Source organism: Poecilia mexicana, unplaced genomic scaffold (genome assembly GCF_051168715.1).
Source record: "Poecilia mexicana isolate PSO_F unplaced genomic scaffold, ASM5116871v1 scaffold_11, whole genome shotgun sequence".
Classification (NCBI taxonomy): Eukaryota; Metazoa; Chordata; class Actinopteri; order Cyprinodontiformes; family Poeciliidae; genus Poecilia; species Poecilia mexicana.
In genome coordinates this window covers 14,269,484-14,487,417 of record NW_028263380.1, presented here as the reverse complement: position 1 = coordinate 14,487,417, position 217,934 = coordinate 14,269,484, and the positions used below count along the sequence as shown (strand labels likewise).

Here is a 217,934-nt window from a genome sequence, read left to right as displayed (position 1 = left end):
AAAGCTACGACGGGCCAGATTTGGCCCTCAGGCCTTGAGTTTGACACATGTGGCCGACATGCTTGTTGTGCTCCCTGAATGCTTTGTGAAAACTGGAAATGGAAACGTTCTTTTTAAAAATAGCCTTTCTTTTCCATTTGAAGACTGTGCACCACAATTTCCAGATTTCTGTTTGTAGAAAATACTAAAAAAAAAAAAAAAAAAAAAAAAAAAGCCATTTAAAAAAAATGTTCTATTTTGCAGTTATGTGTCACTGCTTTAGGTGCCAACATAAAATCCCAATATAATCTGTACATTAGGATCTGAACACAGGCGCTGTGGATGGATTGTTTGAAATGGAATGGGATCTGCTGTCCAGTTTGCTTGTAGTTTCAGCCAAAAAAGAAAAAAAAGAAAATCCGGGCCTGGAGCCACCTGCCTCTATTTCTGTGCGTATGTGGAAAAAAGGAAAAACTGAAGATGACAGAGAGAGAAAGAAGAAGTGGCAGCGCGATGCAGGACGGATGTTGTTTTTCGGTCGTCAGAGAAGGAGAACACGCCCAGAGCTGTTTGTCACATCAGTGCTATTTATTTTGCAGAATTTGACACCTCGTGTCATCAAACGCTGTGTTGCTTCCATAATACAAACAAAAAAAACCCCCAAAAAGTTGTCATAAATGGATCTGCTTTGAGATGGTATCTGTATTTGACTGAATGTATTTTGTCATCCGGGGTTTATTGTGATGTTCAAGTAGTCTGCAGCCCAGTCTCTATGAGAAAGAATAGTCTGTTTTAAACCTAAAGAAGTCGCCCTTTTCATCCGACTCTCTACACAGATAAAACTATGCAGCCGATACAATCCCCGCGTGTTCCATCCTTCATTTAAATGAGTTGTCTAGTCGCAGATGGATTTGTTTTCTAGCCTCTTTTTTTTCTTCTAAAACTGTACCACACATCTTGATGTCCAAGAGGCAGGGCTGACGGTGAGGACAGACAGCCACTTCAGCTTCTTCTTCTTCTTCTTTTTCTTCTTCTTCTTCTTTTTCTTAAGCCCTGCTCACTCAGCCCTGGTATTTTTAGATTCTGTCCGCCTCGCTGTATCTCTCAAGTGCTCAGGTTTCCGCCAAAGGCAGCCCCCATGTTGTAAATAACACACACACAATCACTTCACTCTCTCTTCGACACGCTCACACACCCAGAAAGAATTACTTGCAAGCTGTTGAGCGAATACACACGACACAGACAATGCATTTCAGACAATATGAATGAACTTTGAGTGGCAGATTACAGTACAGTACAATACACTTGCCTACAAGGGGCGGTTGCTCTTGTGGCTGAAGAGTGATTTTTTTTTTTTTTCTGGAGCAGTTCACTTAAATGCGGTTGTGTAATAATTACAAGTCATGAGTTAGTTGGGGAACCCCTTATTTTTCTGTTTCCATATGTGTTTGTATTCTTTCCAGTAAGTAACATCAGTGGTCAGTTACTAAATTAACTATAAAAACTTCAAGAGGTTAATGTCCAGCGATTAGCTAAGTTAATAAATTCGTACAAAGATGAACTTGTCAGATGATTTACCTCTTTTTACTGAAATTAAACACTGTAAAAATAGGTTAAGGGTATTTTTATACACTGTATGTGGTTTAAACTATGTTTCTGTTCAAGAGGGCATTACAGCAGAGTGATGTTTTGCTTTGTGGGCTACAAAGTGCTCTGCATGCTGTGTGGGTGATGAACAAAGTTTACCACACAGGCTTTTATGCCTCCCGTGATCTACCACGAGAGGAACTGCTTTCTCAGATTTTATTCTCCATTTTTCTCCATCAACAGAACAAGTCCTTCAGAGCCAGGGTGTCATTATTGTACCATTTACATAATTCTATTATGTGCACACAATAGCACGCTTTAAAAAGCAGGATTTGTGCCGAAACTATTACAGGCAAAATTTTAAATTGCGTTGAACTCAGCTGCATATTATCTCGAAGCGCTCCGATCGGTTTTGGACAGGAGTCTCTCATTTCTAGCGAGTTTTCCTGGCTGAAAACATCAATTTGTGTCCAGACACGTGGAAGTGTAGCGCGACAAAAAAAAAAATGTTTCTAGTTTATTCACCTCTCACTCGCAGCTGGCTGAGAGCAGAAACTCATTTTCACTGGTTCGCAATCAAATTAGCGTTTGCGACGATGTGGCAGCAACTAGTCGATAAAGGGAATCTGAAGATGGGCCTCGTGAAAAGAAAATTAATGCAATAAAAAAAAAAAAAAATTCAGCAGGGATGTTTTTGAGTCGAAGTGTTATCTGTTAGTTCTGCAGTTACTGAGTGAAACAAAACTGCTAAGTCATAGGCCTGGCTGCAATCAGCAGCTGCGTTGTTGACATTTAAGAGCAACTCTTCCGGCTTCGAGCTGCTCTCTGAGAACACGAACCTCGTGGCTGCTCTCCTTTCTGCTCACGTCTTTTAACTGTTTGCCGTAATTCATCCCAAAGTGATACGTGATGAACACCTCAAGGTTCCTTCTCTTTCTCCGTCAGCGGCTGTGATCGCCACAGTGGGAGAGTGAAAACAGATTAAACCAGTTTTCTAACTACACGTGTAACCAGGCAACTGTACGCCAACATGCAAGTTGGAGCTCTGTAGGAGGGCTTCTTGCCTCCTGCTTAGTCATTTGCAGTGAGAGCACCAACAGAGAATATTTGTTTTATTATTATTAATAAAAATCTGGACTTGGTAGATGGTTACAGATACCAACACTGCTTACAGGACCTACTCTATTGATAAGACGTGGATGATGTGGATAATACAATTCGACTCACTCAACATAATGGATGCTCCACACCAATGTGGCAAAAATCAGGCTTTCATTGACATCGACGTGGTTTACTGTCTGTTAATTAGCATTGCGTGTAAAAAAAAAAAAAGCAGACGCATCGAGTGACACAAGCTGCTTAGACAAGATGAAATATGTGCAGATCCCCGCAGGAGCATGTATGCACAACAACAGGCCTTGCATCAAATCAGAGGTGTCGGCTACTGTAGCAACCCAAAGATTCATAGCACAAAGATGCATGCTGGACTCATGAACATACCAAGTTTAGGACAGGGGTGGAGGGGTTGAAGGTCACATGTGTGAGCCTAACCTTGCAGAGATTAGAAAAATACTCCTTTCAGTCGCCTTTGGGCATATAAGAGGGAATGTTTTTCTCTCATGATAAAACCTGACAAAAATGAGCAGAAATGACTCGAGGAATGATAACTTATTATTTTCACTGCCTAGACTGCTTTTAGCTCTTTATAAACTGTGAATATGGATTTTACAGTTAAACTGTGCCAGTCTAAATCTGCAACATGTTTTGGAAAAAATGTTAGTTTTGTCAGTGTGTGTGATCAATGAGTGGATGTTGATACCAAACTTATTTATGGGTAATTCAGAAAGTTTCAATGGAGATAATTAAAGGGCTATTTTACTTATTTAAAAAAAATTATTTAGACTTGACAAGTAAAAAAATTGTTTTGGCTCGTTTGACATTTGGACTAATTTATATTTAGACAAGTGTAAAAACTGAAACAGACTGGTTAAACATGCACTGACTGTCTACTATTCAAAACATTTACAAAATGTCAACCTGTTGCTCCGTGACAATGCTTCCCAGACCTGGTCCTCGAGTCCCAGTGCCCTACATGTTTAAGGGTTTTCTTGAGTTCAAACACCTGACTGAAATAAATAGGTGATTAACAGGCTTCTGCAGAGGAGGTCATGCAATCATTTGAATCAGGTGTGCTGGACCAGAGACGCGTCTAAAACATGCAGGTTTGGGAACCACTGCCGTATAAAAATAAGAAGAGTTGTCCTTGATTCTCTGTTTGTAGCTCATATAAAAATAACCTTCCTAAGGTTGAACAAAGCACAACATTTCAGTTCTCAGTAGTTTGATAAATTACATAATACAAATTAAGGACAGAACAATCAAAATGACTCTTAGCAGAAGTGTTTTTGTTTTTGGTTGTGTAGAGGGCCCAAAGAAAGGATTCTCCCAGAGCAAAAGACAAGCTTCCCTATAAAAGAGAAAAGCATGCAATGGACTAAAGTCTAACTTCAATGAAAACAACACAGACAATGCTAGTTATAAACTACTACAGTGTTGCAGTTTACAGAAGGTCCTGGGAACTTTGTTTCACTCTGTTGTGTTTACCTCTGTTTAGGTCTACCTGCACAGCCACAAGGCTGAAGGCAACACTTACTGCAGAGAAACGCCGGTGTTGTTGGACCTCCTGGGTCTATTAAGCCGATTGAGCCGGATTTTTTTTTTTACTTCCCCCCCCGCCTGACACCTGCCACTTGACGGAGTCTGTGTGCTTGACAAGGCAGAGAAGTGAGAGCGACTGTGGTTTTTGGTTATGATGTGTAATACAACCACTGCTACATTTCCCAGCTCTCCTTTTTGCTACACAGCAAACAGCTGCACTGTGCATTCCAGCTCTGGGATATTTAGGAACGCCTGCCTGTTTGTTTTCTTCTCTGAATGGGAGTTTCAGACCTAAATACTGTGTGTATAAGAACCCTGAAGGAGAAGCAGCAACGTGTTCCAGTGAAAGTACTGGATGGATGTAGTGTGAATGTTTTCTTTCTTTTTTTTTTTTTGTTTCAACCCATCTGCCAGCTGATATTTACAGCACGCTTCCCGTGCTGCAAGGCATCTGGCCTTTTTAAATGTGTATATTCAGTATAACATGTGTATGTTAGCGTGGCTTCAGGTGTAGCTGATAGAAGGCGGATTCACAATGAAAGGGGACAGATGGTACGATCAGCAGGGAGGAGACGACAGTAGCGCGTTTTCAGCCTGCGTTTGACGACTTTACAAATGAATCTCAAATCCTGTAGTCAGGAAAGTAAATAAGTAAGGATATTTTGTTAATTCTGTTCGGCAAAAGTCATTATTTTAGAAACTCACTAAGTTAGATATCATGTCGACAGGTTTGGTGATAAGACAATACTGGATCAATGTTACCATCAAAATACTACTTGTGTGCAATATTCACAGAATTTCATTATTTCTAAAGCTATGGATGAAATTTGCATGCATACATGCACATTTTGTGATAAATATATTTTCTCAAATTATGAACAAATCTTTGTATTCTGGTCTTTCATCCCCAAGGGCTGTTTGCTCTTCTTTCCACTTCAACTGATCAGCTAAATTTTATGATTTAGTCAAAATGAGCCCCAAGTTTCCTAAATTATTTCCTTAAGGAGATTACATATTTGTGACCTTGCAGATATTGTTCTGTTTCCCTGAAACATTGCAATGGATATGAAATGAAAGAAGGCATCATGAAGGTAAACCACAATCTCAAAATTCTGAATGTGACGCAACTTTTCTTTTTTATTTACTAGAATGGCCAAATGTTTGTAATATATTAAACATGCAAAGCAAAGCTTAGCAGGCTGGTTGCTTTAGTTGACTTAAGATGCAACTCTCTGAAGTCGGAGGGAAAAAAACCTAATTGGCTAACTTTAAGCCTCCCTATAAACCAAAAACACACGACGAAACTCCCTCCAAATGGTACATGAATGTTTCCTCAGTATCAGCTAATATTTATTTTTGCATAGTCCATGCAAAGTTTGTCTATTTTTGAAATAAGCATGGCAATCTCATTTTCAAAATGTTTCCACCTTTTTGAGCATTAACTACATGGTTTTGAATTTAAAGTGGAGAACCTACAGATGTGCCAACACTGATAGAAGGAGAATGTTGGCCTCTCTTAAAAATGACCTTTGGACGCTGTAAGCTTGAGGCGCCTGCAAAGCCAAACAAACGGTTGTTACGGAGCTCCATGTCTGTCGGAATGCAGTTGAACCTGTGAGCTAAAAGCGACAGCACGTGTTAGACCCCAATAAGGCACTTTATGCTTTTTCTGAGTGAGTTCTGATGTGAATACTGGCAGATGCTCTGGGGGTTTGTAATAGTTCAATTTGATTTTTTTTTTCTCCCGCTTTCCTATTATACTATTCCCACATATATAGGTCAATTTCAAATTAGGCCATCAGAACAACCCTTGGCTCGACATCTGAGAGTCAAAACGATTTCTGATGACTTCTAGGTCGTTAATCTGTTTTATTTTATTTTTTGATATTAAGAAGTGCATTTGATTAACCCTGCCATAGTAAATGGTGTGTAGCTTAGACAAAGATATTTGTCGTAGTAGAGAAGAGAATAACTGTCTCAGATATAGTCTTTAGTACACCGTTAGCGTTTTAGTGTTTCAATTATGTATAAACATAAATTCTTAAACGTAAAACCATTTCTCTTCGAGTGTAGCTGATACTCAGGAGAGAGTTGTAATTTATGCTTCATATTGAAAGCTATAGTATTGATGTCTACATTTTAGTTTTTTTTTTAAACACAAGCTGACAAAGCACAGGTCAAAACGTGTTTAAAATATGCTTTGGCTTAAACGCCTGACTATTTGCTTTTCTTCAAGAGCTCCGCTTTTTACATAGAAGCATAAAACTGCGTACCACCCACCCCGTTCTGCGGCGTAGATCCAGAGAAAACGGAGAAAAGGCAGTAAGATCCAGAGAGAGGACGTTGTTTCATCTGACAACAGCTGACAGCGCACTGTCAAACTGTTGGTCCATCCAGCAAGAAGAGAGCAGACAGGGAGCGAGTGGACTCACCCAGCTCATTATAAGCCTGTCAAACTATCCCCAGATCAAAAGCAATTTACCCAATTTACCAGTTTACCCCAAGTGAGCAGCCCGCATTAATCCGTTTATGCAACACACAGAAAAAAAACGGTGTAACCAATGTTTGTGGCATGGCTGAAAAAACGAGGTTACACGATGTGTCGAAATTAAATCCTAAAGCTAATCGGAACATTGCAGTTTCAGTCTTGCTTCATTTACTGCTATAAATGCAGCTAAATACGTCCTTACAGAGAGGAATTAAATGCGTCTCAGTGAATGAGCTTAAAAAAGAAATTACACATCCCATATTCTTGTCTGTGCTCAGAGATAAAAAAAAAAAAAAATACGGGAGAAAGGCACATCCCAAATCGATGATCAGGCAATTGACTCGGCTAAACTATGCCAGAGTTGGATGTGAATAATTACCGTCTGGAATGTTACGCAGGATAGGGCAGCGATGTTCAGTGTTGGGGGGGGAAGTGAAATCGTACCACACTCTCCAGGAGACAATTAAAAATGCTTAAATTCCAGAAAGCAGCCTATTTCAGGAATGGATGAGCTGGTGAAAAGAGGGGCAAACGCTGAGGAGGAGAGACATTTTCCGTCAGGTTAATTGCTTGCCTTGAAGGGAAGCTTTACTCACGCTGATAAAGCAACGGCTTAATGACTGTGCACAAACCTGGCCACTCTGATCCTTACAACAAGGAGGGGAAGGCAAAGTGAGGCAGACAGAAATGAAATGCACAGAAAAAAACATCCGGAAAACACAAATTCCCCCTGGGCCTTTTGAACCGCCTCGGATTATTTGCTCAGGCAAATGAGTGTCCTCTACAAATGGACTCAGATTGGTCAAGTTACGAAAAATGACGAGGCACATAGAGGCTGTTGTAGATACTCGCGTGAATCATTTACATCCATTAAAAACTTACACTTTAAGAGTAAAAACTTGGATTTTGATGCAACTCCCTCCTTTTGTTGCAATAAAGCCATCTTTACTGAACGTACGTCATCAAAGCAGCATCAAAACACAAAACAATATAATCACAGTGTTTTATCTTGTGTGCTGTGCTGTAGAAACAAATTGAAAACGGTGACAAAAACCGCAGGGACGCAAGATGACGAGCACATCAGGGTATTACAAATTATTGAAGCATCTCTATTGCTACAACGAGAAGAGAGAAAGTGTGGGGCTTCCAGAGAGTCGTGCCTCATGGCCTGTTTTTATTTGAATAGCTTGCTAAACCACAGGCTGTTCACATCTTTTTGTTGACATAATGGATCTGGTCTGTACTTATCTATTCTATAGTGATACTAAATGTTAATGGAGATGGCACTGGCTGCTGCAACTCCTAGTTTGTTTGCTTTGTGACCCGATTTGCACTCAAGTCAGATATCCAGGAGATCTAAACAGAGACCAGCCGAAATACCATTCATTAGGTTCTGCAGAGTTCAAAGCAAAGCACCAAGTTTATGAAGCATGAAAATAACCTTTTATGAAGGAATTTTTCTTCTAAAAAATATATAAACAGCAGGATTTCTTATTTGCACTTTCAAATATTTTTCAGCTTCTGCTTAACATTCAGCTCCCTGAAATAAAACTTGCTTACTCACACCTTCAGAAGGACTGCGTGTTTGTTGATTCACTCCCTCTTTAAATAAAGTCCTTCCTGCCTGCTAACTACACAAGCCAACGCTGTGACTAGACTTACTTTAACATTGCTGTCATCTCTAGCGATACGTTCTGTCCTCATAGAGTTGACTCTGTAAGGAATCTATGAAGAGACAGAACTAAAATGGGAGAACAGGGTTTACCTGCAAGTTTGAAGGCAATCAAGAAAGCAGATGTTTGTAAAATGGTGGAACAACTTCTGAGAACAAAAAATAGAGCTATAGCTTAAAGAATTTACTTCCATCCATTTTTCCTAGTTTTGTTATCAAAGGACTAGTTGGAACGCATTACAAGATGATTTATCAACAAGTCGTATAAAAAAAAAAGAGAAAAAAAATGTTAGTCCAGTCTAAATGCCTCACTTCTGCATGAAAACAGTGGGAGCAGAAGAAACGCATGAAGTCACTGCAGCACAAAGTCAGTTGGAAAGAAGAGACGAAGCTCTACTTGTTTTAGGTGATGCATTCCAACATGACCCAGTCGGGCCATGTTGGAAGAAGTACATGCTGGCTTCCAGAAAAAAAAAAAAAAAAAAAAAGATAATTTCATTGGGAAGTAAATTAAGTAGGACACAGTTTTGTTGTAAATCAGTAAAACTGAGACAGAATATCATTCTTCACAAAAGCATGCAATGCCTCGAACTACAAACTTACCCGTCTTCAGCTGAAAAACCCTGACTTTAAGATGTTTTTTTTATTGCCGTGTCTATTTTCTTTGTGCACAAATTTGCCCCTCATCTCGGAATATGTGCTTTGATACGCGACACAGTTGTCACTCTGGGTGTAAGAACCCTCCCACACACATGTTCACTGTGATCAATGTTTCATCAGTCAATGTCAGAGTCAGAGCAACAACTAGTATGGAAGCGATGCGTGCACGCGTCTTCATTCAGAGGAGCAGATAAATCGCACATTATCTTAAGCACAAGGTATCTTATTAAACCAGAGGAAGAATTCAAAGCAGGTGTTCCGACATATGTTCATTTAGGCTGTTCTATTATTTAAGCTAATTAGGAAACATGTTTTGCAAATTTTGGAATTAAATGTCTGTGCTGTTAGAGGATGAGCAGCACTGTGAGAGATTTTCACTTTCTTGAATTTGCCAGAATCAGATGGGAAAATCTTGAAAAAAACAAAAAAAAAACTATACAAGCCGATACATGGCGAAAAGATCCAGTTGGGTGTAGTCGTGAATTGTTAGAGATTTTTTGAGTTATCATTTTTATTATTACTTTAGTTCTTTATTCAGTCTAACGTTTATGACGTGATGTGCTAATATCTGTGTTCCTGTGAAAGAGCTTGATGACCTGTGTGTTAGTTAGAGCTTGCCATCCGTTTTTATTGTTTATCTTTTCTGACTTTTGTTTTCCCAAATAAAAGGCCTGCTCTAGCAGAGAGAGGGGGAGCAGTTTGCAGAGTCTTCTCCTTTTGCAAAAGTTTGGCCATGAAATTCATATACGTTGTCCGTGGTTCTTTTATGTAGGTTCAGAAAAATACCTACCATGACTAAATTCAGGAATTTAACTGTTGTAAAAAGCTTAAAATAAGATAAATATTTATTTTGTACTTGTATTTATTCATTTATCCACACTTAATGACCTCTCCTAGGTAGGACTTTTATCGCTTTGGATAAAAGTAAAAGGTCCAGTTTATCCAAAGCACTAAGTAGCAAATTAGTGCTATCAGGATTACTTATAAAAATGGATCACACGGCCGCCGGAGCCATTTCAAGCATTTGACATGATGAGCTGAGTTCATCTTTAAGAATGAAGACTCAGTTTCATATTGTTGTATGGGACTGAGCAGTTTCATCTGGGTCTAGGCAGCAACGTTTTATAGGAAAGCAATGCTGTAGCGTGGTTTACACCATTAACATGCAAGGCGATATATAATTTAATGACATGGTTAAGTTTTATTACAGTTCATAATCACTTATGAAAAAAGGGTCAACCGACTGTCAACCAAGGACTGTCCATCCTACAAACACTGAAATCTGCCCCAATGCAAAAATTGGCCTGTATTAAATCACTAGATTTTGCTAAAATCACATTGCTTTTCACCAGCTGAGATGCTTGGGATGGGATGTTGGTGTGGATAGATGTCAAAAAGGCACCCAAGTGGGATAATTTAACTAACTCTATACAAATATGATTCCTTCACATTCCCAAGAGCTTCTCTTATGTAATACACGATGACAGAGTCAATTGGAGGCAGGGGCTGAGATTATGTACAGGTCTATGTCTGCATGTTGAAATACATGGAGCTACTATTATGTCTTCCCAACATAGCTTAAATAAATCTTAAAGCAGTTGATGTGCTGACGTTTCCACCAGCGGCACAGAAAAGCTGGATGATAATAATTCAGAGCAAAAATATTTTCATGTCACATAGTGACCCAATCAAAATCCAAACACAAAACTGCAAATGTGAAGTTTCAGTTGGTCACATCAATCTATATGAATGATGTTTCTGCAGAAAATGAGATCTGCAAAGACAATCTGAACATAGTTTTAAGTTAATATGAGCATCTTTAACAGTTAGTAGCAACATCAGAGTGCCTCCAGTTTCAGGTAACAATCAGTACAAGGTGTTCTGTTTTGTGCTTCATCCAGGAGACAAGAAAACTCATCACACTTTTGGAAGAAAAACACCTGATTAGTGCCAGGGAGGCTACGTGCCGCTCTGACAATCCATCTGTTGTTTTGTTGTACCTGATTTCCAAACTGTCACCTGGTAAACAGCACAAAACTCTCCCTCCATCCCTCACTCAGAGCCATACTGCAGGCAGGTTTTATGTGTTACACGTCTGGCACGTTCCCATTTATCGCACAGTCTAAAAACTCTGCCGAACAAACGCAACGTGCAGGAACGTCTACGCAGAACCACCGGCAGCAGGAAAGTGTCACAAATTTGGCTTATTTGTGACACCAAGTCAAATTGGTTCATTTGTGTTACTGAGCATTTCATTTTGTTAAAGGTCAGAGGAAGGTTGGTTGCTGCAAAACAAACGCAGAAAAAATTCATTTTTGGGGTGTTTGATCCAAGACAAAGAAATGCTGACTGTTTGCCGCACAGAGGATAGGAAAATGCTCCACAACATCAACACACGTGTTGAGGAAAATTACAGTCAACAGAGCAACTGTATAAACTAAAGACATTTTACAGTCAGCTCAAAACGTTTCCGAATATCAAACCAGGATGTCAAATCTGAGTCCGACCTCCATTACCTTTTTAAATTTGAGCATATTTCGAAGATGATTAAGTAATGGCTTAGAAATGAGTGGATAGGAAAAACAACCAAACACCCAAAAGAAAAACCAACTGTCCAAAATCACTTCATGAGGCTGCAATTAAATCTGTCACTTTCTAGCCAATATATATATATATATATATATATATATATATATATATATATATATATATATATAGGGTGACTCAAGACTTTTTCACAGCATTGCCGTGGAACATCTGGGTAAACATACGACTGTAAAGGAAAAAACACTGTATACCTGCAGAACACTTTCAACTTGCTGGAAAATAAGGAATAAACTCCATCACACAGTCCCTCTTTACAGAGAGTTCGGTTTCGGACCTAATTAGAGGATCTCTAGCCGTCTTATCGCACTTTCACTGCTCTAAATTTTCTGTCTCTCCAGTTCCCAGAGGAGTAGGAGGAGAGGAGAGAAAAATCTGATACCCCACCTGCTGAGGTACTTCACACGGGGAAGGAAAATACAATCCGAACGCCATCTGCGACCACAATACGAGACAAAAAAAAAAAAAAAAAAAAAAAGCTGATTTTATCTGCTCAAGTTCTAACAAAATAAGATGTGGGAATCTGATATCTACGGTATCTGTACGAGAAAAACTGTAGTCTGCTCACTTGTCTGTTTGTATAAACCAGAGTATTTCTGCACACTTTAACGCAAGCTGTCATCCAAGTCCCCATTTAACGGCGTATCCAGACACATTTGCGAGGGTGTCTGAAATCTTCTGACAGGCTGAATTCAAATGATTCTCCCTCTTTTTTTCCCCCACGTATCTTCTGAAACTAAGCAAGTTCCGACCGCGTTCGTAAAAATTATACATCCATCACTGTTGCCCTTAAATTACAGTTATCGTTCAAGTACTCGTCCCTTTGTCCTGCTTCACAAGTATATTTTTCATCACGATGACAAGTAACATTTGATTTGTGGTTTCTGCTGGAAAGGAAATCAGCAGAAAATGACTCTTCATCGCTTCAGCGTGATAACCAATACTAAGGTTTAAAGTAAAACATTTGAGTTGTATCTAAAAAAAAAGATTTAGAATATCTTAAGATCTCGACGTTAATGCTATTTATAAATATGGCTCTCAGTGCAGTTCTGTATAAATTTTTGTTGCTTTGTTGCATATTTCTCTTTCTCTGTAATTAGTTTGAACTTTTTGACTTTCATATGGAGTTGATATTGCTTGGTTATTTTTCCAGCTATATTTAAAACCAATCCTCCCATTTCTATGCAGCAAATTTGTGTGTGTGTGTGTTTTTTTATTTTTATCTAATGTCTCATCATGCAGCAGGGGAACCTCAGGTCTCGGGTATTTGGTTATTTAAAAAACAGTATCTCCAACTTAATGTGGAGATAAAACTGGTTATCAGAATCCTCTCTAAACCTTCCTGCCACAGCCGAGTCTGCAGATGTTGTTCTAAAAATATGCTACAGTAATATAAAATATGGCTTCAGGGGCCCCCTGACACTCGGGCTGCTGGGTTGTGTTTACTCTTAGCTGCAGCTTCATGCACATCGAAGGTCTAAGAGGCAGTTTGCTTTGCCTTCTTTGCAGCTCGCCAACCCTTACGGAGTTGTTGATTTGCACAGTGAGACCTTTCAAAAATGATTTTAAAGGTACGAATCTTAATTAGACCGAGAAATTATTTATTTTTCAGAACGCAGCGGTTTACTGGCCTGTTGCATGAAAATCCCTTCTTATCCTTTTAAAAGTTGCACCATGGCAGAGAGTTTGATTAGCTTTAGCAATGAAGTATATTTTGAAAATTTATCTTGCGAGACGGACTTATATACATGAGTTTAAAACTAGCAGATTGAAGAGTGAAGTCAGAAGCATGAGCATTATACAGTGCAGTTGAAGAAAAACAATATTTTTTCATAGAATTACAGATGTTTAAACTCTGTCATGTAACACGCTCAACTTGAGATGGAAATTTTCCAGATGAGGAATTTTATTTATTTGGGAAGAAAACATGTTAGAGATGGTTTAAAAAAAAAAAAAAAAAACTGCTTCATGATCAATTTCTCATAAATAAACAGGATCCTAATTTACATTTCTCCCTCGGTTCTGACCGGAGGCTTACATAAACTTATTGAGGACATCAATTTTACATTAATTTAGGACTTTTAATTCTTATTTATTTGAACTGGGTAGAATGAATATACCTGAGAGAAGTCATTTCACGCACAGATTTTAATTAAATGTTCAAAATTATACGTGTAGTCCCAAAATGTAAAACGTATATCCAAGCTTGAAGCACAACCATGCCTGTGACTAAATCATACATGAATATGTTTTATGCATGTTTGGAGGAACATGAAGGCTATCCTCTTTGGCACTCAGCATAAAATTTAAAAGAACCTAGAACAAAAATAACAAAAGCATATGTAGTATGTGTTACAAATACTAGTTTTAATAATCATTTATTGGTTTTAAAGAGCTAAATCTTTCCATTGTGGATCATGGTGTTGCAAATTTCAGCATCACTGCAACAAACTGCAATTTAAAGAGCAGAATAAATACTGTGGAATCAAATCCCATCATTTTGTTCTTTACCTTCGGTGCCTCGGACCCTTAAAATACTTAAGGCTTAAAATACTAAGCCTCAACAGCTTTTTGTTTCTAAAATTCATGACTTGCTGTCCCCATCCGTCTCCCCTCAGCTTCACCTGTTTCCCAATTTATTCTGCCTCCTCTGCAGTTTATGCCTGTCATTTCGCTTCTTATTTATCAATTCTTCGTTTCATTGACTCACATTCATCACCACCCAGCTTCTATTCCATCGCTTTTTAATTATTTTATCTGTCATCTGTCTTCAAGTTGTCTGCTTCTTATCGCTCTCCTTCTCCCTCTGGCAGTCTAACACGCAGAATCCCAAAAGCACCTTTGGTGAGAGAACGTTCTTTCTGTTCTGGCTGATAGATTATGATCTGACTTGTCATTACAGTTCAGCAGAATAAACAACGTTAGTGTTGAGGAGGAGACATACTGTCTGGGGTTTGCCAACGGCACCTGCTGTGCCAGGTGGACGCAGCTTGGGAAGAAGAAAGATGGACACGAGGGACGGAGACAGAAAGTAGCAAAGAAGGACATAAGCTTGGCAAAGAAAACTAAGGTAACAATGGCTTAACAGTGCCTGGCCTTGTAAAAAAATTGAAATATAATAGGAATTAATGTATGTATGATAAAAAAATAAAGTGAAAACATAACCAGTTTTAATCATTGGGGCAAAAAAAACAAAAAAAAACGACATGCTGTGGCTCTCTAAAGTGTGCATAGCCCCATTCAAATGCTAATTTTTTCTTTTTCATTTAAAAAATTGTGACAAATCAAAATGTTGTACCTGTATGTTTTAACACAAGTTAATTCACCAGAAAAACAAACAAAACGATGAAAAGACAAGACTGAGACAAGGTCAGAGAATCTGCCAAGAAGTTGAGAGCAAAACGGAAGAGGTTTTCAATAAACACAGGTTTAGTGCTCTGTCTGTGTGTGTCAGTAATCCTCTCCCCTGTATGTCTGGAATGAGCAGCAGAACTACTTTCTCCCATATGAAACCTCCAGATGTGGCTAAAACATTGTGAGAAATTCTGTTTTGGGCTATATTTCCAAATGACATGTTTTGTACAAAACAAACAAAAAAAACACTCCATTTCCGAGATAGAACATCATACCCACCATCGTGCTCTGGGGTTACGTTTCTCCAGATGGGGGTGAGGCGTTTGTGAAGTGAATAAAGTTGTGAACATTTCCAAATTTCAGTAGTTTTTGCTCAAAACCAGCAGTTGTTTTCTGAGCAGAAGACGAGGAGGGAATTTCATTTTTCAGTATCGCAGCGAGTTCATGCAAGTTTCTCAATCGGTAAAAGAAAAAGTAAAAGAAATAAAAGTTTTGGCTTCAAACTAAATTTAAAAATTTTACATTTTGACTTCAGTTTTTTGATTTTCACTGATAACCTTTTTTTTTTTTTGTACTTGCACAGTAAACAAACAGAATATCTCCGTATGACAAAGCCACAGCCGTCTCCTTAACCTGAACTGACAAATAAACACCGTCTTCATACACTGCCACCATGATTACATGCCGTTGGAGCACATTAGTACAGAGCTAATCACTTTTTCTTTCTGTAATCCAGGCCTCATGAAGAAACGAATGCATGAAAATCTATCTTGTGAAAGACACAGGAGACACAGCAGAGACACAACTGTGTCAACACGCGATTCCAAAGGCAACTACATTATTTGACGCATTAGAACTTTCAAACAAAAAGCAAACATCTGTACCTCCTGGGCTGTCATCTGCTTGTTTTTAGATGTTTGTAACTCTTCCTTCGATTATTTAATATTAAGATGAGTGGCTGCAGTGTTATTAAAATTGCTTCTTGGTAAAAGGGATTAAATTCGATAAACATTTGTTTTGACAGGAGGGTTTTGGTTCTGCTTTCCCACATTAAACCGTCGCCTCGTGACTTCAGCCATCAGAGACGGTGGGAGAGCTAGTTACTCCATCGTAGTTCAATAGTCCAGAACCCTCTTATTAAAGCAGCACAAAAGACTAATTATATCTGCAGTGCTTTGATTTACATGCAATTAAAGTTTCATGTGAGCCCAGATAAAGCAGACGAAGGGGGACGGGAGAGAAGTGACAGGCTAGAAGAGGTGGTGGTGGTGGTGGGATGAAGACGAGGGAAGATTAAAGAACACGGCAGCCACTGAAGCAGATTTCTTAAAGCCGTAAGAAAGGAAAAGAAAGAAAGTTGTTGACAGCGAGAGAGGTGAGGAGAAAAGAAAAGATGGGGGGTGGGAGGAGACCAGAGAGGAGAGGACATGTGAGGCAAGCCATCATTTGGCAAGAGAAGTGATGACACAGCACATCCATCTCCGTGGCAGGTGCCTGCTGTTGCTCCTTTAGAGACGGCAGGGAGGGGGGCGAGATCTGCCTCACTGCCACAATGTCAACACACCACAACAGACTATAAATACTGTTCATTTTATTGCCTGAAGCATGCATTTATTGAAATGACACTGCAAACTGTGGTGTTGTGCAGGCACACTTTGCAGAACTCTATCTTTCACGTTATTTTATCAGTCAAATAAAACAACCTCAAGTGTCGATGCAATGCAAGAGCAAAGAAACGCGTTTCCTCTCCCAGGCTGCGAGAACAAAAGAACAGGATTCTGTTCTCGCAGCTCGTTTGTTTTCCCCTGTAGATGGTGTCCAGCAAACACTCTGATTGAAATATGAAATGTAGGCTAAACGTGCAAGTATGGATCCTACACTGAGATGCTGCGTGTGAAGGCGATCAATGACAACTTTGCGAGAGTTCTGCATTTGAGAGTCTTGCGAAGTATGAAATGTGCTGAACAAAAAGAACTTTGTTTTTGTTCTTGCCACCTCAAGTAAGAGAACAAAAATGTCTAAGTTGTGTTTTTTCACTTTGACCCCATATTTAGCAAGTATTTAGAAAAACTACCAACTCAAAAAAAAAAAAAACAACAAATCTGTCAGTCTAACGTACATAAAGATTTTGACAGTATTTTGTTGTTTTTGTTATGACAAAAACAAGGATCCTTCTTGCACTTCTCTGCAAGCATCTTTTTGGGGTTCTCTTTTTTTTAATGAATGTTTATGTGAGCAACACACTACCTCATAATTTCTTCGGGATTAATAAAGTACCATCTAACCTCATCAACGATGGGCCTCCTCCTCATCCTAAAGTACTCACAGGAGGCCCAGTGAGTCACTGATAGATAGACCAGTAACCCCAAACCTTATATACAGCTACAATGGCAGATTGTTACAATTACAAGCACATGGTGAATTATGTAAATTATTAGGCGTCTAATTTTAAAATACAAAATTTGGTGTCTGGGACAAAAAACAAATCCTAAATGAGACATCATTATGGTAAATGTTTTCTGGCGATTGAGTTGCATCGTGGATTACTCCAGATTAGGTTTCTTTCATCTTCGGTCATTTATGTTTTGATGCTGCCATTTCGTATCTTTTGATGTGGCCAAATATGAGCTATGTTTCTGCTTCAATGTCAAACCTGTACTTCATTTTTTTTTTTCCCTTTCGCTAAAGCTGTTCTGTAGCCGAGACCCGATTCCTCGGCATCCAGATTTGGTTATGTAACACTGTAGTTTGTAAGTCAGTAATCGTACCCTGGAGCCTCTTGATATTTCCATTTGAAGGCACTGCGCCGTGAGAAGGTAATGTGATGGATGCATCCTGACGAGGAACAAAACAGTCAAGCGAAATGGGAGGGAACTCAGAAGAGTGAAACATGCGAGAGTGAAAACATAGGTGTCAACATAATGTCCAGATAATGCAACATAGCAAAAAAAAAAAAAAAAAAGTGTCTGTGATCCTAAGCATACAAAAACAGGCTTCCCGTGTGTGTGTGGGTGTGTCATTTGATGATCATTAACGCATCAGCCAGACATACCAACCGTTTCCGGGTGAGCTTCTCAAAGGCCCGGGTCGTAAATAACGCCCAGAAAATAACAGAAGGGAGAAAGGGAATGAAAGCTAGATGAGGTGGAGGGGAAGGCGTAATAACAAAAGCAATAAAAAGGAAACCCATTTTCCCAGCTGTGATCTCTAGCTTCTGTACAGACAGGCATTGTGTGTATGCCTGTGAATGTGAGCATCTGTGAGTGGATGTGTTTGAAAGGGATTTTTGTGTGTGTGTGTGTGTGTGTGTGTGTGTGTGTGTGTGTGTGTGTGTGTGTGTGTGTGCCCACTCAGCCCGCAAGTGAGTCACATCATCTTATCAATCACCCACTTACTCTTAAACCCATGATGCTTTATTGTAATGACAGAACCACCCAACAAAGTTACAACAGACTCATAATAAACATTTAACACATCTACACTCACAAGCAGAATATTTTGTATGTGCAGTTATCGCTTTTAAATAGGCAGAAAAAAAAAACCTAACCTTGACAAACGGAGACTAAATATAAAAATAGGGTATGTTTTCCCCCTTAGTTTACGATCAGACCTAGCAAAGACTGTTCTCTGTTAGGATGAAAGTGAAAAGCTGTTCAGGTTGAGAGAAATGAATGACACCAGTATGTCATCTGCTCCTTTTCTTTCCAGTGAAAAGGATCCAGCTGGTTTGCATGTCAATTGATTCAGAGCACCTTCCAAATAGATGTACAGCTGGAGGTACTCCAGGGATGGCGTAAGCACACATATGCGCACGCGCACACGCACACACACACACACACACACACACATTCCCCTATTATACAATATTCTAAGCGTGCTTTTACAACACCACCACGTGCACACTTATTTAATTTTACAGGTGCATCTACAAAATTTGAAAAATAATCAAAAAGTTTGATTCAAGAATTCATTTCAAAGGATTAAAAAGTTCTTTCATGACAGAAATGATGGCATACTGAAAAGTACATTGATGTTTTGTACAGTCTATGCACTCAGTAGTTGGCAGGGAACATTTTACATTAATTATTGCTTCAAAGCAGCATGCAGGCCTCTGCTGAGGTGTTACGGAAGTCCAGGTTGCTTTAATAGTGGCCTGCAGCATTGTTGGTTCTGGTGTCTGTTGACTTCCTTTTGATTATATCCCATATGGTATTTAAAGAACAGCGATGTTATGGTCATTAAACAAAGCAATCATACTTATTGCAGTAAGGGCAGATGCCAAGCAGGCTTAGAAAATGAAATCAGCATCTCCATGAAGTCAGCAGAGGGTGAAACATGAAGTGCTTTAATTTCTTCCAGCTTTGGAGTCAATAAAACAAAGTGGGAAATATCAGCAGGCGACATGATTCCCCAAATCATCACTGACTGTGGAAACTTCACTCTGGACCTCAAGCAACTTAGTTTCTTTGCCTCTGCACTCTTCCTTTAGAGTCTGGCACATCTGTTCATTTTAATTTTAACCGAAAAGAGAACTTTGGAGCAATCAGCAACACAATGTAACATAATTTTCTACATTTCAAATAATCTTGTTGGCCTTATGCAGTATTACATTTTACTGCATTGTATATAAACTGGATTCTGTGTTTTTATTACCCATGGGGCATAATCTTCAGGAATAAATATAAACAGGAATAAATGCTTTAAATATACCAAGTGCATTTTAAATAACCTTTAGAATGTCTCAAACTAGTGAGATGCCTCTGTATTGTTGCCAATATATTTGCACAAAAAACTTAACATATACACACGTTCACACACAACACATTTGGCATTCCTAGCTAATGGAACCCTTGTTTCTTAAATCAATTTATCTTGCTCTAGGTTTGAGAACATGCCTTTGATGGCCTTGAGACACTGAAGAAGGTATCTTTAAAAGAAAAGCCTCAAATAGTTTTTTAAAATCTATTTGCATATAGAGATGATCAAATTTAAATTCATCACTTACAAGAGCTCCTTTGGCTTCCGTCTCTTGCACCTGGTGAGGTGGACATCCCGGCAGGACGCTGCTGTTAGTCCTCGCCAGACAGCCAAACTGGAGGGAGGGGAAGACTGACAGCACAAGTATTGTACACCACAAACTCCACCGATCACGACAGATCCTGCCCACCACGCATCCTCGATGTGTCTTTCAGTCAGTGCACATGCTCCTCGGTACAAAAGATGCTCATGCGCACATTCTCGCGTGGATTAACTCGCAACAGCCCCTTGCGAGCTGGAGTGCTGGGCGGTTTCGAAGAACGCTGGTCGCCCCGAAAGACAAGACACGTGCACGTATGGATCGACACTGCGCCAGCGTCTGCTCCAGTGTGGGGACCGCTGAGGTTGAGGAGGGGAGAGAGAGAGAAAGAGAGGTGCAAAGACTGCTGGAGTGTCCCACTGGCTGCTGCTGAGGGAGGGAGGATGTAGAAGAGGTGGAGAAAAGAAATGAGTTGAAATGTGCTCTGAAGCTCTATTTATGTTGCTATTTTATGACTGACTGGTTTGAGGTGCAAGTTCCTTCCACAAATGATAAAGTTGATTCAGTGTGAAAATGTTAAAAAGAAAAAAAAGAAAAAAACACACACACTTGTTCCACAAGGTTACATTTTTTTTCTGCACACACAGCTACATTTAAACAGCCTTGCACACAGAGCACAGCACCAGCACCGAAATACACTTGCGCACACACCCACTCTGTGTGCCTCCACTGCCTGGGGAGGGGGGGGGGGCACATTATAATCCTCCTCATTAGCATGACGCTGTGAAGAGCAACACAAATCCACCTTGCTTTGTCTCTCTCACACGCCCTCATCCCCTCCTTCAAGTGCAAGTCAAGTGCAGGAATCAAAGACGCGGCTCCTGCTGGTCTGACTTTGACAGCTTCTTTCTTCATATCATTACGGCTTTTAAAAAATGTTTGTACAAATCTAAACTCCATAAAACTGTACAAGTACCATTTGAGTAAAAATTTTTTAAAAAAAGAAAAAAAGCGCAAAATAGAGCTAAAGTATTTGAATGTCTCAAAACAAAATATGGCTCAACTGTCTATAAAGATGTGAGAGACGATGTGAGACAGAAGAAAAAATGTAAAACCCTCAAGCAGGAGAAGGGTGAAATATACACACACAAAGTCCTTCATCTTGTAAACCCATCAAATCATTTCAATAGTCAAGAGGCAGAATAATGTTAAAAAAAACAAAAAAACAAAGAAAACTGGCAGCCACTGTCAATAGGGTTTGGATGCAGCTGCACAAATCAAGCTGCAGGCGATCCAGAGGAAATATCATAGGACCCCTAATTAGCTGAGGTTGATTACAAGTGTGCCACAGAGTGAGCTGTAGGAGGGGTGAGCGGCGCAAACACTGGACTTGAGCAAGAAATTTTGTAGCATGCCATCGTACATGTGAAGACCTATTATTACGTAGATAATTTGAGATCTTATGTGGAGCCTGACAGCTCATTAGAAATAACGGCACTAATCAGGAAGACAATTGTGCGTTGCTCAGCAACAGCTTAAAACTGCTGGTTATGACAACCTCACACAATTCTCAAAAAAAAGAACAAAAAATTAACAGTTTCTACTGTGAAAACTGATGCTTTGACCAGGACTGAAAGTGTTTAGATATGTTTTTTAGAGGGTGCATCTAAAAAATAAGAACATTACTAGGAACTTATTTATATTAGCATTTAAATTTAAAAAGTGAAACTCCTATTGATTACACAGAGAATGATATATTTCAGCTCTTTTATCAGAGCTAATAAAACACAGCATTCTGTTTTATGTAAAGTAAATGAAAATGGATTATAATGCAGAAATGCTACGTTTAGACCGACACAGTTGCATTGCCGTCTACAGAGCGTCATATCCAAGGATTTGAATGGGAAGTTGAGTGGAAGGAAAAGTTGAGAAAACCATTTTCAATGTCAAACTTTGGATTGAAACTCTTATTATACTTCTTGAGATATTTTAAATTCTTCTTATTAGCAATAACAATAGGCAAATCTCACAGCAGCACGTGGAAATATTTCTTAAATGGCTTTTGAAGACATTTAAAAACAGAACGATCAGAGATGGCCCATCATATTCTGCAAATAATGTCACAAATATTGGACAAATATTAGGGCGGTAGAAAATCTAAGACCTTTATCATTTCATATCTGTGAAGTGACATGCAGTTTGCTATACCGGTGTCTCTGCAAAAGCTTCAATTTGGCAAGAAAAAAATCCACTTCACACACAAGCTTTGAGTAGCTGCAGGTGGTAAAAGTTAAGTATAATCATGTTGACTATAGCTGTCGAGGCTGTAGTTAGAGCAAATTTTGGTCTAAAAAAATATGGGAGTGAGAATTTGAACCCTGCAGCGTCTGTAATATGTACCTAAATGATGCATGCTGTGCAAAAGGAAATGAAGAATCAGAATTACTGCATTTCCATAATAATTCTCACTTCCACCGTTTGTGGACACACTGAAAGAGAGTAAAAATAACTACCTGGACCTGCAGTGCATCTCCATATAGCTGTTATCCCATATATGCAACAGCTAATTAAAACATTCATGGAACCTTTAAAACGTTCTGGGAAGTGGATAAAACAACAAAAAAAAACAAAAAAAAAAAAAACACAAAATGTAATTCTACATTGTGTCTTGTTTATTTATTAACACCCCCTTTTTTTTTTATAAAAACGAAAAACAAAAATACAACCCGTCTGGACATTTAAAACTTTGTTACATAAGGCATTTCAAGTTTCTGCGGACTATAACTGAACAAAAAGCAAAGGCCTCAAACGAAGATCCAATGATCCATGACAAAACGACAGATCAGAATTTGAGCAAAGACAGAAAAAAACCCCACAGTTGCCTTGGAAACAGACACTCTGCATCATGTTTTATGTAATCTATGCAGAGATTTGCCAAGATTATTCAGGCCACTTAAACTTTTCAACTCTTCTGTCCAAGTCCAAATCCAAACTGATTTGAGGAGTTCTTATAAATACTATATTTTGAAGATTTTCTTGGCACAAGTAACCTTTACTGAATACTAATTTGACAGAAAAGAGGTTTGATATGTAAGGGAAAGACATGCAGCAAATGGTCCCGAGGTCAGGAATCAAATGCTGCATCAAGCATCAAGGACTAAATCCTCTGAACATGGTACACCTATTACCTACCGCTGCTCCTCATTCAGAGGGTCTTTCCAACTTAAGCTGGAGAACTGTCCCCCGATTTCAAAACTTTGGCTACAGTGTCGCTTGTAATTCCAGTCTTCAGTGTGGCTGTGGAATGCAGATTCAGCCTCGAGATCAATATCAAAACCCTGAGGCATTAATTACACGCAACGCTGTGCACAATTCATGTTCGTGCTCAATTAATTGTGATCATTACATTGTTTCATGTATTCATCTGCTTGGCTTGTGAAGGGACGATGTGAATATTTGTTTACCTTTTTGAATATTAATTAAACCAAATGAAAATTAAATGCACTGGAATATGTCAATATTATTATTTTTGATGGACTGGCGACCTATCCAAGGTGTACCTGGCCTCTTGACCTTTGACTGCTGGAAATAGGCACCAGCACCCCTGGTGACCCCACTAGGGACAAGTGTGTATAGAATATTATCCTTTCAAAAAATGATGGGGGAAAAACACCTTGTGATGGAATTTTTGTTGACTGTATCTGTCAAAATAACACAAACGTCTAGTGCAATCTTAAAAATGACAGTTTTTTGTGTTAAAAAAAAAAAAAAAAAAGAAAAACACCAGCCAAGAAGTATTAAGAAATCACTTAATGCAGGACACAGAAAACCAAAACAAACAAAACATAGCGTAGTTTTAAGGCCTTAGAAAGAAGTCCATGATCTGAACTGAAGTGTTTTTTCTACTTGGCTGAAGGAGCAGCCTTTTTATACGATAAAAAATATTTTAGGACCCACTTTTGTTTTTTAATATCTCCTAACTGATGCACACTTCCAACTCTTTTGGAGACCACTGCCCTAGTCTTGTTCTGTTCACTGTGCATTTTGGATCATTCTGTTAAGTTAACGTCAGGCTCCTTTCACTTGATTTGAAGATCCTTTTGCGTTTATTTCAGCTCCCTCTGTGTTGGACTCTTCCCCTCACCCTTGCTGTGTGGTCTTTTCCGCAGCTGCTTAGCACGTCCCTGTGATTATTGCTCACCTAAGTCTTTTTGTTCTTTGTTCTCATAATGGTGCCCCTGAACTCATGTCTGTGATTTGGTCTTGCTCAAACCGCATAAAAACATGTCGGTCCTGCTGGGTGAGCTCCTCCTTCTACTCCCAAACTAAGTTTAGCTTCACATCCTTATCTAGGTTGTGTGAGGAGTCCTTTAAACAGAAAATACTCGCCAGCTAAATCCGACTCGTCTTCAAACATCCTTTCATGATTTTTAGGAGCTTCCAGCCTGCCATCATTTACATGAACTGGATAACAGCTGCTACAGGCAACAGCCTGACCTGTGCCACTACCCTTGATATCACTTTGAATTTCCCCATTTCATGCAACAGCGAGCCTGTTTGATACGGACCTTAAAAAAACCCGGTCGCTTAGAAATGGCTTGATTTTTCTCCCCCCTGATGTTCCGTCCCTTTTAAAAGTGGCCCAGCTGCTGCCACGGTGAATTATTCCTCTCCTAAGGTTTCTTTTTCCCAAGATGGCATAGAGCTGCCACCACAAGGGGAACTTTGTTGTGCAAATTCGATCACACATCTGGGTAAAGAACATAGAGCTGACATTACAAAACAAACGTCCCTTTTTTGTAAAGATCAGATTAGAGATCAGAATAACAATTAAACGCAAATTTCCTCAAAATACAAATAAACACTTTCTACAAGCACTAATATGTGAATAGCAATAACTTATAAACAGAAACAAATACTTCTGCTTTGACACCCTGAAATCATGACTAAACAATTCAGCTTAACTCAATGTCTTCTCTGAATATTATTGATGTTATACAGATGAAAAAATATCATTTCTGTAATCTAGTACCTTTGAATTAACTGTGTCAAACACCTCTGTGTTTTAAAATGCTGTAGCCATTTTTTAATATTTGTCTTCATTATTTATAAAATTAGAATAGGATAGCTAAGATTACAATTTATGGAACTGTAACATACACATCCCCCAATTTGTGTTACAGTTCCACCAGTAACGTAATAGTGGGTGATAATGCAATAATTTTGATCACATTAACTGCAATAAAGCCCACAATGTGATAATAACCTACCAGTAATGCAATAAAGCTGTTAAGCTGATAGAATCTTGCCTTTCATGGAAGCAGTAATTGACTAGCTGTCATATTATTGACACAATATTGAAAAAAAAAATAATTCTTTGAACATGAAATAAATGCATCTGGTGATGAAATAAGAAAACAGGATTGCATTTCCTCGACTATTTTTTTGCACTTTTTGTATATCTTGTTTATTAAAAGTTAGTATTGGATGGGATAGTCCTCATATTCAAACTATGTTTGAATATGAGGCCCCCAATTTCGAATAAACATGACATTAATTGAGCAGTTGACAAATAAAATCTGTATTTCCTAAAGTGCCTATTGACTATCCCTTCAAACCAGACTTCCACGGTGCCTCTTATTTGTGATATGTACTGATAAAATGTGGGACTCACAGATTAGATGGACCTTGCTGCTCTGCAGGGTTCAGAATGAGTAGCAGCAGTGTGGGAAAAAATTACTTTGAATAAAAGTGAGAACAAAAAAATTCATCCTGTATTCTGTGTGACCAGAATAAACTGTTGGGCTCAAAACTCTTGCAGATTTTCCAGCCAGTGTAACAAAAACAAACACAAATACTTTTCATATTTAACCAGATATGGAGCTCGAGTCTGATTTAAAAAAAGTTCCTCCTGCCCCCCAAGATAAAGCAATGGATTAGAATGATGTGATGAACAGATGATGCCTCTCAGATGTACCCTAGTGTCACCGAATAGCAACTTAGATGATGGATGGATCCATATGAAACAAAAATTAACAGAGGACACTACGGAAGTTTTTTCAACAGAAAAATGACTCCCTCTTGTGGCTTGTTTTAGAAGTTGCAGCCTACCCCGGCTCATTAACTTTTACTTTTAATTTAGAAAGTCTGCACTGAAGAATCATCTGACATGGCTGGTAGAGGTTTTGGTAAGACACAACAGAAGCACTTTAGCTCATCTGAGCAACACCGAAACACATCAATAGTGCAATTAGTGTGTATGTTAGATGTAATGATGTAATTCATGCAATTCCTAAATGTGTGATTTAAAAAAAATAAAACGGATGACACAATGACTATATTTAGAGTACATCAGTCACAAAAGACAAACAGTCCTAAATGTGGAATAATGCATTAAAGAAAATAAGAAAATACATCTAGCATTTGTCTTCAACTTTGCAAACTTTCCATACAACTTGGTTATGAGAAAAACATTGTTTTAATTTTTGTAACCAAAAGAAGCAACTTTATGAACTTTCAGACATTTACAACTTTATATCTGTAATTTAAAGTCCATTTACTCTTTTCCACTTCCTGACAAGCATTATTTCCAGAAGGTGGCAGCATTGCTTTGTTGCTTTGTTTTGTGTGATGTTGAAGTTAAGATATACAATTTAGCACTTAGTCACAGTTAGTAATGTTACCACCATTAACTTCTGTGTATTTTTTAGAGGTTAATTGACAGATCAGCATTCAGTAGTTAGTAATAAAAATCAGATACGTCGGTGTGCATTTGTTGTCAGATCTCTATTCTGTTCTCCAAAAATAAAATCCAGTGCACCTAACTGCTTGAAAGTCAACTTTATTTATATGCAAGTAAATAAAGTTAACTTGCATATAATGACTCTAAACACACAACAGAATAGCTAACATCAAATAATCCCAAGTTATTTTCTTGTAATAAAGTGTGAAAAAGTAAAATGACTTTCTTCTTGACTGAAACAATGGATGCACTTAATTTAATATTATACCTTAACAGCAGAAAATTAAGTTTAGCTTTTAAAATGCAAGTCAAAGAAAACTGAATATCTTACACCAGCACAAATACATTTAACAATTTGATATGCATTTTTAAACAATCTGCATTTCTTTTTAATTGTCAAGCAAGTTAAAAATAGAGTACATTCCTCATTCATAAAGATTAAACATTTACAACAGGCATGTTGGTTTGGTCATGAATAAGAGATTAAACAAGGACAACATTGCTCCAGTAAGCTTACAGATAAAAACCTACGACTTGTTTTACTGACCCAGAAACATCTTCCCGTCTCAGTGAACTCAGATCTGAACTGAAGCTCACTCCATGTGTCATGAGACTCATTCAGCGTTCACACAAAGAAATTCACAACAAGTGTACTTACTCAAATGTATAATCAACAGTTTAAAATGAAAACCTCCTCTCAGCAAGAGTGAGAATTACAATGCAGTGGATGAATACAAGATCTAAAATATACAATCCTTTGAGTAATAACTCAGGACATTTATATCTGTTGTTGCAGTAATAAGACATTGATTTTAATCATTTTCAATTAATCTAAAAACAAAAAAAAAACTGATTAGAAGGAGTCTGGATTTTCTTTTATCTAGAGGCATCACAGTAAATGGGGTTACTTACATCTTTGCTTTTTAAGTGTTATTATAAAGCTTCAACTTTTTCTATATTGGACAATTCTTTGTGCAATATATTTTTGTAATCAACACAAAATGTTTTACCTCCCAATTTGTTTTTTTAGGAGATAAAAACAAATAATCCCCAAATTTGTTTTTGGAACAAATTTGGAGATACTACGACTAAATAACATTTAGACTAATTTTGACCAGCTGGCGCCACCTACAACAAAACAGCAGCAGCCACAGCCTGGAGTGAATTTTGAGGAAACAAGTTGATGTCATATTTTGTTTCCTTCAAGTAAAAATTGAATGATTTACCCTCAGCTTGGTCTGCACTGACAAGATAGTGTCAGCTTTTTCACATAACTGTAAAAATGTGGCTAACATGAGAATGTAGACCACAAACTTCCTCTATCAGACATTTTCATTCCTGCTCCACTTACCCCTGATGTTCACCCAGTCATAAAAATTCCTCCCTCTCTCTGTTCTTCGCACTCTTCCTGTCCTCCGGCAAGGAAGTAGAGAGCACTGAATAAGCTTTAATATGCATCCAGTCAGAGCTCAGCAGCTTTGAAGTGTAGCTGTGTGACCGTCTTTTCCTTGCCCATAAGCCTCCAATGCAGAAGTCTTATCCTAAATTGGTTCTGCGAATCCAACGATGTTGAATAAGATCATGTGCATCGAAAATCTGGGTATGACGGACGCCAGGAAGAGCACTCGGGGAGATAACAGAGTAGAGCACAGCTGTCAAGCTCCAGTCATCAAGGGTCAAAGTCGTTCCAACGTTTAGATTTGTCTCTGCTGCAACACATTTGAATCAAATAATTAGGTCATCATCAGGACTCTGAGGAACCATTCTGTACCCTGGGGATATGATTAAACTGTTTAATTCAGGTGTGTTGGACCAGGAGCACATCTAAACGTTGCAGGACACAGGCCCTTGAGGACTCGAGGAAGACAACCCTGGACTTGAGCGCAGTAACAGATTAGTGAATTTCTATCATGTCTGTTTTAGCTGCAGGGAAAAGGCTCCCATCAGATTTTCCTTTGCTTTAGTTTTACTCCTGCTCAAGAAACTACTTCTACTCCTATGTTTCCAAATAAAGCCACTGTCAAACTGTTTCCAAGCTTGTCATGTATGCTGACATTTTAAAAAGCCTTCTGCTATACGAGTCTAAATTGAGATCTTTAAAGTTTGTCAAATGATTTCTATGTGATCCTATTCTCACGATTGTTGGGGGTTTGTTGCAAACACCCTAGTAAGTTAAAAGTTAAACAAAATTGATCAGGTTGGTAATGTTTGCTATTATTTTTTTCTATTTGAACATTTGTACTAAAATTGTATTAACATTAGCTAACGTGTTTGAATTTCTGCTAAATGGAATAAAACGTTTAAAGCAGCAGATTTGCATCTCAAGACTGAATAAGACTATCTGGCAATGAAACACCAACAAGAACATATAAAAGAAAATACTTATAATGGAAAAACAATATAATGTTACATTGAGTTACCAGCTCTTGCTCAAACTGTCAGGTGTTGCATAAGACAAAGCTTTCATGGACCAATAGTGCCTGGCATGGATCGTCAGTAAAAACATATGTTTCAAAGTTGAATAATTGCAAACTGTCTTTTTCTGTGTCAGTTTTATCAAACCAAGTTTGAGCAAAATCTCCACCACCTGGGTATGCCGAATTAGATGTAGTACAGAATGCAGCAGGCCTGATTCCTCTGTTGGCAGAGAAGCAATTATGGAGGAAAATGATTAGTCTGACTGTAGCGAGAGAAAATCAGAGATAGGAAGCACGTCAGGGACAGGAGCCAGGAAACGTCTGATAATTAATTTCTGACATAGACTTTGCACAGATCTCAACTAGAAACCGATTTCCTCCCAGGGCCAGAACCAAGGCTCTTATTAGAGATAAACCACACTATTATCTCTTGGAGAGTTACCGTCTCAGAAAGTTCCACGAAAGCTGTCGCAGGGGGTTTCCTACAAGTCAAAACTACTGAATTTGACTTTCTTTTGTGCACGTTTTAAAATGTCAAAAGTTCAGCCTGACCTGATATTAACTGATATTTGGAAAATATCAGTTAATAACAACAGGTCAAAATCTTATTTTTGCTTATTTTTGGATAGAATAATTCACATAATGCAATCTTTATGTCATTGTTTCACATGAGAATATGTTTTGTGGACTGGAAGTACTAAATTCATCCTGTTAAAAAAATAAATTCTTTGCCTACTTTTATGATTTATAGACAGACAAGACTTTTGTCTCGAAAAGACATTGCATGAAATGACAGTTTAAATCTACCACATTTCATCGGGTCCCATCTGGTTTATTTCTTCTGTCTATATCAGGACATCCACATGTTCTGCCACTCAGCCCTCCAGAGCAATTTAACCCAGAAGATCTGATTGAAAAAGACAGGGCATTACACAACAGAGGCTAAAAATATTCATCCTCGGTTTCACAATGTCAAAACAAGTCCTTTCTTCTTATGCAGGCAGATAAAATGTATTTAAGGACTGTTAAATTAATCTTATTGCCAATACCACAAAACCAATGTTCTGACGCTTTTTACAACCATCTCTTATTATGTTGATTAAGCTGGTCAGTAGTGTAAGTTGTTGATCAGTTTGTGTAGTTTCACATATTTTAAAATGCGTCGCTCACTAAAGCATGTCAAATGAGTCTCGGCAGGCAGATGCAAACAACCTCCCACTGAGTTGAAGATGCTTACCTTTTTACAAGCATCATTTTATGTATGAACAGTTGACCTTAAGGCCATAAAGTATTTCACTCCAATGAACAAACATGCATGAATGCAGTCTTTACAAACATTCAAGGCTCACAGCTTTTTATGAAATCTTCATGGACTTTAGATAATAAACAGTATTGCTGATATCTATAGTTGAAACCAGATGTTTACATACACCAAAGTAGATTTTCCTCTCTGACTGACTTTGTATTAAACTAAGCTTTTTCTTTTATAAGCCAATTTGGATTAAATATGTTTATATTTGATAAAGAACACAATAATTACCTTTTGTTGATGTCAGAGGTTGACACATATTTGCTTAGCGTTTGGTGGCATAGGTATTAGACTGCTTCTCACTAAAGTTTGTTGTAATTTTGGCCCATTCCTCCAGACAGAACTGGTGCAGCTGAGTCAGCTTTGTAGGCCATCTTGCTTATACAACTTTTAAGCTGTTCCTGCAAACTTTCTATGTGCTTAAAATCAGGGTCTTGTGATGGCTAGTGTTGAACATTGACTTTGTTGTCCTTAAGCGACTTCAGAACCATTTGGTGATTTGCTTAGGGTCACACTATATTAATAAATAATAATAATGATGATTTATACTCACAATGTGTTATATTTAGTGAAGCGTACCAGTCCTTCCATCAGCAAAATGATGCTGCTACCACCAGGAATAGCTGGGATGGTATTCTCAGCCTTGCAAGCTTTATTATTTTTCCTCTAAATATCACAATGGTCATTATGTTTAGAGACACCAATCTTAGTTTCATCAGACCACAGAACATGTCTCTAAACATGTCTTCATTCCTGATTGTACTGCAAGCTGTAATCTGTACGTTTGTGAAGCATTTGAAGTAACTGTTTCTTCAATGAACTCCCGGACCATGTTGGTAAGGGATGTATGTTGCTGACATGAAGACTCCTGCTTACCAGCTTCAGCAAACATCTTCACTAGATCTTTGCTTTTGTTCTGTGGTTGATTTGGACAATCCTCACCAAAACATATTACTCTCTATGTGAATAGTATTACAATTGGACATTTCCATTGTGTTTATATTTGTAGAAATGAGGTGGCACGTTCAGATATCTTGACATTTCCCAGGGATGAATTAAACATGTAGAGGTGCAGTGTTTTCTTCCTGATATATTACCTAATTTCCTTACGTTTTTCCATCAATGTCACATAAAGAAGCAACATGTATGAGGCATTGCTGTAAAATAATCCACAGATGTGGCTCCACTTAACTAATGTTCTGAATTCACAAGATCATCAATGGCATCCTCTGTGGCACTTACCCACATTGTTTCAAAGTTATAGAAATCCTGCATGTAAAATTCTGAATTTGGAGAAAAAAAATCTCAAAGTAAGCATTCTCATTCTGGCAATTAGCAAATAGAAATTATTTTGGTTATGGTGCAAAGCGCTTTGTTCTCCGCATCGCCACTGATACATATATTCAATTTATAATTCCTTTTCAAAAACACATTTGATAAAATAATTTACACTTGACATCAGTGCTTAGAAAGTGAACATTTCTAAACTTGTACAATGCTTTACAAGAGTAATAACTAATATCCTCTAAAGGAAGAAGTAAGGCAACTGTATTGGTTTACTAGTAGCACTATATGTAACTTTTCTTCAAAACAATGGCCAGTTTCAAGCTCGCTGAAAGTTATAAAAAGTAATTTGCATGCAACGCATTTCTCTACTTGTCTATGTTTTAAGTCAATTATGATTACCACATTCTCCAACACTCATACAGTCACAGAGATTGGTAGGCAACTTTGGATGCCTTGCCCAGAGGTAGATAAGACTGAGCCAGTCTTCCATGGAAGAAATCAACACTAAATTAAAATGTTTTATTACTCAAAGAGCTAAGCATATGAGAAAAATAATATCTCAAACAAAAACATTGCTTCTGGTAACATTCAAATGTTCTAGGACTATTTTTGATAATTTTAGAAAAGTGCAGATTCAGCACAGAACTAATCTACACTCTGCATGTTCTCAAGTCAAATGTACTACTGTCAGCCTTTTAAGGCATTATTAAAACAAAGGATATGTGCAGGATGGGACTCTGATAAGTAACGTAATGCTGATCCATTAGACAGTCATCCTGCTCTGTGCAGCAAAACAACCTCAGCCTAATTTTTAATTGTAAACCCACAGGCACTCCTAGAGTCAGTACACCACAGACCATAATCCCACAAGAACAAACGCTTCTCACAAGAATCCCAAGCAGGCAGGGATATCTGCATCTGCATAGGATGTTTCCAGACCTGAATAGTGTTACAGTCATTACACTACTCTGTGGTTGATTCAGACATTTCTCACCAAAATGTCTGAATCCATCACACTATCCATCCGTTAGATGGAAGCCTCCCCATCCTACACAGACACTTACTCCAACAAACAAGTGTTTGATCCCGAATTTTATAAGTTTGCTTACAAAAGTATTACCAGTCTACCTTTTAGGACAGTTCAATTTTAATGCAGAAAGACAGAATATCACCTTAAAGCTATGCTGTCTGTACTTACCATAACTGTAAACATGAAAGTAGATGAAAAAATGGGCTAAATATATATAATTATAGTGGAGCTTTGCACCTGTCAGCATATCTAAAGCTTTTTTGTGTATTTACCGTAGCAGTTGCTGAACTGGAAAAGTGTAAAGAAAGTAAAACCTTATTTCAACACGGCAGTGTAAGTTTGCTTGACACATGTTGAGACAGTATATTTCAACATACTGGTAGTTAAGACAACCATGGATGAAGACCTCAAAACCCAATACTGTAAAATCCCAGGTTATACTGAAAAACCACCAAAATACAATTTCACAATTTCTCCACCATGAGACCACTTACAAGTAAAAATGTTCTGTGAGGATTCCATCAAGGCTGAAAAAAATGACCTCAGCATTAGCGGTGCTGTGTCAACAAAATAGCATTTCTAATTGATTAGATACTGAATCTGAACCAGTAGTGTGTGATAGAAATCATGCAAAACCAATCACTTAGAGAAATCTAGGTCATCTCTAATCAGAATGCTCGGCATGTAAGATAACATAATCATGGCTGAGCTTGCAGTCTCACTTTAAGGATACATGGTGTGTCACTTTTTGTAGTGTAATCCAAATCTTGAGTTACCAGGTCAACCCATCGTTTTTTGGCCCCGAGAAAGCCAGGAATCTTTTGCTACTTCCTTTGTTTTTCCAGACAACATCCATTTTATCAAGTAGCATTAGTAATCCCCCTTTTTTCTACCTGGTTTAGCTAAATTATGCCTTAGAATTATTCCTCAAAGATCACTGAAACAAGGTGCTGGTCTGAAGCTTGTCTAGCTCTTGAAAATCATGGGTAGGACTGAAAAATAATGTTACTCTTCAGCAAAACACGAGCCATTTCTAATGAACGATTCTGCCATCTATGTAACATTATCATGGCTGAGGTTGCAATCTAACTTAAGCAGTACATGGTGTGAAGTCATCAGCCCAAACCTTCAATTTAATAGGTCAGTCTGTTACTTTTTGGCTTTGAGATTGCCAGACGCCTCCTGCCAGGTCCTTAGTTCTCTCTGACAAAGTCCATTCTGCTCTGTAGCGTAAATCATCCCTTTCATCACCTGAATCTACCAGCTCAATCCGTAGAAACATTTCTTTCTCCAAGATCACTGAGGCCAGACCCAGGTCTGTTGCTAGTCTAGCTCTTGATAATCTGGGGCAGGAATGGGAAATTCCTAGACGAGGGGGTGGACCACTTTTCCCCCCTCTGTCGCTGATGACCTCAGGTTTTGACAGATGTGCATCTTTGTCATCCGAGGCAGATGATGTTGAGGAACTGTCATTGGTCGAGTCAGAGCTGACAGATGACTGTGTGTCTTCACTTTGGTTGAAATCCCCTTCGTAGGCTGATTTCCGGTTGCTTTGTCTGCTGATGGAAGTCCAGCGAAAAGAAAGGCATCTTGTCATAGCCTGCCATAAGTGTTGAGGTCTGAATATGTCCGACCTTGGTTGATTTGAGCCACAGATTACTAGGCTAGTTTCCATTTGCTTAAAATCTGCTGCTGCTTTTGCTGCCACCTCTTTTGATCCTTCAGGGTAGTTTGGTGGTAAAACTTCTCCTTCCTCATCTTTAAGATGAATCTGCTGGTCCTCCTCAAAGCTGAAAGAGCCGCTGAACCTTTGACTCCTCTTCATCATACACTCTGAATCAACATCTGAAGTCGATAATGAATCTTCATCTGACAAGTCCTTGGATGGTGGTTATCGATTTTCTTCAGAGGAACATCTTATCCTTTGGCACCTCTACTTACTTCAATGATCAATTCCACTCTGATCAGCTGCCCAGTCCCCTTGGTTTAACCCCAATAGATGGAAAAAAGAAAAAAAGAACAAACAATCAAGGCGATCACAACAGCCAGAGAAGTGACAGTACCATGGCACTTCCTGTCCTACACTCTGCTTCACAAAACATTGCTTTGCTGTGGAGTTGGGCAGCAATGACACTGTGATGTCATGCGCCCACATGCACACACACATACGCATGCGTGTACAAACACACACCAACATTTGCACACATAGAAATCCTTGCATGGCTATGTGTTTGCACTCCAGTTGAGTGAGCAATGACTTGCCTTGCAGGGAAGTGATGCCACATTGTATGATGTCATACCGAGCTGCAAAGCAGAAGTCTGCAAAAGGGTCTGTGTTTGTGCAGGGACCCAGATGGGGCGGGGGGACAGCAGACTCAAAACTGACCTAGATGTTCAAAGATGAGTCAGTTTTAGTTACTATTATACTAATTTCCATGCCTACACAGTGTTCCATTTGTAATAGGTAATGCTTACAATAGAAGTACTTATACTTCCCTACCCTGCTAAAACATTTCATTCAATAAACATTTAAGGTTAAACTTAGTGGAAACATAAATTGTGAAAACCTGAAGATTACTTGCTCAGGTTACACTGCAATATTCAATAGTATGGTTTGTTTACAAATAAACAAACATGCTTACGATCAGTGGTTTTCCTTCAAGAGCTATGGCAATAAATGATTGACGATTAAGTACACTTTTAGATGCAATTGCCTGGAAAGAGTTTTCAGATAAACAACAAAAATCTAAAAAGAAAATTACAAATTTATAGAAAAGCATAACATTTGTCAATCCAATATTTTGCTAAACCCATACAAGGTAGGAGGGTTATTTTAGTTCTATACCAGTTAGCAAACATTACGTGTCCTGCACACATTCACGCTCCCTCCACCCCCTCTCGACGAGCAACTTACAAACATGCTACACACCATTTACTCTATTATTGTGAAATAGGCAGTAGTAAACACATGGTCATCACTGTCAACATTGAGTTTTCAAGATTAGATTAGTTTTATTTGGTGCAAACTAATCCTTGCTTGGTTTGCACCAAATTAGAGTTTCCCTTGACACACGGTGCACTGCTGATACAATACAGTGCCTTAGATCAAAGCTCATGTGATAGAATGACCCAATCAAGTTAGAGTGTATATTCAGATAAGAATCTACGGGTAGGCTACAAAATCGATGTTTGCAGAAGAATTCCATTCAACCTTATTGAGCTTTACCAAATTTGCTGACGAATGGGAAAATAATTTAAGTGACTATTAATGCAAAGCTGATAGAAATGTACTCCAAAAGAATTGTAGATGTAAATATAGTGAAAGGTTGGTCTAAACTTCAACTCCAGTCCCCAAGGGCACAACTTTTAGATGTGTCCCCTGGTCAAGTCAACCTGAATCAAATGGCTGAATTCTACAGAGACCTGTTAAAGACCTGATTATTAGACTCAGGTGTGTTGAAGAAGAGATATATTTAAAAGTTGCAGGAAATCGGCCCTCTAGGGAGAGACAGCAGGCGCAAATCGTGACACCGCACCTCGTACTGGCACTTCCGGTGGCAGGTCTGACACCTGCCACAAGTGCCACTGCGTTCGGCTGACTTCGGCTGACCTCGGCACCTCTTACTGGCACTTCCGCTGACACCTGCCACAAGTGCCACTGCCTTCGGGACTAGCTGCCAGAGTTGCCACTGCGTTCGGCTGACTTCGGCTGACCTCGGCACCTCGTACTGGCACTTCCGGTGGCAGGTCTGACACCTGCCACAAGTGCCACTGCGTTCGGGATTAGCTGCCAGTGCTGCCGCTGCGTTCGGCTGACTTCGGCTGACCTCGGCACCTCTTACTGGCACTTCCGCTGACACCTGCCACAAGTGCCACTGCTTTCGGGACTAGCTGCCAGAGTTGCCACTGTGTTCGGGTGACTTCGGCTGACTTCGGCTGACCTCGGCACCTCTTACTGGCACTTCCTCTGACACCTGCCATTAGTGTCACTGTTTTCGGGTCTAGCTGTCAGTGTTGCCACTGCGTTCGGCTGACTTCGGCTGACTTCGGCACCTTCCAAGGGTTGCCACGACCTCATACTGGCACCTCCCACGCCTCACGGACCCCTCTCGCCTATTTTTGCTCACGAGATTTAGGGCGGCCATCTTATAGCGTTCGACCGCTCCACTCAGCGTTATATGTTTAACAGGCACAATGACGTATTTGAACATTTAATCTTTCATAACACGCTGTTTTGTTACTGGAAACCTTATACATGCAGCCATATTTATAAACAGTTGTATTTTTAAAGTATTTTTAATTGTATTATACATACTTCAGCATATTTAAATATGCTTAGTGGGGAAAACAATAGAATAGAAATATAATATTCTTTGGTGACAGCTTCTGTGTCAGAATTAATATGAATGAATTTATAATTAATGAAAATAATGGTGGATCTGGCACAAAGTATTGCATTTCTTGTTAAGTATTCTGTTCCCTTAAAAAAAGCAAATATGCCCTGGTCTATTTTTTATACAGTCTCAAATTTCAGTTTCCAATAAACAGCCTCAGTGAAAACATGTTGACAGTTGCCATAAGCTGTCACTTGTGCCACGGGCTTCTGGGTAAGGTGCCACTTGTGCCACCTTACCACTGGGTAAGGTGACACAAGTAAGGTGGCCATGGGTGCCACAGGCTGCTAACCTCATTCTCTATCTGTTTCAGACAGAATGTAGCATATGAATAACTTTAGATCAAACAAATAGAAATAAAATATATCTTAATTACAACATAATTCTCATACATATTTAAATATACAGCCGGTGTTCAGACTTAAACAGAGAAAGACAACTCCTGCGCTTTCAGATGGGACCTCTTCTGCAACAGGTGATAATAACTACCAGTAGGTACCTACCACTACAACTGACACTCGGTTGCCATGGTATGTCAGTGCTGACAAGCTCCTGTCAGTTCCGGATTATAATTATTTTCATACAATGACCTTAATATAATGCTATTGATTATTAAACCGGGTAAGTTCACTAATATTGACTTATTAGTTAACATTTCTGACAGTGGCAACATGAGATATTGACAATTCCAGAGTGACATTATGTTCAGCCTGGTTCCATGACAGTGCACAGGATGTCATAAGTTATAGTGGCTGCCTGGTCTATTATCTAATAGACCAGGCAGCCACTATAACTTTCAGTGTTTTTTGTTAAGATAATGCATTTTTTAAAAAAAGAAACATGTTATCATAATTTTCCAAAAATGCCAGTTAATCATTTTTAAATAGTTATTACTTGTTTTTATTTATTACATTTAATCCCCGCTATTTTTCATTATTTGTCAAGTTTATTACAGATTTGTGTGGCATAAATGAAGGTTGCTTCTCTGTGTTTTTTTCTGGTTCGGTTCATTGTCTTCAAAGTTTTCTTATTCAAAGATGAGAGAATGACTAAAATCTGAGCTAAAAAATGCATTTCAACAGCATTTTCAAGGCAGCAGGAGGATTTTCACTTTCAAGTTAAAACAACTTCAATTTTTTTACACCAATATTGAATATTGATAAGTCAAAACACAAATTATTTACACCTCAAAAAATTTGACAATGTGTGAATCTTAAGCAGCATTAAGAACAAGAATGTTACATATTTTTGGAAATAAAAATTACTTTAGTTTATACTTAAGATGCAAATGATTTTTTCAAAGAAAATTGTGCTGTTTACATATTATTTTATTTGGCAGATATGTTTCAACATTTTTTCAAGTTTGTCACAAAGTATATGCATAGTAATTGATTTGTCAATATTTATTAGCCATTGTATGTAAATACTTTAAACAGCAATTTGAAGTCTACTGTAAAATTCATGTTTAGTCAACGTGTGAATTTACTACATCAGGATCAAATAACTTATTATTCCTCCATGAGAAATTATGATCATTAAGCTTAAATTTATTTTTCAAACTTTATTAATTTCTACAATATACGTTATACAGAGTCTGATTATTATTACTATTATCCAGTTGCAACATTTGGCTTCCTGTTGCACTATGTCAGCCACTGTTCTGCGATATAAACATGGGCAAGGGTTGAATGTCATTTTGATTAAGTAAAAAGTCCTATTAACTATCAGTGATGTGTGATTAACCAGATGTGTCTTTGAACATAGTGACAGGTTCCACTGTAATAGTGACACTTTATAGTATATTCAATTGGCCATCTTGATTGAATTAAACTCAGTCAAAAATATTCAAAGTGTTAAATGGATAAATATACAATTACCATTGAATTTTTTTTTATAAACACGCATTATAAGTAACACGTTTTCAAAAAACTGTCATTGCCATCCCCCAAAACATCGGAAACAGTTGTGACAGCTCTGAAACATCCTGGACATCTAACAGCAGCTCTAGTGGAGGCGAGACTCAGCTGTTACAAAGGTGCCGAAACCAATGGCATCCCTGATACCTTCTGTGTATTTGATTAATTCAAAGACGGAAGGAGTCGGCTGGATTATTCAGATGAACTTTAGTGAATAAATAGGATGAACGAATCATACATGATATAATAAACGTGTAGGAATTCAGCTAACATAAGTATTTATGCGAAAAAAAAATTATTAAATTCTGTCTTCTTCGTCTGTGTTTAAGTTCTTCTTCTACTAGTAATAAAGCATCATGGGATATGTAGTCCATTTGCCTAAGTCAGTAGCAACACTGAGAGCTAGACCCGAAAACAGTGGCACTAATGGCAGGTGTCACCGGAAGTGCCAGTAAGAGGTGCCGAGGTCAGCCGAAGTCAGCCGAACGCAGTGGCAACTCTGGCAGCTAGTCCCGAAAGCAGTGGCACTTGTGGCAGGTGTCACCGGAAGTGCCAGTAAGAGGTGCCGAGGTCAGCCGAAGTCAGCCGAACGCAGTGGCAACTCTGGCAGCTAGTCCCGAAAGCAGTGGCACTTGTGGCAGGTGTCAGCGGAAGTGCCAGTAAGAGGTGCCGAGGTCAGCCGAAGTCAGCCGAACGCAGTGGCACTTGTGGCAGGTGTCAGACCTGCCACCGGAAGTGCCAGTACGAGGTGCGGTGTCACGATTTGCGCTCGGCCCTGCTGCCTCTAGGGCTGGAGTTGAATACCATTGGTCTAAACGACATTGAAGTATGTTTTCTTACCATTTCACAATTCTGCTAAATGAAGGAGATAGGAGTTATTTTGCAAGGCACTGTAGTTAAATGTTAAAACATCGTCAGTATTTTTCCTTCAGTCTCTTATTATATACATATCACTCCAGCTACACAAGGAATGCAGCTGTGGAAAGAGTGCAAACATATCGGAGAGGCATGCTGCCTCCACTCTAAATTGTCCTTTGGCAAACAAACGATAAGCTTGGCTGAATACCATGCCTTCCTTGGTTTTAAAGTACAAGGCTGCTCTTCTCTCCACTTTCCTTGCCAAGTTTGCCTCCATCACAATGCAGCGCTGCTGAATAATAGATGATAAAACAGTAGCTGTTGTGGATGCATTGAGGCAGAAGACATATTGAAATAAGGTCACAGAAATATTAGGTGCTCAAATTAGCAACACTGAAGCTTCATGGTTGGAGGCGCTGCTAACATGTTTAAATTCTCCTCATAACGGCACAAACCAGCTCAGTGCTTGACAGATTTATTTTGTATTTAACCTTTATTTACAGATAAGATTAAGTAAAGCATATCAATTTCAGAATAAGATGTTATAAAACGAATGATTTAGAGAAAATAAATGCGCTCTATAGGAAGGGGAAATAGCGGGTGGCTGAGGTAAAAGTTGCAGAGATTAAATATTCATAAAAGCCTTGAGTCGCAAAAAACAGGCGAAGTGGAAAGTTTCCCCACTAGTATTGCAGCTATTTCTGGGTCATAATCAACTAAATTATTTACAAAAGCTATGGAAAGCCATTAAACTTACCCTGAAGTGCACTGGCGTACGATGAAATGTCTAATTTATTAAGTTCAGGTGTGCAAAAATAAAAGCTCTCTGGTTACATACAACCAACCCACCACAAGAGGACGCACTGCCTCTCAAACAAGAGCTCAACTTGATCTTTCAGTTTGCGGATGTGACAACGCTTCCAATTGGTTAACAGAAGTTCAGTGAGTTACAATACAGCGTCTGTGATTGGATGCCCTTCAAGTAGGCGGGACTACGGGGGGCATTTCATTGATATTTCCTACAGCTGGTAGAGGAAGATTAGCCACACTGAGAGAACTGTGAGAGGAAAGTGATGTCGGCTTGATGTGGAGGGTTTCTAAAGAGGGCAAGAGAATTGTTTTATTGGTTTAAAGCGTGGCACACCAAAGACTACAAAATACAAAGCCAAAATGCTCTGCCACGTTACTCGCCCGGACTCGGTGGTGATGGAAGTGGAAGTTGACGCGAAGGCGAACGGAGAAGACTGTCTTAATAAGGTTAGTATCCGAGTAAAATACCCATAAATGTTCAGATATATGTACGGAGACCATTTGTCTTTCCGTCTCTGTGACCGTTTCTGTCAGACAAATCACCGAAGCCGTTATTGTATCGGCGCGCTTTAAGTTCTCCACTGTTTTTTAAACTTTATTTTAATAATTTAATCAGCTAATCTTTCTAAGAAGCATAGAAGCTTGCTTGTTTTCTGAATTTTCTGTATTTATTACAGCTGCCGTAACAACTGTTAATTACGCTGCTGCTACAAAGACCAAGCGAACCTATTTTGTATTTTCTTTGTAAATATTTACGCGGTAAATATTCGTTTGCGTGGGTATCTAAACATGTTAAAGCTTTAGTAAGACTCTTCCTGTATTGCCAGAAACAGATGGCTTAGGCAGAGGTTACTACAGGTCATTGTGTTTCATTGCGAGCTGCGCTCGGCACTTGAGCTTCACTCAACCTCAGGCTTTGTTGGTGTACATGTCAGCATGAAACAAAATGAGATCTCTACTGAAAATGGGAAAATTAGTCGGGAACATTGATGTAAATCTATTGGTTTCCACCTTTTGTCTCTAGTTTTAAATGTAAATCTCAACATATGCTGAAGCTATTCAACACTTGGTAACTTTGATTCTTGCATTAACTAATAATCAAATGGTTGTTGTTTGTGAAACCGAGTTCCCTTTTGCTGCTGCATGATTTCAGGAAAAGAAAAAAGAGAAAAATCAAGTCACTTTTCCTCATTTATCTTTAGTGTTCATCACTCTTGAGCTGTCACATTTTGTCAAGCTGCAAAAGTCAAAGCCCTTCATTTTCTGAAGATGGCTATCTAGACCCAGAATGGTTCATATGTCTGACAAATTGTGACATGGTTGTTTTTTTTTTTAACTTTAAACTGTTTTGAAATCAATGGCTAGCTTATAAAAGCTCTATCCTTTTTGAAGAACATATTTTTCAAGTTGGGACTTGGACTAAAACTTTTTTATGTTTAAAAGAAAAAGCTTTTGGCTAAATTTCAGGAGTACTTTAAATCTGCCAGGAAAACACATATAATTTTGGGATTAACGATAAGATACAAGCAGCTTTTAAGCTCTTAATGAAAAGAAGCAACACGTATAAATCATGAGTCTGAATTAAAAAAAAAAACAAAAAAAAAACTTTTTTCTCCCTGCTTCTATTAGTAGAGAGCCATGCAGAATTTCATATTTAACATTTAGTGCTCTTTGGCTTACCTCTTTTGGCCACAAGTATTGCAAAGTCTAGAAAAGCTGCACAGATTAAAATTCATTGCAACTAAAGTTGTAAAGTTGGTGAGGGTAAAAATATGATAAATCACACATCTGGATCTTAATTATATCATTTTTGAGGCCCTCTGTTCTAAAGAAACTCCATCATTGGAGCAGTAGCTTCGGTCTTACTGATACTAATGCCGGTCTTATTTTGTATGCAGGGCATATTCCCAATTTGCTGAGGGTAACAAATGGGTATTATCTCTGCCTCCAGGCTTTCTAGAGACATTCGCCAGTAGTTATGCAATAACACGACCATCCCTGCTGCAGTTAAGGGTGGGATAGATTTGATGAGCCCCCAGGAAAGGATTCAAGTTTGTGTTCCAGCTGTTGTAATCCCTTAGAAATAAACTCCCTGCTTCTTTCTCTTCTTGCCTATTTAATATTTCCTTGTTGTTGTTAGATTATCTTGGCATTTTCTAGTCTAAATTCCCTTTTTTTTGAGACCCAGTTTCCTTTACCTCTCTGCAGGTTTGCAGAAAGTTGGGCATAATTGAAGTGGATTACTTCGGGCTGCAGTTTACCGGCAGCAAAGGAGAGAATTTGTGGCTGAATCTGAGGAACCGCATCTGCCAGCAGATGGATAACGTGACACCCTGTCGGCTGAGGCTGCGAGTCAAGTTTTTTGTGGAGCCCCATCTCATCCTACAGGAACAGACAAGGTAACACTGACCATCTTTGTTGCGATATTTCCTTACTGAATATCCAAATCATCTTGGATTTGTCACTTCAAAATTGAACTGAGATGCACGAAAAGTTTTTACTTGGTGCAAGTTCCAAATAGTTTTAAACACAGCTGTACCTGATGAGACTAGCAATGTTGGGAGAGCTGCGTGCTGACAAACACAAACCAGATCACAATCTGATCACTTTGTTTCCAACGCATTGAAAGAAGCGCCCTTTAGTAACCTCTCTGTCAAGCCGGTTTGGGTTTACTATAGGTCATTCTGACAGAGCGTCAGCCTGGAAATGTGATCCAGCAGCTCTGGGGTTGTGTTCCTCTCTTCCCGTTCCCCGGGGACCCTGTGGGCTCATTGGCAGCCAGGACCCCCATTGAGCTTGGGAAAAAAAAAAAACTTTTTGTGGTTGTTTTTTTTGTTTAAAAACAAAAGGTCTCTGTTTTACCTCCTTTTTTTAGACATATGGGTTTTTTTTTTTTTTTTTTTTTTTTTTTTTAAAAGACCAGGGTTAGACTTTTTCTCACACAGGTTTTGTTTTTACAGGACCGTCGGTGTTGCAGCTGTGCCTCTATAATTGAGTTTGTTTTTAGTGTTTTTACTTTAATTTCTTACTAAACTAAAAGGACTCGAGCTTAAAATGCCCCCTTACTAATTTCCTTGGAGAGATTAATTTGAACATGATTGTGATCTGAAAAGTAGCTAGCTATGACAATTCTGGATTTTTCCTCGTATTTTCTCCCCCCCGCCCCATCACCCCAAGTTCCTTATTGTGCTCCTTGCATCGCTCTGTGTAGCTGTTGACATATTCACCCCTGTTACAGCATTAGACTGTTGCATATTGCAAAACTGAAACTTATGAACCAAGGGGACACTTGAGGAAACAAATCAGCAAAGTGTTCCTCTTTATGGTTAATTAAAAGCAAGCATTGTTTGTTTGGCTCGATTCCCTCGTAGCTGTTTGGCTTTCATACACGCCTTTTCCCTACTTCTCCTTCTTAAGGATATCTAGTTTCCTCTTTGTGGTCGTATTTGTATCTGTTTGACACCTGCTGACTACTACTTCTCATTGTCTTTGTTTGCGCTGGCCCATATTTGGCAGTATTTGAAGAGGGAGGAAGGGAAAGCGAGGGGGAAGGAGAGGACACTTGGCTGCCTGTGCTCTGACCTCCACTAGATTAGAAGTGGTTATCTTGACCACAGGTGTTGGCTGAGAGAATAGGGGGGGATGGATAATTGGGTTGTTAAAACAAAGACATGATAGTGATGCCAGTCACATGAAGGCAGTGCTCTTAATTTAAATGCATTAATGACTGGCAATTCTCAGCTGTAATGTTTTGCAGGTCTGGTTCAATTTGTGCACGTTTATTAAGGTAATCAATTATAACTATAGATGCACATGCAAAAGTTATACTTTTGTGTATACTTGTGTATGCAGTGGTTTTAAAGGCACATTGGGTGCGATTCCTGTTAGAGCTACAGTTGTCACCTTTCACCCAGTTCGGCTGCAGTGGTTCTCTGCATGAGCTGGTCTGACGGTAGGATGAGTAGATGTGACTCATCAGGAAGTAATACATCTGCTAGCCTGTAGGCCACTTACAGCTTTGTGATCTTGTGGGGAAATATTGCCACTTCATGCTCATGACTGATCTGTTTTGTTCTGCCTTATGTTCATGCACGGGATCATAAAAAAATATTCCTGCAGTTTATTGATGGAGCCAGTTTCATGGTGGAATGGATGGTCATTACAGTTACGCCCTTCTAATATGCCCGCTTGCGTAACCCTCCCCATCACATAAAGCTGCTTATATAAGCAGCTGTGTGCTTTGCTGCCACGTAAAGCTCCACAGGTCACTTTAATGTGCAAGCAGTTGGCAGTTTTATTCTCTTAATTTAACATTTGGTTGATTTGGCAAACATGATGATGTAATGTTCATGGCATTACCCTTTTTTTTTATATTGTGGAGTTGTTCACATTTACAGATTTTATTTTTCTGTATTGACAGTATAACCTGCCAGACTTTGCCTTTTTTTTTTCTCCCACTGTTGCCAGCATTGGGTCATATCCATCTGAGCTGGAAGCTGTGGCAGCTGTGACTCCCAAAATCCACTGTTTTTTTTTTTTTTCTTTAAGCTACTCTTTCTGTTCCATTCTTGAAGGCATTATTTATAAATCTGTATTTCATGGTTGGCTTTGAGCACTTTTTACAAATGCAGTGCCTTTATCCTCACAGATTCCTTTTGTAAATTCATTTCAAACATGCGGCTGCTTTGTAATTACCATATTTGGCAGCAGGCATTAAAGGGGTTTTAACTAAGAAAAAAAAAAAGCGATATAAAAATCATATAACTTTATTTCCTTTTCTCTGGTTAAAGGATTCTGACCCAGAACCATCACTGACCACCTCTATTATTTGCATCATTAAACTTTTACTGTTGGCTGCTGAGCTTTATGTTAATCATTTTCCCTTCATTAGTGGTCACATTTAGCATTCTGATCATGCAATCAGTAGACCCCTAAAAACCAAATGTTTTTTTTCTCTAGGCTTTACAGTGAGGGCAAAGTAGTAACACAACCATCAACTTCACAACTTAAAATGATTTTATCTTGAAATAAAGTGAAAGTATTTTAGAACCATCACAGGACAGTGTTTCTTCTGTTATATAACCTCAAACAAGCTAAAACGTATTCAGATGACTTGAAGACAACAATCTATTCTTGTGAAAGTTTTTTTTTTTTTTTTTTTCCCTCTGCTGGGTTTTGGTCTTGTGATAGGTTATTAATCTGAGTAGAAATCTATCTTGTTTTTCTTAGCGTGTTTTGGCAAAATACACTCTAAGGAGACAGGATAGCTCAGTTTGGATCAAGCAGGCACATGCCGTTATGAGATTCTTGCACTATAAGAAAATGCCACAAACTTACTTTCATGCAACAAATGTAACATGATCACTTTTTATTGGAAATGGATTAGAAACTATTTTGCTGCTGTAAAATATTAACATTATCAGTACAATCAACTTTAGTTATTAGGAATGTTAAAATTGCACGTAAATTTTGCAGTATTAGTGCTTTGAAAAAATACGTAATAAATGTACGTAGCTGAACATGGACAACATCGGTAGCCCACAGGCTACTTGTTCAGCTTAAGGTGATGTATTGATATTAGCTAGCTAGTCATCTTTTAGCTAACATTACCTGCATCCAACAGTCGGTTCGTTTGGGGGAAAAACTGTGAAAAGTTCTTTGCGTTTTGCTGGTTTGCTGCCATGATTCTAAAACACCTGAGTAGCTTTGTACAGTAGCAGCAGGTCTCCTTTGCTGCCGCACAGGTCTAAACCCAGCGCGAGTGTCGTAGCGCTCATGTTGCATTTAAAGGCGGCTCAGAAAAACAGGTTACCACATGTTAACAACGGATTAAACGGTTTTAACTGCTGATAAAAGTGACATGACACAGATATGGGAAGTGTGGAAGCCCCTACTGTATCAAATTGACATAGGAATAACAGAGAGTTGGCCATTCTAAGGTAAAAACCCAGCGCATACAGCATTCGTTTTTTTTTTCCATCCAGATGGCTTTCTGCCCCCCCCCCTGCAATGGGATGGCGCCCCCCCTACGGGGCGCGCCCCACAGTTTGGGAACCTCTGATTTAATGGAAGTGAAGAGTTTTCTAAATCAGTTGGTGTCGTACAAACACAGTTTTATGAACTTATTTTAAAGTCTCAAAGTAATGTTTTCATTATGTTTGAAAATGCTTCTAAATTCATCACATTTCTTCAGCACTTTGCTAACCTACCTTTAGTTTGCATTATTCATTATTCTCCTGGATTGGGAGCTGACAGTGGTATTTATTCAACACCACAACTCTGAGTCCATGCTCGGCTGTAATTATTGTTTTACTCGACTGGGACCCAAAGCAGTTTAGCCCACAAACTCTTTGTTTAATTGCTACGTGGTTTTCAGCTCAGTTTGTCACAGTCCAAAAGCGCATGTGTTAAACTCGGTGCCTGGAATTAATGTGGCGCTACTTTATGTTAAACTGTTCATTTACAAGTTTCTTCACAGTCCGCCCACAAGCTTTCCAGAAGATGTTGAGCCACGGTAACTATAGGTCATTGACTGAGAGTAACCTCGCTGCACATAGCTGCTGGCGGCAAGTTATTTGACTAGCTCACAAACCGCATTGTTGGGAGTCCAACCAGTGAGGTCGGAGACTCTAATGCCGATTGGCTGAATGTAGAGCAGTCTCTAAAACTGCGGTGTTGAGTTTCAGTTTGTGGGGATGTTTTGTTCCTCTGCGTTAAACTGACTTTTTCAGTGCGAGACACGGTAGGCGCAGAAAACAAGATACTTTTATGGACTGGAACATAGTTTTTAGGAACATTAAAGTAAAAATTATTTTAGTAAAAGTTTGTAAACTTGCACATATCTTTTGCAGTTTTACTGCTTTTAAAAAAGAAAGATTACTAAGATTATAGTTTAGTAAGCAATCTGCTGCTTGAGTACAGAGGAACATATTTTGTTGGGCGACGTCGCAGCCCAAAAGAACATGCGTTAAACTTGGTGCCTGGAATTAATGTGGTGCTACTTGTACTGGTTTTGACACAAGCCAAAGTTTAGGTGTCCGGAACGCTCAAAACATTAAAGCATCTAAACTGTTGCATAGCTTTTTGTAGTTTTTAACAACCTCAAGTGTAATTCTGGCAAATGATTAATCCTCTTAAAACTTTAGCTATGTGTTATCTCTTTAAAGGATAGAACGTTGTGCTGTAAACAGTATAACACAGTTGAAGTAGGCCAGGAGACTTTGGTCTCTACAGACTTCCTGGTATTCAGTCTGTTGTGTTGCAGGCTGCATGAAGAATAAAGGCAATGTCTCTGTTAGAAGTACACGTGTGCATGTTTTTGTCTGAACATTGCTTCTTTATGGACTGAGCCACTAAGAGAAGGAACTTGGCTGCTGATAAACTCAAATTTGCATACATGTTTAGTGGATGAGTCACTCATAATTTACAGGTGTTTTTTTAACCTAATTGGATTGAATGTGGTTGGAAAACAATTTTACACACATGCATCCTCAAAATATAAAGGCTAGTGGCACAGAAATGTGTCAGTCTTGTCTGGACCACATGTTGAAATTGACCATCAGCATGTGTTGGAGTAGTAGACAGTGGACACTTCTTCAGTGCTCTTGTGTGTGACTGACCCCGACAGGTGCTGAGGCAGCCTGGTTCTGGCACAAGAAGTGCAGAACCAGGTTGTCAGCTTAATGGAAGTCGATGCAATTTAATTGGAGAAATTATGTAGCTATAACTCAACAGAACAAGCACTCATGGTATCCTAGTTCATTTTTTTTAATTTTATCCTTTCCATTGCATTTATTTTCATGCTTATAAATCATAAAATATTTACATTATGGTCTAATATGGATTTACGTTATCTATTCCAGGTGTATTTGGGATCAACACAATGTTTTCGTAACACTCATGGGGAGTTTTGATGGCGTGAAAAGCCAGTGATTTCTTAAAGATGGCTCACTGTCTGTGGGTTAAGTTTCCTTGAATGTGTCCCGTTGTTCATGGTGCTCTGTTTCCTTCATATCGCATCTTGTTTTTTTTTTTCATAGAAGCTAAACAGGAACAGCTATCGGTAGTAATCTCTGCAGCAGGGCATGTCGGCCTGCAGTGCGACCTAAAGTTGATGTCCTCTTCCAAACAGTTATTTGCAATAAAAACAAGACCTTCACAATGTTGTGAGCCACGGGCCCAACAGTCCATTTAAATGGGGACCTTTAATGAAGCAGAAGTTAAACAGTAAGCATAGCTAATTGACTGCTTGTTTATCAGATAACAAACCTGTTCTCGCATAGCTTCCTGAAACGAAACCCTGTTGTTCCACGACCAGTAGTAACCTTGCCAATCCCTGTGTGAACTAGAGTAACCTCAGCGACTTGCCCTGTAGTTGCCTTTCTTTACCAGCAACATGTTGTAAACTCCCAGTCAGGTTGGCCCTATTGTTTGCATCAGGCAGGTATCTCATGAGCGGCGCTCCATCACATGATGCCTGCTGGGCTTGATACAATGGAGTCCAGTATTTGTGTGTTGGAGGGAATGGGATGTTTAACACCATATCAAAGCCCTGTTTGTTATGCCTGAGGCTAGTCAGCCGTGGGGGCTCGGTTGTTGCAGTCTGGCTCTAGCACGGTTTGGTGTGTGCCGACATTGTTTGTGTGCCTCTCTGCTGCTGTTGATGCTGCTTGGAAGCGCTGCGTGTTGGTTGAGGTGTGTCTTTGTCGCAACGTCAAACTGTTTAAATACACGTTGCCTGTGTTTTGTCACGAGGTGTGGGCTTGCTATAATCTTGTAAGATGGTAAAGGAAATGGTAAAATAATTCTTCCTGTGAGATTCCCATGTTCTGAATCAAAAATTCAATGTGAGAATTGTTGGTTTTCTACTTCCTTTAAAAATCTTCAGGCACAGCATGACCTTATTTGTACAAATGAAAATGTTACCAAGCACATCATGCTTCAAAGAGACGTGCAGCCTGAAGGAGGGGGGCCATCTCTTTTAGCTGAAAAATAAAGTGGTTATTTTTCAGTAGACTGTCTACTGCAACAAGATGTAACAAGAAAATATTTAGCAATGTGACACATGGGTTAAGTTTTTAACGTTGAAGCCAGGTTGAGACAGGTCTATGATCCTCTTTAGGTCACTGTAACATAGTTTATCTGATTGATGGATGTGAGGCTACTTGAGGTCAGTTTTCCTCATGTTGTAAGGAGTGAGTCAGTCAGGGTGTTGCTCTCGTTCACGTAATGCCTCCTGCAGACCGACGGAGTACTTCACATCTTGTGGTTGAAAACAATGGAAGGGCCCACTGTTTTCTCAAAAGGGGGCTGTTTTTCCATCACCACTCCAGAACTTGCTGTTCTCAAGAGTTCTCAGCCCAAACTGTACCAGCTGTTCTGACTGCCAGTGATCTCAAACTGTGAATAAAAGAAATGTATATTTTTTTACATGTTGTTTATAGCAGAATGATACTAAGCAGTATCCGTTGCTTAATGCACAGGTACATAACCAAAAAGTAATGTAAAATTGCTTCAGTGTAGTTTCTATAAATTTTGATTTGTGGCTTGCAGCTAAAGATTCAGTTAATCATTGAGGTTCGCTGCATACACAAACATACGGAAGATTTCTCTGTGCCAAACTGAGTTAACGCTGTAATTCATGAAAGTGGAACCTGCCCAAATATTGGCAGCATGCACTGTAGACTTCTGTATTTCATTAGCTGTAAGTTGCAATTTTTAACATGAACAAAAGTATATATGTGAAAGATTTCAGTGTGAAATAAGTCACCATGAGGAGAGGGTGGGTGTTCTTGCAGTATTTTAACAGTCTTGTTATCCCTTCCCTCAAATGTTCAACTTGCGTTCCATAACGGTTCAGCCAGAGCGGCCGCACGATCCAAAAATGCCATTTTAAAGAAGTGAAACTAGGGAAAGTCATGGCATGCCATGCTGTGGAGTATTTGTGGAAGTAGGTTGTGAAGTGAAACTGAACCATTAATTGTGTAGCTATAAATGTCAAATTATGATGCAAGAGTAGCACATGGATAACATGCAAGTTCATATTCTCCATGATTGTGTTCTCCCTCAGACATCTATTCTTCATGCACGTGAAGGAAGACCTCCACAACGGACACCTTCGCATGTGCTCCGAGCAGGCGGAGGAGCTAAGCGCTCTGCTGGCGCAAGCAGAGTTTGGGGACTACAACCAAAACACGGCCCAGTACTGGTATTCAGAGCTGTGTGGAGAGGAGCCCGACACCGCCACCAACAACAGGTACAACACACTCAACGTTGCCTGACAAACTTAATGCAATCCAATTCTAAATTCATGAAGGCCTGCTGAAATCTAGGTGGCAAAAGCAATATACTATTACGACAATATAACCAATAATATGAGCTGAGTTAAGGATCTTTCCTCCTTTTTTGTAAAATGCAAATGATCACAACCATGAAAAGATATTTGGGAGAAATGCATCTGCCTCTTACTGCATCAACGCTTAGTCTGTCAAAGGTTGGATTCAAACGGTGAATGAATTGTGTAATTTCGCGATAGGAAAAGCAGATATCTCGAGATGATGATAATAAACACTCAGCCACATGGTCTCTATAAAAAAAGCAGTCAGAGCTTTGAACAAACACAGCAGCTGACAAGAGATCAGATGACGTTTATTTGCAGACTACCCCTGGCAAATCTTTCTACTCCACATTTTCTCCATTAAACTGGTGTGACTGTAATACTGTTTTTTTTTACTTGGTGAAAAGGGAATTCATGTTTTCTATCAGAAACGAGTTGTTAAACAAGAGTCAAATGTACTTCCCTCAGCAGTTGTCCCTCCAACTACATCCATTTTGTTTTTGCAGACTACAGTATCTCTTTTGTATTTGCAGCTTTTGAAGGGCCTGAATCAACTGACACTGAACATTGTTCTGCTTTACTGCTCAATTTATACTGACTTTTATATGCAGACTTCATAGCATTCATCTCAAGCACAAGCCACTGAACTAACAGAATAGTTGTTTTAAATGCTGATACTCCACAAATTGGTCAAAGCTGCTTTATTAATGTCCAACTCCAGAGGATTCACAGAATGAAAAACACTTAACCACAGGCCTGCAGAAAATTCATCCATTAGATGTTCTGATTTTTATCAAAGCACTAATAAGTCATAATTCCAGTAAATTTGAACTTACTGTGCCTCTATAATGATGCGATGGACTTGAGCAAACACAAAATTTAGTAGAAGAATACAGACTATGAAGAACCTTAAACCTTAGTAAGTTAATATTAGCTCAATAAGTTTAAGTATTTACTGCAGTCAGTTGCTTAATAAAAACATTTGCGTGCTTTGAACGCTCATCGGACTCATACATTCATCAGGCTAATCTTGTTTTACCTGTTTGTGTAGTTAAAGTACACCCAACTTTTTTCTCACCGCTCTGCACCTTATTTCCACTGCAGCATCATCTCCAGACACAAAGCTTTGGAGGGTTTAAGCCAGGCCTCAGTGGAGTACCAGGCCTTGCAGCTCATTTCTGCTCTGGAGCATTACGGCGTGGAGTGGCACTGGGCACGTGATGCAAACGGTCAGCGGATGGCTATTGGAGTGGGGCCAGAGGGGATCGCCATCTGTAAGGAGGATTTCAGCTTAGTTAACAGGTATGTTCTGCCATTGGATTTACCTTCTTAATGTCCAACTTTTTTTTTTTAAATATAAATGTCACTTCTAACATTGCCTACTTTAATAATTTCTTACATTCTTGTCTTAGAGTAAGCTACCCCATCATCCAGATCGCCACTCAGTCTGGGAAGAGTGTCTACTTGACCGTAACGAAGGACACGAATGACAGCGTGGTTCTTTTATTCAAACTGATCAGTAACCGGGCAGCGAGCGGTCTGTACCGAGCCATCACAGAGACGCATGCCTTCTACAGGTGAGAGGAGCTCAACCGTTAACTATCGAGCCCCAGTTTGTGCTGTAAAGTCATAGCGACAATAAGTTTGATACATGTATTGTCCCAAAATCAGTTTTCCTCATGAAAGATGAGCCCAGACAAACTAGATTTGAGTTATGATGGTCAAAAACTCTTTCCAGAAAACATTAATCAATGTTTTGTTTTATTTTTTCAGGTGTGATACAGTTACCAATGCCGTGATGATGCAGTATAGCAGAGACTTTAAGGGTCACTTGGCTTCCCTATTCCTCAACGAAAACATCAACGTGGGCAAGAAGTACGTCTTTGACATCAGACGGACCTCCAAGGAAGTGTACGACCACGCTCGCCGTGCTCTGTACAACGCAGGCGTTGCGGACTTGGTGTCTCGCTCCGAGAGTGGAGAGCGCTCCTCTCCCTCTCACTCCCCAAGCCGGGACGGCCAGCGGGACAAGGGACTGGACTGCAGCAGTTGCGAGCAGAGCCGGGCGCTGCAGGAGCGGCTGCAGAAACTCAAAGAAGCTCTGCTGTGCATGTTGTGCTGCGAGGAGGAGATTGACGCGGCGTTCTGTCCCTGCGGTCACATGGTGTGCTGCCAGAACTGCGCAAATCAGCTGCAGGTGAGACTCCTCTCCATGCTTTGAGAAACTGTTTTTAAACTTCACGTAGTCATTTGTATGTTTACACTTGCATGCTTTTGAATTTAAAAGCTATGCTCAGCTTGTTTTAGCATAATTCAAGTCATATTCCTTATGTGATTTTTACAATTTCCCTAAAAGAATCTAATTATGCTTCAGCTCCCTGGTCTTATCCTTTTATGGTGCTTTTAACAAAGGCTTGCTTAAACTCTGACGACCTGATTGTCCCCTCTTTTAATCAGCTAAAAGTGCCCGTCTTTGTGAAGGCAGGTTTTGCGTGAGCGTGTGTGAGAGAGTTTGTCTTATAAAGGGATTACAGCAGTCGGGCAAATCTCTTCACCATCAGCGGAGCTGGGAAACGTCACCCAGCTACTGAAGGGGTGAATGAGTTAGTCACAGGAAGAAGTTTTAATTTCAAAAAATATTTCTATGTTTACCTATTCTAATATTTGGACCTGAGCGATTTGTTTAGCCTTGCTGTAATACTTTAACCACTTATCCTGCCATTACAGCTAAAAATCATTTTGAGGTGTTCATCAGCTTTGCATATCTAGATTCAGAAAATTTTGTCTGTTCTCTGCAAAGAGGCACTTCAGCCAGACTGGAGAGCATCGCTACACTGCGATTTCAGTCTTGCTATAGATTCTCAACTAAATTAAATCTGAAATTCGACTGAGCCGTTTAGATACATGAATATTCTTTGATCTTAACCTGGTGTCGGCTGTAATCCTCAACACGATGTCCTGCATATTTTAATGTTCCCTTGGTTCTTTCTTCCTTTATGCCAAATATGAGTCCTGCCCAGAACAGCTACATTAATCAATCTGGATTAAATTACATCCAGATTGACTTGACTGACTTCTGAAGTCAGACTGCATTAAAGTTTGTGATTGAAATGTGGAGGATACGAATGCTTCTGTAAGCCACTGTAACAGGACGACTGGGGCTGTTACTCAAAAGCTGTTCCGTCTTTTCCCTCAGCTGTGTCCCGTGTGCCGGTCAGATGTGGAGCACGTGCAGCACGTCTACCTGCCCACCTGCACCAGCCTCCTCAGCCTGACGCTGAATGACAACCACCAGCACCGCAGCAGCATTCCCACTCCCATCCACAGAGACACAGACTCCCCTCACAGCTACTCCACCACGGAGTACGAACACAAGCTCTACCATACATAAAGACTGTATAAACCCACCAAAACTCCACTATGAACACTTTAAAACCCCACCAGCAGAGTTTCACTAAGAAGAAACATTTCTGATGATGCGATACTCCACACCTTTGGATTACTCCTAGCTTTTTCTTTTTCTTTCTTTTTTGCTGTCACTCTGTGAAACACCATAGATTTTTTTTTATGACATTTTGGTTTTATTAAATTATGGGATCAGTTGACCTGATGCTGAAATATAATCTTTGAATATGTACATTTGGTTGCTTTCTACTGCATTTCTTTGCTCATGGCTCCATAAGGCAATGATTGTTTAGAGGAGCTAACCATGGTGGAATTTATTTGTAAGTTATATTTTTACATTTGACATTTTAAAACTCTTGTTTTACTTCATGGATTGAATAGTAGGGTTCAGTAGAGCATATTTCAGTTTGTCTTTATTTCTCATGTCCCGTTTTATTTTCCATGCCAATGAGAGGCGCATTTAGAGACTAAGCAGTCCTGCTGCCAAATATAGCTCTGGATACTAATTGGATACAAGAGGCAGTAAGACTTGTCCTCGTACGCTTGTCCTTGCCCGCCAACACTCCCTAAACACTCCCATTTAACTCCAAAACTGGTCTTAATTATAGAGTAAAATATTAAAGCCGGTTCTTGCAGAATCTAAAGTTGGCACAAAGCAGGAACTGCTTCCTCTAACTGGCCTCTGCTATAAATTTCTGCTCTGGGTTTTATTTGTTCTCTTGGACATTTTTAAAGGGTACTAGGAGATGTATGTGCAATACTTGCTTGCTTTTTGCCAAGCTTTTCATTCTCAGTTTTTTTTTCTTCTGTTTTTATTTAAATTCAAAGACTATTTAAAACAAAAAGGCTTTGCCACTTTATTAAAGTTTTGATGTCGGGGAGGTTTGTCCCTAATGTAGCAGCAACCTTTTAATACAAATCTTCCTCAGACATGTATTTCTTAAAGGAAAACTCAGTTCCTTTTATTGCTGACAAGGTTGAGCTCAGTTATTTGCAGGGGAAGGACTTTTTTTATTTTTTATTTTTTCCTCGCGTTTAGAGATTTGTTTCTGTTTTCTGAAGCAAATACCACGGTTCTGTGAATTGACTCTTAATGTGAAAGGCTTTTTACATTATGTTGCTTTTAACTGAAAGTATTAATAAAATTCTTTTTAAAAAAAAACTTATTTGTATCAAGGTTGGTCATTTTATGCAGGGGAGGATCTGAAGTTTTTTTTTTTTTGGGGGGGGGGTGGGGTTGAAGGATCTGTGTTCTCTAAAAATGCTTTTGTAACTGAACTTAGTATAACTAATTATGAAGACTTGTACATGTGACTTTTCTCGTTTTTTTTTTTAATATCATTTACAGAATAATATGCAAATATTGACTCGAATGCTCTATCATCTGGTTTGTAACAAATGCTTCTTTAAGAACATCATTCTCCTCCCATATTCCTCTTAATTGGCCATCATTATACACTTGCCTAAAAGTTCTATTGCTCATTTTAATATACAAAACTCTCCTTGGTCTGTTCACACCCTATGGCAACTGTTTGACACATCTTTCATTGGCAAAATCCCAGCAACCTCATTGGGTTTAGCACGATTCATAATTTCCATTACGAATCATTTTGACCATCTTTATTTGACTACCAACATCTCCGCAATTGCAGTTCCCCATGTTCAGCCATATTTGGCTTTTTTTTTAATTATCAAAAAAAATGAACACTAAACTGGATATCTCCATTTTTTCCATTCTTTGTCAGCACCACATGTACATTGTGCAACATATGGCCATTTGTCACTTTACACAAGCTGAAGAAATCTGATCACGGGTCCAGAAAGAGCTCTGCGTTTAGGATTGACAGCCGTAAGCAGACTGTGATGTGAATCGGTGGAAGAGTCGAGTATTGATTCGTCTTTTTCTCAGTTTGCACCCTCTCTGTCCATGACCTTCTGTGTGGGCGTACCTCTTTTCATTCCCCTCTTACTCTTTTCAGAGATCATTGGTATTAAGCAAAATCCATAGACACTAATAATAGCTTTGAGGGTTAGATTTATTAAAAAGAGCCGTGTGATTTCTAATTAGTCATGCAGAATTAGAACTGCCACATCCTATCAGGCTATATGAAAACAGAACGGGTCGGGTAGATGTTCTGTAAAGGCCTCAGAGGTTTGCTAGGGAACGTTAATAAGCAAGCAGCATCACAGAGACCAAAGGACACAAAGCTGGGGATAAAGCTGTGAAGTTTAAATCAGAACGTCCTGCCCTAAATCAAACAAAATGTTGGACAAAACTGGAAAATTGATGATCACTGGTTTTCTCCATTCAATCTCACTGAGATTTGCAAAGTAAGATCTGCAATGTCTTATGTGTTTATTTTAAACACGTGTCATTCCCCTTCCAGTTTAAAATGATCCAGTGTTTTTGTTGCTCTGCCATATACAACCTCAGCAAAATACATTAAAATTGAAACATGTCAGGGGTGCAGGGGTAAAGACAAGCTAGTATGGAGGCCCTAGTGCTCGATGTCACTGTTAGAGATTTGAGTCCCAGCCTGATGACCTTTAACCCATCTCTTTCCCCTCTCTCATGACCCGCCTTCCTGTCTAACCACTCTCAAATAAAGTCCACTAGAGCTAAATAAAAATTGTAATATGTAGTTTCCAATAAGTCCAAGGTTGTGAAAACCTTTGAAGGGCACTGTGTGAACAGCTTTACAAAAATGTAAGCTTTCCGTGCTTTTTGAAAAATAAATGCCTTAAGTCTCAAACGATTTCTGCTTTGATTGAAATAGCTTTTGTTCTAGACAGAAAACTTTGAAAACCTGAATTGTCTTAATGTGTAGCTTCTCAACAGCAAAACTTGACCCTACATCAGTGGACAGGACCGAACTATGATTTATTGCCCCACTCTGACCCACCCCACTGACACGTAGCTTCTAAACTAATTTGAGTAATAGGAGGGAAGACCTCAGGGAAAAGCTCTTAGAGGAAAACACATAAAAAATGATGGTGTAGCAGAAATGAGAGATGGATTGCATCCTCCACATACAGTTTTAAGACAATGAAAATTCCTATAACAATGAGAATTTCCAACAAGTGACATGAAGCTCACAAAATGAAATAAGAAAGCCTCTTTGATTTACAGAAGCTAAATTTATGCATTTATTTCTATAGCGATACATTTCAAGTATTAACAAATGCTGCACATTTACACGCTAGGATCCTTTGCAATACCCCGGTAACCGAAATTTGATTCCATTAAGCAATGATGGATTAAAAAAATTGTTGGATTCAGATCCAAACAATAAAAAAAACAACAACTTTATAACAAAACAAAATCATCAAATGACATTAAGATAAACTGGTAGTCATTCATGACAACACAGGTGGCCCTATTAAAGAAGCTCATTTAGTTTTATTATAAAATGATGTGAGTCAGTTCAGTTTTAGTTTGACATGAAGGAACTTCACATTATCTTGAGTAAAAATGTAATTCCATGGAAACTCAGTTGTCTCTATGTTTAAAGTTTGGGTGTAAAGTGATCTCTGTTTAAAAAAAAAATTAAAAAATAGTATGGATAGGTTTCAGTCTGAATTTTTATGATCATTAAATATAATTTCTTGTTCTTCAGAAATTTCTGAATACGACTAAAGTTGAGGGTGTCTTAAATCTTCCTGTGTTTTTCACACAGGAAGAAGCACTGAGAGGATATGACCTAAAGCTGGCAGCAGACTATGACGCTGACAAAGGAAAAGCTTTTCTTTAAACAAATGTTCTGCTGGGAACATTTCAGTTATTAAACTAAATGTCATAACAGATCTATATTTGATGGTTTGTACCTTTTGTGGCTAGTTTCACATGTTTCCTTTGAGTCCATTAGCAGAGACACTTTCCTCTTACTGTTTACCAGCTTTTGCTGTTAAATAATTTGTGTCAGCTTGTCAGAATCCAGTCACTGAAAGTAAAAGGAATTTTTGTGGTTGTGCACAATCTTTAATTACAAAAAACATCTTGGGAAGCATCGTGTTTTCTAAGTTCCACCGTTTTGACAGGATATTTAAAAAGCCAAAGCTGCAAGACTTGAACATTTTTACTTTGTTGTTACGTGGAGCTCACTAAAACTCTGAAGTATGTTTGAAACACAAAGGGGGGGGGGAACTATGTAAAAATATTCTTAAATCATTGACAGTCGATTTTACCTCAGAATGTATTTTACACCGTGTTAAACTTTAATCTAGGCCTCTTAACCTCACAACATTACCTTCCGAATGAATTATCCGGATCGTAAACCTGACGGATAAGGAACATTCCTCGCCCTCTTCATTTGAGCCACTTCAAGAGAAAACAAATCAAATTTTTAAGTCTTTATCATTTTAAGTCGTGCCAAGAAAAAGAATATCAAAGATACTCGCCCTCCCACTGCCATGTGGTTTTCCCATCTGCTGGTCCCAGTGACACAGACCAGGGACACGCGCCTTCTCCGAATGTCTCAGAAATAAATTTCCTCGGTGCAATAGGCCCCACTTCCAAACAGCATTGTCAGCTGGTAGCTGAACATGGGATGAAACGAGGTGAGACGGCTCACTCTGGCTCTGGGAGTGTTGATGAGTGTACGCATCTGCCTTCTCGGGAGTTTATGGACAGCTGTAGGAACACAGAGACTGGAAGTAAGAGCAAAACCAGCGTAACGTCATGAAAATATGCAATTGAGATATGCTGCAAAAACACAAAATACATTTTTCCTCACTGTCTGACATGAACTAAATGTTTGGTTAATGTCTGAATAATGTAATCAAGGGATTTTCTTTTTAATCAGAAGATTGGATGCATTTGTAATACATCTTTAGACATTTTTGGAAAATTCAGATGACAGTTGTACACTTCTGATAGGTGAAGACAAAATAACAGATAATAAACCAAGATATCCAGACATCTGCTTTCATCACTGGTTGAAATGTTCAGATATTTGAAGGTGCCAGAGTTATCAGACGAACAATTATAAACAACTATACAAAACATGGGGATGTCTGTCCTGATAGAGGCAGGTTCTTAGTTCAGGATATGTGAAATGTGCAAATCACCCCCTGAAAAAAAAAACTTGCCAAAATGCTGATGAAGCTGGTTGGAAACTGCTCATATCCGCAGTGATAAACGTCCTGGACTCACATGGGTGAAAGGGCTGCTTAGTCAGGATGAAGCCATCCAAAACCCACCAACCAAAAAAACAAAAAGTTGTCTGTTTTATTCTCTTTTTTTCTGACTTTTAACAATTATTAAAAAAAAAAAATGTAATCTTAGTTAACCTAAAACAGGAAATCGTTAGTCTGATTTGAGATCAGACAGCAAGGAAATAAAATAAAAGTTGCACGTCTGTTTTACCATGTAAACGTAAGGTTTCAACTGCATAATATTTAATAAACGTTTACATATCAAGACCTCGTGGTTTTGAGAAGATTATCTGTGGCTAAGTAAATTAAACAACAGGGGAAAAAGGATATGAAAAATATTTGCTAACAGATTCGAGGTAAGAATGTGTTTTTTTTTTGTCCCTGCCCAGCTCTCAGGCAGCACGGCCTAGATAAGTCTGTCACATGATGTTAAGTAAGGTGTTTTTTCCACATCCACAGACTGATTACGTGGCAGTTTTTGTCCATTAAATAAAAACCTGCATTAGTTAAACATTAGTGAAAACTCTAACAGTGACCCGTTTCATGGACGCAATAAAACATGCATGCACAACGTCTCCTCGCTCCACTGTCACCCATTTCCTCCGTCACCAGAGCACCGGAGACTCCAACAACAACCTGGCACAGAATACGTGCAGTACGGAGCCGCCGTGCTCTTATCCTATCGGCTCTGTTGGCAGCCAAGGGTCTAAAGGGTCAGCATGTTATCAGAGCAGCATGGAGTGGCATGCATGAGTCTGAGGAGCAGCCTTATCTCGCATCTGTAGACTATTCAAATCCTATCAGTTCCACAGAGATAAGGCTTGATTAGATGTCTGAGTGTCCGAATGCGACCAGAATTTTATGCGCTCATATGTATCAGCCACAACCAAAGAGGTTCGCAGCAGTTAAAAGAAAATTAGTTTCTAAATTCAGGTGCAGGTCAGAAATGATTTACAGCAATACGAAACATCATAGTTGATTAAAACGTGACAGCTGACTTTCATTTTACTTATATCAGTTCCTGTTTAAAATATAAGATTTATGCTAAAAGATTCAGATTAATATTTTTCTAATTCCCAAATTGCAACAAAAAAGGCGTGAGGAGAAGTTAACTCGCTTGCTTCGTTCACAAACTGAATACTAACGAGTCCAAGAAACATTACTGTAAAGTAAACCCCAACTTTATTTGAGAGAATGCGTTTTATCCCTACTTCTTAACTTCCAGCTGCTTTAGAACCACAGTTCATCTGTCTGTTTAATTAGTTCTTTTACATCAGTGACAGCTTTGAGCAGTTCTCCTGCCACACTACACACGTTTAACAAAGAAACATCTTGTTGCCAGGAAACACTTCAGCGGAGGCTGTGACCCCAGTGCCAGTTGTGATCTTCGTTTAGCTGCTGTTTTCTGTAACTTTGCTGACATCTAGCGGTCGGAAATTGAATATTCGCTGGACTTTTAAACAGCACACAGGATAAATAAAAAACAAACAAAAAACACACAACAAAACCCCGCTTTTGTAATGTTAAAAATATCTTCTAATATATATTAAACTTTACAATTGTTTTCCTGCATTTACAAGGTAACTATCCAAATAACAACTCTTAGATCAACATTGTATTGTAAGCAAATTAACTGAAATGACAACCTTCCAGGCCAGTTTCTGCTCATCAAGCAGTTTTCAAGTTGAAGTATAAAAGTTATTGAGTTGGAGATATATTCTTTTTTTTTTTTTTTGCTCTATCCATTCAGTAATGTTAAAGAAACACGCACACAACATGTCTAAGAGACTGTGGTCATGTCATCACAAACTTATATGTGGTTGTGTGTCGTAGCATGAATTATAATTATAATAGAAGACATTGTAGTTTTTGTGCAACCTGAACAACAGGAAGCATTTTGTTGCTACATAAAAGTTTCCAGAGAGACACGAGGTCATTTAGAAATCTGAATAGTAGAAAGTAGTTCAACATGATAGATTTGAGCCATGTAACACAGCAGAGAATGAAACCCGACTTTCCAATTTATCAATCAATATGATCAATTGTCACAAAAGCACCATCTGTATCAAGCAACAATAACACAGAGATTTATGATTTGTTACTGGAAAGGAAGAAGTCGTTTCAAATTAATATACTTTATGTTATTAGATTCTATGGAGTGGGCCTTCCAACATTAGGACAATGCGTCCTATTTAGCGACCATATGGGGACAAAACAGTCTTTCTTCTGATTGGCCAGCTTCACTGGCAACTGTCCAATCAGTTTGAAATGTAAAGACTATCCTTATGAATCAGGAGACATAGATTTTTTCTTCTTATACGTAATAATATATATATATATATATATATATATATATATATATATATATATATATATATATAATTCACTTATAATCTTTCCATCAGTGTTCATCTCCATCCCGCTCTGTCTTTGACATCTAGCAGTGGAAGAAGCAATGCCCCAGCTGGACAGCAGGTGTGCTCTTAGCACTGCAGCATAAAAGCCACTGCAGTGTTATTCTCTCTATGTGTGCCTGAGAGAGTTTGAGTGTGTGTGGGCCAGCGTCGGTGGATGGGACAGCCGGGGCTCAGAAACCGCTGCTCCTGCCACTCTGCCGGAGGAGAGGGTGGGGGCTGGGGGAGACAGGCGACTCTGGAGGAGAGGATGGAAACACAGGAAGAGGGAGGGAGAGAGCCCAGGCCCAAATAAAGCCATGGGGGCTAGAGCTGGGCTGGGTTCCCCTCTGCTTTAAATACGCTGGCCGCCTGCAGGTTCGGGTTTGGTGGCTGGGGCTCGGCACCGGCGACCACCGCAGCTGCTGCAGCCTTCCTCAGGAGAGTCTCATCATCAGTGTTGTGGGCGTCCAGGATGCCTCGGGTGGACGTGGACCTCAAGCTGGACTTCAAGGATGTCCTGTTCAGACCCAAGAGGAGCAGCCTGAAGAGCCGCTCGGAGGTTGGTGCTGTTAGTTACCAGCGCTCAGATGATGCACAGCAGCTTTCTCAGGAGATCGGTGTTGAAGGCCTCTGTGCTGGATGACACAACAGAATCCTGTAAATTTGTCCACACGTGGCAGGCAGTGGAAATTTAGAGCTCTTTAATTATTTCAAAATAAAACTACTATTGTTCTTCTATTCTCATGATTTTGTTTATACCTATTTTAAGCTATAAAGTTTGCTTTCCTCCAGCAGTGTGCTCATGTAATAGGGAGGTGACCTTCTTAAAGGTGACAACAAACAAGGTTAGTCTTTTAAAGGGCAGGAACAGCATGTTGGCCGCAATGAAAACAAACAATAATGAGCAAATCAGTGTTTCAAAGAAACAGAACATTTATCAATTTTCATCAGATTTCTATATTTTAAAACTGGAAAACAAAACAAAAAAACTTGTTTTGTGTTTGAGCGTCCATAGTAGCAGAGCATCGTGCTCCTGCTTGCTTAACCCTATAACTTCCTCAGCTTGACGACGCATCCCCAGAACTGGGTCCGATTCCAGCTGGAGCTGCTCCGACCGGTTCGGTGTCAGTAGACGGGAAGCCGAAAGCGGGAGGAGGTGGGAGCTGGTATCTGAGAGGTGGACTGCAACATGAGGCACAGGACGCTTCTCAGAAACGCCGTTTATAAATAGGACTGTGTGTGTGTGTGTGTGTGTTACAGATGAAACCAGAGCACATTCCATATGACAAATAGATATGAGTGTGCCGTAGCATAAACACGGAGGACAGGTTGAAGGGAAACATGAACTTCTGGCCTCTGAAGTGAGGGAATTTGGTGTTTGTGACTTTGTAGAGCTTGAACTGAATCGCCCATTCTGCACTGTAATCACACATTTTCTTTCCATTCTAACGTTACATGGGAGTTTGACGTGTCAGGTGTTACTCTCTCCACCATTGCCAAAACAAATTTATGTACGAAACATTGTCGTGTATAGCAGCAAATGAGGCAATTCGTTCAGAGGGAATGCTGTTCCGTCTCTCAACCAGAAACATCTGGAAAAGGACACATCAAATGGCGCCACAGAGGCCCATTCAGCTTAAAATGAAACAGCTAAATCAAATCGACAGCTTTTAAAATAAAATGAACAAATAATTATTTGCTTTGAAGCAACATTGGTGCTCATCTTGAATGTGATAAAATCCAAAGAAAGCCTTTCGATTGATGCAATAATAAAAGTGCCTAACTCTCAATGTCCTTTGTGTCCTTAGTGGTAATGACCTCGCCTAGTCTCCATTACGTGACATCAACCTGGAGCTATTTTTATTTGTTTTACTGTAGCCTCTATTGTGTCGTTTATAAAACAGACTTTATACACATTTTATATGTTAAATTACCTAGTTTTCCTCAGTTAAGTGTCCATATTTCAGTAATTTTCCAGTTCACTCATTTACAATGAACACAAAAGTTCACTATGAATTTGTTGGACTGCTGGACAGACAGGCGGACAGACGATTGAGTCATAAAAACTGGACAACCTTAATGGAATAACCGGAGTCACATTGACATATAACAGACAAAACCTGCCTAAATTGGATCTTAATGAGTTCAACTTATAGCATTCTGACCCAGAGATACTATTTTAATGTTTCTTCAGTTGAATTAAAGAAAGATGTAAAAGATGATGCAGCTTGAAAGACTTGATATTGATATTTTAACTCCAACCAGAAGGTTTATAAAGACTTGTCAGCTGAAATCTTGTCAGTCAATGAATATCTAAGGTATCAAATCAGAACTTTGATTGCCCCCCCTCCTCCCACTCTCCAGATACTGCTTTCCTGTAGATAGTATGCAAGGCATGTAGCTTTGCATGACCAGGTAGAACAACTTGATAGAAACGCAGCTAAATCCAAAACCAAAATGAAATTCATAACAATGATCAATCAAAAACACATAAAAATACAGGATTATCTAAAAGTTTAACTATATTTGTTACAATACCCGAACAAAAACAACAACCTAGATCCTGTTATATTGACATTTTTAAAGCAATATTGCTTTAGCAGACTGCCAGACATTCAGCTCAAGTCTCGCTTTCTTAAAAACGACTCCAGAGAATCCATGCGTCATACGTCATCATTTAATATCGGAGGGGAAGGAAAATCAGTGAGTCAGCTTGTGCTGAAAGTCAGAAATGTTTATTTGCTGCCTTGAAAAAAAAAAAAAAGACTTTGCCGCACTGGAAGCACTTACCGAACCGTCTTTATGCCAGGATGAGATATGAGCCAATTTCATCTGCAGCTCTGAAAAAACAATTTCACTCTGGCAGAAGGAACATTGTACATTGTTCCTATGGTCAGATTGATTTTATGTAATAAATGTCCTGCCTCTATATAGAAAAAAGCCTTCTGTAGTCAACAAGGAGAAACAAACTTCGAGAAGTTTCCAACTACTAGTAATAACATGCGTAGAAACCGTTAAAGACCAGAGCTTACAAAAAGCAGTCAGACTTCAACTTTGTTTTTGCAGGTCATCACATCACATTGGAAGCCAACTTGTGTGAATCTAATCGATTCAGTGTATCCACGTTTCAGGCATGACCAGTAACGTCAAGGTTCTGGGGGAATTTCCAAATGTTTCGTTCATGTCTAGATAAAGTTCAATCTCTTCTTTAACTTTAGGTGGATCTTCGAAGGACCTTCACATTCCGCAACTCCAAGCAGACCTACACTGGCATCCCCATCATTGCAGCCAACATGGATACAACAGGAACCTTTGAGATGGCAAAGGTTCTCAGTAAAGTGAGTTTTTGAAAATGTTTTTTTTCTCTCTCTCTCTCTCTCTCTCTCTCATGTGGTAGAGAGGCATCGTTTCCATTTAGCTCAGCTGAAACTGTATGATAGTACAGTTTTCCCTCCACTTTGAGCATGTTTGTTTTTACTCTGTCTTTAGCACACCCTCTTCACAGCCATCCATAAACACTACTCTGTAGAAGACTGGAAAAAGTTTGCTGCTGACCATCCGGAATGCTTAGAGGTAACATCACCACTTCTCCACTCAAACTATTTGCAAAATGTCACATTTTGTCATATTCCAATAACAAACTTCAATGCATTATATTGTAGTTCTACATCATTGACCAACACATGATATAGTGTTGAAAAGGAATAAATGGTTTATGATTTTTTTTTTTTTTTTTTGCAATTTAAAAACTAGAAAATCGTGGCAAGCATTTCTGTTTCCCCTAACACGTTGGGTCAGATTACACTTTTATTGGATTTGCCCTTCATGCAAAATGCTATATATGGAGTAAAACATTACCCAGAACACACTCATGCAAAAGAGAAACAAGGTGGTAGTGGCAGGATAATCGGGGTGCATTTCTTCAGCTGGAGCAAAAGACATTTAGCAAATGAGTGGCGTTAAATAGGACGTTATTGGAAGAAAACCCGTTGGAGGTTAAATAAAATGTTGACTCAAAGGCAGAGGTTCACCTTTAAACAGGACCGTGACACCAAACGTCCAGCCAGACGGAGCTAAAATGTAAAGGTTTAAACCACAACATGTCTATGTGTTAGAAGTCAAAGCCCTAAATCCAATTGGGAATCCTTGGGCAAGACTTGATGTTAATAGGTGCTCTGCATCCAGTGTGACTGAGCACTTGCTATTTTTGTAATGAAGAGCAGACCAACATGGTGGAAACCTGCCCCAAAACAGAGTTACTGACTCCAGCCAGTTCAGCACAAATGCACATCCCAGTTTTCAAAACTTCATTTGAAAGTCACGTGTCATTGTACTTCTGTGTTTTGTCTGCCACATAACACACTGAAGTTGAAGCGGTATATTTTCTATCCACTCAGCATGTCGCCGCCAGCTCAGGGAGCGGCAATGCAGACCTAGAGAAGCTGTGTGCCATCCTGCAGGCCGTCCCTGCTCTCCAGTACATCTGTCTGGATGTGGCCAATGGCTACTCTGAGTACTTTGTGGAGTTCGTCAAGACGGTGAGAGAAAGGTTCCCCAAACACACTATCATGGTAAGGAAATGGGCCCATCCAACCTCATACAACAGGTGTTTGAGATAAAGGCTGATCTATGAGTGCTTTTTGGTGTCTATGTTGCAGGCTGGAAATGTGGTAACAGGGGAGATGGTGGAGGAGCTCATCCTCTCTGGTGCTGACATAATCAAAGTTGGTATCGGACCAGGTCGGTGGATAAAAATCATCCGAGTGTTTAATAAGGAAACAGAAAGTGCGTTTGCCATTATACAAATTAAGTTGTCTGCTCATGCACAATATGTTGTAAAGGAAAACTAACAGCAGGTTTCTGTAGCCAGAGACGGTTAGAGTGAAGACCTCACCTTCTCTAACGGTGTACCTTTCAGGTTCGGTGTGCACGACCAGGATCAAGACAGGAGTGGGTTATCCACAGCTGAGCGCTGTCATAGAGTGTGCAGACTCGGCCCACGGGCTCAAAGGACACATTATCTCTGTAAGGACATGTTGTTTTTGCTTAAACGACTGTGAAAGGGCTGACGGTCAGCTACAACTAAGTATATCAATTGCGTGAAAATACAAGAGCATTTGCTGTCTGAATTAAACTTAATTGATGAAGGTGTTGTTATTTTTCAAATTTTGAATGTTAGTCTTTAATGAGTCTCCAAGTATTTGATGTCAGCTTCGCCTTTGGCAACAAAAGAACTGAGTGCTGATTCAATTTAGGCGTACTTGTTTGAATGTGTGAACTGAATTGGACTGCACTGGCTCTAGACGATTTTGGTTCTCCTGAGAAAAGCTTTAACTGTTGGTAGGTGGAGGCAGTTTTGGAATCTCATTCACAGATTTGTTACAAAAAGTATTAAACCTAAGTATTTCCATGTCTATAAAAGTATGGAAAATAAAAATGTAGTTTTACGAACAACATATCTTACTGTTTTTGACTCATCCATCCATCCATCCATCCATCCATCCATCCATCCATCCATCCATCCATCCATCCATCCATCCATCCATCCATCCATCCATCCATCCATCCATCCATCCACAGTCTGATTTAACAGGCTCCATATCATCAGTTTATAGCAAAATCTTTCAGTTTCTAGTTTAAACACTGGATAAAGTAAGACATGGTAACGTTTGAATAGTATGTCTTAAAAAGAACAGAAGATACATTAAGCTCAGTCTGTAACAATGTTTTTGACAACTCCTAATCCACATTGAACACTGCGATATCACTTGCAGACAGCAGAGGGCAGCATCAGTCCACAAAATTAGAAAAACACAATTCTCGGGCCATAGCGCTGACATATTGATGGAACTATTCATTGTTTAGGATGGTGGCTGCAGCTGCCCAGGAGATGTAGCAAAGGCCTTTGGTGAGTAATCGCGCTCCAGTCTTTGTGTCTTCATCATGTTCTACACCTGCGACCGCCTCTGACCTCTGCTCCTCAGGTGCCGGGGCCGACTTTGTCATGATGGGAGGAATGCTGGCAGGTCATGACCAGTGCACCGGGGAGATCATCGAGAAGAATGGCAAGAAGTACAAGCTCTTCTATGGCATGAGCTCCGACACGGCCATGAAGAAATATGTGGGTGGAGTCGCAGAGTACAGGTGAGGAACAAAGACATGTTACATACTGTCATGTGGAGGTAAATCACTAAACATCCAACCACATGGCCCTTTACAAGAAAACAGGTTCAATAATTCAATCAGTCATATTCAGTTTAAATCATTTCAATAAAATCTAACCATGTTTTCAGGTTCAAAAATCCAAACAGACCAATGCCGTCCAAATAGTAAAACAACACAGGCAAAGTCAGTGGGTTATGTAATCCTAATTAAAAAGAAAGAAAAAAGATTTGCTTTGGAAAGCAGACTTGATTGGACTGAGTCACTGACTTTGCAGCAAACCATCATCCCGAGAAAGCATGTAGCAATACGGGAAAGGAGCCACTTGTTAACAAAATAAACCTAAAACAGAACTGGATTCTGTCAAGAAAGGAAAACAGGATAAGAAAAAGGACAAACGAAGAAAGAAAGAGACGCATTAGAGAAGCACTGATCCGGGATGTTTTTTTACAAGAAAAAAAGGTTATAGTATAAAAAAAACATGGCAGCAATAAATCTATCAAAAAGTAGCACGTCTAAATACTGAAGCATCAAGCCAGGAGTGCATCCTGTGGGAAGAAATGCTTAAAGAATGCATTGTTACTCCCAACAATGACTCTGTCAGTTTCACCTTCTACGTCAGAGATTGAAATAGACATAGAAGCATCAAGTGACGAGTATTTTCTACAGGAAAGAAAAGAAACAGAGAGAACATATTATCAGTACTAATAGTAATAGAGTCAACAGCACTGCCAAGGAAACAAACACAGCTAAACACAGGAAGCACTCAGTCAGGATGTACTTTAATTGGGAAATAAACGATAAAGAGAGAAAGGAAAATTTCAGCTATCTGACTGTCAGGTGTCCCTTCCAGAGAATATTTTTTGAAAGTGTAAATCCCCTGTTCTGTACTGAAATATTCTGAGCAAAGCTTCAGACTAGGAAATATTAGCAACTGTTAATGCTTCTTTGATGACTACATGGTCAAGAAATTGATCAAAACAAGTTTGTTCTTTAGTTGTGGTGCAGCTCAAATCCACTGATAAAATCTAGTTTACCATACAAAGAAGCAGCTATTTGTCTCAACATATTTTTTTCTGCAATGGTCAGATAATATTGCAGTCTTAGAACATGATGTACATCAGTCAAAGTTGTATCATGAAATATCCGTTTGAGCTGCAACATGACACCGACAGTTTTACCGTTTCTCAAACCAAATCTTCAAATAGTCTCTAAAAAAAAAAAAAGGGTTTGAAAAACCTTTGCTTGTACTTTTTTCTTCCTCTTTCTTGGCTCCCAGGGCTTCCGAGGGGCGAACAGTTGAGGTTCCTTACAGAGGTGATGTAGAAAATACCGTCCGTGACGTCTTGGGGGGACTTCGCTCCACGTGCACCTACGTGGGAGCAGCCAAACTCAAGGAGCTGAGCAGGAGAACCACCTTCATCCGAGTCACGCAACAATCCAGCCAAATGTTCACTTAGGGAAGGGGAAACTCCTTTTCAAAACACAGTTACAACAAACACTTATGGCTCCATCATAATATTGTGCATGTCGACGCAGAGATTCAGACTGAGGCGTGGCATGAAAATCCATCCTGTTTGGATCAGGGTGTGTGCTTTGAGAAAAGTTCAGACTCCCGCAGATTCTAAACACAAAGCCTAACAAGCGTTGTTCTTCTCGGTTTACATGCTTACCGACTGCATAATGTAACCAGGCATGTAATAATGTGACAGGAATGTGCAAATATAATGATAACCTGCTGGATAAATGCATCCCGGCTTATGGGAATTAGACAAAGAGCCATATCACTGAGTATGAATGTGTTCTTAACTCAAGCTACTGGCAACTATCTAATTTAGTTTGGATATTTCTGCACCCAGCATATCACTGATTATCACAACATGAGTTTTTCTTGTTATTATGGCACTTTTTTTTCTTTTTATTTTTTTTTTTACTTGTAATGATTTAGCAAATCAAAATGCAAGATCCAGAAAGTCAAACCTTTAATTTTTGTTTTTTTTTTGTGAAAAATAATATGGCAATAAACTCTATACAGAAACCTCTGATAATTTGCTCTGTGGTGTTTGTTACCATTTAAAGCTGCAAAGGAAAATCTCTTTCAGACTTTTTCACATTTTGTCCCATTACTAAAACAAATCTCAATGTGTCTTATTGGGGTTTCATGTGTTAGTTAGACCAACACAGAATAATGCACGCAAATTAAAAATGAGAACATGGCAGGTTTCAAGTTTCAACAAATAAAAATGATTTGTTCAAGAACATTAATGAACAAACGTCATCATGAAGATCTTATAGATCTTATAGGTTATCTGTCTGGTAACTGCAAACCCATCAAGATACAGCTGACCGCCGACAGGCTGGGCGAGGTCAGTTAATCAGAGCAAACAGCCACTGCACTTAACACCTAACACACAATCCCGACTATGAAACACAGTGGTGGCAGCATCGCTCTGCAGGGTTGCTTTTCTCCAACTTCGAACTTAAAATTTCTCTAACATGGAAAAAAGATGTGATGTAAACCAGAAATAAACATAAGCAATTAAAAATGATATGTACCTCTATACAAGTTTCAATTTATGAATTGAATAAACAAATACATTGACATTTTTGATGACTTCATTAATTTACCGATATGCACCTACCTTTAGATGGTCTCAATGCCCTGGGAGTTCATTCATGTGATTTAAAGAGTCTTATCTAGATGGATAAAAACGTAGATGAGGATACAACAGATCTCTCCTATGGAACCACAGAAAGCATAGAAGTTCCTATGGTTTAATGCGTGCTAAATGCAAACTTCTGAAAAAATTCCTCAAAGTGGCAACGTGCCATGCAGCCTATCAGACACTAGAGGGCGCTGCTCAGCTAACGGAAAAACAAACTCCCAGACAAATGGTGATTTAAGTGCAGCGTTTATGCCTATCAGTGTGTCGCTCTTAAATAAAGACACAAGTTGTCAGTTTAGTCCAGATATGTCAAGGTTTCATTTTCCTTTTCAAAGAGGTGCATTTATACAGATGTCAAATACATACACCAACAGGTTTTTTTTTTCTTTCTTTCTCCATTTGCTATAGAGGATAAGGGTGGTGACACACGGAGACTTGAGTGAGTACAATATAGTACAAACAAGTTGGCTGGGAATTTCTGTGGCCCACCACAGGACAGACTGTCTGTGCCGGACTGTGCTGATGTAGGGGTCTCTGCCCCCACCTCGTCGGCCTGTATAGAGTTTCAGTTTAGTACTCGATGTTCCAGGTTCGCAGAGTGATAGCTAGGCAGACCGGTGGCGAGCCTCAGGGCTGAGTGTTCAGACCAGGGGAAGGAATCGGCTGACGGATGGCCTCCGTCCCCTCCATGGCAGTGGGGAGGGTCAGAGGCAAACAGTTCTGAGAGTTTGTCGCCGTGCGCAGATGTTTAGTACACCGAAGAGAAATCCAAGGCATCTCCAGCATATTACACAGAATACCAGAGTAATAATTTATAGTTTACTTTCAGTTATGACATTTGTTAATCATCAAAAAAAAATCAACTGCAATATCAAATTATATGTGATAAATGTACATACATTAAAACAGCCCACTATGTAAATTGATTGGGGGTGAAACTTAACTGTTAAGTGGACCTTTACACATTTATTTATTTTTTTTTTTAATCTTTCTGCCTGAGTTGGTTATCCAGCGCTATGGACAAACAAACAACAACAACAAAAAAGAAAACGAACATAATTAACAAGGAAAAAGAGGAATCCTGATAAAGTTCTATTCACTTTTAAAACTTTAAAACACAAAAAAGTGCCAAAAAACATCCTTTTTCTTGCAAAAATGAAAATACAAACATCAAGAAACAATGGAGCACACATGCCTTTTTTTTTTTTTGATTAAAAAAGTCAAAGCTCACACACCAACATTCATTTTGTTTGTCAAGTTGTGCAAGAAGCCAATTTAAAAAAAAAAAAAGAAAAGAAAAAACATAAGCAGTGTTCCTCAACTGAGGAAGCTTGTCTTAAGAATGAACAATGACACATTCTCTACATAGTTTTTCCAAGTCCCCTGACATTATACCGAGTGCTACGAGGAGACCAGAACCGACACACAAACAAAGCTCCTGCACCAAAAGATAATGCAAACAAAGCGAAGGTTTGCACGCAGTGTTTTCACACCACACGACCCAAACCGAGCTGTCAAACACCTCTGCCAAATTAGAGCTCAAAAACATGGGAGCACAATGAAAGCACAAATAATGACCCAACTTGGATGCTATGGTTTGGGGTGGGGGCTGGGGGGGTTCTGTTCCTCACACAGAAAAAAAGAAGAAGACTGAAACAGGTTTTCTTCATGGAAAACAAGCCACAGAATCACCTAGCGCCTCGGCCCGTTGGACCCAGGAACGCGCCGGCGCCAAGTGAAGGTGAGACAAACTCAAGGTTACTGCAAAGAAATAAAGAAAGCTGATGTGCAAAAAAATAAAACTTAAGCCACATCTCTATCCCATCAGTAATTATACTCCTGCCCCCCTCCCCCACTGTCACTCTCTATGTATTTTTGAATGAATGTTTTCCCTAGGATGAGGCCGCGGTCTGAGAAAGAGGGGTTAGACCGAGCCCGTCCCAGGATTAGAAAGTGCTGAAACATTATCAAGTTTTTCTTTTTTTTTTTTTTTTTACATCTACTTACATGTGCATCTTTGTTTTTTTGTTTTGTTTTTTTTTACTTTTATTCTTCTTTTCCCAACTTTTTACAAAAAGTGGTCCCCACTATCAGTGAGTTTATATTTTTCTTATCTGTGAGTCCCACCAGGAACAACTGAGGATCTCACAGTCAATTAGAGAAGAAAACAACAAACACACACATAAAACACACTCGTACGTGTTTGAACGACACGCAGGACTCATGATGCAGACATACACAAAAACAGAGGAAGGCCACACAGGTGTAGGGAAAAGAGAGTAACTTGGAAAAAAAAAGGTGGGTTTGTTTCTTGCTTTAAAAAAAGCCTCCTTACTTTTGTTTTGCAGAAGGGCCACACATGGAGAGAGGTTAGAACACAAAAGCTCGCTGAACACTCTACATACACTTGGCACGGTAATAGAGGGGAAAATAAAATGTAAGTATTGCACATTACAAGGATATATTTAAAGGGGATAAAAAATGGGCGAACTTCAGACCAATAAACAAAACAAGAACTTTACGACTCCCTCAACTTCATCCACGACAAACCTCCATGCCAAGCTCACTTGTGTTATTAACGAAAATTGACAGAATTTTCTCGGTGAAATAAAAACCTTAGTGGCAAGATTTAATTTAATTTTTTTTTTTAAGTGGGGTTCTGTGAAGAGGATACGAGCAATCAGTGTCTTACCTGCAGTATATAACTTTCTGAATGACCACAGGTTTCATAGACAGAGATTTGGAATACATTCACTCTGAAACAGGGTCGAATAGCAATACCTCTACAAATTATTTTAAGATAAAAACACAAAATGAAGGCTTTAACAGATCTAATTTAATAAGCATAATCACATTAATTAAACCAAATGATGATTCAGAGAAATTAACTGAGTTGCAGTTTCAATTTCAGTTGTCCTATGAGGATTAAAATAATTAATAATATACTTGTCACATGATTGAGTATCTGTCTTGTGTTTCACTGACATAGGTTGACATGTTCCCTTTGATGAATAACACACCAGTATCACCTTTCTACGTATTTAACACTAGATAATTTGATCACCAGCTAAGCTAGTGCTGTTAAAGTCTTTAACAGCACGAGGACCTCCACTTTTATATGCAATGACCCAATAACAACATTGTTTAATCTGATGAATTTTTGCCATCTCAAAACTAATCTTAAGAACTACACAGCGATTCATGTGAACCATATTTTACAACCTCTGATCCCCTTTTATATTTGCCCTGAATGGTTATTTACAATAGAAACCATGTTGCTCTTTGGTGAGTCGCTCATAGCGGTCCATTTGAAGGTTTTCAGTCCAACCTCGCAAGAGAGAGTAGTTTATTTAAAAATCTATGGTCAATTACACTCAACACTTTATGTTATGCAATGTGAATTTCTCAAGAAACATTTTCAGTAAGGAACCACAGACAAACATGTGATCAGTGTGTATATCCAACAACATCTGTGTGAAAGATGATGATGGTTAAAACGTTTATAAAATCATTGAAACGGAGACCCATTTCGGAGCTGGCCTCACTCTTAGGCATTGCATTAACTGTTTCAAATTCTTCCTCCAAACGTAGCTTATTGTTTTCACTTTACCCTTTAAGGATACTGACTGATCATAACCTTTCCACAGAAACCATTTTCCCCTAAAAAAAAAAAACAAAAAACAAACAAAAAAAACCCTTAATGGTCATTATACTTTAACATGAAGACAGGATCACACTGAAAGGTAGCTAGCGGTTGTTACGGGGTTAAACGATTGCTTTGCCTCAAGAGGAGGTATCTGGGAGGTTGGCTGGCTGCGATCGGGTACCTGAAACAAAGTTAACGAGGTCACTATGTAGTCGTGGCAACGAGGCAGAGCTGGGCAGAGACAAAGTGCTGGTTGCTTTGAGGTGCATGTGACGTATGCTAACCTGTAGCTTTAGCATCAGCGTTAACGACTGACCAGCAGGAAAAACAGAAGAGGTTTGGGGGAGTTAAATTACGTTACTGCATATATGTACGAGTCTTCCCTGAAAACTAGCAACTGGTATTGCAAACAGCAATTTCAAGATATTAAAGTAGAATTTATGGTAAAGGGGTAAACGTTTTGTTGAGTTGTATTGATGGATAATTATCTAAATATTATATTTTCACAATAGACAGACGTTTGTTTTGACTGTAATGCTGGAGGAATATTTTCATTAAATGTTTATTGCAGAGACTGTTCCACTCATGGGAGCAAAGTGCCTGAATATGGTTTTTCTATTGCTTTCCTAACCCAACCAAAGCAAGAGTAGGTTAATTAGGCTTTGGTATGCGATTCTTTTTAGGTTTAACCTATTTGAATACAAAAAGTTTAGATGATTGGAGTGTGGGCAAGGTTTGTTTTAATGCTGATTTTTCCTTGATTTTTTTTTTTTTTTTTTGGTAAGAGGGAATAGACAAAACAAGAAACATACATTTATAAAACCCATGCACACAGGAACACATACTTCTCTTGAATAGGTTTCTGAAGGAGAGGAAAGAAATAAAAGAGCACTACTATGGTGATGTTGATCTGAAAACCCTGTTTTATTATTAAAAAAAAAAATAAAGCATTTTCAAATCTCATTTGGGGTCTTCTCGTTAACTCCCCTTTATCGTCTTGTTTCATTGACTGATCCGCCCATCTCAACACACACGCATCCTGCCATCAACCCAACAAACACTCACCACATGAGACATCATTGCCCCTTAGAGGTGGATCTACAAGCTGTGGGATAAATGTCGATAAGCCATGGCTTAAGAGGCGGGATATGAAAGCTGACCTGAAGCAGTTATGCATAACAGATATGCTTGCAGAAGAATTCATCTCGTGGTGAAATGTGGTCTGGTCTCCTTCGCTACAGATTAAGACCATCTCTTTAAAAAGAAAACTTGGAAAATAACATTTGAACTGCAGATTGAAAATCTTTGTTTAGGGTGTGTGTGCTATTCCACAGGGGGCTGAGGACATACCTGCCTGGCCATTACAAATCATTTATTTATTTATTTATTGGGATGGTGGGTTGCTTGTTCAAGCTGTAGAAACTGCAGTTCCAAAGGCTTAAAAACAAAATTTTGATTATTGACTGTCTATTGTGTGCATAATAAGGTTGTAGCCCTAGCATCAGGCCACTCAACCTTAAAATCACTAATGAGCAAAATTGATGGCAACGTGTCACTGATTAGCTACTCCTAACGCTAAGTAAAGCTTCTTCACTGAGGACCCCGATATGCTACCAATAAATCAACATAATCTCATTACAAAAATTTGCTTAAATTGTTTGAGTAACTCCCATGCTCCTTTACCCATAATAGTTTGCACATTGTCTTCTTAAAGCATCAAAGAAGATCTTTCAATAATCATCAACATCCTGGCTGATTTAAATATCATGGCATGGTCTTAATCTGGCGTGAAGGGTTTTACACAAAGAAAATGTAAAAGTTAAGCAACTAAGTTCCTTTATTACATATGTTTCAAAACAATCAAAATTTCAAGGACTTTTATATGCAAGAACCAGCATGTAATTGTGTCGAACCTATAACACCACTGATTTAAAAAAAATCATCAATACCAACCACCAGGCAAGCACATTTGCTGAGGTAACCGCTAAGTCTTAGTGATAATGGCTTTCAGCTGTTTGAGACGCTCCATCTCCGTCACTAGGGGCTCGACCGTGGGGCAAATCGTGGGGCAAATCTCGAGAGACACTAGAAAATATTCCATCTTTGAATAAACTCAGTAGGCAGGCACATTTAAATTTTGCTCTCTGTTTAAATACATTTTTTCGTAACTGACATTTAAAGAGCTGATGTAGAAGCATGTGCTCTAAATGTGGCGAAGTGCCTGTTGTGGAACAGAAAAAAAAAACCAAAAAAAAAAAAAACCCTGGTTTCCTCCAGTGTGTTTTATGTGGTCTAGAGTTTGTTTCAGGACAGGGGCGCTGAAAATCATGTCTCCACCTCACTCCCTCCTCCTGATGTGCAAATTGCAAGATTCTCGTAAGTAAAGACTCCAAGTAGAAACACTGGACATTAAGCATTTCCTAAATATATATCTAATAACTACCTCTTTCCTATGCACAATGCACATGTACACGCAAACACACACACATACTCCTAAATTCCCATCCATACACAAACACACCACAAAGCACTACTGCTAGCGGTGTGCACCAGTCCAATGTCAGTCCACCGGTGTCTTTGCAGTAGGGACACCGTGCACCAAATATGCTTGCACCTGCAGAAATCTAAAAGTGTATTGACAAATACAGTACATATCAAAGGTCAATGATTTCAGGGATGGTCTGTACTGTTAATTTTTTTTTTTGTCTGCGTGTGGGTGTATGGAGAGACACAGACCAGCATCACACACACACACACACACACACACACACACACACACACACACACGCACACACACACACACGTTACAAAATACATGGTGACCTTCAAAATGATGTGGTGTGAGTTTCTAAGCTCTTGGTTTAGCACAGAACATCACTGGGATGTTAATAAGCTGTTGTTTTGTTTTTCTGTTCACCTTTATCCCACAGCCCAAACTATGAAAACACATTCCAATACTTGTCTACTATTGTGCATGGTGCCTTGCAAAAGAATCCACATGGCTATTTTTACACATTTTGTCACATTAAAACCACACGCTGCCTTGCATTCGCGTGACAAAGTAGCGGGTAATTGTAAAGAGTGAAGTGTGGTGTGCATTTGTATTCAACACCCTCTTTGTGATGCCAAAAATAAAACCCCGTGCAAGTTTCATTTAATTAAACCTGTGTAAAAATGACAGGTTTCGCTCCACAAATCTGGCCTGTATGAAAGTGGCAAGAAGGAAGTCACTGTAGAAAGAAAGAAAGGTATTCAAAGTCCTTTTAAAAAAATTGCAGCAAACTATGGAGACACAGCAAACTGGTGAAAGAAGGCGCTCTCGTGAGACGGCACCAAAACATCTTTGGCCTCCTTGCAAAACGCTGTGCACATCACACTGAACATATGATTCAAACTGTGAAACATAGTGGTGGCAATATGATGCTGCGAGGATGCCTTTCTTCAGCAGGGTGAGGGAAGCTGATCAGTTTATTAGACAGCGTTTGGAACAAAATACATAATCATGCTGGAAGAAAGCCAGACATTTTGCACTTACGTTCCGGTAAAAATATGCTGAATATGAAAAGAAAAAAAATTACGTCACAAATTGTTCCGATTTTTATTAGTAAAAACAACCGGGATTGATCTACTCCAACTTTACAATTAAGCACTCCTTTGTGTGGATCTATTACATGAACCCCCCAACCCCCAAAAAAGTACATTGAAGTTTGTGATTGTGATGTGACAAAATAAAAATAAAAAACTTTTGCAAGGCACCGTAAATTACTATATTTGTACTTAACGTCATCAATACGCCACCAGTTTAATCCATGTCTGACCTAGAATTTCTTCTATACCTGTCACATTCATCCACTGCTTTATGATTCCATGGCACATCAGCTCCCTGTTGCTCTTCCAAACGCTTCTCCTCTCCAAAGTGCTGCTGCTACTTTCTACTTTTCTCCAAGTAATAAAAAAAAAATATCTAAAAACATACAGTACTGTGTGAATAAAGATACAACTAAAGTCTGCTTTGCTGTAGGGTGAGTGTGACAGGTGTTTAAAGTGATTCGAAACATCCTGACCCTCTCAGAGCTCACATGCAAAAAATTTCTCTTTGTTCCTCTCACGCAGCTCTTCTAAACAGACAAAAAATACAAAGCGATTCATCAAATACAATTAGGATTGTACACAATCATCTTTTCTTAAAGCAATGCTCACCAACACAGTGTGTTTTGCACTTGTATGTATCAGGTTAGGGTATCACATTTACACACCAACAACGACCCAACGAGGGTTCAATCAAGGAATAAATGACCCCTGATTTAGTTTTTTGTTTTTTTCTGACAATCATTTAAAGCAACTATCTTGTGAGATAAAAGATGAGAGGTTAACAAAATTAAAACATTAAGATGAAAATGCTACAGATAAAAGTAAAGACTCTGCTGTCAATAAAGTAAGCAGAGTAAGTGTTGTTCCCTCTCTACTATGTGACGCACTGGCTCTACTCGGTGACCCCTGCGTGATTTGTTCTGACGCATTTATAGAAAAAAAATAGATGGACGTAAATTGTACCAAATACCAATTACTTTTGACAATTACATTCAGGATTTAGCTACAAATCCCTAATCTTTAAAATCAGCTGATGTTTTACTGCTAATTTGGCAAGTGTCGGTGGTTGACGTGTTTTTTTTTTTTTTGTTGTTTTTTTTGTCCAGGCAGTCTCCGTACAAGCGCCCAGGGAATGAAATTGCTGTCAAGAAAAAACCAAGAGAGCCTGCATCAGCGTGAAATTTACATATTGTGTAAAGTGTCTGTGGCTGGGCAGAGCCATCGAGCGTGGTGCCAGTGTGTCACAGAGCCACCAAAAACAAAGTTCAGTACTCCTCCCCAATCCCTCAGCATACATCATCTCATGAAAATATCACCAACAACGGCACCGATTGCTCATGTGATAATATGTAAGGTGATACGCCGTAGAGTACAGTTACCTCTACAGTACAGTATTCAAGATAGAAAACAATAAAATAAACAAATGAAATATTAATGTGGGCATTCCTTTTACTGAAGAATCCTGTTTTGTTTCTTTTGTAATCCCAAATGTTTTTAACAGTCCTGCTTTCCTTTTTACTTGCCAATACTTGACCTTCCCTCAATGCTGACTTTCACGTCGTGAGGAATGAAGGAAGGTTTGGGCAAGGTCAAAGGGGGCTCCTCTTCTGATTTTTCTACTTTCCGGCCCTCGGGGGCAGACCACCTCCGCTTTCTGCTGCCCGACGGCCTACTGGAGTTGGGGTCTGTGCTCCTGGCAACCTGACCTTTGGAAACAGATCCTCTTTCCCCAAACGTGAGATCTCCATTTTCCACTCTGGGGTCTCCTCCACTCCCACTCCCGCTTTCGCCGCTCTCCCGCTGGCTGATCCCGTTCTCGCGCTCTCTGTGTCTGGAATTTCCCACACTGGAGCTCTGGGATGCTTCCGAGATGGCTCTGGGGGGTTTAAGGTGCCCGTGGCTAGAGTGAGGGACTGAAGCGTTGCTTTCTGGTTCCAGAGATTGCGTCTTCTTCAGAGAGCCGTTCTTCAGGTTTTTGAGAGTGAGTGAAATACAAACATCACCCACGGAAAGCTTTGTACAAGGCAGCTCCAGAAGCTGAGTGGTTCGGTCCGGACAACATGAAGACCATCCTTGGCCAAACACAAAGAAGGGGTACTCAAGCAACACCTCCACACTCACCTAGAGAAAGGGGCAATAAGGAAACGTTAAAGCGCTTATTCAAAACATGGATCTAAACATGCTGACACTGCATGTAAAATTTATTCAACATTGTACATTTGCATGAACAGCAAATGGCAATATTCATTCATGAAAGGATATGAGATTGTTCAGAGAATACAGGTTTACAATTGCTTTCTGGTTCTGTGCAAGATTTGTTCAGAGCATTTTTGGCAGACCTGGACTGTTTTGGTGATTATAAAGCTAAAGAGACAAAGATCTCATGTGAACCACCTCAAGGCACCCGATTTATTAAATACCCTGCAAAGCCAGATTGTGGAATCACCATCTCCTACAATACATTTGCTTGTGACATAGAATTTACGAAAATGTAGAATGGAAAATCTGAATCTATCTATGGCTTTTGACCCTGAACAGGCCTACCTAAGCATCAATATGGATTATAGATGTTGATCAGTCCATCGCCAAGGCAACATAAAGACATACAGTTTGTTTAAGATTTCTAATTAAACCAAAGTGTTTTTGGAAACTGGAAAAAAAAATAGTTTACTTGAAGAGAAGCAATGCATGAACAATCTTTGTTATGATTTAGTGAACAGCCCACAGGAAGAAGGGCAGGGAGAGAAAGGGAAGACGTGATCTTGTTTTGGATTCCATCATAATTTAGATAAATGTTAAATGGTTTTGTACTTGTATAGTGCCTTAGCAAGTCCATAGGACCCCAAAGCGCTTCACACTACAGTCACTCACGCATGCATTCACGTGCTGATGGTGGCAAGCTACTGGATAGTAGCCACAGCTGCCCTGAGGCAGTCTGACAGAAGCGAGGCTGACCTATATACACTACAAAACATAATCTTTGAATATGACCTTGGCATGGCTTCCCATATAATCAGGAAAGTCTATATGATGGGTTTAACCTCAGAATCAATAGAAATAAAGCAGGATGTAAAATAGTGGACCAGAAGAAATGAAGAGATATTAAAACTGAAACACAAACTTACAAAGATGTTTAAGATGTTTCAATCACCCTCCCAAACACACACTGGCCAGTATTTTTCAGTCTAACTTTTTGTAGTATAGGATGAAAGCTGCTTCAAATGGTCTTAAAAAATAAACAACATGGAGGAGAAAGCTGAGTCTGCTTGGTGAGACGGTCAGATCTTGTGGGGTGCAGAATCAAAGAGAAGTTGCTGGCAAGGGGGAGGATTTTAGATGTGCGACGTGGGCTGAAGAGCCATTACAAAGATGAAATGACTTGATTGCACACTCTGAAAGTGAGTAGTAGGTATTTGTATATATGTGTGTGTGTAAGACAGAGAGAGACAGAGAGAGAGAGAGAAAGAAAAAGAGAGAGAGAGAGAGAGAGAGAGAGAGAATGAGAATAAGGAAAAAATAAGAAAAAAACCCCTAAAGGCTGTTGAAAGATCTTAGTTACAGAGAAAAAAACAAGTTCTGCATACTTTAGCAAGCCACATTATAAGGCACACCTTGCTAGGACTGGGTGGGACCAGCTTTTGTATTCCGCTTCGATTCTTCTTTGCAAAGATTCAAAAAGGTCCCAGAAATATTCCTCAAAAACTGCTTGTGACACGGTGCACTATTAAGCTAAATGTAGCCATCAGAAGACAGGTACAGTGTTCAGATGGATGGAGACGGTTAGCAACAATCCTTAGAGCTTAAATGATGCTAAATGATGGTACAAACGGACCCCACACCGTTAAGTTAACGCCAACACGCTTAATCACATGGACTCATGTTTTCATGTTATTTAAGCCAAATTTTGACTAACATTAAAACTTTAAGGTCTCCTTAAAAGTTGTCTGAGATATTTGTCAGTTTTTGGTTTTCATTTAATTTCCCTCAACATGCTAAACCGAAGGCCCAACTCCTTTTCATTGCTCATTAAATGAAAGCTACAAAGTACTGCAAATAAGCGAAGTGGTTTAGGCAGTATTTTGTATTTTCTATGAAGATGTGCTCATTATCAAAGGATATTTTGTTGCCTGATTTACTCAATAATTTCACAAGCTGTCGCATAGATTCCAGATCTCAACTCTTTGAACTTGTGTGAAGCTCATAATAAGAACGTGTTCGTAACAAGACTGTCATCCAAGTACATTGAAGTTAATTACAGGGGGAACAGCCGAGTCCTGAGATTCATGATAATAAAGTAATTAAGGTGGGTGCAGCTCAACACTTGTCATTCAACATAATAATCACCACATATGAACAAACAGACATCTCTACTACAGGTCTTAGCATTCTTGTAGGTGAAATGGTTTACAATTCAGGGAATCTTAAATAAAGTACCGCAATGCATTTTTGACCACTTTTTGCAAAGACTTTATTTAACCAATAAGGGAAATTCTTTTTTCATCTCGCTTCAGAGTTACTGTTGATAACTTATTAACTTTGTTTAAATAATAGAAGCAGTGGGAAGCAGCCATCTGGGCTGGTTCTAAAGGCAAAATTACAGTCACTTTAACTATTAGGCTGACAATTTGACAATTTCTCTAAAAGGTGAAAAAGAAATTATCAGAACGATTAATTTCTTGAAGTTGCCTTATATGGTCACTGATTTCAAAGGAGATGACAGTCTTTCTGTGAGGCCAACTTAATAAACAGGGGCAATAATTACTACAGCATGTTTTTTATTTTATATAATAATTTAATCAATGTCAGTTTTAATTTGAGTTTTGATTAACAACTTTTAATTGCTCTTGTTTGGAGGGAAATGATAATCTTCACAATATTCAATAATTTATGAAACTTTTTTTGCTCATTTTGAAATTTAGTCTATATTTTTATTTTTATTTTTATCCACATTGAATAAAGATTTTACATGCAGGGTCAAATGTATCTACACAACTCACTGAGACGTGGTTACACTTAACTTATAATAATTAATACAATTGTAGTGGATATTTCACTAAAGTTATTATAGCTCATTTAGGCTTTACAGCTTTCCAGAAACCAGGTTTGTCTATTCAAAAATTAGTTCTATAGTTTATTTGTAATCTTTGTCAGACTAGTGAGCCATTTTCAACAAGATCACCCAAACTGTCACAAACAGAGAAAACTAAATTGGTTGTTTCACTATTATTAAAGTAAGCGGATTTTGCTTAAAAACTGGGCCATTTTCTGGAAACTCGAATGAGCCATATCAATTCTAGTATGAGTATTTAAATATCCGGTCAGAATTATGGCAAACACTTCCTGACCCATAAAATAAATGTGTTTTCTAATAATACTCTAATTTGTAGAACACGACTGTATTTCAATTTGCATGTGTACATTTTACTCAGTGTTTGGAGAATATACACAATTCAAATATGTCCACCCACATCTTAATTTCTAAAATATCTCGAAGGTATTCAGAGTGTAGTTGTTTCTGTCTACACAAACTATGGCTTAAATTTTTAATTGCTACTACTTAATAAATGGCAATGATTAATGTACAGAGATACATTTCTAGGTGTACTTCTGTTTACTTTTCTTACCTGTGTGCGATGTTCACCAACAGAGAACTGAACAACGGCAAAGTTAGGTGAGGTGTGGCTCCCTTCTATGCGCTCCACTGTGGACGAATCGATCTTCAGCTCGCTGCTAATCTCTGCACTCTGGATGAAGTCCTCTGTCTTCAGGTCCTCCACGCGTTTCAGTTCGCCGTCTGCCAGCTGGATGATGGAACCCTTGATAAAATACGGCGGGAGTGAGGGGGACACCACTGTACTTGAATGAGCTGGAGGAGTGGAAGCTGCAACTAGCCCTGGTGGAGCGGGAACAATGGGGAGATGAAGCTGGGCTTGAACCACTGCGCCTGGAGCAGCCACGTGGAACGAGCCACTTTGGGTCTCCACAGTTTCTCCTTTCGGGGCAGTGGCAGCGATGTATGTGTGTGGGAGTGTAGCAGGAAAAGGTGCAGCTTGAGTTGATGATGTGATGTGGGAGGTTACAGGCTCTAGTGTGGGGACCCCACCTCCGCTAACTGGGATGATGACTGGTTGGGTGCCTGGAATGAGCAAGTGTTGCTGTAGGCCGGTGTGGTAGCTGCTCCCACTGCCCCCTGTAATGTAACCAATAAGAGGTTGCTGTGGGTAGATGCTTGTCGAAGGGAGTCCCATTGACAGTGGCTCTGAAGCATTGTGGGTGGTCTGGATAACAGTCTGGGGCGGCAGTGTGCCGACAGCAGCTTTCAGACTGTCTGCACTTAGTGGAGGTGGAAATGTGAAAGAGCAGGTGGTGTTGGATGATGAGGGTGGGCGACTGACAGGCTTACCCATGCTGCCTTTCTCCAGGTGTGTGGGCGTGGAAGCTGTCAGTTTCTCAGGGCTGGCTCTGGGTGGTACCAACTGGTGGTCCCCATGGCTATTGGGTATTAACATGACAGAGGTTCTTAACCCTAGGTGATCATGAGTAGAGTAGTCTGACGGCAAAACCAAATGACGAGCCTCAAAGGAAGACAAGGAGGACCTGTCCTCCCTTGATTTACCTCCCGACTTTAAGAGGCCAGGTTCTGGTGGGGGTCCAAATCTCCTACCCCTCTCCAGCTCCCCGTTATGGAGCTCTCTGTGTCTGGTTCCTTCCTCCTTTCTGCTGTAGCCATCTGTATATTTCCCCAATGATTGGTGGTGATGCATGGACTGGGACAGTAGGTGAGTGCCTCCTTGGTGGTGAGGTGATGACACAGTCCTTGGCGACGTTGACATTTGAATATGATGGGGAAAAGGGTCCGTAGAAGGAGGAGGCATGGAGGTGCGTCCCGAGGACGCTCGATGCTGTTCCTGTTTGGTGACCAGCGTCTGAGCAGGTGACGTCTCTGTGTACGATGGTCTCTGTGTGGCTGAAGAGGAGGAGAGGGGGGGAGGCGGAGGAGGTGGGAGTATCTGAGGAGAAATGTAGCTTGTATATGGAGTAGTGTACGATGAAGCGATGAACTGCATATTGGGAGGCAGTTGTGTATAATGGACTGTTCCTCCAATCGTAGATTGAGATAGGGGGGATGTGTACACTGTGGGGAGAGATGATACTAGCCTCAAAGAGGAAGAGGAGGTGGAAGAGTCTGATAAGGTGGAGGGGGATTTATACTGGGGCCCATCAGTTTTGTTGGAGCTATGATGTGCACTAATATTGCTTTCATTTCCACTAGCTGCACTAACAAAGCAGGCCGTGTTCTCCGGCCTGTCATGAACAGGTTGTATAGCCGGAGAGCGACTTTCAGGCGGTAATGTACTTGACGTGCCCCTCTTTTTGGGGGGCAGACATTCATTGCTGCGTTCCTGGTTGGACTTCATGCTGATTTCACTTCACGTCGTTGAACTCGCAACTGTACTTGCTGTATTCTTTCTTTAAAATTGATCCAATACGATTCCCTTTCTTGTTTTGAACTTTCACTCCGACTGTCCTCGTCACTTTTCTTCAATCCTTTCTTTTTGCTTTTAATGCTTAATTCCTTTTCCAGGTCAATTGCAAATAAACCTTTAAAAACCTTCCTCCATTTTACTCCAAACAGCTGACAAACATTGTGTTTCAGTGAAATTAGGATCAGAAATGGAGATAATAGGAGGTTGGTTAATGGGAGGAGTGGGGCGGCCCGATCTGTCCAGGAATCTTCAGTGGCCGAGGGCTGAGCCCAGTCTGGTATGAGAGAGCGTCACAACGTTACACCTTCTGCTGCTGCTGCAGAGGATGATGGGGGGCCGAGTACGTTGTACTTCATGTGGAATCATCTCCCTCCAAAAGAAAGTCTTCCCACACAGAGCGAAAGCCTGTAGAAGAGAAAAACTTAACTGTTGAAACAGTAAATGGAAGAGGCAAGAAACATAAACATAGGTTATAGAAATATGAGGTCATCCCTGTTGCAAAAAGCTAAAAGAAGAGGCCCTACACAAAACATTTTTATTGGTGGGCAACTATGAAGCAGAGACTCAGTACATTGCAAGGCAATGTGGGCATTGGCCAATTACAAAACTAATCTTGTCGATGTTCCTTACATCTACAGATATTTAGATGCACCACGTGTTTGAGAATAACTAAAATTTTACCTTTTGTATGTAAGTTCACATAAAAAAGGTTGAAAACACATACTGTTTTCAATGATAGAAAACGGTATTTCTATTTGTGAAATGTCAGAATATTCTCAGAATGACTTTTGCTTAAAGATTTTATAACCTTTTCGAAATTCAGAAGTTTACAAACGCTAAGATCAGTATGCCTTTAAATAATTTGAAAAAGCCCTAGTGACATGTCGTGACACTCTGACCTTCTGACGGGTTTTCACAACATTTGGGTTTATTTGAGTCATGCCTGTGCACGAAATCTAAGGTGACAACTCGAGAAGAAATCAGTCAACATATCAGCAAGAGAGTTGTGAGCCACTTCAATTCTCTTTCCAAACCAATTTTCATAGACTAAAGGTGCCAAATAATTATATGCAAGTATAAACAGTGTGGGAATGCATCATATTTTTTTAGGAAGGGCAAGGAGTCTGTGAGATGAACGTGCTTTGGTGAGGCACACTTATATCAACCCCAGAACAAAAGCAAGAGACCTTGTGAAGATGCTGGCTGAAGAGAACAGAAGCTCACCATTCCGACACTTGGATCAAAATGGGCTAAAAGCCTTTTTATGGAAATTTCATTAATCAAAGAATGAGAATCTGTTTCAATAATAAGAGAAAGATTAATCTTTGTCTTTAAGTTTCTTTATTCGAGGGCAAAAGTGTTCGAAGACCCGTCTCACTGAACGCAGTCAGGAGAAGACACACATCACATGGTTATATAGTCACCAAGGCAAAGACCCACGGAAAGTCTGATCTTATCTCTACTGCCAGATGGACAGAAGACAATCCTTACCCCTACCTCATGAACTACCCCTCACTTTTGGGAGGGAAATGTTTTATGGCAGGGAAGAGAGTCAATAAGGATTTCAGGAGAAACTTCTAATTCTTCTTTGTCAGTTATTCATGGCTTCAGGTCAAACAGGGGTGCAAACCACATTCCACACATGTCAGTCCTTTAAGACAATTTCCAGGTTAAGCATTTTACCCAAGACGTCTTCATGTCTCTTATACTATCACAGCTGTGGAAACATCTAACATTATGTGGAAACTTCTTCAATGGAAAAGCACATCTTGCAGAAATACAAAAACACAGGAGATATAGTCAGTAAATAAATCGTAAAACAAAAAGTATCATCAGTTCCATCAAAGATGAAATAAGGCTAAAAATGACATTTTCTATTACAGCCCAAAGAGGAAAAGGTCATTTCCTCTAAAGTCAACATAAAAAGCTAGTTTGCAAATGCTTGCCAGCACAAACACTTTGTTGCTGGAGACAAGTTCTGTGGTCTACTGAAACTAAGACTGAGGTTTTTGGTCATAATAACTATTGTTACATTTGGCAGGGAAAGAAGGAAACTTGCAAGCCTAAGAACACCATTACAATTATGAAGTACAGGTGTGGCAGCATGATGTTCTACGTGTGTTTTGCTGCAGGAGGGACTGGTGCATTGCATTGAATCTCTTTCAATATTTAGCTTTTAGGAAATAGAGTTAACTGTGGTAGCACTATTTGATCTAAAACAGGAACACATTAGTTGAAACTTTAGTTCACAAAAAGAAGAGAATATAATATCAGATATAACATTTATATGTGATAAAAGTATATCATCCAAAAAATCCTGTTAGCAAAAGTCTTTGGTAGATAAAGTGTAAAACATTAAAACAATAATCCCAGAATACTCTGCTGTGTGCAGAAATGTGTTCGCCATGTAATAGTAAATATATTTGTGTGATGTGTGCCATCTGTTAACTATGACTCCCTACTGCTAAAGAACAGCTTGGTGTGAACTTATAAATAATGTATCAGTACTTCAATAATGCACTCTTATAAATACACTCTCGCTCATACATAACCAGGCACATCACGGCGGTGCATGCAAGTGGTGACCCCTGGTCATATTAATTATGTTCACTCTCTTTTCTTCAGTCATAGACCAACTAAACTTACAGGCATTTTAGTGTCATAAGAATAATAGGTGCCATGCATATTTTCTTGCAAAAAAAATCACATGGTAAATTGTCTATTGCAGCACACGCCATGAATGTATATCAAACACACAGCTTAGGAGCGCAAGCATTTCTCTGTTTTATCAGTTCAACTGGTTTCTGGTGTGACTGCACCTTGCACTACTAAGAAAGTGAATAAACAGTCTTAAGTAATATTGTGTAAAACAAAGCATTTATGGTGGGGTACAAACAAATTGTTGCTAAACTAATGATACTGTATTATATCTCGTGAAAGCAAAGACTGAACACCATTTTAAATAAATGCAGTAATGAGTTAAAATAATAACGATCTAACACTCATTTATTAACAACTATTAACAGTATGATAATTAGAGTGAAATACAGTTCAGATTATAATCTTTCTAAGATAAAAAGTTTTTTTTTGGTCTGCCTTATCAAGAAAACATGGTGAGCCTGTACATCTATTCAAAGTCTCTTAACATAGAAATGAAACACTTGATGTCTGATTTCCATATCTAGAGGGTAATGGAAATATCCAGACCCTTCCATGGATACTTATTTCATTATTTAATTCTATTTCTAACCCTTAATAGAATGACATAAAAGAAGGTTAAAGGAGTCAATTCTTATCATAGGGCAAATTTTAGAAATAATTTTGTCTGGATAACGTTTTGTTTATCTTCGCACATCACATTCACTATTTTTCTGCTATCCAGGCAGTTGCAGGCTCTTTGTCTGCCAGGTTTTCATCACCCTTTCCACTTGTTCTCGGAGGTAATGGTATTTCTCCTTCACCAAGAAAACACAATTGGTATAAATTCTTAAGATTAAATGCCTAAAAACTGTTGCTAAATAATTTATTTAAGCATGATTACATTTTTTGTTAGATTATACCACATGCATTGAGCTAGTGTATCTACCTTAAGTGTGCACGCATAGGTTTCCTCTACAGGACAACAAACTTCTGGCCTCGAAAGCAGATTTTCTGTATTTTAAGAACTGTTACAGTTAAATTTTACAACCCAGAGTTGAACAGTGGAGTAAACACACATGCACATTCATTCGTACAAGTGTAAGAGTAGCCAACACGCATATACACACACACACAGAAAGATAGACTTTGTTTTATATAGATACACTCACACTATCAGAATTTCTGTTCAGTCAGGTAGCCATGACTCAAAGGTGTGTTGAATGGTGCCAGCTGATAGGTGATGTTTAAATGCTGAGGTGTACTTTCCTTTGACTTGCCTTTGTCAGTCCACCTCCACCCCACTCTCCTGCCTCAGCCTGCCCACATCTTCAGCAATATAATTTTGCTCTCAATTATCATTTTTTCATCTAATAGTTTGATGTTCTCATTTCTCTCTTCTTATTGTATTTGCTTCTTTCCTCCCAGCATCTGTTAGGTATTATTACTCGGTTTCACTCTGGGTTGATCTGCTTTCGCGAGTAAAAATATAATAAGAAAAAAAAAACTGTCCCCGACAAGCTGATGCTTTCTAATTAAAAGTCAAATAAGTTTGCATGCATCAGATGAGAGATTTTTCTGACGTCATAGAAGCAGCAAGTGCAGATTTATTTACACTGCAGTTTGTGAGACATGTAGCGTGTTTTTCTTTGCCAAGCAAAAAAGACTGGTCAACACATACATGCAAACCTCTTGGTAAAATAAAATAAATAATATATAACGTGGATGATTTAAACAACTGCATAACAAAACAATATAAAATCATAAAAAATTTTGAAATCATAAGCATTCAAAGCTTGAAAGAAAATATTTGCTCTTGTCTTATCAAACAAAAGTCAGTGAAATATCATTTCCCTTAATCCATTCTTCAGTAAAACTGTGTTTTAAGGTGAGAAAAAGGTCCAGACCAACTCGACGCTGTATGAAAAAGTAACCCTTCAAGTTAAATCTTAAATTACCTATGATGATAACCACAAAAGCTATTTTACTAGCAACAACCAGGACTGATAATTGGCTGAGCTACTGCCTCTTAAATAACAAAATATAAGCTAAAAAGTTCTCAAAAGAAACACATGATGCAACACCATGCATCAAGAACTGATGAGAAAGTAAATGAGATACATCTGTCTCGAAAAGGATATGAATTAATTTATTTGCTTCAGGACTCCAGTCAACAATGGTCCAGCCATTATTCACCAATGATAAAGTGTGGAACAGTGATCAAGGGTGGGCAGCCTACCAAAATGACTTCAAAAGAATGTAGACAACTAATGCAAAAGGTCACAAAAAAACCCAGAACATTGGCTAAAGCTGTCATTATTTCCTCCAACAATAACAAAGAGGTTAAGCAAAGATGTCAGCTGTGTTAGACCTCACATGAAAAAAAAAAAAAATAAATAACACTATTGACCAAAAAGAAACTAGCATAGCATTTCAGAGAAAAAAAAATATCATATTGGAAGTCAAGCATGGTAGAAGTTTTAGGGTCTGGAGTTTCTAGACCAGAACAACTAGCAGCTGATGGATCATGAATTTTGCCCTCCACTAAAAATTCCTGAAAAAATCATTTCCAGTAATCATTTGTAACCTTAAGCTCAAACCTCCAGTTGAATTTATACAGCTGGACAATTATCTAAAGCACAGAAGCAAATACTTCTCTGATATATTTGTCTGATATTAAAATCAGTTTGATGAGCTGATAGATTTGTGATACATTTGAAAGTTGCAGGGAAGCAAAAATGAAAGAAATCTGTAAGGGGAAACAATATTTTAAATTACTGTAGCCGTACAGCATCGGAAATTTACATCAAGACTCTTCATATAACCCTGAGTATGCAGCTCTACATTCTACAAATGTCTACATGCAGTTGAAAATAACAAAACCTTTGCATGGTTAAAAATAAGCAACCGAAACATATTAGTGACGCTAGTGATTGGAAGTGTTGATATATGTAGAGAAAAACAAAAGGAAATACCACACCTACGATTGTTGAGCAGAGACAGCAGTGAGTAAAATAAGGAACCATCTCATGATGGTAAAAAAAAAAGAGAGAGAGCGAGCTGAGCAGTGGAAAGCTGAAGGTGCATGGAAAGCAGAGAAAGCTTCAGCTCAGCTGACCTACATTGCAAAACGAGAGAGTACTTCTGCAGTGAAACTGACACTTAAACACAGATTCGCTGAAAAGCCAAGTCACCTGCAAGTCGCTGATCTTGCAGTGTGTGTGAGGCTGTGCATTAATGTGCAGATATCATATGACGCGTAACCCAAGCTGAATGCCCTCCATGTGCTTCGGACTCTCGTACTCGCACTCACAAACACAGGGATCAACTTTACAAAATCTCGTGAGAGTGTGCGCTCTGGGAAGCTTGTGGCAAATTAAAAGCCTGCATGCAATTGTGTTTACTGTGGTAAGTGACATAAACACATATTAGTCTGGGGTAAAAAAAAAAAAAAAATGTAAGGGGATTTCCAGTGTCTTGCCAAAGTATTCATACCCCTTAGACTCTCTTTTGTTTTGTCACATTACCACAAATTTCTGTGATTTTCAAACCAATTGCCTTCAGAAGTCAATAAGTAAATATAATACGGTGTAAAGTGTAAAGTAATCTAAGTATAAATCCAGCTGTTCTGTGGAGACATAAAAGGTTTAGTTACTGAACCAACAGATCATGAAGACCAAGGAACATATCAGATAGGTCAAGGAGAAATCGTAGCTGAGTTACGTTACAAAACAATATTCTCAAAAACATTGATCAGCACTGATCAATCCATCATCCATTATTATAAAGAGTGTGGATCAGTGGTAAACCAACTAACACATGGCTGTTCTTCTAAACTGAAACAGGGGAAAGGAGAGCATTTTTCATAAAATCAGCAAAGAGGTCCATGATAACTCAATAACCACAAGTAATGTGGAAACAAGACAAACAGCTGGAAAAAGGAGATTGGCTAAATGAAATGCAGGTTGAACTTTACCCAGAACACAATATCCTCACAGTGAAACATGGTAAATGGGAGCATCAAGCTGGTCAAAGCCGATGAAACAGATTGAGCTACCTGGAAGCGCACCTGTCAGAGACTGTAAGGGACTTGAGACTGGTTCACCTTGACCCCCAACAATGAACTCACAAAGGAATTGTCAAAAAAATATCCATTTGCTAGAATGGTCCAGTTAAAGCCCAGCCACAAATCCAATTGGAAATGTGTGGCGAGACTTGATTGATATTCATAGCTACTCTTTCCAATCTGACTGAGCTATTTTATAAAGAACAAGCTGGAAGAAACAGAGCAAAACTTGTCAATGATACGATTACCTTTGTATAGCACAATATGTTGACATTGACAGGATAACTCGTTTTTACACTTGCTTTTATCCAACATGTAGCAATTTCATGTAAAACTTATCCATAAATGGAAGCATAAGGCACCGTAGATTACAGCCTACATATATGTGAATCTGACGCTGCATGTGCATGACTGCCCAGTCATAATCATAATCACTATCAAACGGATAAGTTCAACGTGATGTGTTATCTCACAGCTAAATATAGTTCAGCCACAGAGTACAGTGTTGCTGCAAGCTAACACTTCGCTCTCTCTCAACTTCTGCTTTTTTCATCTACACCTCCTTTTTGTCTGTAGATTTTCATTAGTGGAGGTGTGGAGTTGCATCACTGAGAGCCTGCAAATTACAAACAGACTGTGAACTTTGACATGGCTGACACTTTACTCACTGTCATTCTGCTGCTGACCACACTCACCTACACACATAGAGGACATACGTAAAAATATCGAGAGTAATGGGAGTTCAGCTGTAGACTTGACAGATGAAGCTGGCAAAGGAGATGAAGGAGCAGCTGACGGAAAGAGCAGTCAGAGAGAGAAAGCGAGTTCTAAAACGAGAGATGAGGATAAATGGGTGACTGTGAGAAAAAGGGAGAGTAAGTTTCAGAAAACAAACTCTTGGGCAGTGTTGCATGACTTGCACTTTCTCACCCCTCAGCAGCCCCGAGGTTGGCTGGGTGAACAGAGAGGGTGAAGGGGTAGTAGAGCAGTAGCAGGGAGGAAAAGAAAATGCTTTTGGACAGCAGACAAAGGAGCAAAGACAAAAAACAAGCCCTATCAGAAGAAAAAACTAGGGCAGATGCAGTATGCATTTACACATGACACACAGTGATAAAAGAGCTCCAGCATTCAGGTCTCACGCACCCACATTATGACTCTCTGCTGTCCCATGCATGCTCTTCATTCACAGCCAGCGCAAAACTGAGAGAAGTCTACTTACCAGGGGAGCAGGAATAGCCCACTTCTGCAGCATGCTTTCTCTCCCCCTCTCATTCTTTTGCTCCCTTGACTCCAGTCCTCTCCTGCTTTGCTGTGTCCTTTGCAAAGCAAAGCAACCAAAAATCTTTCCCTGCCTCCCTCCACCCCTCCCTCTTCAAGCGGAAAATCCTAAGTAGACCCAGGGCACTTGTGCCACAAACTGCACTTGGTTTTTCTCACCCCTCGAAACGCACCGCAGACACTCATGCTCAGCCGGCAGCCCTCTCCTAAATCTCAACAGCGAGGCAGGAAGCTCCCCTCACATCCACTGACATGCAGGTGATCACACACACACACACACACACACACACACACACACACACACACACACACACACACACACGCACACGCATGCACGCACGCACAAGCTCGCACACATACCAATTGGTAGCACACAGTTGCGCACACCCACAGGGAGGGAGTCCCGCATGCAGAGCTCCAACGTGTATTATGCAAGAGGTTGAATGCGAGCCAGTGCTCTCACACTGTCTGCCCTGCACACACACACACACACACACACACACACACACACACACACACACACACACACACACACACACACACACACACACACACACACACTCTTATATGGGCCCCTCCTACCATTTGCTCGTCCAACTTCATCAGGTATTCATTCAAAAAACACACACGAGCCAGCTGGCTGAACGCCCAGAGACCGCTTACAAGCAGAGAAAGAGAACACGAGAGGGAGTGGGAGGGTGTTACAGTGAGAAGGGCAGAGCGAGGGACTGTGGGGGAGATAAAGGGGTGAGGGAGGGAGGAGAGGAGATTACAGAGACAGAAACAGAGAGGACATGAAAGTCTGCATGGAGTGCAAAAAAAAACAAAAAACAAATATGTCATTATCTAAGGCTGCAACTGTGAAGTGTTTTTATTTAATAATATTATTGTTACCCCCTTGACAAACTTGGAGACATTTTGATTCTTTGGAAAACAATACAACGCATCTTCGCAATATCCGTGCCTAATTCAAAGAAAGCACCAGCAGACGACATTTACAAACTCAAATAAATGCACTCATGATTTATCACTAATGGGAGAAAATTATATGAAACTCAGGAATGAGCAAAATTGCTTTTCTCCTGTTGCTGCTGCTAAAGTCAGCTCTACAGCCACTTTCAATGTGACTGTAATACCAGCTTTTGGCCACTAGATGGCATGCCTCGTTGCAAGTATGCAGCAATCTATTTCTGCTTTTTAGCTGACCTAGTTAAAAGACAATTGAGGAATAAATATAGATGAAATGTGTTCCTCAGAGCTAAGAGATGTTGGATCCATACAGAAGGAATGATCCAGCATGCACTCACACACATATAAACAACCAAATGCACCAAGATGAAATGATTCCCTTAAGGACTAGTGGGGTCCAAACAAGCACTAATATGACATCCTGTTTGTGTTGGTTGGTCTTCCTGTTGGAATGATATCAGTCTGTGTTCAACTCTACGTTTTCATGATGGGTTTAACTGAACAAAGACTGGAATTTTGTTTTACGCTCATTTAAAAAAAATATTCTTAAGAGCTATTACAGTTTTACAATGATCAACTACTAAAGCAAAAACATGAGCAATGCAATATTTACTTCTTTAACACTGTAACTAAAAAAGCAGTGCTGTTTAAAATGTAGCTTCATGATCGAGGTAAATTCCTACAAACAGAACTGTGACACATTTGCATGTTAAATTTTCTTACAAGACCCTCCTTTTCAGAAGAGTCTTTTTTCCTATTCCCCATTCATTTTTATGTGATTTTAAGCATAAATACAACATTTTATTATTAATATTTTATAACACTGTCAGACTTTAAATACTGAGCCTGTAAAAAGCAAAAGGCTGGATAGAAGGACAGACAGACGGAACAAAACCAGACAAATCAAATTCTTTGATCCATAGATGCAGCCAGAAAAAATATCCAAGTGTTAAAGAAACTGTTATTAAATGTGCATAATTTGCTTTATTAAATCCTACTTTTGTTACAGTTTTCTAATATTTTGGCATTATACAAAGTAACAAGCTAAATGTGTGTGACATAGCACACCAGAAAAAACTTAAATTGTCAAAATTAAAGTTATAGAATAATTATAATTTTAAGAACAAGGAAAAGAGTAAAACCTGAACCACCAGCCACTGAGCTGCTTCATTCTGTAAATGAATAGAGTACAGACACATGTCTGCTGCCTTTCCAGGCATTTATTTATATATTTATCAGAAATCATTTGCAAGGTTTGGTTTTTAGTCTCCCAGTACATGGAAACACTTTGAAGGGTTCGATAATGTTATTTGTATGTTTACAACCAGCTTTTAAACAAGAGTGACATTAAATCAGTCATTAATAATTATCTTTACAAATGTGAGCTGAACTCACATGGAGATCATTGAAATTTACTTACAGCTGTCATTCTAGGTAAAGCTGTATTTGTTGCTTGTTTGTTTGTTTGTTTTTCACCCCAAAACTTCTGACATGAGACGACGTAAGATCTAATGCAGAACTGGAATATGAACAAAAGACAAACATTTTAGTACAGCTTTAATTTAGTCAAACATGAAAACGACCATGGTAAAAAATATTCTCAAAGCAGCAAAAATTCCTCTTTGGACACAGTTTCCATAGAGTTATATTGCACTGACTCCAGTTCACTACAGTAAAATGACTCGATCTCCTGAATATTCTTAGACACTGTTTGCTATTTTGGCTCCTATATTTTTATGCACAAATACCCAATGTGCACAAATGAATCTATGTGGAAATAATTAGAGCAACTGTTAAGTTTGCTTGAAAAATCAACACGGCACACAGCATTTCTGTCTCAGTCTTGTTCCTTACTGCAGAGCAGAATACAGTCTCAGTCACAGCCAGTCACTAAGGAAACTGATGAAAAGCTTCTATATATACACACCCGTATACATATCACAGACTCCTCTGCTGTCTCTGCTCTCTCTCTCTTTCTCACACACATACACACAATCTTGACTCTCTCTGTCTCCCACGCAAACTTCACACACGCTGTGATTATGACAACAGCAACCCTCGCCTTCCTACACACTCTTAACCAATCTACCCCCCCCAACCTCCCCTCCTCTCCGTTGCTGTCGGTGAAAGTCTCAGCTCTCTTGTTTTCCACGTCTTTCCATCTGTCTCTCTGTGCATGTGTGACTGTGTGTGTGTAATCAGAAGCTTGTAAAACAGCAGGTGTAGAGCCATCTATTGGTCACAGACCAAACACACGGGTACACAGAAGCTTTTTGTAAAGCGGCTGTCTTTTGTAGTTTATGCACGTACATTAAAACTAAACATGAACTAAAAACTTTGAGTCTTCTGAGCCATATTAACATGCACAACAAGCACTCTGCCTCAGTCACCCCTTGATCTCCATCTCCCTCAGAAACCATCCGTGTTAACTCGTGTGCTATATTTCAGCCGGAGCCACGGCCCATTCACAAAACCACTAATCCACACACTGTTAGATCTCTCAGAGTCACACACACAAAGAAGCGTGCATGTATGTCTGTAGGATTAGGGAGGGCCTGCAATGGATGGACAAATCACTGCTAACTCCTCTTCTAATCCTTCTAAGTACACACAAGCACAAATGCACACGAGTAGCAGGGCAAACATGGATTCTTCTGTGAACATGCACACGCGCGAACTTGAACTCTCATTCATGTTTTTTCTTCTTCAGCAGGCATGTATTTGCACACACACACACACCCATCACACAAAAACAAACAGATGAAAAAAAACAAAAAAACATCAGATCCAGGCAGCAGGACATACGGGTATAAAACACCCAGACAAAAAATTTCAGAGACAATACATAATCCTGCTTAAGGAATGTGGGTTGGTGTACTGAAGTGAACAAGAGAAAAGTGTGTGAAGGGAAGAGACTGAAGGGACAAAAGACGGTACAGATTAGAGAAAGAGAGAAAAAATTACCGAGAAATGTAATTAGCTCATTCTACCCAGAGAATTACAGCTTTTTCAATTCACAAAACATTCTGCTGTAATTATTAAAATGTCAGCCGTTTCAAAAGAAAATGCAGATCATTTTTTGAAACTGAGCTCAAATTAAAAAAAATAGTAACATTTCAAAGTGATACGATTTATTTGTGCAAGTTAAAAAGCAGTGAATCACTTCTGAGCCTGAAGCAGCTTTTAGACAGACCGGATGGATGAATTTCTAGTTTTCTTTTAGGGTTGATCTGCTGATTCTCATTCAACTGACTGATTTATCTTTTGTAAGGACTATAAGACATAAAAGACAAAAATGTGCAGAGGGCTATTTGATAGAGGCTGTCATTTGGAAACCAAATGAAAATTAGGAAATTACAAGATTATCTCAGTTTTTGCCACAAAATAAAGAAAAACTAATGTCCCCAATCTTCATCAGAAATTTTTTTAAACTTCAAAAAGTGAATCATGCTGTTTATTGATGAGTTTGTCAAGTAAAAAGGGTGTGTGTTTTTTAATTTTACTGGACTTAATGCACAGGTAAAATGAATTTGGGAGATAAAAGTGCATAAAACGTATGTATAAAGCTGTGCATAAACCAGCCCTGACATGTCCTGTAATCTTTCAAACTGTTGTTAAAACTTATTTAAGTTTTCTTAAGGTTTTTCAAAGTTCTTATTTGTACTCTGGCTTCTATTTCACTTATTTTAAGTAAATTTCTACCATGACAACAAATTGTATTTGAGAAGTCTGACACCTAAAAAAAACCCTGTCTGCAATAAATAACAGTTAAGTTCCAAACAAAGATCTTGAAGGACATTTTGGAAGTCAAGATAATCCATTAAAATCACTTTAACAGACATTAATAAAGTTACACCCATCAGAAGACTTTCACACATAAAGTCTGGTCGATGGTTCCTAAAGTTGGGTTGGGGCCCCAGTCAGGGTTGCAAATCAACAACTGTTTTACCTTGATCCCCTTTACAAGAATCAAGGTAAAAACAATATGGGTGATTCTAAAGAATCTAAGCCACAAGTCTTCTTTGGTTCAAGTTCTGAGGTCAACAGCTGAAGAGTGATCTTGAGCTCAGCCAGGCCAACATGTTTTGGACGTGTATAATATAAATCTGTTGCATGAAGTTTACAACTTGGAGGCATGATATACTACAAACAAACGCCACTGCTTTAAAATTCACAAAGATCTTCTACAAATGTTGCACCATTGACCCGATATCAACATCCCCTGTTCCCATGACATGCCACGCAGACTCCCAGTCTACACTGATAAAAATACAAACAACCTCGCATGCAAAATGTTTGTAGGGGCTAGAACGCCAGGATTGTTGGACCCATTTTCTGTTTAATTCAGTTAATAATTACTTAACCACTTAGACCTCATTATAGACTGTGTCAAGATCATTACACTTATATGATAGCAGATTGAGTCTTTTCCCTCTCTAAGCATTCTGGTGGTCAGTAGAGCTTGCTGGATGTATTCTATCTTCCAGAGGTAACCCGGCTCAGATGATGAGTCAGATCATTTCAGAACCGAATCGGTTTGCAGACAGGTTGACAGGTGTGAGATGGGTGACTCTGGAGGTTTGCAAGGAGCACAGTACTAAACATAACAGCTCAGGTGGCAAATTTTAACACAGACACACTGCCGCACACGAAAGCTGCTGGTATAGCTTGTCATCATGTACACTGTTTATTTTTTTGCCTTTTCTGACAGAAGGAAGGAACAAGAGCACACATTGCTTTTGCAGCCATCCGTGTCTAATGCAAGCATACAGCATTTGCTTAAGATGAACTCCACAGCAAGTAACAGAGATGGGCATACAAACTGGCAGTAAGTGGCATGAACAGGCATGGCAGCATGTATTGTTTGGATGAAGGAGAGCTGAGTGACTTCTCAGCACGTGTCCTTGAGTGTGAATAACGTTCTCTACTTTTTCAAAGTCACATTGACAAAAGCAGAAGACAGGCAGAACATGTTTGTTCAAGCACTCAGCTCTCAAAAAGCACAGCCAGCAGTCGTCAACATCGGCAAGGTACATATTACTTTAAGGCCAACTCTAGAGAGCATGCAACCATCATCCAAGCAAATTTCAAACCCCACACAACAGCCACACACGATACAGAACAAAATGCTGCATGATGAACACAACTCAAACTCATGGACGTGGTACATGTGTGTTGTTGCTTTTAATTTTAAGCTGACCAGCTCTCTCAGTTCAGGTAGAAAGAAGAAGGGATTTCTCCAAAACATAGCTTTTGCAAAGAAAAACAGAAATAATTTATTCCAAATTGGAACTATATCAATCTGCGTTGGGCATTCCAAAATTAGATTTTTGCACAAAGTAGTTGATCTCTAATGGCGCAATGAAGCATTCAGGCTTGCAGGCGCACTGCAAATGTCAGATTTGATAGATTACATCCCCCGTTCCTACCTTCAGAGTTTATATGTTAAACTAGTCAATATGTCCACATTTTTCCCCTTAATTTTCAAATTAGAGATACGTCTGTCTGGCTCAGAAAACAGGATCTAATAAAAATAATCAGGAGCATATCCTTCTCCAGGAGTTTTTCATAATAAATGCAACCAATAAAACACAAATGACAGATCATCACTGTGAATGATACGCATGCAACTAAACATATAATGGAACACAACAAAATAATGAAATATCCAGTGAGGATGTAAAACAATCAAAAATCTACCACCTCAGAAAGAAGAAGAGCATTTTCATGGAAAAGTGTTTTTTTTTTTATCGTCCCTCAAATTAGGACTAAATTCTACAACCAGAAGCTTGCACGTTGGAGAAAATGTGAAATGGTTCGTTTTAAACATATCATGTATTATGGAAATGTCAGAAAGGGTCACAGACACAGATGACTGCTGATTGTCAAACAACTTTAACTGAAATACAACATTAAGATATTAACAATTTGTCCAAGAGCTAAAAACAAACTAGACTCAGCAGCACCTGTTCTGCAAACATGGAGCCAAAATTTCAACAAATGTCTATGATGATACTCCAAACTCAATCCAATTCACATAGATTAAATGCATTTCTACTAAATACTAAGGAAATGTATATGAACACTGTTTTAGACATTGAGGTGAAAGAGGAGGGAAAAAAAGAGGTGAGAAGTGTACAGAAAAGAGGACAGAGGGGTAGAATCAGGATAAAGTCACAAGTAAATTAAGCCAATGATGATGTCATTGTGTAGTAGCAAGAAAGAGACAGACAGCCTAAAGAAAGACAGACAGGAGAGGTCTATTAGCTAATACAACTCATGCAGACAGCCTCCTGCTGCTTAGGATATTGATTCGAGGATATTGTGCTGAATGCTGTGTGAGTGAGTGATGGTTAAACCCTGGCTTTGGGCCTCAAGGCATAATATAGTACTACTCCCTCTTTGCACAAGGCACTTGGTCTTTCTCCCGTTAGTGTGTGTGTGTGGGTGTGCGCGTGCGTGTGTTTGTGTGTGTATTTATTCACATGTATGGAATTTATTGAGAGAGACAAGGAGACATAAAGAACGTTGAAGTGTTTGTTGTTTGAACAGTTATACAATATAAAAACGGCATGGTAAAATGATCATTTTGATGAGAAAATGTACAGATTGCGGTTCAGCACAAACAAGCAAACATGATGACCTCTTAAGTGAAAAAAAAAAAAAAAGTAGGGTTGTGTTGTGTGTGTTTCAAGAGGACAGCATAATGGAATGCTTCAGTTCAAGATTTGCCAGCAGCACTTTTCCCATACGCCTTGGAGCCAAGACTTCCCCCGGCTGGCCAAGGATACTACTAACTCTCTTTCTCTCTCTCTCAAAGGCACTCGCACTTCTTACTGTTTGAGCGGCAGGAGAAAAAAAGCAGCTTGAAGTGTGAAGAACAGTCTTGCTCACTTGAAGGAGCACAGTCAAAGTGAAAAATAATAAAATTAGAACAAAAAAAAAAGGTAATATATTTTTGTGGCAGCAGAGCTTCTTCTTACGCCATTGGAAAGCGTGTGAAAGGACTGTAAGAAAAATGCACTTGTGGGTTGCGTAACGTGACTGAGTATGTAAGTTGCACCATGAAAATTCTGCAAAATGTTCTCTGTCAATGGCAAACAGCTTTTGGTGGTGGTAGTGTGATGGTGTGGGATCCAATCTTCCAGTCATCAACGGAGGTCATGTCAAAGCAGATCGATGTCAACATGAGATTCTGTGACCAGCAGCAATCCCTTTTGGCCACTCTTAGGAACCAGGATGTCATTTGTCCCACCTACCCAGAGGGGTTTATCAAAGAATTTCTCCAGAATGTGGATGTAAGGTCTGTTATTAATTTTGATCTCAGCCTCATTGGTCACTTGCAGGATCAGCTTGGATGTGCTATTCTTGTCAGAGCGACCAATACAATCACATTGGCTAACTTTACACAATGGATGGGATGCTATCCCACATCAGTGTTTGGCCAAATTGATGGATAGAATGAGGTGGTTGTGATGGCATAAAAGTTTTCGGTAACACTTTATTTGAAGGGGGTTGAATAAGACTGACATGACACTGTCATAAACACCTGTCATGAACATGAATAAGCCTTCATGAATATTTATGACTGTTGTCATAAAGCGTCATTCGGTAAATTATGACACTTTTAATACAAAGTTGACATTATTCAAAATGTCTTTGTTATGACAACTTGACATTAACCAAGAAATCATTATTGATATAAATTTGTTATAAAAGTATTACTGATTGCACTTTAAAAATTAGGTAACTTTATGTTATTAAAGGTAAAGTTTAAACAGTAATGATTTCTTGGTTAATGTCAAGTTGTCATAACAAAGACATTTTGAATAATGTCAACTTTGTATTAAAAGTGTCATAATTTACCGAATGACGCTTTATGACAACAGTCATAAATATTCATGAAGGCTTATTCATGTTCATGACAGGTGTTATGTCATGTTTATGACAGTGTCATGTCAGTCTTATTCACCCCCCTTCAAATAAAGGGTTACCAAGTTTTCTGCGCAATGCTCAGCCCTTGTTTGTTAAATGTGTACATTCGTGAATTGCTAACATGTTTTGTTTTTTTCTAAGACAGCATCGAACAAGAGTTAATAGCATAGCAATGAGAGAAGGAATTTTGCAAGTTTTTTATGGGTGTAGCCCACATAATAAACTGTGCTGCTCAACCCGCCGATGCATTGTCCTCATAAACGTTGCAACATTTTGAGAAAATAATAGGCTGACATACAAGAAACTAGATACAGAAGAAGCACAATGGAACAGAAACCAAACCATTCTTTTAACTAACTTTTCAGGAATGAGTTGGCCGGAAAACAATTTCTTTTCAACATTAAAAGCGCCGGATCAAATGAGCAACCATTAGAACGAATGATTGTTCCATAACTTTGAGACTCTCTTTTATGAAAGTCTAACCTGGACAAAATAATAACCACGAATCCTAACGTTATGGCTCCCAGTTGTCTCTTTGGATTGCCAAAATTTATTGTTAACTTGATTTTGGAAAGATTTCTAGTCATTGTAAGTGATTACCCACAGAGTTGGAAAAACTATTTCTATTGCACAAAACAAACAGCGCAGAATGTTTTCCATGATAACTTTATGTTGAATTTCCACTGAAAGCAACTAACAAAGCAGCTTTTCAAGTGTTAAGTATGAAAATAAACAAAAAAAAATAATACGGAAAATCAAATTAATGTAAAGCTCCTCTTTTAGAAGGGAAATCTGGAGCAGTTGACATCATTTTCTGAAAATCTATTGAATTTTTGTATTCACAAAAATATTAAATAAAGCAAAGAAATAGATCATTTCAAAAGTTATAAAAAAATGTGTGTTTTTTTAACTAAACTTAACTAAAATAGCTGTTTAAGTTGATTTTCATGACTCACTTGAAAAAAGCATGGGTTCATATCCTTGACCTTACATGTGCTCAGCTGAAACGTCTGTTAGATAATCGCCAGCAGCTCCAAAGCTGCTACACTCTGCAACTGACCCTGCAATCTTAAGTCTCAGCGGAGACAAGCAGTGAGAATGTCTTCCCTTGAGATTAGCATTTCTTCAAAAATAATAAATGTAAGCAGTTCAAATGCTGAATTCATAGTACTTTGTGGATTCCCAGGTATTTTGAGAATAAAATTGTCTCTATAGTTAGCGTTTCATGGAATCTTTCAGGCTAATTGTCTCTGAGCAAACTCGGTTTCAATTAACCTAAAGATTTATCTCCTCCAATCACAGCGAATGCAGTAAACAAATCTTGTTCTCTTCATTAGCTCAGTCTCACTGGCTTAATTTGAGCATCTGAATGAGACCTTCTTATCTATCTCCATAACGTCAAAGAGCAGCTGACTGAATGAGTGATGCATCATGTTGTTTTGGTCAACTAATTATGCTGCATAACAGATAATAAAGATTAGACAAGTAAGCCACTTACTATAAGAGTTCAATTATACTTGCAATGTGCTGTGGTTCAAAGCTTTAGCAAAGAAACAAAATTGAGATTATGAGGTGCCACTCCATTAAAATCTCAAACTCACTTTGCTTGACATTCATCTGTGCAGTTGCCAGATTGACGGGTGTATCAGTAGAACTGGGCTCCTGGCAATGCAGAACACAAGGCTGGAAAGTCCTTGATGCCAGAGCTAATAACATCAGATTAAACATGACAGTCAGACTTACAGCTTTTAGGCTGGAACAGCAGCGTGACAGCAGTTTGTCTGTAATGACTCAGCAGTGAGCCTTGTCTTATAGCCAGAGACACAACTTGACCTGCAGCTAACTTATCCATATCTGAAGAGGAAATGCTTAAGAACACAAGTAGCTGAAGATTCAAAATGCCAAACGTTGCCGTTCTCACCTCATTCAACACGACTGCTCCAGACTTCCTGGTTTGTCAGCAGGCAGCAAAGGCCATGGAGAGGTTTTCAGACTATATCCCACAGTGACGAACGTGGACTGAGGGACTCAGCACTCCCTGGAAAATAAAAAACATCAAATGATAAACTAAACATGTGAATGAAACTACTTTCACACTGTTGACGTGATGTTTTAAACCTTTGATGATAAAAAAAATATATATTTTGATCATCAAAGGTATCATCTTCTTCTTCTTAAGCCTAAGAAGAAGAAGAAGAAAAAAACAACACATTGAAGAATGACTTTGTAGAGAAAGCTCAGGATGTGTCTGTATGTCTGCTAGTGAGAGCCACAAATTGCAAAGCTGTTATTAACCACCATAAAGTGTGAATTTTAACACTTCCTTCAAAAAACATTTCAGGCAAAAAGCCTTGAGGAAAAATAAAATCTTCTGCATTAACCTATGCTCATCACGACACAGCACGTCTTGCGTAAGGAAAGATTGTTGTACATCTATATACAGACAGCAATGGTTTGAGGGATTATAGATAATTTAACATCTGTCAATGAGGTGAGGGAACATAATGCCAACGTTGCAGTTAAAGAATAAGGATGATTTTTTTGTTCATAAAAGTTAGTATGTTATGTTGTTTCCATTTTCTACAAAAGGCCAGCAAAGAAGATTTGTGTTCAAAACACCAAAAAAGAAGTATTGATGCTGCACTGCTTAAAATTAAAGATGACATTATACTAATGTTGATGATGGTTTGTTTTCAGTGGGAGGAAATGAAGCTCAGAAAAGTGTCATATTCTAAAAAAGTGTTTCATCTGTCATTCTTCAGACTAACACTGCTTATGCAGGAGTGATTAAAGATAAATATGTTTTGTGACATTTTAAATTATTAACACAGAGCTACTGACAGTACTCAAACTGTGAGAGCAAGATGTGATCAGAGGAATAACGTGACAACGATGTTCCTAAAGCAAAGCTTTAAAATTGTAAGAAAGTAGAATGGTGTGTTCCTGATGTCACCATCAAACAGGTTTCCAAAAATTGCTGAAGCACCAGTGTTAGTGGAAGCAAACTTCTGAATTTGGAGAAAATCTTTCCTCTCAATATCCTGGTATGAAGCAAATAGGAATGATTCTGCAAAAGGATAGAGTTAATGGAGTCTGATTTAATAGAGGATTTTGAGAAAAAGAAAGTTGCCTCATGTCTTTTTGCATTATGTAAGAAACCGCCTGGTTTTATAGGAAGGGTAATAATCAGAAGATGCAAATACATCTGATGACCGACAGCCATTACATCAGTACCCCAATCTAATCGACTGAGATCAGCCAAGATTCACAGCTCTTACAGAGACATCATTTACTGTTCAAACACTTAAACATTCTCTTTGATGGGTTTTACACTTGCACTTCACCTAGCACCTGTCAACTTAAAAAGAATCTCCAGATCAGCTTTAAAGAAATCAAATGTGCAACACGCCGACTCGAGATACACCCACACACACCGTAGCAGACAGGTCAGGTGATTGTCGACAGCGTACACACACTCTGTGGGACTAATTAATCTGGTTGTCTTGGAATGATGTGGATGTTACGGAGAAACAAGACACAAACTCCCTGCTGTTAATCAGCTCCAGTAGGGGTGGGTGCCAGTGAATGTTTAAGGGATTCCAAACATCCTACTGACCCACTTTTTATGAGTGTCACAAAGACAAAAAAAAAAAAAAAAGAGTTGGCAGAGTGGGAGTGAATGTGGGAGACTCCCTTATTGTTCTAAAGCACTTTTACAGGCAACCAAGGCAGGAATTACAGTCTGAAGGATACATTAGTGACAGCAGGAGATGCCTTTCCACGCACGCTTTTATAATATGCATGACGACTCAATTCTTCAAAAGGATTGAGAGCTACTGCGAGCACAAAACACAACAATGGAACAGAGAGGCAGAGAGAGAAAAAGAGAAATGAATATCCAATGTCAGATGTGAGAAAATCAATCGGATTCTGTGGTGGGCTTTAGTGTGGAGCTAAACTAAAGCCTTTACATGAATTAAACTGGCTTTACACACAAAGCAGAAGGGTTTGAATGAACAAAGTTGTTTCCAGAGAGGAGTCGAAGGAGGAAAAAAAGTAGATGAATATAGGGCTGAAACGATTCCTCGAATGATTCGAGTACCTCGATTACTAAAATTCCTCGAGGAAAATTTACCTGCCTCGAAGCTTCGTTAATTTATGTTTTATTAGCGCACCGTGTTCCGGCCGGGACTTAATTTGCGTTGCGCGGAGCTCTCACTTCCGCCTCTGAGTTGTTGACAAAAGCTAAGTCTCAGCGGCATAAAGTCCAATCTTCAAGATTGGCCCGTGGGGATTTTATGGATTGATGATAATGCCCGACTTTTTATCGTTTTTGGGGAACCAATAAGCATCCTTAAAATGACTGGGGGAATGCCTGGAGTACGGCAGCATTTCTCCTCCGGGGCTGCTGGTTGAAAGCGAACGGCGGGAAGAGCGCTGAGGTGAGCGGTAGACTGAACAGGGCGGGCGGCTGAGTAGCTGATGCTTACCGTGTAAATGTAGCTTTACCGACGAACCGCACAATAAATTTCATATCCCGGTCTGAAGAAACGGGTGGCGGAGCGCATCGTACATGGCTGGTAGATGAGTTTCTGAGTGTGACCAGTGAAGGTGTCGTAAATATCCCGTATTGCTTCCCCCCGTGTTCGTCCCCCGGTCTAACGGTTCGTCAGTCCGCTGGTCTATTTCCTCCCCTCCACCCCATGTTCGTTCATTCGCCCTCTCCTCCCACTCCAGGCGGCATTTCCCGTATTTTCAAACCCAAAGCGTGACAGGTTAGGTGGCAAGGTGAGTTTAATTAATCTATTAAACTCACTGAAGATGAATACATAAACTAAAAGCTGGATTGTAGACATTTTTTATAAGCATATTTGTGAGCCTGCCTCTTTGTTATTACATTCAATATAATTTCAGATTTTTCTATAACTTTTCTTCTGGTTAACTTAGAAAGTGAGCTATTATTGTTACAGGTTAGTTTTCTAAACTACAAAAAAGCAACTGTTAGGGATGCTCAAATATGAAAAATTGGACTGATATTGATATCTGATAGTAACACCGGTATTATGCCAGATTTACCAATATTTCATTTTATAATTTTTTTTATCCGATTACTCGATTAATCGTAAGAATAATCGATAGATTACTCGATTACTAAAATATTCGTTTACAACAGCCCTAGATGAATAGATTGAAAGATGCCTACTTGCAAAGGAATCTATCAAATGGTATTAAAAAGATGATATAAAGAGAATGTAACAACAAATTGAAAGGTAGCTAAATGGTTAGAAATGTAGAAGAAATCCAAAGCGAAACAGAAGGAAAGGTGGCGAGAATTAAGAACACAGAAAGAGTGGAATAGGAACGAAATAGACCAGCAAGCAGCGAGACGGAGAGAAACAGATGGTGGCAGAGAAGAGGCAGATATACAAACTCACTGGGAGAACAACACTGGCACAGCCAGCGAGGCACAGCAGGGAGCATAGAAAGCTGAAGAAGGTCAGCAAAAAGGATGGAGGAAGATGATGAGGATGAAAGCAAAGCGGGACAAAGACTGAGTTATGCACCAAAAAAAAAAAAAAAAAAACATTCACCAACTTTTTTGGAAAAACACAAGAGAAAAGGTATTCTATGCTATCTAAAAATGTTTACAGTCTGGCATTCTGATAATTCAGCAAATGAAACGTTTAGGTTGCTTGGAATGTCTGCACAATGTGCATACGTAGAATCCAACATGGCTTTTATCAAAAACTGAAAACACGCATAAACATTCAGGTTTAAAAGTACATATAAATAAACACAGAAAGAAAAACACACCTGTGCGCTCCTGGGAACAGAAAAGCTTTGTCTTTGTTTTCCAATTCATACGCATTTTGTTCTGATTTTGAGGTCTACAGGAAGCTGGCTTCAGAGAACAGGGCCTCGGTAAGTAAGCGCATCCTCACAAGGCTTGGATCTAATTTTGGGAACAGCTAAAAGGTCTGCACCTGATAAACAGAGAGAACCAATGGGGCTCTACACAGTGAGCTGGTCAGAAATGTACAGAGGGAAAGCAGTCCATTAGCTTACTCTGAACTATTATGGGACTTGAAAAGTGATTCGGATTTGAACGGAGAAACAATCATGCCACTTGAATGGAATACTTTTACATTCTTGTGCTTCTGTGTGAACTCTGAGCATCATAATCTTGTAGTTTAATTCTTACAAATCATTCCTTGTATACTGCAGTAGCCTTTAAAAGTTTGAGAGACATATTTGAAACCTTTGTTTTATTCTTGAGGAGTAAAAAGAAGTTGGATGTTTGGGTAATATAATCAACAGTGGCTGAGTCAGAGTCCAAAACAATTCCAGGATGTCCAATGTCTTCGTTAACCTTAAAGTTGAAATGAATGAGGGATTAAATTAGGGTTATTAAGGATAAAAAATGTAATAACATCACATGTTAAGTTCAGTGGAGAATCTGTGATTTTTTTTTCTTCCAAAGGATTTTGTGGCATTATGGATTCTATAAAAAAAAAGAACAATGAAATCTAATGATCTGTGCAAGAAAACTGAAAACTGTGACACACAACACACAACAGTCCTCAATGCAGTTGCCCCCAGTTAGATTGTTAGATTCTCTCTCTGCCCTTCTTCAGGTCTTATCTGCCATTTAATAAAGGTGACTGGGGCATCGAAAACCCTAACAAAAAAAATTACACTTAGAATAGATTGTTGTTTGCTCTTACATCAGTGTAATGATTGAAAACAAACTCTATTAGATCAAATTGGAATCCTAAATTCCAATAAATGCATTTGCAGTTTATATTTGCTTTACAGCTGTAGTTTTTCCACACAATATTTATTGTTTACAGCTACAAATTAAAAGACAGACCGAAGAGTGTTTTCTTCGGAGTGTTTTCTTCGCTATTGACGGAACCAAATGAGTGGTTTGTATGCAAATCTTCAATCCATTGTAGCGAATGTCCTTCTGCTGTTTGTGGACGAAGTGAGTAATAAGTTTACGATCAAGCATGTGTTTCTGCAACTGTGTGCAGTGATCTGGACCAAATGTTCTCTCTGTGAGTGTTGCTCTTTGCTGGGCTGCATGCTGGCATATTTAGACTATGAATACTTCTGTCCACTCAACCATCACTTCATCTGTTTTAGAGATCACATTCTTCACATTCAGTCTTCGCCAGATGTACCGGCACTGTGGTTGCAAAATGTTTTCTTGATGCACAAGTTCTGTTGAACAAAAGCAGTCTGTTCTAAATGTATAACTTGAAGCTGTAAGCATTAGGTTGTCAAGAAGTATTTATTCTCAGAAGAATCTTCTTTTCTTGAATGTTTAACTTTTTTGCAAGATAAATGTAATGTAAAAAAAAAAAAAGATAAGAGTGGAGACAATACACCTTATAAAGACCAAACCCAAACTGAATGTTCATGTTTAGCTAGGCTTTTTTTTTTTTTGTTCTCTCCTTTCTACCTTGACCGAGGACAATCCCAGCTTGTTTGTTAAAGGCACTGCAGACAATCACGGTCACAGGAACACGTACGCATAGATGAAATGCCTCAGGAGCTGACGTAGTGTCTGACAGCTGTTTAGTTTCTTAAGACAGAAGAATGCATTGGATTTTTTTGTGGGTGTGTAATCCAAGTGGCCGACCATCACAGAATTGTAGAGGAAATGCCTCCCTCAACCACAACTCAATTTTCCAAGGCTATCACAATCTTAAAGTAACACAAGTCATGTCACCCGAAACCTTAATCCAAACATTCAACGTGACCAGAGTGAGGAAGACACGTAAGGGGTCCATCTAAAAGGAAATGTGTATTATGGGTTCTCAGAAGTGCCATTTAGGTCATCTTAAATTTGTCAAACAGTATTCTCAACAGCTTTTGCAATAGTTATAGTAGGGCAACTGCTGAAAATGACTGCAGGACTATGCAAGTCATCTCCTACTTTGCACACAACTGCTAAATAGACAGAGAGGAAGGAGAGAGTTGGAGAGGTACAAAGCCCTGGAAATCTTTGTTAAAGAATTACACCAAGTGGATTGTCCAATTTTCCTTTGATCTTGTTGTTAAGTACTGATATTTTATTACTGAACTGATTATAACATAGCTCTGCTCAACAGATGGCAGCAAATGTTCAGTAATTTATTCACAGCTCCAGTACATAAATGAAAAAAAATAAAAAAATAGACATAAAAATGACAACCTTGTTAGTTCTGGGACCATTTTAGTCAAACAACTCAATTGCCATGGCTGAGTTCAGGCCTGAATAAGCTTTACAACACTCTGCTATTAAGAATGTTATTGCAGGAGTTAAAATTTAACGATACAACATTTCTGGCAACCACTACCTGTGATGCCTAAAGGATATAAGCTCCTACAATCTCTATTTTATTTCTCACAAAGATTTACATACATGTCCTCCCTCGTTTTTGACTGCAGCTAAGTGTATAAACAAACCATAAACACATCCAGACAAAATAAACAATAAAGAGACAATGGGCACAACAAACTTCAAATGTGTCTGTGAGTGTCTGCTTCTGCATTAAGAGAGCATGCTGAGAGAAAAGGAAGCGAGTTTTCTGTGCCAAGCCTCTCTTTGGCAGTCAAACAAGGACACATACACTAACTCACTCTTTTACACACACACACACACACACACACGCACACACACACACACACACACGCACACTGAGCTGAACATTTTTAATTGGCCCTGATCTGCCGGTTACTGTTCTTGCCACTCTCTTCACCTCAATGTGCTGGCCCCCCGCCCCAGTGCCTGGCAAAGGCACAGCTGGACTCGAGAATGTGGGCGTGTTTCTAAATGTGTGTACCCCGGAGTTAGTTTCACTTGTGAGTCTGTGTTAAAGTGCAAGAAGGTGCTATTTCCAGTTAATAATGAACCGCACTTACACTCTGTGCAAGATTAATCAGGTCCTTTCAAGCAAATCTATGAACTAATCTAAATATGTACGATTGTGTTGAAAATGTGCGTGAGGAATGCAGCTTCTTTGAAGCTCTTCTGGCAATTCCAGATGATGTTTGAAGCCACAGAGCATTTGTTTGCCACAGAGGTACACGTCAGTGATTTCCAGTGTTTTTACAGAAACTCTTAACGTGAAAGTCTGCGACCACAGGAGTGTGCTGTAGAGCACTGAAGGATAAACAACCTTGATAGACTAAATCTTTCAATGTCACCTAAAGTTCCAGTCTGTGAAGGTGAGTGTGGGTGCTTTTCGTATGATGTGTGTAAGATTTATACACCTTACACAAAGAGCAAATTGCATCATCCCCTGCTGCATTTTTGCAAAACATTCACACTCATTCAACACTCACGCTGCAGACACGCACAACTACGAGCAAAGCAAGGTCGAGAAAAAAAAAAAGAGGATGAGATAAGCATGTAGTGAGTGGGCTGTATGTGAGAGAGAGAGTGTGTGACAGCATCATTACTAGAGTAGAGCACTCTATGCCTGATTGATGGAGATGAGGTTGTTATGGTCGACTGCTGCGAGCTCATTGCCCGGCAACCAGACAATTGGACCTGGCTGCTGTCTGTCCATGTCCACGTGTGTTTGAGGTCCAAGTCCTGCAGCTCACAGTGTGAAACATTATGAAATGAGGGGTATGTCAACAATTTGTTGCAAATCAACTTTGTGACATAACTGAGAATTGCCAAAATGACTACAATCGCTAGTAAATAATCAGGTCAGTGTGGAAAATGTTGGGATACAACATAATGAGGAGAACTGAGCTTTGATACAACACATATTTATGTAAGACATGTTAGTCATACACATTCTCATTTTTAACTAATTAGCAAAGGGGAGTATTTCTGCAGTTCCAATTGGATATGTTTCATTTAATGTTGTCACCAGATGTGAGCAAATTCTTCAGAACAATGAATACAAAAGCTTAAAGTTTCTAAACCTAAAACAGTGGGAGAGTCCTGTGACCCAGTCGACTAGATAAGTGTTAACTGTATAATTAAACATGGATATAATGTAATGTTTCCTTTTGGGCTTACATGTTTGTAGAGTTGGTAGGTAGGTTGTGTCTGCATGTTTGACAGGAGATTCCCATAACAAACAGGTTATTATTAAGCTATGATAATATTACCGGCAGTATTTATTTAACATTCTGATACACAGACATACATTTGGAAATCAAGAGTCTCCTGAACTATAAGTCAGTTTTTGTCAGCTAACGATTGTTTTACCAAGTGAGATATATTTCAAAACAGCAGGTTGTTTTACAAATGCAGACAGTAATGGAAGACTGAATCAATATGTTTAATTAAAACTAACTAATTTTCTTAGTTTTTTTAAGTAAATGTTCTTATTGAGCAGAATGTTGTCATTTTTTTTTCTTTTCTGCTATTAACGCCGTTAACAAGCTGGTATTAGCAAGCCATCTTAACATTTATTTAAAAATCACATCTATCAAAAACACACAGAGCAATCTGGTAGAAATTTAAATTATCCTCACATTGTTACATGTAGAAATCATAGCAGTAGTATGAAATAATTTCAATCTATCTCAAAATCATGGTCCAACAAACTATTGGACAATATTTTTATAGACACTAAAAATGAAGATTACTAGCTGTCAAATGACCTGCCACAGAAATTCTGGTTGTTTTAAAACTGAGTTTGTAAAATTATGTCTTCAGATATGTAACCAGTCCATGCCTGTTGTCTTTGATATTTTTTTTTTTTTTTATCTTTTGTGCCAGAATTGCTACACTAATTCTGAGTGAATTAGTGTAGCAAAATCGTGACCAACTGGAATGAAAATAAATCAAAGAACAGCAACTATTCAAATGACAATCTGCAGAGCCTGAATAAATAACGATCGAACCCACTTTAAAATAATACAAGAAAGTATTGTTCTTTGGAGACAAAATATAAACACATACGAGACTCAATATTTCTGCTAAATTTTCTACACGAATAAATATCAAAGCCATTCATTAATACAGCATACATTCTGAAAAACCAGGATGTAATCGGTTTCATTAAGAGACTGAATTGAATTTATTCTCTTTACAGAATGCCTTTATTTATCTCAGACTTATTTCAGCAGGAAAATAAAACCGTCTGTCTCTCTGTGAACTTCTGTTCTTTGTTTCTTTTTCAATCTAGCACAGCAACCTTGGGTGACTTGTAAGAAGATACATCATTCAGCTTCTCACATGTGTCTCATCGGGTTACCAGTCATACACTCGCACACAAAATACGCTGGCCTTCCTCTCAGATGACCCCCCATTGAGAAGCAAACAACAAAGACACAATACAACCATCACAACACAGAGAAACACAATCGGAGCTCGGCCTTCTCGACTGAACCAAAACTTATTAAACTCTTTGGGAGACTTCAAAAGGCTTACAGGACATGGAGAACTAATACTGGAACGAAAAAAAATACTTGAAAATCAATCTTTTTTATATATATTAATAAAAGCTTTCACTGCATCATCATCTGTGGAGTGCACATGAGGTAACATGTCTGAAGAAGTGCTCAAAAAGCTTCTTCTTCTTCTTCTTCTTCTTTAACTTGTAATTTATAAAACTTCTAACTAATGTTGGTAATTTTTTAAAATAAATCCCATATCCTTGTTTGCTTTCAAATTAAAAGACCAGATTAAAATATCTGATTTGGAAAAAAACAGTGAACATTTCAGTGGGGTACAGATAAAAATAAAAGTTATTTATGCATTTACTGGGTTTTACATTCGTGCCTAACAATCAGAATTGGAAAATTGTCCAATTATATGACTAGGATAAGTACGGTTTGCAACATAAGCATCATGCGGAGGTTGTGAATGTTTTTATATGTGGGAAAGATTTATTGAGGCAAAAACCACCAGATGTAAAAAATAAATATCTGCAGCTATTGCTATATTTTAAACACTTGGAAGCCACATTGGATTTTGAGGTTACGGTTGGTAAGAAAACTTAACTTTTTCCTATTTTGTCTTCCGACTTGTGTGAAAGTTTATATTGGAGACGTGTGATGTGAATAAAGATTGTTTTTGTGAAAAAACTAAACAAAACAGGGTTCATCTTTTTTGTCAGTGTCTTCACCCTTTATAGCAGACTTGAGTCATCTTACAATTAAGAACGGGGAACTATCTCAATAAATAAGCGGTCAAAAGCCAGAAGAGACATCAATACAAAACCTGCCGCACTTTTCAGATTATATGCATGCATTTTATTTAAAGTTCTGTGTCCTTTCTCTCCTACTTTATAGCTATGTTCCACTTGTTGTTAATCTCACATTAAAAGTGTAATAAAACACATTAAATGTTGTGGTTGTAACATGACAAAATGTAAAAAAACATAAATGTAAATGAATTTCTTTGCAAGGTACTGTAAAACTGGATTGTATAACACTGAAGGTACAAAAAATTAAAAATGTGGATGGTTGTGTAATTTCCTTCAACCTACCCTGCCAAGGTTAGATGGATGTTTGTTGACCGTGGCCTACTTTTAAAAATGGGTCAGTTCTGCACAAGATCATGCACAGGCTTACCACCTTAGGAAAAAAATAAATAAAAGCAGTTCATTGCAAAGACACTTGTTCTCTGGTTAAAAAGCACTGGCACATCTCTTTCTTTTCATTCACCCAAAAGTGTGTCAGCGAAAATGTGCGTCAGACTCGTGTGGTGGGTTGCTGCTTTCATAGTGTGTTTTATAAAACCTTTCCTTTTCATCTCTCCTTCTGTCTGCAGTGGAAGTGAAAATTATTAAAAGTATTTACAACCAGACTGTGAAACACTGCAGAATGAAAACAGTATCTTTGAGCTGAAACCAGATAAGACGCCGACAGAAACGAGAAAAAAAAAAAAAAGTGCGACAGATGAGGAGAGACTGATAACAGAAAGAATAATTTAAAGAAAGAGAAGAACTACAAAAGAAACACAGAAACCAAGTTGAGGCTGAATGTGATAAAAGAAGAAAAAAAAAGCCTGCATGAGTTTCTCTCTCCCTCTCTTTCGCTTTTATTTGTAGATCTTCAAAGACTAACACAGCACTCCCGAGACAGTTAGCAATACTTGTAGGGCACACACACACACACACACACACACGCACACACACACACAGACACCCACTCTGGTAAACTCTACTGGGAGACGAGCTCTGCAATGCCCTCCTCTGAACCTAAGCAATGATATGCTTGGATGTCAGACACACACAGATGAAGAGAGTGGAAATGGCTGAGTAAGACTAACTGACGACAAGAACGAGAAAGAAGATCTAATTAGACAAATTGTGCTAAAAGTATAAGGTGGGAATAAAACTGTCACCTTAAAGCAGGTTAGAAGGATTGCCCTGCAATGGTGGCACAATTATATGATGAATTTAAACAGTAGCAATACCAAACTGAGACAGATCTTGGCTATTTTTCTAGATATCTGTTCAAAGCAAGAGGAATCAAAAAGAAATGCTACTGAAATAAAATGCTAAACCTTGTAGGGTTTGTCAACGTATGAATTACAATATTATTGTCTTAAATTTGCAGTTCTGAGTTAGGGGCCATTTCAATAACATGCAAATCTATTTAGACCTTATATAAATATAGAAACAGTTTTTACAAGATAACTTGCTTATTGAATAATTCCTTTTATACCTCCCTGGTTTTGTCCTAAAGTATGGGGAACTGTTTCTAGTAGTACTGAGGTAAAAAGTACTGAGGTTAATTCAATAAATTTATCAAATGTATCAATTATTTATCACAGCAACACAAGAAATTTTTTTTTTTTAAATTGAGATTGACATTGTTCAAAATCAAATTAGGCTAGTATTTATTTGTGAGATAATAGTCAATTGTAATTTTTAAGCAATAGAGAATTAAATCTGAATAAAATCCGCAGATAAAGATAATATACTTTTTAAAAAATATCTAATTTATGCCTTTGATAACCTTATTTATGCGTTATTCATTTTACACAAGTTTATCTGAAACCAAAATCATAAGATAAGAATCCTTTGAACCTGAAAATAAAAAAGAGAAAAGTATTACACCATAGAAATTGTTGCAGAACCTGCAACCAATATTCTTCTATGTTCATAGGCATACAACTGCAAGTTATCATTTTAAACATGCAACTGAAACATTATAAGAAGCATTTTTTTTTGTCTTTAGTATTTTTTAACATTTAGATTCAAACGTCATGTCTTTGTTTTGTTTTTGTTTCTTTCTCTGAGGAGAGGGAATGAGTTTCACTCAGCAACATGAAAATGTTTACTGTGTAAATCTTCATCGTTCATCTGCATAAACGATAAGGTTGGACTCCTAATTTGCTTACGTTGTTAAAGCATCTGCGTGTTCTGGGGAAATAATGTTCCTGCAGAGCTTGTTTGGTCTGTTTCTTGTATTTTGTCACTGCACACAAATGTACTCGCTTTTCTCTGTCTAGTCTATGTGAATTTTTTAAATGTTGTCATTCATACTGGTTTGCTTTGTCTCTTACTCTAGCTTTAGGCTCTATGCATCTTCTTTATTCCCTCGTTTGACCTTCCTACTTTTGTCCGTGGCTTCTCCTCCCACGCCTGTATATTCTATAGTTCAGTCGGAGCTGCAGTCTCAGAGGCAATTTACTCATGCATGGCCTATGAGCGCTGAATACACTCGTCAAATGAGCACTCCAAGGATGTTTGACACATAGTTATTGTACGCTCAACTGGTTAACCAAAAAGCCATTAGCAACTGCACATGAACACGCTGATGATAACGGAACACACACTCATACGTACCAAGCAAATAACCTACATATAAATCTCTTGTAATTTTACATCCTCTTTAGGCTGCAGAGTGATTTCAAAAATGTTGCAAATGTTCCTGCTTCGGCAGCTAACCCTCCAACCAACAAATATATCAAAGCTACTTGCTAGGAATTTTTCTAATTGCAAGAATAACTAAACACAACAATGATTTCAGCCCAGCAGAGAAGGGGAATTCAAGGGTGTCATGTTCCTTTAAGAGTATGTTTCTTCTTTTCAATATTCACACGCTGAACCACGTCTATTAATAACTGTGCCGTTTTTGAGTACTCTGCAGTATTTCTGTCATAACCGTAAACACGCATGGACGTCCACCAGCAAGTTCTCACTAATCTATTTGCATACAGCACAGGATCTCACACTGGCTGATCACAGTTTTCCTCCCGCGATGGGTTGTGGGTACATCAGGTGACGCCGCGCTGACAATAGATTCATGCTGTTACTTAATTTTACACACAGTTTATATACAGAGTCGTTTGCACATCATGATTGTCTAGAAGTTTATATTTGTCTTTGATGGCACAGTTTGAATAAAATATATTAGCATATAGACTATCCTAAAGCTTTCAATTTATGTTGTTGTAGAAGACAAATGTTGGGGTGCTGTGCCACAGCAGATATAAATAAGTGACCTTTTCAACAAAAGAGAGTTTTATCTGCCATCTACTTAACACAGAAAGACCAGGGCTTTCAATTTTAACGTTAATAATTATTTTTATTCTATTTAAATGTCTGATGTGTGACAGATGAAACAATAAAATCAGTCGCTAATCAATAAAGGCACAGATTCACTGATTTTCAAATTCAGCTAATACTAATTTGACTGTGAAAGATATAATTAGCACATTAAAAATCATTTCTTCTAACTTTGGAAGCTGTTGAAATTCCAATTAGCTCAGGGTAAATTGTTTTACTGTAAGACTTTTCTCCGAAACAATACGAGACTGCAGCTTTCTCTGTCAGTGAATGTCATAGATGTCAAGGCCTCCTCTGAAAAAATGTGCTTATGCAATTTTAAAACGTGTCTTTTATAAAGGAGGATGTACAAGTGTTGGATTAACAAATTACATCTACAAATAAGAGGACAACGTGTTCAAAAAGCTCTCCTTTTTCATATAATTCTTTTCTAAATCTATTTTTACAGTCTATGACCTGGAAAAGTATTAATATCCCAGGAACCTTTTTACAGTTTGTCACTTCTTAACTGCAAACTTCAACCCATTGTGTTAGGATTTAGGTGACTGACCAACACTACCACTGCTGCTGCAGGTCTTTTATGGAATCTCTCTACCAACTGTGAACTTCTAGAAAAATGCTGGCCTGTTTGTTTATTTCTAAATATGTCAAGTAATTGCTTTTTGCTGCTACATGTTACGTGTAAAGAGAAGGCTTGATATGTTTGCAGCCATGACGGGGAACTTATTTCATAACTGAAGCCTGTTTTAAACTTCTCCACATCTAACTGCTGACCTATTTGGGTTTGTTTTTTTGTTTTTTTACTCAAAACAATGCATTTGTTTTCCAGACATCCTTACAGAATAGCTTTATTTATGTTGATATAAAATTTCACATGGAATTTTATATGGGATTTGAGGGCAATTGGTTACACTTGATTCTATCACAGTAAGAGAAGTTGGATAGAAATGCATGCCTCTTTTTTCATATTTTTTTATTTGATCGAGTTTATGTTTTTATCAGTTTGCAAATATGTGCTACTTTGTGTTGGTCTATCACATAAAATTCCAATATAATAGACTGAAGTTTGTGACTGTAATTGAACAATATATGAAAAGCTAAAGGTTAACTCACTATACAGAATAAGGCCTTACTACGTGAACAAAACTCCAGAAAAAAACCCCCAAAAAACATCATACCATTAGCTGGTAAACAAGCCAATCCAAGTAACCTAAGTAACCTACAATTGTTAGCATCTCTTGACATTTCCCATAAACCCAAGGCAGAAAGTTTGCAAGTATTCTACAACCTTTTGAAGACAGCAATCTATGGCATGCCTGGCTGACACATGTAGGAAGTATGCGTTCAATCTAAAAATAAGACAGTAAAATTTGGAATGAAGTTCAAAGGGTTTACAGCCTAAACTCATGAACACAATGAAAATACAATGGAAGATTATCAGTTTGGTGAAAGACATGAATGTGTGACATACCTGAACGGGTTGGAGTTCTTTTGTGCGTGTGTAAAAGGTGAAAAGAGAAAGAAAGCAAAATAACATCAATACCGTGAATGGGCGTCAACTGATAGAAGGTCACCATGGCTTGCTGCCACGGGCTTTCAGTTTATGAGAGTGTAAACACGACAACACCAGCTATTTGTGTGTGTACGTGCATTTAGTTCTTCACACTGCGAAGGTGATATTTCATTGAATATATAAACATATAGCTCATCCATGCAGCCTGTATTCTTGCAGAAAAAAAAAATCATCACAGCTATAGTCATTCATTACCTCAAAACAACTCTCTCTAGTTGACAACTACTTCCTTTAATCTATTCTCCTTTTTTCTTTGTCTATATACTGAAGAATACAAAGTCTTGCATAACAAGGCTGGCCGGTATCCAGTTAGGCTTTACACAAAGTTTCCCCTTTATTTAGTAAGACTGCATATCCAGAGAAGTTTCTAAAGTTCTTGTACTACTCAATTAAATATTTTAGGGAATTTCATGTTACAAATTATATATATTACATATAATGGCTAGCTTGTTGCTAACATGTTGCCATTTTGTTTCTTTAGACAACCCAACTTGGGTTATTTCAGTTGGTTTAGAGCAAGATGGGTTATCTAAAGAAACTTTTTGGTTGGTCCAAGCATAAAACATTTAATAATATGTTATGAAACACCACGTTTTATCGTATTTATAAAATACGTATGCTGCTTCAAAAGCCCTTCTGTTACATATATTGAGAAGTTTTTGACATATGACTATACAGTGTGCTACTGATACAGAACAGAGTAAGTTACCAAATTATTTGATTTCTTAATTGTCGCCTAACCTTCTTGGACTGAAAGTTTAATGAACTACGCTAAGTGATCAAACAACAATTAGCTCAATGAACCAGAAGACAGGGCCAACTCCCTCAACGCGTCACCTTGGGCTTGCTTTGAAGCACAAGGTGAGTGAATCTTTATCAGCGCAGACAGAGCTTCTGCTTAGTGTAAAATGAGATTAAGTAACATAAATATCTGGTTACTGCTGTTGCATTTACATAACTTCTGTAGCAGTTCCACCTGACTGTAGATTGTGATGCCCATGTCCCGGAATATTTTGACTTGTCCAAAAACATCTATGGGTGTCTTTGTCTGTGTTGTATCACATATAGAAATCCTCTCATCACATTTATTTTCTTTACTCTATAAAGTCCTTCATCTCTCTGTACTATCATCTTCATCTGTCCTGGCCATTCTGTGGAGACATGAGGTGAAACCAACTTATACACACAGTGAGCATGAATCATGTATATTTTAAGCTGCCATCATTCAGACTGACATTGCTGGACAGAAAACGATTGACCAAAGAGCCAATCTAAGCTACCAAAGCATTAGTTTGTGTGTGGGGGCATGTGTGTGAGTTGAAGGCAGGGGCACTGAGAGGAGTCACAACAGCAATTTATTGCAGGGAATCCAGTGAGTATAAAGCCGAAGTGTTTGGCTGGCGGGACTTTCCTATAAGAGGCATTCACTTTGTGTGTTACATCTGTGTATATATAGAGCAAGGTGTGTGTGGGTAAGAGTCTGGGAGAGTGTGTGTGTGTGTGTGTGCGTGTGTGCGTGTGTGTGTGTGTGTGTGTGTGGGGGTGTGTGTGCGCGTGTGTGTGTGTGTGTGCGCTTAGGGGATTCCGTGGTTTGCTCCATGTCTCATTACATCATCACATGGGCTCTACAGCTGCTCACACGAAAACACACAGTGCACACACATAAACAACATAGTATACACATGCAGACAGGGAAACGTTTTGATTTTAATGTTTGTACTTTGCCATATTATTAAGATACAGTGAGACAGCTAATTTTGTATACTGAATCTGCTTCAGTTCTTAAAAGACTTTTCTGCACTGTTTTTCAAAATGCTCCTGATACCTGTACAGAGAGGTAGAATCAGAGAGGAAACAGGAAAATAAACAGTGAAGGTGTGCAGATGACCACAGGAATAATATCTTTTAATTTCTATTCTATTCCATTCTCAACATATGAGGATCAAATGAGTCATTACCAAGCCTTTGGAGAATTTCAGGACATGCTGAGGAGGTTAGTTCAGCTGTGTCAGAGCAGACACACATGGAAGACCTGCAAAACATCACGTTTGTATTTTGCTCACCTCACCTGGGGTAGAGGAGAAAAGGGAAGTTCAGATGTGTTGTAGATACAAGACAAACAACGAGAGAGAGTGATTGGAGGATTTGGAAGGCAAGTTGTGGTCTGTTGCTGTGACAGCGGATGAGAGGCGAGGGAGCTGCTGTTTTACCTACAGACTTCCAGTTGAATCTTACTTAGCAAGTTTACTTTCATAAACTTTTTGTAACTTGCACCTCATATTCAAGCAAAACCTTAAAGCTCAGGGCACTCACGGAAGTCTTGTTACACCGTACGACATGATAAGAGGCCTGAGCCCAAAATAGATCCGGTACATGATAAATATCCATAACTTTAAAAACCTGCCCTTGAACACCACAAAGAGGATGTTTGTGAGCATTAACCTTCAGCACGCACAACAGCATATTGCAACAGAAGCAATGAGTCAGGAAGAAAGACAACATTTTTAACAAAACAGGAAAGGAAGTTTTCACTTGCCATTTTGTCTTGATAAGGTTGACTAATAAACACTTCTTGGTCAGACAGGCTAGCAACACTTGGGTGACTGAAGCATCAAAGTCACCTCTACCACTTGGAAATAGTATTTCTGGTAGCAATGTTGACACGCTGAAGAAAAACAAACAGACAGGACATGATATGAACTATTTAAAAAGCACAGAAGTAACAATCAAGTAGATAAAAACGCTCAAATTAGGTTTGCTTCAAAGGTTTCCCAGCAATGCAGTCTAGATTATTTTACACAACATAAATTGCATTTGATCACAACTCCTAAATGGATAGTTCTACACTCAAAGTTTGAGTTTTATTAAATATTTATTTCTGCTTGCATTACTACAGACAAAACAGACTGGTTTTTGGTTACTTAGGTTTTTGAATGGCCGGCTGTATGTTTCATAGAACAGCTGTGCGACTATGTGCACAGCTGTAAAGCTGGCAAACAGACAAATGTATTATCCGTCTCAGTGGCTGGCCAGCTGTCTTGTGGTCTAATCAACTGGCTGGCTGGATGATACCTGACTGAAGCAGGAGGATTAAACCAAGTATCTAATGTGTGCAAGACAAGGACTACACATGCTTTTTCATCAATGTGGATGGAGACAACATGTTGACACCCTTCAAATGTGTCTGTGCTTGTGCGTAGTTTCTGGGAACGGGGCTCCTTGCTCTCTGCTGTTATACAATGCATATTGTATAACAACTGGCAGTGAGTGGGCGGCTCCCGCCATCTGGAGAGCTGCAGCCGCGTATCCGCGCCAAATGTTACACGTCGTATATGTGTGTGCGTTTGTTCGCACCCATGCTATTCGGTGTTTTTGTGTCCACCCCACATCTACAAATAGACACAGCATCATCTGCAGTAGTTAGGTTTATGTGCAGGATGAATTAACTGGATGGAATATGAGTCCAATAGTAGACACTGTGCATGTTTTTCTATACACCTTTGCCTATTTGTCACTAATGTCATAAAGGTATAATTTCAGAAGTGCGCACGTTAATATCCGCAAACACAAATTGTTCATTAAACCCACCTAGTCCTCTGAGAGGAATGATGCTGTCTGAACTTTATTATGTTTCTTATGACAGCATCGCCATTTCTAGGTTGACGCAGAGATGGCCTCAGCTAAACAAACAAGGTTCCAGAGCTCTTCAATCATCCTCAAATGAGCAACACCACACTTTGAGAATAAACGCATAGTTCACATCCGCAAACAAAGTAAATACAAAGCTGAGAGAATCCACTCTGTCAACTCAGAGTCAGTGCCTAACTGTTGCTATGGAGAGGAAAAGCACAGCTTTCTAGTCTATTTTAAGGAAAGTGGTGTTAGTTTTTTTTTCTTTTTTTTTTTTTTCTGTGCATATATCAGAGTCAAACAAACTGTGATAGAAAGCATTGGCACTACACTGTATAGAGGTTTTATAAAAATCAGACATTAACTATCTGCTGCTATTGTGACACATTTTGGTCCACTAAAACGAAATGAAAAAGTTCTGGTTGTTAATGAAAGCTGTAAAATGCCCATAAAAGGAACTAATCCTCAGCAGCACAACACATGGAGAAAGTGTTGAAGATTTTCTCTGTAAATACAAAACATTTCTTAAAGGAGTTACTGGCATGAAATTCAACAGCACAAATTACCAAACATACAGATTTATTAAGACAAATTAATCCATTAAATTAGTTTTTTGCAATAAAGTGGAATGACAGTGGGAATAAGTGTTAAGCATGGGAAGAAAAGAAGCAGCAAAAAGGCATATGAAGGCCAAAATAGCTGAAGTCTGTCAGTGTTTAGCTATTATTCCTGCCCCTATCAGTGCAAAGTAATATCGACTGGTTCAGTGCAAATCGATGGCTTATGAAAAGGTTTGTTGTTACCAAGGTATTTCTCAAGAAGCATGCCGTAATAGGGTAAAAGCAAAAAAGGGAAACACAGAAAAGCATTATTGAGGTCACATTTTGGAGGTGATGGCCATAGACAGGCAGTCTATAGTCAAATAGTCAAAATACCTGCCCAGGAACCAAATGCCACTGTAAAGTAGGAAAATATGCAATTTGCTATAATATTGGTCAATGCTGAAACAATAATATTATTTGCTATAAATGAATGAATACATAAAAATGTTTGATGATTTTCTGCTTTTGGTTCAATGCAAAGAGTTGCCGAGCAGTCTATCGAAGTATTTGTGGGAGGGAGTATTTATTATTTCCATCTAACTTCGCAATATTTTTAATGTAAAAGCTTCTTCTAAGTGGCATCTGATGCTTTGCTGTGGAAACAGCTGCATCTTCTGTATGCCTCTACGACCTTAATGCCCCTTTACCTTTTAAAACTTTTTTTTTAAGACGCATAAACAAATGTCAACAAATGTATTAGAAGCATAGAGGGCCTGAATTTGTGGTCCTTAAATAATTAGCAAACACCTACTGCAGTCCAGGCACTTCTTCACAATATTTAAATTACACTGAGTGATTTGAAACAATAAGAAGAAAAGTCTTCATTGCCAAACGCTCTCTCAATTTATTCTCTTTGAGATCCAAGTTTTGATTCTGGTTTATGAGATTAAAACAAAGGTTACCCTGTGAATCATCTGACTTGAATCCATAAAAAAACAACAACCTAGAGCTGAATATCTTCATGCACAGAAGAGGTGAACAGATCCTCCAAGATTTAAGGACAGTCTGCATGAAACAATAGAGAAAATCACACCTGAAGAAATGCTTGTAGCTTGTTTTTCCATACAATACATATTTTATTGCTTTTCTGCTTCCCTGAATCAATCCACTTCATTACACACCAATTATAGATTCATTTCTTTGAACATCTTTGTTTGCATTCGGGTTGTTAAAGATATTGGTGCGGTTTTTTTTTTTTAAGAACCTCAGCAGATATATATTCACTGAGGAAAATGTTACGAACAATAATTATTTTCCCACTTGTAAAAACGTTAACAGCTTCTACAACATACACACCATTCGAGTATTATCGTGCAAAAATATGAAGACAACGTGTCATAAAATTCAGAAAAAGAATACATGTTATCCTGTGTTTTTCTCCTAAGTTGAATGTGTAAGATCCACCCAGACAGGAAGGTGTTACATTGTCTCTGTTTTTAGTTCGTCTTCACAACCTGAGAGAACACCAGTGAAGCTCTTCTCCCGAATGCTGCGGCAGTCAATCCCAACTTTCCCTCAACATCTTTATGTGGAAAATCATTTCCTTTAGTTTGACTTTCCAATGGCTCTTTCTTTTTTTCTCTTCCTTTGTAAGGCGGCTTCTTTACAAACTATACTCTACATACCATGACAGGTGGGATAATGATCAAGTCACTTTAATCAGCAGGTTTTTCCACATCCTGAATAAGGTTGAACTGACCCTACCAGAGGCATATCTACCTGCTCCTTTCAGTACAAAAGGTGAAGAAGATGAACATAAATCATGTCTTGTTTTATTCTTTAGAAACACTCATTGTCCAATATTAACACGGAGGTGATAATTGTGACTGATGTACGAGCTGTAGGATATTTTTATGTGATTTTGTGAACAAAAGCAAATTGTACATGTTTTAAGCTCAACTTATTCTTTCAGTGGTTCAACAATTGGATCCATTAAGAATCCTAGACAACAAATATGTTGGTACCACCCAGATCGTGGCGGAGCACACAGGATGCCCACTGGTGTCATGACGCACTGTTTCATCCACACTACTTCCCTTTGCTCTCCAGCCCCAAACAGGAAATAGTTTCTGCATAAACCCATGGGGATCGTGTGTGTCAGAGCTCATGCAAGTTTGACAAAGTTTGGATGCCTTTGAGTCTGTCTCTCTGCAGAATCACACACATACACAAATATACCAGAAAAAGGTTATGGGAAAGAGCTTTTGTCTTCAATTTTAGTATATGGTAAATAAGATAAAGAGCTTGAAAAAAAAGAAAGGTTATAGTACAGTTAGGTTAAAGACCATACAGATTTGAACATAAAACAAACAAAAACATGTGTTCAAGAGGAAGAACAGTTTATAACTCAGTCTTATTGTCATAATAACAAATATGGGGCTGCTGTGGATTAGATTTAAGATGGAGAATGAATTAGCCAATGGAAAATTACCAGGGTGGAGACTCATAAATAACCGGACCAGTAAATGTTCATGTCAATACTGATGTGCATAGAGGACAGAGGATGCAGTGTTTCAGATGCAGAACAATAAACACTACAGTGGATACAAATACCTCACGTCAGACCTACAGCAGTACATAACACCAGGATTAAACCTGAGCATTAAGAAAAACAGGAATTTAAACCATCTTTCTTATGGACATCTTAAGAGGTTAGGTTCTCTCCGTTCTCAGACCTCCATGTAGCTCATATGTGTCACACACTAAGATTCTGGCGATAGTATTACAAGATCCCACATGGGATCCCTTAAAAAGATTTTATAGTTTTTCGAAAAGAAGGAAAAACTTCCTTAAACCCTACTCTATCAACAGCACTAAATAAATCCAACCAGAGTAAATTATACATATCATTCATTTAATATCTATTATAAAGGTTTAACAGGAGAATACAGTTGCATACATAGACATAAAACACTTGACATAAAATCAATTCCCTGTGAAGATGAGCTTGTTATGAGTACACAATTCATCACCTCCCGTCGCACAGTAAAAGAACCAAAGACCGATCCCACTGCCAGCACTCCATCAGCCACAATCAGGAATAAGTTGGCACCAAGCACTGATGCATGACACCAAATCTATACAAACATATAGGCCCACCCTTTCACAATCGTTCTCAATTAGGAACATTTATGTGGAAGTGTGTGACAGCCAGCGAGAGAAGACAAAGGGCAGAGTCATTGTCAGCGATAAGCTCCGGATGATAAATGGTAGGGTTGAAGGTGGAATAAAAGTATTTTCCCTGTTCCTGTGGGTGGTAGATGGCGTAGCATCAACTCTGGTTTATCTGGCCTGTGATGTGTTACAGATGGAATTGACCATTTTAATTTTATAATCATTACTAGCCCATGTGTGTGCAGATAGAAGTAAAACAAGATTTAAAGTAACGAAACTTGACGCATTTGGATCTCTGCCTTTGCAAGGCAGGGTGGAGCTGCATAAATAAAAAGCCAAGAGAGGGAGCAGCGATGACGAGCGGCAGTAAATAATGACTGTCTCAATGCACAAGAGATTTCAGACACAGTAATAGCAGGCTGCAATATGGGCCAAAATCTGTCCCAAAAGACAACATGAGATTAACCAACACTCCACTCCAAATATCACACATCCACACATAAGAGACCGCTGGTCCACAAGTCAGTCTGAAAGAAACGATAAGCGATGATATGAGCGTGTCTGAGAAAGAGGAACGCAGGGGAAAAAAAATAGAGATCTAAAGAGGGAAAGAGGAAAAAGATGGAGCATGGAAAAGAGGACAGGCATTTCAATAATTCACAAACTCCTGCTTCATTTAGAATAGAATCAGTGCCCAAAGTGGACCCTGGCATAATCCACACAGAACTTCCCCAGTTTTATTGTGTATACAGTATGTATATTTGCATTCACAGGGGCAAAAACACTGTGTGCAAAACAAACGCCTGACAAATACAATGAAACTATGCAGATCCCCTGCTGCTAGTAGAGTCAAAGAAGACGGAGACTTAAGGGAGAAGGAACGAAAACGGGCTACAGTGGAATTAATGTTTAATCAGTCACCATGTCTGTCCATGTTAGTTTACAGGTCCAAAGTTTCTGTGGTACAAACTCGTATTTCAAAAATACTTCCTCCCATTCATCTTACTAGTCCCAAATTCTTTCCATAAAATCTATTACAAACACGCAAGCAAAAATCTGTCTCTTTCCCACAAAAATACTTTGAACGTTGTTTTGCCTCCATTTAAAAATTAAATATAGCTAAGATCAGAAACGATTAAGCAAATTAATACACATGCCAGAACACTAGGTTTCCCAAGACAATTGTAGTTTGATCTGTATTTGCTTATTTTTTTTTGTCAGAAAGCAATCTTTCCAACACGAGAGCATGTTTTTTTTTTTTAGGACTTTATTGTTGGTGTTTAGGTATTTTTAATAATTTCTTTCAACAACACAAATGACCTAGTGATATTTTAAAATTTCCTGTCAATTTTAAACATATTTTTGACTCATAAAGATGGTAGGCTGCTGGATGACTGCCATAGCACTCCTACCACCGGCGTTAGCACATTTTCCAGGGGAAACCCTGCATGAGAAATGTTGACGTTTTGCTGCACTGTACTCTCGTGCAGTAGTAGAGTAGTAGTAGTAGTAGAGTAGTCAGTATTTCAATTAGAAACAAAAGTAAAATACACGTTTGTGAGAGTGCATGTCCACATACTTGCCAATTACTTTGTGTTTTTTGGATGATAACCTTGTGAATGCTGTAATGTCTGAATATGCACCTCAATCCTTTGTTACAAAAGCTAGATCCTTGGTTTTTCTTAGAAAAATAAAATAAAATGTATTCTTCAGAAATTTGGGTAGGGCTGCGAATTTTTTAGTTTTAATAAAATTATTTAAAGCATCATATTAAATTAATCAACTAAATGAATGCGATTTCTGAACAATTCTTTTTTAAAAACTGAGAAAAATGTAGGTTGTAAGGATGATGAATGAATGCCATACAAATACATCAGAGTCTCAAAGGGCAAAAGACCAACATCCTGTAGAAGTTCAGAGCCTCATCTGCAAGTTTATTTATTCACTCTCGTATCATATGACCATCTGTGTGCTCTGTCCCAAGCTAAACACTTTCCAGGAATTAAGTCATCTCTTAAAAATGCAACAAAGATACTACAGTCAAAATTCTGTTACCAAGAAGCCTCAGCCAGTACTGAGGTTAAAAGGCCAAAAAATGAAACATTTTAAAGGAAAAAAAAAATCATCATGCTTGTGAAGAAAAAATATTGAATCACCCTGAGGGTTAAGTATATTTGTGAGACATGAGAAAGTGGCTGAATGAGCGAGTTTGTTTGTAATGTCTTATGGGGAAAATATTTCCTGACACATACTACGTTGTGGAGGCCACTGCTCCTTGTGGGGACCGAATCCTGGTCCCCACAAGGGGAAATGCTGTTTTTGGGTCAGGGGTTAGATTTCAGACTAAGGTGTAAATTGAGTTTTGGTTAGGTTTAGGGTTAGGTATGTAATGGTAAGGGTTAGGAAAAGGATAAGGCTGTAGAAATGAATGGAAGTCAATGGAAAGTCTCCACAAAGATAGCCACGCAAATGTCTGTGTGTGTGTGCGTGTGTGTGTGTGGTGACCTGCAGCAACAGGCATGTCGGTTATGTAATCCTGACTGTCAAAGACATTCACACTCACAGATCGACGGATCCACACATGCACACTAGAGTCCCTCCTCCTAACCTAGAAATATTTCATCTGAGCAGACAAGAAACAAATGATTGCAGCGTCAGCATATCCAGGTAAATAATCTCGGTCCGTAATGTTGAAGCTGAAGCAATTCACTCAAACCTCAGTTTAGATTAAAACACACTCTTCTGAAGTCATTAGGCTCACTGCACTGTACAGCAGGCTCCCCATCACGCTGCTGCATTAAGTAGCATCAGCATATAGTATAGTTGTATTGCCTTACTGCAGAGAACAGCTGTATTACACAAATTCTGTGATAAAAATGTCTCTATTCTGTTGTCCATGACAGAAATTTCATTTGAAAAAGTATCATTTACCTTTAGTTCTCATATGCAGTCAAATAATTTTTTCTAACAGTGAACTACAACTGAAATGTCATTTCTCCCTTCAGATGGAGGTAAGGTTGGCTTTAAATTAAACGGATGTGATCCATAGGAGGCCCAGTTTAAACTACGCAGTCATCGTGAAAAGTACAATTCTACCTGTACTGCAACAGATGGCTCAGAATCAAGGAAAGCCAGATGGTAAAATTAAAGAAGAATTTTATTGCAAGTTGATCAACAGAAGACATGGGTAGCATAAACTAATACAGCAGGAAAGCAAAACTCTGTTATAATGCAGAACTCCAAGAAGTAGAAAGTAGCCGTAAAAAAGGAAATACTGATGTGAAGCAACACTAAAACAGAAAACCAGCCAAACTGATTCCACATACTAAACCTTAACATGTTTAAACCCTATGCTGAAGTACATTTACTGCTTATTAGCAGTATTAGTGCAACTACTTCCAAGAGTGGGGGAACAGTAGGCTTAATCTAAATTCACATAACAGCTTCTTAATACAAATTAGCATCATTTTAATGTCGAAACATGAATATTTTGATAAAAATATGAATTAAGATGTGTCCGTTCAGCTACACTGAATCAATAAAATCACAGAACTTTATGCACCAATATTATTTTAATCCAAGACAAAACGTTTTTTTTTAATAGCAACCGTTTAAAAACTGCAATTTTTAGTCATACTATATTTTTGCTAGCTGAGTTGAGTTGCTGCTGCGCACTGCCAGTTAGCAGGCCAAGAGATGGCTATCACACTTTTTCAACAATTTCAAGAAAGACAAATTTCCAGTTGCGACAAAGAGATTGCTATTAAAATTATTATGTCTTACAATTAATGTCTTTGCATGTGTGTTACGCCCCAGACTGCAGCCAGGCTACGTGAGCAGATTTCCTGACAAATTAAAAAGCTAATAGATGGGAAAAGCTCAATGGGAAAAGGCATAACATTCAGTGGACTTTTACAAGGCTGTCTCTGCTTTACTCTCAGAAAACATGTTGGAAAAAGAAAACACAAGAATGTAAAAGTTTTGATCAGCATCAAGGGAAATGTCAAGCCAATTCATACACCGGGTGGAAGTGTGGGAATAGAGTAGTTTTTATTTGAAGAACTGTGTTGCAGAGTTGTTTTAAGAAGGCTTTCTAAAAGACAAAAACAGAAAGAGAGAGAAAAAAAAAGCTGTTACGCAAAGAGAAGGACATGTAACTTCTTGTCTTTATTTACTATAAATTTCAGTGTTATGCTGACAAAGTTCAGTAACACCTTGATTTGTTTGCATTTGGCAGCTCAACTATAGAAGTACAGCAGCTATTTTCAAAACTTGCATCATGAAGCAATGTCTTCAAATCTGATTCAATACTCACAGTATAGGAGACAATCGCCCTCAGTCTCTTCAAAAGTATTGAGTAAATGAGGATACATCTAAATTCCCATATTTTTTGAGTGTAAATATTAGCACACAGTACAAGAGTAATGATTTGTTTACTCAGGCAACATGAATCCCCAAGGGAAACCCATATTTACCAGACGTTCTTGCTTCCCTTTGTGTTGTTAACAAGAGATTGTTATATAACATAAAGCAGATCTCGTAATAATAAAATGTTTGGTATTATAAATATGAAGAACATCACATGCACAACTTCTTAAAGACAAAACAAATTTATTTTTACATATAAAAAATATATGTATCAGTTGGAGAAACAGAACAACACCCACCTTTAAGTTTTTTGGTTCAAAATTATGTTTACTGATTGCAGAAGTTCATAGATGGTAGTATTTTAAGATCTGAAGTGTTATCTTAAATAAAATTAACCTAAAACAAAAATCTAATAGTGTTTACGTTGGTTTTCTGTAGACAAAGTCAAACTAGAGGTAGTCCTTGAGCCTCCAACGAAGGAGTTATTTATTGTGAAATGACTTCTTACCAGTTTAATACATTCAGCATTTTATTTCAGTTATCTCCCAGTTTAATCTCCACTTTAGCTTATATTTGCTGCTTAAATAAAATTATAAAACTGGGGTAGTTAATCATTTGGTTTGCAAACAAGTCTTTTACACTGACCCAACATCACAGTCTTTTTCAGAGTTCAAATCTATCATTCCAATCACCAAACTTTGTGAAAATATTAACATCATGAATTAAGTGAGGAGTGTAGTTGGGGAAAAAAGTCAAAAGAAAGAGCCTTAAAGATCTTAGCAACTTCACAGGGATCTAAAACATTAATGTTTAAAGTTTTACAAAAAACTTTTATGTTCCAAAAAACCAAACTATATTTTCATAGATTTTCATCTCAGAAACCTAAAACTACTTAAAATGCAAGTGAGCAAAACAAGCACAAAGCAGCACGATAAGAAGCAAAAAATTGCAAGAGCCATAATGTTACATTTGAAAAGGAGATCAAAGCATAACACACACAAAAAATGCAGTGACAGAAAAGTATGCAGCTGGAATTCATATTCAAAAAGCTGATATTTCTCAGTGTGAAACAGGAAGTTGGATATGTTGTCTAAAAGCAGCAGCCTGGAGACTTAACAAACCGGCAACCATGCTGAGGGATTTTAAAACACTTTGTGGTGAGTGTTCTTGTAAAGAGTAATGATAATTCAAAACACTAAAATTCTGGCAGCTTTTAACACCTGTTACTCTGATGTCCACAGATCTCAACCCTACCAATTATCCAAACCTCTTCATTACCTGACTACTTAAAATCAAGGATCCATGCTTAGGTGCATGCCACTTTTCTCCACCTAACTATTGTGAGGTTAATGAGGCATACGTCATGGAGAGAATGGAAGTTAAAATATTCATGTGGCAGCTGCAGTTCAGTTTTCTCTCCTGCTTTTGGTTCAGACAAAAACAAAATAAAAAATTAGTCAATATGGATAATCATCCAAAAGGAGTTTTGGATGATTATCCATATTGACTAATTTTTTATTTTTGGATATTTGGATATTTGGATATATTTGGATGGAGAATGAATTGATTTATTCCAAAATATGAAAATCAACAGATGTTTTGTACTAGTTAAGGAGATAAAAAGAAATAAATTTTATTTTCCTTCATCATAAACTTTATGCTAACAAACACTCGTCACCACCAGCTGTTGCTCATGCTCAGCTCTATAGTAGCTAAGATATAAACTGCATGTAAGGCTCCAATTTATTCCTGGGACGAAAGGTTTTTCCAATGGAGAAGCTTTTTTTCTTGACATTGATCAGCATCGATGATCTGTGTTTGTAGTAAAAGTGCTCTTCTGTATTACCAATAAGAATGGACAGATCCATTTCACATATTCATATTAGTAATGACTTTCTGCTAATAAGTCTATTTTCTGTTTACAACTATGTGGACTTACAGATTTCAAGACAGTGAAAATTTAGATGCTATGTGATCTTCCATAAAGAAAAAACTTTTTTTTTCTTTTTTTAAAGGGTAAAACTCAAAAGGTCTGTTTTGTATCAGAGTTTACATTTATAAATTCTGAAAGCGATAGGTAGTCTAACTGCAATTTATTTCTGTTTCACATTTCAAGATTTTCATTCTTTCTGTTGCTAAAATTTGGTGACAAGAAGTCTTTAAGTTTGTCACAGTACTGATGCTCTCTCTTTCATCGTCTCTGTTTCAAGATTTGTGGCAGTTTCTGCTTTCTATAGAGCTTGGAGTGACTTGCGGTACGTTAGAAAATGTAACTAAAATGAAAGAAACTTGGGTTATAGTTTCACTGCTGAACATAACAGTCAGATAGTGGAGATAAGTGGCTATTGGGCACCTCCTTGTTGTATAACGTTTCCAAGGCCTGTACAGTCAGAGAGAAGGAGCCTCAAAGCATCACCGGATGTAAATTATAAAACTGGCACAGATTTGCACCACAAAGTAAAATCAACAGGCCAGGTAAAAAAAAAAAAGAGAGACTCCAGGAAATGCAGTTCTGAGGAGAAATGCACATAGTGGTGCTCGCAACTATTAGAAGAGGGAAGAAACAAGATAAAGAAAACATTAGGACAAAGTGAAACATCAGAAGCATAGGCATGCAGATAATACATCAAAATGAAAGGGAGGAAGTGAAGATAGGGTTCCCAAAGAGGGAAAAAGCTAAATAAAGGTAACAGCTCAGAGGAAGAGCAAGCCACATGAAGACTGACGCATGATGAGAACAGGAAAGGTAGGAGAGAGTGGGTGTTCAGAGAGATGACACTTCATCATACGAACTAGTTGTAAAAAGCAATAAACTCTCTGTAGGTCTCGGCATAAGGACTTCCCAGGCAACACAAAAGGCCACGGTCATTCATCTCACTAAAAGCTGGAGCTGCTGAATGGAGCTCAAGTGGTGAAAAGTGTTTGTCACAATAAACTCCTGATTACTTCCGAACCCCCCTCACCATAAAGACAAAATACTGATGCATTATTTAATCAAGCAGCTATCTACTCTTTTTTTTTTTCTTTTTTGTTTCCAATTGCTTCGTGTCATCTAAAGGGTGCTCTGAGACCAAAAATGTTCAGAGAAATCCAATTTAAGGGCAGCAAGAAATTAGTAACTCCATGATCGTGTAAAAGACATTTTGTGTTTCATGGAAACTATCTAACATGGATAATTTCTCAGTCCTGCCTTCAGGTGATTACCTTCCTATGAAGTGATCACTCATGCCAGTTTGCACCCACCTGTACCCTCCTTTTTCTATCATCACTCTTCTCAATTGCATCTAGCTCTCACAGTGCACTTACTGTATACTGATGTGATTGTATTAAGCCGCAGAGAGAGAGAGAGAGAGAAGACGGCCCTCGTGGCCAAGATGATGTACAGAACAGAATGTGCAGAAGAGAGACGCGAAGGAGAGAGCAAGTAGGAGTTGGAGTGAGAGGGGAGGCATCCATTATTGTAATCCTAATACCCTGCCTGAAAAGGTGGCACTTAAAGTTAAGGAGAGAAGACAGACGGATGGAAGAGGGAGCGAGAGGAGAAAATGAGCGGAGGCCGTTTCTAAATCCAAAGCGCAACTTAATTTTTCAAGCATTATTGTTCTCTGGTAGAGCATCCGCACAATAACCAAAGACATTTCAGAGGTACATTAGCGTCCCTGTAGTGCATTTGTAATATTCTCTAGATATCCCAAGACGTGCGTTTCAGATGGTACCAATTAACGAGACCAGTCAAGCTCGACAGCAATCACAGCTTTTAACATTATTTATCTCACATTTAGAAACACGCAGCATATGAATCAGGGGTGCTAATTTCACAAACAGCTTTCGACAAAACGCAGTTTGTTTTTGTCACGCAGCGAATACAATAAACCCACTATAAGAGAAGCAATATGTTGCTGTAGTCTATGCAAACAATGAGGGTTATCTTTCAAAAGTGGAGGCGGAGGACAGGGAATACCCTAAAGGAATAACATCTAATGCAGTCAGACTGCTCTGGCCAATTAGTCAGGACTAGCATAGCCAGAGATGATGTCAGCCATCATTACTCACTGCTTAATGTTATAAAGCAGGAGAGAAACAAGAGAAAACAAAGAGGAATGCAGCAGAAGTTAGGCTGTACGTAATGATAGGAAGCCAAAGGAAGACGAGAAGGCTTGCGCTAATAATAGACATTTTATTAATAATTTCCCTAAGCAGTTTATCCATTCCTAAATACAAATGTTAGAATAAATCTGAAGCTCTCTGGACAGAGAACATCTGTTAACATCAATTTTCAAGTCTTCCCACTGATTTTCCAATTAGTACGAGTCTCAGTCTAAAGTCGTCTGCAGCCTCTAAAGCAAAGTTCACACCGTGCGATTATCGGCCGCCTTAGCCAAAATCTTTTGTTGTAAAACGATTGTGAAAAAAATCTATGGTCTCGAGTTTGAATTGCTGGTCAGTTTGACAGATGCACTGAAAGACCAAAGACAACCTATGGGAAATATTAAGATGTGTCAGATATTTTCTGTTCTCTTATCACGAGAGCTTCCACAGCTGTCTCCTTCTCCCTTTCTTTTCAGACTCTAATAATCACACTCATGACTTCTCGTCCACTTATTGTTGGACAGATATCTCTTGTTCTTTAGCAACATGTTCTGCCGTGTTGCGTCTTGCACTGTGCAGCATAACGCGGTTTGTTATTAAGATTTCACGACGTTGAGCTTGCACAGTGTGACAAAATCAGGTCCTGTATGATTTTGGAAATTGCACGGTGTGTGCTAGGCTTCCCAGGACCCCACTGCACAAAATTGAAACTAACATGTTTCGTTATGGGTATAGTGTAGTCAGGGCAAGGCTGACAAAATAATCAATATCTCAACATAATCTATAAGAGAAAATTAAATTATTCCAAAATGCTGATTTGTGTCAGAATCTACATAAGCATTTATGAATTTATTTATTAATGAAGTTTGAGTCTGTTAAGAAAAAATCAGAATACTCATGCAACGCAGTGAAGATACTTTGCTATCCTCGCAGTGGGACAACGCAAACACCACACACTGGATCTGCTTCCACCCTTCATTCGCTCACACACTCAGAAACTGTTAGCAAACGTCTGGTTCACTACAGCCACAGGTTTTTCCACACCGATGGCAGAATCCCAGTCAATATCCCACTGCTACCGAATGACTCTGCACTAACCTTTACCATGTTATCTGAACAAACATAAACACTTATGCATGTGTCTCTCAATGAGATAAGCTCAGCATGCAAACACAAGTGCAAACAATGAGTGCCGAAATGAGTGTGTGCTTTATTAATTTGAACAGAATTTAAACAACCAGGGAGATATTACCTTTTCCCTGACTTTATAACCTCAGTTGCGCTTCTTAGTTCCAGAATATCACTGAAAACAATTCATATTTCAAAATCCTCACCGTTTCCGGCTACTTTTAAGGACACGTGACACGGACAATGAGTAACTGTTTCATTCACTCTTCTCCTCTGCCCTTCATTTATCTCCGTGCACTCTTTTTTTCTCTTCACAACCAGAAGAGCGATTGAACTCTCAGACACCAGATAAGGTAATTAACAAACTCTACAGTGTGCAGAGTCAGCGCAAGTGTGTTTGTGCCAGACAGCAGCACTGCAAAGAGCTGCAGTGTGACAATTAATGAGGAAGATGAAGCGTTCAATTCTGTCTTTATTTCATTTTCTCATCAATCACAAAATCATTGCCATAAAAAATGACTAAGGAACGTTTATTCGCCTTAATAGAAAGTATTAACTTTAGCAAGTATTTCCTCAAACATTAGGCAAATAGCTCCATTTAAGAACTCCGACATGGGAATAGAGTAATTTTTAAGTTTGTTGCACTCAACTCTGAACTAAATGACCTTACAAAAATGATCAAACAATCAAAGTATTCAGCAAAAACAATGGGACAGTCAGATAAGATCTTTCCAGACAGACAATGTTTGCATGATCCTAACAACATCCCTTTAACCTCTGTCGCTCACTGGAAGTCTTGGATTTAAAAATGTTGGCAGCCTTTTGAAAATCTGTGAGTTCAGTTCTACACTCTCCCGAGACCACACATGATAATGCTAATCATGCTAGCTGTGATAATTATTGTTTTATAAGATGCTGAAGACAGTTTAAAATTGTCAATTCTCTGAGTCGGCAAAAGGTTCAGGTCAAAGCTTTATAAAACATGGACATTGGAAAATGGCACTTCAAATTCTAATATACTCATCCTTGGGTTCAGCCAAAGTATTAATGTTTCTTGATCTCTTGGAAACTGAAGTGAATCTGAAGGGGTTTCTTGAATAAAAGTACTCCGTGTCTGTGCTTTTTTTCCGCTCCTTGCAGGTACTGTTGCACCCTTTGATAGAGCATTGTGCATAACTAGTGGTAACATTTTGGAAATGGTAGACTTTATCTTTGGCCGGTTGCAAGTATCTAAACTAATATCCCTATGAACGACAGTGATATTTTAGCTAAAAGCCAATGTACACTTGCAAGATAGAGGAGTAAGGTAACACACTAGTTCAAAAGAAGAAGAAGGTCAATAGACGCTGCTTTTATTTTTACCACCTTTCAACCAAACTCGTGATATTAGATGCCCTCTTCTTTTTCCTCTCTCTTTCTCTCTGTAATTCCACTTTCATTTGTCTCGGCATCATGTGTAAATGAATGTGTGTGTTTCCCTTCTTGCCCTCCAAACAAAGTTCAATCCTACTACGAGAGAGCAGAGGCCCAGATCAAATAAAGCCAAGCAAAGCTATTACAAGAAAACAGAGAAGGGAAACTCCACGCTCTCCCACACTGAGACTATTTACCCCAATTGTTTTAACCCCTCGAAGCAGCAATGTGCCCCAAATGTAACTAGACCCTCTGAAGAAGTAATAGAATGTATTAAGTACAAGACTTTAAGTTAATTATTTGGTGATATATGTTGTATAACCAATGCTTTTTAAAATACTCCCAGCCATAAACTTGCTAAATCGCAAATTTAACTGGTTTCGTTTTAATCAATGACTCAAGTACTCGTGATGTCAAGAAAAACTGGAATAATGAACATTTATCTATGAACTAAACAACCCAGGATTGGTGAATACGTGAAGGCGTCAGAGATGCTTTTTTAGCAGAAAGCAGCTCTCAGTTAATTAGTAATTTGACATCTTTGGCATCACAGTGAGCCACCACTGCAGGCTACATTGAAACGGATGAGAGGATATTTCAGTAACAAATGAAAGAAAAAAAAAAATCTATCCCTGAGAGTTAATTGAATTTGTAAAGCACTGTCAGGATTTCCCTGCAAGGTTTACTCTTCCTCTTGGCATAAAAATTATCTCTTGCATCCTAATCGCTGATAAAGAAATCAAAGCCATGCAGAGGGATTTTTTTTTGGGGGGGGGGTTTGCAAACAAGCTGTCAGGAAGTAATTTTAACATCTGAATTTAAATTTACAGCCAGTGAAGGTTAAAAGTGTCACTGGGATGCTTTCAGTAAACAGTGTGCATATCTTTATGTTTGATCTGAGCTGTGCAGTCACATCTAAGTAGACTGGGGAGACAGACACAACCTGGAATTAACAACAAGAAGAGGAGACACAGATTTTTATTTATTTTTTCAATATATATAAATGATTTAACCTGTTGTCAAGGTCTATAATTTGTATAGAAATAAACAAATGCTGTTTATTTTTCAGTGTTTGTGAATTAACAGTTGCTTTAATTTCATGCTTGATCTTTATTTTTCTTGGCACAACTGGAATAAAATTAGGCATTTGTTCAATACACCCTCAAAAAAAAACTTTTTTTATTATTATTTATTTAATATCAAAGTAGAAAATACATGGTGTGATAAATTACATTAATGAAAGGGGGGAGGGGAAACCACGGAAATAAAGAAAGAAAGAAAGAAAGAAAGAATGTATTGTGTTTTAAAGAAAAAAAACTTAAATTTTGTTTGAATCATAGTAACGCCATTTGTTCATGATAATATTTTTTGCATAAATAAATCTTTAAAAGAGATTGTAATAAGCACTGCTTTCTTAGTCCGCCCATTAGTGTATATAAAACTAACAGGTACTAAATTAAAGGGGAAATATTAAGTATTGTAAAATGTTAGGCAAGCACATTTTAATGAGTCCTTGTTGGATCGTAGCAGTTTCTTAGGCACTAACAAGGGACTAGCATTCCTTTTTTTCCCCCAAATATATTCCCTTCTTTGTCGGTTTAGGTTGCTCTCAAAGGTGTGTGTTGAAATTATCCTGAAGCTTGTCAAGTGCAGGTTAAGTCGAAAATTATTTCCTAAAAGTTGTATGCCAATAAATGTGACCAGTGTTGGTGGATTGGGGCGTCTTCCTTCTGAAAAACACAACAGACATCAGAACATAAAACTGCTCTAGGGTACAGAAGCACAACTCGAGAAACCTCATCTCCTACATTTGCAAAGATATTTTTGAGTAGTTCTGGTTGGATTTTTCTGTTACTTTGCAGCAGATTGCTCACTGCAAGGTGCGTGTTTTTGAGCATAGTGTGAGCAGCATGTCTGAAGTGGCAGCAGCTCCACTGCTCCATCTGTGTCTACACAGGCGGTGTTCAGATTTGCTATCAAACTGGACGGTACCTGCATTTTAAAAGCACAAAAAAATACTCCTTTTATGCTGTATAATTTCTTAGCAGGCAAATCATACTGATCAACAAATAAAATAGCAATTCCTTTCAATAGATTTAAGCTTCAGATTGCAGTTCTGGCGCGATGTTTTCGGCTTGATGTCGACTCTGATGTCCCGCCCAAGTGTCACTGTCTGAGCTTCTGACTGTCATCCCTGCATCAGCTCATTTCTGATGGGTTTTCGGCTCAGAGAAAAGCGACCGTCAACTGAATAAAAAGCCAGCAAAAAGAATAAATCATCAGGGAGAAAAATGTCTAATTTGCACCCAACAGAGATAATTGCTGAAGAAAGAGTGTGAGGGGTAAGTATCGCTGAGGCTCGCCTTACAAAATTTTTGCTTTATCTTCACCTTCGTCTTATCGGCATCTAACATTTCCGCTTATGCTCTCTGTATGCAGATTTGTCCTATTACTTCTCATCTCCTTTTTTGCATTTCTGCAAATATTTTAATAAATTAATTAGTCTGTACTTCAAAACATATTTGTAGAATTATGAAGCAAGTCCCCCGGCACGCCGAAGTGGCTTGCAGCTAAAATTAGTGATGCCGTTGGGGAGCGTCCTTATAAACAAAAAAAAGGCATAAAATTGAATATTTGGTTGTTAAAGTTGAACATATGAATATATATTCGACTTATATTAATAGGTTGAAAGAAATAACGCGTACACATATGTTACTGTCACGAACAGTGTTGCGCATGAATGCTCTCAGAAGTGGGGCTCCCTTTTAGCATATACTTTTAACCCTGCTTTTTTTGGAAGTCAAACTTAGACTGAGCAGAGTTCTTCTTGGACACAATAGACACAGTTATGTCCTGACATGTGAAAAATATTAGGTGCGTCAATGTAGAAGAGACAGACATTTCCCTGTGAAGACCGCAGTGTGTGACCGCTGTGTGTGTGCGCACGGATTTAGGCAGTTGCATCCACATATCAATCTTTAGGGGAAACTGAAAGCTCCTTTATTAACATTATAATTTATAAGTCATGCAGAGTTTTTACTCCAACTATCAAAAAGGTAAGCATAACCATGTTTTCTTTTCATGTTTTTAACATGGATGTGACGAGGACAAACACTTGCATGTACTTGTGCATTGTGTGTGCCAGTTTTGAGAGAATTACCCTCCACTGTAAGGGACTGAAATGGGGATAAATTCTAGGACCTTAACCATTGAACTTATTCATCTCCTCCATAAAAACAGCAAGGCAATGAGAGGATAGAAAAAGTAGAGATTGCTTTACTGACTTTCCACGCTAAGTAACCCCTTTTATTGAATCTGTTAGCATAAAAGAGTGTGCGCCTCAATATCCAACAGGTGAAAAAAGGGCAAAGAACTGAGAAGAGAGTCTGCAATAGGTACAGCAAAGATGACACAAACATTAGGAAAACAGAAGGGAGTTACATAAACCATTAAACAGTAGCAAACAGAGAATTTGGTTAAAGATAAGCATTCAAACATCTTTTTATAGATATTTCCAGTCAGACAGTGATTGTCCAAATTAAGGCAAGACAGAAAATGTTGCACATTTGCCTTTGTAGCCATGTGTCCCGTCTAAATTTAGCCTAAACATTTCAACTTATAAACAGTGTTTCATCCACATTTAAACACCGATCAACTTCTTTATGTAGACAGTGTTTCACCTTTCACTTTTTAACCACAATAGGGTAAAAGGCAAGCTCATCTGTTTCTCAGTCTTAAAAACAATTCTGCACAGAAATTAAGCCAAGAAATATAGTTCTCATAGTAATGAACATAGGGAATATAAACTTCATTTTCCTGCCAACAGGGATAACACTCATTTAAAACAATCCATAGTCGCCTTTCAATGACTACAAAAAAACACTTAAAGGCACTTAGCCGGCCACAAACTGAAACTACTGCTTTTACTCCTTCTTATTCGAATCAATCAAAGGAAAATTCAAAGCCAAAGGCTTCTGGTTACCATAGCTACAAAATGGCCTGGCAGAAAAGTATTGCACTCCCCTGCCCACTTAAGATCAATCCCTTGACAGCTTCTGCATAACTGACAGATTTATTACCCGGCTAACCTCCCAACATCAGCACGTCTTCCTAAAGAGGGCCATATGTCAGAGATCACTCTCAAGCAACAAATGACAAAACTGTTACTCACAAAACACGCAACAGAAAAACAGAGCAGCTAATAATTTGACAAATCTACTTGTAAGAAGCGCCTCACTTGACTCTTACCTGAGCAGAGGAGTCAGAGCTACGTGGGCGGAGAAGGTGGAGCGTCCTGCTCAGCTGGGAGCCGACAACCGTCCAGAGCTTTACGTTGACTGACGCGAGGACCGAGTCTTTCCAGGAGTGGAGGAGGAGCGTCTCAGGTGTCTCGATGTCCTTTCAGTTTCGTCTGTCCGCAGCCACAGCCAACATTCCCTGCAGAAAAAACCCCAAAAACAAACATCAGCACATCTTTCAACTTTATTGGCCCAGTTTACCAAATGTTTGCAAAATCTACTAATGTGTTACAAGAAAGTATCCTTATGATTAAAATGTTTTCACATTTTGTGTTGTTACTTCAGTGTAACACACAGGGATTGTATGTGACAGATCGAGAATCTGTTTCAAATGTAACAAAAAAGAAAAAAATGTTTAGTTTAGGATGTTTAAATATTTTAGCAAGACAGAGTGTTTCACTGTGCTGCAGAGTTTTGTACCTTTTATACCTTTATTTGCATCCAATTATCAGTTTAACCTTCAAACAAATGCACACAAAATTCTTCTCAAAACAACCTCAAACTTTATAATTGCATAATATCACAAAGCTAAATGAGCTAAGGTGAAAAAGTTTGTCAAGACCATTAAATAAGAAACATAATGGAAACAAATCTGCATATTAATTTCTAAAACTTATCCCACACTTTGTTTTTTCAATCTTTTTAGAAGCTCCTGACCTTTGTAAAAATCTGTTTGCCGTGTCCTACACTATCTCTGTCACTGGTATACCATTTTTCTGTTGCTCTCTTGCCCTCTCTGAGGAGTATTCAGAACAACATCCAAGCTATTTATACACTGACGCTCGATCAGCATGGCAACCAGGCTTTGTTTACCCACATGAGACACCGGTTTGAGGCTTGTGTCCTCCTTTTATCCCCCAAAAACATAGCTATTAAGGTTCATTTGGGCATGTTTCATGAGCGTGGCTCACTTTAACTAAACATCTCTAATTTCCCAGCAGATCTTGGTGTTTCTGTGGAAATAAGTGAGCACATTTGCAAAATTCCTCACTATGTTGCAAAAAGGTGGAGGGAGGCTATTTGACTCAATCAGAAGAGTTCATCTCCAGTTCTCGAGGAACTATTTACTCTACGTTTTATATAAGTACCTGCATCAAATAAATAAGTTACCTCTTCAGTCTGTGATCAAGCTCTGCAGAAGCCAAGAATTGAAAAGTTTAAATTAAACATGAGAAACCAGGGAAACATCTAAAACATACAGGAGAGCAGCCCTTCAACGCTGGACTACATGCAAATTTGGTTACATGTTTATAATGTCCTCTCAAAACAGAAAAATCAGAATTTTCCCTCTTTTTCATAAGAAAACAGCCATCCAAACACTGATTGACGACAGACAGAAGACAAATGACACTTTAATTACATGCTGTACCTCTGGACTAAAGGTGTCAAGATGAAGTCCAACACTGATGCCTCTTCAACTGTTGCACAGGCAATTTTTTTCAAACAGTTCAATGAACACAATCTTCGACACGTATTAATCACGCCGTCATATTCCCCCTGCTGATGCGGGGCCTGCCTGCCTCCTATTGTGCTGAGAACTCAATCTCCAAAACCTAAGAAGCAGATGCACAGAAACTGCACGCAAAATGATGTGATGGCATGTATTACCCATTGTGTGAGTTTAACTCTACATCCTGCATGCAAAGTGTGTAATGTTATGCATGTGTACAGATAAAAGGAAAAGGATAAAAAGTTGGCGCACCTAAGCAAACTCATCTCCGTTCACGTAATACAGCTGAACATTGAATACTCAAATCATGAAAGCAGTGCACTTCAAACTCATTCACCTTTTTTTTTTTTTTTACTACAGATTTGCATTTACTCTCACGCATCAATCCACAATGTCCTACATTAATGGTGACTGAGAATTCAACTGCCAACTCCCACTCTAAACTGCAGAGTAAATATCCATTTCAAGCAACACAATACAGAAGCAAAACGATTTCAGCTGTTTCTTCTTTGAACAATCCTCCTCTTTTCTCCCAAAAGTCTAAATTTGGATTGGTTGTTCCGTTTACTGACAAGATTAGCTAACACATTGTTGCTTACTACCAATGTAAGCATTATCAATTACTGCGAGTCCACTAAATCCATAACATTTGATTCTTATTTTTTTATGATTTTATGTTTTTTCTTACACAAAAACATGGAATAAAACCTGTTAAATTTCATAGTAGTTTTCAAGTAAAACATGCGTATTGCACAGAAAAGTTGAGGTTTTTGCTATTCTGTTCTTAGAGTAACACTGAAGGTACAGCAAGTTGATATTAGCTGATATGTCAGTCTGCTTGGGTGGAGGACGGCTCTGTACTGTTGACGCTCCAAGTGTAGTTTCGAAAGTACATTACATGAAAACAGTGAGGGTTTGCACTTCCACAAAATTATGACTTGCATGAGCTTGCACCTATCAAAAGCCTATAATTGTTTTTCTTGCAAGCAGGGTGAAAGTGTTGGAGCCTCCTTTCAGCCAGCTGACCAGCAGGGTGTATCAACAGGTGGCTGGATTGGCAGCAATGAGCAATTCTATCAATTATACAGTCAAAGAAAACTCTGGTTGCCCTGGCACTCTGCTCAATAAAAGCACTTCAAAAACATGTAAGTGAAAGTAAGATGGAACGTCTGAGCACAAACGGGTCGCACCACAAGCTGAAGCAAACTTTTACAAACAACCTTTGCGTGTCACATAAAAACTTGGAAGGCCCATGGCCTTGTAGTTTGTTGAGTCATGCATGCAAAGACAAAAAAAACAAATTCACAACAGAGGAATTTCAAACAAAAAACTGGAACTTTCAAGTCGTGTGTAGTAAAAATCCAGCTTCGTGACACTAACAACAGAAACCTGCGTGACCTTTGGAAAGAGAGCCTGATTGCTGACCTGCTTTAATCCTCCCACTATTCTCTTGTTGAATTCGGGTTAATTCATTTACCATATGTATGTTCAGAAATTTTGCAGACACTTTAAATATATTCATACACTTTTATAGTAACCTGCTGGGTCATGTTAACAACTGTCTCCTCTGTTCCACTTTGCTGCACAATATTACACTGAGAGTGCAGACAGAGATTCTCCATGAGGGTCAGATTTCAGCACCACGCTGGCACAACACAGCACGCTATTTTCAGATTTGTTTGAGTGAAGTTTTTGGGTAATTCTGAGTGACAGCAAGAGTAGCAGCAATATAACCTGGTTTGCACTGTGTTTTCATTGGCCTGGCAGGCTGTTTTATAGAGATTAATTGGTCTAGTGCCATAGAAACTATGAAATAACTCAACGATATTAAGTGTAAAGCATTTGCAAAACACACCAATAAAAGGCTCCCCATTTTCTGTTTATGTGAAAGATGTTTTGTAAATATTATCCATCTTAGAATTTTACTTGGAGAAAGACAAAAAAAAAAGCAGTAAAAACTAAAAATCCCTTTATATCAATATGTTATAACTGTGTGATTTTTTTCCCCCCTTTTTTTATGGCTCAGTGTGATGATATCCTCTGTTAACCTGTATCTTGTCAGAAATCAATATCCATCCTGGCTGGAGTTGAGGGGTCAAATCAATACAGAGCAGAGCTTTCACCTGGTTTAACCCTGTCAGTCTGCTTCAGGGAAAACATTGGCCTAAATATTGTGAAAAGACAGCTTCCACTTACTGGGCTCAGACTCGGTTCCCTGTCATTGTGTGATGAACTCAATACTCCTGACAGCCTGCTCTCTGTATATCTGTTCACAGCCCCTTTTGGCCCGCCATATTATTGCTTTCCAGCCTGTTGTCCCTCCTCTGTCTCACACAGGAACGGACACACCTGCATGAACCCACCTGCGCATACGCATTCAGAGACGCTGACAGGCAAAGCTGTGAAAAACGAAAAAAAAAACAGAACCATGGGTGAAACTGTCATGTTTGTGTTCCTGTCTAGGTGTTCTTGTAAGGTTATGTTTGAGAAGACCAATTTAAACTTTTAACCCTAGAAGTGGAGGTATTGTATGGACACCAAGGACATTTGTGATGCTTGTTATTTTTAGAGAGATGTTGTGACAACTACAGACAAGAAGCTTTTAAGAAGCAGCTTAAACTTGGGCCAGAAGAGAGTTGGAATAATACTGAGATACAGGTTATGGACAAGAAATGAAGGTATGAGAACTTGTCGTTTTAAAATGTATTCGTTCCATCACAGAACAATAAATGTTGAGGCTTTTCAGACCAAAAAAAAAAACAGAATATCTAAAAGCCAAAATGTCCATGCATTTAAACTGAAAACTACAATTTTTTGTGTGTGCAAACACATCAAAGGTCAACATGCTGTAAAATGTGCTAATTGTTTTGAGTTCAGTACAAATCATATAATAAAGACAATATTTTAATCCATTCATTCTCAGTAGGATGAAAAAAATATCACCAAACCCCTACAGCACATTTTCTCTTTTATGCTTTCCTGTTTGTTGCCTTGAACTGTTAAACTCTAAAGAATAAAAGTTTGCACAAATGAGTTCACACTGTATGTATTAAAAGTATAGAAAGGTTTTTAAAAACGTGATTAGGAAAGTCAAACCTAAAATGTAACTGAAAATACGTATTAAATAGAAAAGTCAGACTGACTCATTTCTAGCTTGTGGCTATTCTGTTCCATGACGGCTGAAGCTCCACCTGAAGAAAAAATATTTAATTCCTATTGTCCTGCTAAAGAGTTAGTTCTACATATTTCAATCTGTACTTCTGACATTTCAATATTTTTAACCTCACAGATGCAAACATCAAACATAATTGTAACTGCCACGTAAAATGTATTGTATCAACATCAATTCAAAAGAATGCTTCAAGAGCAACTATTAGTTGAATGTGATATTCTACAGTTGACCAATGAGTACAACCCTTAGAAACAAAGAGTTAATGTGATAGTGAAAGTGATGCTAAGGAGCAATATTATTGTTTATCATATATTGACTGTGATAACCCCGCATTTTGCATTACTTCCTTTTCAAATACAAAATGCCCTCAACTGTGACAAATTTCAGCGTTCTAGTCACTAAAATTAAATACTGGTATTGTAGCGGTATTGTAGCGGTTCAATATAATTTGCAACTCTAGCTGTGATCATTATGAGAGAAGGAAGATGAGATCGGAAAGTGTGGTTTTAAATTAAATTGTAATCACGGTATCTGACAATGTTATTTTATGGGGGTTTTGTCTTTCTAAAATCATCCAGCCCTACATGTAACTGATTTTATCAAGCTGTTGTAACATCGGGGGATGTGTGATGAAGCAGTCGTTGCCGTCATTGCCTTGGAGCAAGAATATTCCAGACGTTCTGAACCCCAGGGAGCGTGGAGGACTCTCCACGCTCCTTAACTAGACATCTTATGTATCTGATTTGTACTTTTTTGAATGGAAAAGACAGTTCATTCATTTCGTAGTAGAATAGCTGAAAAATGTACGCAATAGAATTAAATTCGTCTCAAGGCTGCAATATAACTTATGTAATCTAGAAATAGTTGCACAGATACAGCCAGAAAAAAAAGCATACAACCCTTTTCAATGCATTTCTTAACAGCTGCTTTTCAAGGAGAAAGTGAAGCACAGAAGTAAAAGAGGGAGTCTAGACTGTATTGTTGCTACTGCAAACGACTGAATTCTATTGAGATTTATAATCTCAACTGATTTTAAAAAGCATTAACTCGTAAAGATCCGAAGCCACAACCAATGACTTTTTTATATCTCTGAACAGTGTAAAAGAATCAGGATGATTGTTTTAGGTTTTATTGCAGTCTGTGCAACTGAATGCGACTGTGTAAAACTATGGGAGCAGAAAAGAGAGAGGGAGAGGCACCTATACAATGTGACACTGAAAGAAACATGACCTGTGTTATGCAACTCACTCATTTGCTCTCGACACTATCCCTGCAGGTCAAAGTATAGTGCTCACAAAAGCTGCCTAAACAGGCTTCAGTGTACCTGTTGGAAGCTTTTTCCAGCTAAAAATTGCAGACATGCACCCACTAACAGTGAAACGGTATACGCACTGAAACACCACTTCAACCATATAGAACCACGAGCTTTACAGCTGAATAATCAATAAAGTGCTGACACAACTCGACCAAAGTAAGGTGGACTAGTCTTGAGAGACAGATTAAGACGTAAATGTATTTTGTCAGCAAGAACAGGATTGAGACATCATGAGAGACTTACTGTCTGTCAAGGGAGAAAGTTGCAGATGTTTACTGTGAAAGCAGCTCTATAGTTTCTGTCTTTTAGGCTCTTTGCAGCGGGAGACAATCAGGATGAAAATACCCTGAAGCTCTTGTACTGCTCTGACTGCACTGTTAGAACATGAAGAGATGAAAATATTCACTGCTGACTTAACTAAGAGGTTGATTATGAATGGTAAATAGTCTGTACTTGTACAGCGCTTTATCTAGTCCAGAGGACTTCGAAGTGTTTCACGCTATATTCAGTCTTTCATCCATTCACACACACAGAAATGATGTAAATAAATAAAATCTAGCTGTTTTAACATTATTTCCATGATTACAATTAAGACATCAATTTAAAAAAACAAAAAAGGGAGGCGAACACAACGCAGCTGGAGAACAATTCAAAAAGGCGAAGACCTAGCAAACTGGCACCATACCCATGGATTTAAAAGCTCTCTGAGGTGAGCCTGTTATTCACCACAGTTAAGAATGACTGTGACAAAAACAGTAATTTAAGAAAGTTAACGTCTACCAGCATTAAGGAAGACGTTGCGGTGTATTCTTGGGTCGTTGGCTAATTATTCTGCATTCACATGCAGATAGAAAATTTAGACAGCTTATTATAGATTATGAAAAAAATCGGAGCTGCTCATAGTATGGAGACTTTTAAAGAAACGCACCACTACTCGTTAACTTTTCATTTAAATACAAGTTGATATCTTAATTTTTACAAATTCTGTGTTTTATATTGAATCAAATTTTTTTTTATCAATTTTTTACAAATTTTAACTCTTGTGATTTTACTACTCTAATGAGATTATTTTTACTATCTTCACCGTGTAGTTCATTGGTCAATAAATAAAGTTAACATTGATAAAAAAAAAAATAAACCACTATGTGTAACAGCCAATGTTTTGTACTGGTAGAGGATAAATAAAAAAATGAAAAAAACACAGTAAATGATGTATTTAATTGACCTAAAATCAACATGCTTACACTTATCTAAGTGGAAAACACAACAAACAGGCTGAGTGGAATTTATTTTTGTTTGATACTTAAGACTGGCTCTAAAACCTAACTGCCCTTATTGCAGAAAAACACCATTTTAATAAAGCAATAATATGCCTTTTTTCATGATTGAGTTCGTTGATTTTTCAGTACAATTACAAAGAACAAAAGTCATTTCAGTAGTAGTTATTTAATATTTTTTTCAAGTGTGATTTATGGGGTGAAATTTCACTTCAGTGGCAAGTACTTCATGTCCAATAATTAGGCAAAAAGCAAAAATGATTTAAAACAAAAAGAGAGTAAAGATACTATTGGAAAGGTGCAGAACTACAACGATGTACCTACTGGATTCAAGAGTGTCAGTAATCACACAACTAATCTATCAATAACTTGCAGAACTCCTAAAAACTTTCAGATACCACCTAGATTTTCACAGTACTAACTACACACTGTATGGGCCCTGTTGTAATCATTTAATTTTTCATGAATATTAAGGTCATACTACGCTCACAATGATGCTAATAAGAATATGACCCCTTAGCCTAAAGGAACACATTAAAAACTAATTCAATCCCCATAAACCTCAAATTAAAAACTGATTAACGCTTCGTAAAATCCACTGATAAGCTGAAGTGAATGAACAAGAACATAGCAACAAGCCAGCTCATTCCCTGGCAGAGCTTTTCTACATCCAAAATGAAAGTTTATGAAAATAGATGGCCTTTTTATAAACAGTCCAGGCTTTCATGACACCATCAGGAAGCACATTTGCATTTCGCCTGGAAAGCGGCTGCCTCCACACACCTCAAATAAAGAATGAATAGCTGTCTCCCACGCTGCTGTTTTTAGCCAATCATTTGAGTCCTCAGAGCATTTTTGACTGAGGTACTTAAAAAAAATAAAAAATACACGAGCTGGAGATGGATCATGGTTTTACAACAGCTGAGCAGGTTTTAGTTTTATTTTTAAAGCAGCGCTGCTTCTAGAGTCAAACATGCCTTTTCCAAAAGGAGAAGAAAACTGAGCACGCAAAATGTGCAAAAAATAGAAAAGTTCACCGAAACCAAACATACTTCATCCAAAAGCCCCAAATAAATTGCACAGCTGCACATATACATGTGTTTATCAAGGAATAAAGCCAAAAATCTTTCATAGAAATTTTACTTAAAAGGCAATGAGGCCTAAAACAGATGAGTAAGGCCTGCTGAAACACTACTAAAACCATAAGTGTTGAAGGAGAGAGACAATAACATTGTACACTCTTTCACAGTTGTACATTTCTGCTTATACCCCAGAAGAAATGTGTGTTTGAATGACTCTTGGAGACGTTTACTACTATTAAAGATGAGCTCACACGTTTCCATGTAACTCTGCATTCCTCACATGTCCCTCATTGGTAGAGGGGGCACAGAGTCACGTAGAGCCCAGCTTTGATCACCTTCCAAAGAGCCGAACATCAAAATAAGGCAAACGGGTTGAGAGAAGGACCACACAAGCACAAACCCCTACACAAAACACTGTTTAAAACCATTCACACTTAAAGCTTTCTTCTAAAACATGTTCCCCTAATACACAAAAAGCCATTTTGCATTTGCTTTGCGCACAATGCATGGAATTTACTTTTGGTTTTAATTACAACACACATTTTCTTGAGAATTATCTGTATGTAAGATGAAGTGGCCTTTTCCTGACTTATGAAAATAAACACTTCTACAGTACTCATCTTCTTGTTTACAATAATGAATACCTCACAGCACACAAGAAGTTATGAATTGCTAAAAAAAATAATAAAACTGACTCACTGATCAATATGACAATGTAAAGTATGAGCAACGCAAAATGCTTCAACTATAAATTTGTGGCAGAGACACTAACTGAAGCACCAACCTTTGTTTAAAAGTCTTTTATTTTCTCCATTGAACAAATGAACTCAAATTGAAGGTCGTCCATTTTTAAGCTTCTTTTAATACATTGTTTTACCACAGGTTGTGATGAGTAAACAAAATAAATCTGAAGTAAAAACGTAAATTATTAGATATTTTTAAAAAAATAATAAAAATTTGACAGTCCTGTGTCACAAGAAATATGACCGAATAGCAGCAGCTACCACAGGTTGGTAGTATTATTTCATGGAAATGCAGCCTTGCAAATGTGGGATTCATAAGAACCCATATGCAACTCTTTGGGAACATCAGTCTTCCTCAAAGATCTCAAAATGCGTTGAAAGACTAGTCAACTTTTACTTTTTCGTTATCTGTAATAATTTCAACAGAGGGCAAGAAAATGGTTTCTGAAGGCTTAGCTGCTTTAAGGAAGTGAAAGTTGACTGACTGCAGACAGAAACTTTGCTGAAATCACTAGAAATGTTGATGTGGTCTGTTCCAGAAAAGGAAAATTGAGCCGTATCTTGGATCAGGAATGTGAAGCAATTGGTCAATAGACACAAGTCACAAATTACAGGTGTATTTCATGCAATAAATGTTTGTAGTGCAAAACAGCACTAAATTTCCAACATTTGGATGCTTACTAGTATGAGTTGCAATTTAGTAATGCCAAGAACAACTGCTGAATTCAAGAAAAGGTTCATTTTTGATAATTTTGTGAATTATACTTGATCTATATTTTTCTATTTTTTTCTTTCATATTACTTAATTTTATAAATTCCTTTTCTATATGTTCCTATAAATTAAAATTTTTATACTAAAACAGTAAAAAGAAAATAGTTTATTACAAATAAATTAAAACTTACAATCGTGTCCACTGTGTAAAACAGAAGAGACATGTTGAACTTTCTAAGCTGGCTGGAAAATGTGTGTGTTCTTCATAAGCAAACTCTCTCTCTAAAAAAAAAAAACAGAGTGTGTGTGTGTGTATGTGTGTGTGTGTAAAAAGGTTACGTAAAAATAGTAACGCCCTCTATAAATATTCCTGTTCATTTGTCATGTACCAACCAGTCAAGTCAACAGGAGTGAGTCAAGTTTTAAAAGTTAAAAGTTATTACGGGGTTCACAGTGGGGCCCCAGGAAGTCACCAACATACGTCAGGAAGAACAGTGATTGTGACAGCTTCCTGCTGGCGGCACAGGTGCTCGCATCCAAAGATCCACACTGATGCACGAACACTTGGCCAGACCACTGTATGCCCCCTTCCTGACACACCTGAGATACATAATGGCACACATTAGGATGCACATGCACGCACACATGGAAAGTACAGGGGCTCACACCGCCCCACCAGCTGTCCCTCAGAGTGTCCAAGAGAGGACAAAGAACACTGAGACAAGAGGAACAAGAAGGAATGAGTGGGTGTGTGTGCACGCATGCGTGTGTGTGTGTGTGTGTGTGTGTGTGTGTGTGTGTGTGTGCGTGCGTGTGTGTGTGTGTGTGTGTGTGTGTGTGTGTGTGTGTCAGATCGTGGCTCACTTCCAACTTTTTGCACTGCCCTTAACCCAAATAATGTTTCATTATCTTAGTTTAACCTTCACCAAAAGAGCTGATACTTTACCAGCACAAACTCCAGAGTTCATTACAGAGACTTTATAAATGAGACAAATTTAAAGTAGTTCATAGGATCTGATACAAAAGGTAAAGGATAAATATTTAAATCTTAAAGAAGTGTGACATGCATTCTTACTCACTTCCCATAGGTTGATACTTTCCTTTTTTTTTTTTTTTTTTTTGCAGAAATCATAGCTGGAGGTCATTTGTGGTATCTTAGTTAAGAGACTTTCCTGTAAGAGGCTTCCCTGTTCCTGCTGAAGAAAGGTCCACCAACAGCATGACACTGCCGCCACCATGCTTCACTGTAGAGATAGTTTTCCACCATAGAGGGCTTGTATGTGAAGGCAAAAAAATAAATTAATAAATCAGATTTCTTCTTATCAGATCACAGCATTTTCTTCTATGTGTTCTAAATTTTCAGTGTCTTCTTCAAAGTCACATAAAATCAAATAAAATCCCAATAATATTTACGTATGTTTGTGGTTAAAAAGTTGCAAAATGTGGTAAAGCACTCTATGTATAAGTTCCTGCATCAAGCACCTTTAAGCGAGTTCATTCTGGCAGCTTATGATCTGTAAAAACAAACAGACACATTTCCAAGCTTTAATATGGAATTCATTCACTGAAACAGAACCTTAGATGCTTCTGGTGACTGCAGGTTATGTCAGCGCCAAGCCCTGTCAGCCACATGACACTATAAAAAGCTGTTTCCCTTCTACTGTTAAAAAGAAAAAAAAATCTGGCATCAGTTATATAAGCAAGGTCGGAAGGTCAGAGCTGCTCGCACCGTGAGGCCACACCCTGCAACGCTGTTAATATTCCATAGTGACTTACACCGTCAACACGCAACAGGCCGAAGACACACAAGGAGCCACACACATCTGCCTCAAGGTAAAACTCAACTCTGTTTCAGAGATTTAAGTCACTGAAGATCAACACCTTAAACATTACATGATAATTCTTTCTTCTAGAGTGAAAGCAACCTGACAAGTGATCGATTTAATCGTGAGCAAGATGATTCCTTAGAGTAGAGGCTGTTCTACGGAGACTACCTCCACCCCCAATAAAGTTACCATTAATTGGTACTAGCCATATTTAATTAAAAGCAAATCTGCATAAAATGTTTCACTTTGAAGCCCTGAAAACAAATGTAACAATGCAGTATGGACTGTTATGATTGGCTTTGACTGCTGCATTTTCTGCTGTCAAAAACTGAGAAGGTTGGATAAAATTTCACAATGCAACATAACTATGAACATGCATTATAGCTTTTAATATTAATAACAACAATAATAATAATAACACTCATTATTATGATGATAATAGTAATTATTATTATTATTATTAGTAGTAGTATTAGTATTAGTATATGATTCATGGGATACCATTTCAAAATTATTAGACATTTGATAAGGCAAAGAAAAAATGACAAAAGCCTGTATTAAAATTGTAAAATACAACAGAGGTAAATACAAAAAAAAAAAAAACTGGGAACAAAAAAATTTTTAATATCCACAAATTTGATATTCCTCAACTTGAAGACATGTAAAAACCTGCTTCTGAAGAGTTTTTTGAGTAAAATTGAGATATCCAAAAAATACAAAGGGACAAAACATGAAGGCAGGAGGCAAACCTAGAAATAAAGCAGCTTTCTTAATTGTAAGTCTGGATTGGGTTAGAATTCAAAATCTGTTATTTTTTTAATTAAATGAAGCACAGGACACACACAAAAAATAAAGAATACTTGTTTTAACAGTAAGGAATACCAATCCTTTAGGCCACAACAGACATAAAAACTTATCAAGTCAATCATTTAGGTTGGATTTGAATAGAAGGCGTATGCTAAATTCAGTAAGTAACGCTGTATTCCACCTTCATATCACTTCCACAGTCCACAGTACAGCTCAACAGCCCCAACAACATCACAGCATTCATGCACACAGCTCACACACCTGTGCTGCAACAGCTACTGCTGTCTGTCAGACAAACATGAAGGCAGAGAGACATCTACCTGTTCTGGAAGAGCCATCACCGCGCACAACTGTCAACTGTTTGTTTAAGAACCTTCAGCAAGGTGCTTTTTAAACTGCATGAAATCCAGCAAAAAGAAAGAAAAGCCCCTATAGTGAGTGTAAGTGGTGATGAGATGAACTGAAGTGTAACATTCCCTTCTGTGATTGGCAGGCAAGGAAGCTGGGAGGGAAGACATTTCTACTTTCTTGGTATTCAAGCCTAAGAATGAAAATCTGCTACCTATACAAAAATATCCAAATACTACATCCAGCAGTAAAACATTTGAAATTATCTAAGCAATAACCCTAAAAAATCTCTGTCTTCCTCCTTGCCAATTACACACAGAAATTGGTATCTGCTGGACTCCCATTGGACAATCCCTCTCAGCACGGAGAGCAGTGTATTTCTGAGTTTTTAGATGCACACTAGCAGAAATAAGTGGTGCAACAAGCATTGGTTTGTAAGGTTAATGACGTAATTTTACTTCAGTCAAAGCACAACTAATGAACCCTGCTTGCACAGGACCGGAGAGAAGACGCATGGAGTGTAAATCTGGGGTTGGTGTGGCTAGCTCACAGAGATCAGTGAAAGAAAACTGATTTTGGATTTAATGGAGCTTCTGTCATCTGTATCCCTCATCAGCTGCTAAACCGATTAAACTACCGATGCTTTTTCCTTGTTTACACTGAAGGTGAAACTGACGTTGGAGGTGCAGAAACTTCTGCTGATTGTTAGGGAACGTTGCAGAGTCGATCATAGCGCTGTGGTTGGAAAGCAGGTGAGCAGCAGAGAAAACTAGACTTAGCAACTAATAAGAGTACAATAGTACCAGGGTTTTTCTTCCAAACTTGGTTAGTAAGATTTTTCTAACTTGCTGCGATCCAGAGACATTCAAACCGCCTTGGGAATTAAGCAGGGCAATCTTGGTTTAAAAAAGGCATATATCCCTGAAAAAAGGACATAAAAGGAATTTAAAAAATTGAAGCAGACTAAACCTTGTTGACCCTGCGACAGTGTTTTGTTTTCTGTTCTCATCAAGTACAGCTTGTCAAGGCCTTTTGTTATGCTGGACATTAGTCACAGTAATGGGCACCAGGGGGCTACAAACGATACAAGGTCACGCTGAAATTATTTTCTTGAAGCAGCCACTAAAACAGTGTGCAGTAATTCAAGGATGTGTACACTTAGCCTGATAGACTAATTGAAATTTAAAATGTAAGTTTATAGCAGACATTTCAGGTATATATTTTTTTATTTTTGAAAACATCTATGAAATATGTCACATAGAGTCTTTTTTTATTATTATTGATTGCTTTAAATTCTGCCTTAGGATATATCCATAACATTTGAACAGGCAATACAGAAAGTAAAAGTCTGAATACCAAATTCTAAACAAAGCTGCTGCAAGAACTCTAAATGAGGGCGCTAATTCTGCAGTGACTGGTAATGTTGAAAAAAAGACGCATGCATAAGTGAGCACTGACACAAATATACACGCAAAGGGTAATCTAAGGTCAGGGAGTTCTGAGTGCATTCCCTTCTGACATATACTGTACCAGAGCCCTTTCTAACGCTCGACTCAACATGAGTTCTGTGCACACACACAGATGCACACAGGAGTGCCCCAAGTGCCTATACATGATTAAAGGACTGAAAGTGGGGCAGGCGCACAGTTGTTGCTCTCTGAAAATGCTGCAACTTCTTTTAACCCAGCCTGACTCAACACACACACACATTGATGCATTGTCACACCCAATCAGATCTTAGACTACCAAGTGCGCGTGGGAACATGCACAAAATTGCAGGCCAATAACCTGCATAGCATCTAGCAAATAGCTGAGTAATTCTCTGCAATGGAGCAGCAGGAAGAAGAAGAAGAAGATAGTCATCTTAGTGTTGCAGATCACAAAGAAAAGTGGACATAATCATTTCTATTGCAGCCTTGTCTGTAATAAAAAAAATGTCTTTATGTGTTTTATGCAAGATTTTGCCCACCAATATTCTACTAAAAACTGGTTCGATTTGACCTGAAGGAACAATGACTAAAGACACCCAAGGGAATTAAAGGGCTTCATGAAACCTGAACTGATATTACTTGGCCTGCTGTTAAAGCACAATCACAAAAGGCTGCATACATTAACTGAAAGATGGAATGGACATTAGTGTGAGATAACTGCTATAAGCATGACTACATCACATTTATATGAGATTTAGTCAGGGCATTTGACTTATGACCTATACACCGTTCATAGAAAACTGCAGCTGGAAATTTTGTAAAAGCCTCAAATAGTTCATGATTCCCCATACATACTGGTAAATAAATCCATATAATTACTATTTTATCATTTTGATGACTAAGAAAAGCATTTTTAGCACAACTTTGTAGGTCTAGGTCCTACTCATATGTTACATAAAGGAAGATCAGACATTAAAATATTTTAGGCAGATTAAGTTAAATCTGAGTCATGTACAAATATCAAAAATCAAGCAGAGATTTTTCTCATGACTCATCGCAGCTTTCATCCCGAAGAAAAGGCAGATGTACCAGACGTACCCTGGATTTGCAAGATTTTCCAATTGATTAATTTTGTGGGATATCCGTGCACACATTGTTCCTTCTAAACATAATAATCCCTTCAAAGTTGTTCATATTTGGTCACCTTATAACCACAAATTTTAATGTATTTCATTAGGATTTATGAGATTAAAAGAGTACTGATGAGTAACATGAAAAGGAAGGAAAATTCGTATATTTATTAAGTCACCATTACTCTGATAACCCAAAAGAAAACAAGCAACTGCCTCCAGAAGTTACCTAATCTCTACATAGCATTAACTTGGGTATAATTTACTCTCAGGATAAATCCAGTTGTTCTGTAAAATAACAAGAGTTTGTTAAAAGAAGAATATTAGGTAACAGGATCATGAAGACCAGGGAACACAGCAAGCAGGTGAGTGAGAAAGTTGTAGAGAAGCTTAAAGCAGAGTTAGGTTATAAAAATATTCTATGCTTTGAACATCTATAGAGAGAAATGTTCAAATCATCCTTTTAAATTGGAGAAAAGGCTGTCCACCTAAGCCGATATGATTAAAGTACAACCATTAACCTAATGGTTGTACTTTAAAGTAATGGTTCAGAAAATCACAACAAAGAAGCTATTATTGAAAGATGGCCGTAAGAAGTGTTAAATAGGAAAAACTCTTGAGTGTGGAAGAAAACCAACACCGTTGGTTGTCTCTGTAGACATACAGTGACACATGGAAGTGGCAGCATCATGATGCTTTTCTTGAAAAGAGACAGGCAGATAAAGCAGTGAAGATTTAAAAAGCTTAATTAGTCCTAATACAAACGCACTGCTGGACGAAAACCTGATAGAGGCTGGAAAATACTTGGGGCTGGCCCTGGGGTTCACCTCCAAGCAAGACAATGCCCTCAAATATGACACAACAGCTTCAGTGGTTTAAATAAAAGCATATTCATGTGTGAAAATGATCCAATTAAAGTTGTGAGCTGGGAATCTAAGCTTGAGACATTTTCCAAGGTAATATGGACGTAGAAATCAGGCATACAAGGCAAAATAACTTGATATTCAATTGCACTGAAATGCCTCCACAAAGAGTTGACATAGGGGGATCTAGTTAAAATTACATACATTTTTTTATTGCAAAATGTAGATAGCATAACAGTCTAGTCTATCCCATAATATCCCAGTAAAAAAAAAAAATCCTGAAATGTGTGATTGTAAATTGACGAAATGTGAAAAAGTCCATGGAGGTATTCATCTTTTTACAACCCTCTGATATGAAGTAGTTTGAACTAATAGGAAAGAAAATATACAAATCCCTTATGCTATCCGAACAGCATTTTGTCAAATCAGGTCTTTTCCACCACATGGGGCTTCCAGGAAAAAAAAAAAAAAAAACAACAAAAACATGTAAATGAGTAAAATAGCACAAGCTTACGGTCCTTACGAGGCATTATGAAACTGTGCCTGGGTTTTAAAAGATTAGAAGTAAACAACAACATCATAAATCTCACAAATCTCTTTTTTCCCAAAGCCCCAGCACGGAGGACTGTGTAGTATTTGTATTATTCAGCCATAATCATGTGCTGAAGGAGAGAAGGTTCAAACAGAAACCTACAAATCCAGCAGCAGATTCTTAGCAGCCTTGTGCAATGTTTCTCGAAATTAGATCACACGCAGGGGAATGGCGGACGTTGTGATTTGGGAACTACGGGAGGAATTTCGTAACAAGGAATCCTTGAACTTGTGGGTATTTCCAGTTTTAGATCAATGATTGTGTGGAAAATGGATGCTTCTATTTCCACATAACTATCAAAAAATAAACAGAAAAGAAATTATGCAAAGCTACAAACTATCCCTTTTTAGGAGAAGCTGTTATGAAATGCAGATAGTGAGCAGGTCATTTTGATAAAGCCTACATTAGTTGCAGGTCACCAGATAGGAGTCGTACTTGTACATGTGCAACATCAATGTCAGTACCTGTAATTCTACACACCTTTCTTCAATACTAATCTCATCAACAATTGTCGTTTTCTGAAAAACATTCAGGGTCAAGACAAGGCTGCAGGACTTTTACCAAGTATATAAGCCTTTTAGTGTTCCTGAAATCTGTATTTGCACAACTGTCAATATATTGACATCACCCAGACAACTGAATGTAAACACAAGCAGTCAGCAGTAATAACCACAGCACATGACAGCATCTGCAGATAAAAACTTTGTAGCCTTAGTAACCGGTGCTACTTCCAATCATAAATACACAGCCACATCCAGTGCTGCATGCCTCGAGCTCATGGACAGCATATGCGATGCTGTACAGTTACTCGGGTATCCAAAGCCATTATTGTGAGACATTACATGTGTGTGATGCAAATAATGAGAAGCTGTTGTGAAAACGGAGCTGAATCATGGGCAGGAGAATCCGGTTGTAATCTGGCTTTAGCTTAAAATAGCTCTTACTCACTTTCTGAGAGATTTTTTTTTTTTTTTTTTTCAGTGCAAACATAACAATCAGCTTTAAAAGCTTGACAAATCGACTTAGTTCTAGTTCTTGTGTTTAATGGTCACTTTGTACAGGGGGGATTTTATGGAGGCTGTTGTTTCACAAATAAACCTCAGAAAGTTCCGCTGTTTGGTTTCCTCTGCAGGAAACCACCCTGATGTGCCTGTCTACCATTACCTGTAAAGAGATCTGATTTACAATTATGTTATATATTATGTTACTCTTTATTAAAGGGGCAATTGTATTATGTTAAATTGACTTCAGAATGTTATTCCTTCATCAAAAACATATCTGGAGTGTTGCCTTGATTCCTTTATGCATGTTTAAGAAATCTTTTAATCTCCCGTGGCAACCGTTCAGCTGTGCAAAATGTCTGGTGGATCTAGCACCGCCTTCGAGACGCAGCTCCTCCTCAGAGCTGCTGTTTCCCAGTCGTCACAGAGCAGCCCTCCCTCGCCACTATCCCACTGATCTCATTTTACCAGCCACTTCTCAGTGCAACATTGGTAAAAATGTTGTCAAAAATGTTACTAGAGGAGCCATGTTGTGATGACTTCCTGAAGGCGGAGGTTCAGAAAGAGCATGAGTTTTTAAAGAGACAAGGTGCAAAGAGTTAAATTGCAAAGTCACGTTTCATTTAAGTCATATTTGATATACATAGCATTTTTATAACAACTGAAGTTAACATAGTTGCTTGATTCTGCAAAAATGGCACATGTGGACAGAAACTACATAATGCTGCCCCCTTAAATTCATCAAAACTGAGAAGTTCCACTACAGTTTTTCATAAATGCTTATAATCTGTAAAGGATTATAAGCATTTTTAATCCTTAACAAGAATTTTCTGTTCATTCAACATTTTAATGGGACACATCATTTTTACCAAAGAACATAAAGTACATTTTCTGTCTTTAATATCCTGGATCCTGAATAATATGACTCATGAAAACTTCCAGGTCTGAAAGTCAAGAAATCTGGAAGTCAGTATGTGCTGGAAAAACCCTGGTCAGTGCATTTCTGGTCAAGCAAATAGAAAGCCATCTTAATAATCAGTTACATAGAATAGTGTACGTGTTTCTGCAAACATATGAGCATAAACATCTGAACCTTAGCTTTTTATTTTCATTCCTCAAATCTTTTATTTACATGTAAACAACAAAACCTACCTGTAAGACCTAAATGCGCACCTAACTTTCAAGGCTTGTGGATGGAGCTGTGTTTTAACACAGACTCTAATCAAATGGAAAGATTTCCTACAGCTGCTTAAACCATTTAACAAAATTGATCTCATCCATTCCCTAAAAACTTCAGCCACATCCTCCCACCCATTTCCGAAACAGCACCTTATTTTCAACTCATTCACCTCCTCATTTCTCATTATGAACCTTTTCTTCTCTTTATGAGTTTACTTAGAAAGAGGATAGAATAATCAGAAAGCACTTCAGTCTAGTCTGAAGAGTTTCAATGTTTTTCCTGAGAGATTTCAGCGAAATGCATCTAATTTTTGTTTGTTCAACCTCTCTTATTCTTCTCAAATTGCATCTCTTATCTCATGTTCCAATGTTTATTCAGTCAGTCCTGCTCTCTTTTATTACAGTCCGAGAGAAGTACTGAGACAGTATGAGATTCTTATAATATAAAAATCTAAAATAAAAGTACTAAGGTTTGCTGCATGGTGTATACTGACAGTGGGAAAAATAAGTATTTGATTCATGATTCATTTGTTTTGCAAGCAATGGGATTTGGTAACCTGCTTTCAGTCAGCTGATCGGCAGCATGAAGCAACAGGTTGATGCTATCTATGCTATTTCTGTGGTCTCACATTTAAAAAGGATTTTAAACTGAATTTATGGCACGACAGATATTTCAGTTGTTTTGGAACAGGAATTATTACCAGTAACTGAACCACAGTCGCAGCGTTTGAGAGACAGAATGAATAACCACTTTCACTTGCCTTCAAAGCTTCCTGACACAAAACTCCCCAGATGAAACTCTTAAGACAAACTACTAAGATTGAATGCATATAATATTTTACAACACTGGGTTGCATTAGCAAAGTTTAATTCCATCAAAATGGAGAACTGAGTGTGTGACAAATAGGCTGCACCAGCTAAACCTGTCAGTTTTAAAACACAGTAATATGGCACCAGCCTGTTTTTTTTAGTTAGTATGACAGCAGCAACGTTCCAAGGATTATTTCTTAACACAGTGCAAAAGATGCTTTAGAAAAATTATGGAAAGCACAAAAAAAATTAAACAGGTAACACCTGAGGTCTAGTCTGGTCAGTATGCCTGCAAGGCCATTAATCATTTCTAAAATCACAACAACAAAAATCACATCATGACATCACATTTAAAAGGGAAAATAACTTGTACAACATTTTCTCTACATGCAATTCAACTACTTTTCTTGTTTATAACAATTCCTTAAATGAAAGCAAGAGAAAAACAATTAAGATTCACATCAACCATTTCCTACTGGACTTGTAAACCAAAGGAGATGCCTTTTACATATATGGATGTGTGTGTTTGTGGCATTCCTGTAACTGTTTCCTTTTTAGTTTCCTTATCAAAATAGTGGAACCTCTTAGTGCGTCAAGATAAAATTCCTGTTTCCCTCTGTGATGATATTCCAAACCCAGGTAGAAAATACTTACTATGGCTGATAGAGATCTGACATCTGAGAAGTCAGAAACTTTGCATAAGAGCAATTAAGGTTAGGACCAGAATGTAGAAAGAGCGGAGCTATTTTGATCTGCAGAGGATGCCCAGTAATTTCCTATTAGGTCAACTTTCTTCTCCCACCGCAGGTATTTCCCCTGGGCAAGCCCCTGCAGGCAGATGTTTACATTGGCTAAAGAGCTGCACCAAACATTTCTGGTTAATGATGATGGAAACTTTGGCTACATATTTTTTTCATTTTCCATTTGTCATGTTTGAATATTTTAACATTAAATAAATGTGCATGAACACATCTCATGACTTTCTATTGTGCCAAATGCGAAAATATCTATCAAAAGATGCACGTTTGGAAGTGCAAAACTACTTTGAATTTCTAAAAAAAAAATTCCGTAATGAGGAACATATATGAATTAAATTATTTTAAGGTGTGTTATAGTAGAGGTTTCCAGTCACAGAAGGCCACAAAGAGCCTCGTAACAGGAATCTCATCTATTTTAGCAGTAGCTAAAACCCCAGGACTGGCATGCTTTAAATACATTTTTACAGATATAAAAGTTGGCAAAAATAAAAATAAAACTAAATCTACATTCTTTGTCAGGTTACGCAAGAAAATGCCAAGCATTAAAATTCAAATAGGATTTCTGGAAGGATACAGAATACTGGTATTGGAAGCAGTGTGTGTCACACACAGAAGAAACATTTTAGTTCCCAGTGTCAGGCTGTTGGAGTTATAAAACCCATTTTGGTTCAAGACAATAACATTCCGTAAAGAAATACAGTCCGACTAGACTCTAATAATGTAGTAACAATAAATTTTCCTTGAAATCCTAGGCTGGCAATGAACATCCTCATTTACTAGTTTTTAAATTTAGATCTGTGTTTGATCACAGCTCTCTGACTTTCCCAGCCAAATCCTGATGCTTAAATGCTGTGGGTTCACTGCATATTCAGCAGAAAGGCCAGACAGACAGAAATGTCTCCCGAAAGCTTGACAGCTAACTTTCTACTACAACAAAGCATCCAGCCAAATGAGGCTGATCTACAGCCGTCTGGTCAGCCATCCAGTAAGGATTCTGAATGGGCCAAGCCACAAGTACAGGCCAAATAGAAATCCATACAGAGACAGAATGACTGACTTGAAAATCCTCAGCAATCCAGCCTTGCATCCTTCTCCTTGTCCTGTTCAGACCACACCACAGGTATGTCGGAGAAGGAATATTTCTGCCTTGGAGACGCTGGCCTGAATAATGTTGGTTCTGGTTGCATCGACTTGCCCGAACTCGTCTCCATGTGCTGAACTATTTACCCTGACTATAGTGGATCGTTTTTATTACATTCCTTTGAATTGCAAGTAAAAGAGTAGGCCCCGAAATAGATTGGAGTCTGTGGCACAAAATAGATGCCACATCAGAAGGATCAATGAAATGAGATCTGGAAGGCGGCTACCCTGGTTAAGCCAGCATGTGCTGCGTGTTGAAATCAACATCCTAAGGAGTAAACAGTAGTAATGGAAAGGAATGTTTATAGCCAAGAACAACACTGGTGAAGGGTGGGTTTTTGGTATTCCAGGGATTGTTTCTATCACTGGCCATTTTCCTGTTTTTGAAATTCCTCTCCTTCAATGCATATCCTTCTGGCTCAGACATAAGTCATTGTTGATGCCCACACACCCACTTTGAAGCTGAGGCACTGAGGGCTTTACTCACTTCCAACAAGTGGAATGAAAAACAAACATAGTTATTTTTAATTTAAAGTCTTACGCAGTTTCCAAAGTCTCATAGTTTTATCAGCTAGTCTGACATTGTTTATTGTGGTCATTTTCTCTGCATCAGTGGTTCCTCAATACTCCCGTCCTGCATGTTTTAGGTGTTTCTTTCCTTCTAAAAACCTGACTTAAATGAAAGGGTAATGAACAGGCTTCTGTTGCATTTGGTGGCTGCAGAGGAGGTCATGCAACAAACTGAATCAGATGTGCTGGAACAGAAACACATCTAAAACCATGCAGGGTTTGGGAATCACTGTTGTCGATGATAAACACTAAAGACAAACAGCCCACCTCTCTTACAACCTTACCCATCGGCTCTGAGGCAATACAGCCACCACCATCGTTGCATAAATCACTGAAAATCAAAGATCAACTTTATCCGCCATTCAACTCTTTCGCAGACAACACAAATCGGACAGGACTTGAGGGGTAAGGCGTAGAGAAGGTCGCTGTCACTGTTGAGGGATTATATTCCCTGGACTTCAGCCAAGTTCAGCTTCTAAGAGTGACTTGCCAGGCATATAGACAACTGCATATCAAGTGAGCCAGACAAGCAGCCATTACAAAGCCAAAGGCTACACTTGGCTGAGCAAAGTCCAGACTTCTCTTTTTCACATGGTTATTGAGCCATGAAGCAGTTTATCGACCCAACAGTATAACACCAGTGTGCAGGTTGGTGATGCTGGGACAGTCACAGAATACATACCCATGTCATAAGTATTTATATAACTTAAGAGTGTGAAATGGGTAACAAAACACAATCTTTTCATGCAGTGTAATGCACACGCACCCACTTATCAGCAAATACTCCAAAGTGTGGAAATATAAGAGTGATACATAAGCTGCAAACATTGATTTTTATTTTCTATCACACTCATAGAAATGCCATCTTGTGCATTTGTTAAATTCTTATAGTAAAGTACCTCTTCCTACATTTCATCAAAATTCAGGTCGGTACACTAAGCAATATAAAAACATGATAAAACACAGCAGAATGTTCTTTAACAAAATACAAAAAGCTCTCATTGATCCCCTTTAAAGGCAGCACACAGCGTGAGTGTGTCCCTTCTCTTGTGTGCAAGCATGTGTACTCTGTGCACTCGTGAATAGAGGAGGATGAAAGGAAAAGCTGAAAAGGTCTGAGCACACCGCGTGGTTCAACGAGACAGCTCAATCTCTTGATCTGCCTCCATCCCCACCCACTGCTCCGCACATTTTTAACCAACATTTTTCTCACATGCTCTTTTTTTAATCATGCAAGTAAGTGTTTCTCTCTCTTACTCCCCACATAAGCTGTTTCTCTGTATTTTGAATATTCTTTTTTTACTCCTCTTCCTCTTCCCAACACATTTGTTACATCACTCTGTTTCCATTCAACACCAGTCTCTTCATTCCTCTTACTTCAACCAGGAGTAGAGCTGTGACAGCAGCTCAGGTGTGGATGCGGAAGCAGGAGTGACACATTTTCAGTACTATCAAACATGACATTTATGTGTCTTAGTGTGACAGGATGGAAAACAACGGCACAAACTAAAGCTGGAAATTGCATCTTGCCAAAACACTCCTCTTCATATGTTTGATTTATGTTAAGTACAAGACAAACTTCAAAGCAAAAAGGGTGAAAATGAGTCATTTTCATACCGCAAAAAAGCTATGCTGCCAAAATAAGGAACACCATATCTCAGAGTAAAACAGATAACCTGAATTTATTTCTTAAGCATTAAACTACTGCAATTGGTTATCATCAAATACCCCGCAACATTCAATCTTATGTAAAAGACCGCATCACTTCACCAGCACTTTGGTGGACCAGAGTTCGCTTTTTTTGGTCTGCATTAGAGTCCAATTGCACAGTCACATGTTCCCAAACAAACCGGACTTTCTAGACAAACAGACCAGAGTTTGACTAAAGAGGACTATCCTAGGACTGCAGGATTACTGATGGTTCCTAGGATTTCTAGAAATAGACTGGGAGGACAGTCGTTCAGCTCTCAAGCTCCTCTCTGGTGGAACCCAGTTTGTGCTTGTGAGGCAGACACCCTGTCTACTTCAAAGTTCACGCTTAAAACTTTCGTTTTTGATAAAGCTTATGATGAGACTGGCTCAGGTTACCCTATTTAGTTATACATCAAATGTGGTACTTTAATGTAATTACCGTGAGATATAACAATACCTATTTACAATTTAAGAAAAGGAACATGTATGAAATAAAAAAAAAGATTTAAGAAAAAATATTAGATGGTCTAATTATGTTACTCTTCAAGAAGTAGAATGGCAGAAAATGATACTATTAGAAAAGAACATTTAAATCTAGAAAATTAAATCTTTTAAATTCAGAAGTTTGAAATCTTGTTAAAGAGTTTGGTTTTATTGGTTGTTTTTTAATGTAATTTATTCAGGCTCCAAGATGGTTAAACTTAAAACAAATAAAAAGATGGCTAAATGGAGTAAAACAAAGTTTCTGTATTCTACTCTTTTGGGCTATTAACCTCCGTCTGTCGCGGTTAATACTGGGTTGGTAAAAGCTGGCAGGATTTTGGGAATCACAGATTTAATCAAAGGATGTAGAGTTACATTCAGTAAATTAGAATATGCTGTTTGATGAGGCTCGTTTGTCAGATAAAAATTATATTTTGGAAATAACAACCTTCAACATCTGCTGAAGGTTGTTATTTCCAAAATATAATTTTACAAAGGCCACATTTTACAATTTTACAAAGGCCACATTTCTGTAGCACAGATGTTTGTTTTTATTGGTCTGACGCAACGTTGTAATCAATGTCGTGTCTTTAACTGTAAGCAGAAAATAATCATGATCAACAGAAATAGAGATCTGAAAATGCAATCCACGTTTCTCACTTTGTGAATTTAGTTACTGAATTATATTGTCACATTCTAATTTATTGAATTTAACTTATTCTTCACAGTAGCGGTTTAGAACTAAGGACCTAACATTGGCCAACGAATTCGGATCAGTACATCTCTGTAAATCTATAAATGAGTATCTCCATCTAACTGTACCATATATGAATCTGGATTGAATTTAGACTGTATGTAAATGGAGTAGAATTTGAATACAAGATTGGACTGGAATTTACTGGGTTAATCTGGACTCGATGTGGACAAAATTGGAATCTAACTGGATACAAATTGGACATGTGTGCTTTGTAATGTGCCTTGAGAAGACATCTGTTGTAAATTGGCACTATATAAATAAATTGATGTCAATTCGTTAGCACCCACGTGCAAAGTGCCTCTTAAGTTTCTAAATAAATGTCAAGATGAAGAATTGTTCCCACTCCTTCCTCTACATTCAGCCACTGACACCTGTTGTTCCGCTGCCCTGGTCAATCTGTGAGGCCCTCCCACCCGTCATCCGTCCTCCCTGTACTTGCACACGAAGAGCCATTTCTGTCACTCGCTCATTCAGCTGTGAAATCTCCACCCGATCATTACCTGTAAATCTCACTCACATACACAGAAACACACAATTTCCCCCTCGTTTGGCAAGATCTACAAGACCAACGTGCTCATGTGTGTTTGTCTGTGGGGCTCCATGTGCGCACAGGGCTCTGACAAATGAGCCAAGCTCGGTTAAATGGCTTGTGATTAGGACACATTGGCTTCTAATTGCCTCTCATTACCATTTGAAAGTGAGTGGCGGCTGGAATCAAAGGCTAGGGTGGATGCAGTGTGTGCGTGTGTGTGCGTGTGTGTGTGTGTGGGGGTGTGTGTGTGTGTGTGTGTGGGTGGGTGGCACAGCACGCCTGGATCACAGTGGTACGATCACACAATAGAAAAGTTCAGTTGGGTCTTTTTACATCTTGTTCACCTGAAGAAGCGAAGCTCAGAAATAAACATTTTGTTCCTCCATAGAGCAAAAACAAAATCTATGAATTTCAACTGCAGCCCAACAAAAGCAACACCTGTCAGATACTAAAAGTACCTTTTTGGAAACACAGCATGTCTCTCTCTGGCCCAGTTCACAGCTGATGACGCAAAAAACGTTATTCACCTGTGAAAATATTGCTCTAAATAATATATTTTTTAAAATTATTAATCTAAACCAATTGCTTGTGCTGACACGGTTCTCAAAAACTCTGGTGGAGGGGTGTACAAAAGAAAAACATAATAATTCAGAGGACCACAAATTTTTCCCATGCCACACTTTGGACATTCCTGGTAAACACTCTACTGCTGGCTATTTTTCTCTTAGCTATAGTTCTAACAACCTGGCCTGGGAAAGCATAGGCACCACAAAATCAATAACCTCATAAACTTTCAGACTTCCATCCACGAGCTGTCAACGCTAGCCTGACAAATGGACTTTACTTTTGTCAAACTTCTGCAGGACAGCAGACATAAAACTAATTCACCTAAACCTTGCCATTTGTTGCCTCCAACACTCTACCTTACATATGTCAAAGTTATTAAAAAATATGCTTTAGTGAGTACAATAATCTCATAAATCCTGCTTGTTGTATACATGGCAGCATCACAGTCTCCTTTGTGTAATTTGCAACTTACTCTTTGTCCTCAATCTTTGGAAGAAAAAAAAAAAAACATGTTTGTTTGTTCATTTTCCAAAAGTTCTCCACAATCTTACAGCTACGTCACTCTGTAGCCTGTTTCTACCACTAGGACACAATCTCAGGAGGATGCAGAAGCCATCTGCAGTGAGGGCTATGTTGTTTTGTTGCTTTCATCTGCTTTGCAAATGACAGAATACACAATGCAGAAAGATTTCCTATTTGGCAAAGCAGAACTATGTGTAGACTATGTGTTAAGTAAATAACATGTGTTTTTCACAAGCACTTTATGTGTTCTTAGCTTATTTAAAACTCCAGCAGATAGAGAAATCAGTTGTTGATGTAAAAATAGCGTGTCATTTCTGATAACTGTTTTAGCGTTGAAACCCTGCATGCTAATGACCGGTCCCTCAACCTGTGAACCACAGAATCAAGACAAAATCAAGTCTCACAACTGAGCTCATTTTTAGTATTAAAGATATTTGATCAATGATAAATATAAAAACATATCAGATGACCGAACTCCAAATGTTTTCAGTTCCACATCTTATGATTATCTAAATCTGTTTTTTTTTTTATTGTTGTTGTTGTTTTTGTAATCATTTCTCATTGTATATGCACCTCTGTATTACACACAACTTGTCAATAAGAACTTAAGTCATAAGGCTTTTCATCTTTATCAAAAAATATTAGCTTATGGAAATCACATAGTTAGACAAAGATGTCTGGTCACAACATTGCCATCATAACAGGCACATTATGTCAAATTAAGCGCATAAAATTAATAACAGATACACATAATGTTCATAGTTTAACCCTCTATGGCATACCGTTGCCCTCAGGCAACAAACCACAAATCTGTCCCTCACGTTGCTCCTTTGTGTTATTTTTGGGGTTTGATGATTTAAAATACCTCCAGACACATTTCTGTCCAAATAAAATAGGTATTGAGGTCCATGTGACCTTTTATTTAGAAGAGCAGCAGTCCTTTTCATGAAGCGAAGGTGCATGCTACACCTTGCCTCCTACCTGTAAGTTATACATCACTTTTCTTCATGTTTAAATTTGGGTCACTCTAACTAAAAATATTTTCATATCTGTGAATATGTAAAGAAGCAATATAGATCATTTCAAGACAATTTTTTAAATTATTTATATGCAAAAACTGTGTTTTTTTGTTTGTTGCCTCAGGGCAACATTGTGCAGTTAGGGCCCTTCTGTGCAGACAATATTATTCTAATGTGATGATATTCAATTGATTACAAAATAATTATCACAGCCAATTTATGTACTTTATTATTGACTAACAGCAACAGGAGATGGATGCAAGGTCATTTCATGGACAAAGGGTGCATGGTTCAGAAGTTGGGGTCATTTCCAATGAAAACATGAGGATCCATTGTACAACCATTATTTCATTGTTTGTTTATCCTCAAAACTGACTTCAGTCCCAAAGGGTGAAGAGCTGGTCATCAATGAACAAATGGCCCCATTTCAAGGCAGGCAAAGACTGAAGCAATACCTGCTGAACCCAAATATACGGGTCTGCAGGGAACTTCATATGGCTGGTGCAGATGGTGTTCCTTACAACCTATACAGAGCGAGTTGTGCAACCACCAAATCTACCAGATATGGGAGCTGATGAAAATATTATCCTGTGCTTGGCTCAAATTCTAACAAAGAATCAGAACTACAAAGACTGATGTGAATCTGGTCACTACAACCCATAGATAATCAGATAAACAGGTGGTGATTCCCAGGTACGCCAATAATCAAGTGCCAAAAATGTGATATACAATTTTTTCACATCAGCAAGAAATTCCTTCCTGATGTTTAACATATAATGGGGAAATAGACTGATTTCAACATCCTTAGTGATTCTAACTCTGCCAAACATACACATGTACAAACACACAAATGCGCGTTTTAGTAATTTGCTCAAATGTACCATTCATTAATGAAAGTTAGTCGTTTATTTTATATTTGGTGAGTTGGAACCATGTCTGATTTATTTTTGTCAAAAAAAGTGTTTTTATGAATATAGTTTTTGTTTGATTTGTATTTCATTTCTCATAATCACTGTAGAAAACTTGCCGTTTTAGACCCCTTGTAGCTCAATGTTGCCCTGAGGCAACAAACCCAAATCCGGTTCCGGGAGGCATCAGGGTCCAATTTTATGATTGATATGTAATTAAGGGCCAATAAGCTCCCAAAAAATGCAGGAAAATATTTTTTCCCCAAAAAAACAAAAAGTCATGCCATAGAGGGTTAAACATCTAAAAAAATCAGCTGAAAGCACAAACTCGAAGAATATAAACAAGTCAAGAAATCCTTCTTTTCGAACGCTCCTAAATGTGGAACTGTACATGAATATTTTGATAACAGAACTAGAGAAACCACAAACATAACGATAAAAGCAACACCACAACAAATGGAGGATATTTCAAGTGAGCAAAGCAGAATATGAATGGCCCTCCACTGCACTCCAAGCACGTCTGTTTCCTTTTACACAGCATTGTGAGCGAGAGAATCAGACAGCACCAGGAACAAACCAGAGACCATATCTAATCTATGTGACAGAGGCCATAATGTTATAAATAATAAGGTGCGTTTTATTGACAGAAATTACACCGTTATACAACTGGACTGCATTTTTATGCTTTAAAGTCCAAAACAAGCCCGTACAATGCTGCATGCACTTCATGAGGTTTGGTTTCACATTGCAGTAGGCCAACGAAACATAAGATTTGAATGAGCCACTTGCCACGACGTGCTGTTATTACCTAGAAGGGTGCAGCTATAGTTCAATCTATAAAATTTATGTGCACAGTTCAGTAAGTTCCTACTTAAATACACGTTTCGTCACTCTAAAATGTTTCGAAAAATTACATTTTATGGCCATCTCAAAACTAAAATTATGGACATTTTTCACAATCTAGTCCTTCACATTACATTTCTAGTTTCTGTCTGATTGTTAATCCACTTAGGAAGGGACTTAACTTGTTTTTTTTTTATCTTTGTGTTAGATTAGTTTTAATTGTAAAAGGTTGTTTGTAAATCTTAATTAAGGCTTTGTCTCTGTTTTTCATGTTTCTGACTGACAGCTGAGATTGCTTTAATAGCAATTAAATTGGAGGAGGTGAAACTGTTATTGCTATGGAACAGAGATAAGTTATGATCTATAGCTAGGATTTTTTTTTCCCCACAAAAAAATATTAAAGACTAAAATTTAAACCAAAAAGCACCTCGCATTTTTGAGACATCATTAGCAACCATATTTTGAAAAAAAAAAAAAAAATCAAAAGCTGTTTCCAAACTAAATTTATAAGAATTCAAACAAATGTTTGCAAATTTTGTTCGTTAGCTGAAAATTTGTTTTAGCATCTACTACAAAGTTCTTTAAAATTTGTTTTCGCAGATAATTCTCAGATAGATTTTAGAATGTTTTTAATTTGTCGTGACATCTTGTTTGATCTAACTTGGCAAAACATAATTATTGTAAATCAATTGGGTTACAAAGCATAATAAGGGGTTGGTGCCAGCTTCGTGTAAATACAAACACATTTGTATTTACAAGAAGTGAACACAAATGTCCTAAAAACATCTGTCTGGGGCGCAGCATGGTGTGGAAGGAGAGCTGCCTCATATACAAAGGCTATAGTGCCTGATGCAGCTGTTCTGGGTTCGATTCCTGACCTCAAGACCTTTGCGGCGTTACCTCCCACAGCACCCTTCTCTCTACCATTTCCTTTGAATTACTGTTGGAAAAAGGCCACTACTACCACAAATACACCAAAAAAAATTCTAACAGGCATTTACTTGAATATTAAGGGTAGTAGTGAATGCATGCTGAAATCTCTAGCAGAGAGAGATAGAAAAAAAAAAAAACCTTGAAAAAATTAGAAAATGAGTAAAATACTGATAGTGGGAGGATTTAATAACATTAATGGACAAATAAAAAATAGAAGTTACAATTAATTAAGTGCATGCTGTTGAACATAGCAAGGACATATTCCACTTCAGAGGTAAGTTCAGAGAGTTTACAACATACTCACACTTACTAATAATGTCGTAAGTGTGAGTATGGGTTTTGTTTTTTAATTAAATATGTGCACATTAAAGCCCTCTGCAGAACATCTTACTGAGAATATGGGAAAAATGTTCACAATGCACTAAAGTGTTTATTGCACAGGCACCCATAAAGACAGGGGACACCTTAAAGTGCATGTTTTACATCTGCAGCAGTCCCTTAATGTCCACGCACTTTTTCCTCATTTGGATGGCATGTTAAATTCATATTGTGAGTTGAAGCATAGCCCTACCCTGCTCTGAGGTGTAAACAGTATAAAAATAGCCTGCTATCACAGGCTTCCCTACAGTCCCGTTATATAATGGTCCAAGCTCGGATGAATGACATCACGGGTAGTCCTGCAATCACAAACCGTATGTCCTTTACACCCAGCTGGTAATGTAAAACACCGTGTAGTAACATATTACACATGCAGCCGTAAACGTGTGCAAACTGCAAGCGGAAATATACATTTCAAAGCTGTGAAGTGTTTCGGAACAAACAAAGTGAGCATTTTAACTTGACTTTGGCGAGTAGTTCTAGTTCGTGTTGAGGGGAAACACTTCCGCGATGGTGAAACGATGTTTTAAAAAAAACCTCCTGCTTTTGACATTCCCTGTCAACAAATTAAGAGTATTAAAACAAGCGTTCGCAACAATATCCAGCAGCGTCTGGCGGTGTTTACCGCTGAGAAAGCAGCGTAAAGAGAACACGTTCGAGCCGAGGTCGAGTGGCGCAGTTAGTGGGAAGCGCAGCGGCTGGCCGAGATCAACTCGACCGGCGAACGCGCTCCTCGCTCGGTCACTACCCAGGCAAACCTCCGCTCCCTCTTTCGTCCAGTGAAAAAACTCACTTTGCAACAAAGCAGCGATATGACAAGTGTACCCACCCATGCCCCTCGTTTCCCCCGACTGTTTGGTGACTGTTAAAATAAGTCAGAGCGCGAAGTAAACATTTTCCAAACGCTTTGAAGTAAAGAGAGAAGGGTAGAGAGCGCTTCAGCGCCACCCTTACCCAGTTCTTCCAGCCATTTTTATGTCCAAACAGAGCTCCAAAAGAGAGAAAGCGAGCAGTGACAGTTTGGGGGGAAAAAAGCGTCTCGGAGTGAGTAGTTTTGTGCGACTTACTGTGGGGTGTAACGGGCTGCTGAGTGTGTGTGTCTTCTTGTTGCCAGGGCTCCCCTGCTCTGCTCTGCTCCGCTCCGCTCCGGCGCTGACGGTGGAAAGCGTCTCCCCTCCTAATGATGTCTGCGGCGCACAGCTAATACCTCTCTGCCCCCACCTCCAGGGAGAAAGAGAAAGAGAGAGGGAGAGACTCACAAATGGAGCAGTTTGCGAGCTACTCATGCAAAAATATGACACCCAGGGCTCGGAGCAGGGCAAACAGACGCGGAATTACAGAAGTTCACTGACAGCACCGATAAGGCGTGGGGATGTCAAAGCACGTACGTCATTAGAAATAGTTCAATTGTGCTTGCATATTAAACTCAGGCTTAGCGGCATTCTTCATTGCAAATGTAACAGTTTAGCCTCACTATGAAGAGCTTGACCTCTACTTAAACCCTTGTATTGTTATTTTTGAAGGTCATGAGGTCATGGAGGCTCAAGGATTCAGAGAAAAGCTGCTCAGCTTGAAGGCAAGGAGTGACAGTCAGCTGACTGCAACCTGGAGGACATCTCAGCTGTGGACATTCCTTACACATTCAGAGACACAAACAAAAGATGGCCGCAACAAAAAGTGTTAGTAACTAAAATGTTATAAGTCTGACCTTAGACTTGCTGTGCTGAAATGCATAAAACCTACCAATCATAGATTTTATGCTGGGTTTTTAATTTTCTCTAGTTAAAAACCATAAATAAAAACAAGATAAAATATTTTTGTTCTCCTTTCTGGACGGATCGAAAGTTTAATTGTCTCAACAATAACATTTTTATTGTAAGATGTTACAGAGCTGCTTAGCACTCCAAGAAAAAAAAATTACACAATATCTCACTTTTGAAAAAAATACTAAAGCTTACTAACCTTGTACTTTTTCCACACACTTGAAAATGCAGCTTTTCCTTCAAGATACATTCAAAATATCCGACATCCCTATTTTCTGTTATCACTCATTTGTACAGACCAAAAAATAAAAAAATAAAAAAAGTAAGGACATTTGTCAAACAGCTCTTTCTGCTATTGAAGTTTTCAAAAACAAGACTTATTGGCAATAACTTTTAATTAATTTTACAAACAGGAGGTTCAGCTTAGCACCTCCTCCTCATGCTGTTCTCCAAGATTGGTCAAACACTGCTGTGGGATGACATCATATTCCTCAACTAGCATTTGTTCTAAGTCTGCCGGTTGTTGTAGTCACTCTTACATACAAACGGTACCAGAGTGGCCACAAGTGTTCCTTGAGACTGTGATCAGGCAGGTCAGACCTCAAAAAGAAAAAAAGAAAAGAAAAATGAGTAAACCCAAATCTGTGCATCTTCAATACTTTCCTGTTAAGATCATTTAAGTCAGCCTCTTAATCTCTATTTCCCTTCTCATCTATTTTGAGAGCCTTTCACTACTTTGACCTCTGTGACTCCTTCCAGATTTCCAGTGTGACAGCAAGAGAGCCGTTGCCTTTCCCTTTACAGCGGAGTGCAACCTGACACCGCTCACTATGAACCGCAGGGTGCACGAGGCTGCAGTGTGACGGATAATCAGGGACGTATCCCGCTCCCTGCCAGTCACTCAATAAGTGGACTATTGTCCTACTCACCATTGTACCCTCGTCACATGTGTGACGAACAAAGAGTGAGAGAGGTAGCCTGCCCTGGGAGCCAGAGGTTTAGTGTTACGCTGATGCGCCGCATGCATAGAAATGAAGACACATAGTTGGGCAGTGAATGGACTGATATTTGAATAAGAAGATTTCACGTTGCATTTCATAACAATTGTTATAATTTTAACACCTAATAAAACTGGCTTACTGTTGTGGATTGTGCAGACTTGATTAGTGGATTATCTGGTGCAGCTGTTTATGTATACACTGTTGGATGTAAAATGTTGGTTTAACTTATTAAAGGTTGCCATTAGAAAAAACTTTGTGCCTTGGCAAAGTTCCATATCCCTACAGTACAATGGGTGTAGCTAAGTTGCTACACCCATTGTAGCAAAATTTAGTAAGTAAATTCAAAGAGTTGGCCTTAAAATTCAAAATCAGGAGACAGAAACAGTCATATGAAAAATTAGAGCAACCTACACAGCCTGTGTTTTCTTAACAGATTTGGACATATGGATATTTAAACTAAACACTCAGAAATTCAACTAATAAAAAGAAAATAACCTTCGATAAAAGTAATAAAAAGCTGTTTCTAGTGATGAATAAATTAGTGTAATCTCACATTTATTTCCACTTGAGTGGGTATAAAACAATCTGATACATAGGTGTCAAATATGGTCATGACATTGTTACTCAACTGCTTCCAACTCTCCAAGTGAAAGTTAACTAATCCAGATCAATCACTAAATCTAAAGATCAATCTAACCAGATCCAAACATCTATCTGAGGCCTTCAGGAAGAAGACGGTAGCAGGTTGTTAGTTGCATAACACATTTGAAGTGGTCTCCACGGAATTTAAAATCAATAATTTCACTTCCAGGAAGTGAAATTTTTTTTTTTTCTCCAGCAGGTCCTGGACAGCTCACATCACAGAATTCACCAATAATTTCACCATGTAGCCGATGGTGATTGAGGAAAAGGTGAGGCCATCTAAAGCAGAATGGTGTGGGAACAATCATCTTAACTTCACTGTGAACATAACAAAGTGGACGATCAGAGATTCAGGTGATTAGCTCTGTCCAGGACACCAGAGTCCTCTTGGACCCATTGAGTCACAGGAAAGTGTTTTGGAGGTGAAAGTTAAAATGTATTTCCTTCATGGCTCTGGGGACTAGTGTGCAACCAACGGAGATGATGATACAAAGAAGGATTCTTCATGAAATCAAGAAAATACAGACAACCCAGAACATCCTCTTAATGAGACTGTTATACAACACCAGAGTGTCTTCAGTCAGAGCCTTCTTCGGTGCCGCTGTAACACTGACCACTACCAGAGATCCTTCTTCCCCACAGCCATCAGCATCTAAAGCAACTTTTTGAAGAAGTTTTCAAAATACTTTTGCATTTAATTCCCCTCTAGGATTAATAAAGTATTTTTGAATGAAATTGAATTTAACAAGAAATCAATTTTACAGTGTAGTTGTAATAATGTAGTAGCGGATGGAAGAAGACGAAGAAGGTATCTTTGCATTGTAAATCCCAGCTTTTGTACTGCTTGATATCCTCTTTGTAGTCAAATTTATACATTATTATACTGAAAACAATAGAAACTCCTACGTAGGCAGCTGGTTTCTGGATAAATTACTATTATTTCTCAGTGTACTCTTAGGTCAAGTAACAGAGCATATAAACACAGGCATATACTCGGACAGCTCACTTGTTCCACTCTGCTTGTACAAACACATTCAGTGTTACACAGAGTTGCTACATATCGTACGGACAGCTACGGGCTGGAGTGACTAATAACCATTTCAGCAGTTCGACATCAGCTAGACCTTCCAATTAAATTGCTCGAAACTATGGGAAAACATTATTACAAACGAGCATGTATTGTTTTGCCACTGTGTACTTGAGGAACTTCCCAGAGGAGATGCTCATTTTTCCAACACTGGGCTACTCCCTAGAGATGTACCCGTGCTCTCTGTCAGAGGTGTGAACACTCAGGGACAATAAAGCACGACTGGGTGTGGCTTGTACGAGAAATAGAAACGGAGAGCTTAAATGCGCATACCTCTTTGTTCAATGACTCATAATGAAATGTCATCTGCCACTGATTTCAGCTGTGCGAATGCTCCTTCGCACCACACAAGGAAACAAGTCTGCCTGAGCAGAAATATCACAACAAACATGGGTTGATCTGCCACATAAACAAGAGAGCTAAACTGTAGCTGTAAGATAAATTAGCATTAGCTGGAGTCAGGCCTTTAGGAGACTTAAAGTGGTTTATTTTTCATTGCACAGCCGCTGAAAAGTGGTGTTTGGTATGTAGAAGAGGTCTACACGAGGTCATTAGGGATTTTGACTAGGGAAGACCTCAGTGGAAAAAGAAAGCAGATCTTGTAAGTTTTAAAAACAGCCATCTCTATACAGTCTTCATATGAACTGCTCCCTTTTTACACCCTCTGTTATTCAAATCTGCAAGTGTTTCCAGTGCTATTTCTTGATTTGGTGAACAGACACTGGAAACAATAACAGTAATGTCTGGAGTCATTTTGTTTGCTCCCTAAGAGTAGCAACAGTTTAAAGTTGATTGCTAGATCTTCAGGATTTCTGAGGCTCATTAAAGGATTTTCTTATGATTTGTGAAGCCTCTTAGTTTTAGCACAGCACCCAGATGATTGGTTTTAGTTTGGCAAACCAATTACCTGTGATCTTTCAATCATTCAGCGTCTTAAAGTCAAGCACTGAAACTAGTGTTGTCTCAACACAGAACACAACCAAATCTGTCTTCTCTTTTGACTAGCAAGATGGCCCAACACACGTGAAAAGACCTGAAGGGACACTCTGCAGCTGCCACTGTTGCGGTCTGCTTTGCTACTCGTCTGATTGCTTCAAGTTATTCTTCATTGCTCATTCATCATTTCTATCTGTTCTAGAACCCCTAACTTGCCTCATGCCTCCACCACAGCTTCACCTCAGGCCGTCGGGAACTTCCTGGCCTGCTCCTCTGCCGCCTAATTGACAAGAATCTCTTTCAGCTCTCACAAGAGTCCAGCACTTTTCCTCTGAGCGAAGTCCCACTTACTTCCACACGACCACTCTACAACTTCAACTCACCAACTCTCATTTGGGCTCCATAAACTTTTCAACCCTTGTATCCAAGGGTAACCGCCTCCGAAGCCATTACTCACTCCACCAGCAAAAAAGAGTAATTCACTTTCCTTAGCCTTTCTTGAAGATCTCTAACCTTCTTCTCTGAAGGAGACCGTCAAAAATAAAGTCTGGAAGCTGTCTTTATTTGTGTGAACGTGTAATAGAGGTGCTATTACACATTTACTACTTGTGTAATAGCTTGACACGCTCCGAGAATGATAAAAAAAAATCAAACTACTCTTTTAAAGAAAATCCTTATCAGCATGCAACAATATCGGTTTCAGAAATGTGACCTCGTTTCTTCTGTTCCTCTCCAGCAACCGAATCATACAGGCTTAAAGTCGCCCTTGCAAGTGTAATCCTGCAGCAAAAGCCTGCTAACGGTTTACCTGTTCTCACACACCTTTCCCTTTCCACGACAAGGGAAATGGAAAGAATGGAGGATTACAATGCACTGAGTTTCCTAATCTATGTATTACCAGCAGGCAATTGAATCTGCACATCCTTGGCAGGCAGAGTTTGTGAATTAATCCTGAGTGCTTTAATATGATCTGTGGGGTAGACCCACACAAAGTAATGCCTCGCCGTACAGGGAATGGAAATTGTTGCAGAGTTTCCAACAAATTTTTATAAATTCAAATCTGCATTTGTTTAGCCCCCCTAAACAGATCCAGACAACATTTAATGTTGCTAATTAAATGCTTCTTGTCATTTAATCAGTAACATTCCAGCTGTTCTCTGGAGGCCTCAGACATTTGTTGGAGAACATTAGAGAAGAAAAAGCATCAAAAAAAAAAAACAACCTATGGAACACAACAGATAAATGGCAAGAAAGTTTTAGAAAAGCTTAAAGTGGATCTAGTTTCCTGAGACTGAATCTCAAATTTTGAATATCCCAAAAGACGGTATTGGACGATTTTAAATCTACCGGGATCAGGCTGTCAGCTAGAGCTGACATGTTAGGAGACTATTATTATGATAAGAGTTTGAGAGGTCAATGTTCACTTTGGAGGAGCTGCAGAGATATGCAGTTCAGGTGGGAATATTTGTCAGCGGGAAAGAAGAAAGTCACTGTTTAGTGAGACCTATAAGAAATCAGGGTTGCAGGATCTGGTTAGAATGAAGGTCAAAATTGAACCGTTTTTGGTCTACATGCATCATACTTCATAGAAAAAAAAGAATAAAGCTCATCACCTTGAACACACCAGTGGAACATAGTTCTGCCAGCATTATTTTTTATAACAAATTGCTTCACAAGGCTTGAGTATGAGGGGGAAGTTCACCCTCCAGTAGGACAACAACCCTATAAGCTGATCAAAACAAGTTTATGTGTTAGAATGGCCTAGTCAAAGTCCATTATGTAAAGCTAATGATTGAGAATCTGTGGGAAGACATGACAGTTGCTGTCCACAGATGTTTTCCATCCAATCTGGTTGAGTTCGAGATGTGTTCCAAAGGAGAACGGGAACGATTTCAGCATATGGCAGAAATATGGTCCAGTCTTTCTTTATAGTTTTCTCCGCATGTCAGCCTTCATTCTTCACTTGTTGTGTCTCTGTTTGACCCAAAATCTTCAAGCCAAACAACATCAACGACTTGCACATGCTAACTATGGGCCCTTCAACAGCCATGTTGTCCTGCCTGGAAAAAGTGTTGCCTCTCATATCAGAGCCACTTTCTTCCAACAAATCAGTCTCTTTAATTATTGACCAGGTCAGGAATGCTGTCCAACACAAACCTCAAGGTCTACACACACACACACATGCACCCAGAAACTCTGCTGAGTGATTCTCCAGGCAAGTCTCCACAGTACACACTCGCTACCTCAGGGGTCAGAGTGGAGTCAGCTGGATAATGGATGAGTTTGAAAGAGGCAGCTTACAAATCTCCAGCACTCGCCTGACCCCCCTTGGTCTGCCCTGGGAGCCTGAACTGCTGTTTAGTGTGAACTCATGACGACGGGGTGGTGGGGGAGCATATAGGAAGAAACTAACTAACAGTTTGGCAAAGCAAAAAAATAAATAAAAATGAAGGAAGGAAGACGGAGGTACGGAAAGAAGGAAGGATTAAGGATTTAAAGATGGTCTGGGAGTACATATTGCTTCACTATGGATAATTTTGTGTTAAACTGAGTCTTGCTTCTGTAAAGTTCAGCAGCTGTGCTTTAGAAAGCATCATTCCCCAAACAGATTACTTTGCAAAGTTAATTTTGGTTTTGAAATTAAAAAAAAAAGGCTCACAATTTTTTTGTTGGTTTTTTTTTTTTTTTCATTTCTTGCTGCAAATGAGAGTTTTGACGCCACTTTTTCTTTCTTTTTTTTCGTTGAATTTGCAAGTTGTATTCAGAAATATTAGCGATATGACGGTGCACGATCGAAATGGCTCAGGTTAATAAATCATTTTAAGAGAAGTAGAAAAACATTGGATGAAACAAATCCTCCAATGGCAGGACATCCATGGGAAACATGACCCTGAGTGCTAGGGGTCATCGCTCCTTGTCTCTGAGTCCTGTCCAAACTTTTCAATATTTACACTTCAATGTGCATTTTTACAGTGACTAGATCATTCAAACTAAGCTGTTTATTGTGCATGAAATGAAAAATGAATCTTTAAAGCCTAGAAGCATTGCATAATTACTAAAAACAAAATGTTATAATGTAGAAACAGTGTCCTGTGATGGACTAAGACCTGAACAGATGATCCTGACTGCTGGAGAAAGGAACCAGCTCCCTTTAGGTGGTGGATGATCTTTTATTTTTCTCTGGAATTGAAGAGAATCAGCAGAAAAAGGGACAGGCAAACAAACGCACACAACAACAACAACAACAACAACAAAAAAAAAGAAATATGTTTAAAAAAAATAATTATAATGTACAGCAATGCTAAACATACAAGGTAGAGAAACTATACTGTCATAAATGAATGTCTGATGTATTGTAATGAAGAACTGGTTATTTGCAAACAAGCGATTTAATTATTGAGTCTTAAACGAAATCAGGTTGTTTCTGTCGGAGTCAAGTGAGGACGGCTCAAGAAATTCTTCCATATGCTTTTCTTGTCAGCTAAATAGTTTATAATGTGCTGTGGTTATTGATCAGTACTTCCTCTGAGGCTTCACCGTCTGACTTCCATCATTAGCGTTAACACACTGAGGTTAAGGCTGAACAAGCAACTTCAGTGCATTTCTGACCGAGTTTGGATTTCTCCGTCACAATCTTTAAAGGCTTAACGCGTTCCTTTACTCTCTCTGGGTTTTTCTGCTCTTCAAAAAGTGACGTGAAGGTTGAGTTGGGCATTCTGGGATGCAAATCCAGGAGTGCGATGCAAAACTTTGCACACTTTTTTGCTGACTCTGTCAGCTCTGCAATCTCCCTCCTTCATCCAGAGTTACCTCGCCGCTGCGCTCTTCAAGCATAATTGAACACGAACATCCACCTGACTAAGTCCTCTGAATGCTCCATTTCAAAGGACCCTTTGTTTTAAAAAAGAAAAAAAAAAAAACTTTGAATCAGTGATGTTGATGTCTCGTCAGCCCACGAGTCCTGTAGATGTCTGGCAACGAGAGGCCTGATAACACTGAAACACTATCAATTAATCATGGCTGCAGTGGCTCTGTGTGTGCTGTCATGGTTTATAAGTGGGGAAGAGCTCCCTCACAGAGTACACTATCTGCATGCTGGCTTATGATCTGTAGCTACTTATGCCTGACGACAGAGATGCTGCTGATGGGCTGTGCCCAAAAGGAGGAGTGTTTTATTTGTTGCCTTACAGAATAAGTGGGAAATTATCAGCACTATTAGCTGAGAAGGTTTAGACCTGCAAACTGCAAAACCCAACGAATGGAGAGACGTTTGTTGGGGTTACAGGACAAATGTATTTATAATAATAACACTATGGTTATTGCAGGTCGAGCAATTACCTGTTAGATGACACGAATTAGTAAAAACGTGGTCAGATGAGTCAAATCCACAGAAGATTTTACTTTGAGGTATCTGATTAAAAAAGGGGTCGAGCAGCAACACAGGGCACAGTTTTCCAAATGTTTGTGTGAAAAAAAATGTGAAAATCATTCATCCTTTTCCTTTCAATTCACAATTATTCACTTCTTTGGGTGGTCAATTACAAATCCCAATGAAATACACGGATGTTTGAAATTATAACGTGAGAAAATTAGAAAAATTCACAGAGTTTCCAAAGCGCTACAATTAATTCTGTGGGTCCCTATTAAGTTTAAGTTTAATACTTTTTAGATCTGAGTGTGTCCAAAATACGTACTTTCTTTTTCTGCAGTAAAGTTGACATAAATTCATCATATTTCAGTCAACACTTCCCCCCACAATTCAATACAAGCTTGTGCTTGAATTTCCAAATGGCATTGTTTGTTTTGTTGTTTTTTTTTTTTGTTTTGTTTTAATTTGAGCAACATGTTGCAGCTGCCAGTTTCCTCTTCTGCGTTTAATTATTAGTTTGTTTCTTTGCTGCATTATTACTTGCAGAAAAAAACTCCATAGGCCTTTCTTATGTAGTGAAGATCTTAGCGAAAGTGCTCCACACACCTGGCTGAGTGTTGCATGAAGTGCTTCATTCCAGATGCACCAACGCCCGCATGCGAGCCGAGCCGCCTTCTTGCAACACAACAAATGAAACACAAAATTAAGGGATGATGACTAAGGTTGCCTATGATGTTGTGAAACGAGTTATGAAATGTGTGGTATTTAAAACAAAAGGATCTAAAGAAAGGTAGCAAAATAATATGAGACAAATAAAACCTCTGAGTTATAGTAAGGCTGGCATGCAAATGCTCAACACGAGATGACATAATGTCCAATAAACTCAGCCCCACTGGCTAATTTGGAGATGTTTGAACAGTATAGTAGCAGCATGGATACATGTAATGAAAAGATTCATAGCCTGACTGGACTGAAAGATTACTTTGGCCTTAAACAGTCCAACACATTTGCCTTTTTTTTCTTTTTTTCTTTTTTTTTAATGTGACATTAATCAGAAGTTCTTCAAGCTGTCTGTCTAATTTTCAATTAATAGCTCTAGGAATTTCAGTATTGGAGTTAATATATTTTATGTGCTCTCATAGATCTGATTAAGGAGACAGACGCAAAGGTCTGATTTAAATGCTGCTTTATTTTCCTTTTTTGTTTTTTTGTTATGTGGTTCCTTCCTTGATTTTAGGAGCCGTTTTATGCCTGAACTTATCATAGAAATGAGGCGTCATAAGTTCTTAAATATGTTTGATCATGTAAAATATTTAAGTGAGACAAAAAGTAAACAAACAAAAAAAAAAACACACATTAAAAGCTACATCAATAGAAGGCTTTGTAGTATTTCAACCTTCTTAATGCGACTCTTTCTCAATCTGAAGGTCCCGAAACTCAGATAAACACTTCCTCAGATCTTTTAGAATAACCAGCTCAAGTCTGCCTGGATGAATGTTTGTTCAGTCAAGCAGACACACCCAGAAAGAGATTCCAGAGTTCATTTCTACAATAGCTCCACCAGTGTTTTTTTGGTCATTTCACATGATGTTAACTGCTTTGCGTAAACTCCCATGCTTCATCATTTCCACAATTGGTTCTCCTCTCTTGCAGCCACCAAACACACATAGAAATATTACATCCCGTCTATCTAGAGACATATGAACAGTGATCAGTGGGAGACTGTTTTGGTTGTGTTTCTCCAAGTGCCTCCAATGCATTCTGTACATCTTCCCAGTAGAAAGGAAAGCAGGTGTTTAGTCTGCTGTAACTTCACTACAGGGCCAGTAATCTGAGCACAGGCTGTCCGGCCCAAAAGCCTGAATGATTTGCATTGTGCAACACACGGCAACAAAACAACCCTATCAAGATTAAAATTTGCCTTGGCACTCATTTTAAAATGTTTCCCCATCAATGTTAAGGCACGTAAGGGAAAGTTACGTGGCCTAAAACGCTGGAATGGAAAAGGGATTTTGTAAAATCAAAATATGTTTTTACTACAGTCTAAAAAAAAAAATAGTCACAAGAAATGTACAAGCAATAAAAGTGTATAATCATTGATGGCATCTTTCTGGAAGCTGCATGAAACAATAAATCATCGTGAAACAAAACAAAAGTGTAATAAAAGTCGAAAGGGTGGAGTTCTGTTGGGTAATATAAAGCAGCTGATGGTAATGTTGCTCTCTACTATCACACGCACATTAACAGAGCACAACGAAGCTTCTGCTTTGTCACCGAGTATTTACCACTTCCTCCTCTCGCCCAGTCTCCTCCCCCCATCCGCATGTGGTATAGTACTACATGCTCTGGTTGACAGCTCATGCCGAGCCAGCACATTCCACATTATTACTACTTCAGATGTTTGTAACCAGGGAGCGCTCCCATTGGCCGAGACACCTCCAGCACTGAAGTCATGGGGAACCAATGAGGAAGAAGGCTCTGTGCAGACAAACTCCGCGCTTTAAACTGCACTCCCTCTGCTGGGGATTACCGAGAGAGTCTGGGACGTAAATATGGTTGTGTATATTTAAATGATTATAATATTTCTCACTGCGCCATTTTCTGTAACTTCATTTTAAGCTTTTTTTTATTTTTTATTTCTCCCCTTATTTACTCACCATCATTTTTCAGTCTGTATTATTTGTTACTTTCGTAAATTTATAACAGTTTTTTACCTTTTTGTCTCGTTTCTAAGCTGGAAAAGTATAAAAATATTAAAACTCATTTTCTAGGTTTATCAGCTGGAGTCCCACAGAGCTCAGTACTCCGTACAGATCCCTGTAGCATATAAATAATATGTGAATGTCAAGTTCACTTTGGGATTTTTCATATTATTTTAGTTACTACATGATAATGTAGTCCAGTATGAAAATTGTACTTAAACCTCTAGTCTAGTATCGATATAAAAGAGAAAAATCACTTAGTTTTCATTATTGTCATATTTTAAAGAGATCCTTCTCAGTTGGAAAAGTTCTGTCAAGTACACAAATGTTTGCCTGTTCATTAGAATTATGTATTATCAATATCAATTTTGTCTATCACTGTATAAAAACAAAGTACCCCCCAATCTTGAAAAAGTCTAGAATTGAACCCCCGCACCCCAAAGAAATCATGACAACAACCCTTGTATTTAAACAATATCAATATTATAAAGGCAATAGAAACAAAGAACGAAATAAATCTCTCATTCACCTAAGAAAAAAAATAAGAATTAACTTTTAGGTCCTCCCCCCCCATTGTTAGAATAATGGTTCAGTCCAAAGTGAAGGAGGAGCAACAGCTGCGCTGCTGAATGACACACGCTCCGTTAGAGCCAGGAGTTAGCTGTTAGCTGTGCCTCTGCAGCACTAACAAATAACCTCCAGTAAGTAAATACTTAAAGCAAAAGACATGTAACACGTTTTATTCACTTCCACTGCTCAATTGAGTGAAACACATTAATAAACAGTCCACAGTTCGTTAGTTCATTACTTTGGCTGAATCATGATAAACCGCCACCTTATGCCTTGGAAATCAAAACTAGCTAAACTGCTACATTGCTTTCATAGACTTAGCTCCTTTTTCTGTCGAAGGTAGCCAATATTCCAATCATTGTTAGCTCTCCAACTCTTTAATAAGAAGAGTTTGAAACTGCAGCGGCTGAGCTTACCTCTAGCCGACAGCTCTGTATGGGAGCCAAGAGCAGAGGGGCCACTGCAGCTGGCAGTAAAAACATAAAGTATGCCTTTATTTCTTAGTGTCTTCAACGTAGAGCCTTTAAGACCACAAAATAAAATTTGAATATTTTTCTAGAAAACTGTTGCTGACCTTTAAATTTAAGTTATACTTAAATAATCAATTCCTACATATTTATAGGTTCTCAGTCATCCAGGACATTGATCACTGGACTGGGGTCTTTCTGCATGGCGTTTGTTCTCCTTGTCCATGTGTGAGTACTCCAGTTCTCTCCCATTCCTCAAAAATGAGCTTGTAAGATTAATGGAATACGTTACATGAGTACATGTTTTGTGTCTCTAGGTTGCCTTGAAATGGACTGGGGCATACACCACCTCTCATCCAGTAGCCGTTGGACAGGCACCTGCGACCCTGCAAGGATACAACAAACTACTTGCGAGAACCTAATAGTTATCCATGCAATCTCTTCTCACACATTACATGAAGCAGATGTCTTTATTGAACCATCAGTGTAATAATATACCAAACAGCTATTTATAATGGTAAGCAACAAAAAAAGATGGGATTTATTGGCAAATTGTAGGGGTTTTCTTTTCATCTTGCATCTCAGGGAAAGATACCTTGCATCTCTCTCAGTGCTCAGTCTCAAACCAGAAACTAACCAGTGCTTAATTTCCTATTCATAACTTTAATAGAGGCTCTTGTAACCTTGTGCATATTATTGTCAAAGATGTGGCCAATTCCCTGGTTTAAGTAAGAGATGCACTTAACAGATTGTCCACTTTATGTTTCTGATTATAATTCATTGCAGTGACAGATTTTTCTTCTACTGCAGCCTGTAAAAATTTATAAACACCAATATATTTTATCAGACTGTTAAACTGCACTGAATGTGGTGATTGAATTGGGCTGCATTTACTGATCCAGTAATTAGCTATTCTTCTGAGATAGTACTCCATAAATGCTTTGAAAATAATTTGGTTTTATTAAAACTGAGCAAAACTCAACATATCTCTTTGAATCTACCGGTAACTGAAGAAGTTGTAGATTTTAGTGTTCTGAACGCACAGCTAAATCTCTGCGTTTCATAGTAAGATTGTGTCACAAAATATTACAACCGTCTCGTATCGACTGCATGAAATGTCCCGTCATTTTCCTGCTGTCGACCTCATTTCTGCTTGAAGCCTGTCGGCATCTTTTGCTTACGTTTGCTGGTATCACAGTCAACATTGTGACTGTTCTAGTTCACTGCGACCATGTTCATACAGAGGCAGCTGTTTTTATTTTAAAAAATAAATAAATAAAAACATTCTGATTATGTAATCCCCGCACACAGCTTGCCTGGTAAAAAAAAAAATTGCAGACAAGGTACAATCTTGAACACAGAAAAGCTTTCTGCAGATAAACAGGTGAAACGCTTCCCCAAGGAGCTGAGCGATACAGAAATGACCTCAGAAGATGCTCAAAGATAGTCCCTCCCCCTCCCGTCCCACTAGATTTGTTGGCTGTGTAACTAAAAATGTCTGCAAGTCAGGACTACTGTGGACTCAGTCTCCTTGTACTCTTGAGCTGCTGTTGAACAGCTGCTGGCTGTTTGTTTCACATACTTTGAGCAAAGTCATAAATCAAACCGGTCATGCAGTGACAAAAAAAAAAAAAAACAAATAAAGGAGCAGCAAACATACATTTGCTAGACGGTTCTGTGAAATGGCTCGTCTGAAAACGTACCTGCTGAGCCGGTATTGAGCTGCTCGTCTTCTTTGGTCTCATGGCGGTTTTTAATGTGTACATCTTTGCTCAACATTGTCTGTCTCTCTATAGCTTCTGCATTGTAATACAAAGATGTAGTTATGGTAAACGACAATGTTCTCCCGCAAATAAATAAAACAGTTCACATGTTGTGCATCATCGTAACAGGTACGGATCATAATCTTTTCATTTATAAAACCACAGGAAATGTAACAAAATTTAAAAAAGAAAAATCTGGAAAGATAAACCTTTATTTTTTTTTTCAATAAAAAAGTAATGCAAAAATATGCAGTTTATGTTAAGGAACAAATTAGGATCCTCCCCCCATGTTTATTCCACCGTTTACCTATGTTTGCCCTGTTTAAACCTCAGACAGTTTTGTTACACTTACAAGCTTCAGATCAACCTAATTTTATTTTCATATAAAGTTAAACATTTCTACTTTAAAAACCATTGCTTCAGAAGTAAGATGCTGCTTTAAATCCCCTTACAGCTTCTTGTTTTGCCAAGAGGCAAGAATTAGCCAAAAATAATTCATGTATCGAGCATGCTTAGCTTTATGGTGTTGGTGCTGCTCTGAGCTCTGCTGTAACACAGTGGCTTGTTACTAACTGTAACAAATCTTCACCCAGCCATCAACATTATAGCAAAACAGAGCCACATTCTGCTTTTGCAAATATGTTCTTATGGATCAGTGCTTATTTGTAAAGTCAAAACTATGAGCAAAAGTCCACGGTGGTTTACCTGTACAACAAACTCTATGCCTTTCTTGTTAAGTTTTTTCTTTTTTTTTTTTTTAAATTCACCTTTTTGTGCAGAACAGACATCCTCACTTCTTTGCGAGTGTTAACTCAGTGCATGCAACAGAGACCAAACACAGAGAGCTGAGCTGTGAAGGGCCTCTCTTCTATAATAACTGAAGGCTTAAGTGAAGCTGGTTGAATTTTAATAGAGTTCTGCAGGGTATTCCATCGCCTCCGGTCCCAAGGCTCAAAGATCAGAGAGAATTTTCAAGCATGGTGTCCCTTAGCCTCTCACGCTCACTTCTTCCCATTCTTTCTCTGTTTTTGCCTCCACTTCTCTTCCCATCCTCAACTCCCCTCGTTTTGAACTCCCAGTTCCAATCCCTTTCTTCCTCTTGGGCTTTTGTCTCTCTCTTAATCCAAGTGTCTCCCACTTTCTGTTGCATTTTCTCTCTCTCTCTCTGTTCCCCGTCTGCTCTGTGAAATTTGTATTAAAGCCACTCGAGGCGTAATAATCGCTGAGCCCCTCTCAGCTTTCTGGCACGAAGAACAACTCATGACTCTCAGCACAAAAACTTGCAACCAAAGGACAAAAATGCCACAATGAACTTCTAAAAATCATGCGCGATGTTTGGAGAGCTTCTCCACACACGGGGATTATACAGCAGAGAGCTAATTTCCCCCATGCCCTGAAGCCATTGAAAGGAACTTTAAGATTTTTTTAAAGAACTAATAAAACTAATAACTTAGAATTTATAGAAGATTTCATCAAGAAAGAAGTAAAACATAAGATTCCCATGTTTTATACCTGCAAAAAGTGCAAGAGCACACATAAATTATTGCTTCAATTCTAAAAAAAAAAAAAAAAATATGCAAGAGAGCACCAAAGCATAACAGACAATACAAAGACAAGAGTTCATAAAAACTTTAAAAGCAGCTGTGTCTCGTGTTATTCTTGTTCAAGCTGGAGTGAGAAAAGCAGCAAGAGGCTAATGATTACCAGCTCCCTTGATTAATGCTTGCTGCTTAAATACAACCATTCAGAGGAAACCCCAACAAGCCTTTACATCTTCCTACTGGGACTTTAATGTAAAATACACTCCAGGCTAATCTGACACGCAGCTCATAAAAATTCAACTCCACAGCATTTTGGAACAGGAAAAACTCCTTAAAAAAAAAAAGAGGGTTCAGGGGCAAAAGTTATTCATTAATTCATCTCTTCCCTAAATCAAAAGATTCCAACTCAACAACTTTCAAACATAAACATTACATTTTTTTTTTACTTTGACTAGGAGAGGTAAAACTATGCCTTACTACTTAGTAACATCTTAGATCGTCTTTCCATATAAAATGACTGAAGCTTGAAAGCGTTATTTAGCAAACAAACTGTTAAAATACACTTTGCTACACTTAACATTAGAAAGTTGCTGAAGTTTTTTTCTTTTTGTTTCACCTCTCACTGTAACCGTCATTGTTCGAGGATGCAAGGAGAAGCATGTCACTTCCTTGCAGCGACAGTGAATTTATTTTGTTACAATTAAAATTTGAAAAACGACTCATAAGTAAAAACATTTAGTTTCCCAAAGGAATGCAACCAAATTTCTATTTCTTTGATATTGATAGAAAGGACTTGGATCCTTTCTGTCAATAGCCAGCAATCTACAAAAACGCTGAGGGTTTTTGTAGAATTATGAATATGAACATTTCATTTCCCTTTGAGTTCAATAAAGCATTGTTGGGAAGGAAAGTCTACAACTGGGAGTCACAGCAAACATGCAGTAGAAGTTGTTGGTTTAGTTGAATAAAAGGCCAAAAAGTTACATTTCAGTCTCAAGTGAGGCAACACTAACACTGCCCAATATATGAATACACAAACTGAGATTTAACTTGTTTTTTGTAGGTGTATTTCGTGGAGTCTGGCTTGTTCTGACCTCTGCTGCCCCCATGTGGTAAGGTCATAAACGTGCGAGAGCAGGGAAAAGACGGCACATCTTTTAACACACTTTTCTTTTATGTATGAAAACGGTCACCGACTCGTCACTAAGAACTTATAAAACAAATTTATAGCTCTAAATACACATGAAATACAATGCCATGAACAACGAGCTTCCTTGTTATGTGGTTTGGTCAGTATAAAGTCACTTTTAATTGACTTCATTAGCCAGATATTGACATTAGGGCTGGGTAAAAATAAATAAATAAAAAATACACAACCAAAACACTAGTCACCATCTGAATTTAATTAAGCAAACCACTATGAGCCTGCTATTGGATAATTACAGCACTGGCGCTCATTTTCCAGTTGGCAACAAGTTAATTAACCCCAATTGCTGCAGAGTAGCTTCTCATTTCTTAAACAACCATGCCTAATGACACATCCTGTGGTCATGGAAAAGATGTTATTTAAGAGTCACATCACTGGCATCAAGCAGAGAAAACTAAGAAGATTGCACAACTAAAGTTGGGTTAAAACTGTCCAACGCATTATTGGAAACTGGAAGACCGTCGTCTTCAAAAAGAAATGTGGTCGGAAAACTCCCCGAACGGCGATCATTTAAATGTTTGGTGAAAACAAACTGGAGAACATAAAAAAAAAAACACAGTAGAAGTCAGTGCTGCGTTTAACGGTGAGAGTAAGAGTATTTCCATTCACGCAAAATGTGGAGGGAACTCAATGGACTGACTCTCATAATCAATACAAGATGTTGGTGAAATAACGCAAAACTGGATGGGAATAAATCTCATCACATTGCTCAAGGTCATCAAAATAATGCTGCAGCAAATGCATGCCGTAATCAGGCGACCCAACAAAATATTAGTGTTTGGACTTTTTGTTTTTGGCCAGGCAGTTAATAATGACAAACATGGGAGGAGAAACAGGAAAATCATTTAAACACTAGTACTTAGTATATGTGATCAGATTTTTCTTAAAAAACTGTTAATTTATATGCATTATTTTAATCTAAAAATCTTACATTGCTTACGTTTTAGTGTGATTGTAGAGTAAGTCCAGGTAAAGACATCCCTTGGCGGGACAATGCAAACACAAATATACTTCTTGCATGGATTAAATCCATTTCCTGCATAGTACTTTAATACCAGAATGTTCTCATATTATTCATATACAGAAATGACATTTAATGTTAAGTAAAATATTGTCAATGCTAACAAGTTGCCCTGAGTCACAAAATGACTTTTTTTGTAACTTACAAACTGTGCATAATATAACATAGAAACTTTCACTAAATCAAAGCAGTTCAAATCATCCATAGGCACAATAAATGGACATTTTCTCTTCGTTTTTAGCATCAGCATGACTGCACTATTTATACATATATATATATATATATATATATATATATATACACATATAAAATCACTGACTTTAATAATAGGAAAATAATCCATAAAGAAAAATCTAACCAAACTGAAGCTTTAGACATGAGCAGAGTTATTAAAGAAACATGGCAAATTGCAGTTAAAAGATTTTAGCTTAAAAAAACAAACGCATAGTCTCCTAACTCAAATGATAAAGAAAAAAAAAAAAAACCTACATACTGACAGGTTACTCAACATTGCTTCACTGCCACCCTTTCTTAATTTACAAAACAATCTTAATACTTCAGAGGCCATCCAAACAGCTGCCCAGTCACTGGGCAGCAAGACAGTTTATTTATTTATTTATATATTTTTTTTAAATCAAGAAACCAAAAGTATGTGCAATATATTAAGTTTTGTGGGCAGACATTTTGCATTTTGGTCTGCATGAACAACTTTGGGCTCATGAGCAAATAGCAGCTTTGCTAACAAATGTGGAGACATAAAAGGTTAGATTGGCCTGTTGCCACCTCAGTCCTGCTGATGGATCTTACATTTTACTTAAATATATTTTTAAATGTATTCAATGCTGCCTTTTTTATTATTATTATTATTATTCATAAAACATGAAATAAATAGCTTGCTCAAACAATACATCTTCCCATTTGACCTGAAAGTTGCATTTTTACGGTTAGGCAAAAGTAAATTGTTTGGCATTAATACCACAACATCTCCAACAGGACCATATCCATATCATATGTAGGTGTTTGAAAACAGATTTTAAGACAACAAAAAAAGGTTGACTTTGCATATATTTTTGCTTTAAGGAGACAAAGAGTCTTTTGTTTTTCCCATTGACACTTGATAAGAAAACTGAAATGCGCCATTCATTTCATTTAACTTAACATTCTGATACCACATCTGTATTCGTGTCCTATTAAAGTGCAGCCCAGCTTCCGTGTAGGGATGTTATGACCCATTATTCTTTTCTGTGCAATAAAATTTTAATGTAAAATAAATTAGGTGGATTCTGATGAAAAGCAGAGCAATCACTCTTTGACATGCAGCAGTGACCGAGTCTGTGAGACAGGAGGTCGGGGGGGAGAGGGGGACGACCTTTTAGGCCCCTCTGCGTTGGACCACTATGGTCCCGGCCACAATGTCGTAAACTGTCCTGTTGTGCTGGAAGAAGAGGAGCGTGACGAAGATGGGAAAGAGAAAAGCGATGGAGAAGTTCTTGTTCAACGCTCGCACAGTGGAGCTGCGAATGGAAGAAATTTGTTTAAAAAAAAAATAATTGAACCTCAAGATTTCAATTATTGAGGATATCCACTTTGATGTAAAAATAAATAAATAAATAAATTGTTGATTACTCACGCCGACAGAGAAACATTAGATGCTGGAACCACAAAAACGCGGTTGGGTCGTACCATGGTGGACGTGTCGCATGTCACCACCCGCAGACCGAGCAGAAACTTCCCTGGAGTCGCACCTCCGGCGCCCCAAATGCAGATTGTCTGATTAAGCAAGAAGACAAGTGTCAAAAAAACAAATCTGTGTACTGTACAGTACCGATAAGGAATACAATGATCCAGATCAGTGATATTGATACTAAATTATAAATACTACCCTCAAAGAAAAAAAGAAAACATGGCTATTCCAGCCCACCAATTAGGAAAGGGATTTTATCGTAAAGCGGCACGAGAAAAGCTGAATCCAATCATACTTTTAAAGATATCAGTCTCTCAAGGGACGAACAGTGGAAAAACAAAAATAATGGGGGGAAAAAAAGAAATCCCAAAACAATACTTTACAGCTCAAATGATGATAAAAAAAAAAATGCCAGAAAAAATACCAAAATTAACAGAAAAATGTAAAGAAAAAACGTGTAATGCATATACAAGCATATAAATTCTTGAACCGAATTGCTACTATGGTATTCTATTTCGCTTTATTTACATATTTATACGCAACAACAACAACAACAGAAATCTACAAACATCAAAGAAAAAAAAAAGACCAGATGGAGTTTGAGCCGAGGTGCCCAAACGTCCCAGAGGTCAGCCCCACGTGGGAGAGCAAAGCCTCTGACACAGACGTCCAACGGGAGACGCGAAATACATGACTTCATCTCCCGCAATTCTGAATGCAACGTTGCATCACGGTTCTCTATGGAACAGGATGTTTTGTTGTGAGAAATCTGCTCCTGCAGAAAGGAAAGCAACTCCTCGCGAATGCAGTTGAAATTGCCTTCGTCTTTAGTCTGTGCTTTGTTGGTAATTATGTGGAAGAGCTGTACTGTGCCGAAACCGTGGTCAGCTTAATGAGGCTGTGCAGCGTGGTCATTTTGTTTAAAAGATCCGAAGCCGAAAGGGAAAATAATACCCGTATTTTTGTTGGGTTTTGTGCAAAAAATGATTTTATGATGCGACACCAGCAACTCTGGCATGTTTGACCAATGTGTTGCCTCCATTTTTCTTCAAATAAATGTATGTTTTGGAAACTCAGTTTGAGTTGAATTAAAGAGACAAGCTTGGTGTAAATTATCTTTGAAAAACCACCACTCTGTATATCAGATACCTGTTAAGAGCAGGAGATTAGGAATGCATCCCACCTCATAAACGCAGACCAACACTCTGTAAACCAAAGCGACCGCCATCATTTTCTGCAGGTCCTCGATGGACGTGTTCTCATCGATCTCCTCAATAATGAAGTGGGTGATAAACTTGGCAATGTCCCTGAAAGGAGACAATGCAGTTTTGTTGGCAAGGGGTGGTTCTGGAAGACGGACGCATTAGAACATTGTTGGTAGACAATTGGACATTTGGGAATCTTTAAATTAGGAGTTTTACTTGAGGTCTTCAGATTTATTTTGCCTCACTTCATTCCGAAGAGATGCATGATCCACAGGACGATGGTGGCCTTCACACAAAACAGGATGAAGAAATCCACCGTCTCTGCCAGTAACCTCTGAAGAGGGGAGGGGATGGTGTACTCTCGTCCTGTACAATATGATGTGGAGACAAAATGTTGGAATATTCGTCTGTACACCGTCTGATTGATCAGTTCCAATTCATAGAAGAAAAAAAAAACAATTAATGTTACAAATCAATGGCTTTACTCAAAACACCAAATACTTTGTAACTCTTGTACCCAGTCATAAGGAAAACAACATAAGCAAGAATCAGCGTCTCATATTGTGTCAAAATCAAAGGCAAATACAAAAGTGGGAGTCTCAGCTGGGCTACTAAAAGCTATAACTTAATTCTGTTGAGCTTTAAAATTGTGACAGCCATCCAGGAACTTTGCGTCTTCAAGACATTTCAGTAGCAGAGGAGCACGGTTTCCATCTTTACTTTTTGAGCGGGCAGGAGTTGGCCACAGATTGGGAGCTAAAACAGGCTACTAAAAGTCCGAAATGACAAGACATGAAAGCTGCCATTTACAGACACTTCTTCCTACAATGTAACTGAATAAAACTTTAATAACTAGATGTGCAAATAAGGAAGAGACATGTCCCCTCCCCCAAAAATGTGCAAATGTAATAGAGAGGTGATCCTAAGATTTAAATAAATGCACGCCACACTTTTCAGTTTCAAGTAATGAAAACCATAAATCATTTTCCACTCATTTCACATAAGATTCTAGAACAAATACAATTTATTAAAAAAAGAAAATACTGTTACGTTTGTGATGCCAAAAGCTTAAATTGCATGGATTATTTATTATTTATGAGGTAGTGTTGTTATTTTGAAGCTACTTTAGATCTGCAGAAAACAACCAGACTGGTAAACAATCGGTCCAAAGAGTCTTTGGGACAACTCTAATTATATAAGCCTGTTTCCACCTGGACCTCTTCTTAAGCCTGCTTCCCATTACACTCATGACTTATCTTAAGTCTTTAAGGAACCACGCACATTACACCATGCTGAAGGATAGTTTCTGTATAAAAAAATAAAGAACAGGCCACCACCTACCTGCCTGCGGTGGACTTCCGTTCTGCTGCCGCACGTCGGTCGCGGCTGAGCGCTGCTCCGCTTGCACACCACCCGGGTAAGAAGGAGGCGAGGACCCCGGGGGTCTGAAAGCGTACGGGTAGCCGAACCAGTTCCCGGGGTCAAACGCTTGCTGTCCGCTGGCGGGAACGGAAGAATGAGCAGCCGGTGTCTGAGCGGCAGAGCTCGGCGGTGGCAAGGGGAAGGCTGACAGAGCCGCCCAGCTCTGCCAGCTAGCATATCCCCAGTAATACTCCCACATCCACCGCTGCAACTTTGAGCAGTACTCCGTCGTGGCGTTAGCCTGGAGCTGCTTTGTTTCTGTTTCAGAGCCGTCGCGACTGCCGCTGCCCGTCATTGTCACAAATGCGTCCAAGTTACTCCACGATGAATTAATTCAAGTCCTTTTCTAAGTCTTGCACCTGACAGTTGGTGCCGCTCATCCTCAGCCAGCGGGCCCTACCTCTGCTTGTAACGACGGGAAGCAACGGTCGTGGTAACTCTTGTAGATTTCTTTTACAACTGCTCTTTCGGTGACATATTATTAGACATCTTGATAACAACGTAAAAGATTATACTAATGATAGTTTTACCACTGCATAAAAGAAATAAAGACACTATAAAGCTTCCACAAACTGGATTTCACCCCTCCCTCTAACCATTTAATGGTATGAGCCAGTTTAAAGGCGCTTGCTGTAAATTTCGTTTTACGTTAAGCGACTCCTGTTAAGTTCTGAGGTCGTGAAGACCGCTGCAGTTTTACACCGTATCAACGATTTTCAGATTTTCAGTTGGAGTAAACAAGATAAAAAGGCTATTAAAAAAAACTAAGTAACTGATTGTAACATCGGATTTAATATTTATAATGACGTCATCAGACAGACAAAAACATAGTCATGTGTGCTGTTATTTTAAAGACTAATATAAAAAAGAGAAATAATATAAAAAGGCCACTCTATATCTATCTATCTATCTATCTATCTATCTATCTATCTATCTATCTATCTATCTATCTATCTATCTATTTATCTGAAGTTCTCTAACACTGAACAAGTTGCATGCTGCATGTCTTGCAGTTGAGAACAACTCTGTTTTTATCAGTTTACAAAACAAGTCCCATCATTTTTCATGGAGTTCCATATCGCTCATCTCATCTTATATAAACTATCTGCAGGAAGATGGGGGAAAATGTCCTGAGCTAAACTGGTTACACCACAAGAGGGCAGCAGAGGACTGTTTAGCTTGATAGCACTCTTAGCTACTATAAATGCATGCCTAAATGTTTGTCCTGTCTTCTCATATTTACAATCTGTAACCAGTTATTGATCATACTTTACGTTGTCTTAAGCCAAGTTTGCTTTTTGTCTGTCTGTATTTATGAAACTATTTTTATTCTAGTTTTTTACAGTTAGCAGAAACTTACTTAGAGTGGTTGGATATGTTCACAAGCATGGTGGAATCCCAAATATGTAAAAGCGGCGACTAATCGATCATTTGCCACACAGGTCACTGGGGTCAACTTCAGAACTGTGTAAGAGTTGACTTGCAGGGCAATATGTCTTTTTCTCACCTACACCCTCTGTCCTTTTTTCTTTTTTTCTCTCTCGAACTGGTCACCCTCTGTCCCTTTCTTCCCATCCCATTCTTTTCCTTTCTCTTCTCATGTCTCAGTCCGTCCGCCTAACTACAATTAGAAAGGGAGACAGGGGTGTGTGGAGGGGGCATTGCATTTGCTGACTGGGCTGGCCTGACACTTTGGGTTAGGCGTTATGTCTGCCAGTTCTACGCGATTGTGCCGGCCTGCCTGAATAGGTCCAGTGATGCGGACACCAATGAGCGTTATCCCGGCCAACAGAGGCCATGCGATGACTGTGCCCAAAACTAATCGGGTCCAAATAAAAGCCGTGTCTGGCAGAAGCTGACCTGCGTAGAAAACCCAAAAACCTCGGGGGAACTGCACCGTGTGTGTCTGATGAGTGTGTATAAAACTTTATCTGTTATAATATTTTGTTTCTTTTTGATTTTTGTTGATTTAACTTAAAACACACAACAATAGATAGAATCCAGCTGCTAATAATAACCTGCCTCAACAGTTCTTGTGGGGGTTTTTTGTGCTTAAATGATTTATTAGTCATTGTTGGGGGGGAAAGCAATTTTATAGTTGACAGAAAATTATTAAATCTCTCACAAGGGTCTAAGATAAACTCTTGAAATTTGATACATTTTTCAAATAATACACAAATGTTGTTCTTGCTAGAAATAAAGTATAAAACAACAGAAAATTACAAAACATATTAGTCTCTCTTTCACTCTCTATGTATTCATATAAATCTCCCTCTTTGTGTGCTTGTGCTCACTGTTGAGTCTAATGAATGCTAAAACGTGAGGAATGCATTTACTGATGTAGAAAGGCCATGTTGCTGATAAGGCTTCTGTGAAACTGGTTGCTGTGTCTGAACAGGAAGTATTCTGCTGATGGAACAAGGTCATTTAATAAGAAAAAAGTAGTTTTAGGCGTGAAGAAATCCAAGTCAGTAATACTCTCTCAATACAGCTAAAAGTCTCCAAAGACATATGCAGCATAATAAAGAGGTAAGGGAGGAAAGTCTTTGCCACCGTATTATTTCTGTTTTTGTTTTTTTGTCACACTTGGTAAACGTTCTTTCTGCGGTACATCTTCCAAAGAGGCTCTCTTTTGTCCGATCAGTCCACATATTTCCCCAAAGGCCTTTGGCAAACATGAAATAGTCCCTTATGGTCTTTTTGGTCAGTAGTTTTCACGTTGGACTCTTCCCAGTTTCTTTCTTACTGTTGAATCCAGAACACTGACCTTCACTGAGCCAAGTGGGCCTGCAGTGTGTTAAATGTTGCTCTAAGTTCCTTTGTGACCTCTTAGATGAGCGGATGATACATTCTTGGAATATGCGATAGGCTGGCCTCTCCTGGGAAGGTTCCTCACTCTCCCATGTTTTCTCCGTTTGAGGATCAGGAATCTCACTGTGCCTCACTGGAATCCCAAAGCCTCAGAAATGGCTTTGTAACTCTGTCCGGATTGATATGTCGGCGGGTCTGTTTCGTACCTGTTGATTTTTTTTTTTTTTTAAGTGAGGAGTGGGGAATGACGTACTGCTTTTTAAAATCTTTTGACCCACTTAATGTGGTCTGATTGGCTCCATGTATGTGATTTCTTGATTTTTGATTAAATGTAGCAAGTGTAAAAAAAAAGAAAAAGTTTCATTTTTCATTTAGGGGGATAATATTTTTACATAGGGTGGGGTTGGCTCCTTTAAGAAGGAGATGATGATTTTTTTTTTTTTTTTTTTTACTATAAGAGCTCTGAGAACAAAAATAATCACTGTTTCTGTTTGTTGCAGCAAATATTCTGTGTGAAAGTTCAAGAGAAAGCAGAACATGCCTTTTTTTTGTCAACACACCGATTTTCTCTCAAAGCCCTTCAAGTGAATCAACAGTTAGTCAGAAACAGATTAAAAGCCTCCAGAGCCTCACAGAGGAACGGGCCCTTCGGTTCCTGCAGAGTCTCCAAACTGGCAGGCTGCCTAATTTGCAAACTGTTCACTGCTTAAAATGTTATTCCATGCAAAGGTTAAAGCGCGCTGATGTAGCCTCTTCAGAATGTGTGCAGTGGGTCGCAGGTTAGTGAAACGAACAAAACAGCCATCGGACGTCCAGAAAACTTGGGGGAACTCATATCCTGTCTTGTGAGTGAGTGGGTGGAGGAGGGGAGAAGTCACATGATTCAGACTTTGTGTGGCTGGCCGGTCACACTCCGTCAGGCGTCTGGTGTTCTGCGTAGTTTGAGACTGCTCTTGCAGTTTGAAATGGGGATTAACATCTTTAATTCACTGATGTCATGCAGAGATCAAAGACCCTCTCGTTCTCTCACAGTTGTCCTTTCCTATAGTTTGTTCTTAAAGTGTAGCTGAATGATTAAAACAGTGTTGATTTATGTAGGATTTTGGACTAAAAGATAAACGTCTTTGCTTGCTGAGGCAGCAAAGGGAAGTCTGTGCTTCTCTTAGCCCAAATTATCCCTGATTGGTCTTATATATGTAACTCTGAGAGCCAATTAACTGAATTATTTCTGCCTCCCTGAGCTTTGACAGGAACACCCAAGGGGGACAATGAGAGCACCGCTGCTTTGTTGGCCAGCTTTTGATCCGAGCAAAGTTTTTTTTTTTTTTTAAACCCTATCCTTACCTAATTCCCAGCATTTCCTTGACCTTTAAACACACTGCACCTCTCCCTGCTGTTAGCACACTTAGGTAAGGATGTTTGCTGGTGTAACGGTACCAACCCTCCTCTTCCTGACCCTGCACCCTGTTTGCGTCGTAACATCTCAGTCGTGTTTCAAAAGCAACTTCACAATCTCACCCTCACTTCAGCCATCGTCCCTTTTACACCACAGTTTTCTGTTGCTGCACGTTAAATCCTTCTTTTTAACTCTTTGTTTTGTGTTTTTGCCCCGATTAAATTGCAAAGTCCAACTGAAGGGACGAAAAACAGTTGATCTGCACAAGGTGCCGGTTTTTGTTGGTGCACAGCTGCAGCACTGGGAGGAAAGCGGTGTGATTCTGTCGTGCTGAGATTCACGCTGACGTTATCTCAAACAGCTGTGAACCCAAAGGCCTCTGGATGCAACGCAGATATCGGAAACAAGCTCTGGTTTCTCTGTGTGCTTTTAAATGGAGTTCCTCAGAAAAAGTCGTGGACAATTGAGAACTAACATCTCACAGGGGCCACAACCTAGAACGGGTTGGATTAAAGGGCAACATTTCACCAGTTACAACAGCTGAAACTTCAAAACGCTTCTTGTAGTAAATCCAAACTTAATGCAGTGCGGTGGAAAAAAGTATTTGTCCCCTTACAGGTTTATAGCTTCATGTATTCTTTGTCCAGCCCTGAAGATACTGACTGATTTCAACTATTCAACTTGACCCTAAGCATAAATAAAAACAGTATCTAACAGGAAGGGGATTTTGACATTTTATTTAATGTAAAGATATTTTATGTAACCACATAAACTGCAAAAAGAAAAAAAAAAGAAAAAAAGTCTAACGTTTTCTGAACAAGCTCCGTGCAGTTTATTAACTCTTCCCAGAAGGTTCAAGAAAATCTTGCTGTTTGGGTTTTGCCTGCTCAGAGTCCCGTCTACAAGCAGCTTGGAGAAAGGTCAGCCTGTGACTAATGGCTTCCGTTTCCCTCCCTGCTATCAGAGGCTGAGGTTATCTCTCCAGTGCATTGTCGGGAAGCGTCTGCTGCCTCCAGCACGTCGCAAAACGTCCATCAAGCCAACTTTCCTGATGACCCATTGTTGTTGTTTTGTTTTTTTTATTTAAGTTTCCTTAAAAAGTACAAACTCTGAGTCCTTTGTCCATGCGGAAATGTAAAAGCAGTCACTGGGTGGTGCGTACAAATGATCAGAGTACAGAGAGTCAAAGGTCTGCTCACCTCTGACAAAAAAATGAGTCTTTCGATGCTAGTGATATAATAAGTTTTACTTTAAGCTTAAGAAAGCATAAAATTTTCCCTTGCAAAAAAAACAAAAAAAAAACGTTTAGGTTTAATGAGATTCTTGCTTGGGGCAAAGCAAAGGATAACATCTTACATACTACCACATGGTGGTGGTAGTGGGATAATCTGGGCTGCTTTGCTGCTTCAGAAACTAAGAGACTTGAACCACGAAATCTGCTTTCAAATTCAGCAGAAATTAATACTGAAGGGGAATTCATGGCTTAAGAGCAGCAGTTCAGCAGGACAATGATCCAGAGCATAGCAGAAAATCTACCCTCTGGGGTTAAAAAAAAAAAAAAAAAAAAGGTTTCGGACTGGTCTGTAGGCTATTCATACTCAAAAACGTTCCAATGTGGCTGAATTAATACAGAAGAAACATAATGTTAAAGAATTCTCATTTCTTTTTCTGATACTGACATTTAATTGATGGTCTAAAATACATATGTAAGTGTGAGAGAAAACAAATCTATATGTCTCCCTGCCTGTTTTGAGGTAAACTGCTTGTGTCTGCATATTTTTTCTCCTCCCTCCCTTTTTGAAAACATACCCAAACAAATGAACTATTCTTGAGAAAAAGAATAGTTTATTTGTGCAGAAATAATGTTTTAGACTTGGTGTATCCTAAAGTCACTCCCTCCATCCCCCCCAAAAAAAATGTCCTGCAGCAAAAAAAGGACTTGTTTTTAAGAAAACATATATTTACGTGTGAGCCATAAGAAACCCGGCAGACAAAAATCGTGCTCTGACCTTTTTTGAGTATCAAAACCTCTCAGCTCCTTGCCACCTGCAGCGGAAGGTCAGCGTGTCTGTGTTTGTCTGTGACTGCATACTTAAGCCACAGACACCACAACAAAGTCTTTGTTCTGCGCTACGCCATCCTGTGAAATTCTTCAAAATCTCACGGGTTTGTTTCCACCGAGATAGGACCGCAGACAGTTTGCTCTTCTGTGTGGTAAAACAGGGCAAACCTTGGCTGTGGTGTCTGCTGCCACACTCGAATGCAGCAGTTGTGGATCTTCTTTGGGTTATTTAACATAGTCAAGAATTTAAGAGGGATGTTATGTTTCCTATGAGCTAAATTTTGATGTTAAGGCATGGTATTTTTTTTTATTTATTTTTTCTTTTTTTCTTTTTTTTTTGTTGCAACAACCTGTTTGAAAGAAGCAAATATTTGCTTTAGAACTTAAGCAAACACGCTGTCGGCCAAGTGAGCTGCATTCATCACTTGTTTTGAGAGCGTAGTAATTTGTGTTTGAAGTTAGTTTTTTCCTGAAACAAGTTCCGTTTAAACTCAGCATCCTGTGGTTGTAAAATAAACCGTTCTACATGCTGCGCAGGACTTTTTTCTTTTTTCTTTTATTGTTTAGTTTTTAGTTTTTTGTTGTTGTTTTCAGATTTGCACCAGTGAATCGAAAAAAGTGTCCAAGATAAACAACAATCAGACGCTTCTTACAATGTTAACTCCAATCAGCTTTGACATGAGGCACAGACAAAAACACCTTTAAAAAAGATCAGTTTTCTCTGTTTTCCTTCTTTTACTACCAGTCCTTTCAGACTAAAGATCACGTCAAACACAATTATTGCACTTTTTTGTCAAAGTATGCCCTTTCTAGTAACTCGAGAGTTTTACATTTCTTATGTTATACATTTGCCCTTACCGTAGACTCTCTTATTTTTATATTTCTTTTCTTTTCTTTCTTTTTTTTTTTTTTTTACCTCAGTTTGACTATCCATGCCTCCATTTACCTTTAATTTGCTGCTGGTACACCCGAATCTCCCCACTGTGGGAGAATAAAGGTTATGTCTATTTCTGCTGCACATGGTTTCTGTTAATAGTGAGGAGGGGAGAGAGAATATATCACATATCATGACACTTAGTGGCATTTTTTTTTTTATCCTCATTTACCACACCTATTTATTTATTTAGCCATTTCTGGGCAAAATCTACCAAAGACAAAAGTTCAATCAAGTGCTCATGTTTGTACATGCAGAATTTCAGTTGTTCTGCTCACAGGGGAATACTATTGTGTAGAAGCTTGCTCACATGGTCTCACTTTAAAGATTTTCCACCCTCCTTCCTGCAGGCTTTACAATCACATACATGGGCCTCATTCTACACCAAACTTTGACAGGAATTCCTGCAGGGACGACTGGAAAAACAGCGAATCTTTGTGGCGCTCTCTAAAGCAAAATAAATGCTCTTCCTCGTATGCACTACAGAATCCTTTGGATGTTATATTTTAGGCTGGACTCTGTGTGCTGTCTTCCTTGGACAACTGCTGGTACTGCTGAGGTGCTGTAATGGTTTGAAGAAGAAGATTAACAGTTTCAATATTACCTTCAGCAATTTTCGTGTATTTTGTGTGTGTGTGTTTGTGCATTTGCATTTTCTCTGGGGGAAAACCTCACATGTGATCTTTGTCCAGATGACACAAATGAATCCTAGTCTGGTGGGACATTTTGTCCAATTGGCCAGAGATTGTGGCAAAGTGTTTTCTCAAATGGCTGAAGTTGAGTGACAGCTTTTTCCAGCTTCCAGCTTTTTTTTTTTTTTTGTACTTTGAAGTATATCTTTTAATGTACAAAATGTACACCAACTTTACTGCAAAAAAATGACACTAGTGTTGCTCATTGTTTACTCTTTTGGTGCAAACTGCTAAGAGCAGAAGGTGTAAAATTAATATAGTTAAACATTAGTCAAACTGCTCACCTGCATGCTTTTAGGCAATGGTAAAAAAAAAAAAAAAAAAAAAACAATCACATCACTGCAGCTGCACAACTTTGACCAATTTCACAACATTGAAATTTCATTTTCAATGAGTCGATGCAGAGGGCAAATCCAAATGCAGCCACAGGGCACGGCTTGCAAAATGCTCAGACACTAGTTGATGAAATCAGAATTCAGCCTTCTGTATGACCCAATTGCAGGGATCGCTGAGGGGGAAATCTCGTTGCACGGCAGCCAGGCTCCCCCGCGGTTCCGTGGGGCCTCCGCACACATAACTCATTTCAGCTGTTTGGTTTCTCTGGAGACAGATCTCGGATCAACCCAGGAGCCATTTGGTTCCTGCAGAGAGGAGTCGAGTCAAGATGATACTAATGTGTATGTGATCTAAGGAAATCTTTTCAGAAGTTGACCTCACAGCCAACTCCACTGCACGAGAAATGCTCGAGGACGAACGTCGAAAAGCGAGAAACGAAAATGGATTTGCGCTGTCAAGATTTAATTTGTGCAACTCGAGTCGAGAGCAGTGAGAGTTTCTATTATTTCTACGTCAAATTTCACCACAAATGTGGGACGAAAATCGTGTGGAAAAAGTTGTTTATTCGGTGGCGATTTCCTCAATCCGACATCAAAGCCGCACACGACAAAAGTAATGGATCTTTTGCTTTTTATTCTTATCTCGCCAATCTACTTCACTATCTTGAATGTTGCTTCTGATGTAAAAAAAAAAAACCAAACAAACAGGAAGGAACCCCTTTGACCCTGATTTTGTCTCTCCTTTAAACCAACAAAGCGCCTTACATCCCCGTTTCACAAAACGCTCCCCAGAAATTCACTTCTGAGGACCAAGTAGAGAAACAGCTGATAAGACGTGCCACTCATCCTCAGTAATAAACCATGTGAATGCATTTAAGCATTTAGGATCCACTTGTTATCAAACATGATGTGTAGGTCATTGTCTTGAGGCTCTAAGGGTATATTACAGATTTATAGCCTTGTTGAAGCACTTGAACTGAAAAGGTGTTTGTGTAAGGCTGAGTTTAAATTGAGGACAAGCAGAGGAAGGGTGTCAACACTGAAACTCAAGTGGAGCTTTCCAGATGTTATGCAAAGGATATGAGTTAATTCCTCTGAAGTCCCAGACCTGCTGTTTTTCTCATGACACAAAGCAAACCCGGTGTCAGCCAGATGCAACTTTTCTATCAGGCGTGAGAAGACATGCACGTCTACTTGAGATCTTTAGGTTTTAATTTGTTCTACAGCTTATGTCAGAGGCCAAAATTAGAGTTGGAGAACCCCCAACTCATAGTCCTGCCTGTGCTGTACTTGCAGAGCTTCACAATGATACACGCAAGGTTCTCCTAAAATTATTTCCCAATTTACCCCCTCCCCCCCCCCGCCCCCCCACCACATACACACATTGCAGCTACAAATTTCCACGTACTTCAATGGGATTTTATGCATCAGACCAACAAAAAGGTTGTTGATTATTGTGTTAAAAAAAGAAAAACTGTACATGAATTTTAATCTTTTTTGCACTTTTACCTACAAATACAGCTCCAGTTTGTTTGGCAAAGATCTCTATTACCATTTTACATCTAATTTTTGCTTCTTTTTTTTTTTTTCTTTTTTTTTAAAAAAAAGAAGGTGAAGTGTTGTGAAGAACCGGTCGGTGAACTTCCTTTTCAAGTTCTGCTACAGATTCTCAATTGAATTTAGGTCTAGACTTTGAGCCATTTTAACACATTAACATGCTTTGGCCTAAGTTATTCTATTGAAGAGCTACAAGGGTTACGCCATATTGTGACCCCTAGCAAACTTCTTTATTAAGGGTCACATCCATCCTCCTATCAGCTATGAGAAGCTTTTCTGCCCCATCTGAAGAAAAGCATCGCCAGAGCATGAATTCGCCTCCACCGTGCTTCCCAGTCAGGATGGATGTAGAATATTTTTTTCCTCAACAAATTTTGTTTTACATAAAAGTCAAAAGACTTTGGCTTCATCTGGGGAAAGCTTTCATTTCTCATCCTTCATCTTTCATTTCGGCAAATGCCCTGTGTCGTCTCGCTCGATTCGTGCGCTTTAATTGAGACCGAACGTCTTAAAACGCCGTCCGCCTCCAGCAGATCAGGAAAAGCCGTGTCAACTGCGGTGGAAGATGTCTGGGAAAAATAGACCTGGAGGTGGAGATCCGCCCTGTTCCCTGCAGTTGTCCAAACAAAGACATGGGGACGCCTTGTTGACTTTCAAGCAGTGCACCTGTAAGTCAATACATAGCAGATGTGCCTTTCGGCTTTCGGATTGTGCACACAGCATACTCTTACCTCATGAGCAGCAATCAAGTGAAGATAAAAGCAGAGGATAAAAGATCACGATCCATTATTCTTGTGCCTTTGGAGGTAATATTAGTTAAAGGAGTTACCATCTTAAACTGGTCCGCCGGGGAGGTAAACAAACTGCTCAATCAGTTTTCTGGCATGTAAAACAAAGGACATGCAGAACATACGGCTGCTTTTTAGTTTGAATGCAGCTGGTCAGTGTGAGGGTTAGTAGAGTTGTAGAGTAATTATGGGACGGCACCATCAAAGAAACATGAGTAATCATGTCAGGCTGGGGGAAAGTAACTATGAAAAGAGATTCAATCACTGCAGTGCATGATATAGTCAGTTTGCTGTTAGCTGGCTTCAGGGTTTACCAATGAAATGTTTTTTTTTTTCACATTCTTTCACGTGAATCTTGTGTTATTTCCAACAAAGACAAATTTGAATTCAGCTTGTTTGGGTTTTGTTTGTCCAGATTCGACTGTTTAACTGTATGTAGTATTTGTGAATCATTACAGAAGAGGAGCAAAATTAAAAACAGAGCTTCTTGTTGCATCGCTAACCATGGAGGAAGTTAGAAAAGTCCCTTGGCGTGAGCAATGGTAATGTCAGATTTATATATCAAAAAGTGGTTAGATAAAAAAAATATGCATTCATCTAATGGATTTGCTACCGATTTTTCATTTCAAATCTCCTTAACTAGAGTTTTGAAATACACATTTTCTGCTGTAGGGAAAGACAATTTTGCATAAAATTAAGTTTTGTTAATTATATTGATGATGAATCCTTTTAGACTGTATTTTTAAATGGATAAAGAGATAGCAGTTTTCTGCCCCAGCTTTGCTCAGGGTTCTTTTTTTTCTCCAGTTTCATTTTAAGACATAGAAAATGCATCTCGAGTTAGACTGTTATGTGCATTATGTGCGTATCTAGAAATATGTTTTAAGAGACGATTTTTATTTCTCAATTTCTAGACCTATTTGGATAAGTTAAAGTATTTGCTGTGAAGTGAAGGTGTTTTGATGTATACATTCATTGATCCAGAGACAATTGTGTATTCTCAAAATAAAAAACTTCTCATCCTTAAATGACCAAACCATTTCCCTCTCTCCTCAATGATAAAATTCATTTAACAGAAAATTCTAATACCAGAAAATTGCAACAGAGTTAATGAATTTGTATCATTGTGAACCAAGGAAAGATCAACCTGAAGTAAAATGTTTTGAGGCGTGGAAAACAGGGATTTAGTAAACCACCTTCAGCACATTGACCTTTGCCAACAGTCCATTACATTCCTGTTCACTTGGCCTCTTCCCCACAAGGTCAAACATTGCATGTCCTCCACAGCTGCCAAGTCTATTGTCCAAAATGAGTGCTGGCCCACAGGTCCAGGTTCAGCTGTTTTAATCGTCAGGTTCAATCAGTTCCATCGGCTTGCCTTTCCTGTCATGGGAAAGTGGTTGTCGCCACTTGCAAACAAGGGAGAGGAGGCATACCCAGAATGCTCTTGTGCAACACAGCTGCCAGTAAATGAGCAATGGGAAATGTTCAGCATCCAAAAAAAAAAAAAAAAAATTCCCCTACACACACTTCTAAAAAGAGCTCACATTCCTTTGCATCCAAGCAGGATGGCTCAAAGTTTTGACCTTTAAAGGACCAATGGAGGAAAAAAAAATCTATTAAGTTTCATAAACCTTCAGCATGGGGAAACACTTGCTTTGGACTCAAATCCAGCTCATTAGATGAATCCAGAAGCCAGCAGAGAACTTGTATTCAAACATTCCCCAGTATTTGAGCATCTCAGAACGAGACCTTGATTAAGACTTGATGACAAAAAGAGTCGGACATCTGACAAATTCTCAAGCTTTTATTCACAAAATCCACCCCAAGAGTTTCAAACAAAAACCCAAGAAGGCATCAAGATGAGGGCAACAAGATACAAAAAGCGGACTTTGGCAACAATTGTACAGAGAGCAGGAACATGCCATTTCAGTTTGGGAGCATGCTCATTGAACTGAGCCGGTCATCCAGGATCAACGTCACTCCTTCACGTACGTCCTCACAGCCACAACATCTCCCATTATGCATTTCTGAGGAGAGAACACAGACAGGTCATCTGGAGCAAGTCTTTAGAAAGTTATGCAGAAGGTGATGGAGGAGGAGAGCGAGGGGGGAAAAACAAGATTTAGTGTGAATTTCTATTACTATGCTCATGTTGTGTGGCAAAATTGAATTTCAGCATTTTAAGGGGGAAAACAAATGCTTGTTAAAATTCAGTTTTTCCACAATATTAAGACTAGGCGAGTCAAACCTGCCCTTGATATACATGGAAACAGAAATGAAAGCAACATTACAAGATTCAGTTTTCTGCTTTGATAGCGTGACTCAAGACTTAGAAAAAGAATCCAAGAATATATAAAAAAAAGCAATCGTATCTTACAACTTCAGTCGTTTGACATCATTTCTCTGCAACATGCACAGTTTTTAAGTACTAAGGCGGGTCTTCATCGGCTTTAAAAAAATAAAAATATAAAAATACACTCACCGCCACGAGTTTGCCATCAGAGATCTCCCTCTCGATGTTCGTTTCTTTGCCATCCCAACTCTGTTTCTGAATGAGCTTGCCGTTGTCCAGACTAACCACACTCTGCAGGGCGGAGAAGAGGGGAGAGGGACACACTGTTAAACTCCAGCATTGGGAGGATTGGACGACAAAGCTGCAAGTTGCGACTCCTTCCGAATCCAAACGTTGAAGTCGTCAAGACCCAACAAACTAACCCTCGTCTTCCGGTCATCAGCAGTCGTCTCGTCGAAAGGCTCGTTAAGCTTGAACTTGACCTCGGTAGTTTTGAAGGCGCTCTGAGACTTCATACAGATCAGCCCCTGATCATCCACGCTCATCACGAAGTTGGGCTTGGTTCGGTTCCCCACCTGCCGGGTGGCAAACCCCACACCTGCAGCACGGAAGGAAACGTTTGAATAACATTTCGGAGAAAATTCAGCAACTTGAGTATCGATAAAGGACCCGTTTTGCCTAATTTAATAAGGGCTCACCCAGTGCCTTCATGTAGTCGTCAAAGTTCTCGCTGGAAATCATCTTCCATGTTCCCACAAACTGGTCAACCATTGTCGCAGTCTTTGGTGTGATTATCCTCCACAACAAATCGTAACTTTCTCTTGACCAGTATGATGAACTGGCCAGGCAATGGGTGCTTTTAAAGGGCCAGCTCGCTTTTTTTTTTTTTTCCCCGTAAACGCAAGTGAAGCCAATCGCATCCCTCTATGTCACAACACAAGTCAGACATTTAAATAATTTTAAGTCCCGCCTCCGATAATCCGAACCTTTTACTTGCAATGCTGTCTATTAAATCTGACTATTTTCTTTTGTTTGTCCTATGTTTGAATCTATCTCAGAAGGATCTGAATGTATAATAAAAAAAATTATAAAAAATCTGAAAGAAATCGACAGTGCAAGAATGTAATGGTACAGGAGAGAGAGAGAGAGAGAGAGAGAGAGAGAGAGAGAGAGAGAGAGAGAGAGCGCTTAGTGGGGAAGTAAAGTCACCACCAGGGAAAATGTCATTCAGGTTTGCTTATTTGTACAACGCAATCTGATTGATCCAGAGTATTAGCTGATAACTGTGAGGTAAAGGACAAACATACAAACAAATCGATCAATGGATGGACAGCCGGATGGATGAAATGACAAATGGATGAACAGGCATTCATGCAAATGAATGGCAAATACATTAAAAGTCTATTGAAAATGGTTAACTTGATATTATATATGTGTCTAATATATGATAGCTGTGTTAATTTCACTTGGACTGCTTTTTTTTGTTGCTAAATTTCATAAAAGTCCAGCTGTGTCTAACAAAATATTAGATTCGACTGACTCTGTACTGATTAATGCCAGCTTTATTGCTCGAAACGATTTTAACCGACTGGTTCGTCGCTCACAAAAAAAGTATATCTGAGGTACACAGTTAAAACAAAATTCACAATGAGTGTAAAGCAATTCTACCGTAACTTACAAAAGGAGTCGCATTTAGCTAAACATATTGTTTTATTGTACATTTCCAAGATTGCACACGCATATAAATACAAACAAATTCAAACAGGCGGTCATTTCTTGCTCTGCGGGTCCTTGTCTTTGCAGCGGGACTGAAACGCGCTCAGCATCTCGCGGCAAGTCAACCTTTCCCCCTTCATCACCAGCCTCTCTCCGTCCACTGTGGTGACAAACAACAACAACAACAAAAAAACAGAAGACACAATGAGATGACTCGGAGGAGGCGGCACTGTGTAAGGAGTGAAACACAGGGGAAGTTAACTCTGAGCAAATGTCAAGCACCACAAAAGAGACTCTGCTGACCAACGCCAAATATTTGTGTGCAGAAACGTGCCGTAGCTCACGCTAACCAAACCACCAGGAACTAATTGAGGGATGAAGTGTTTGTTACTGACGGCAGATTATAAGTCTCCTCAGAAACTTGGATCTATTCTGAATTTTTAATACGAGGGGTTTGGACGCGGATGCAGTCATGTGAGAAAAAAAAAAAAAAATCACAATACCCTGCAACAGTCTGTCTGATTTTTCTGACATCCATTGGATACTTAATATCAATTCAGGTGCATACAGACGAGAAAAACTGAACAAAAGAGCTTTCAGTAAAATGTAACGAGAGCACAATTTCTCGTGAGAAATAAATTAGGACATCCGTAGATTTATTCACAACTACGTCGGCTACAATTACAAACGGGCATAAATCTGCCGCTTCGCATTACGGACGAAGGCCATTTAAAACCGGCAGCCCGAGGAAGTTCTCACAGAAAGCAGGCTGAAAGGCTGTTGAAAAGAAGTCTCTAAAAACGATAAAATGTCGTCGCAAAACATAGAACAGAGTCTTAATGCTGCTGTTACATTAAGAGAGAAGAAGAGTTCACTTTTCCAGGGAGGTGAGCAAAGATGAAACATTTGCTTTTTACCATGAAGGACAAACTGAAGTTTACGAGACAGAGACCAGGACTTCAAAAATATTGTTAAACTTTCCTCAGACTTTCACTTTCAACCAAAGTGGGTAGGGATTCACTAGCTGTTAGGGATTGGGATGTCCTAATAACTTTTTTACTAGCTAAGAAAAATGTTGTTTGTTGATTTTATAATAATGAGGACAATGGGTTTTTTTTGGTGGTTTATAAGAGCTTTGTTTACAGGATAAAATAAAGAGATCAGACATCAATATGTGAGCCTTTCCAAATTTAGCTTCTCTGCATTGGTTGCCCATGAAATAGATGAAATAACTCTAATTCTTCTTCTTAAATATAATATTTTATTGCTCCATGTGTTCCCAAGAGGCCAGATTGCTTTCAGCTCTTCCTGTTAAAGGGGAGAGATTCCTCTCCACTGTCACCACATGCTTGCTCAGGACAAAGCAATGCTGCAAACTCAAGATCAATGCGTCGGGTTGGACTTCATCATGTAGATAACTTTATTCCAAATGGCATTAAATGATCAGTTTTAACTGCATTCTATGATTGGGTTGTCTTGGAATAAACTGGACTGATTTGAACTTAACTAAATTCTGTATCACTGAATATAAATTCTCTTTGTCTTGTTGTGCGCTAGTGCCACAATCATCTGAACTGGGCAGTCCAAACTGTTAATAAAGTTTATTAACATGTCTATGTATACTTAGACAATATAATCATAACTTATTAGACTCTGAATTTATTATGATGTTCCTTCTGTTGAGCAGTAGAACATTGCCTAACAGATCAGAACCCATTGATATTCAACCGGTACTCATTGAAAAAAACAGCAAAGCTGCACATGGCCCGATTTCTTACCATACGTTACGTCGATTACTGGTTCCGACTTGTCGTGTTTCACCACAGAAATCACCTCACAGTTCATGTTGGTGGAGCGGGCCTTCGCTGAACCCACCAGAGCCAGAAACTCTCTGAAAAGACAAGCAGGCATCGGGGTCTTTGAGTCCTCCACATCTGGTGCATTAAACCTCATCAGTATGTTAGTTGATAAATGAAGTCAATCCTTTAAATGACAGAGGCATGCTGCGCTGACACTGGTTCAACACTGGCCTCAATTTTAAAACAAAAAACTATGATAAACATAAGAGGGGGAATAATCATTAATTATAAAATCTGAATGTTTCATACTGACTATTTCCTCTGAGCCTTATAGGAGTGGTTTCAGGGAAAACCATCAGATATTAGGAGACCTTTTGTTACTATTAAAGAAAATTGAATGTGTAAAAACTATACAAGAAAGCTAGACTTACTTATTACAGCTACTGAAAGGACAAACTATCTTTGAGAAGTCACTTCATGTCTTGAATTTTACAACTGAGAAATACGTACTTTTGCTTTCGAGTACTTGACTGTGAACTGCCAGCGATATGCAGGTGCATTAAACAAATAAAATTAATTTTAAAAAAGGGTCAAATTAATAAAAAGGGCAGCTTCAGCTTTTTGACCCTTTAGAACAGAGAGAGGCAAATCCTGGTTCTTGATGGCTGGTCTTCGTTAATATCGACTATTTTCTCACAAACAACAACCCTGCCATTATTACACAAAATTTACAAAACAACGGCATTGTAGCACAACAGTAACGCTGAGCGAAGGTTTCTCACCTTGTTGAGCGGACATTGGACTCGAACGGACAGAACTGGATGGTTATTTTCTTCACAGCTTTCAATAACACGGTACTTTTACTGGTGGCCGCCATGTTTTCTGGAATGGTGACCTCTTACCTCGACAGGAAGTGAAGCGTCTAGTTGAAACCACTAGAGGGCGGCAGAGGATGGGGAATATTCCAAAGTGAATATTTCCGACTTTGGGTCTATAAATATGGTACAATACAATACGATGCAATACAATAAAATATAACTTTTTTAAAGTATAACTGCTGACTAATTTGTGTCCTATCTCCTTCTCAGGTATGATGCTATTTTTGTCTCGTAGTTAATTTTTTCTTGCACATTATAACACATATATTCACTCATGCACACTATGCACCACTGATTTCACTCTCTACCACACACGAAATTTTGATTTATAAGTTAATTTGAATTAAATAAATCAATCCCAAAAGACTGGTAGCAGGACCTGACTCAGTATTACTAGTTTGTGGCTGAAATATCTTACAGAGTTTTGCAAAGTAGTTCAACTTCAAGTTTGTTTGATTTTATTTTTTACTTATTTCAGCTCATCTATTTTGATTGCACAAATCCAAATTCAATAAAGACAAATGTGGTTTATATCACTGATGATACTGATGATTTCAGTAGGACATAATTTTGTCTTCCACATACAATCAATTTTAATCCAACTGCATATTTACAGTTCAGTTCTTAAAGACTTTTCTCAACTCTATTATAACTCACAATTTGAAAAGTAGACACTGACAGTGCATTTATTCATCCCTGAGACAACCAGCCAACTAGCAGCTTCTTACTTAAAATCCAAGCAGAAACTTAGAGCAGACTATGCTTTTGCTGTTGCTGCTCCAATTGATGCATATGCAACAAGCACTAATGGAATACATACCCAGTTCAATTTAGAAAAAAATCACTTAGTTTTAAAGAGAGAATTATAACCCAGAATGAAGGAGTGGCCAATGAGCTGCAGAGCTCATAGCAGAACAAAAAAATGTGGAAGTATTTTTTTTTCTTCAAACTGTTTTCTTCTTCCATACTTAACCAGACCTATGATTTTTTTTTAAACTGATTTTGCATCCAGACTTTTCCATATTGCATTTGAGCTCTTTGTTGATTTTTTTTTTTCCAGTATTATTTGGGCAAAATGTTGATTTAAAATACAAAATGATACTGATGGAAAAAGCAGAGTTTCGTCCCTGGTTATACGCCAAAACCCATTAAAGGAAAGCCCAGAGGCAAACCGAGTGTGGCTCTTTGCTGCTATCATCTCCGTTTGGCAGAACCGAATCACATTAGAGGGCAAACAAGCAACAGAGAGAAGGGGCAGGGGGGCCCGTCAGGAACTGAGTCAATAAAAGAGGTGCTGCTCTCCAAACATTCAGACATAGAGGCACATCTCATAATCAAAAAGACGAGAACGATGCACTGCCTGCAAACAGATAAAAAATTTAAAAAAAGACACACTAATCGGTTCCTTGCATGTTTGGATTTGCAATGTTGGCCTTTTGTTTTCTTTTTCGTCACACGACTACAGTAAATGTAATCTCAACCTCGTCTATGACCTAAGAATGACTCTTCGGTGATCATATCTTACATTTCTCATAAATGATCTCGTTTGATGATGGATGACCCAACTTGTCTGCCCATTTAACATTGTTCACCATTGCATTCTCACTTCCTGAAACTCTCCTGGCTGTTTGGGGGATATTTATAGGTCCTCTTGTTTTTCAGGGCGTACGAGGAGCAAACGTGTTATTCTCAGCTGAGCACAGCCCAGCCTTACTCAATTTGTCCTCGACTTCAACACGCCTCGAGTCTCTTTCCTGAGCGGCCAGCAGTCCGAGCTGGCCTCTGACAGCCGGGGTACTCTAAATTTAGACGTGAGGCTACTGAAAGGCAGAAGCATTTCCTCTACACACCCCACATGCACCACACACACACACATACACACACACACACACAAACAGCAAGCTGTTGTAGGAAATGTACTCTTTGCGCAGGCAGTAAGAAAGTGGGGGAGAGGCTGCTGAGAAACAATGAATGCACAAGGGAATGTTTGACCTGAAAGGAAAACAACTTATTGTCTTGGTGTAGAATTTCATCCATCGCGGTCTCAGTCTGAGCTTAAAGATTTGCTTTTAATGGAAGCAAATGCATCAAACAGTTTTCCTCGTGTGCGTGTCACTGATATTCCTGGGAGTTATTGCAAAAAAAATAAAAAAATAAAAAGGTTACAACACCCCCTCTCTGTCATACCGCAAAGCACGTCAGCTTTTCCTAGTCATTATTCCCTCTTCAGGTTAAATCAGGAATGCATCTGCACTGTAGACATTAATAGTCTGAACCCAGGTGTTTCACGTAGAAATACCACAACCAGAATAAGTGCTAACCCCCGGCGAGCTCTGCTGTAATGTTGCTGTGCTGCGTTTATTGTATTCATCACTCAAGTCTCTGCTTCTTTTGAATCACGAGGGATTTTCTGCAAGTATGCATCCACAAAAAAAAAACTAAATTACATGTAATCTTTTTATCCTTTTCTCTAACCCTTTGTAATGTAATTTCACGTGGACCTCATTAATCATGGAACGCATAAATCGTTCCATAAAGATACCGAAAAGCTACCAGGTTCCCGGAGGCAACCTCTCATGTATAAGCGATTAAAATAAAATCTGCAGAAATCCCGCTGTTTTCAAAAAAAAAAAAAACCACGAAGAAAAGTTTATGCAACTCAGCTAATGCTGGCTAATCAGGTTCAGGTTCAGGTTTACTTGAGTCCCAAAAGGGTAAATAATGTTACAGCAAGTAAAAACTAAAAACAACAACAACAACAACATAAAAACAAAAAAACAATCAAAGTACTAAAAATGAGGGACAATACAGTGTGCCCAAACAACATCAGCAGCAGTCCAGACAAGATAGGGACAATACCAATAGTGCATATTGTTGTCAGCCAACAATTACTACCAACACCATTAACATATGTGCAAAAAACAAAATAGAAATCAGGGAATCTACCAACCAATCAGACACAATTCCTCCTGGCTTGTCCTGCATTAAAAAGTGAAATTGCTGTAAGGATGAAGGAGTGCTTACCTTTTATTCTTCACAGATAAAAGTTTGAGACAGAGGTCAGAAGGTTGAAATGTGTACAATAAACATCTACGCAAATCGGTGCTTTTTAAAAAGTATTCCTTATCACATTTTGCCATGCTGCAACCATAAGGCTTCGTGTTTCTATTTGGGATTTTAGATAAAAGACAAAGACAAAGTGGTGCAAAAATGATGCATGGCTTTGAAAACTTTTTCAAAACTTTAAATCTGAATAGGGATTCAGCCCTATTTACTATGACACCAGTTACCTTCAGTAATTTTCTAATTAGCAAACAGTTTCATACTTTCAAAGTTACATAGTTTCTATGAATCTGTTCTGTGAAGGGTAAGCAGCGTCAAGACGACCAAGGAAAGCAGCAGACAGTTTGCGAAGAACTTTGAGACAGAGTTAAGTAGCAAAGCAAGATCTCAACTTTTAACACAAAGTACAATCACTGTTCAACACGGGACCATCCAAGTGAGCTGACAACTGAGCAATCACCTGAGCAGGCCAAGGGAAGTATTTATCAGAGAAACAGCCAAGAGCAGGGGCAGGGAAGCTGGCCAAAGTCGAAGGGAAGATGGATGGAGTTAAATACAGGGCAGTCCTGGAAGAAAACCAGCTTAGAGGTTGCAAAACGCTTGAGGAAGGAGGTTCACCTTTCAGCAGGGCAAAGACGTTAAACATACAGTAAGAGCTACAGTGAAATAGATCAAAGCAGTTTCAAATGCTGCCATGTCCCAGTCAAAGTCCTGACCTAACACCAAAAGAACACGTGGCGAGATAAACAAAAAGATAAGTCAAGATGATCCTCATCCAATCTGACTTAGCTTGAAGTCTTTTTGCAAAGATAAAAGTCGCTAACTTTAGATCTGTAAAGCTTGTAGAGTCATAGCCCAAAAAAACCTTCAATTTGAGCAAAAAGTGGTTAAGGTTAGGGCATTAACTCAAACATGAATGGAGATACATGTCATACTCTAGTAGATTTTTATCTGTAACACAATTGAAACCATACAGTGGTTTTCTTCCACTGTGCAGCTCTGCACAGCAATGTTTATTTATTCAGGGCACTGAAGTCATACTTTGTTCTAGCTATTTATAAAAACCATCACTGTTTCAAAATGCAACCAAAATAAAAATCTGGGCAGATCTCCTCACATACACCATAACAGTTCATAAACCACAGAAGAAAACTGTGAAAACACACAAAAATACCCTCACTAAT

General features: G+C 38.6%; 6 protein-coding genes and 2 long non-coding RNA genes across 10 annotated transcripts; 3 read left to right on the top strand and 5 right to left on the bottom strand.

Annotated features, from left to right (window-relative positions):
• Window positions 1-32,899: 32,899 nt before the first annotated feature.
• Window positions 32,900-40,894, bottom strand: LOC106914445 (uncharacterized). Its single transcript, XR_001417598.2, has 2 exons — window positions 40,730-40,894; window positions 32,900-35,190 (listed from the first exon to the last, which is right to left on the bottom strand). It is a non-coding gene; the product is annotated as an uncharacterized LOC106914445 (long non-coding RNA).
• A 123-nt stretch (window positions 40,895-41,017) lies between these two features.
• Window positions 41,018-55,685, top strand: mylipa (myosin regulatory light chain interacting protein a). The gene is made up of 7 exons (XM_014981234.2): window positions 41,018-41,229; window positions 42,991-43,181; window positions 50,852-51,037; window positions 52,223-52,420; window positions 52,531-52,695; window positions 52,892-53,315; window positions 54,315-55,685. The coding sequence occupies exons 1-7, from the start codon at window positions 41,143-41,145 to the stop codon at window positions 54,507-54,509; spliced, it is 1,446 nt and encodes a 481-aa protein (XP_014836720.1). The 5' UTR covers window positions 41,018-41,142; the 3' UTR covers window positions 54,510-55,685.
• A 6,599-nt stretch (window positions 55,686-62,284) lies between these two features.
• Window positions 62,285-70,283, top strand: gmpr (guanosine monophosphate reductase). The gene is made up of 9 exons (XM_014981233.2): window positions 62,285-62,632; window positions 65,292-65,411; window positions 65,563-65,646; window positions 66,471-66,644; window positions 66,732-66,813; window positions 66,992-67,098; window positions 67,939-67,981; window positions 68,058-68,217; window positions 69,515-70,283. The coding sequence occupies exons 1-9, from the start codon at window positions 62,546-62,548 to the stop codon at window positions 69,693-69,695; spliced, it is 1,038 nt and encodes a 345-aa protein (XP_014836719.1). The 5' UTR covers window positions 62,285-62,545; the 3' UTR covers window positions 69,696-70,283.
• Window positions 70,284-71,195: 912 nt separating this feature from the next.
• atxn1a (ataxin 1a) lies at window positions 71,196-174,244 on the bottom strand. Of its 3 annotated transcripts, XM_014981228.2 has the most exons (5): window positions 174,111-174,244; window positions 142,155-142,343; window positions 104,432-104,548; window positions 83,763-86,030; window positions 71,196-80,259 (listed from the first exon to the last, which is right to left on the bottom strand). In XM_014981228.2, the coding sequence occupies exons 4-5, from the start codon at window positions 85,554-85,556 to the stop codon at window positions 79,654-79,656; spliced, it is 2,400 nt and encodes a 799-aa protein (XP_014836714.2). In that variant the 5' UTR covers window positions 85,557-86,030; window positions 104,432-104,548; window positions 142,155-142,343; window positions 174,111-174,244; the 3' UTR covers window positions 71,196-79,653. The 3 variants fall into 3 exon arrangements, with proteins under 3 accessions (XP_014836714.2, XP_087866383.1, XP_014836718.2); XM_088010257.1 differs by lacking the exons at window positions 104,432-104,548; window positions 142,155-142,343; window positions 174,111-174,244 and adding an exon at window positions 104,112-104,386; XM_014981232.2 differs by lacking the exons at window positions 104,432-104,548; window positions 142,155-142,343; window positions 174,111-174,244 and adding an exon at window positions 93,548-95,093.
• Window positions 173,372-176,058, top strand: LOC106914443 (uncharacterized). The gene is made up of 3 exons (XR_001417597.2): window positions 173,372-173,489; window positions 174,158-174,427; window positions 174,567-176,058. It is a non-coding gene; the product is annotated as an uncharacterized LOC106914443 (long non-coding RNA).
• A 16,061-nt stretch (window positions 176,059-192,119) lies between these two features.
• Window positions 192,120-196,840, bottom strand: fam8a1a (family with sequence similarity 8 member A1a). Its single transcript, XM_014981224.2, has 5 exons — window positions 196,343-196,840; window positions 195,247-195,367; window positions 194,980-195,103; window positions 193,743-193,882; window positions 192,120-193,626 (listed from the first exon to the last, which is right to left on the bottom strand). Exons 1-5 carry the CDS (start codon window positions 196,716-196,718, stop codon window positions 193,485-193,487), a joined length of 903 nt encoding a protein of 300 aa, XP_014836710.1. The 5' UTR covers window positions 196,719-196,840; the 3' UTR covers window positions 192,120-193,484.
• An 11,950-nt stretch (window positions 196,841-208,790) lies between these two features.
• Window positions 208,791-210,148, bottom strand: fabp4a (fatty acid binding protein 4a). The gene is made up of 4 exons (XM_014981226.2): window positions 209,993-210,148; window positions 209,717-209,892; window positions 209,484-209,585; window positions 208,791-209,028 (listed from the first exon to the last, which is right to left on the bottom strand). The coding sequence occupies exons 1-4, from the start codon at window positions 210,063-210,065 to the stop codon at window positions 208,978-208,980; spliced, it is 402 nt and encodes a 133-aa protein (XP_014836712.2). The 5' UTR covers window positions 210,066-210,148; the 3' UTR covers window positions 208,791-208,977.
• An 837-nt stretch (window positions 210,149-210,985) lies between these two features.
• mrpl53 (mitochondrial ribosomal protein L53) lies at window positions 210,986-213,746 on the bottom strand. Its single transcript, XM_014981227.2, has 3 exons — window positions 213,592-213,746; window positions 212,789-212,901; window positions 210,986-211,170 (listed from the first exon to the last, which is right to left on the bottom strand). The coding sequence occupies exons 1-3, from the start codon at window positions 213,684-213,686 to the stop codon at window positions 211,064-211,066; spliced, it is 315 nt and encodes a 104-aa protein (XP_014836713.1). The 5' UTR covers window positions 213,687-213,746; the 3' UTR covers window positions 210,986-211,063.
• Between the last annotated feature and the right edge of the window lie 4,188 nt (window positions 213,747-217,934).

Excerpts from the sequence above, each read along its gene's own strand:
- fam8a1a (XM_014981224.2), bottom strand. The coding sequence starts at position 196,718 with ATGACGGGCAGCGGCAGTCGCGACGGCTCTGAAACAGAAACAAAGCAG. Across the intron at positions 193,883-194,979 it reads TGTTGGTCTGCGTTTATGAG|ACAATCTGCATTTGGGGCGC; the intron begins GTGGGATGCATT and ends TTGCTTAATCAG. Across the intron at positions 193,627-193,742 it reads TCTAATGTTTCTCTGTCGGC|CTCCACTGTGCGAGCGTTGA; the intron begins GTGAGTAATCAA and ends TTCCATTCGCAG.
- fabp4a (XM_014981226.2), bottom strand. The coding sequence starts at position 210,065 with ATGGTTGACCAGTTTGTGGGAACATGGAAGATGATTTCCAGCGAGAAC. Across the intron at positions 209,893-209,992 it reads CGACTACATGAAGGCACTGG|GTGTGGGGTTTGCCACCCGG; the intron begins GTGAGCCCTTAT and ends TCCGTGCTGCAG. Across the intron at positions 209,586-209,716 it reads CTGATGACCGGAAGACGAGG|AGTGTGGTTAGTCTGGACAA; the intron begins GTTAGTTTGTTG and ends TCCGCCCTGCAG.
- atxn1a (XM_014981228.2), bottom strand. The coding sequence starts at position 85,556 with ATGAAGTCCAACCAGGAACGCAGCAATGAATGTCTGCCCCCCAAAAAG. Across the intron at positions 80,260-83,762 it reads TTGGTGAACATCGCACACAG|GTGAGTGTGGAGGTGTTGCT; the intron begins GTAAGAAAAGTA and ends CCCTTTCTCTAG.
- mylipa (XM_014981234.2), top strand. The coding sequence starts at position 41,143 with ATGCTCTGCCACGTTACTCGCCCGGACTCGGTGGTGATGGAAGTGGAA. Across the intron at positions 52,421-52,530 it reads GATTTCAGCTTAGTTAACAG|AGTAAGCTACCCCATCATCC; the intron begins GTATGTTCTGCC and ends TTCTTGTCTTAG. Across the intron at positions 52,696-52,891 it reads GAGACGCATGCCTTCTACAG|GTGTGATACAGTTACCAATG; the intron begins GTGAGAGGAGCT and ends TTATTTTTTCAG.
- mrpl53 (XM_014981227.2), bottom strand. The coding sequence starts at position 213,686 with ATGGCGGCCACCAGTAAAAGTACCGTGTTATTGAAAGCTGTGAAGAAA. Across the intron at positions 212,902-213,591 it reads TCCAATGTCCGCTCAACAAG|AGAGTTTCTGGCTCTGGTGG; the intron begins GTGAGAAACCTT and ends TTGTCTTTTCAG. Across the intron at positions 211,171-212,788 it reads AGTAATCGACGTAACGTATG|TGGACGGAGAGAGGCTGGTG; the intron begins GTAAGAAATCGG and ends TTGTCACCACAG.
- gmpr (XM_014981233.2), top strand. The coding sequence starts at position 62,546 with ATGCCTCGGGTGGACGTGGACCTCAAGCTGGACTTCAAGGATGTCCTG. Across the intron at positions 62,633-65,291 it reads GCCTGAAGAGCCGCTCGGAG|GTGGATCTTCGAAGGACCTT; the intron begins GTTGGTGCTGTT and ends CTTTAACTTTAG. Across the intron at positions 67,982-68,057 it reads AGATGTAGCAAAGGCCTTTG|GTGCCGGGGCCGACTTTGTC; the intron begins GTGAGTAATCGC and ends TCTGCTCCTCAG.